The 264347-nt window shown below is 35.1% G+C and overlaps 3 protein-coding genes, 3 long non-coding RNA genes and 1 other non-coding gene across 9 annotated transcripts; 3 read left to right on the plus strand and 4 right to left on the minus strand.

Annotated features, from left to right (window-relative positions):
- Positions 1 to 6638: 6638 nt before the first annotated feature.
- On the plus strand, positions 6639 to 78385 carry LOC138709142 (uncharacterized). The gene is made up of 11 exons (XM_069839678.1): positions 6639 to 7774; positions 18424 to 18565; positions 19946 to 20042; positions 40689 to 40848; positions 50646 to 50871; positions 52625 to 52981; positions 57151 to 57266; positions 57390 to 57491; positions 66001 to 66115; positions 68770 to 68955; positions 78011 to 78385. The coding sequence occupies exons 1-11, from the start codon at positions 7538 to 7540 to the stop codon at positions 78145 to 78147; spliced, it is 1875 nt and encodes a 624-aa protein (XP_069695779.1). The 5' UTR covers positions 6639 to 7537; the 3' UTR covers positions 78148 to 78385.
- Elp1 (elongator complex protein 1) lies at positions 70627 to 159913 on the minus strand. Of its 3 annotated transcripts, none has more exons than XM_069839676.1 (15): positions 158235 to 159913; positions 152763 to 153171; positions 149081 to 149246; positions 143814 to 144401; positions 123229 to 123569; positions 118142 to 118286; positions 117367 to 117569; positions 110388 to 110581; positions 105149 to 105286; positions 101714 to 101816; positions 101495 to 101631; positions 96465 to 96616; positions 90743 to 90833; positions 89376 to 89497; positions 70627 to 71068 (listed from the first exon to the last, which is right to left on the minus strand). In XM_069839676.1, the coding sequence occupies exons 1-14, from the start codon at positions 159388 to 159390 to the stop codon at positions 89412 to 89414; spliced, it is 3909 nt and encodes a 1302-aa protein (XP_069695777.1). In that variant the 5' UTR covers positions 159391 to 159913; the 3' UTR covers positions 70627 to 71068; positions 89376 to 89411. The 3 variants fall into 3 exon arrangements, with proteins under 3 accessions (XP_069695777.1, XP_069695778.1, XP_069695776.1); XM_069839677.1 differs by lacking the exon at positions 70627 to 71068 and adding an exon at positions 78516 to 80369; XM_069839675.1 differs by lacking the exon at positions 70627 to 71068 and adding an exon at positions 86347 to 86481 and having other exon boundaries at positions 158235 to 159912.
- On the minus strand, positions 74241 to 74312 carry TRNAN-GUU (transfer RNA asparagine (anticodon GUU)). Its single transcript has one exon. It is a non-coding gene; the product is annotated as a tRNA-Asn (tRNA).
- A 5663-nt stretch (positions 159914 to 165576) lies between the features above and the next one.
- On the plus strand, positions 165577 to 169495 carry LOC138709138 (uncharacterized). Its single transcript, XR_011334841.1, has 3 exons — positions 165577 to 165860; positions 166316 to 166445; positions 167583 to 169495. It is a non-coding gene; the product is annotated as an uncharacterized lncRNA (long non-coding RNA).
- A 1750-nt stretch (positions 169496 to 171245) lies between these two features.
- On the minus strand, positions 171246 to 175139 carry LOC138709140 (uncharacterized). Its single transcript, XR_011334842.1, has 3 exons — positions 174662 to 175139; positions 174077 to 174206; positions 171246 to 172939 (listed from the first exon to the last, which is right to left on the minus strand). It is a non-coding gene; the product is annotated as an uncharacterized lncRNA (long non-coding RNA).
- A 24268-nt stretch (positions 175140 to 199407) lies between these two features.
- LOC138708612 (uncharacterized) lies at positions 199408 to 200995 on the minus strand. The gene is made up of 2 exons (XR_011334719.1): positions 200832 to 200995; positions 199408 to 200239 (listed from the first exon to the last, which is right to left on the minus strand). It is a non-coding gene; the product is annotated as an uncharacterized lncRNA (long non-coding RNA).
- A 10463-nt stretch (positions 200996 to 211458) lies between these two features.
- LOC138709143 (mitochondrial mRNA pseudouridine synthase Rpusd3-like) lies at positions 211459 to 233006 on the plus strand. Its single transcript, XM_069839679.1, has 5 exons — positions 211459 to 211790; positions 213168 to 213363; positions 217129 to 217330; positions 226514 to 226783; positions 232225 to 233006. Exons 1-5 carry the CDS (start codon positions 211613 to 211615, stop codon positions 232453 to 232455), a joined length of 1077 nt encoding a protein of 358 aa, XP_069695780.1. The 5' UTR covers positions 211459 to 211612; the 3' UTR covers positions 232456 to 233006.
- Positions 233007 to 264347: the final 31341 nt, after the last annotated feature.

The raw sequence follows: 264347 nt of genomic DNA on the forward strand, positions 1-264347 counted from the left end.
AGACCTCGTGAGCTCTGGCGGCGTCAGGGTTCTATTTTTCTAGGCCGGGCGGCGCCAGGACATTTTTATAATTTTCATATTATCGTCGAATTTTGAACTTATAAAAAGACATATTTTATTATTTAAACCATTTCATTCCGAGATCTACTCTGCTGACCTAACAAACTCTATATTTAGATTCTAACCCATGCATTTCGTCTGACATTCCATAAGTATTCCTGCGGAAATGATGATGGCTGATGATTAGACTTGTAATGTTGGGAACCGATCACAAATGTTGACTGCAGCATAGTACATAGGCCTGGGACGTGAGCTAGTACGAGGACATTGACTTGGTTCTGCGATCGATTAGGCCTACGGGAATAACAAGATGAACATAAACAAATCTGGACAGCTCTAAAAGTAAATAATATGAGTTACATTGCATTACAAAGATATATTTTTACATACCTTTCATTATGTGCAGAAGAATTAACATAGAATTATTCGTGGGTTTGAGTTTCCTCCTGCCCTTCAAGGTCCGTACAATTACAATGCACAACTCACATCTTCAGTGCCTCAAAGGTGAATCTTCTCCGATTATCATGGAAACAATTTTTATATCCAGAAAAACTTCGCTCCATATCGCATGTTAACGCATGCTACAGTAGTGACTGGCGAACGGAGTATTCAGCAGGTACACTGTTTACGCATGCTAGAATCTGACTGGTGAACGGATAGTAAACGTGAAACAACCGTAACACACCCTATCGGTACCCAACATTGCAAGCCTAGTGGTGATGATGATGATGATGATGATGATGATGATGATGATGATGACGACGACGACGGCGACGACGACGACGACGACGAAAACAATTACTACCGGTACTACCGAAATCCAAGAGCCAGGGCACTTTTTTGGTTAGAATTAAACAGGGTGCTATTCATAGACATTTCGCTAGCCCGCGCTACGAGCGTGCTAAACTAGCCCCGGCTATCAACTGGTTACTTGTACAGGATTCATATCATATCATGTCGCTAACACTGGTTTATGAATACGAAAAACGTTAATTCGCTGATCATCCACCGGAAGCCCGCGCTAAGAATGTCTATGAATACGGCCCTATTAGACTAGCCGGCATTTCGGAAGGCGGTCGGCTGCTATATGCGTCGTAGAATTTCTGGTATGTGACGTCATAAGCTTGTACAGTAGAACCACAGTCTAGTATCTACAGTCACGAAGCTCAATACGTAGTAAATATGCATCCCTAGATAGTTGCTAGGATTGCTGATATCGCCTCATTTCAGACAATGCGAAATAGTACCGGCGCAGTCTATTGTTCATAGCACCCTCACAACTCAAGCTTCGTGAAATCGTGACTGTATATACTACTAGACTGTGGTAGAACCAATCGGAATCAGTCTGTAACACGTACTTTCCGAGTTTCTTTGTTCACGTGTGAGTGTTTCAATACATTGATTAGGTAAAACTAACATTTACTGTGTGTAAGATAAATAAATGGAAGAAGTGACTGTAAAAATACAAGTATTGCACAGGCAGGCGCGGAAAATAGTGTTTAAGTTGTATAATGTTTTTAAAAACGTTGACGCTGGCTGCCAACGCGCAAAAAACGACTGCAAAAGCATGTTGTGTGGGATTGAAAACCGTGCAAAGAATATTGTTAGTGAAGGAAAGAGGTTTTGTTTGGTGTCATGCTTACAGTAATCAACGGCTAAGGTCATTATTGTCTTTTAATATTTTAAATTCTCTCCTACGCTATTTGTATTGCACGTACGCGTGAAGTACGATGTGGCAATGTTATACGCTGCCTTGCTCTCTCTCGACGCAAACACTAGCAGACGATCGCCTTCCGAATTGCCGTCGACTCTAAAAGAATGAATAAATAAATTTATCACACGCGCGCGGAGCATTAAGACGACAATTATTAATCTCATTAAGTAAGACAACTGCGTAATACTTTTCATAATTTATCAAGTGTTTATTTATCTGCGTTCGTGTATGGAAAAATCGGACTAATCGTCAATAAGGTATGGTACCACCACAGTCGTATATACAGTCACGAAGCTCAATACGTAGTAAATATGCATTCATAGATAGTTGCTAACCACTAGGATCGCTAATATCGCCTCATTACAGACAATGCGAAATAGTACCGGCACAGTCTATTGTTCCTAGCATCCTCACAACTAAAGTTTCGTGACTGTATATACTAGACTGTGGTACCACTACAAAAATGCATTTCTGTATAGAGTCCATTATAGTAACTAATTCCCGTATAAACCTATTAACTTAAACTATACGGTACCGAGCGCATGAGGAGAGTTCGCGCGCTGCAAGAGAAGACAAATTACGTATAGTTCATTCGTTATCTCGTGAAACCAAATGCATTCGTGCGCCGTAGCTCATAGTAAGAGTCTTATGGTGGAAGTAACGAGCTAGCTAGCTTACAAGTCGAAACGTATCCGTAGCGAGGGAAGGAAACTTCTCAGTCCACTTTTTCTTTCTCCTCACGCGCAGGTAGGTTTCACGAGATAGTACCGAATAGCCTATAACGTATCACGGCGGCGTAATACATTTCGTATCAAGGCGTATTTATTTTGTTTAGCTCTCTCGTTGTTCTTACCCAACGAGTTATATTACTAGTAATACACAGCTAATCCATAGTCTCAATCTAAGTTGTATCTGTAGATGTAGATGCACCTTAAAGTTTCCGAGATAGTCTGTTAGCGATCTTTTGAGTGTAGTTACATCATGGCAGAAAATAGACTTCCGATATTAGCTACAGGTGCATATACTTTCTTTAAACTTTACGCATTCAAGCAATGCATGCAAGAGTGAACGAAACGCATTCAATTGTGCGTGCCTTTTTTCACTAAAAATGAGAGCGCATGCAACAATTGAAAGCTACCCATCGCGTTATTTCGTTCAACAGTAGCATGTAGCGAGCAGCTGATTCTTCTAGGTGACCGTAAAGGAAGTGAAAATTTGTTTCGTTGGATGAAATCACTCTCATTTTATTACAAAATAGAACAACATGTTTAATTTTGATGCCCTGTAATAAAAAATATAAGAAGAGCCATCTGCCATCAAATACGGTATGATTAAAATAAGTGATGATTTTTTTTATTGCCCAACCAATCACAATTAGGCCTATAGTGAAATAAAATATTGCAGGCCATGGTCTACATTATCTCAACTCTATATTATAGGGACTCTAATATTTATAACAGATTATAATACGTACTTGAACTCATTTAACGAAGAATCGCAAAAGGTTAACAACATTAAGTGCACTAAACAATAATCATAATCCTAATAGACTGCGAAAAATCTGTGTGCTATCTTTTATCGCATATATAGGCCTACAAAGTGAAAAAAATGGAAGAAAATGGGTATCCTTATTCTGAAATAGTTGTTGAACTTTATTCTATTAATAAAAAAATCCAGGTGGAAAATGAGGACGTTAAGAGTAAGTGGCATAGCTGGTATTTATAAATCCACATCTTTACATTCTTTCAGTAAAGTAATGTAAACTATTAACAATGATATTACGAATTTCAGATATGAAGAAGTACAAGACGACAATATGTACCGATTATGATATCACTATACAAGATATCACTTACTTAGAATCTCTCTTGGATGAAAAGAAGGGCAAAGAAAATTTGATAAATGATAGCATTGAAAGGTAAAACGTGCAACTACAATTTATTACAGGGTAAAAAGAAACGTGCCCTTATAATTTAACCCTATTTTATACATATTGTTAACGGCTTATAGCAATTTTCCATTGTATATTCATTCAGAAGGCGAGGAATAATTTAGGGGTTTTATGTCTAGCTAAATGAAGAAATGTAAACATAAAGATGAGACTGAGGACTTCAATGTCCTCAAGTGTTTTGAGACGTGACGGGAATGTGCATAGAGTTTTATCAAGCATTTCTATCACCTGTTCATTCAACCAATAGGACTTAAATGTAACAAAATTCATATTCATACAGTGCTTGTTATTATGTATAAGATACTTATGTTTTAGGGACATTGGAACTAGCTAGCAAGGAGTTGTAAAATACAGCCTTCATACCCATTGTAATGGAGTCCTACTCGTAATATACCGATATATTTTTTTGTTCCATACTTACTTTATAAATACAGTCCCATGTTAATATCTGACTCATGTCCAAAGACATTCCATGAAATTCCAAGTTTTCAATGTCATCAGCCACATCTATTTTCGGTATAATTATTTATTCAATCTGGTAGAGCTAAAGTCAGCAGGCCTTCTCTTCCGCCCAGCCAGGCTCTAATTGAATACAATAAACTTACCTGTTTCAGTAACAATTACAATAACAGCTAAAACGGACATCAATAATATGACAGTGAGATATAAAAGAAAATGTGTTCCTATGTGTAGTTTTGTAAAAGTGGTAGTCGCAGGGATTATGGTGCTCTGAATACATGCATTATTGACATTTAAATCTCTATGTTTTTTTTTTTTTAAATTATTCACGTTTTAAACTTCGTACATGTTATTGATCAACCTCAATTTCCCTTAACAACCTACGTCTAGATATGCTTGAGCAGTTATGTATCTGAGAAGATTTAATATTTGGAGAGTGATTTCTGGCATTGTTTTCATTTTGTTCTCCCAGTAACCTACAATCTAACATAACCATATGGAGTGCCTACATCAGTATATGTGTGATCTTCCATCAGGCCTCTCCACGACACTTAACAACTTAACAGATTCCATTCCAGCTGTGGGAAAAAGATTTTGGTTGTTAAGGCAGTCTTTATTTATTATTTTTTTTTTTTGTACTGGCTGATTGGTGATCAGGCGTGAGATGTATAAGTTTTTTTAAAAAAAGGCCAGCCACCAACTGTTGCAGAACTACTAAAAAATTTACAAAATGTGTTTGATTTTCCTTATGAAAAATCTACGCTGCAACAGCTTCTAATAAAACTCGGGTTTTATTTCCACACTTTGAAGAAGAAACAAATTGTAATGAAATCTGCACGAATAATTGCCTGGCATTACAGATTCATAGAACATCTTCGTAAGTTGTGTTCAGAGGATCGTGGTTTGATGCCCATGATGTGAAGAAAGGGTGGGATGATGGAATCTGCAAATTCATCCTGAAGACACCAACATCAAGAGGCTAGCGCATCATGGTATTGCACACGGGAAGCAGTGAGGTGTGGGTGGAAACTTGTCTCTTTTGTCGGCTAAGAACATTGGGGATTGAAAAGCTGATAGCCATGACGAAATGACAGCTCAAGTTTTCGAAAACTGGTTCAAAAACCATCTTTTAGAAAACCTACCACGAGATCGAAAATTTGTAATTGTGATTGACAATGCAAGGTATCATTTGCGGCAGCTGATTCAATTTCCTACAATGAACAGCAATGTTAAAGACATAATTAACTTTATAAGGCACAATAATATTACTGTTCCTAACCCCATATCCATCAAGGCAGTTACGTTGCAGGAAATGAAATCAGCCAATATTAGTAAGAAATATGCAGTGCAGGAGCTCGCAGCCTCATATGGATACATATGTTATGACTTCTTCCATACCACTGTATTCTAAATCCTTTGAAAATGATCTGGGCCCAACTAAAGTCTTATGTTAGGGAAAACAATATTACCTCGACTCTGAGAGCTAGTAAGTGTCAACTTCTGCGTCATGGAGCTGCAACAATCGGTCCTCCTGTGTTCAACATGCAATTAAAATGGAATAGAATTACATGAAGCACGACAGGAACAGCAACCAAGAGCGATTTGTGATTCACTTAGAAGAAAATGACGATGATTAGAGGTAAGAGAATCAAAATGCTATATCATATTTTATTACATAGCTACCACTAAAGTTTTGCTGTGGATTTGGACACGAAACACAAATTCGCATTATCTTCTTTTGGTATTAATTTTTTATTATTATTATTGATATAGGCTACAGTAAGTATGGAACTATATTAGTAATTTGACCATACAATGACTCTAAAACGGATCTTTATACACACAGTAACTCAAAATTCTCAATTCATTAATTCACGATTGATTGAATGAATTTAAAATTTGTTGCATAGAAATAAATATACTATTGTTTCTTACCCACATGGCGAAGTCAATGTAAAATGTGACAATTGCGAGCCTACAAATTTCCGCACGCATCTTTAATGACTGGGGTGGATTGTGCAGCAAAGTTCTTCTAGCAACAAAAGGGACCAACTGGGGATCCTTTGAGAAATCCTACTATTCAGTAATTGTTGTTGGATTGTAAGTAGTATCTAGTATGTGTGAAGATGCGAAAAGTGTTGAAATCAAAATTAGCAATTTTCCTCTGCTTGAAACAAAGAAGACATAAGCTATGTGTAGTAAGAAAAGTAGTAAGCTACATTAAATTTATTTAATAGACCTAATTTATATAATTTATATGAACACAACCTTTGCAATAATTGCAACTTCCCAATCTGAATTCGAAGTATTATTAATGTAAATGTAGTAGTATGTAGTAGTAGTATTTATTTTGCTAATAATTGTAACATAAAATATAATATATACAGATAAAACTTTGGTGTCTGTTGAATTTTAATAATGAGAATAAACTGATGGTTAATACTGTGCCATCATCATCATCATCATCATCATCATCATCATCATCCAAGGATCTAAGCCTAGCGGCCTCTTCCAGTCCCATTGTCTATCCGTTATTTTTCTAATAAGGCGACCTTGGCTCCATTTCCTGTTGGTTGCTATTTGAAAATTAAGTTGGTTATCTCTCTTTAGAAATTCTCTCCCATGTGGTCTCCATTTATTCCTATAATGGTGAGTTTAGTCAAAAACTGGTTCAACTTTAACCTCCGATAATATTTTTCTCTGTTTTATGACCCTGTCAAGTGTATTTTGCTGTCCACCTCATGAATGTTATTTTATTTCTGCCGCCGCCGTGATGTGGGATTCATCTTTTTTTTCATAGCCTCGGTCTCACATCCATACAATAACTTCTTCTTCAGAAACTAAAACATCAGGAGGTAACTCAACATTTGTAACTGTAAGAAGAAGTGGAGCATTATTGCTTTCTGCAGAAAAAATATTTTCAAAATATTCACTTATTGCTGTTATTGGAATTTTACAAGGTTGAGGTTTATTATTTTTTCTATTTTATGAGCAATTTTATGTCTTTGGTTATACAAATTATACTAGGCAAGCTCATATTCATAGCGTTCCCGATTTTTCTCTCTGTTTTTTATTTCCGGACTGGATTTTTAGAAGATCTATAATTATTTCTGCAGTTATTGTTTAAATTCCGGGCTTTATAATACTTAGTAGTGGGATGTTGAGGCCCAGGCAATTCAGGTAAAAAATTAATAAAGAATTCTAAAAATGTCTGTAGTAAGTGTTTCAAATTCATCTTTAGTACCATTTAGTATACCTATGTTTTGCGAAAGACACTTCGAAGTGCATATTGAAAAACGTCCATTCAATAATATGGGGCCAAATTATGAAACTGTCTACGAAGATTTGAAGCTATGACCAGGAGCAAATCCTTTACCTCTGTCCTAAAATGGCTATCACTGCAATACATTTTTTTAATATATAAACGACATTTATTTTATTTTAGTGAAACAAGTAAACTGGAACTACTGAAGGAGCACAAAAACAGTTTACTTAAAGAGCTGGATGTGGAACGAAAGAGAACTGCAGAAGAAGAGAAGATCCATGATTCTATTACCTCCAAATATGAGTCAACATGGGAAAATTATAAGGTGATTATTGGAAATTTAAATGTGTGTGTGTTTGTGTGTGTCCAATGCCTACCCACTTCACTTACATGATTCGGGTTGCGCATATTGCGGATAGATGGCAGGACAGTGACCCATTTTCAAATTGCACACCACTTTGTCAGACCACACTGTGCATGATGTGTATATGTGGAGAGTTATGTCGTGTACTAGGGTAAGTAATTTATGTGTAAGTGTAGTGTAGGGAATGAGTGAATATGGGGGTGAAGGGAGAAGGGGAAACACAATGCCGGCATATAGTCTACTCCTGTGGAATAGCACCAAGGGGGCCGCCAGGCTTACTGTCCCTGTCCGCAAACGAATCACTATCAACAGTGACATATGCCTTCTCTTCAGATGCACTGCGGAGAGATTTGGGATTTAACCCAGGCATATTGTTGCAAAATCTAGTGATTAGAAGTTGTGCACCGCCACCTCTCCAGAAATTTAAATGTAGAATTGCAATAATGTTTCATTCATTGTTCTTTCCTTGTATTTGCTATATGTATTTTCAAAAGATTCTGCATTTCATAATTCGCATTGTTTGCTTATTCGAAAGAAAAGTTTAAAGTTTACTTTCTGTTTCTCTGTCCATATAATAATAATGTTTCATTCATTGTTCTTTCCTTGTATTTGCTATACGTATTTTCAAAAGTTTCTGCATTTCATAATTCATATTGCTTGCTCATTCGAAAGAAAAGTTTTAAGTTTTCTTTCTGTTACTCTCTCCATATATTGTACAATACCATAAAAAGTAATAAATATTCTAAGTCACATATACAAGACACTGTGCACGCTCAGAGACCTAGAACATTGATACACAAGCTATCACTAATGGAGTTATTGAAATTCGTTCTATTTTGAGTGTTATCATAACCTGTTCTGGAATGCGCTTGAAAGAATGCGAAGAATATGAATTTGTTATAAATAATAAATTGATATAAATCTTGTAGTAAAATCAAAATTTGGATCTTTGTGAGGATATTGAAATACCATACCGTCTGTCTCATCTTAGTAGCTCAGTAGCAAATCTACGCGTCATGTGGAGGGGAGCGGGTTTGAGCCTCATACCAGTGATTTTATTTTCCTTGAATAATGTTAAAGTAGAGTTTTACAGAGTCTTGGGACCGATGTTTCAGTTTGTTTAATTACTACCCATCTCCTATCAGTTATTCTGACCAGTGTAAGTTAATTTGTGTCTATTTCTACTTACTAATAATGCCTCCACTTTTTATCTCTTACATTTCTTGCTGCTCTCTTCAAAGTTTCCTCTGCTGGGACCAGGTATCAGTTCAGGACAAGATACTGGTATTTCACAATGTCTAATTGCATTTAACATATTTGCAGGGAAAGTTACAGTACAATAAATTCAACCACTGACTGTTCTTAGCTAAAACTTTCCTAAGAGTTCGATTACTTTCAGTCCAATGTTTTAAACACTCCATATAAATTGTCATTAATATTCCTTACAATAGCATAATATCATCAGTACAGTTCATTAAATTTAGCTTCTTTACTATGTAGTCAGAAAAACCATTTTGTCCTCGCCAGTCATGTGGTAGCTCCCTCCACGTATTCTGTTCACCTAAACCTGAAAATAAATATACGAGGGTAAGTCAATAAATAAGTCGCAAACATCGGTTTACCGAATACAATTTTAAATTCTGCGCGCATATTTTGCCAGCAGATAGCAGCATATGTATGCTAGACAGTAGAGACTGTACGGTATCCGCGGCCCACTGTCAGTCAGTGGCAGCCAGTGCAAGGTGGCGGGTGTGCTGCATGAGTGTGCAAAATAGAAGAACAGAGCACGGTTGTGCGTTTTTTGTGGGCCAAAACACTGTCTACAGAAGAAGTGCAAGGCGAAATGAGTCCCGTGTCAGAGATCAGGAGCGACCTGGTTGTTGTGCAGAGGTATCAACTGAAGCCACATAATGACCGGCCTGTGATGATTGGTGATGTAGCCCATGCTGTAGGTTGTTCGCATGGAACTGCTTACAACATCATGTATGAGCAGCTGAAGTTTCATAAAGTTTGTGTATGGTGGGTCCCCTTCCAGTTGTCTACGGAACACAAAATGGAGCCTCTCCTTGCAGCACCTCAATTGGTACAGTGAGAAAGGAGAGGACTTCATATGGCGAATTGTTACAGAGGACGAGTTGTGGGTTGACAACTTTCAATCGTAAACCAAACGATCTTCCATGGAATGGAAACATCCTGTCTTCCCATCCAAAAAAATTCAACATGATTCCATCAGCCCGCAAGGTTATGCTGACCATGTTTTGGGACATGCAAGGAGTGATACTGCTGAAATTTCAGCCTCACGGTCAGACTGTGAGTGCCTCGTCGTACTGTACCACTCTGCAGGAACTGAGACAGGCCATTCGCCACAAACGACCTGGACTCCTGACAGCGGGCGTATTTTTCTGGATGACAATGCCCGCCCACACACAGCCAGACAAACGCAGGAGCTGTTGTGAACATTTCATTGGGAATGCTTGAAACATCCATCGTACAGTCCTGACTTAGCCCCCAGTGATTTTCATCTGTTCGGGCCCCTAAAAAAATCATCTGGGTGGCTACCATTTTGAAAATGATGATTCTGTAGCCCAAGAGGTCACTTGTTGGCTGTGAAAGCAGCCAAAAGACTTCTTTGCTGCTGGCTTTCAAGAACTTGTAAAGAGATAGGATAAATCACATTATACATTGACTTCGCCATGTGGGTAAGAAACAATAGTATATTTATTTCTATGCAACAAATTTTAAATTCATTCAATCAATCGTGAATTAATGAATGGTGAATTTTGAGTTATTGTGTGTATAAAGATCCGTTTTAGAGTCATTGTATGGTTAACTTCTTCAAACTAATATATTTCCATACTTACTGTAGCCTATATCAATAATAATAAAAAAAGTGTATTATTCCTAAGTGTACGATTTGCTTCCCGTCTTTTATTGAAATAATTATCTCTATTCGCCTCAACTGGATCCTGTAAGAATTTCAATTTTGCCTGTTTCCTTCTTTCTACTACCATGCAACAATCTTCATCAAACCACGGTTTCTTTTTCTTAGTTTCATAATAACTATGCTCTGTTCAGCTGCAATTTTGATATTATCTCGGATATTTTCCCACATGCTATTAACATCTAACTCTTCCTCAACTTCGTCGGAACTTGCTAATATGGCAAACCTATTTGAAATTTCGACCTGATAATGTTGCTTAGTTTCCTCGTTCTTTAATTTCGGAATATTGAATCTTCTAATATTAACTTGTTGCTCTACTTGCTTGGCTACTGATATTCTTTCTCTTAGTTCTCCAATTACCAAATAATGGTCAGAATTACAGTCTGCCCCCCTGAAGGTTCGAATGTCTACTATACTAGTATGTCTTCTTTTATCTATCAAGATGTGATCTATCTGGTTATGTGTCACTCCATCTGGAGAAGTTTAAGTATATCCTTATGGGGGAATGTTGTACTTTTGACAATTAAATTTTTTGATGTGGTAAAGTTGACTAACCTAACTCCATTATCATTACTAATTCCCATTTCAGTTTGGTTGATAGGCTTTCCCCTCTACTCACACTCTCTACCATCAGTGAAGGGGAAAATGCTATTGTCCAGCTCACAAACGTTCGACTAATTGACTTTCAACATAGTGACAAATTTATTATCGAAACTGTTTACCGGTAAACTATATTTCAAAAGTCTATACTAACCGTTCATATTTCATTTTATTGCCGTTTATATCAACTGGCACATTAAAATGCTTCTGCAAGCAGAAGATAAATGTTTTCTCCACCGCTAGTTGCTACTCTACAGCATACACAAAGGGACAGTGTGCACTGTGTCGCTCCCCCCGACTTCATAATACAAACTAACATTCCTTAACTTAATTAATTATTAGTTGAAAATATTGTAAGAACAACACTAAAATATACTCAAACATATAATCGTCAGACATCTGTGTCACTGCATTTTATATTCACTAATGCATTTCATTTAATATTTTATTTTCTTGTGTGTACAGTTTGGGGGAATGCAGGTATAAGAGATAACAGCTACTGGTCTGTCACTGACGGACTCAGGGCAAATACAAGGGGAAAGAAATGTCTTCGCATCCTCTCAACTTGTATGAAATGTCGTTTAGTTACGTGTAGGCTCTCTTTTCCAATAGTCGGTTTAAAAATATCCTCCCGTCCTACTTTAGCATTGAAATCCCCCAATAAAATTTTCATGTGATATCTAGGTAACTGATCAAAAGTCTGTTCCAATTCCTCATAGAAGCTATTTTTATATGGTCGTCTTTCTCTTCTGTAGGGGTGTGAGCATTTAAAACTACGATATCGCACCATCTACCCTTAAGTACTAAATACGATAACCTATCACTGATAAATTCGACCTTTTTTACAGCTGATTTTATTCTTTTATGAGTAAAGAATCCTGTTCCTAATTGGTGATTATCGTTTCCTTCCCCATAATACAAGTAATCTCCTATTTGTGTTATGCCGTTCCCATCTAACCTAACCTCCTGTACTCCTACAAAGTCTATTCTATATTTAGCTAGTTCTTTTGCTACTAATGTTACCACTCCTGTTCTATATAGACTTGTAACATTCCAAGTACCAAATCTCAAAACCTTATTCCTTTACTGTGGTCATACCAGAGAATCAGTTCCATTCCCAGGTTTATTTGAAGGTTTCGTAACAAGCTGTTTTTTACAGTGATGAGTTGTTAGCCCTTCGCCCAACCAAGCTGGAGGACCACCCCTCATCGGCTGTCCGCGACTGCTTATTCAATATATTCACAGCTACCCTCCATATCTGATCCGATCCGCAACCTGAGGACGCGCCATGCCGTAGTGATAGGGACCCACAATACATGGGGCTCAACTACACCACTGGTAATAATTGAAGAGAATGATTCCGCGTTAAGTCCATTTTTATGAAAGGACTGGGCTAGTTTTTTAATCCACTGTTCTACGGACTAAGTGAGTTTTCAAGTGACGTGCAAAATATCACAACCTTTTAGACAACCATTGTTATGGAAGAAAACAAGCTTAAAATATAATGACAGAGGGCTCAGACTTAATCATATACAAATGTATAAATCATAAAAATAGCCAAATGGACTGTGTGAGGTTTGAGATCACACTCTTCATTATTATTCTGAGGAAAGTGAACACTTCTGTAGAAAAATTTCCGATCCCTGTATCCAACGTTATTTCGTACATTTTCATAAGCCCTGAGATATGAAATTCTTGTTTTTCATATAAAGCTCAATTCACATTATACGGAACGTCATTGTCACATCATAGACCAGCAGCGTTACATCAAAATATTGCACAACGCATTTTATATGGTAGCGTTCACATATACAGGCAACGTCATGGACCTTCAATGGTACTGACCATCTGGGATTCTCGAGGAATGTTTTGACGTGACAGAACCTGTATGTGGACGGTTTGTTCTGCTAGAGCTAGACTCTAGCTGCACTGTTAAACATTAACATGTCGTAGCTCCTACAACAATCAATTGCACTGTAATTTTTAGGATTCATATATAAATGTCTAAGGAAAGCAAAGACAAAATTTGGAATCAAAATCTCTTTTGGACAGTGAGAAAAAAATTACAAACTTTTTTTATTTTTCACGTTACGGGGGGGGGGGGGGGGGTCAAAGCGAAAGAAATGTTTAGAAAGAATGGAAATTACTTTTAAAAGTGGCTGATGTTCAAAACCTGTACCGGTTTGCGAGTTACGGCACGTTTAATGTGGGGGTTTGCATGGCAGATTTTTTTATGCAGAGTGACAACTTTTATCTGTTAGAACTGTGGATTCTCATAGAAATCATCGGTCTGATTCCAAATTTGTGTTCAAAATATTTCCATTGCTTAAGGTTTTCGAGTTAATTATGAGTTTTTAAATGTAATTAAAATATTCCTAGTACAGTATATAAATAACATCTATGTTGATTAAACACTAGTATAGCATAATTATTTGAAATTGAGAAAAAAGAAAAGAAAGAATTTATTATTGTATTACTGTCATTATTATTATTATTATTATTATTATTATTATTATTATTATTATTATTATTGGCGGCCGGTAGTTCAGTTGGTAGAGCAGCTGGCTACGGACTGGAAGGTCCGGGGTTCGATCCCAGGAGGTGACAGGATTTTTTCTCGTTGCCAAACTTTCAGAACGGCCCCGAGGTTCACTCAGCCTCCTATAAAATTGAGTACCGGGTCTTTCCCGGGGGTAAAAGGCGGCCAGAGCGTGGTGCCGACCACACCACCTCATTCTAGTGCCGAGGTCATGGAAAGCATGGGGCTCTACTCCGTGCCCCCCAAATGCCTTCATGGCATGTTACGGGGATACCTTTACCTTTTTATTATTATTATTATTATTATTATTATTATTATTATTATTATTAGTGTAAGTGGAAGAGAAGGCAATGGGACCTAATTTATTTGAATTTATCTGGCAGTGTTATTATTATTATTATTATTATTATTATTATTATTATTATTAGTGTAGGTGAAAGAGAAGGCAAAAGGACCTAATTTATTTGAATTTATCTGGCAGCATTATTACTCGTATTATTATTATTATTATTATTATTATTATTTTTTTTTTTTTTTTAAATTTATTTTCGTTGTTGGTAACTCTATAGCATCTATTAGATGCTTGATGGTTGTGCTAACAGATGGAGTTACTTGTCAACAATGTGACGCTGAAACATGTGTTCAGGTTACTGCCCAGTGACAGTCCTGATGTATTTTTATATTTGTGATGATTGGTTAATTAATATTAACCCGGCACACTCACAATCACACTCACATTCATACAAATTTCCAGACTCTAGACACCCAGGGAATTCCTCTTCTTCAAGAAAAATTTACTGAGAGCCAAGCCCGGGAATCGAACCCGGGACCTCCTGATCTGGAAGCCAGCATGCTGACCAACAGATCACGGAGGCAGTCAGTTATTATTTTGAAAACAAAATTGAAGTCGGAGCAATGATAAAAGTTGTCACTCTGCATAAAAACATCCACCACACAAACCTCTGCATTAAACTCCCCGTAACTCGCAAACTGGTACAGGTTTTGAATATCATCCACTTTTAAAAATAATTTCCATTCTTTCTAAACATTTCTCTCGCTTTGACCCCCCCCCCCCCCCCCTGTAACGTGAAAAATAAAAAAGTTTGCCGCTTATAAACTTTTGATACATCAATGTCTATTTCTCACTGTCCAAAAAGGATTTTGATTCCAAATTTTTTCTTTGCTTTCATTAGACATTTATACAATGAATCCAAAAAATTAAAGTGCAATTGATTGCCTCACATAAGAGCTACGACATTTTTTGAGAGCATAGACTACTTATCTATTCTTGATGACGCCAGCAAACTGACGGTCACTTGCCATTAAAATCATGTGAATGAGTTTGCATTGAACGGTGACAGTGATGGTCTGTGACGTTGATGTTCCGTATAATGTGAATCCACGGTAAAATAGATATCTTGGTTAAGTTTTCAGACGTTCTTTACATAAGAAAGAGTAAGCTTCGAATTTGGGTGAAGGAAATTGAAGGTATATAATTTATATTGTCTTTGAATAGGTAGAAATTTAACAATTTTACTGCTAATAGACGTTCATTGAAAGCAAATCTCTCTTTTACTTAATAAGAAATGGTATCACATACCTATCTCTTTTCCAGAGACGCGATATTGCGAGTTCTTTTACGTTTCTTCATGGGAGGAGTTTCTTCTGGTTGATGAGTAACAGAAGTTTAGATTATCCTTTATTTTCAAAGATGATATTAATTAAGCGGTTTTTAAAATTCCATCTTGTGTTTGATTCTCTGGGTATTCGTTTGCAAACATTATCCTGCAGAGCTAATCATGAGTATGACTTAGAAAAAATGCAGATATAGCAGCAGTGGCGCAACAACGTAATTTGTTTGAGGAGGGGTAAGAATTTTGTCTTGTGCAATATTCATGACAAGTCTTACCATAATTCTGATGGGGGTCATTAACTATATGTTATGCAATCAACTAGCTTAAAACTATAAATTTAGTGAACTAAAGGAAGGCGGCAAGGAATGATACAATATTATCGTCATTAATCAATTTTATTTACTCTTTATTATACTTCTATTTTTTTTTGTTGTTGTTATTTTTACGAATATTTATTCACACACAAATGTACGAACTAACAATATGATATTAATGTATAATGTGCATAGGATTATGTTCTTACAACTTTCCGAAAATATTACTGTAGCTTGACATTCATTAGTTACTGAATTTTTCCACTAAGCTGTCCAAGTCGAGTGCATACAAATGTTCTTTGTATGTGTGTAGAACACATACTAGTACACGGTTCAGCCTCTTCTGGGTCATGATAGATCGCAGATGCATTTTGATTTCTTTAACATTGAGAAACTAAGCTTAGTTGTTGCTTATGTATGTAATAGGAATTACCAAAAGAATTCTCAATAGTTCTGCAATAAGTGTGAATAAACTTGTGTTTTCCCATGGAATCCTTTATTTTTTTCTAGAGCAGTATAAATGTTTGTAAATTCCACGGACTTTCAGCAGATGTTCTTCTTAGCTATCAAATATTTTAGGAGAGTAAAAGCTATACTACTCGTATTTAAATCTTACCCCCTTACTCCACCTCCCCGTTATTGCACCACGTATAACTGTGAAACTGCTGAAAAATACTTACTTGTGAATTCTATGTTGTTGCCTTTTCGGCATTTCTATAATTAGATTCAGCTGATGTGCACAGCAATTAAAAAAAAAAAAATTGTGTATATTTGTATAGTTACTTAATCACTGTCTGCAAACCTCTCTTCTCCTCACTCATTTATAAATTTGGGCAATAAGTTTGTTGTCACTGTCGCCACTCAAAACTATATTCAACTACTATGACAGGATTCTGCTAATCCTTCAGCATTTTGGGCTTTTGGCTTAAAAAATTCTTTCATGCACATCATTGCCCAATTCATAATGGAAAACAATAACTTGCTGCATATGACCTGATACGTGAGCTGTATCATATGACATTACTGACACAAATTGAGATTGTTTATTTCAGCACATATTGCAGCATGACACACCTCGAGGATACAGTCTAGACTTCAGCACATGTTTCAGCATGACACACCTCGAGAATACAGTCTAGACTTGAGCACATGTTTCAGCATGACACACCTCGAGGATACACTCTAGACTCTAGAGTTCATTTTGGATTGTCTTTGAAGTTCCCTTGACACTTTCAATTCAAAAAATGAATTTTGAGAGACTCATCTCACTTTTCAGCAGATTCCAACAATCCTCGAAACATGCCAGGATTCGATGACTGCGACATTTCATCATGACCACATAATGGAAGTTCAAATTTTCCGCAAAACGTGACGCAATCAATAATTTTTAGAGAATTTATCAATTCTGTCTCACTTTGTCATTGTGTTTGTTTGCTGTCTGTAAGCATTGCTTAGCTGATGTGCAATGTTTGCTTTTTCTAACATAGCTAAACCAATAACATTATTCATACCAGTACCGTATGATTTGTAGAATCTTCGTGTTTTTTAACTTTCTTGCCTAAAATCATTCGCTTCAGCTTTTGTCCAAGTTGAATCACCTCCAAATAATAAGCATGGAAAGCAAAATAGCACCTTTTTTTCACGACAACCACACAAAAACTTATGCTTAGAATAAATGGAAGGATTATATTTCCTAAAATAAGTCACATTTCTTTAAGTGATGATGTCTGACATAATATAAGGATTCTTACGGCCTAAACTCTTAATTCCACTCTTTTCTGCAAATGTTAACGATGAAAAACTGATGCTTTGCAAGTAAGCCTATTTGACACTATTCATACTCTTCCAGATCTGGCATAGAGCACAACAGCAACAGATCCGCAACTTCAACTCCACGGGCTGCACTGAGTGCAGATCCTTACTTGCCATATTCAAAAGTGCTTCCTCCCACTTCTTCCTCAGCCAGCTTAGTACCCAGATGCTATGCGCAATTTTTTCTGGGAAGGGTATAGCTTGAACCATACAGTTTGACAGTTACAGCTGAACGCAACTATCTAAACAGCAATACGAATTTATTTGTATAGGCATATCTTTAAAGAATAGGTATATGGTACATATTTCCCTAAAAAATGTTCAAATACAATATCGGTACTGTACCTTAACTTTCCTTTAACATTTCAAGAAGAGCTGCACTCCTTATGGGAGAGCTATCACTGATCCTCTATATTTTATGTAGTATAGGCCTAAATGTTTTAAAACTATTGGGACCGGTCAGATAAGCATAACATACTCGCTTGTCAGACCTGCTGTGCGAGGATGACATCCTATCATCTTGTAAACCATATACGGTAGTTTAAGAAGAAACTTGTAGTGGAGACGTTAGGTATTTATTACAAAGAAAAGTTATCTGGAAACATGTGTCCATGGAAAATTTAGTTGGCAAACCTTTACCAGTATTTAATATATTTGTTACTTTAATTGCTGCATAATAGGCCTAATGTAGATAATGAGAAAATGTATTACTAATTATATAGTTTAATTATTTGTTATTTATATACATATCTATTGGTTTTTTATTACAGGAAATATATAATGGATTGCCCATCACAGTTGAGAGATCGAAACTGCATACTGCATTTAAAATAAAAGATATTCAATTGATGAAACTTCAGATGGTGATGGATGATATAAAACAGAAATATCTACTTACAAAACAAATACAAGGTATAGAATTAAGTTTTAGTGTGTTCATAAGTCTCTTTTTAATCTTTTGACAAACAAGAACTCAGTCATAAACTTTCAGACCTACATAAAATGTAAATACCTTCATTGCGAGATTCAATTTAAGTGTACCATAAATATTATTCGTACTAATTATCTTCCATTCAGTAACAAATGAAGTTTAGAAAATTCTTGTTAAATGTTATTGTCCTTTTCATTACAAAATGATATTTATCTTTTACTAAACTCAAAATTTTATGTAATTGCATTAGTAATGTACTAGAGATGAACAAAACTAACTGCTGCTCTCACTCACTGTGTTCGTTGCATTTGTCTTTCGAATCTCGTCTCGTCATTCTCGTGCACTTCGATTCTCATTCATCATTCTCGAAATAGCATTTGGTCGGTGTGGAAAGATTTCGTAACTTTGAATAACATACATCATTGAAATAAATAATATTATGAATGTTTAAAAGAGACAAAAAGACAAAACAGAACAGTATCTTAGTTATCAAAATGTTCTGGTTCTATTATAATATGATATTACCTATGGTTATATAAATAAAAAAAAACAATTCTCAAATAAATTTGCATTTCTAAGAAACATAAAATATAACGTTAATATCTTTTTACTTGAGATTGCACACTTGACCTCAACCATAAGAAAAAGAAAAAAAATCATAGCCTTTTAATAAGGGTCTAGTAATTAAATAAAGACTGGGGAACGGATTATTATACACTGAAAGGTAGAGATGATGTTTCAAATAGGCTACTTGATTGTTTATACATATATAACAGTTGCCAAAGTAGATAAAAGTTCAGTCAGGTATAAACAACTGTGATAATTCAAGGCTTCTTGTTGTTCGGGACTTAGGGAGTGATCAATCTCGACATCTCGAAACACTCACAAGCAGTCTTTATGTCAACGACACGACGTATACAACATTGTCATGTGTGTTTTCAGCTTTGCGGGCACTGTTAGTCTTGCTTTCTCGATCGTTGTCCGAAAGCGTTTTCCATGACAACCAACACATTAGTACAGTAACCATAAAATCCATAATTCATTCATTTATAACTTCTTCACAAACAACACGTTACAAAGAAAAGACGTACAATTTAGAATTAAATTTAGATACCGGTAATGAAATTTAGATATCAATATTGGACCAAATATTATATATCATACAAGAGTAAACAGATTTTATGTGCTCATGGGAATTATCGTTGTTCATCTTTATAATGTACCAGTACCATTTTGTGGATTTCGGAGGCGCAGAGATGATATGTTAAAGTAAAGAGGCTAAATTTGCCTCGAATTAGGGATAATATGCATCTTTATCAAACATTTATTTTGAAACTGTGATTTTATATTACGATTTACAGAGCGCACGAAGCAATTGAACATTGTGAAAATGGCAGAAGCATATGTAGGATGGAAAACCTCCTTAGAGATTAAAGCTGTTTTAGTTCGGAAAATAAGGTAAAGAAAGCTATGATCAACTAAAGTATTCAGTGTACTATTTATCATACCTATGTAATGTAGTTATTAAACTAGAAGAAACAATTTTACATTTCTCTTACATTGCATCACTTAAAAGAAAGCAAAACCACTCAAAAGGCAGTAACATATTTACCTTTTTACTCTGTTAAAAAATTAATTAATTTAGAATTTATATACATTAATTTTGAATATTATTCCAAATAAACTATAAATAATAAATGGGAAATTCTTTGCAAGAATCAAGACATAATTCCTGAATACCCTCGGAAAAGTACAGTTGCTACATTCAAATTACTTATGGGTCATGATCATCTGGCGAAGCTTCTAAATAGAACTGAATTATATTTTTACCTCTATGCTCACTTTGAAACCTTCAAAAAGAATATCACCTCCTCTATACCTAAGTGAAAAATATTGGAGTGTTAGATAACTAATAACTCTATTGTCAACAATTCAGCATTGACAACAACAACATTTAAGGTACCAGTATGAATTCAGTAGAAGAAATTTATTATAATAGTTACCATATAATTGTTCTGCAAATAAACTGAATGTTGTTGTTAAGTATATTATGTTACACCCATAAATTTTCTTTAAATTTCTTGTGTTACATCTACCTTGTTTACTATCTTGATAATTGTGTGTGTGTGTGTGTGTTTAATGCCTATTCTCTTCACTTAACGTGATTCGAGTTCCACATACTGCGGATAGATGGCAGGACTGTGATCCATTTTCAAGTTGCACACCACTTCGGCAGGTCATGTTATGCATGATGTGTATCTGTGAAGAATTATGTCGTGTACTAGGAGAATGTATGTGTAAGTGTACTGGTATTTTAGGGAATGGGTGAGGATGATGAAGGTGGGGAAGGGAGAAGGGGAAACCCGGTGCCGGATGTAGCCTACTCCTGTCTGTTTTGAAAATAATTTTCAGTCCAGAGCTACCACAATGTGGTCAGGAAACACAAAATATTAGTCAGTGTATTATTATATTATACAGTGGAAGTTTTTTCTGATTTAAGTTCTTCTTCATGCAGGGCGAAATCATGGCAAAACAAAAACGTACCTGACAGACTCTCTCGATTTTTAAGTTAATCAGAATTGTGTATGGATTTTATTTTGGATCTCTTTATAGGCAACCTTTAATAGTTTTTATGCTCGACCATGCCGAAATGTAGTAATTATACACCTGGTAGCAGTCCTTTAATGCATGTCATTAAAGTACACCTACTCATTAAAGTACAGGTGTTCAGCCAATGACAACTCAGCTTACAGGTGTTCAGCCAATGACAAGTCAGCTTTGTACCGTTATAAAACCGCAAGTATCGATTATTCTCGGATATGCAATCGAAAGAGAATTAGCGAAAAGTCACGGAGGCTGGAAATCCAATACTATCGCAGAAGGTTATGTTCTGTTACTATAATAATTAGAGTTAATTGTAAATAATATTCAAATGAATTCAATTTGTCATCTCGTTTTTCAATGTCGAATTCAATAATCAAGGTTATATCAAGTTTAACGGGATTACATCAAGGTCAATGACATTATTGTTCCTAGGAAAAAATCAATACTTTCGCGTCTGCGCACATCTCACAATTAACGACCTAGAACAAGGTCACTTCCGATCGTGTCAGATACAAATAAAATGTATACATCTGAATGATTTCAAGTTAGAAATATGGTCGAGCATAAAAAGTCGTATGAAACTTGCCTATAATGATAATTAAGATGCTCGTATGAATATTATGAAACTCGCTTGCGCTCGTTTCATAAACATCCATACTTGCGTCTTAATTACTATCATTATAGGCTCGTTGCATAATGTACTATAATATTATAGCCTTTGAAGTGGCACTTATTATATCTTCAGGCTTTTAAGTGGTTTATAGGAGAATATCTAGTTCATATATCTGATACAGAGACAACGAAGATTTTGGAGCAATATTCTCCATTAATCATTATTATCGTCATCACCATCATTGTCATCGTTGTCATCATCGTCATTGTCTGTTCCTATATAGTTCGCTAGTTCGCATCCTATGGTGGAAAAGGTGAAAAGAACTATATCTTCGGCATATCGCTAAAAAATGAGAATGCTTGGGTGAATGACGCAAAGTCTACCCATTATTGGATAAACTACATATTCGTAAAATGAAATGTGGGAAAGGAAATATGTGGAAATAAACAGTTATATAGGTGGAAAGCCATTGTCAGAGGCATGGAGATTCGTAGAAAGTGTCAAAAAACCATTAAAACTGAACATATATAGATACAGATATATTATAATTTCAAAACAAGAATGGGAAGAACATTACAGAATGTTATTAACAGAATTCCGACAAGAGTATAAGAAAGGAGAAGTCATACGAAATATTGTGATACAAGGAAAACCAGTCCAGATAACAACAGAACTAAAAAAGAGCCATTAAAAACAAAGAAATGGAAGGGCAGTAGTAATAGATGAAATTGCACCAAATCTAATAAAATGAGGATCTGAAAAACTTTTTGAATTAATTACGGAACTCTTGAACAGATGTCTTACTGAAGGAAACAACTCTGAGGAATGACGAGAAATACTTAATTCTTTGATACATAAAACAGGTAAAAGAAATATTCCTAATTACCGGTATGAGTATTATTGTGTTACAGTATATCAGTTCTAAAGTTTCTGAATAGATCAAAATATAGAGAAAAAGAGTGGAGTTCCATCAAATAGATCTTGCGTAGACAAATTGTCTGCCTTTCCCAAACAACCGAAAAAACATAAAGCTACAGAAAAGGATTTTTATAAATATTGATTTAAAAAAACTTTCTTAAAATTAACACTTTAAAAGTGTTCAAAATATTAAAAAAGTAATATGCCTTATAAAAATATTTATTGATAAGTTTTCGACAAAATGATTTATCAGTATTTAAAAAGAAACAACAACAAATATTTAGACATAAATAAATCCATTGAAGTTAATAACATGTTGCTAACGTTTTTGCCAATTTTGGCATCTCCAGGCACAAGTTCAAATATCTCATGTGGTACATTGAAAAATGTTATTGGTATTAGCATAGTCATTAAATAGATAATTAAACAATCTAAAAACAAAAACATATTAAAACAATACATGAAAATTAAATAAAATAATAGTTGCATTAATTATTGCATTATTCAATTAATTTACTTGTATAATGGTTAAAACCAAAGAAATATAAAAAAAACTGGTTCAATTTTACATACAATAATTAAAACAACTATTAATACACTTATAAGAAGATTACAATCATTATATACATTAAAACAGATTCAATTTCTATCAATGTTATACCTATATTCAAGGTTCATTTAATTAAGGAATTATTATCTTTATTAATACAATGCACATGATCGTACAAATGTTTATGTGTTATTGCAAATTAATGGTTTGTGTCGTTGTGTATCATTATGTCAAACATTTGTTGTTTTATTAAAATTATAATTTTGTCAATGTAATATGATCATGTTGTTTATGTTGCGATTAATCCCAGTGTTAAACTTCGTTAAGCGTATATGGTCTTTAAGTAGACAGAATTGGTTCTAATAGATCCTTCGACTTGGATTGCAAATTAGATTGTAGGTATATTTATTAACTGGAAGTTGAGCCTAGTCGTGATGTATTCATTGTTTAAAATTCAAGTTACAAAAGTTGTTCGCAGAATTATAGGTTAAATGGACCTTGTGTTTAAATGTTGACTCATGTATATATCTAGTACCGGTAACCAGTTTTAGAGTTATTGTAATAGGTCTTTGGAAATGATGTTAGTGATGTGTTAGCTTATTTTATATTATATTTGACTTATCTGAATACCACTGCAATATTTTCTAAGATAAGGTAATATACCTTCTTGACAGACTATACCGTTTCGACACCGGTGTAGTATCATCATCAGTGTCTCTCGAACTACTGCAGCTTCAGCTCGTCTTGATTTTCGGAAATTACTGTCGTCAGTGGTAGGGGTGTGCTGCTCTTATGATGTCGAGAGACACTGATGATGACACTACACTGGTGTCGAAATGGTATCATTTGTCAATATTTGTAACACTTCTAAAGTATTGACTGTAAAAAAAGTTTTTATATTTTTAAAATCAGGGGCGGTTATTCAGGTGAAGTAGGTGAAGTGCCACTTCAACTATTTACGTGAAAACACAATTATATCTCGTATTAATAATTAATTGTAGTTATTATCGGTTCCATATTTCAAAAATATAAAAACAGTTTTATTTTCAGTCGTTATTAACGGTGTTTAGTTATATAAATAGTACCTGTATCCGTCCGCTGAATAGAATAATGTCAACTGTTACGAGCGCGAGCGGTGTCTATTGGAACCTACAGTAATGTAGAGGTGAAATTATTTGGGCTCCCATTCTCATACAGCATTTCGTTTCCATGGTAACGTGACGTCACGCACTAAAGAAAGATTGTATGAGTGAAGTGCGTTTCTGAGTCTTTCAGTTACGGAGAACTGTCAGACTTGTAGGTGGAGTAGCCAGTTTGCAGATCTAACGGTACTAATAATAGAGAAGGGTAGAAGCTGTTCTCCAAGGCCGGAGGCTATGGTTGAAGGGCTGTGAAATTTTACAGTATGTACTACCTGACTCGAGAAAAGTATCCTCATTCCTTGTGTCCAAGCAGCCACCTCTGCAACGGTAAATTAGCTGGCTATATGTTATTTTATCAGGAATGCACGCCACATACATTCGTAAAGTTTAAACGTTGTTTTCCGCTGCGTGTATTATTTCTTCTCATGAGTTTACCAGTTTTGTTCCAGTCTTATACTTCAAAGTATAAAGCGTGCGTAAATGTACACATGTAGTTTAGTACTTATTAACTTATTATTTAATGTATTTAGAGTATATTAGTGATAAGTGTATATAGTGTATTAATCCTACATCGTAATGAATAATGTATGTTTAATCACTATAGTGCTATTATGCAAATACTTAGGTACCAGTAGATAGAAAATATTGATACATGAGTGCGAAATATGTATCCCGAAAATGGCACGGTTTGTAATATATTAGAAATGCAGTTTTGTAGACTTAATAATGAGGATGAAAAAGATGTTTTAAATTCTGGATGTCCTACAGTTCCATTTGTTCTTTGTTTTAAAAAGTGCTAAAAATAGAGAGGTTGTATAAAATAACTTAAAAAAATTATTCCGATGAAAGAAGCTTTTCTCTTTGAAAAGATTGAAAATTTCACTTGGAATGCTACATCACAGGAGAGACTTTTATCATTAGTCCCATAGCTTTGCGTAGAGATATACTTCAGTTAAACTCAGACATTTTATGATGACATCGGCAGGTTTGCTGCTTTAAAAGATAGGAGGATTGACTTGGCATGCAAGAAATTGGGTGAGTCCTGAAATAAATTAATTTTCCTGTTCTAGAACTAGTAAAATTGTACGTAGTTCACGAATAGTAGGCCTACTCATTATACTGGTAAAACTGTTCATGCATTTTTCTTTTTTCTTTACGATGAGCCGCTACTGTTTAAAATAAGTGCTAAAATATAACAAATATAAATGACACTCAGGCAATGATTGGCAACAGGCCATGACTGTTTGGCCAAACACAGAATTGGCATAGAATTGGAATATATCAGTCCCCTAACTGCCCATTGTGCAACTCAAACCAAGAAATGGACTCGGAACACCTCAAAATCTGTGCTTCAATGGCTGACCATGATAATATCTTTGAAAAATATTGGAGTGCAAGAGGACAAATGATTTTATTGTCAAACGCCTGGCATTAGAAAACAACAACATAAATGACACTCGGAAGATAATTAAAAGCAGAATAAATATGGGAAATGTCTGTTATTATTCGGTTGAGAAGCTTTTGTCATCTAGTTTGCTGTCAAAAAATCTGAAAGTTAAGATTTATAAAACAGTTATATTTACCAGTTGTTCTGTATGGTTGTGAAACTTGGACTCTCACTTTGAGAGAGGAACAGAGATTAAGGGTGTTTGAGAATAAGATGCTTAGGAAAATATTTGGGGTTAAGAGGGATGAAGTTACAGGAGAATGGAGAAAGTTACACAACGCAGAACTGGACGCATTGTATTCTTCACATGACATAATTAGGAACATTAAATCCAGACCTTTGAGATGGGCAGGGCATGTAGCACGTATGGGCGAATCCAGAAATGCATATAGAGTGTTAGTTGGGAGACCAGAGGGAAAAAGACCTTCGGGGAGGATAATATTAAAATGTATTTGAGGGAGGTGAGATATGATGATAGAGACTGGTTTAATCTTGCACTGGATAGGGACTGATGGCGGGCTTATGTGAGGGCGGCGGCAATGAACCTGGGGGTTCCTTAAAAGCCATTTGTAAGTAACTAAGTAAGTATAATAAGTGTTAAAGACTAAACTTTCAACAGAAAGGATACTAAATAAAGCACTCTAGCAAACTGGTGCAACGAAAATGGAATGAAACTAAACACCTCAAAAATAAAATTCCAATCCTTCTCATTAACATATCGAAACATATACCCTAACTTAAATATAATGCATTAACTATTAAACACAGACGAAAGTACATACTGGTTCCTTGGAGTAATATTTGATATGATAATAAACTCACATGGAAGTTCGACATTTCTTAAGATAATCACCCAGATTACAGACCATTTAAATTTATCGAAGAGGCTTTATTGGAACAGGAGTCTTCTGTGAACTCTTCTCCTCCTACACAACAGCTGGTAAATACAGATCTGCCTTTGACAGTGAAGTTGAAGCAATTAGAATAGTATTGCAATAGTTAAACTACTTCCATAATAAATTTGATAACGCAGTATTGTTCATTGATTCGAAATTTGCCATCCAAGCAATAGCAAATACTGACTTTCCCATGTCATCTGATGTCACAGAATGCAAAGCACTGCATAAACAGCTAAAGTCCAGGAAGAAGTGCATCACCCTTCAGTGGATTCCAGGACATAGTGCAACAAAAGGGAACGAGATAGCTAATTTCCTGCAAAAAAAAAAAAAAAAAAAAAAAAAAAAAAAAAAAAAAAAAAAAAAAAAACTCCCAAATTCTACAAGTAACCAACAAACCACTTTCATATCACTCTGCAAAGAGACTCATCCACAAGTCCATATCAAACATCTCTGAAAGCCAACTTTCAACAAGAACTTCAAATAAAGAATGGAAGGAAACCATAAGGTAATAAACTGAATCTCCAAGAAGTGTAGCAGTAGCAGAATTCTCTCTAACAACTGGCCATGACTATCTTCCTCGCCACCTGTATTGCATCGGCATTAAACCAAGTATCCTGTGCACACTTTGTGATCGAAATGAAGTAATGGACAAGAACGACTTCATATGCTGTCCTGCACTGAAGAAAGACAATGCTAGTAGTTGCTACTGGGAAACCAGGAGCCGTCTGGATAATAGCATGTAGTTAAATTCCTGCCATTGGAATAAATAAATGGAAACTTTCTAGGTAAGTTATTTTAGAAGTCCTTGGACATTATGATCCAATATTACAAGAGCATTTAGTTGAAATAGAAAAAAGTCAAATAGAAGAGAAAGAGATGAAAGCAAAAGCTCGCTATTTATCATGAATGAGTCAAAGTGAATTTATTTGCTAATCTGGTGAAAAATTGTTGTGATATATTCTAGAGCAGTGGTTCTCAACCTTTTTAAGTCCAGGATCCACCTTCAAGGATACTAAACTTAATAGGATCCATAAGTAAAATTAGTACTCTCTAATGAAAAAGTAAATATGTTATTAAAAAAACTGAATTACTCTAATTAAGCACATGCTGAAATTTTATTAAAATATTTTGCAATCACTGAACTAATGTGATGGTTGGTCCTTCCATTTCTCCATAAGCTGGTACGCTGAGTTCAACCATAAATCAGAGTATGCATAAAGTCTTTTTCTATACTTACTTTTCACTTGAACCGAAGAGGAAAATCCCTTTTCACACAGATATGAAGTGGCGAATGACATGAGCAACTTTAATGCCCCTTCCGAAAGTTTAGGATATTCACCTCTTAATGATATTTAAAAAATTGTTATGTCTGAGTGTAAAAATTCAGTTTTAATGCCACCGAATATCACACCAATTGAGGCATTGACATAGGAAAGGTCGTAACTGCCAAAAATTCGAATTTTTAGGTTTTTCATTGGGAAGGTAGTAAATGGCCATGCCAATGGCACAGAGAAAGTAGTATGTCCGTATGTAATGAAACAAAGTTGGAAACGTAGTCACTAGATGTTGTAAGTTGTATGTGCACAGCTGTTGGCGCAGAGAAGGTAGTAACTCCTTTTACAACATCAGAGTGTGTCTAGACAAATATGGGCTGATAACTGTGCAGGGCAGAATAAGAATCGGATGATTCTAATGGTCTGATTTACATTATTGCCAAGAAACATTTTGATTCAGTGGACTTGAAATTCCTGGTTTCAGAACATTCCTACATGCCATGTGATAGGGAATTTGTCATCATAGAGAAAAGAAAAAAAAGATGCAAGACCATGGTTCCAGAAGAGGTAAGGCCTAATAATGTAATAATGATGAAGGATGAGGATTTCTTCGACTTTTCTGCAGAATGTAACAAGTTTTCTAATACAACTCCTATCAAAATCAGCACCCTCAACTGGATTAGACTCTCAAAAGCTGATTTTCCTCTAATAAAAACAAGACAGTCATTTAATGACCTTGAAATGTGGACAGAGCACAGGATTTTTAAGAAAGGACAGTCATTAACGTCAATCACTAACTTGCATTGCTTGCAACGTCTTGAAAGAAGACTTTACCGAAAAATTTGTGCATAATGTATAAATAACGTTAATTCTCAGTTTGGCTAAGGAGTGATTTCAATGTTGTATTTTCATAAAATAGGATTTCACAGATAAATCTGTGCCAGACTTTTCAAATTTCATATGTAACACAAACATGAATGTATTCCTTTCATTTAAAGCAGTTTTTGTAAAAATGTAAGTGAGAAAGTGTTCATAAATTTGTTTTTTGCTTTCCCTGAAAAATTTTGTTTTTGGCAGTCAGCGCCTCAATTGTTCTCTTAGTTTTACTGACAACATGTATGAACTTTAAAAATATTGGAATGGATTTCGAATCTAATTGAATTCGTTGTAACTTTCGAAAGCAGAGATATTGGTTACTACAGAATCACAAAAATCAGAAGGTAAGGAAAGGTCATTCTCACCTAGAAGAGATTCTAAAGTCTGGAAGGCAGAAAAATTATTACTTTTGACATATAGAGTGATTATTTTCTGGAATGCTTTGACTTTATCATAAACTTGGAACATAGTGATGGTTGGGCCTTGAAGGGACAAATTGAGTTCATTTAGTCTGGAAAATATGTCTGCCATCTAAGCCAAGGTGGCCAGCCAATTCTGAAAACAAACCCAAATACTCATTCTTACAATCATTCAAAAACAGTCAAACTTCTTGCCTAAGCCCGAAAAGTCTTACAAGGCCTTTATGTCTTAAAAGCTGCGCACTTTTGTGTGAAGTAGGAGGTACGGTACTTAAGTTCACTACCACTTCATGTGCGAGCTTTTATTAAGTCTGTGACTTTAACTGTAGTATCGAAAACTGTTTTCATTTAATTTCACTGTCTTTTATTCTCATGATTAATTGATTATTTTACATTAGCCAGTTCATTGATACGGTGACGCACTGTATCATTAGACATGGGAATGAAATCTAACTGCTTCTTTTTCACTGAACATAACTTTAACAATAATAGCCACAGGACAGATCATTTCCCCAACTATAGAATGAGGTTTTCCTGCTTTATCAATACACAAGCTAGCCAAATATGATGATTCCAAAGCCTCTGACTTCAGTGAGCCTACTTTAGACACTATATAGATTTTGCCTGTTTAAATCTCACTAAAGCACAAGTGGAAAACTCTTCACTTTCGTTTCTAACATCTGAATGTTTTGTTTCTATGTACCTTCGTAATTTATTTAGTTTCATGGAAACATTTGAGAGAACTTCGTAACATAATACACACACCACGTAAATCCCAATCTCAAATAGTTTGGATCATATTTACGCTGATATTGTTTCTTTCTTTGCGTGTCAGTCACAAAACTAGTCACATTTATGTCAGAACTCGAACATAAAGCAGAGACACTTGAACACTTGATTCACCATCACTCCCAGAATTGTTGGTTTCACTCGCATGTACCCATACTTTTCTTTTTAATGTCCCTGATTTAAGACATGCATCCATCATTAAGTATTAAGATGGAAATGCACTCAATCTTGAATGAAGGCTGACTGAAGACTGAGTGTTAATAATGACTAAATGTATATTTTTTTATTTGGTTATTTTACGATGCTTTTTCAACTGATATGGTTATATAGTCTGAATGAGATGTAGGTGATAATGCCAGCGAAATTAATCCAGGGTCCTGCACCGAAAGTTACCCAGCACTTGCTCTTAATGGGTTGAGGGAAAACCTGGAAAAAACTTCAACCAGGTAACTTGTCCCAACCAGAAATTGAACCCGGCCCTCTCATTTCACGGTCAGGAATGCTAACCGTTACTCCACAGTGGTGTACTGTATGTTTGTCATTGGGCTGGTATTATTGATGCTCGGTGCAGTAGCTTCAAGGGATGCCACTTGTCAGGCATCATAGCGACTCCATAATAGTTGTTTTGCTTTTTTGCGTAAACCGTAAATAATTTTACATAAAATTCTTAACAAAATTATTTCTTCATTGAAGCATTAGTTCTGAATTTGAGTTAAATGATTCTCTGCTATAAATTCAGTAAGAAATAATTATAATTTTTATTATTGTTGTTTAAATGCACGTATTTCCATTCCAGACAGCATATTTGCTTTCCCGCCAGGCAAGAAAAAGTGAGTCAAGTGCGTACCATGAGGTGAGAGGAAGAAACAATCTGTGCTGTACTCTTATTGAATCAAGGCGATTAGTAAAAATTATATTAGAAGTGTAAGGAAATAAAATTGAAAAGGAAATACAAAAACAGAAATAGATTTATAAGGCATTTGTATTGCAATCTTGTAGTATAACATTTCTGTGGACCTTCTACCCTGTCAGGAACTTTACGACCCACCAAACACCCTCTCAGTATTCAATAGTGGGTCAGGACCCATAGGTTGAGAAACGTTGTTCTAGAGGAAAGAGAAGCAGCAATTTACTTCAGTATTATAGCTGATGCTATGCTTGATATTTCACATGAGGAACAAAATGTTTTAATTTTAAGATATTAGGCAGTTTGAAATTGAGAAGAGATTTATTGAATGTTTTAACTTCAGCGGGTCTCAGCTTGGGATATGACTGAAATACAGTCTCTTTCCTTAAATTGGCTCAATTTGCAGGACTGCTACTAAAAGCAGATGAAATCTCTGAACACCGCAAGAAAACGTAATAACATGATGATTTATCTTATTAGCATTTGCTCCAGTAAGGTTATGGGAATTTGTGCTGCATAGAGAGTACAGTGCAAGACTTTTTTTTTTTTTTCAGTATGAGTGATTTTACATCCTTTGATTTCCCACTCATATTAGAATCATTATTATACCCTAGGCCACGTCAGTGTGCTACAGAAATTTTATGACGTTGTAAGGCTAAAAGAAGTTCGGAAGCAAAACTTTCACCAGTTTTCTCATTGGAGTTCTGGAGTAGAAGCCATTCGGCCCTTGCCAACCACCTTCCTGGAATTTTGAAGTGTCTTGATTATATTATGGGAGAAACAAATTTGTCAAACAAAATTACAGTGAAATAAAATGTCTATAAACATATTTCCCTTCATTTGAGTGTATAGTTATGGTTGCACTTTGGATCAAAGTTCTGTCCTTCATAAATGAATGGAATGTAATTTTACAATCTTACTTAACATGATTATTTATCTTATTAGCATTTGCTCCAGTAAGGTTATGGGAATTTGTGCTGCATAGAGTGTATAGTGCAAGACTTTTTTTTTTCAGTATGAGTGATTTTACATCCTTTGATTTCCCACTCATATTAGAACCATTATTATACCCTAGGCCATGTCAGTGTGCTACAGAAATTTTATGACGTTGTAAGGCTAAAAGAAGTTCGGAAGCAAAGCTTTCACCAGTTTTCTCATTGGAGTTCTCGAGTAGAAGCCATTCGGCCCTTGCCAACCACCTTCCTGAAATTTTGAAGTGTCTTGATTATATTATGGGAGAACAAATTTGTCAAACAAAATTACAGTGAAATAAAATGTCTATAAACATATTTCCCTTCATTTGAGTGTATAGTTATGGTTGCATTTTGGATCAAAGTTCTGTCCTTCATAAATGAGTAGAATGTAATTTTACAATCTTACTTAAAATTGAAATTAAATTGATGGGTGAATTAATTAAGTAATTGCAAAATTTATGAAATAACTGGCATCACATTTTTACTGAAGCACAATTAGTAGCAGAACACATTAAATAGAAAATAAAGAAATAACAGTTGGAGATTAAAAGAGAAATAATTTACCACTTTGTACTTCATCATAAGATAATGATATATAATTTAATACAGGATAGAAGATCTGATAATTTCGCTGTGTGCTTAAGATGACCTAGAAAGATATCTTGAAGCACGCAGTGAAATTATCAGATTTCTCTCTCCTGTATTAAATTATAAATCTTCAACAGAGATTGAAGCATAATCAAAAGAACTTGTTGGAAAATACCCTGAAGATTTATCATTTCAGTTAGAAGATGAGTTACTGCATTTGAGTAAAATTCAGAATTCATCATTTCAGAAGGAAAATGAAATACCCTTTTTGATGTTCTTGAATAAAATATATTCTAACAACTTATAAGCTACTTTTGTTAATGTTTATATTGTTCTGCGTATATTCTGTACACTTCCAGTAACCATTTCAGAAGCAGAAAGAGCTTTAGATAGATAGATAGATAGATAGATAGATTTATTTGTTCCATAATATTCTTACTTTTGCTTTACAGCATAGAATAAAGAACATGTCCAATTCTTACGTTTAACAATAAAATGCAATACATATAAAATGCAAATATGAAATATGTACAGAATTAATACCTTAATAACAATAATATTTTATACAATGTAATATGTTTACCATTTAATATTATTATAATATTTACACAGTACTGTGAAATGTCAAGAATTCATCTACAGAATAGAAAGTGTGAGATATTAAGTAATTTTTTAGTTTTGTCTTAAATAATGCAGGGTTTTGGCTATGATTCTTAATGTCTTCAGGAAGACTATTGAACAATTTTATCGCCATGTAACGTACTCCCCTTTGAAAGCATGATAAATTTGATGATGGCGTATGAAAATCATTCCTTCTGCGGGTATTTATACTATGTATGGCTGAGTTAGTTGGAAAATTTTCTTTATTACATAAGAGGAAATTTATTGTATGATTCTCTAGCCTTTGCTCCAACTATTATTCTAATGGCTCTTTTTTGTAATAAGAATATATTTTTACTATCTACAGAATTTCCCCAAAATATTATTCCGTAGGACATAATGGAATGAAAATAGGCAAAATATATTGTCTTTAAGATACTGCTGTTTCGAAATTGTTGTAACGACCTAATTGCGAAGCATGCTGAGCTAAGTTTGGGGGTTATTTCTTTGATATGATTTTTCCAATTTAATGTATTATTAATATGCAAACCAAGAAATTTGGTTGTTGATGTTTCTAGTAGAGGTATATTGTTGATAGTTGTGTCCAATGTTTTAGAGATTAAATTTGAAGTGGCTTTAAATTGAATTATGTTAGTTTTATTAATGTTTAATGCTAGTTTATTGGTTGTAAACCAGTCATAAATTTTAAGGAGAATTGTTTCTGTTTTATATTTGAATGTGACAAAGTTATTGTCTGTAATTATGATACTTGTGTCATCTGCAAATAGTATAGGATAACCTATTCCTTTTATTATGGGGCCAAGGTCATTTATAAAAATTAAAAAAAGAAGAGGCCCTAATATAGATCCCTGTGGGACCCCTGTATGAACATTTCCTCATGTTGAATTAGATTTAAAGGAGTTATTAAATGCGTTGATTTCTACTTTTTGTTTTCTGTTCAGGAGATATGACTCAAACCACTGATATGCTATGCCTTTAATACCATAGTATTCTAATTTTTGTAGTAGAATTTTATGGTTAATACAATCAAAAGCTTTGGAGAGATCACAGAATATCCCTCCTACTTGTAATTTTTTATTAATAGCTTCCAGAATTTTATCAGTTAAATTAAACGTCGCTTGCTCAGTTGATTTATTCTTTCTGAATCCAAATTGTTCCGGAATGAGAATGTTGTATCTATCAAGATGATGATATACTCTTTTACATATAACTTTTTCGAAGACCTTTGAGAAGACTGGTAGAAGGGATATGGGCCTGTAGTTTTCGGGCGAGGTTCTGTCTCCTTTCTTGAATAAAGGAATAACAACTGAATATTTCAGTCGCTCTGGAAATACACCATTAAACATTGAAAAGTTACATAAATAAGACAGGGGCTTGCTATTATTTGTGAACTGGCTTTTAATATTTTACTAGTAATTTCATCATACCCCGAGGAATTTTTAGACTTTAATTGCTTTAGAATTGTAATTATTTCTCGTGAATTTGTTGAAAAAATTTGAATATTTGGGAAAGTTACAGGAATAGATATTTTCAAACAATCGATGGCATTATTATTATTATTATTATTATTATTATTATTATTATTATTATTATTATTATTATTCTGTGGGATGTTTAGGTTATCAGTTATTGAGAGAAAATGATTGTTGAATATGTTCGCAACTTCTGTTGCATCTGATGTTTTTCTATTATCTGTTACAAGAGTGTAACCTTGTTCTTTACTTCTACACTTTCCACTTTCTTTTTTTATTATGTTCCAAGTTGTTTTGATTTTATTATTCGAGTTCAGAATAATTCCGTTATAGTAAAGTTCTTTGGATTTTAAGATTACTTTGTGTAATATTTTAGAGTACTTTTTAAAGTGAGCTATTAATTTGGGGTCATTACTATTTCTACTTTGAATATAGAGAGACCTCTTAGTTTTACAAGAGATTTTTATGCCTTGTGTAATCCAATTGTTTTTAGATGTTTGAGAATTTTTGTACTTTACAGGAAAACTGGATTCAAAGATATTTAAGAATGTATTATGAAACACATTGAATTTACTATTCATATCACCATTTTCATATACTGATTCCCATGTTTCATTTTTTAGTTTAGCTTCGAAGTCCCTTAAAGATTCTTCATTTATGACCCTTAACCTAAATTTATTCGGGTGTTTTGATGCAGGAATGCTATCATTTCTTCTTATTAGTTGAGCATCGTGGTCTGAAAGACCATTTATAATGGGAACTGTGCGGTAACTATCTAATCTATCTCCCCTTATAATTATATTATCAACTGCAGAAATCGATCCTTTTTGTATTCTAGTTGGAAAATTGACTGTATGTATTAAATTGAAGGTTGCTAATAATGTGTTAAATTCTTCTTTTTTAGTGTTCTCAGTGAGATAGTCAATATTTAAGTTCCCGCAAAATATGTATTCTTGTTTTTTTTCATGTATGTGTTGTAATGTATTTTCTAGTAGATGAAGAAAATGTTTGAAATCTCCAGAGGGCGACCTGTATATACCTATAACTATAAGATTACCAGATTTTAATTCTAATTCTACCGCACACAGCTCTAAATCTTTTTCTCTGCTAAATTTTGAAAGGCTGATATTTTTAAAATTTATATCGTTTCGAACAAATATGCACACACCTCCTTTCTGTAGATTCTGTCTACAATAGCTATCTCCTAGTTTGTATCCTTCCAGTGAAAGTGCCGATAATTCCTGTTGTTTCATATGATATTCAGTGACGCATATTATATATGGGTTTATTTGTTCTATTTCTAAGAATGTTAATAACTCTGGTGACTTGTTTCTAAGGCTTTCTATGTTTTGATGAAATAAACTAAACTGACTTCCGGTATCTTTTGTTTTTGAATTTGAATTAACTCCACAAAATTTATGATTTGTATTTACTTCACTGTTCTGATTACCTGTAGGCCTACTTTCTTTTTCTAATTTATATTTTACCCTAAAAAAGGAGATGCCCTATGATGAACAGCAGGAATTATATTGGTAATCACTGGAATCCTACCCTTTATTCTATTAGCAATCACATGCGAAAGCTTCTTCTTGCCTCTAGAATTCAAGTGTAGGCCATGAGATGTATAATCATCTCTCTTAATGCTACATACCTCTATCACATCAATATGAGAGGCATTGGGTCTGATCAAGGCACGTCCAAGTCGTGAATTCATACTCCTCACCCTGCTATGAAGCCACGGCTTGTCATACCTGTCAAAAAGCTCCATTACCTCCACATTTGTGTGGCTGCTGTCCTTACTTATGTTCTCTAGATCTCTCTCAACAGAGTAACTAACATCTCCATCCAGGCTGTTCCCTGGCCCACCCACTATTACAATATGATCCCTCTTGGTAAAACCAGAAGATAGTTTTACCAGATCTTCTGTAACATGAGTAAGTCCAGCACTAGGTTTTACTATGCTACAAATCTCATAGTCAGTCCCTAATTCCTCTTTCAACAGGTTTGCTATTCCCCTCCCGTGACTGCTCCCCAGTAACCATACTTTACTTTTTCTACCATCATCTTCAGCAGAAGCCTGTTGTTGAGGATTTAGGGATGGTTGATCAACTTCCATTGTTTCTGAAACATTGAGTAAGTTACGGAATCAACTCAAAACTTGGCAGTGAGCTACTACTGATCAGGAATGCCTCAGTTCTCTTGGTCGTTTAGCTCTTGAATGTAAACTGGCTTCAAACATTGGTTAAAATTTAAGTACCGATACGGTACCGGTATATACTGGCTTCAAATAGGTGAATGAAGAAAAGTCAAGGACCCACTATTAGTAAAAAAAAAAGTTTCTGTCATACGCAAAATATAGACAATACAGTCGTTTAAAGTTCGTAGGCCATTTGCATTACTTGTGGCGGTACTATGTTTACATCATATGTAAAGTATAGCCAGCACTACCCTCTACGAAAAGGAGGGCCATGAAGAACGCTGACGATGTTAGGTGAGTGAAATAGTAGTAATATAAACTTCTGGGTAAAGCTGAAAGAATTTAATGTAATAGTTAAATGAATTCATTTTTTAAATAAAACCGTGTTACATGTTTAAAAGGGAGAAAACAAGTGTGGTATTTAAAAGTTTATGCTACGATATCATCTAAGAACATATGATTCTGATCATGACAAGGGAAAGAGATTACTGGTATTGGATTTAGTACTTAGGCACGGAATTTGATGTGAGAGGGGGGGGCTGCCATTAATGCCATTTATCTGTAAAGATGGGAGTCTCAACCTCCCGCCACCCTCTTGGCCTATTTGATCTATAATAGGGTTCATTTTACCTTTAATAAAGAAAGGTATCAGTACTCAAGAAGCAGAAATCAGAGAATATACAAAAAAATTAATGATATATTGCTGCTGCTATGATTTCCATCCCCTGGAATAAATATGTAAGTACTGGTAACAAAATTAAACTGAACATATATATAGTAATACAATGAAATTGTGAAAAGTATACCGGTACTGATTCACAGTTGTGATGTGTGAAAACTTTCACTATCTATACAGAAGTTCAGAGTGATGTAGATGGATCTTTTTATAAAGTTGGCTAGAATCCATGGTACTGGTACTTGAATTTTGTTTTATTGAGTTAACATGTAATCTTTTATAGATTAGTACACATTAAATGTCTACCTTACATTCTGTTTATGCAGATTCCATTTTTGAGTGTTAGGCTAAAGAGTGTTTGCTTACATGATGTAGGTCGATCAGGTGGCATGCGAATGACACGAAGACATGCAACATGCAGCAAATCGTCTCCAGCACACTTGGCAGTCCAGTTCAGTCTCTATGTAGGAGTGGTTGTATTGACGTTAGATTGCGTGTTTTTCTTCTAATTGTGTTAGTGAAGTGTTTAAATTTAGATTTAGGAGTGGTATTTTGCTGCTGTTGTTATGTGGAATGGCAACATTAGGAAGTTTCTTGCAAATCGTCTTTCTGCAATTACTCTTTTTCAAATAAGTCTCTACCATGACTATCCTTTGCTCTAATGTAAATTTCTGTGGTGCCATGTGAGCAAGCTAATCTAAACACTTTCACTAACACAATCAGAAGAATAATACGAAATATATCGTCAATACAATCACTCCTAAATCTAAACACTTCATTAACACAATCAGAATAATAACACTCAATATAATGCCAACACAACCATTCCTAAATCTAAATAGTTTACTAGCATAAGCAGAAGAACAACAGCACTCTAACATCAACACAAGCATTCCTATAAAGAGACTGAACTGGACTGCGAGTGTGCAGGAGACTGTTGCCTTGTATTATATGGTCTTTGTGCTGGTCGCGTGCTGCCTAGTCGACCTACATTATGTAAGTGAACACTCTGTATTTACAGTATTTTCTACTTCGCTTCTTCTACTCGTTTCTAGTACTGGATGTTTCAGCCTAACATAGGCCATGTGCGAGGTTTCTTGGTCCTTGGTTCTTAATGTGTGAAAGATAAATTATACATTACATAAGGTCAGTTGAGTCACTTAACCATTGTAATAATGCGTGTGTGCATTTAGAGTGCAGTGTTTCTCTAAAAAGTGTGTAATATGACCGAGTCAGGTCATCAAGTTCGAAAGAATTGCTGGTGTGAAGGATCCAGCTTATGCAATAATCTGTACATTAGTACGTACTTTTCGGGATACTGGAAGTATTACTGATAAGAAGCACAGAAAGAGAAAAAAAGGTTTTGATGGAAGAATCATTGGATTACATTAGTAATTGCTTGAAAAATTCTCATAAAAAAATCCATTAGATGGCTTGTCCAAGTGGAAACTTCTCGATCTTCCATGCATAGACAAAGTGTCCACATTCTGGAAAGTCAGTGGTAGTTGGGGAAGTTAAACTTGGTCATGGAAAGTCATGGATATCGTTCTAATTCTTGCAGAGTCGGAGAAATTTTCCCAATGATGAAAGTTGAGAGGAAAATTTTATTTCTAACCTGCCGTAAGCCAGGTTATAGTAGCATTTTTTTCAGGTGTGCTACGTAAGTGAATTCATATGATCACTTTGACTATATGAATGCACTCGTACTTCTGCTCCAGTTATGCAATATTTTTAAAATTTGTTTCAGGTTTTCATTGTTAAAGTTTGAAAGTTTATGGCTAAGCAGTGTATATTTTTCAATTATCTTATTTCTAATCTTTTCAATAATGAATACTCCTAAAATCGGAGTCAGAACTTTTGAAGTGACTTGTTTTTTTTATCATGTTTTAATACTTTCCTAAAAGAAAAAGTTACTTACAGTGTTATTCTTGGCAACCATTCAACTTTTGCTGTGTTAGTTTGTAATTAAAAATTGTTTTGTAATTTGCATGAAGTTTGTAAAATAAATAAAAAAAAAACAAATTAAAAAGAAAAATGAAAGCCAGCAAATTAAAATGGGCACCCTGATAGTGCTAAAAGTTGTTCAAATCAAACCATACACATTTAGTGTGTATCATGAGCTACAACCAGGCAATGCTGGAAAAAGGCGTATATTTTTAATGCGTTGTGCATGATGGAGTAAGAGACCCATATCTTTATTTTCTTCTCTGATGAGACATGGTTCCACCGCCACTGCTGTTTAATTTACAAAATTATCGTTGCTGGAGTGCTGGTCCACTGAAAAACCAGACATTATTCACGAGGTTCACCTACATGACGAGAAAGTTAGTGTGTATGTTGTGCCATGAGTGAGAAAAGAATTGTCGGATTATTTTTTTAGAAAAAATTAATACTGATAAATATGTGAATCTGATTTTACATACATTTTTCAAGAGCTGATCGAAATGGAAGGAAATAACGCTTTCTTTCAACAGGATTCCACTACTGTTCACGCAGCAAACATTTCCCGACAAGAAATTAATCAAGTATTCCAGGACACAGTCATTAGTGTTAATTTTTTGCCCTGTAAATCCTTTGATCTGACCAGCTGTGATTTTTATCTTTGGGGTTCATTGAAAGATAAAGTGTACAGGATAAATCACGCACTCTAGATGATCTCAAGCATAATATCTATCAGATGATTGTCACTATTTGTCGACGGGAACTTTTGCAAGTGATGGAGAATATGTTCAGCAGGTGTAAAAAAAAAATGTATAGAAAAGGACAGCAGACAATTTCAGCAAGTTTTTGGTTAAATTGGGTGAGTACATAACACATTAGCAGCATTAACACAGTTTCAAAAGCTGCCATGTGGGCAGACCACGTTAGACTGAGACATGCCATGCAAAAATATTTATAATATCTGTAGAGTAGCTATAAGTAAAGGTATCGTCACTTTCTTTTACCACATGTTTACTTCCTAGCTGAAGGTCAAGTACAGACATCAAGGAGGACTAAGAATATTGCAACCAAATGTTCCCTTTAATTATGAGTTTCCCAGGCACTGAAAACTAACTTTACTTTAGTAATATTACTTCAATATTTTATTAACTCTATAGAGAAAGGTAATTTATTTTAATTTACTTAATGCTTTTGCAGGACACTTAGAAATGTCATTGAAGAGGCAACTGTTCAGAAAAAGAGAAACTTAGATCTCAGCATTATGTGCCAAACTGCGAAACACCTTGCTGCAGATGCTTCCCCAGTTCCACTTTCAGCTCATGCTTTAAGCTGTCGTGTGAGAATGCCAAGTTTCCAGGTACTTGTACCGCAACTTTACAATGCATATTTAATTGTACAGCAATTAAGTAGACCTAACAACTACTAATGAATACAGTTTTTAATTTAAATTAGCCTGTTTACAAAATCACTTTCAAGGAGATATGCACGATATGGCAAATAATGACAAATTTTGATAGTCACTGGGTGTGCTGAGGGGATTAAGGCGCTATGCTCTCTATCAAAATAATTTAAAACATTTTTTACTCGACGTATTTCATTTCAATACTTGAGTTGTGAAATACTAGATCATTCAATAGAGAGACAACTTGGAATAATTCAATACATCTGCTTCCCCTTATAAGTATACATTCATTTCATCACTCTACAGGGTGAGTTATAAGTCCACCAACAAACTTCAGGGGGTGATTCCTGACTGAAAATGGAGCACAAAAGTTCATATCACATTGTGCCCAGAAATGCATAGTTTCCACGGTAGATGGCACTGACGACAGTGTGCGTTTTGTGTGTTGCAGATAGTGTGATTTAAGCAACATAGAAGCACAATGACCCGGTATTCATTCCAGGAACAAGCCAAGATGGTGTTCGTGTATGCCAAGCAGGTGGAAATGGTCGAGAGGCAGCATGGATGTACCAAGCCATGTACCCTGACAGACAGCACCACATGTTCCTCCACATCTGGTGTATGCACACATCTGCAACCGCCCTGCACGTTCGTCTGTCTCAAAGGACCCATGCTCACACAAACGCCGAAAATTGACTCCAAATATTGTGTGATGTGGGTGGTGCTATCAGGGTACGTGACTCAGTACATCTGTGCTGCCTCTCGACAGTTTCCACCTGCTTGGCCATACACGAACACCATCTCAGCTTGTTCCTGGAATGAATACTGGACCATTGTGCTTCTATGTTGCTTAAATCACACTAACTGCAACACACAAAACGCACTCTGCAATTTATGAGAGAATGTCGTCAGTGCCATTTACTTGGAAACTATGCATTTCCGGACACAAAGTGATACGAACTTTTGTGCTCCATTTTTAGTCAGGAATCACCCCCTGAATTTTGTCGGTGGACTTAAAATCTCATCCTGTATAAGATTTGTAATTTCTAGTGTCATTTGATCATTATCATCAAATTTCATTCCTCTGGGGGAAACTTTCGTGCAGCCAAATATTGGATAGTCTGATGATCCATGGGATGTGAACTGTAAGAGGAATGCGGCAGAACCTCCTAGCTCCTAGTCTAGTTTATTGTGATATAGGCACAGTAAGGACGAGTGTTATCCTGAAGAAGAACCCCTTTCTTTGCATTGTATGTCATCTTTGCAGTAACAATGGCCTTATTTTGTTTTTCTGCAAGTCGGTATGATACTCACTATTCAGAGTAGGTTACAACAATTGAATCAAGTGTGTACTGGTACATGTATTCATTTCATAGAATGATGAAACCAACATTTGCAAAAATATATGTGACGCTTTGAAATAGGATTACAACTTTGTTTAAGAGCCAAATTTAACTGGTGGTCAAGGCAACAGAGGGGTTTTCTCTGGGTACTCCGGTTCCCCTTAACATCCCAACAATTCTTCATTATCATTAATTACGAGTATAATGTGGATCTACTACTCATGGTGCACTCTGGATAGTCTCTGACAAAATGAGTGGTTTATGAGTAACAAGAAGTTAAGCACCCTGCCAATGTATAAAAAAGAAAGTAAAGAAAGCTACTGTCCAGCCAACTGGATCCAAAAGAATTTTTTAATTTAATATTGAACAGTTTCCTTGTTTTTTTTTTTTTCATTTTCTCTTTTAACTGATATATCGAGAAAATCTAGTGAAATATGTTACTAGTCAGTAATGTATGCAATGGGGGAGGAAACGAACTGGCCATCCCACACCATTATCTCCTGGCATAGTTGTCTCATGAGTGATGCCTTATTGGTGTCACTTATGAAATATCAACCAATCTTCGAACTGTTGACTAAACATACACAGAGAATATCAGGGGGAACAGTTACCATGAAATAAGCAGACCTGGGTTCAAATCCTGGTTGGAACAAGTTATGCAGTTGAGATTTTTTTCTGGATTTTCCCTCAACCCATTAAGAGCAATTGCTGGGTGACTTTCTGTGCTGGACCCTGGGCTCATTTCAATAGCATTATCACCTTCATTTCACTCAGATGCTAGAAAACCATAAAATTTGATAAAGTGTCGTAAAATAAATCAATTAAGAAATATCAGTGGACCTCTCCCTATTTAAAACGTCTTGTTTATCTTTAACTTTCCAGCTAGAAAAAGAAGTCTCTAACAAATTACATACAAAATTCATAAAACGAGCACTTGGCTATATGAAACAAACATGCATACTCTCAAGTAAAGCTAATGCTTCAATCCCTCTCCATAGATATATATATATATATATATATATATATATATATATATATATATATATATATATATATATATATATATACAGAGTGATTCACGAGGAAAGGTAAAAAATTTAGGATGTGAATTCTGAAGTCATTCTGAGTCAAAACGTTCATATGAATATGGGCCCATTTTCGAACGGTTATGGAGATATGCCTCTTTGATTTCACAAAAACTTCTGAAATTCCATTGTACTAACTCTCATTTAGAGACAGATAACGGACAAATTTAAAGTTTATATTCACGTATGCATACATACCTAATATTCTAGATATTGGGGTTGATGTTTTCGCACATTTTCAAAGGTACCTCCTTCTGCTTCAATGCACTGTTGCGCTCGGGCGTGAATCGCGCTTGTCGCTTGGGAGAGTTGCTTGTGGCTGTTCTTTATGTGGTAGTGGTAGTGGTAGTGGTAGTGGTGGTGGTATGGTGGTGGTGGTGGTGGTGGTGGTGGTGGTGGTAGTGGTAGTAGTAGTAGTAGTGGTAGTGGTAGTAGTCACTCAGCAGGGAAGCATAGGGCCTTGATGAAAGCATGCCATCATACTCTATTGTTCGCCAATGCTTTAATTTCTTTCCAGCTTTTCCCTGCCTGTTTAGCTTAAACTCTAATTGTGTTGCTCCATGTTATTTTAGGTCTTCCTCTTCGTCTGTTCAGTCCTTGGGGGTTCCAATCCAGAGCCATTTTAGTGATGTTATCATTTTCTCTCCTTAGTACATGCCCAATCCACTTCCATTTTCTGAATTTGATTTCTTTGCTGATTTCGTGCTGATCTGCTCTTCTCCAGAGTTCCTTATTAGTTACAATCTCTGGCCACCAAATACCCATGATGTTCCTCAGGCAACGATTTCTTTCCAATTTGTTTTGTTGCCTTCCAAGTTTCACACCGGTATAGTAAAAGTGACTTTACATTTGAGTTAAATAATCTTAATTTAAGTTTCAAGGAGATTTGCTTCGATCTCCAAATCGATTTAAATTGAAAAAAGGCATGTCTTGCTTTCTTTATTTTGGCATTTACATCTTCATCTGAATCACCATTCAACCATTCACAGAAATTATACTTCCCAGATATGTAAATTCATTTGTAGCTTCAATTACTTCTCCTTCTAATATAAGAGCAGAATCTACTCTATTATAAATTCTCATTTCTTTTGTTTTGTGTTTACTTATTTCCAGACCAGCATTATGCAAGTCATGAAGTTTCGCATTTATATCTGAAAATTTGTGGGCTAATAGGCATACATCATCGGCATATTCTAACCTTTCTAGTCTTGCATTTAAACCCCACTGAACGGCACGACGTCTTCTACTACTTAAATTGTTCATTATGTCATCCATAACCAGAATAAACAATAGTGGGGACAAGAGGTAGTAAATGGTGCAGAGAGTTTCCCATTATGTGAGACATAACAAATACTGTTATTATAACAATCTTTGATAATATTAATGATTTTAGTCGGTATTCCAATTTTGTTTAATCTTCTCCAGATAAAGTCTCTATCCAGCAGATCGAAGGCTTTAACAAAATCGACAAATATCAAGTATAATGGGTTACTCCAATCAGAAGATTGCTCCATTATTATTCTCAAAGTATTAACAAGATCGATTAAAGATTTATTTGGCCTAAAGTCATACTGTGTCTTCCTCAATGTTGTTTCCACTCCTTCTCTAATTCTATTCAGGATGACTCTGGTGAAAACTTTGCTTGGAGTGGATAGTAAAGTTATTCCGCGCCAATTGTCGCAACTGGTGAAGTCACCTTTTTTAGGTATTTTAATAATTACTCCTTTACACCACTCTGTAGGTATCTTCTCTTCTACCAAAATTTTATGAAAAAGCAGATATAAAATATCTGCTGCTAGGTCAAGATCTACTTTTAACATCTCCACATTTATGTTGTCAATACCAAGCGCCTTTCCACTTTTCAATCAACTCCTGTATCTCCTTATGAGGAGCATAGGGCATTCACAAAGTGCCTCCATCGGACCCTATTTGTAGCCAACTTCTTCACTTCGCTCCATGCTTTCCCCTCCCTAGCAATTTCCTCCAAAACTGTTCTCTTCCATGTATTTTTTGGCCTTCCTCTTGTTCTACTACCTTGGGGGTTCCAATCCAAAGCCATTCTTTCTACTGCTCCATCTTCTTTCCTGATTGTGTGCCCTATCCTATTCCACTTTCGTCTTTTGATTTCTATTGTGATTTCTTTCTGATTTGTTATCTTCCATAGTTCTGAGTTTGTGATTATATCTGGCCATCTAATTTTTAAAATTCTTCGTAAACTTCTATTAACAAATGTTTGCCTTTTATTTTGTATAATTTTACTTGTTTTCCATGTCTCACAGCCATATAATAAGACAGATTTCACATTACTGTTAAAGATTTTAATTTTTGTAGATCTAGATATAATATAAGATTTCCATATTGGGTACAACTGGACAAATGCACTTATTCGGTTCTTTACATCCTCAAAGGCTCCACCATCCTTGTTAATTATACTACCCAAATATTTAAATTCTTGAACAGTATCAATGTTATTATTATTTATTATAACTTTATCTGTCTTTTTACTATTTAATCTCATTTCTTTAGTTTTCTTTACGTTTATTTTCACATGAGCCCCTCTTATTACTTCTAATAAAGTATTAACTTTATTCTGCATATCACCAAAACTATGGGAGAGCAAACAGATATCATCAGCGAAATCCAGGTCTTCCAAGGTATCATTTAATCCCCATCTTATACCTCTTCTAACATTGCCAACAGACCTTTCCATAATACTTTCCACTCTTAGTCTCACTAATTGTTTTTTTTTTTATCTCATTTCTAGTTATGGGCTTAATATTAATATTTAAGCTGCCTGCAGCTTCTACTTCCAGTGAATCAAAATTCCTCCTTGACACCTTCTGGTCATCATTATTTAAAACTTGTTTAAAATCTGCACACCATCTCTCTAACTGGTCAGTTTCATTTACTAAAATGTTTCCATTAGTATCTTTAACTGGTACATTTGATAAAAAGAATTTTTTTGCTAAAACTTTAGTTATTCTATATAATTCTCCAATGTTATTCTTGTTAGCAGCTTCCTGGGCTTCTTTTGCTAGGCTTTCAGTCCATTTCCTTTTGTCCTTCTTTAAGTTCCTCTTTACTTCTTTGTTTTTTTGCCTACATTGGGTACTTGCCATCTCTTTACTCGTTCTGATCTTGGCCTTATTTAATACACTGTTCTTTATGCAGCATCCAAAATATGGTCGATTAGCACATCTCTCGTTTCCCCCTTCCTTTGCTATACCAAGTCTTTCATCCAACCCCAATGACAGTAAATACTCTTCGATATAGTACCCTTCTGTTCGGAAAGTGTCATTCATATTCAGCAATGGCATGCAAGGAACTTCCATCGCACAAACCATAAACACACACAATATTGGTGTATTCTGTAGTCGAAAATTTATAAGACATCTTGAAAAGCACAACTTAACACTTCTGAAACTGTACCTGTATAATTACTGTAATGTAGGTAGCTGACTGAACTGCTGTGAACTGATAAGTGATAGTGTATTTGTGTTATGTGCTGGTTCTGTGTCGTTACATCAGACAAGGGCAGGCGATTGGACATGTGTAATGCCCCATAACCCAGTTTGTGAGGTGAATGAACTTCTCTTATCTACATCGCTCACAATGCAGATTCCAATGTTATGTCATTCATTGCGATCGGTGACCTTGTCTCATGTTCTCATGTCAGCAGCATAGGGTAACGTCTGATTCACATTGGGGTGAGACATTTTACCAAAAAAATGCATCTAGCTCTGCCATCGTTCGAAAACAGACCTTTGTTCATACGAACTTCTTCACTCAAAATGGCCTAAGATATCGTATCCTAAATTTTTTACCTTTCCTCGTGAATCACCCTGTATGCATATCAACTAAAGGCAAAAGAGAACATTTTCCTGTAAGCTGAAAACATCTGTATTTGGGGATGAAACCTGTCTTTGGAAATGTTATGTGATATCATATCGAAAAATCTATATTAATAATAAATCTGTAACCGAAATTTTTCTGGTAATTTTCGCTTTTCCAAAAATAATTGGTCCAAACATGTATAATTAATCATCCTGAAACCGAAAATCACTTTTTTGAAATTTTTGTTTGTATGTCTGTCTTTCTGGATGTTTGTTACCTTTTCACGCGATAATGGCTGAATGGATTTCGATGAAAATTGGAATATAAATTAAGTACGTTGTAAATTAGATTTTAGGCTATATGACATTCAAAATACTTTATTGAAAAGGGGAGTTATAAGGGGGCCTGAATTAAATAAATCGAAATATATCACTTATTATTGATTTTTGTGAAAAATATTACATAACAAAAGTTTCTTTAAAAATGATTTCCGATAAGTTTTATTCCAAGCAAAATTTTGATAGGACTGACATTTAAGGATATACAAGAGTTTTAAAATAACAATACAATACATTTTCACTGCCGCCTCAGATTATACCGTCATTGTTCCATAACTCCTTGTGCAAACTATAACATTTTTCAGTAGGAAGAAAAAACAGATTTATTCATTCTATGGCATGGTACACAGGAGATCGTGAATTCTTACATTTCCGAAAGAAAGAAATATAATTACATATAGGAAATTGTATTATTTGCTGTATAACTATTTAAGTTATTTAATAGAGCAAAATATGAAAATCAATGTCACATAGGAGTTATTGCAGGAATGACGTCAATGGCTATAATGAAATAGAAACAAATGACTCCGTCTATTTAAGCGGCCTTGACATTTATCAATATTAATATACAGAGAATATTTGTATGTTTGTATGAAGTAATCTCAGAAGCTAATTTGGATAATTCCTTCACTCTTTGAAATTTGTAGTTTCTCTAGATTGATGTAATACTACATATGAGGACTGAGATAAGATGAAAATAGATCTTTACACACAGAAAACTTGATATTTTGTCGAAATATTGTATAACTTGATTACTGAAACGTTATTTGGTCCATATAAAATACTCTAATTTTATACTCTTAAATTTCTTTTTGTTAACAGAACATAATAGTTAAGAGTTTTGTCGTAAAGATGAGTATTTTTACTGGACCATACAGCCCATAATAAATAAGCATTTTACCATAGAGCTCATTGGAGCTGAGTTATTTTAAAAGGTGTCACGAAATGGCGTTCTTGCACTCATAATTTACCCATATTCATTTTCTGTGTTTCTTCAAATAATATTTATGTAAGGTACCTAATTTTTTTTATTTGTATAAACAATGATATACAACCGAGCGAGTTGGCTCAGACGGTAGCATTTGAGACACGCATTCGGGAGGTCCTGGGTAAAAAACCCCGTGGCTGACCAATCTGACTGGGGTTTTTCATGATTTCCCTTAGTCATAAAGGCAAATGCTGGATTGGAAAGATACATGCGATGATTCAACACCGCCTCAATTACCAATACCAAAAACATTAATCAAAGTCTATAATCAGTTACTGTACATGAACACAAGCCATCTACAACACATAATAGAAACAGGAACTCAACAAGAGTAAAAACGGTCTACTGATATACCCATACATTCTAAACACGCGACATGACCATAGATGTTAAGGCGTGATTAAAATAAACTTAACAAACAAAAAAAAAAATGCACAGTAAGGTTAACATAAAAATTATCTTCGTACACAATCAACTCTATTAATTTGGAGTGATTTATTAAAGGATGCATTCAAGTCTAATTTTGAAAAATGTTAAACGAATTATCCTTGCACCAAAAACAGATGTTTTCTGAACCAAATGATCATGTTTTAATTATTTGCATGTAATAACAATTAAGAAACATGTTAAAGGAATTATCATTGCACCAAATGAGTGGTTTCTGGACCAAAATGATCGCATTTTAATTATTTAAATACAATTTCAATTAAGTAACATATTAAATGATTTATCCTTCTATCAAACACGAATGTTCCCTGGACCAGATGCCCTATTTTAATTATGTGATTACTTTATATTTATTTCTAACAAGTGCAGCGCACGGGTACGGCTAGTATAGTAATAAATTACAAAAAATACACACACACATATATATTTTAAAATATTAGTCTGGTATGTCACCTTTTGCACTGCCCCTGGGAAAGAGTAAATTAAATACTTCCGATCATGCTCAGTACTTGCCTCGTCTTCACAGTTTTACTGTATTAGCAGCGAAAAAGCCTTTGGGCCTGAAAATCTCATTATACATTTAGAAATTGAATGTTCAATTGTTTACCCACTATTTGATCTTATATTTGTTTGTATACATATGTTTAATTTCTTATTGAAGCTCACTTTATATACTGGTACAGTTGGCCTGGGTGGTGCAATTGGTAGAATGCTGGCCTTCTGTGCCAGAGGTTGTGGGTTTGATCCAGGCCCAGGTCGATTGCATTTAAGTGTGTTTAAATGCGACAGCCAGGTGACATTGATACAACCTCAGCAGTTGGGAGCATCGTTAAATACGGTAAACCGTAATTTTTTATACCAGTGGTACAGGCATGTTTTATGACTAATTATAACAATTAAAATTTGTTAAATATTGCAGTAAAATTAATCATAGTTAAATAAATAAGCTAACTTTTCATGTAAAGTCTAATGACATATCCCAGCTTTACTCATATTCCTAACATCATTGGCTGACTTTGAGTGACGTCATTATTACAGCTGGACGTTTCATGCTCAGTGCTGCATGCAGGCAATCGCCAAAAAAAGCACACATACCAATCTTTGCAGGAAACGAATATCTATATCATGAGAATTGGTGCAAAATTAATTACATACCAGTACATCTATTTTAACCGTGCAATGTATATCTTACTTCGTGGAATTATAAAAAATGGTACTGTGTGCAATGCAGAAAACAAATGTTTTAGTTTACATTTTGGTACATAATCGAAATTAAAAAAGTGAGCTACAAATAGAAATATCATTGGTACCTGATAAAAACAGAATAGATGGTACAATAAGAATGTTCGTGTCATATCGCTGGCTAAATGTTACAAGGGTGTATGTAGTAATATTTCTGATATAGACATAGAACCTTGTAATATTGAGCCAGCGATATGTCAGCTTCATCACCTAATCCTCCTTCCTCTTTGAGGGTTATTATAGTAGTGCTTTTCATATTTTGTATTTTCCTTTTGAAAACTATTCCACATATTGTTTTTGAATTTGTAGTAATAAAAAATATAGGTTTTCTGAGCATAAGTAACTTTGTTTTAAATTTTTAAATGAAGAAACACAATTATTTACTATAATTTTATTCAATTTTTTTGTGGCATAAAACAGTTACTTACTGTAATTTCATTCAATTTCTATGTGACAAAACTGCATAAAATTTCAGCCACCATCATCATATTCTCCACCAAAGAAGATTCTATGCCTTGAACAAACGAACTCAAATGTTTCAAGATACTCATTTACTGATAGAAGTGCAGTTACAAGTCACCATATTATACAAATAATGAAGAGAGACATTGAAAAGATTTTTAAATTAAAAAAGCAGGCATGCGGTGGACAGGATTTTGGCATGGTCTCTTCTCCAGCAGTATCCCAGGTACCAACTCAAGGTCTGTATATTTTTGAACAGGCGATTTTATACAAATTAAGCTTCAACATAGAACCAAGAGAACATACTATGCTCAATATTAACATAAAAATGTCATTAGTACTGGTACTGTCACTACCTACTGATTTTTTATACTTACTGTTCGTCTTTTGTAAAGACGCATTTATTAGTAATTTCTTTTACATGCCTCATGTGTAGGGTGTTTGAAGAAGTTGTTGATCACGGTTCAGGGATGGTACTTACTTACTTAATTACAAGTTTACAGGAGATAGGTGGTTGGGCAGACCAAAGAAGAAATGCCATGATAGTGAAACAGGCCAGTTAGCCTAAATTCCATTGACAAATAAATATGTTGGAAGTAGGCCACATCAGACCATTCCAAGTGAGCAGCTCCCGTAGAATAATCTACTCCTCTTGGCAAAGGTGTATATATATGCAAACGTAACAATTAACTTGCATGTGAATGCGTGGATAAATGAAACTCTTTTTGTTCCAAATTCTTATAAAATGCAACGAGCCGCCTGGAATATTGTAATATCTATCTTTCAAAATTGTGTCACACTGAAGCCTTATCAATTCTCTTTGGAATTTGACTGGAACCTGCTCAACATTTACAGAAAAGGGCGTCATAAAAATGTTCACAATGTTCCTACATGCAGTGACAGATTGTTTGTGGAGAGAGACTAATTGACTCAAATAACATCACCAGGAAAGGATACAATATCTCTGAAGTTGAAATCATGCACTCCTTTACAAACATTCCTTCCATAAAAGGCTGGCTACTTTTGGCGATATTTAGGACAACAATATAGCTTGCATGGACAGTTCTTTCGGAACTTGGCTCAATGTGCTGCGCAAGAAAGAGAAAATGAATTTTTAATGACATTGTCACTATACAAAAAATATATACATAGTTAAACAGACAGAAAATCCTTCACCAGTTTAACAAACTTTTTATAATAATTGTTGACAACTGTTCAAAATAAACTTACTATAACCTAACCAATAATTTAATTATATTGTTCTCAGAGTACTTAATTAGTTGAAATGATATTTATCTCGTCGTAAGAAGACTGCATTTCGACTTTTAGTTTCGTTATTAATGCCTTCCTCTCTTCGCCGATAATATGAGCGTGGGTATCAGAATGTTTAACTTCAAAGTGACGCTTAATGTTGTACATTATGTCTGTACATTGATATGACATATTAAACAATGAACATTGTTGTCGTCAGATTAGATAAGATACAAGCCCTCCCAAGAGAGGCTAAATCTTGAACCGACTGTCAACGCACTTCTCTTCATTCTTATTCAAAACAGTTAAGCACAAACAATAGTACACCCTAAGGATGAATGAATGAGTGATGGAACGCATAATCCAGCAATTCCTGCAGGATATCATCGAACAGACTAGTAGAGTTGATGATCGTATGCATTCGTATACCACCACAGCCGCAGCGACAGAGAGGAGTGGGGGTCCACCTAGGGCAGACACAGGGCAGCGTCCGGGTGCCCTAACCCTCAAACGCTGTGTTGGAATGGCCTGGGCCACATGATCAGTCATGTATGATGATGTAACTTACATATTCCAATACTGCAGTTGGAACTTGATTCAAAGTGTTAGTTCTTTTTAGTTTTACAATATTGTTGAATATTTTATATCAGAATTTAAATGCAGACACTACAGCTTTCGTAACATTACTTACTTTGTTAATATAAGTTCTAAAGAACTTTATGTATGACTCTTTTCTAACAGCATTTTCAGCAATAAAACCGACAGAGAAAAATGTTCAACAAACAACAGGACAAGCAACAAATTCTGCAGCTACACCTATTTTCTACAGTGTAGCAGATACTTCTCAATCTTTATTATCTAGACTTGATACTCAACGTCAAATTGAAAGAGACATTCAATCACAGTCAAATACTGGACAGTCACAGATTATCACTGATAAATGTACTAATCAGAAAGAGTCACCTACATCTGCCTTAAATGAACCATTCCCATGCACTCTTCTCAATGATACAACAGAAAAGACTCCTACTTCTTCATCAGTTGGAGCAGATATGAGTACATTAATTGCTCATGTTTCCACAGCTACAGGCATTGATAGTAAGTAACAGTGCATTCTTATTATGAAACTTAATAGTTTTTACATATTCTTTCCAACTTATTTATGAAACCTGAGTTTGTTTAAGAAAATTTAACAATTAAAGATGTTTTTGTTACCTAAACATAGTAGACTTAACTGCAAGGCTGAAGTTTTTGGTGCTGTGATGATCACTAAAATTTTCATTTCGAAACTTGGAGATGTATTTATATTACTATGAAATCAACCCATAGCTAACGAGAAAGACAGGCTACAGCACGAATTGGAGTCACATGATTATCTCTATCTAGTCATGGCCATTATGACAATTGCCAAATATAAATAAAAGTTCAGAGTTAAAAAAAAATGCTACATCACACTCCTGTAAAACGTGCATTTATATAATATAAACTTGTTCAATGTTAGCCATGTTATGACTAAGAATGTGACGTTGCACCATACCCTGTTTTTCTCGTTAGCCACGAGTCAACCCAATGGGTGAGTAGTTTGCATGTTTGTCATTAGATACCAGAGCGCATGTTCAAATTCAATGAGAGTGATGGATTTTTAAGGGGAGACCTGAAAATATTTTGGTTAAAAATGGAAAAAAAAATATTGTGATTTTCTGTCTTTATTAACATACTATCATGCAGTTTGGTCTTACATGCTACTATAAAATAATATTAATTAATGTATTTTTGCAGTCTTAAATCTCTTTCTGTCATTTTAGTTTTGATTCCGATACAACAATTTATTCAAGTAGATAGTACAAACATGCAGGAAAGTTTCGAGCAATAAAACATTTTGTTTGTACTCAAACTGTGGTTAGAATATATGCATGATAAATTAATAAAATTATTAATTAAGGAGCGAGGATGGTTAAATATGGTAAAATATCAGTAAATTAAAAAAATATGTATCTTCTTTAAAATACTCTCTGCTATGTGAAAAATACATTACATAGTGCGCATTTATGGTCTTATTAACTGCTGTGACTTTATTTTTAAAGAGTTTTTAAATAGCATACTTCGATTGCAATTTCCCTTAACTTTAATATTTTGCTTTATTCCATACAAAAAGTTATATATATATATATATATATATATATATATATATATATATATATATATATATACTTCGGAACGCATGATATTTGGTATGCCTACACACATTCTTTAGGTTATTAGAAAATTTTCACTGGAAGAGAAATTTATTTTGTTGCATATGAAAACATACGTCCATACTTCTACAGAAGTACCACTAAAATTCTTTCCTTAAAATCTGTGGCTCCAAGACAAAATGTTGTTGTTGTTTGTTGTTGTTTTCTAATGCCAGGCGTTTGACAATAAGACAAAATGTAATATGTAATTTCTTGCAGTTCTTCAGGATTGAGCATTTAAAGTTTGAACGACTGTATAAAATCATAATAATCATATCTCATAACAAAGGGTTAATAATAGATATATGCATATCCTCTTTTGCCACAATAAAGATACCATCAGGATGCATAATATATCGTAAAATTTCATTTTCGCCAAAAATTGACATATTACCTTTTGCCTCAGAATCAAAGAAATATAATTATCTTAAAATTTTGAAAATCATATTAAAATTCTACCCCAGACATTAAAAAAGACATGATTTTAGGAGTAAAATGTCATAGAAAGTTTGAAATTGTCATTAAAAAAGGCTGAGATATATCTATTTTAGTGAATTATTGTATCCACGTATTTTTTTTTATTTGGACCTCCCTCCACTTTTTCCTTTTTCTTTGCAAACACTAATCTCGAATTTAAGTTATTACAGCAATGATATTTCTACATACGAAAGCTGAAATTTGACCATTTTTTCCCCTTGAAACCAGAGAAAATCCTGTCTCAGAATGAAAAAACCCAGAAAATTGCTTGGATATTTCTCACTTATGTAAAAACTTCAACACTGCTAGCCATCATTTTCACCTATCATCCTATTACTTACTTACAAATGGCTTTTAAGGAACCCCCAGGTTCATTGCTGCCCGCCATTAGTCCCGGCATCCCCAAAGGTCTTTTTCTCTCCGGCCTCCCAACTAACACTCTATAAGCATTTCTGGATTCGCCCATAATTGTCACATGTCCGGCCCATGTCAAACATCTGGATTTGATGTTCCTAATTATGTCAGGTAAAGAATACAAAGCATGCAGTTCTGTGTTGTGTAACTTTTTCCATTCTCCTGTAACTTCATCCCTCTTACCCCAAATATTTTCCTAAGAACCTTATTCTCAAACACCCTTAATCTCTGTTCCTCTCTCAAAGTGAGAGTCAAAGTTTCACAACTCTACAGAACAACTGGTAATATATAACTTTTTATAAATTCTAACTTTCAGATTTTTTGACAGCAGACTAGATGAGAAAGCTTCTCAACCGAATAATAACACGCATTTCCCATATTTATTTTGCATTTAATTTCCTCCCGAGTGTCATTTATATTTGTTACTGTTCCTCCAAGATATCTGAATTTCTCCACCTTTTCAAAGGATAAATCTCCAATTTTTATATTTCAATTTCGTACAATATTCTGGTCATGAGACATAATCATATACTTTGTCTTCCTGGGATTTACTTCCAACCTATAGCTTTACTTGCTTCAAGTAAAATTTCCGTGTTTTCCCTAATTGTTTGTGGATTTTCTCCTAACATATTCATGTCATCCGCATAGATAAGAAGCTGATGTAACCCGTTAAATTCCAAACCATCTGTGTTATCCTGAACTTTCCTAATGGCATATTCTAGAGCGAAGTTAAAAAGTAAAGGTGATAGTGCATCTCTTTGCTTTAGACCCTATTATCCTGGGGAATTAATTTCACTTATATAGGTGTCCTCAGCTAAAAAAATGGAATTCTTCACATTGCTAACTAACGAGATACTGTATAGCAACCAACCACATAGCTCTGTGAACATTTTCAAATGGTGAAAGTACTGTATTTTGTGTTGAGATCTTCAGTTTCATGACTTATTTTTAGCTTTTCCTTGTCCGACTTATTGTTCTCAACAAATCTTGAAACACAGAAGTTTGTTAACTCATAACTCCTCTACAGTAGGTTAACTGACACCTTTGTAGAGTCTAATGGTTAACTGACACCATTGTAGAGTCTAACATCGTGACAGTGTGAAGAATTTCGGTACACCTATAAGACAGAAAATTCATTACTCTCAATGACATAATATACGAGTAACAAGATGTGATTAATATGGTTGACATGGGCGAAAAACGGTTAGTAAATTTTGCCTGGAGACATATCAAGGGACAGATTTTCCTTTTCCTCCATACAGTAAATCTGTCCTTTCAAAGGAGGCAGTGCTAAGAGTTTTTATTGCCTTTTCCCTGAATCTGAGTCCGTAAACTTTAAATTTGATATCAAGAGTGGTAACCACTTGCTTTCTAAAATACTGTAGTATGAATGTGTTAATGGAAAGTGCACCACATATAACCTACGAGTATAAAGGTCCATGTCGACAAGAAAGTAAAGTTTTTGATAACCACAGCACAAGAAAATGAGTGGCCGTATCACACTTGGTACTTATTTGATAGGAGAATCGAGAATAAAGTCAACTGGATTCTTACAACTCCATAGTGTTGAATTATATTAGATGGGGGACGAGTTCAAGTTGCAGCTAGGAGGACTGTGGACCAGAATAGGATGCCAAAGAACACGGTGGTGGGACGCAGTCAACCAACGTTGAGCGGCAGCAACAACCAGTGCTAATGTAATTGTGGACAATAAAACTAGGAATGTAAATATAGACCAGGGGTCGTCAGCACAGAGCACGCTGGGCTAGCCTCCCTTACCCGCGGAAAACGCAGTGCACTATAGTGCTCTCGTAGCTGCTTGCAGGTATGCTCTCTATCTCTCCCTGTTGCACGACAGTGCACACGGAACGGCACTGCGTACCAATTGCACATTTCAGCGAGTGCTGACGACCACTGATATAGACTATCAAGTCGGCTCTTCTGATGGTCAAGACTCGAGCCACCCCTGCCCAAGCAGGAGGCCTTGCTCCATTGGGGATCTATGGCTTATATTATATTACATATTATATTATATTAATCAGGATGGTGCTAAATGAAGAAAATAATAGCTTAAACATGAATCAAAGAAAATGTGTAATTCTGTACAAAATACGCAATATATTGAAAATTGTTTCATATTAGCATCAGGTGCAGGCGAAACAACAGAGACTTCTGTCCAAAAGGAAGATGCAGAACATCATTTTGGCCATCATGGAGACCATCATGAAACACCTGCCAATGAATCTACAAGGAAACAGGTAGTCATTCGTTGATTTTATTATTTTTACTTTCGTTTTTGTAGTAGTAGTGCTTACTTCGTGATCACAACAGAAAAATACTGGTAATGATCTTAGTTGTACATATATTGTTTTATATTTTAGAGTCTTGAAGCTAAACAAAGGTCGAGACCTGGTTTTCAATTCCTGCATACACTTCTCAACTTCGGAACAAGCAAGCAATGTGATTCAGTCACTGAAAAAACGGTTTGTTACGATATATGATTACGAATTTCACTTTCATAATCACTTGAAACTTATTGTACACGAATTCTGTAGTTCCAAGGTAAAAGGTGAATGATATGTCAATTTTTGTCGAAAATCAGATTTTTCAATATGCTGTGCATCCTCATGATATCTTAATTATAGCAAAAGATGGCATGTATACAGGGGTGGCTTTCGAAGGGGGGCTGCGGAGCTGCAGCACCCCCAGACATTTGTGGCTCTTGTCTCATTTTATGTTATGAAATACATTTATTATACAATCTCTATTTAGTGGCTCGAATTTTTTTTTAAGAATTTCGTTCTCATTAACATGTTTGCAATCGTTAGTAAAGTCACTTCCTCCCCTGGTGATGCCAGAGCGAAACAAGAGACAAGGACGGATTGGTGAAGCCACTTCCTCCCCTGGAGCTGCCAGTCTCGTCTCGGATGCTTTGCGCGTTAGTTTTACCCCTCCCTCTGCTGCCCCTCACCGTGAATTCAGAGTTTCCAGGCGCTGCAAAATTTGCAGCAGTTTGTCAGTAGCGCGCAGTTTTAAATACATTTTCTTTAATGTTGTGAGTATAACAAGTGCAACAGTGATTAATTCTGTACAATATTTACAGTCTATTCAGTTCAGTACTTTAACAATTCAGGAGAAATGTGAAATTAAGTACCCATCAGTTGAATCTCATAATGGAAAGAGCCGCTAAACAAAATAGCCTACAATGCTCGCATATTTTTTGCTAATTTATCCAGTAACCCTGCTTTCTTCTCTCGATCTCCACACAGTCTGTATTAGATTAATGTGTTTCAAAGACAATTCCATCAGCTGGGGCAACAAGATGGAGTTTTAAAATAAGAACAGTAAATGTTGTTCATGAGAAGAAGGAGCCATTGCTAGAATGTTTTCAAACCATAATGGAACCTGAAACATCTAACAACATTACAATAAATTAGGCAAGCACCGTACTCTTGAAGATCCAGAGTTCAATTTCTGGCTCAATTTTTTTCATTTATTGATGTATCGTGTAGATATATTATACAACCAACTACAACATCGCCAGTTAGATATTTCTGAGGTTCAAATCTGCATATAAAGAAATTAAATTATGGTTTATTTCACGACACTCGCAACTGCAGGGGTTATATCAGCGTCACCGGTGTGCCAGAATTTTGTCCTGCAGAATTCTTTTAAATGCCAGTAAATCTACTGACATGAGCCTGTATCATTTAAACACATTTAAATGCCATCGACCTGGGCCGGGATCGAACCCGCAATCGACTATGCTACCGAGGCCGACTCTGCATATCAAGCTTTGTTAATGCCATACAGACAATACGGAACAGTGCACAGTTGAGCAGCGAGATCTGTGAAAATGAAAATCCTAAAAGCGTCATAAGGTCGAAGGGATTCAGACAAGAGTTGCGGCATTTTTCACACAAGCTAACACCTGATTCCAGTTCATAGATCATCTGATATTATCTTCTCTTCTGTGCCAAGAAAAATTTGAATGCTACAAAATCTAATTTCTTGAAAATGACCTAAATGTATGTGTGAAGCTTTTTCCAATGTTCGATAAAGACAAACTAAAAACGGAACTCACTGTGTTGTATCAGAGACAAGAATTCAGAAATATCAGTGGCGCAGTCAAGCTCTTGCAGTTTCTTCTATCCGAGAACTTGCAGGCCTCATTTTCAGAAGTTGTGAAACTACTATGCATAGCTATTACCATATCAATGACAACTTCCGAACCAGAACGTTGCTTTTCGTGTTTGAAGAGAGTAAAATCCTATTCTCAGAAATACGATGCGAGAAGAGAGACTGACTGCATTAGCTATGTTTTCCATTGCAAAGACTATGTTAAACGACATATCGAATTTTAATAAGATGATGATTCAAAAGTTTGCAACTTACAAGATAACGCTCATGGAACTAATCTTTAAATAAGGTAAGTTGCATGGTTTATTTTTGTATACAGCCCCCCTGAATTCAGTACCCATGAGCTGCCACTGCATGTATATCTCTATTATTTCTCCCTAACCCACTGTTATGAAACATGATTATTATGATTTTATATAGTCATTCAAACTTTAAAGGCTCACTCCTGAAAAACTGCAAAAAATGACATCACATTTTACCTTGGAGCCACAGAATTCACAGAGAGTATTCTTCTCGCATAGTAAACAATAAACATAATTCTATAAGCTCTAGCATATTTTAATTTTGAAACAGATATTATAAGCATGCAAGTGTTTCTAAAAAGGAAAATTTATCTCATCAAAGTTTGGGTGACATTGTTTTTCACTTTGTAGTAATGTACTTTATACAATGGAAGAAAGAAAATTAAGCTTCCTGTTCGTATAAATGAGAATTATGTTGCAGTGTTCTGTAAATTAATTTTTGAGTATAATAATTATAATCACACATAATTTGCTTTTTTCTCTGCGGTGCAACAGTCCATGAAGGGCCAAAGCCGATCAGTCAACTGTTGGCCTCATGTTCACATTCTTCGACAGAAGTGAATAACCATTCAACCAGTACGGGGGTAGCATATGATCAGCATGATGATCCCTCCAGCCGAGTGGTTTCTTTTCAGAACCCCTAAATGTTGTGACCTTTGAAAGACAATTGCTTCCATTTTCTGTGTTTTGTTCGTAAGAGACCTCTGCAGCTAACTTGTAATTTTACCTCAAACTTTTTCGTTCAGATATAAGATTCATTTACATGCTGTAAATCTACAGTTAAACTATAAAAGTTTTTGAAAACTACTGCCTTGCGATCCCAGTTTAGTTCCCTTCCAACGATTCTTTAATGTCCTAAAGTCCATTTCCCTTTGCCAGGTTTCCTGAGGAAAGTACTGTAACTATTGTATTACTGGTATCAGGACGAATAGAAGAAATAGTGTACGCACTTCTATGCTTTCCCATTGTCGGTGGCGGACCGGACAACTAGTGGCGCTTCGATCGCTAGGGTCCATCTGTTGTCTGAAGTCAGATGCCTCGAAAATATATTTCTCGCTCGTTTAATGATGAAAGTTGCTAGGAGTTGTTAATGTGCTTTGTTATTGAGAGTTATGTAGATGTCTTCAATTTGTTGTGCTTTGGATTAACCAGTGACAAAAGAATATTGTGTGGTGGTTTACAAAATAATTACAAAACTTCCGTACTGTTTTGTTCCGGGTTGTAGATCGAAATACAAAGAAAAAAATGAGTTTGGAAAGTGGGCTAGAGCGATTCCGCGGAAATATAGGCAGCTTTCGGTAAATAACCGATCAGACTGTTTTAATATAAAACGTCATAAGATAGAAATACCGCAAGTGCGTTGAAAATTACAACCAAGAGTTGTTCCTCACATTTTCTCTAATTTACCGAAATGATGAAATATGTGAAAATAAACGTAGCGGAGTGGTAATATTCGATGAGGTCAAATTCAGAGAAGAAATTAAATTTAATAATTATTCCCTTAAAGTGGACGTATTTGTTGATTTCGGAGATCTCACGCCTGATGTCCAAAAGACACAATTAGCAAATCATGTATTATTATTTATGCAAGATTGGATTCAACCAATTGCTATTTACGCTAGCAGAAACGCTATTCCAGGTGACATTCTCGCTAAAATTCTTATACAAGTTATACTACAATTAGAAGCAGTTGGGGCGAGAGTAGTCGGTTTCACTTCTGATGGCAGTCAAACAAATAGGAAGGCCTGGAAGTCTTAGAAACCAATGGAAAAAATTTCCAGCACAATACTGTATTCCTAATCTGTTCGACAACAAAGAGAAAGATACGGGCATTCTTAGATTTTGTGCACATACTGAAATGCATAAGAAATTATTTCCATGATAAAATCGAACTCTCTTGCAAGGAGAAAAATATCAATTTTAGTTTTTATAGGAGATTTTTTAAGGAAGACTTATCTGGATGTGCGAATGTGTAGGGTTTGCCCCAAGTTTGACAACAGCTCATTTATATCTCTCGTCCTTTAAGAGAATGGGTGCCACCAGACTCGCGTTCCAACTCTTTAGCAACAGGTCTCCAAAGGCCTCAAATTTTATCTAGAATTAGGGTCATCGGGTTCGAAGGCAGTGAGGGCACTGAAGAATTTACAAGGCATTTAAACTGTATTGCCGCCGCATTATATTCACACATTTCTGCTAAGACTCTTTATGAAGACTCTTCTGATCACTAATTCCTTACTGATTTTCTTCAGTGTCTCACAACTACAACCAACACATTTGCGTCTGCTACAACAATGTTTAGTAGTAACCTTGCAGAGTACCTTAGAAATGAGCGAATGGCTCCGGAGCAAAGGATACAAATATATCCTAACAAGGAAACTCGCCCAAGACCCCTTGGAACATCACTTGGGAATTTTGTCTTCACTCAGTTCAGATGACCATCCTTCGACGATAGATTTCCTCCATATGTATTTACTACGAAGCAAATCCTTCTTAACATTGCTGGAAACTCTGAAACGAAAAGTGACGATGAACTACTCACATCGTTTGTGAACCAAATGCGAACATTAGCGCGAAATGTGGAATTACTCAACAAGACAGTTAGGAAGTCTGTAGAAACCTGTGTAAAAGAAAAAAATGTTATTCATGACAAAATACATGGTCAATACTGGGAAAGTGCTGTGCCCGAGTTGGTGAATACCACTCCTGCTGCGTTGATTGACATGTTTAGTGTATTATGTGGCCGATTATGTAGTATATCATTCCTCTAAGTTTATTGCGTGTACCCTGCGTGCCCTTCAACAGGAATGTCGCAGCTCTCACCCAAATCAAAGACTACCGATCAGGTAGGAACGTTAGTTTTTTAAACCATCCCTCCCAAGCTGTATATGACGTACTTATTCAAACAGAATTGAAAATTAAAGAAAAGATTAGCTCAGCAAGTGAAATGTGGGATGAGATCTATCTTGACGCTCTTTTGATCCAGTCTTCGGGAGCAGGTTGTTGCAGAGAACACATCATCGATATTATTCCGAAATTAGTCTACTACTATTTGAAGTGCCGATTCTTCTTCAGGACAAAGTAAATCCGAAGATTTTTACAGGCTCGTAAATCCGTCAAGTCATCTCACAAACTCTCAAAGGTAGCAGGCAACTAATCATGGTGAGTAATTTAATTAATTTATAGGCACATAAAATATCATTCAACTCTTTATTTACTAGCATTTCGTAGGTTTTTCTGTCCCTGAATTCGCAACTTGTTACGAAATGATTATTTAAATACTGAACGTATAATTGCTTTCACAACGTTTCAGATCCCATTGTATTTTCTGTTACGAACTTTCATAATAGTAATACCTGATAGAAGACTATTAATTATAAATAAGAGACTATAAAGGTATTTCTTAAGTTACGAATAGCCGGATTAAACGAAAGAAATTTGCTTTTAAAAAGGACTACATTCAGCGTACAAGTACTGTGAATTCCTTCTGAGTCCGCGCTTAGCAGTAACAGCGCCGTGTAGCGGCGGATCTGTGTAAACTCACAGAGTGCGTACACTATTTCTTCTATTCGTCCTGCTGTATAGATGAATCTTTTAAACTAAGGTCCACCCCTTCTTGTGTTAAAAGTATATGCAATATCTGCTAGATGACAACAGTGATTGGATCCTCTACTAGTGCGCATTTAACAGTGCTAATATCACATGTCAGCTGTAACTGGTTTGCTGCCATTGTATTTTGATGTGTTTGGCTAATTGTGGAAAGTGCAGTTTTTACGTATTTCTGCAGCCATTTGTAACTAAAATTTCAGGTATTATACATTTTTCGAAAGCTGTTTTATTTCTTTTGAAGATAATATAATTAGATATAAGATATAATTGGTGGCGAGGGAGTAGTGAGCAAGAGACTGAAGAAAAACTGCAGGTCTCTAATAAGGCCCGGGTGAGCCTTGGACCTTGTTTGGTGCATGAAGTGTCAGAATGTTCAAGATATGGTGAACTATTTTCATCTGCTTGGCTCAGAGCAATGCCTCCAGGTAATTTTATTGCAAGGTTTCGAGGAACAGAAAGTTTTCCCTTCAAGTTATTCCTGAATCTGCGACCTATTGAAGGAAACTCAGGTTCAAATGTAGATGTACCAGACCTGTCATCCGAAGAAAAGGCAGAAGTTGATAATCCTAATGATGTCATGATTTAAGATCAGTAGTCATTAACAGTGAAGAATCTTCAGACATCCCTGTAATAAACAACAATAAAGACAGCCTGTGTCTTATTTAGTACCTGTGCTTTCAAGAAGGCCCTCATGACAGCTAATTTTGAAATAATTACCACGGCAAGAATCTACATTTAGAACATTTTTTTTCGAAGAGAGTACTAACTGAACTGTGAACACAGAAAATAAAGATTTCCCATATTTTACCATTAAAAACATAAATGGTCCCAAACTTCAGATGGTCCTTGTTTGATACACCTACCTTACAAGTGTTTACAATAAATGTGGTTATGCGGTAGATACAATGACAAAATTGCAATTGCATAAACATCTGTATATTCATAAAAAAACATAATTATTAATTTCCATGCTCACAAATTTTTGCACATAGAAGCCCTATTTCTTTGAATAAATACAGAAATTACTAGTATTCATGTATTACCTCATTATAACTTTGAGACTCTCGAAACAGTAGAAGTGCAGTTGTTGGGGACATACGTCACATCCACATTAGGTACAAGCTAATCGCAGTATCAGAAGGCGATCTGTAGAGTGACAGTACTTCTAAGTTTATGTTCTTTCATCCATTCTATAATAATTGTTCTTTCTGGGTGTTGATTCCCAGTTCTTCACACGATCAATTACTTTGTGTTCATCACTCACTAAATACTCTTTTCATTCCTGAGACATCACATGTGCACTGAACTCAAGATACAATACTAGGTAAATTGTATGGTTAAGACTATATACCTGTGGACAAGAAGTATTTAACTGGCTTTAAACAGTTAGAAACTGCACATTCTTTACAAAACTACTCAGAATAAAAACAGTCATTCGAAATTTACTGATAGGGAGCTAGAAATAGACTCAAGGTAGGGTAAGTGATAAACTGTAAAGCACAATTCGATGGTGTTGGTAAAAGGAGGTAAGTCATTAAAAATAAGTTTTGAGATAAATGAAAATTAAACTTCGGACTCTTATTGCAAATAATTTTCTACACAAATAAACCACATGAACACATAAAGCTCCTGAATACCATCGAATTGTTCTATGCAGATTGCTTAGAAAACCTCTGCAATTAAGAATTTCACTAACAATGGTGTTTTTCTCGAAAAACATACTATTCCCCACAGTATACCAGACCATGTTATATTGGGTTTCTGTTGTGTATAATTATCAATAATGAAAGAATATGTACACGATTTAGTATAGAATTTTAGGATGGGGAAATGCTTGCAATTCTAATCTCACTCCATTAATGTGTCTTATTCAGAAAAGAATAATTAAAATATGCCTTAATAAACCAATTGATTACTCATCCGAGCTTTTGTTCACTGATTTTAATGTTTTGAAAATTAAACAAATTTATTATATTGCCTTATTAAACTTCATACATAAAAATCACAATAAATTCATATTGTATCATCATAAATATGGAACTAAGAGATCCGATTTTATACGACTACAGGAACTGAAGTGTTTCACAAGCACAGCTCTTAGCCAAGGTCCAAGGTTATATAATAAAATAATTGAAAAATACCCAAATTTGGAAAATTTTAGTATCAGAAATTTAAAAAAATAGCGTTAGGAATTAATTTTTAAAGAATATATATTGATTTAATATGTATTTGTATGAGTTAAATTGAAATTGTATTTTTAAAGTTAATTTATTCCTATAATTTTTTTTTCCTTGACCCACTTTGTGTCAAATAATTATCTTTGTTTGTGTTAAGTATGTGTTTAGATAACTCCCTGAGCACGAGTTTTTACTCCTTCAGGGAAGAATTAACCCCTTCAGGCCTGATGTACATTATAATGTACATTGTTTCTTTTTTTCTTTTTTGGAATGTCTTCGATACTTTTAAGTATTTTGAAAAATTCAATGTGATAGAAATGGAGAATATTATTTTTGAAACATTCCTATACTGAATTAAAAATAAAATTTAAAATTTTGGGGCCCCAGGGATCAAAATTGTCCCCAAATTTTGATTTTTTGTGAAGACTTGATTTGAGAATTTTGAATCCCCAGAATGACTATGTAACCAACTTTTTTTTTTGTTTAATATAAATTCAGGTCTGAAGGGGTTAAGACTGTATTTTTGTACATGTTATTTTACTAACAATAAACAACAATAAGATATGGAATTAAAATTTAGAGTGAATCTTGATGGGAATCCATTTATATGTAGGTGACAATTTCACAAGACTGTTCACAAGTAGCATATATACAGGGGCTCTTGTTTACTGCACATGCGCAATATAACTTATACAATACGGGGGCTCCAAATTTATTTCCATATCTGTACATTTTTGTGAAAATCTAACATTTCATGGTATCCACAGCCAAATAATCATGTCGATATACAGCCTGAAGCAACAAATAATGAAGTCAGTAATGACGACAGAATAAGTGAGGACGCACCACATCTTTCATCCTCTATAGAAGAAGATATGATGGGTACGTATTACATATTGCAGTACATGTGTGGGGTTTGGTTTGATATTTCGAAATGATGGAGAAGACTTCAACACAGTGTAGCAGAACCTGATTATAACATGGGTATTGGGGGAAGGAATTTAGACCAATATTATAGTGAAATAGAAAATTACCTATCTCTTATGATATTTAAATGCCCATGAAATAAAATAAATATGATTTAAAACACATGCATTTACTAGATACGGTACATATAATTTAATCTGTATACAATGCAGTACAGTACTTAAATATTATCTAGCGTTTTTTTTTCTGAAGTATAGATATAGTCAGCTTCCTCTGTCAGGACTGTTGAATGCAGTTCTTTAGTAGATAGTGCTTGAGAGAGAAATGGTGTTACACCTAGAGATGTTCACTGTCTATTGCTCTAACCATCATAACTTCATTAATATTTTTTAAAGTTTCATCGTTTTGGTACAGCTACATTATAGGGATTGCTACTATTATTGTCTTCTTCAAACTCACTTTTTTTTCACGGAAACTATGATTTATTTTTCATTGAGATGTTGGGCAACTGAAATCTCATCTGCATCAAATCGTTTATTATTCTCCTCCAAATTAATCTTCAAATGCACAACAGCGGATTTTCTTTCTTATTCTGCAATTGGAACTAATTCAGTTTTTGAGATTATGCTTTCTTTACTTGTATAGGGTGCGGCAATGGAATACAATGGTTTTTATAGCCCTGTTGTGAGACACTCAGGACGAATTAAAAGAAAACACATATACTGGAAGTAATCTAGTACAATGCAATTTATTAATGTCTGATTACTTTTTAAAAACTACATTTCGTAAGTAGCCTCCATGGCAACGAATACATTCCTGCAATCTGCTAAGAAAGTTCTGCATATCTGGCCCTAACAAAACAGGTTCGTTCCTTATGTTTTGTTTCAGCTGGATGATGGTGCAAGGCTTGTTGCGATACAGCCTACTTTTGAGATAACCCCATAGAAAGTAATCAGCGCACACTGCTCATAGTTCAATGAACTGTCTGCGAAACATGTTTCAATGACGAATAATTTCACGATTTGGAGACATTGTCTGGCCGCCATAATCTCCTGACCTGACTGCAGCTGATTACTTTCTACGAAGTTATCTCGAAAATAGGGTGTATCGCAACAAGTCTCGCACCATCATCCAGCTGAAACAAAACATAAGGAACGAAATTAGTGCCATCGAGCCTGTTTTGTTGGGGAGAGTTATGCAGAATTTTCATAGCAGATTGCAGGAATGTATTCGTTGCTGTGGAGCGTATTTACGAAATACAGTTTTTAAAGAGTAATCAGGCATTAATAAATTGCATTGTACTAGATTACTTCCAGTATATGTGTTTTCTTTTAATTTGTCCTGAGTGTCCCACAACAGGGCTATAAAAATCGTCATATCCCACCGCCGCACCCTATACATTCTACCCAATAGTTTCTTTCTTCTTTATGCACTAAAAACTCTAAAATATATATGCATTTATGCTGGTAAAATATAAAAAGTATGATTAAAAATCTAAAAATGTGCATTTTTAATGATATGGCTGTCAAATCTACTCACATTAAATGAGCTCCAGGCAAATTTGTTGTGGAAAATATTTGTCCCAGAAATATAATAACTCAAAATCAGTATTTCTTTGTAAAATACTGCACATATTTTTATAAAGAAAATTAAGCTCCGAGCCTCTGAAATTGTAAACCAGGCCCTGAGCATGGAAAGCCGAGCTAATAGTGGGCCTTGAATTCAATGGTAATGAACTACATAATAAATGGTCTACTTAAAGTCAGTTTTACCAACATTGATTTAAGATCAAGAACAAAGTAAGTGTTACATACTCTGAATAACTTTTTTTCTTTTTTCGAAAAATCTGAGACGCCAAATTTATTGAAAATAATGCTATTTGGTAGCCATTCCCGTCAGGAACGCCCATGTGGGAATAATGTTCAGGGTCATTAATTTGTTGTGGACAAACCACAGAAACAAGGTCGACAGAATTAATAAACGCAGAAGTCTGAACTCACATTATCAGAATTCTTTTATACAGCTTTGGAAAACGACTTTTGCATTGTGTGTTGAACTCCAAGATATATCAATGTCAATGCAAGAACCTATGATTTCACTTTTAGACAGAATTTAAAATATAGTGTCCTGGGGGGTTTTTAATTGGCTGAAGGGAGTACTGCATAAATTCTTACAAAATAACTGTGTGTGAACACACTAGTTCTATGCAGGAAGTAAGGTGTAGATTGTCAAGTTATCATTGTTGATATCTCCCGTCATTACAATCTTAATTTTGCAAAGTATGTAAATTGATGATAATAATAAAACATAATAGCTACATTATCTCCTGGCCTAGTTGCCTCCAAGTGGTGCCTTCTTGTTATCACTTGTGAGGTTCAGACTTGTCTTCGGACAGTTGACTAAACAACAGTCAGAAACAGGTGGACAAATGTTGGCAGATAGAAAAATACAAAATAATACATGTGGCTAAATACACGCAGATTTTAATATTACTACAGTATTTCAGAGAGAATGTTGAATATCTAACCGAAATCTCCAATAATATTACCAATTGATTTCTGAATTACTTCCAGAAGTTGCTGTCGATTTTTAATTGCATATTTTTACAGAAATTGAAGAAATGACTGTACAGGAGAAGAATAAGAACAATTACTTAAATTGTTCAAGCCCTGAAGGACGAAGCAGCACTTCTGTATCTTCTAGACAAGATTTTATTGCCTCTCCTCCATTTGCCATTTCGCCTGAAGCAAGCAGTGACTTTTTTGGGGCATCAAACAGCCATGGAAACGATTCAGGTACTACATTGGATTTATAGAAGTTACTTATTAAAAGATCTCTGTAGCAAGAGAATGGGACAGCAATACATAATAGGTAATCAGATTAATTTAGTTTACAAGCATAAACAATTATTGATAAGTTCAGTAGAAGGTATGAGTATGAATAAATTTTAATTCTGTACTAAACCTTTTCTCAGGCCTTTCAAAGCTTTAAGATAATTATGCAATACACTGAAGACCGTAATACATGAATAGTGAACTCCTTTTTCATAACAGCTGAGCAACAGCAGTGTGTCCTATGCGTTTAATAGTTCAGAGAACCCTTAGGAAAAACAATTTAATTGTTTAAATAAATTTATTTATAATTTACACTATCATTCTTTGTTTCTTGCTCATCTTTAATAGTTTATTTGCGGTTCTGATGTATTTTTGTCATATGAAAACCTATGCAGAGATCGAATACCTACATGCTCGTGAGCTTCCGAGGTTCAATTTATTACCTTGTTACCTTTTCACTCAATAATGGCTGAACTGATCTCTATGAAAATCGATATATAAAATAAGATAATTCCAACTTAGATTTTAGGCTATATTGCATTCAAAATACTTTCTTTGAAAGGGGGGTTGTAAGGGGGCCTGAAGTAAATAAATCAAAATATCTAGCTTATTATTGATTTTATATAAAAATGTTACATAAAAGTTGCTTTAAAAAATGTTTCCAATATGTTTGATTCTATGTAAAATTTTGATAGGACTGATATTTAAAGAGATATGCGAGTTTTAAAATAACAATATGTTTTACATTACCGCCTTAATCAGACTAATACAATGAAGTGAAAACAAATAACTCAGCCTTTATTTAAGACAGCCTTTCACGACAATAAAAATAAATCTATTTAACACTATTTTATACAGATATCATTGTATTCTTTTTATTTCTATAGGACAACACAACCACTGCTACAGAGATACTGAAATGCACTGCTGAGTGTGGAGATGGTTTGCCGTGTGTTGCTTGGCCTTCGTGCCAATCGTGTGATGCCCAGTTGACCTAAATTATATAAACAAATGCTCTGTAGGTAACACAGTGCGGTTGTGCCTTGCTCTATCGAGAATTATGCAGACAGCACTCAGAGAAGCGGTAGTGAATGTGGTGCTTTGAATTCGATTTGTGTTTCGTTTGTTTAATGGAAAATATAAGTTGAACATAATTTCGCTTAGTATTCTCTGAAAAAGGTTCTATACGTTAACATTAGGCAAACAGGCCTGTACTATACTTGAAAATGCCAAAACAAAAGTCTGTTATACTAAAACACTTCTGCCTGAAGGCAAAATATAATTCGGAGAATTAATAAGAGTTAAGAAGAACAGGGAGAGGGGGGGAGAGGGGGAGGGAGGGAGAGAGAGAGAGAGAGTGTGTGTGTGTGTGTGTGCTGAACGTTCTAAGAGAATTAATGAACGATAGTGTATTACTAGAACTAGGGAGCACAGTCGAGAGTTAATATGCTAGCATTCCATTACGATCTAAATTCGATTGTGCTCAGTTTAATGGCATTCAAATAGGTAAAATGGATATAATATGTAATAAATGCAATGCAAAAAAATGGGGTAATGAGCCAAATGGATTATGTTGTGCTGCTGGAAATGTTTTACTTCCTGAAATTCAAGAGCCCCCACAACCAATTAAAACCTTACTTATAGTAAAATATCCTTTATCAACACACGTTTTATATAAGACAGTACAACACCTTATTCCTAATGGTATCGTTTGGTGACAAAGCCTTCTTCCAACTGAGAGTAACAACCCTCAGTTCTTACAGATATATTATGTTTCAGATGCTGTTAGGTCTAATAATAGTAGCAAGCTCAAATGTAGAATTAATTCAACAAGGGACGGCTTTAGAGGCAGTGTCATCATGCCATGGCACTACCAGAACACAAGAGAACACGCAAAAAACAAGAGAGAAATAAGTTATGCTTGTACTTTGAAACTCTACCGCCAATATTATAGTTGCCGCCAACCTCATCGTAACCAGTGTTTGCAGCAAGGATCTGTGCCAGGCACTACATCCCATAAGAAATATAATGGGATGCACGTGCAATGTTCATCTTCTCCCATCCATTTCAGCATCTGAAACGTGCCAGGCATAGTTTACCACTCTCGTTTTTAAATGCTTGGGTAGCTGTATACAACCCCATTTACTATCTCAATTCCTTACTCCTCACACTCTTGTCTGTTCTCTCGCTTTGTCAGAATAAGTTTCGTAGAGGGAAGGATGCAAAAATAAGGTAATAAAATCCCTTCCGGTTTCTTAAAATACTTTGTTTAAGAATGCTTTTATTTTAGTATATTTCTAACTGTAGTGCGAAATTGTAAACTGTGAAATGTTATCGTGTTAGGTAATTTTGTGAAGAAATTAATTCAATTATCACTTTATTAAAATCTCCGCTTTAAATATTAACATAATGAAAATTAACTTCGTGTTAAATATTTTACATGGCATTTAAATATTCACCAAAAACAGCAAAGTGCTAAAGTTAACAGATCTGACAAATTCAACTTGGATGTTTATTTTAAAAAACAACAACTGGTTGTGTGGATGAGATATGGAGAATGCATTCTTCTGTATCCTGTGTGTTCTGTTCCGAGGTAAATATAACTAGTCAAAAGTAGGTGTCACAGATTTACTACACTTAGGCGTGAAGGATAAAATAAAACACATAAAAAATCAAAGATTCATATGAATAACATCTTCAGTTTGTCTATACTCGTTAAAGCGAATATTAAAATTCAGTTAAACTTAAATTACAAACTTGCGATTGCAAAACACAATGAGTATGTTGAGAAAACAAGATTGTCCTAAATTTATTGCATAAAATTTTATGCGGTAATAAATTTAGCATTAAGAAGGCACAACTCAGAATACAGGGGTGTGTTTAATGAATTAGTTCACTTCAGTTCTGAGTTAAAGACTTAAAAAGTTAAAAGAACACTTAATCAAGTCAACAGCTTTTAAGAGTACTTCATTATCAAAACGAGTTGCTTGAGTGGATGTTAAAAGTGTACCATGTAGAAGTAGAATGATTCATTGTAGACTATGTTTCTATCATTGTTGCCCATACAACTGATGTTTCAACTCATCCTACTATTACATTACATTATTGATGAAAAGCCTGTCTATTAACCGACAAGCCCGCATTTTTTCTCTAATTCGAACTTTGTGTTTTTCATAATAATAATAATAATAATAATAATAATAATAATAATAATAATAATAATAATAATAATAATAATAATGTCAATATTGTTACTGTTTATTCCTTATCTCTGGCACTAGGCATTAAATGTTTATGAGCTGTCACTGAATTGAACAACTCCAGAAAGTACTGCATGGTAATAACAGTTACATTCATAGTTCTAAATAGAACATCGAAAATAATTCAGGAGCAAACAACTTATAATAAATTAACTATTCACTAATAATAACAAAAGCTGTATTTGAAAGTACAGAGGGCGCCGAAAAAATGTTATGCTAGCGTTGCTGCGCAATAGGTCAATCAACAAAATGGAGCCAAGATTAACATTTGAACAGCAGAAAGCAATTTTGAAGTGGTATTGGAGAACCGAGAATGTTGTTGAAGTTCAATGGCAATGGAGACGTGAGTACAGAACAGAACCACCAATGTGATTAACAATTGCACACATTCGTGACAAATTTGAGACTCATGGTACCGTATGCAATGTTCACAAGGGCAGATCTGGGAGACTTCGCACATCAACAAGCCCTGCATTCTCGGCTATGGTTTTGGAACATTTTGAGCAATCACCGCAGAAATCTACAAAGCAATGTGCACGTGAGACTGGGATTAGCAGAACCAGCATACATTGTATTATTAAAACAGCAAAGTTGAAAGTTTCCATCCCAAGACTTTTGCATGCATTAAATGAAGATGACTCTGATCGGAGAATGCAGTATTGCGAGTGGTTTCGGAATATGGTGCAAAAGGATGGAGCCTTCATAGGGAAAGTTGTTTGATCCGATGAGGCACAATTTAAGTTGAAAGGAACTGTTAACCGGCATAACTGTGTTTACTGGTGTGCAAACAATCCACATGTTTTTGTGGAAAAGGCTGTTAATTTACCTGGAATGTGGGTTGTCATCTAGGGGTCTAATTGGACCATTCTTTTTTGATGGCAGTAACTGGCCAAGTGTACCTGAACATGTTACGCACATCCATCTTACCTGCCATTTGTACACTCTATGGAAATGAGGAATTTTACTTCCAATAGGATGGTGAACCAACACATTACCATTGAGATGTATGTGCGTACCTTGATAACAATCTTCCAGGGCACTGGATAGGACGAAGAGGTCCGATTGAGTTTCCACTGTGTTCTCCTGACCTAACTCCATTGGACTTTTATCTATAGGGGACTCTTTAAGAATGCTGTATACTGTAGAATACCAGCTACACTGGCAGCACTTCGGGAAGAAACTGAAACGGCATGTGCTGCAGTCGCTGAGTACACTTTCGCAAATGTTGTTCGAACAGTAGTTTAACGTACTCAGAAGTGTGTCAACGCCCATGGAGCAACTGTTGTAACTGTAAAAGTCTAAGATGATTAGTGCTCATCATTTTCTGTTTGTATGCATTCAGCTTGTTATGTTAACATACTTTTTCGACACTCATGATGGGCATTTTGAGCAACTGTTGTAACTGTAAAAGTTCTAAGATGATTAGTGCTCATTATTTTCTTCTGTATGAATTCAGCTTTGTCATGTTGTTGTTATCAAATGCCGGGCTTTGGTAACGAAGCCATTAGCGTTCTTGCTCTCCAATATTTCTCTGTGGTGGATCCATCAAGTAGAACTTCACAGGTTTGTAGATGATCTTCAGTCATTTCTTCTTCTTTGTTGCATAGAGGGCAATTTGGATTCATGTAAATTCCGCAAATCAAGATTTTCAGGTATAACTCCCTGTAAAGTTGATTTGAATAATTTCGAGGGAAAAATTGTTCCGGAGCCGGGTATCGAACCCGGGACCTTTGGTTTAACGTACCAATGCTCTACCACTGAGCTACTTGGGAACTCTAACCGACACCGATCCAATTTTTCCCTCTATATCCACAGACCTCAAAGTGGGCTGACAACCGTCAAGCAACCAACTTCGAGTGCACACTAACTCCGTGTGACTTAAATTGTGGTTTTCTGTTAACGAACAGTAACGTGTATTATGCAAATCAAGATTTTCAGGTATAACTCCCTGTAAAGTTGATTTGAATAATTTCGAGGGAAAAATTGTTCCAGAGCCGGGTATCGAACCCGGGACCTTTGGTTTAACGTACCAACGCTCTACCACTGAGCTACTCGGGAACTCTAACCGACACCGATCCAATTTTTCCCTCTATATCCACAGACCTCAAAGTGGGCTGACAGCCGTCAAGCAACCAACTTCGAGTGCACACTAACTCCGTGTGACTTAAATTGTGGTTTTCTGTTAACGAACAGTAACGTGTATTATGCAAATCAAGATTTTCAGGTATAACTCCCTGTAAAGTTGATTTGAATAATTTCGAGGGAAAAATTGTTCCGGAGCCGGGTATCGAACCCGGGACCTTTGGTTTAACGTACCAAACCAAAGGTCCCGGGTTCGATACCCGGCTCCGGAACAATTTTTCCCTCGAAATTATTCAAATCAACTTTACAGGGAGTTATACCTGAAAATCTTGATTTGCATAATACACGTTACTGTTCGTTAACAGAAAACCACAATTTAAGTCACACGGAGTTAGTGTGCACTCGAAGTTGGTTGCTTGACGGTTGTCAGCCCACTTTGAGGTCTGTGGATATAGAGGGAAAAATTGGATCGGTGTCGGTTAGAGTTCCCGAGTAGCTCAGTGGTAGAGCGTTGGTACGTTAAACCAAAGGTCCCGGGTTCGATACCCGGCTCCGGAACAATTTTTCCCTCGAAATTATTCAAATCAACTTTACAGGGAGTTATACCTGAAAATCTTGATTTGCATAATACATGTTACTGTTCGTTAACAGAAAACCACAATTTAAGTCACACGGAGTTAGTGTGCACTCGAAGTTGGTTGCTTGACAGTTGTCAGCCCACTTTGAGGTCTGTGGATATAGAGGGAAAAATTGGATCGGTGTCGGTTAGAGTTCCCGAGTAGCTCAGTGGTAGAGCGTTGGTACGTTAAACCAAAGGTCCCGGGTTCGATACCCGGCCCCGGAACAATTTTTCCCTCGAAATTATTCATGTAAATTCCTATTTTATTCAAGTGTTTGGCCAAATAATCGTGTTCCGTAAGCAGTCTGAATTTTGCTACTGCAGATTTACGTAGGATTTCTGGAATAATTTGTTTTTTTTTTTATAAAAATACTCCATTTTTTATCTTTGGCTTTGGTACATAGTGCTTGGTTTTGCTTGATTTTATATTTGTTTTTAATTAGTCTTTTCATGCATGTAAAAGGTAGGCTTGTATTTGTATTCTGAATTAAATTGGATTCTTTTTTGGCAAGAAAATCAGCAGTTTCATTTCCAGCAATTCCATTGCAATTGAATTTCTTTCTGTAGTTTTTGAAGTTCTTGGATCATTTTGTGACATTCTTTAATTTGGACCGATATCATTTTATATGAATTTATCGCATATAATGCTGCTTTAGAATCAGAGAGTATGACAGCATTTTGAAATTTATCTATTCTGTATAGTAGGTGTTGGAGTGAGATATGAATAGCCATTATTTCCACATCAAAATTTGTTGTATGATATCCTGCTGGTTGATAAAATGACAAATGCACACGTAATTCCTGATCTTGAGTTGTTATCGATAGTAGACCCTCTGTGTAGATATGTAACCATTCTTCTGGTGGGTATCTATTGTTCACAGCTTCTAATGCTAGTGCTTTTAGTACAGGTTTGGAAGTTTCAGATTTTGTAACTGGTTCTTCTAAATCTAGTTGAATGTTAATTGGTTCGAAGGTTAGAGGGTTTTCTCTGCTTAAAATGTTTTCTTTAGATTTAGGGAGATTCAATTCTGTTTTTATTTCCGTGACTTTGGACAGGAAACTTGTTTGTGTTTTCAACTTGGTTGGTTGTAACAGTCTTTTTTCCCATTTTGTTGTTGTTAACTGTAGCATTTTTTCATGATGTGTTAGTGCCTGCTCCTCTAGAATGAGATATATTGGAGGGTTCTTGGTTAGGGCTTGCATTGTCGTGATTGGGGTTGATTTTGCTGCACCAGTTATTAGTCGCAGGGCCTGATTTTGGCATAATTCTAGTCGATTCAGGTTGAAATTATTTGCTGTAATTAATACCTCCGCATTGTAGAGAAGTATTGGCTTGATGAATGTTTTGTACGTGATGTTCAAAGTCTGCCGATTACTACCCCACTTTGCTCCAGCTAATCTCTTTAAAATTGGAAGTCTTTTTGTTGATTTGTTTACTACTGCTTCAATATGATTTCTCCAAGATAATTTTGAATCAAAAATTGTCCCTAAATATTTCGTTTCATATGTTTGTCTCAGGTTTGTTTTCTTGAACTGTAGATTTAGTTTTGGGATTTTTTTCTTCAAACTAAATATATGAAACGTTGTTTTATCAGTATTTATGGCCATCAAATTGTTGTCAATCCACTTTTCTAATAGGATCAGAGCCTTTTCCATTGAAGTTTTGGATTTGACTATTTGTGGGGAAGATGTCCACATGACCATGTCGTCTGCAAAAAGAGATGTCTTTATTTCTGCGCTTGAAACAGCCGGGGGGGAGATCGTTGATGTAGATGTTAAACAAGGTTGTACTCAGTACTGCACCTTGTGGGAGGCCTATTTTTATTTGCTGGAATTTGGAAGTATTGTATTTTGTAGCACAGAAACGCTGGGAAAAGATGTGAGTGATCCAGTTTAACATGTTGTTCTGAACGCCTAGTTTTGTGAGTTTTTCAAGTAGTTTATACGTCCATACTGAAAATCAATGAAAACTGATAGAATATCTTGATTTTTGTTGAAAGATTCTTTGACATCTTGGGAGAGCTGAATTGTATTTTCTTTTGTAGATGGGTGTTGTCTGAATCCTGTTTGTGCTGCTGGTAGTATGTTATTACTTTCTAAAAACCAATTTAACCTCACTGAAATCATATGTTCTGCTGTTTTTGCAATGACACTTGTTAAAGAAATTGGTCTGTAATTATTTATATAATTACCTGTCTTGCCTGCTTTGTTACGTTAATATAGTTTTTTCTTTGCTTGAAGTGTGTATACTTTTTTTTGGCACCCTCTGTATAATGGATATAAATCAGTGATATTTATTTGTAACAAGTGCAGCAAAGCGCACGAGTATAGGTAGTGTCATCTCATCATAAAATGAAAGTATGCAAAATATGAAATTTTATTAAGGCTGTTCATACCACCAATAAAAGATAAGGATCTTAATGCACAACAGGCGGAGCTCAATTTTGGAGTAATACTGTCTATGTGTGTTTTCCAGTCAAAGTGACTGTCCAATTCCAAACCAAGAAACTTTGAGCTTATAAATTCTTTGAAATCAGTTCCATTTAATCTAATATTGTAGAAAAACTGTGCACTATTATACGCACTAAATTTGATTACACTTAAAAAAATATGATAAAACTTTAGAACTCCAAATCTTAAAAGTGTTAAAATATGGTTGGTGTGGTGATGTGTTCTGCATAATTTGATTTATTCCTTGATTGTTGTATTGTTTTAATATGCTCGTATCTCTTTGGAAATGATCTGCCTGTTCGATTATGCTTGTATTTTTAGGTGTTTCGGTAATGTATTTTATGTTTTCTAGGCCATATTACCAGTATATTTTACCAGTGGACCATAATGTGATTACAATGATTTACTAAATACTATAAAATGCATAAGCCTAGCCTAAGAAAAACTGTTGTCATAAAATGTGTGTTTGCGTGGAATGTTAATGAAAACATTTTGTTTAAGTGTTGACTTCAGCTGTCACAATGAGCTAATACATATAGAGCATTATTACTTGTGGAATGAATTAAGGCTTATTCATTGGACATCTCTAACTCGTATGTTGCAGGTTTTAACTTCAACTTTGGTGGTCCATTAAGTACTGCAAATGTTGGTGATAACAATGATGCTAAGAAGAAAACTACTGAAGCAGTTAAATTCGTCTTTGATCAAAAAAGTTCTTCTGGATTTTTCAAAATGTTTTGAAAATCTTACATAGGTTAATATTCATGTAATATGTTTAAAGTTTGATCAAAGAAGTTCTTCCGGAATTTTTTAAAATGTTTTGAAAATCTTACATAAGTTAATGTTGATTTAGTATGTTCAAAATATTCGAGCATTCCTATTTAAAAAAAAGATACATACTCATTATGTTATTTTCTCTTGGAATTAAATCAAATCACTCTTACATTGTTTCTCTATGAAATGTGGGATTAAAAAGAAAGCAAGAATGGGAAGAAAAAGTTGAGAAAAGACAAATACCATTAAAATGTCAGATTATGAATTCTACTACCATAATGTAAAGGAAGAACACCAAGACCCAGCAGTTACAGCACATACTAAACAGCAACAGATTGTGATAAATGCACAGAAGATTAATAATTTTATTTTCGAACTTCATAATGTATTACATAGTCATGTAGCTGCTCAGTTGTAACTAGACTGACAAACCATATAAGAATAAATAAGTAACCGGACAGATAATAAAACTTCTGTAAATGTAGTGGACGTAAACACTACAGTTAAATATAGTATATTTTTGTGACTCCAAAAGAATACACATCAGTAATTATTATAAATGTATTGAAAAAGTGTCTTAAATTGTTCATTTCAGTTTGACAGTATGAATAATTTTACTGATTACAAACTTTTGTTTCAAGATTTGAGACATTATAAAAACACTTTTACACAGAAATATTAATACCGTATTTCATCGCATAATTGTCGCATTTTTAATACCGTTTTTTTTTTTTTGAGTGAAAATATACGGTGCGACCATTATATGAAGAATAAATTTAAATTTGAATAATTGATCACGTCAATTTTCAGTGATCAGCTTCCATAAAACGGAGGTGTGTGTGTGTGACCAAACAGGGCTAAGTTGTGTGATTCGTAGTGGAAGGGGAAGGAGGGAAGCTGGTATTAGTGTGAAACGCTGGAACCTTAATGTGAATACTAAAAAATTAAAAACACTTTTTTATTAACTAAAATATTAATGATATTATTGAATCACATGTACTGGTACTTCTGATACCTGAAGCCGATAATATCTGACTACTGAATCTGTCCACAGAGGTCATTGACTTGGTGATATCACCTCATAACTCCACTCCATTCACTTTCATCAGCGACCATTACTGTTTCTCTCTCGTACTTTGTGTTGTAGTGGTGACACGTTATTTTTAAATAATTCTAAATCATGATAAACAGAAATATCCAAGTGAAAATTATGTGGTGAAATTTTAAAGTCCTGATCAGTTTGTCTATAAATAAGGGTGTGACCATTATGCGATGAAATATGGTATTTCACCCTGCAAGCTACAGTAATTTTTAATATTATCTGTAAATTCTGCATTAATGAAAAGGCAATGGGTATTTTAAAAGTATATGAAAGCATATGAAGTGCCCATATATATGCTACTTTGTTGTCTAAGCTTACTGAAGAAGATCCAATGTAATTTAGTTTTAAAATGTAACACAAAACTGTATCTCATGGTGTTTTATTCCTCTGACAAATGAACAGCAGATCTCTGAACCAGTTATCAATATTGCTAATTGATACATCATTCAAACATTTTTAAAACTTATAGATTCTCAATGTAATCATTTATGAAAATGTTATCTAAAAATAAAAGACATGATGCACAAGAAAAAGATGGGAAGTATTTATTTGCATCCTTATTCATGATTGATAAATAATCTGTGCCATATAATCCTATTACATACATTAAGAGAGGCAAAATACACTACTAATATACACAAAGTCACATGAATAATATTAATATCACAATTCTTTGCTTTAATTTATTCAATATGTCCTAAAAAAGGTTTCAAATTCAAGCATAGTAGAGGACATAGGTATTACATTTTTTTCTGTCTCTATGGAGGAGGGATTTAAACGCACTGAAGTCCAAGACTTACTGTGCTAACCACTCCTTTTGTATGGACGATTGTATAAAGTCTGCAAGACCACATTCCTGTAAGTATCGTGATTCACTGTTTGATGCCATCAATCGATTCAGATACACAATACTCAGTTCCATTGGAGTCTGAGATTAATATCCTTCTGTTCCCCTGAGAGTTCTGCAGTCTCTTCAAAATGATGCTACCTGTATGCAAGTTGATGGTACTACATTCTGCATTGACTCAAAACTACTGAATGATGATACAGTAATTCCCCCATATCCACAGAGGATACATTCCAAAACCTACAGTGGACACATGAAACAGCGAATAATAGGAAACCCTATAAATATCCCATTGGAGGTTGCTGCTGCAGTACGTGTCAGGACAGTGAAAAGTAACTAGTGGGAGTCATGCCACTAAGGACAGTTCATATTACTATGAATAAAAAGTGCGACTAATTTCTAGATTTTCTATAAAACTCTTCATATCAAGACACTAGGTGCTAAAAAAAATTGCTGAGGTTAATGGCAGATAAGGGACTGTGGATAAAGTTGAAGTTCCAACCAGGATTCGAACCCGAGCTCACTAGTTTCATAGTCAGACACGCTGATCACTACTCCATAGCGGTGGACATATATTACATTACTGGGATGACAGGACAATGAATGACTTTGCTACAGAAAAAAGTTTTGAAAGTGTATATTACCTTTGCTTATTGAGGATCACAGTCATTAAAACTTCAACTTATGTGAAATAAAACACAAAACCTGGATACTATGGAGGAACAATACCACGTCACATGTGTTTGTAAACTCATAATTATTTGTTTGAACTCCATTCACGACAGATGAATTTATGAATTTAAGAATTCATTCATTCATAGTGTTCTGTCCAAAGACAGGTCTTTCACTGCAAACCCAGCTTTCACCAATCTTTCCTATTTTCTGCCTTTCTCTTAGTCTCTGAATATGATCCATATATCTTAATGTCGTCTAGCATCTGATATCTTCTTCTGCCCCAAACCCTTCTTGCATTCACCATTCCTTCCAGTACATCCTTCAGTCGGCAGTTTCTTCTTAACCAGTAACCCAACCAATTCCTTTTTCTCTTCCTGATCAGTTTCAGCATCATTCTTTCTTCACCCACTCTTTCCAACATAGCTTCATTTCTTACTCTGTCCATTTCACACGTTTCATTCTTCTCCATATCCACATTTCAAATGCTACTAGTCGTTTCTCTTTATTTAGTCGTAATGTATGTTTCTGCCCACATACAATGTCACACTCCACACAAAGCACTTCACTAGTCTCTTTTTTAGTTCTTTTTCCAGAGGCCCGCACAAGATGCTCCTTTTTCTAGTAAAAGCTTCCTTTGCCATTGCTATCCTCCTTTTGATTTCTTGGCAGCAGCTTATGTTACTGCTTATAGTACACCCTAAGTATACTAGTACTGGTATGTCATTTAGAATTCGAAAGTTTACTGTTCTTATTTCTTCTTCCTATGACCATGGTCTTTGTCTTGTTTGCATTTATCTTCAGCTCATACTAACTGCCCACAGCTGTCATTTAGCTTCAATAAATTTAAGAATGTGTAACGCAGGCAACATAAACACAACAGGCTGAACAATTTTATGATCTTATTGTAACAGATAATAGAAATGTAGGGGAAGTTCAAGTTTGTAAAATACTGAAAGGAAATTGAGAAATTTTCATAATATATTTTATGTAAGTAAAATTAAATACTTAATTTCACGCGAATTAGTAGAATAGATATATATATATATATATATATATATATATTTTTTTTTTTCATCGGTACAGGTTAATATTATGAGTACAGAATACTAGACTGTGGAGGAAAATGTGAATCATGATTGGATAGGGTTCATCTTCTATGACGAAGTCACAATAATTACTTCTACAAAAACGGGATTGAAAATAGTCTATAAGCCTGTTGTAACCCGATATGATGTACAATACATGACAATGACGAACAGAAGTGGTCACGATCAACCTCTTGTTGGGGGTGGATGACTAGTTATGGCCTTGGTATGCTATGGCAAATCAACACATCACCATATTAGACTCCGTCATGAATCCATTAGTGAAGGTTGCATTTCCCGATGTTCACTGCATCGAATTCATGCAGGACAACCATCCTGACTACATGTCCAATGGCGTTCAGACCTGGTTAGCAGGTATATAGGATAAGGATGTGGTGTACTGCCCCCCCCCCCCATGTTTACCAGATCTGAACCCCACCGAGAATGTTAGAGCACGAGAACTGGCCTCCTCAGCAACCTACCATGCTTGTCCATCAGGGCCTGGGAGATGGTTAGATCTTGAGGGCCTGCATATTGCAGCCAACTGGTCCAGTCTTTAAAGAGAAGGCTTTAAGTAGTGATTGAAGCAGGAAACTATCACACACAGTATTATTTTTATGTTATTTTTTTTTAATTGGTTATTTTACGAAGCTTTTTAACTGATATGGTTATATAGATGAAGGTGATAATGCCAGTGAAATGAATCCAGGGTCAAGTGTCGAAAATTACCCAGCATTTGCTCTTAATGGGTTCAGGGAAAACCCCGGAGAAAGCCTCAAACAGGTACCTTGCCCCAACTAGGATTTGTATTTATTTATTTTTTCTTTTAGTAGGTTGTTTTACGACACTTTATCAACATCTTATGTTATTTTGTGTCTGAATGAGATGAAGGGGATAATGCCGGTGAAATGAGTCCGGGGTCCAGCACCGAAAGTTACCCAGCATTTGCTCATGTTGGGTTGATGGAAAACCCCAGAAAAAACCTCCACCAGATAACTTGCCCCGACCAGGAATCGAACCCAGACCACCTGGTTTCGCGGCCAAACGCGCTGTTACTCCACAGGTGTGGACTGTATTTGTTATTGTTCTGTGTGTAGTTTGTTTTTACTTTTAAGGTATTTTCTGCCTCGAGGTACAATATTTTAGTTACTATTTTCTCTTTTGTATTTGACATAACCCCCATGAAATCCACAAAACATTTTCACATTTCACTGGGTCATATTTCCAGTTTTTTAATAAAGAAGAAGGAAAGAAAAGGAGGTACTGAGACTCGAACACTTCACAAGTTTGTTTTATGCTATCACATTGGTCTTCTAACAACTTGCATCATGAGAACTGATGTAAAAATGCTGTCACAAGTACATAAGTAAAACTGCTTCTCATTAGAAATACATTACATATACTGGTAAGGTAAGAAGCAGCTTACCAGTGTGAATCATGCTTGTCTAGTGAAGTATTCCAATTAGAAAACAGAATTTGTTCGATCGGCAAGTTTTCTGTCCTAAGCTCTAAATAAATAATGCTCTCACCTTGTGACCCAATGCTAATGAGAGAGAGAGAGAAAGAGGGAGTGAAGAAGGGAGGGACGGAAGGAGAGAGGGGGGGAAGAGAGAGAGCAGAAATACAAGGAACTGGGTTCGATCCCCGGTGCTGGAGTGAGTTTTTCTCCTCTAATATCAATTGCTACTAAAAAGATGCTCTTTAGGACAGATAATTCTTAGGCATTTATAGGATTTTATGGTTCATTTAGGCATTTTATATCCTATAGAATTTTAATAGGGGGATTCTGTATACATGAAACATATATCTAGGACGTAGCAAACAAAATAGGTACGGAACTACAAACAAATACTCTACAATGATAATACCGGAAAGTTCATGGTAAAAGTGGCGAATGACTCACCAGTGCTATCTAGCGGCAGGGATTGTAGGCAGCGAGGATGACGTGACGAATGGCGCGTTGAACTCTGATATGAGCTTTGTTCTTCAACAAACACATAATGTCCTAAGGATTATTCTCATTATAGTTCTAGCCTATCCAATGTCAGTTAAATGTGGAAATGTTTGTTCTATGTTTTGTAAAAACTATGCCTAGCAAAATATGTTATATCTTTCTTCAGATTTCTAAAAGATAGAGATTGGGAGTATTCATGTAAACACCAGTAGAATATTACTTTTCTGTTATAAGATAATGATGATTATATTATTATTATTATTATTATTATTATTATTATTATTATTATTATTATTACTACTGTTTCTACTACTGGTACTACAGTTATTTGCTTTTGTCTTTTAGGTGTGCCAAGCTCATATAGACAGAAGGTATTTAATGAGGTTTAATAGGGTGCGGTCAGCTACTATCGCTATTCGCTAAACCTCTTTAAAAAACAAAACACAAACAATATCATAACCATAATGCGAGCACTAACTAAAAACGCTGTCAACAGTTCTAGACGAAACGTTTAAAATTAGAGAGATAGAATATATTATGTACAAAAATCACAAAATATTTTCAGATCACTTTTGATTATCGGACTTCAATAACCATAATTCGAAACATTAGGAGTAAGGAAAAATAGAGTGTAATACATTGGAAAAGTATACCGAAGTTTCAAATCAGTCGTAGGGCTGTTAATTTTTAATACTCTGTTTTTAATAAGAGAGTGAAGATAATAGATTTTCCTCCACTGAATTTAACAGCTCCTTCTTCCGAAAATATGAGTCAAAATCAAAGCATAATGAAAGAATCGTGAATGTCCCAAATAAACATATTAGATCTTGCATCGAGGAAGCTACGGGTTTTCTTATATTAGACAGAAACGACAGACCATACTCCTCCATCGTATAATTAGATAGTGCATTAGCAATGACATATTCTCTGTGTTAACTGAAACAGTTACTAAACTGCATAAATCTACTTTAAATTGTTCATATAAAACACAATTTCTTTATAGTTTCTCGGTATAAAAAATTGAAATTCTTTACTTTTTTAAATCCAAATAGTGTGTCTTGAGATGCGTAACAAAAATGTGTATTGTTGATTTTATAAAGAAAGTGGACTCCTGCTTTTTCATAATAAGTGATTCAGGTAGTTATTCGGACAAATAATTCGCCTAGTCCTACATTTTAAAGTCATTATTAATATTTCACTAAATTAAGATCATTTTTTACGATGCAAGAAATCCTAAAAAATAAAAAATGGCTCAAGTGGAAATGACAGCTCTGAACACAGCATGTCCAAATGCCGATTTAATTAAAATTGTTCAAGATGATGAATTCATTAGTCACAAGTGTACTTAAAAAGAAGGAAATGGGGAAACGATATTCCAGTTACGATAAAAGTTTTGCTGCAACATTCCATTAATGTTCACCTCAAGGCTAAAGATTTCTAAGAATTAAATTATATTTACCAACAGTCAGATCTCTCAAAAATTGACTTCACGAATTTGGTGTAGGCCTGGTATAAATCGTACCATTCTGCAATGAATTATTAAAAATAATATCCGATATTCTACCACTGAGTGAAAAAGTTGTAACTATTATTGTTGAAGATAAAAGGTCTTTGAAGGAAAACAACTTATAATGCTAAAACAGACACTTTCAGAGATTCGTTGAATTAGATATAGATAGGCCTGATCAACAAACTTCAACCGATGTAAAAATTTCAGAAGTACCATTCGCAAATCAAGCACTGGTGTTCATTATTCGAGGAATGTGCAAACTTTTAAAGCAAACTACGTATAATTTATTTTCTATCAAAAGGTACCATGCCTGGAGAGATTTTAAAATCACATCTGCCTGATGTAAAAAATAAAATACAAAATACAGGCTTCATCCCTAAAGCAGCGACTGTGCCAGTATCTTCACTGACAAACATTTCAATGTGTTACATCAAAAATAAAATGGATAACCATTAGCCAAGGAACGAAATACGCGATGTATGAAAGTTTCTGAAGTCATGCACAACTAAATCATTTGAAAATACGAGAATTGTCTCATATTTTCATTTCTATTCCAATAACTTTGTAACTTCTTATTAATTTAAAATGTTATGAACCTTGTGACTCTAAATAAAACTATTGATTTGCATTTTTTATTGACATGAAATGCACACCTCTCCGTTTTTCCTCACGTAACCTAGCACGCCGCAAGGAGTGTATAAACAATCCAAGCCGCTAGATAGCAGCACAGTCACTTTTCGCCGCCACTTGCAATACTAAAAGGCAAGCTTTCCAGTATTATTGTTATAGAATATTTGCTACAAATCCTTCCCCAGTAATAAGTGACTAGTTCTGGCTTTTGTTAAAATGTTTAAATATGTCTTGAAATGTTCTTTTGTATGGTCTGTAAAACTTTTTTTCAGTCAGAAGAGAGCCAATTGCTGTTCCACAGGTTTATAAACTGAGAGTAGATTGAAGTAAAGGCATTGCATAAAGATACATTGTATTGCCAGATAATAATCACTATATTTAATAAGATAAATTATTCTTTATACTGTCTGAAAAATCATAACATACATCATATTCTTTACATTATTCTCTCAAAATATCAACAGATCATGTGTGTACTTCTTCCATGGTGCATAACATCTGTAAGAGAAGAAGAGCAGAGTTCTAGAAAGACAGACAGTTCTTGATACTGAATGACCATGTTTAAAATAAACTACTGTAATTTTCCAATATGTTAATGACTAATACTGTCATTAACCCCTTGCTGTTATTAATGTCGAATTTAGGCATCTTGTAGTTCATACAGGATGTTGCAAACTCCATACTCAAACTTCTAGGGAAGGTAAAGGAGCCCAAAACAAATATTTTTTGTTATATAACCATAGGCTGGAAAGCAATAGTTACGTCAACCGTCACCTTCGAACACAGAGATTGCTGACAAACATTGAGAGTGTGGTAATCATTTAAAATGGTTTTGGTGACATTTTGTTTATAGGTACTGATCAAACATGCGGCCTCCTGCTTCAATACATGATGTACGTGATAATGCGTCTCTCATATATTGAAATTCTCCATGTTGTTGTTGTAAGTGATCGGCATCTACAAGAATCCAAGCAACGAAGTCCTCCTCTGACACAATTGGCGTTTCATACACTAAACTCTTTAAATGTCCCCACACAAAAAAATCGAGTGGGGTAAAGTCAGGAGAACAAGCAGGTCATGCAATGGGCCCACCCCAGCCAATCCAATGTTGTTGTTGTTGTTTTCTAATGCCAGGCATTTGACAATAAAGTCATTTGACCTCTTGCACTCCAATATTTTTCAAAGATATTATCATGGCCAGCCACTGAAGCACAGATTTTGAGGTGTTCCGAATCCATTTCTTGGTTTGAGTTGCACAATGGACAGTTAGGGGACTGATATATTCCAATTCTACGCACGTGTTTAGCCAAACAATCATGGCCTGTTGCCAATCTAAATGCAGCTACAGACGATTTTCGTGGTAAATCGGGAATTAACTGTGGATTTTGATGCAGAGAGTTCCATTTTTTCCCTTGAGATTGTGTTATCAAATTGTGTTTGTTGAAGTCTAAGTATGTAGATTTAATAAATCTTTTCACAGAGTAATACATAGATTTAGTAACAGGTCTGTAAGTAGCAGTGCTGCCCTTCTTTGCTAAAGCATCCGCATTCTCGTTTCCCAGGATTCCACAATGGGATGGTATCCATTGGAATACAATTCTTTTATTGAGTGATATTAATTGAGAGAGCATTTTAGTTATTTCTGCTGTTTGAGATGAAGGTGTGTGTTTAGAGACTATTGATAGAATAGCTGCTTTGGAGTCTGACAATATAACTGCATTCCTAAATTTATTGATGTGGCATAGAAGATTCCTGAGACTTTCACTTATTGCAATGATTTCTCCATCAAAACCTGTTGTTCCATACCCAAGAGATCTATAAAGTGAGAAGAGACAGCACGTAACACCTGCACCGGCACCTTGTTCTCTGGAGATCAAGGATCCATCAGTGTATAAATGAAGCCAGTTTTGTGGAGGGTACCTAATATTAATTGTCTCTAAAGACAACTGTTTTAGTATTTCAGTGTTTACTTCTGATTTTAGTATTTCTTCTGTTAAATTTAGATTATATTCTATATTTAATAGAGTTAAAGGGTTTGGTTTAATTTGTAGGTTTTCTTTTAAATTCGGGATGTTGATTTTCTGTTTTAATCCTTGAACAATGGATATGAAACTTTGAGTTTTCAATCTACAGAGAGGACTGTATGAATGCCAATTGTTTCCTGGTAATCTGATAAGTTTTTCATATTGAATCAGTGCTTTTTCTTCTATTGTCATTTTGATACTGTTAATATTAGTGAGGAATCTCATAGAATCTATTGGAGTTGTTTTGATTCCACCAGTAATGAGTCTGAGAGCTTGGTTTTGAACATATTTTATTTCGTTTATGAAAGGTGAAGTAATTAAAATTTCTCCGCAGTATGTCAGCACTGGCTGTATAAACATTTTGTATGTAGTGTTCAAAGTATTCCTAGAGCATCCCCATTTCTTTCCTGCCAATCCAATGTTCACCGAATGTTCCATGTAAAAGTGTGTGCAGCCTGCTAATTGTGATGTGCAAAGATGCTTGTTTCTACTCAGCAATGCTTTCGAAGGTGACGACTGATGTAACTATTGGTTTCTGACCTATGGTTATTTAACGAAAAATCTTTATTTTGGGCTTTTCTACTATCTCTGTAAGTTTGAATATGGAGTTTTGCAACACCCTGTATAATAATTTGTACGTTGAGAAATGTAATGACTGAGCAAAAGGATAGTAATTAATGTAGTCTTTAATTTTATGTGAAACTGAGACCACAAGATTTGCTTAAAATGTTTAATTTTTTATTGTACTCATATTTTTTTATTAAAACTGTAAAAAGAGGTCCCAATGCAGTCACCTAAAACCCCATCTGTATCCATACATGCCGTTATACTGAATGTTTCACATTAAACCGTCCAATTCTTTACTACAGGCTTCAATAATTGACTGCAGTCGTTGAGCTTCAAATCCATGATCTTTAGTATGATATGTTGGCCAGACATATCTTCATGTGCTTCTGACGGCATTGCTATGAACCCAACACCAGATGACACATTACAACTAAATCAATTTAAGAATTGTATGTGAAAGTGGCTCTATTAGCTAACAACAAAAGGGTTAAATTCACATTATATTAACATCACAGTATATTGTCTTATCTTCCATACATGCTATTTCAGAGAAAAGAAAGTCACTCCAAGTCTTCCTAAAAAGTAACAATTCATTGGAAGTAATTTTCCAGAAGTAAAATAATGCTAAAGGATGCATTTATGACTTGGACACAATATCCAAAGCGATGAAGTTTATATTATCATATATTTGTAGACTATGAAATATCCTGAAGTGTAACAGATCTGCAATTCTCCAGTCAAAGATCACTTACTTATTCACTCTCTGTACAATCTAATTAGTAACTCATGCGTATAAAGTACCTTCTAATCTTCTTTGCAGTAAAGAATCCAAAGTTATCAGACATCACCTCTTCCAGATGAATCTAGCATGTTGATTTTCCAATTAATATTCCTATTCTGTGGTGGAAATCTAATGGTGGGCTCTGTATAAAAAAGAATCTGCTATAAAAATTTATTTTTAAATGATGAGTTTCCAATAAGATTAATAAACTTCACAAAATAGAGTATGTTCCAAAGTTAATTTTTTATATATCTATATGATATAAATAAATAATAATTTCCAACAAACATTGCTCCATATAATGGTAACAATATTAAGATAATTTTACTGCCTTGCTATTTAAGGGGAGAGGATGGTATTTTTTAAAATTTTTTTCCTATTTGGTGTAAAATATTAATTTTTTGTTTTTAGAGAGCTCATAGCTGTGGCAACTCAACCAAATATAATTATTTTGAAAAAAAAAAAAAATTATTTGGGGGCCAAAATTTGAAAAAAAAAAAAAAAAAAAAAAATCCCAATGCAGGATTGTACTAAATCCGATATATCTAAACCGTTTTTAAAGATAGATTCAAAAAGTTTTTTGCAATGTATTTGCAAAAGCATGTTCTACAAACTGTCTGTAACAGAATTTTGATATTAGTCCCTACGTTTGTAAAATAAACAATTAAAATTTAATAACAATTTTCTGATTTCCTTTCTTGCAAACAAACGGACGTATTTTTAAAATGAAATAAATTAACAAAATTCTGTTACAGAGAAAAGTTTCCTAATAGTCTAAAGAATGTGTGCTCTAAATTTCATGCATGTATCTTTAATAGTTCAGAAATTATATCCATTTTTGTCTGGCAATGTAGCAAAAAAATGAAGTTACTGGAAACCGATAAAAGTGGGTGTGTGATTTAAAAATCCATAGCGCAGGACGTTTAAAAATGACTTCTCAACATCCGATAAGGGCACAAATACCCACAAAATGTTATGGAATGCATTCCACACATCAAAGGGTATTTAAAAAAAAAAAAAAAATTTGAAAATGTAATTTACCGGAAACAACAATAAAAGTGGGCGAGTGATTTAAAAATCCATAAGTTTAAAAATGGCGACTCAACATCCGATAAGGGCACAAATACCCACAAAATGTTATGCTATGCATTCCACACATATCACAGAGTATTTTAAATATATATATATATATATATTTTCTTTAATTTATTCATATTTCACCAAAAAATACCATCCTCTCCCCTTGAGAATTCAAACTATTCTCACTGCAATTACTAAGCATATAGCACTGAATAATGTGAATTCTGATCAATAATCCTCTTCCCTCTCCTCTCCCTTTGCTTTTTTATTTCATTCCACAATTCCTTAAATAAATTTCTCCACTTACCTAAAAGTGCAAGACCTGGATTTACTATGGATTGGGAGTGATACTTCAGTTTGGAGGTTATATTATTAACTGTAGAATCAGGCCCAAATTCCTGAAATATGAAATTTAAAATGTAAACCTTATCATTAAACCATTCATTCATTCTCTTGCATTCCAGAATCCCTCCAAAATTCTTTTTGAGAATGGCTGGACATTTAATTTAAAAAATCGGCATATTGGAAACACGCAACAAATGCTTATAGTTCAACACCAATATACCATTTGTAGCATATGTACTGCTTGCTGCACATTCTTTGATGCTGTCTGCCCACTTTTCAAAGTGAAGTTTGTACTTGTTTAGTTATGGACACCATCAAATAGTTAACAGTGATGAGTGGCATTAAGAATTATATGCAGAGAAGTCCTTATAGCACAGTCTAGTATATACAGTCACGAAGCTCAATACGTAGGGAATATGCATCCATAGATAGTTGCTAACCACTAGGATTGCTACTATAGCGTCATCACATACAATGTGAAACAGTACCGGCACAGCCTATTGTTCCTAGTATCCTCATCAACTTAAGTTTCGTGACTGTATATACTAGACTATGCTTATAGTATACATGCTAATATGCACTAAAAATTCCAAAAATATGCACTAATATAAAAAATCTGGTATACTAACAATGTTGGAGGTTGTTGGAAAGCTCAAAACACTGTTCGTATAATAGAAAATGTTCAAATTATAGGGTTTAAAAAAAGAAAACAATTAGTTAACTTAATATATTCATGCTTTGCTCTAGAGTAAGTCATTAGGAAAGTCCAGGATAACAGAGAGGGTTTGGAATTGAACGGGTTACATCAGCTGCTTGTCTATGCAGATAATGTGAATATGTTAGGAGAAAATCCACAAACAATTAGGGAAAATAGGGGAAATTTACTTGAAGCAAGTAAAGAGATAGGTTTGGAAGTAAATCCCGAAGAGACAAAGTATATGATTATGTCTCATGACGAGAATATTGTACGAAATGGAAATATAAAAACTGGAAATTTAATCCTTTGAAGAGGTGGAAAAATTCAAATAACTGGAAGCAACAGTAACAAATATAAATGATACTCGGGAGGAAATTAAACACAGAATAAATATGAGAAATGCCTGTTATTATTTGGCTGAGAAGCTTTTATCTTCCAGTCTGTTGTCAAAAAATCTGAAAGTTAGAATTTATAAAACAGTTATATTACCAGTTGTTCTTTATGGTTGTGAAACTTGGACTCTCACTTTGACAGATGAACAGAGGTTAAGGGTGTTTGAGAATAAAATGCTTAGGAAAATATTTGGGATTAAGAGGGATGAAGTTAAAGGAGAATGGAGAAAGTTACACAACATAGAACTGCAGCATTGTATTCTTCACCTGACATAAGTAGGAACATTAAATCCAGACGTTTGAGATGGGCAGGGCATGTAGCACATATGGGCAAATCCAGAAATGCATATAGAGTATTAGTTGGGAGGCCAGAGGGAAAAAGATCTTTGGGGAGGCCGAGACATAGATGGGAAGATATTAAAATGGATTTGAGGGAGGTGGGATATGATGACAGAGACTGGATTAATCTTGCTCAGAATAGAACCAATGGTGAGCTTATGTGAGGGCGGCAATGAACCTTAAAAGCCAGTAAGTAAGTAATATCATTCATGCAGAGGTGACAGACTGTACAGCTTCATCCACAGTGTTGTGTTGAGTCGACATTGGAGTACTGCAACAGTGTGGACCTGTATGCGTCAACGGTTCGTCGCCATCTTTTGAGGGCTGGACTAGGACTAGCATGCCGTTGTGTCAGCTTCCATTGTCCAGAAACCACCAACGCCTCAGACAGCATTGGGCACGTGAATGCCGTCACTGTGTGCTGAGTGGCAAAATGTAGTGTTTTCGGACGAATCCTGCTTCAACTTGTCCTACAATGATGGCTGCATACGTGTTAGACTCTACAGTGGTGAATGCAATCTGAGAGCCTGCATTGTTGAGCGGCACAGCGGACCAAAGCCTAGTGTGATGGTTTGGGGCGCCATTGGATACAATATGCGATCTCGCCTCCTACGTATTCATGACAATCTGAACAGCAACTGCTACATTAGGGAGGTTTTAGAGCCCGAGGTACTGCCCCTCCTTCAGGCAACTCCACACACCATATTTCAGCAGGACAATGCCCGGTCACATGTGGTGAAGATTGTGCAAGTCTTCTTCGAAGAATGAGGGGATCACTGTTTCCTTGACTTGCACATTTGCCAGACATGTCACCCATCGAACATATCTGGGATATGGTTGGTCGGCAACTTGTTTGTCATGATCCTCCAGCACCCATTCTTGATGCTTTGTGGACACGCATACAAACTGCGTGGAGAGAGATTCCCCAGGAACATATCCAGGCCCTCTTTGATTCCATGTCGCGATGCTTAGAAGCTCTGATTGCAGCGCATGGAGGCTTCACACCATATTGAAAACTCACGGTCACAGATGAGGTACAGTTTTGTAATTCTAATCATTTGTGTATTGTTATGTACTTAATCTGTGGCATAAATTTAATTTCAGTCACATATATCCTTCTTAATGTTGCAATTTTCACAAACATTAGTATATATTACTAACACGAAGGACCGACAACAGTGGAAATTAATCACAAAGTGACTTGCAACCTAAACAGTGACTAGTGAACAGTGGACCCTTCAGTGTCAACCCAGACAGCATCCCGAACTATTACATTACAAAAGTGACCATAATTCTCGGAGTGGCTAACTGGGAACTGCTTGACAAGCCACTCTGCATAGTCAGGAGGCCCTTGCCCTTCACAGAATTTCGTGGCTAATTCTTAACTAACACCAGTAATGGCAACTGACTATATTGCCAACTTTACAGTTCACATCCATTAAAACATGACTATGAATGTATAAAAATCTAAATAAGGATACATCATAGCATCGTGACAATATTCGGGACAAATTGGCATCCCGAAATGCCTTCAGAAAAATCCGGGACAGGGGGTCTAAATTCGGGACTGTCCTGGAAAAATCGGGATGGATTTAAATTCATATTCCATAATTATTTCTCATTGGGTTAATTGTTACTTATGTAATTGAACTGTTAGTAGGAACAATACTGTAAGTTACAAACTTTTTAATTGACGGTTTCCAATGTAACACTGTTGTATGCGATGTTCCCTTGCTACACTCTTTGTCATATAGTGCCTGCCCATTCTATAAGTGAAAATTTTCGACTCAAAAGTTTGCTTCCCTGGACCAACGTGTATTGTAGATACAAAATAGCTGTGCCTTTAGTCAGTAGTTAGGATTTCGAAGAGAGCTGAGGGTGGGGGGAACAGTGAAAGGGGATGGTCTGTTGAAGATATGGTCCCATTAGAAAATAACGGATCGGATCAGTTCAGTTCAGTTCAGTTCAGTTGCCTTAAGGCAGTCAGTGGAGGTTCTAATAAACACTGTTCAAATATTATTGAATTTAAAACAGTGTGTATGCATGTGGGTATTTATGTTTTGTTGTTTACGACAAACAAAATGAACCAACAAACGAACTAACAAACAAACAGACAGGATGGAACAGTCAGTCAGGACGAGATAGACAGGGCAGATGGAGTGGATCAGGACGGGATGGGGCAGGCGGACAGAGAGACAGACAAACAAACACATAAATAAATAAATGTGGTGAAGTTCTATCACTGATTTTAAAATAGTGTATATGTGTGTGGAAGTTACTGTTTTGTTGTTTGAAACACAAAAATGATTTAATAAATAAATGTGAAGTGTTATTACTCATTATAAAACAATGTGTATGCGTGTGGGTGTTTGTTTAGGCTTTGTTACAAACAAACAACAAATAGACACACAGACAGACAAAACAAACTACGTACATTTCAAATCTAACAACTTTGGAAAATATACGCAGAAAAATAGTAAGTTTTTTGCTCAAGAGGTGTAATATATATGATATGCTACTTTACATAAAATTAACCTGATGAAAAAAAAGTTTCATCAAAATTTCTGAAGATTTACCACTCCATTAACATGATGCTGCAACTTCTACCACCACTAATAAGCATTTACAGGCTATGTAAGTTTTCTGCTGCTGATTTCATAATTTGAACAAATCATGTGTAATTAAACAATAAATCTTTCATTTACAAAATCATACATCATAACATTAAAGTACCGGTATTAAATATTTAAGAGACATTAAGTAAAACATATCACTATAGTAGATATAAAAATATGCCAGAAATATTCAACATTCACCACGAAAAATTGAAGTTAGCACTTTTCTGCACAGAAAATGGCCACAACCGCCAAGGTCGATGACAAATTTCTCATTGAAGACATGACACCAAAAACCATGTGTTACTAAATACAAGGGGTATAAATATCATGACAATTGACAGATCACTGTCGCCTATCTCATCATAGACATCACTTATGATCCCATGTGTAGTTCATGTGGGAAGAAAGACACTTCTCTACAAATTCTGCTCCAGTATCCTGTATTGAGATCAAATATACATACCATATGAAATGTTATTTGATTCTTCAGGATTTAAAGAGGATTATAGAGGTTTATACTAGCCTGTCAGTTGCTTATGTATTATAGATGGGGTTAAGGTGACCAGATGTCCTCTTTTGTCCGGACAGGCACTCCTTTTTAGGCCTCTGTCCGGGGTCTGGGCGGATTTTTTAAAAAATCAAGAAATGTCCTCCTTTTCGTAACTTGTATGTGTGATATTTTGAAATTATCTGATTTGACGTCTTTTTCAAGTAATTTTCCTGTAGGTGGCAGCAGCATCGACAGAATATACTCTTTGCCAACGATCATAACACTCTTTGCATACAAAGTAAAATTAAAGTCACATTTAGTGCGGTTTTTTTTTAAGTATTTTGATAATAATTATAGTTCCCTTGGCTTTCATATGTAGTTAACTGTAAAATCATTTTATATTATTAAGTTTTATCATAAGTATACTGTAATAAAATAAATACTGACATAATTTTAAGTATAATATAGGCCTAAGCTTAAATCTAAATAGGGTAGATATTTTCTGTCCTCTTTAATAATTTAGTTTCCTTGACTTTCATATGTAGCTAACTGTAAAAGCATTATTATTAAGTTTTATCATGATTATTTTTCTAATATTAACATACTTTTAAGTATGATATAAGCCTAAATCTGTACTGTAAATATTTTGTAAGAAAATACATATTGACGTAATTTATAATATAATATAGTCCTAAGCCTAAATCTAAGTATATAGTTTCTCTCCTCTTTTTTCGAACAATGTCTTCCTTTTTGAAGCTTTGTGTCCTCTTTTCTATCGATGTGAATCTGGTCACCCTAGATGGGGTGCTCAATATATCAAATTAACAAGCCTATCAGGACAATATTATACTGGCCACTCTCGAGAAGAAACGAAAAAGAAAATCATAACTGCTTCAATAAACACCTGAAAAGAGCTGTGACGCAACAAGAAATGGATGGTAATTTGTGCAAGAGACACCCTGTCGAACATGAGCACATGCTCCACTGTAGACAAGTGGACCCAAGAAAGAAATGAGGAGATTTAGCCAGCACAAGAATTAACTGTGTAGACCAAATTCCAACCACTTGTTAAAAAAAAAAAACAAAATAAAAAAGTAGCTATTCCTTACATTCTAATTAAGGATTATAAAAAAAAAAAAAATTCTCACCATTTGCGGCTGTACCAACAGGTCTGATGTCCATATTTCTTCTTTAGAACTATCCATAAGTGAAATCAGATCTGAAAGAAGGTTTTGTAATCTTGCTGCTTCCTTATCGTTTTCAAATCTTATTAGAATTCTGCACAAGCAGTGCACCTCATCTGTAACAAAAGCCACTGGTTTATCAAATGACCTACAATGAATGTAACAAATAATATATTAGAGTCGAGAGAGCATATATACGTAGACAAATGAAGTTCATTTATACAAGAATGACAAAGCGATATGTTTCAGACATTGCAATCTACTCACCATAGAACACAAAAGTAACAAAAGTCGTCCAAGTCTGTGAGATGAAAAAATAATAAGACTAAGACATACACTATAATTTAGTACTACATAATTATGCAAAGCCCAGTTCCACACTCAGAAGCTGTGTCCCTGTAACATCTTGTAACAATGGTGGCAGACAAGCATATGTTGCACTTTAAGAAAGAAACTGAGTTTGAAAGTACTAGTATATTTTGTACATTTGTATATTTTGAAATCAAAATCTAATTTAAGTTATTCTCTACATCTATTTATATAACCCCAAAACGTTTCACTTTCATATCATCAATACAGCATTAATATGTATAATTAATGAAAAATAGTCACATCATGACATTAACTACAATAATATTTCAATTCTAGGCCTAGGGGTTCATTTCCCTTTCCTTCCTCCTCTTTCTACTTTTCTGCTCCTAGTGCTGACCTGCTATGGCACTAAAATCGTCCTCCAGTGACTTAAGGAGGGAAAGCTGGTGATCAACAAGATCTCCCAGCTAGGTCCAATGGACCCGTCGACCAACAGCAGGTGTGGTCCTCCAGACATTCTGGGGGTTGTGTGTGAATGAAGTAGCCACCAAAACGTTAAACTATGGTGTTCACTTAAATCGGCTACAACTTGCCATTTAACTGCTCCACTCTCTGCATCAAAATCCACAGTTAATTCCCGATTTACCACGAAAATCGTCTGTAGCTGCATTTAGATTGGCAACAGGCCATGATTGTTTGGCTAAACACCTGCATAGAATTGGAATATATCAGTCCCCTAACTGCCCATTGTGCAACTCAAACCAAGAAATGGATTCGGAATACCTCAAAATCTGTGCTTCAGTGGCTGGTCATGATAATATCTTTGAAAAATATTGGAGTGCAAGAGGTCAAATGACTTTATTGTCAAACGCCTGGCATTAGAAAACAACAATATATTTTGTACACTATTTATTTGTGAAATACCACACATTTACAATTTTGCATTGTAATGTTTCATGCACACATGAACATTACTTCAAAATAAAAAAAAAATAAATAAAAATACTATGACAACACAAAAACAGAAGACAGAAGCTTACTGGCTAAAGCAGTTTATCTTACATTCTTCTTACTGTGGTGCATCTGGAGCAGAGTCATATCCTCCTGCTTTGATATACATTTCTGATTTCATGCTGACATATAAATTTCTCTTTTTTAATATGCTTTCCAATTTCACACATTTATGTTTCATACTATGAAATAGTATGTTCCAAGACTTCTGCTCTCTTTAGCGTATTTCATTACTATTTTCTTACTTATTTTAAACAGATTCAATTCTTAGAAAGGATACTGAACAAAGAACCAGCTCCTCTTCTCAAAAGAAGTCAATTTATATTTTAAAATGTCATACACACTTACGTTGTTTAGCAAATAAGTTCTGACGGTCACTATTTAAACTATTGAACAATATAAGCAAATTTCTTGAAACAAGAATGATAGACGAACTGATATATTCTTACATAATTACTTTAAATGTTGAAAATTATCTAAAGTTTGAGCAATCTGACAGAATCATAGATAGGAGAACGCGAATTTGATTATGCACAATGTTCAAAACATACAGAGGTGAGCCTGTCTGGAGAGAAATAAAAAATAGGTTGCAGCCACCAAATTACTCTTCAAGGAACGGCCACTCATATAAATTGAGGGAAAAAAGACGGACACTGGAAAGTTTTCTTTTCTCAATCGTACTATCAGGGACTGGAATGCTTGACCTGCAGACTTACTAAAGGCTTTACCAATAACCAAAAATGTATTTAAAAATAGACTGAAGGACTTCACTAATAGACGATAGTATATTATACACACCATTTAAAGGGTGTAATTGATGTTTTGTTATTTGAAGTGTTGTATCAGTTAAGTGTGAAGTGTGTTGTGTCAGTGAAGTGTGTTTGTGTCAGTGAAGTTTTATAGTTTATAGTGGCAGTGCAAAGTATTTGAACAGTGAAATGTTTTTGAAGTGTTAGTGAAATCAGGATAGTATCAGTGAAAAGTGTCGTAGTTCCAGTGCAGTGAGTGAGTTGACAGTGAAATGAGTGTAGTGCTGAAAGGTACTTGTGCAAGCATGAACATATCATACTCGTGGGTTTTAGTTCGTACTTAGGGTTAAGATACAATTTAGATTTACTTTAAATGTTATTTTAAGTGATCGTGCTTCATTTAATTTAGGATGTTCGTTGTTGTTGTTATTGTTATTATTATTATTATTGCTATTAATTATTATTATTATTATTATTAATTGTGTTTATTATTAATTGTCATTATATGGTTGTGAAACTTGGACTCTCACTATGAGAGAGGAACATAGGTTAAGGGTGTTTGAGAATAAAGTGCTTAGGAAAATATTTGGGGCTAAGCGGGATGAAGTTACAGGAGAATGGAGAAAGTTACACAACGCAGAACTGCACGCATTGTATTCTTCACCTGACATAATTAGGAACATTAAATCCAGACGTTTGAGATGGGCAGGGCATGTAGCACGTATGGGCGAATCCAGAAATGCATAAAGAGTGTTAGTTGGGAGACCAGAGGGAAAAAGACCTTTGGGGAGGCCGAGACGTAGATGGGAGGATAATATTAAAATGGATTTGAGGGAGGTGGGATATGATGATAGAGACTGGATTAATCTTGCACACGATAGGGACCGATGGCGGGCTTATGTGAGGGCGGCAATGAACCTTCGGGTTCCTTAAAAGCCAGTAAGTAAGTATTAATTGTCATTATTGAGTGTAATTAGTTACCACTGCCACTGGGTATTTACTCATTTGCAGTGTGAATAAATACACACATATATACACGATTTTGTTGTTGCTGTTAACTAATGCTGAGTTCTTGACAATAAAGCCATTAACTGTCTGCTCTCCAATATTTCTTACACACAGTGGGTACAGAGGAAAAGGCTCGACATCGCTGAAGATGATTCTGACCCCATTTCTTCCTGAAGACTGCACAATGGACAAAGTGTGAAGAAATAATTCCAATTTTGTTCAAGTGTTTTGACAAACAGTCATGCCATGTGAGTAATCGAAAGGATGCAACTGCATTTCATGATTTTAAAAACCTTCGAAAACTGATGGGATTCCAACACATATCTTCATATTACTTATTGATGTAATAAATACTGTTCAGAAGTGAACTTTTTGGGTATTGCACCATGCCCTGGAACTTAATGTCTCCAACTTTATATACAGAATCAGTGACATATAAATTTCTCTTTTTCAATGTGCTTTCCAATTTCACACGTATATATATCACACTATGAAATAGTGCATTCTGAACATAACATGAAACTAGGTTCATAATTTTAACATACTTCATTTCTGTCTAAAAATGATCAGTAACGATCAACATCTCGTAAGGAATTTCACACTAATTTCTACCGTGTACATCATCCTCATCACATGCATGAGTTGGTACGATGGTGTGGGAGGTGGTAAAACTCCACCTTTCTGTTTACCTCAGTATCATTATCTGAAATTCACTACAGAATTCAGGTATAAAATGTGCATGAAACGAAAGTTGATCGCAGACTTTTTCTGCAAGAAATAGTGTAGACAGTGTTCTAATAAAGATGCATTCAGTGTCTCAGTAATCAATAATCATTCAGTTGTTCATTTTATACCCTATTTAAGCCAACAATATACGTTATTTTATCGCAGGTTTACAAACAATAAAATATTGCAAGACAAGTCCATTATGATTTTACATTATTTAATATAATTGTTGTTGGCCTTGGTAGCGCTGGCCTTCTATGCTCGAGGTTGCAGATTCGATCCCGGCACAGGTCAATCGCATTTAAGTGTGTTTAAATGCGACAAGCTCATGTTGGTGGATTTACTGGCATGTAAAAAAATTCCTGCAGGACAAAATTCCGACACATTGACGACACTGATATAACCTCTGCAGTTGCGAGTGTCATTAAAGTAGCCATAATTTTGTAAGATAATTGTTAGAAATTAAATCCATAGATATTTCTCTCTTAAATTGTCTCGTGAACAGTGGGATGTCTCCATAACTCTGCTGTGTTTATTATACACCTAAATACAGTAATTTTTATGATTACCCGGTATTATCATTTTCCATATTTATCATTTTTATTCCCTGTTGCCGTAAAAAATGATGGATCAAGGTTTCTTTAATCATACGTGATATATTACTTTGAAGAGAAAAAATCAAAGAATAAATCTGAAAGATAAGAAAATATATAAATGTAACTTTTTTCAACAAGAATTCGTAAATTTATGAAGAATAGGCATTAAAGTTAAAACTTGTATATCCTTCTCAGAAAATCGAAAATTAAAAATGGATACAATCTGAGTATAGCCATATATGACACAACCTTTTAAAGAGGGAAAACCAAATAATCTGTTGGAAAAATAAAAAATAAATGAAAATTTTCAGCCAAAATTCAATTGCATTCCTCCTTTATACGAAATGTACTGTTTTTTGTTAATCATACTTCTACAAATCACATCTTAGAATGAATATGTAATATGTTCTCTTCCATCCTGTATAATGAGAAAATATGTGTCAATATTCATTTTAATTCACAAATCAGGGTTTCAAAATTGAGATAATTTTTTTAAAAAACTAATTGTGTATGTGTTGGCTAATATGCACGTAATATCTAAACTGTAAAGAGTTCTTTTAATAACTCTAATGCAACTAATAGCAATTCAAACCTTTAGTGTTGTTAGCAGTGGTAATGACTTCATGCAGTGCTCGAATCAATGCAAATTCTTCATATGGACTTCCTTCTTTAAGACTCAGCATCTTTCGTTCTTGTTTTCGTCGATTTTTGCTGGATCTACTGCTCCGCCTAGACACAATACCACAAAATACATAAACACAGTCTGCTGAAAATAGATATGTTTAATTTTTTAATAGTTTCGCGTAGTTACCCTGATGTTCGGGATCCCATAGTGACTGAATTAAATGTAGAACCCACAGTGCTACTTGTATCTGAATATATGTCACATTCTTCTGGAGTACAATCATCTTTTTCTGAAAAACAAGAGAAATGCATAGTCTTAGCTTTAATTCAACATTTACTTGTGTCATAACTAAGTTATCTTTGTACCATCATCTGGGTTGCAATGGATAGATTTAGCATATTTTCTAAAATTTTTCATGAGGTATTGAAGTTGGAAAAATGGTGAAGACTTCTTGGGACAACCAAGACTCTTCATGGGTTGTAGTGATGATGATTGAAGTTCTTGGTTATAGAATATGGTATACTGCAGGGGAGGGGGAAGTATTTTAGGAGTGTAGTGTCTATAGTACCTAATGTTTTAACTAACCAGGCAATTAAAAAAATTAAAAATAAAAGTGTTCAATGTCACCCCATGTAGTGGCGTAAATTCGGACACTCGTAATTTACATAGAATAAATGTCCAAAATTGTTCCACTGTAGGACAAAATCAAACAGCAAAAGTGATTTTTTAATTAACAGATACCTCTATTTAGTGAATTTATTGAATAAAAGAAAACGTATATATTTTGATGAAATTTTCAATTTCTTTTACAAAACATTTTCTTTAAAAATAAATCTTCTCTTGTGTGGCTTAAGAACTTCGGCAATCTTGTCTTTTGGAACTGTATCTTCATCAACAACAGTAAAAACAAATACAGCCTCACTATTACATTTCTAATGCTTTGCCCCTACATCTCTCACAACTCCAACAAACTTTCTTGGTAGTAGTTTTCTTCCTTACTTGTAGTCATAATTCACAACTACAAATGCTTCATTTCCAATACACCATCCCTTGGCTATTCTTAAAGTGCAGGTAGGTCTTCATTTATAATATCTTCTTCCTCCTGCTCTGAAGCATTTATTTCAGCTTCTTGTTGTCCTTCAGTTTCCCTTTCCCCTACATCTTGACCCAATACAGACTTTCTAGAAGAGATGTTTATTCTTCTTTGTTGTTGAACTCTAACACTGCTAGTTGTTGCATATCTAACATGTTTTAGCAAGTCTTCAAAACCTACTGAACCAAGAATAATATCTTTATTCTAGTTTCATGATTGGAAAGCTTACTCAATACATATTCTGGACCAAAGAGGATTAACCCAGATGCCTCGAAGGCTCATTTTTCCGTAGATTTGCAGATATACAGGGTGTATCAAAAGGTCAAGTCAAGCCTTAAGGAGGTGATTAAGGACAATTATGGTATCAACTAGACAGTGCTCCAGCACATTTCAGACTTCTAGTACGCCAATGGTTACATCACCATTTTCGAGGTAGATGGATTGGAAGGGGTGATCCCATTGCCTGGCCAGCCCGGTTCCCAGACCTAACACCATTGGACTTCTTTCTCTGGGGCTGCATGAAGAAGAAAGTGTACTAAACGGAGATAGCAAGCAGAGAAGAGCTTGTTGCAAAGATTAACATGGCTGCAATGGAGATACACCAGCACAGATTGGATAATGTGCAGTAAGAGATCAGATGGCGTGCTGAAGTGTGTGTTCGTGTGAAAGGGGAACATTTTGTGCATCTGCGATAGACAACTAGCCTACCTTCTCTCAAGCAGACAGGTTCATTAGGTGTGGAATCAAATGGAGATAGATAAGGTACGTGATATTCATGTAACTCGGAAATGGGGATAAATATTGAAAAAGTGTATTAGGATTTTTTGTTGCAAATAAGGTCCTGAATCACCTCCTTAAGGATTGACCTGACTTTTTGATACACCCTGTATTCTTCATGATCTACTTTAGCAGTGATGGAAAAGAATCTTTGGACAATGTGCCCTGTGTGTACTTCTTGCAATTGCATAAAACCTCGAGTTCCAGGATGAATTTGCTAACCTTATTTTCCATAAAATTATTGGTCTTGGCACTTGAAAGAGTTCTGAAGCTTTGTCATAAGAAAGCTTTCCTGCCTTGACAGCTTTCATAGCAGCTTCTAGCTTCTTAGGATTATAATTCCTCGTACATTCTACTCCAAGCAGTCTCATCCGAGGTCACCCTACACTGATACCATCACACAAGTTAACATTGACTGAATATAAAACCAATAACCAATGCATAATATTGAGAATGAACTAAAGAGAAGTGTGATTTCTGCGTCATTCTATCTCAATAAAGTTCACGACAATGAAATAATTAAATTATCTGCGTAAAAACTGTTGTAAGTAACAAAAAAATTATTGATGTCACCTGATAACCAAACATTCATTGTGCTTTAATTTAATTAGGGATCTCTCTTGTTACAACATACAAAAACGTGCAGAAGACTTTCGTGATATTACTATAACTACTTAAATAAAAGCGGCTGCAAAAGGGTATCTGTCGGATACAGGGGGGGAGAGCCATTAGTCCTTCCCATTGAAGGCTTTAAGGACCCAACCTGGACAAATACCCAATGTCCCATCCCTACCTTCCCGTGGTGCAGCTGTTAGTAAGCATAATTTTACAAGCTGAACTAAAGGGAGGGGCTACTCATCAATTAGCACTGGTCAGCTTGATGAGTTAATGACTGAATTTGGTATAATTTTCCTCTATCCAATACCTAATTCCCTCTTTACCCTTTCCTATCCAGTCCTCTGACTGAACTCTTACTTTATTCGATCCCGACAGCATTAGAGCATTCAAGACCCAGGGGTTCTTTTCACTTTCCTTCCTCCTCTTTCTAATTTTCTGTTCCTAGTGCTGACCTGCTATGCCACTAAAATCGTCCTCCAGTGGCTTAAGGAGGGAAAGCTGGTGATCAACAAGATCTCCCAGCTAGGTCCAATGGACCCATCGACCAACAGCAGGTGTGGTCCTCCAGACATTCTGGGGGTTGTGTGTGAATGAAGTAGCCACCAAAACGTTAAAATATGGTGTTCACTTAAATCGGCTACAACTTGCCATTTAACCACTCCAATATGAAAATGAGTACCATTAAGGTAAAATTATCCGGAGGTAAAATAGTCCCCCAATTGGATCTCCGGGCAGGGACTACTTTAATGGTACAGAATCAACTAAACATCTTACAATGGAATGCTGGCGGTATAACCTGTGCTTCAGTGGCTGGTCATGATAATATCTTTGAAAAATATTGGAGTGCAAGAGGTCAAATGACTTTATTGTCAAACGCCTGGCATTAGAAAACAACAACAACTTAAATAAAAGCATATAAAATGTCAGAATTCGCCCAGCATCAGATATCAACCTAGATGATGATATCAGATACTATATGTGTATTCAACAAGAACATTAAAATTCACTAAAAGAAAGACGAAAAATAGGAAAGATTGGAGAATGCTGAGTTTGCAGTAAAAACATGTCCTTAGGCAGAACACTATGAATGAATTAATTAAAAATCAGATGATATGTTACTGTATTACATTTACCATCAAGACGTAGTTTTTCTTTTGACGTTCGTACAACATTTAGTCTTGTTTTATACGTATTAAATCGTTGACGAGTTGTGGAAATTTGAGAAGAAAGTTGTTCCAAGTGTTCAACTATTCCTGGTTTCACATGTGTCTCTGTAACATAAGAGTCAGATTAATGAAAGGATCTGTGAAACAATAAAAAATTAATTATTAACAGCTACCAGTAAAAACAGATGCTTTGTGTAACTTTTAATATCCAAGGTACCAATCCAATGGGGCCATCACAATTTTATCATCTCCACTTTTTACAAATCACACATACATTTAATCATGATCTCTTCTTCTCAGGTTCTTCTGGATCTCAAGTATCATTGGATTCATGGACCACAAATGACTCTTTTCCTTTAAAATTTGATTTTTAATATTATTCTCGGTACTCTTTCTTTCACCATTTGTTTTACATGTTCACATCATTTCTATCTGTTTCTCAATTTTTCTTATACCTATTCGATATTAATAACTACATTCTTATTAATTTGCAACTTGAAAATTTAATTTCTTCAGTGTCTACTTCTTTGCATGAAGACAAGATTCAAAAGTGTGTGTTAGGATGAATTTATTATAAGATTTGTACACTATAATTCTGTTATTTCATAGGTATATTCTTTTACACAAATTTAAATACACTGGCCGAAAAAATTGTGGATCATATTTTTTATTATATCTTTTTTTTTAACTTAAACTTTATTTTTTTACAGTGTCATAATAACTTTATTACAAAACAAAGTTAACATGTGTCCTATGCAAATTACTTCCAATATTGGAACCCCCTTTGCTTGCAATTTTTTAAGTTCTAAATTCCTGTCATTTTTGTAAATTCCATGGAATGAATTATATGGCATTACTGCATCTCAATACATGATTATGCCAATGAAACTTTTCATGCTGTGCACAGTTTCCCTGTTCTGGGTAATGATGACGGCCTCCATGAGCCACACTAATGATGGGCACATAATCCTGGATTATTCCCTGTACATCCACTCATCCAGATGCTGCCCACATTTTGTTTAGGGTGCCAGTAATGTGACATCAGATATTTTTGCCAAACATATGCCACAGATGTTCAAGGAACTGAAGTCTGAACTTTGTGCTGGCGCTGGCAGTATACAGAGTTCATATGAGAAAATATTCCATCAAGCAGCAAGCACTGTTATGCATGAAGAAACTTTGCAGACAAAGGGGCAAAAAAAATTGCATATTCTGAACAAACTCCAACCAGGCCTCACATATACCATAATGAAGCTACTGCCAAATGAAATGCACTCAGCAAAGTTGCAACGAGAATACCACTCCCCAGACTTATCCTTACTCTTTCTCTACAATCAGGTGACTAGAGACAAAATCTCGACTAATTCACGAGAAGTACCAATAATCGAATCCACAGTCCAATTACGGTACAATTGTATTAACTGGAATCGTGCTACTTGGTATCAGGAGTGGGCTAAGAAGATCCACAGACCAAATCTGGTACAATTGTACTAACTGGAATCGTGGTGTTTGGTATCAGGGAGTGGGGTATGGAGCAATGATCACTAATATATGCTATACAAGGCCTGTCTAAAAAGTATCCGACCTTTAGCCAGAAAAATTATTTCAAATACCTGACAGGGTTGGGACCCTACTCCCCTTCAAAGTAGGCCCCTTGTGCTTTCACACACTTAGCCCACCGATCCTTCCACTGCCGGAAACACCTCTGGAAGTCTTCTTTTGGAATGGTGTTCAGCTCCGTTGTCGCGTTCCGCATTATCTCTTCTCTACTCTTAAAACGGGATCCTTTCAGTGGTGTCTTCAATTTTGGAAACAACCAGAAGTCGCAAGGAGCCAGGTCTGAAGAGTAGGGAGGTTGGCGAATGGTTGTAATTACATGTTTGGCCAAGAAAGTGTGGATCAATTGGGATGAATGTGCGGGGGCGTTGTCGTGATGCAAGTGCCAGTTGTTCGCCGTCCACATGTCTGGTCTTTTGAGCCGAACTGCATCACGGAGTCGCCGGAGAACATCGTGATAGTACTCCTTTGTCATCGTTTGTCCTTCCGGTGCGTATTCGTGATGCACAATTCCACGGACATCAAAGAAAACAGTCAGCATCACCTTGATTTTGCTTTGCACCTGCCGCGCTTTTTTCGGCCTTGGAGACTCGGGATGCTTCCATTGCAACGACTGTCTTTTTGTTTCTGGGTCGTACCCGTACACCCATGACTCATCTCCAGTTATCACGGTGTTCAGAAACCCAGGATCAGTGTTGGCGGTGTCCAGAAGGTCCTGTGCAACGTCACGACGGAGATCTTTTTGTTCCGGGGACAACAACTTGGGCACGAAATTCGCAGCCACTCGGTTCATGTTCAAATCATCACGCAAAATTGCATGTGCAGAATCTTTACTCACTCCAACCTCTTCAGCAATCTCCCGCATGGTCAAACGATGATCTGCCATCACCAAATTTCGCACCCTCTCAACAACAGCTGCACTCCGAGCAGTTTGGGGCCTGCCACAACGCTGCTCACTCTCCGCTGATGTGCGGCCATCTTTGAATCGGTTGAACCACTCCTTAATTTGAGTTACACCCATCGCATCTTCCCCAAACACCTGCTGAATCTTATGAATTGTTTGACTTTGAGAATCACCAAGCTTTTGACAAAATTTGATGCAGTATCTTTGCTCAATTCATTCAGTCATCTTGCGAGAAAACTAAATCCGACGAACACTTAGAACAGCACCTTACTTGGCGACCACCAGCCAGTGACTGGCACAAGCGAATGCGGTGAAAAAATTCAAGCATGCGCATTACGGTTCCTCCTTCCACCGTGGCGCCGCCTTAGAATCACTACTTTGCGCGGGAAAATTTAAGGTCGGATACTTTTTAGACAGGCCTCGTATGCCTTGTCCATCTCAAACGTCTGAATTTAATGTTCCTAATTATGTTAGGTGATGAATACATTGCACGCAGTTTTACGTTGTGTAACTTACTCCATTCTCCTGTAACTTAATCTCTCTTAGCCCCAAATATTTTCCTAAGCATCTTATTCTCAAACACCCTTAGCCTCTGTTCCTCTCTCAAACTGAGAGTCCAAGTTTGCATGACTGAAGTAGAATTTTCATTAATTTTACACAAAGTTCCATGATACAATTCTTTGTATACTGTAATCATTTCTAAAATAAAATCCTACACAACTATTTTTAACAAAATAATCTGCCCTCAATGAGAGTGACCATAAAGATCCAGAATAAAAACACTACAGAATAATTTAGAAAGACAAAAAGATTAAATACATGATATATGTATTGAAAGATATTGATTTATAATGAGATTTTAAGTATATTGCATTCTAGTCAAATAACCAGTAGTACTATGGAGTAAGATCATTCAAAGGGAAGTTGTAAAATTAATTATTTCTGATGACATACTCTCAAGCATAAGACGTAAGACCTAGAACTAGTTACCCCTATTTCTTTAAGAAAGGGAAATCCATGCCTATCTGTGTAATTTGCTGTAATGATTTTTTTGAAAAGGAGACACTGAAAACTTGACTGAAATAGCAAAACAAAAAGTATAAATAATTCTGCAGATGAAGATTAACTTAAGCCAAGAAATGCTTATTGTTTTCATATAAACTGCACAATTTCAATTGTCAGTTTATTCTATATACAGTAGAATCCCTTGTATCCAGCAACTATAGGACAAAGCCAGTGCCGGATAACCAAATTTGCCGGTTAATTGAAAATATTTTATATATATTATATATTTAAATACGTAATTGATACACTTGTTCGGAAAAGGTGATATCTTGCAAGTACTGTTCCCAAACCTATCTAGATAACTTAACCAGCTATTTCAAAAAGGGGCTGGGGTCGTGAATTAACTGTTCTGCCATTTGTCGAGCAGGAAAGACATATTATTCACCTAATAGATATTTGTGCGCCCGAAAGAAGCACATCTCTAACAAAAATTGTCCACTTTAAAAATAGCGGCTTCCAGCGATCTACATGGGTGTTTCTTTGTTTAGTTTGTGCAGTGATTGTGTGAACATTGATAATACTGCAATCTAGTGGTGGTAGATTCAGGTGTCTCATTCAGAAATGTAGGTTGTTACATCAATTTGTAATTTACTTACTGACTTTTCCTCATATTTTTATTTTTCTTATTCAAAAGTGCCATTGTTTTGGAATTGCCAGATACGAGGGATTCTACTGTATATTATACATAAAAGGGCACGAAAAAAATTGTCAGATTTAACTTAATACTTGTTATATTTCATGTGCATGATTCCTAGGTAAATTGAAACTGAATATGAACAAAACCCATCCTAGTTTAGAAGAAATCACTGTATTCAAACAGATGGACAGACATCCCCGAAACTATAGTTTTCGGTAGGTATTAGGAATGCTGAAAACTTGTAGGATTTAATTTTTATTTACACATGTCTATTTTGTGTTTCTTTATTTTTTGCAGCATAACAATACTTTTCCTCCATACTTCATAATTTTGGAACCAAAGTGCATTTCATATAGATATGTAGATATTGCAGAGATAATTAATTGCTGCAATATGAATGAAGAATATCACGAACTATACAGTCACTACTTGCAAATTAAATAATTTGAAATTAAATAACGAACCAGTGTGCAGTGATATGATTCCTATGATGGTTATGAGATCAATCATAACGTTAGAGAACAATGTTATTGGGAGGGCAATTTTGGAAAAAAGGTTTTCGAATGTTGATACAATGTTGAAAATAGCCCTACCTTGTTAACAATTTTATCATAAATACAAGGTACAGAAAACCACCAACAGGGATTGTGAATAAACTCTTGAAATTAGTAAGTTTCAGTTTAATTAACAAGACATTTCTAATGTTAAAATAAACAGGTACAAAGGGCCCATTAAGGATGAGACTAAATTAACCTGCCTCTAGATTCAATTCATTGCCTCAATGATGATTTCAAAACACACTGTGTGCAAAGCTTTGAAAAAAATCGCACATAAACACAAAAATTAAATTCAATGAAGAACAAAGATGAATGAAAATATTAGTAATGACAATGGAGAGCACTTAAGTGACGTATTTTAACATTATTAAAAGTGATATGCGACAACAAACAAAGCTAAGGTTTTCTGGAATTGATAAATATGATTCTTCTAGCCACCTATGTGACTTACGGAGTCACATGACGAAATAATCAAATTATACTTACCTATCATGTCTGGCCGATCATGGCTATAACACGACCATATTACCTCATTCCACAGTCTACCCTTAACCAACACAGCTATACTTTCCTCCACTCTACCCAGATATTCACTCAGGATATGAGATGCCTCAATAAACTGATTTTTACACATTAATCTTGACACCAAATCCTGATATAATTCATGTAATTTATTTTCCCTGGAAAAGAATGGAGAAAAATTACATTATTTATTGCAGCATACTAACTATCTTCACAACTTTATAAATACAATGCTCATATACTCGATTTCCATTCATTTTATGTTTCAAGTGTTACCTCCAGATATGGTCTAGAAACTTCTTATACACTCTACTAGTTTGGCAGTGTTAATTCCATTTCTGAGGTGGGGGCTCCTGCAAGGCGAAATTCATTACTTCTGATGACAGGTGGGAATGATGAATTGTAGAGTTAACTTTGAAGAGGGCAAGAAATGGTCAATCATTTTTTCCCTGGATCCCTCTCATTTAAGGATAAAATTCTTTTGCTTGCTGTAATTTCGAAGAAAATTATGCTAAGGGTTTATACTGTCCTAAAAAATCTATTTCTCTCCAGCTGTATTAAACCCATAAGTGCTGCAACTGCTCAACCACTAAAAACAACTTGGAAAGAATCATCTTAACGATGTTATGATGTATTTAAATTATATGAATACAGTTTTACAGAATATAATATCTACAAAAGAAATACGCAATAAAAATTGATGTCATGAAATGACACTTTTTCAATGTACAGATATAGAATTAAAATTTGGAATGAGTCTTGATGAGAGTCCACTGTATGAAGGCAACAAATTTCACATAACTGTCCACAAGTAGCATACATACTGTACAGGAGCTCTTTTGCTGCACATACACAGTGTGCTGTAAGCAAAACTTATATAATAAGGGAGCTCCAAATTTTATTTCCATATCTGTACAATTTATGCATTTGGCAACAATTCAGTTCTTTATCATTTTGTGATATTTCTATTTAGTCTTTTCTTCTAGCCTACAAATATCTCACAAATAAAATCATGCATCTTATCCTAGTGATATAGTGTATTGTTTATCAAACTGTTAGCAACTGTCATCAATAGCTGATAACTACACATGTGAATTTATTGATCAGAAATAAATAATACATTTATATCTAGCTGGTAACTTAGGAGTAAAGAAATTTTTACATCACAATAGGGCTTTAAACAACTATTCTTTATGGCTAATTAATATTATATTGTATAAGAAGGAAAATAATTAGTACTAGGATAAGATAAAATGTTGTATATTACATGGGGCAAAAAATTCATTACATATTCGTGAGAAATTCTGATATGAACACATCATAAACATCTCACTCATAAATAATGGCCAATTTAAGTCACCTCTTTCTTGGATTAAATACAGGTGCCATTCCAAATCTGTGCAGTGAGAAAGTGTCATTTCATGACATCAATTTTTATTGCGTATTTCTTTTGTAGATATTACATTCTGTAAAATTGTATTCATATAATTTAAATACATTATAATATCATTAAGGCGGTTCTGTCCAAGTTGTTCTTAGTGGTTGAGCAGTTATAGTGCTTATGGGTTTAATACAGCTGGAGAGCAATAGATTTTTGAGGACAGTATAAACTCTTAGCATAATTTTCTTCGGAATTACAGGTGGCTTTCTTTACAATCATAAAAGTAAAAAAATGACTTAATTTATAAATTGTACAAAGTCCATGAATGTTGCTTCATGCTATAGTTTCTTCCAGTCATGAGCAAATCTTCATCCTTTTCCAGGGTCTCTTCTGATCCAGGAACATAACTTTATATAAAGAAGCCTGCTCTTCTGAAACAGTTCACAATAGCTGTTTCTTTGACCTGCTTCCAAACTTCAACAACAGAATGCAAGGCACCTAACACTGACTTTCAGTTGTTTTAATTTGTTGAGGTGTATTCTATAGGCAGATTTCTTATATTCTTAAAACAAGTCGGCTTCTGTGCTTTTACAATGACTAAAGACAGCAATTAATCCACCACTGTCAAATAATGCAGCAAACAATGATGAGAGGGCCTGGGTTCTAGTTGGGACAAGTTACCTGGTTAGGATCTTTCCCGTGGTTTCTCCCTCAACGAATTCAAGCAGAATTGCCAGTTAACTTTCGACACTGAACCTCAGACTATTACACCTTCATTAATTTCAATTTCATCTATACTGTTTCAATAATTGTAGGTCGACCAAGAATGCAGCAGATGTTGTTTTGTGACTTGCATACAGATGGCATCTATCTGAGGAAGCTGCAGAAGTTCTAGTGGGACTCTGTCGCACCTGGGTGATGTATAGTGAAATCGGCAGATGACACAAAATAGTGAATCATGATCAGGGTGTGAATTAAGATTTCTGATGAGGGGGGGGGGGATGGAATCCTAGAGATTACCATACATAAAATTATTATTATCCTCATTCGATACTGCTCAACTCTTGTTCGTACTGAGTTGCTTGTCTTGCATCTTGACCATAATAATAATTATATTCACGAGCAGGCTTAAAATAAGATGCGTAATTCCTAAGTTATTGATTATTGTCAGCTTCCTGGTGATGATAATACATCAATATTATTTTCTTTGCTTACTTTTACTGTATTTTATAAAGTGTACTAGTATTGAAACACATATTCTGTGAGGGGGAGGACAGAAGTTATCCCTGGCAGGGATCGATCGATCGATCGATCAATCAATCAATCAATCAATCAATCTTCTTAATGTATCCAGCTGTTTGCTGATAACATAAAGTCCACTGCAATTTATTCAGTTTTTTTTTTTTTTTTTAACGAGAAATGAGGGGTATTTTGATCGGTGTTCATTATAGATGCCTGTTGCTAGTAGCTAGAGTTGGGGTGTAGTCAATATATACTGCAGGACTGTGTCTTCTGCAACTGGTACTGATGATTTTAATTTACTTTTTTTGTGATTTATGGATGGACAGTATAGAAGAATGTGTTCCAGATCTTCATCATGATGATTATTACACCACAGACAAGTAGGATTATCAGAAATGTGAAATCGGCGTAAGTATAATTGTGTGACAATGTGACCTGTTCTGGCTCTTGTTAAAAATATTTGGACATGTCTGGGCAAGTTTTTGTACATTTCCAGGTCATTTGGTTTCTTTTGTACAGACTGTAGAATTTGTTCTTTGTCAGAAGAGAGCCAATTGTTGATCCATATAAAATGAGACTTAGGCACTGGATAGAGATATCACTTGAAGAGGTATTGATTGCAAATATGTTGCCTGTTTTGCAATATTATCAACTTTCTCATTTCGAGGTATACCACAATGACTAGGTATCCATTGAAATGTTATTTCCTTTTGGAGTTTTTTTAGTTTACTTAGTTGTTTCTGAATTGGAATAATTATTATATGTGCATATACATTTGGTACATATTTAATTATATTAAATATAGCCCCCTTGGAGTCGGTAAGTATGCAAGTAGATTTTTCAGAAATTTGAGTAACACACTGCAGAGCAGCATCAATAGTTAGCAATTCAGTGTCAAGACAGGAGGAGGATGAATATGGTATGAAGTAACTTTCTTGATATTTTAGAATATAAACCCTGCTCTTGATGTCCCATTATTAGGATTTAGAGCTCCATCTGTATAAATTTGAAGATGATCCTTATATGTGCTGCAGAGTAGTTCCATGGCATCTAACTTAAGAATGTATGGAGGATCATTTTTGGAATGATTTCCTGGAATTTGTATGCTATGTTCTGGAATCACCCATTTCCATGGAGGAATTTCGTTCACAACTGGAGTTTGCTAATGAGTGTGTCTGTGATATAGATTGGTATATCTTCTTTGTTTATTTTATAGAAATTACACAGGATATTATCTGACAGTTTGAAGAACATTTGAGATCTGAATGAGGCTTGCCATTTTTTATATATTTTTAGATCCTTTTGTAATACATAGTGTCTGATTGGTTGAAAATTACATTCAATTTCTAGGGCAACAGTTGATATGGTAGGGATGTAGGACAGATCCCTGGCAGGGATGTTAACATGAATTTATGAGGGGGGGATAACTTTCCAACAGGGGGGAAATCCTCCCCATACCCCTGTTAATTCACACCCTGATCATGATACCTACAGTAATGCAATCTTCAGGTCAATACAGGATGCAGTAGGCTGTAGTAAAATGATTTACAAACAGATGACATCCATCTTAGGAGGCTGCAGAACTTTTAGCGGTGCTCTTGGTTGATCATGCGGACTCAGTCAAACCAGGGTGTTGCATGGCTGAATCGATAAATGACACTAAACAGTGAATCACAATACCTAACAATAATACGATCTTCAGGTCAATAGAGGATGCAGTGGGATGCAGTAATGTGATTTGCAATGGCATCTACCTAAGTAGGTTGCAGAATATTCAGGGGACTGAAGGAGCATTCTTGGTTGACCACGTGGAGTCTTTTTTTTTTTTTTTGAATTGGGTTATTTTACGATGCTTTATCAACATCTAGGTTATTTAGCGTCTGAATGAAATGAAGATGATAATGCTGGTGAAATGAGTCCGGGTCCAGCACCGAAAGTTACCCAGCATTTGCTCGTATTGGGTTGAGGGAAAATCCAGGTAACTTTCCCCGACCAGGATTCGAATCCGGGCCACCTGGTTTCGTGGCCAGACGCGCTGACCGTTACTCCACAGGTGTGGACACGTGGAGTCTGTTCAACCTGGGTGTTGCATAGCTGAATCAACAGATGGCACCAAACGATGACTCATGAATCATGATACAGAAATGTAATCCTGCAGATTTCAATAAGGTCAGTTTAACACAATAAGCCTCAAGCTGTGGTGCAAGCCTTCAGGACGTCCTCCATAAGAAAGAAAGAGAGAGAGAGAGAGAAAAGCTGTAATTTCTTACTTTCATCAGTATTTGTTATTAAGAGTCTCTGTTTATTCACTCTGCTCCCATGGCAATCCTCACACTTAAGGCATATTTGACAGTAGTTGAAAATGTCCTTTGGAGCATATCCAGCCAAGTGTGTCCACAACTGTGATTGTTTCCAGTCCTCTGTAGTCTCCACATTCTTACTCTCACCACACACAGTTTTGTATACAACACTGTGTTTTCGGTCACACATTAGATGCAGTAAGTCTTCAATTACTAATCTCACTCCAATTTGCACTGCTTTCTCACATAGAATAGAATAGACTGGCACACTTGTTGATCTTATGCTTATAAACTATTCGTTCAGTACCTCTTCCAGCTCTTGTTATTTCGAATTGTTGAAGTACTTCTCCTTCTTTGCACTTCGATTATTTACGATTTTTTACAATCACATTCAAAGTTGAGATTGGCAAGTTATGTTCTTTTTTGCAGCTTGTCTTGTAATGATAGAGAATTTCTTTCTTTCTTTCTGTCATCATTATACTGTCTACTTTATGTCTTTCAGCACTAAATGTCATACATTTGCAAAACACCATATAAAACAAGCGATAGAAATATATCGTACAAACGCTAAAACTCTAGACTGCTAACCACAAAACATCACAAACATATCAGATCCAGAAGTCGCAATTAGTCTATTCTGCTACATACTATCAGAACAAGAATTCTGAAAAAAATGATTAACATAATACACAGTTGGAACAAGTAATCGAAACAATCCATTATTGTTGAACTTTCAAATTACAATGTGTAATCAATTTCTCGTCATGAAGCCGTAATGGCTGTCGGTCATGTAAAAGGTGGGAAATCAAATTTTCTATTGGTAGTTTTCGCGAGAATTAAATACACAAAGAATATAGGAAAATAGTCAGGACTGAAAAATATGTTCTTTATCATGGGAAAACATAAATTTCGGATTCAATGTATGCCAAATAGGTACATTATGCAAACATTTTTTTGGTAAAACTAACATTTGTATGATATCTTTGAAAAGCTGAATGTGTTGAATCTCTCTCTGCAGGGTAGCAGCACGCACATTTTGAAACTACTCAAGAAGATTTCAGTTTTAAGAACAAATTTACAACTATAAAAAAATAAAAATGAATGAAGACTGTGGCGAAGACTGTTTATCCCCATTGCAGCAGTTTGTGATCACAAATGAAGATGGTTTGTCGCAAAATATGATCTGTTCTTAAAGAACATCTATCACAGTTTAACAACTGGTTTGAAAAATACTTTCAAGAAGATAATATCAACAAGTTCGCATGGATTCAAGACCCATTCAGTCCTAAAGCTACATTTGAATTTACTTCTGTAAAAGAAAATAATCTTATTGGAGTGTCTTGTAACAATACATTCAAGACAAAATTTGGCAGCATGGAAGTGAATTTCGGATATCAGTAAAAGATGAATATCTGTTAGTAAGTGATAGAGCTCAGTGAATCTTAATTTCCGTTGTGAAGCTGAGTTTTTGGCAGTCACGAAAATCAATGTGGAACAGGAAATGAGGATGATTGTGTTCAGTCTTATTCAAGATTTGAGATGATGTGTAATGATCAAAAGGCTCACCCATCCCACTAATTACTATTTATTTAGTCAATGATCTGACTGATCAAAATATGTACTCATTTAATATTTTTACATAAATTATTTGTGAATTTGAAACATGTGTTTAATTTACTTTTTAAACTTAAGCAAACTCATCTACGCATTGTAACTGTTACAAAGGTCTATGCACTGACTTCGGGTGCTTCCTGATACACTAAGGGTGCTGTGAACTGAAAAAGTTTGGAAACTACTCACAAACAGCAATAATAGAAACAAGCTTTCCTTCTATCAAAACACAAAACTTGGACAACCTATAGCACAATGTCAGCTTTAGAAATTTTAGAATATTGGTATAATAGTTTACATCTGATAATCTGTTAACTTTTTAAAGTGTCATCAATTTTCGTAAGATCTTAAAACATACTACGTGCTTTAAAGTTAATAACATATCACATGAACAAATTAAGAACCTTACTTGTACTGAAGTTTTTTTGCTGCTAATAATGCCTCCCTCCAATCGCCAGCCAGCTGATATGCTGAAAGTGCTTTGTGAAATTTCTGTGCTCTTATATACATAACACCAGCCTCATAATACTGTCTGTTTTGCAGCAGATAATCTGCAAAAGCATCTGCTATATCAAGATACTGTGAACTTCCTCCAGGAAAAAGATCAAGGGCCTGAAAATTAAGAGGTCATGTAAATGTCATTAATAAAAAAGATAAGATTATTTCAAGAAAGTCAAATGTGCATTTTTATAAATAATTTATCACTCTATTTGCACAATAATAACAGATGTCATAGCAACCGGTTTTATCATTCACTACATCGACAATATCTCCAACTATGATCACCAGTTGTCTCATATCACATGATTATGAGCATGACTCATTCTCAGCAATGTTGCCACTACTTTATTTACAATCCATGTATAAACTACTGGAATTTTGAAAAGACTTCATAGTGAGGAGAGTTCATTTCATCTTAAGTATGAGAAATGTACAAAAGAAGTTTTACAATGTAATTTTTGCATATACTGCAGAAGTGTTAGAGGCAGTATGGATTATGTATATAAATATGAACCTGGGCATAAATATTGAGTTAAAAATAACAAAAGGAACTGCAAATAAAATGCTAATTAAATTACTATTGAAAAATTAAATAATTTAAACCAGACTTTTTCTAATACAAACCTGCTTTCAATCTGAAATCAACTTTTCAGATTCTTTGTTAACAATGTATTTATATTTACCTGAGCATAAAGCTTCTTGGATTTTATAAGATCAAGACACTCCTTAAATTGTTCTTCTCCTGGACATTGCGCAATGTGACCAAGTGCCAATTCATATCTTTTCAAATGCTTGTCTATGATAAAACGGCAATAGCTAGGTTCCATCCTAAAAAAATAAAAAAATATATAACAATATTTTGGCAAATGAATCCACATTATGTATTCTGATGAACGACTATATATCTTCGTGTGAAAATATCTGATTAAAATTATTACTAAATATTATGCACTCTCTGTAATAACAGGTATTTATGCAGGACATCACTTCCTTCAATGTGTGCAACATAGTGAAGAAAACTCTATACAATGTGAAGCAATACTGTTTGCCAGCCACGAGATCTCCTTCGCCTGAGTAGTGTAGTGAGGAGAGATCATTCCACTAAAAGGTGCATTATGTTGTTGTTAAATAATGCCGAGTTCTTGGCAATAAAGCCATTAACTCTCTTGCTCACATAGTGGGTTTATAGGAAAGAGAAGGTGGATTATAGCATTGCAAAAAACAAGCCTATCCATTATATTCAACTGAAAAACCAGCAAGTAGTAACACGTGCATCCTTATTTATTTCTGTCGTGTCAAGTGCTACAAACATTTGTTTTCTGACTGAATAGTCGTTTAGTATGACATCACACCTCACCCCTACTTCCGTTCAGAGGAGATCTCCTGACTGGTGGACTTACAGGTTTAATGGCATAAAATAACATACGACCACGTCAAAATAGTAAATTCAGTCCAGTGTTATGAAATGTTTGGTGCTCTTTCACATTAACAACACTTTCTGTACGAAACTGACGTTTTCTTAGTTTTTTCCTTCCCCGCTCCTCTATATTCACTCTTTGTTTGCCCTCTCTATCTGTCTGTTGTTCCCTCCTCCATTTTTCTTCTCAAATTAAACTAAAGAAGAGAGTACTCTTCTTACTCAATAAGCAAGTTACAAAAACATTTTCTCTTGGATTAACCAAACTATCAAAATATACTAGAGATTATATAATGAAATATATCCCGAGCCAGAAATGAAGAAGACCTACACAGACGAATTATCAAATTTGAGAAAACTTCGGCTATTACAAACATTGGGGGGGAAAAAAAAAAAAAAAAAAAAAAAAAAAAAAAAAAAAAAAAAAAAAAAAAAAAAACTTTTAACGAAAATATATGAAGTATGAGGATCTGACTAATCTTTTGAGCAGGTCTGTCAATTTTAGCACAGCAATTCTCATTTACTCCAAGACCATAACATAAGCAATCTTAGCCAATAGCATGCTGTAGAATCTATCAATTATTAGAACTATGAAAATTACACACATTTTAGAAAAAATAGTTTTAAAAAGTTCGGTGTTACGAAGTTAACACTTACTTCGTCATTTATATATGCTTTACACGTTTTGCAACAGTTTACTTCACTTTCTCCAGGCCCTTCTCCCCTCCCCCGCCTCTGAATCTACAAGACACTGAAGTTGAGCAAAAGGGGAAAGGGGTCTTGTGTGCATGATAAACTTGTCAGCTGTTACTCCTCCATGTGGTCTGGCAGGTATCGGGTTCAAAACACACAAAGGGCAATATTTTTGGGCGAGAAAATCTATAGTATGACTTCCTCTGGGAGAGAAGTAAAACTGTACGTCTCATGTTGCTTATTGAACACCATGTAAGAGATCCTAATACATTAATTGAATGTGTAAGCGAAAATTACAATGGTGACCTTTCAATTGGACATGTATTGTTCCTAGCATCGAGTCTAAAGGGTTGACCACAAATGACTGTACCCTATGTATCTCTGAATCTAAAGGATCTGTGTGAGCATCATTATCACTGCACATTTGGATACATCTTCAAGTCCTCTGTGACATTTTACACTACATCATTGTTGCAAAGGGGGCTCTCACAGCAACTCATAGTTATTAGTTTAATTGAAATTTGATATCCAGTATGACATTATCATTAATTTTGCACAATACCTACCATATAAAATATATTAATGTACTGTAATAATTATTTCTAGCATTATTGTGTTTATGAAAATCTTTTAAAGTTAGCTGCGATAATAAAAAAATAAAAGTAATTTTACAAGTAATGCATTTCACCTCATGTACTACTCGTGGGTAAATGATGGCTAAAGGAAAAACCAAGCTTAAGCACAGACAGAAAACAGAATCAACACACTAATACACAATATGACAGCAAAATAAGTCAGTACTTGAAAGCAATGCTTATAATAGGGAATAAAAAGCAGCAAATAGTAAGACAATATAGGTCATAGGCGGAGTTATGGGGGGATATGAGGGGGGGCACTGCCCCCCAAACATGTCTCAACTTTTTTTTTTTATTAATGTTAGAAAATATTGAATTCAAAATATCTTATTTGCTTTTGTTTATGATTATGTTTCTGTGCTTAAATTGACGAATTAATGTCTTCAGACCGAGTGTCTAGACTATAATATTTATTTTAAATTTTTGAATGTATAAGAATTTCTACACCTCATTTGAGGATTGGAAGCATTGTAATTTTTCTTTTGTAACAGCCTGTACTCATGTGTTAGAAGTCTGCAGGTGCTCAGGCTGCCACTTGGAGAAATAAGAATAACATACTGCACAACAATGCAGAAAAAAGAAAAGTGATCCCGGTATAATGTATAAATTTAAAGACGAGATTAAATAAAATAATTAGATTTAAATTTCATATTATATCTTCAGAAAAGCTTAATACAAAAAAGTTTCTGTTAGCACTGTTACGTAGTTACATGTTTCTGTATGAGAGAGAAAAAGAGAGGGATTATTTTAAATTATGCCCTATTATAATTTGTAATACTAGCTCTACAGTTCAAACCCTATACAATTCGGTCCGAAACATCGTGGATATGGATGTAACACTGTAAGAAAATACTCTCCCCCGAAAATATCTTTATTAAATGATCATATTCTGATATACTGTACTGTACTACAGTCAAGCTATAATGAGGGGGTAGGAGGTAAATGATGTCCCCCATAACCCCGTTATATGGGGATTCTATGGTTTTGCTTTGCCCCCCCAAGGAAACGGTCCTCTCTCTGCCTATGAATTAGACATTAAAGGTAATCTTCCACATGTATGATGGAAAGAAACAAAGGTAAGATTAAGAATTCATACAAAACACACCATGCATATTGTACCAATATACTGAATCATAGTAAATATGGGAATATGTAAAGATTATAGCTACTTCTTTAACACTAAAATATAGAGATAAAAGCAGAATACAGACTTAAGTTACACTCAGAATCAAGAAGAAAGATTATGTGAAAGTGAAGTACAGTCACTGGAAAACCAGACGTTTTCTTTTGTCTCTTAAAACAAAAATCAACAAATTTTTTGTAACATACAGTATATTGAAAACAATAAGTACGTTTACTGGGTACTTCCATGGTGATGTTACAAACTTTCAGGGTTGATGGAGAAGACCAAAAGCATCAATTTCAGATAAGGAACGCAGGTCCAGAAATGTCTCAGTCAAAAGTTATAAGCCAAAACAGTTGTTTGTAGGCTGCAGGAATTATAACAGCAGAAGGGTAAGTAACCTCGACAATATGTAGGCGTACATAACAAAGAGTTAGGGAAAGTAAACTCCACTAATGCACTATAGATGGCGTGATTTGTATTTCATTATGGTTGGTCCTGAAGTATGAGTGTTCAGAACTTTATAATGCAGTCTGTTTTCACACGTTGAAGATAGCACTTCATCAGTCTGAGTGAAATGGAATATAGTATGGCTACAGAACTTGAAGATAAGGTCTATGTTTATGGACAAGCAAATGGAAACAGAAGGGAAGCAGAAAGATTGCTATCGGGCCACGTGTCCATGTAGGCGACAACCAGTTCATACCATGTTTCCAAAACTTTTCCAACTGTTACAGGAAACGAGGCAATTTTCACCACAATTCCATGACCAAGGAGGAAGTCGAACTGCACGGTTTCCTGACTTTGAAGAAGCAGTGACTGACTGCTATCAAGTAAGATTTGCAGTGAACATATGGGCAGGAATACTCAATAATTATGTAATAAGCCCAAATCTTCTTTCACTCCCTCAACTGCAGCAGTGTACACACACATACTACCTGAGTTACTGGAACATGTCCCCACCTTAATGCTCGTCAATGCATGTGGGTTCAACATGATGAGCCCCAGCTCATTTTGCATATGGTGATTGTGAATACCTCAATCAGATGTTCACTGAAAAGTGGATAGGAAGAGGAGGTCTATTTCTTGGCCATCTCATTCACCTTATCTGACTCCACTTAATTTTTTTCTTGTGGGGTCTTATAAAAGGTCTTGCCTATGAGATACCTGTAGAGAATGAAGAAGACCTCCCGGCAAGAATTCTAGCTGTCTGTGATATCATTAGAATAAGTCCAGAGGTACTAGATTAGATGCAACACATTATTGCAACACTGTCATCTGCATCAAAGCTAGAGGACGCCAATTTGAACTGTTGTAAATATAGTCTTTGTAGCCTCAAGGTAATGTAATTATTAAACAAACAAAGATCTTTAATTTTTCTTATTTCACTTTAATAGGCATCACAAAATGGTTCTGGTTTATGACTTTCAGCTGAAGCGTTTCTAGATCCGGGTTCCTTATCTCAAATTGATTCTTTTGCCCTTTTCCACTATTCTTGAAAATTTGTAACATCACCATGGAAGACTCTGTATAGAAAAGAAATCCAGTGCATTACACAATATACATAGACAGGGATATATGAAAGTGAACTAAGATAACAATTTTTGCATGATATATTTTAAAACATAGTCTATACACCTTACAAAGAGCCAGAAAAAAATGCTGTAAACTAAAGGAAAAGACAATAAACAGAAAAACCGAAAGGTTTGAAAAAATTATGTAAGAGGCAGGAAAATGTAAACTGCAGAATTCAACTGTGTATTACAATAATTCACAAAATACATTTCCTTATATAATTATAATATATTATGCAAAATTGTTAATACCTAAAATAAAATTCGACATTCAATAAAAGAAAATACCGAGAATAAAATGGTAACAATTATCACTATAAATTCTGACCTGCGTAGCTCGTTGAGAAATGGCAGATATTCTTTAGGATCTTTGTTAGATTTAGCAGTGACCAGAGTCACTAACTCAAAATCATACAGCCCTAAAGCAATGTCATATAGTCGATTAACATCCACCAGATACAGAAGATATTTCAGTGCTTCATCTGATGACACAGTAAGGCGACCATTTTTTCTTTCAGCTTCTTTCACTGCTTGTACTCTACGCAGTGCATCTTCTAGATCCTTATCTGACTGTTTCTGAATGTGGCTGGTTAGGATGGGCAGTAAATATCGATTTTCATCTTGCTGGCATAACATAGCTTCTCTCATGCCATCACATATCACTTTAACCTACAAAAATAAAATTGGAACCTGAAGAAACTTTTTCCAAACTAATTTCCCAAAGAACAAAACAAAGTGTTCTTCAATATAAATCAAATTCTTTGATTCATGCAGTGACACCTAACCATATCCGCATAATGTATTCTTTCTCTCTCATTAACCCATTAATGCCCAGCGTATGATTAAAAATACGTGGTGAGAAATATTTTTTTTCATGCACTTCCCTTTGAATTCAAATTAACAATTTTTTTCATGTAGGCAGTACAGGGATGTGGTTTAAGATTCAGAGATTGCTGAATACTCTGTTTTCGTTTCTCTTGTTGGATCTTAAAGAAAAGAAAACATTGATTGGAATAAAGGTAATTATTTTCAATATAAATTATATCATGAATTATGAAACTAGTGCTAATATTACTTGTTAGGTATTCGTGAATAATTCAGGCCATTTGGCGTACATGTATCTTTGTATAGAGCATAGCAATTTCAGTTTCTACATATGGTATGATATATCATACGCTGAGCAGTAACGATATCAATTTCTCTATATGCTGTTAGATGAATTCTCCTTCGAGTATGTGTGAGATGGATGGCAAAAATCCTACAAACTATATGCTTAGAATAGAGGTGTTCAAAAGTGGAGTTTTAACTCCAACCCCTGGAAAGAAGAGAAAGGTGTATACTACGGAATACTGACATATTATCCCTTCCGCGCAGGTTGAGTGAGTAGGCTACTCGAGACAGTGGTGGAATTTAGGTTACTGTTGTTTATTACTCACACAATAATGAAAGATCATCCATATGTAAGCAATTGTATTCAATTAGAATTAGAGTCTGGCTGGGCGGAAGAGAAGGCCTACTAACCTTAGCTCTGCCAGATTAAATAAATAAATAAAATAAAAAATAAAATAAAATAAATATATCATAGGATCTATGGAAGACATATATCAATACCTTGGCATTTTGCTTTTGTCTAGATATCTCTAATTGCCTTCCTGAAGAATTATTGGGAGATTCGTCCTGATAGCCGTAACATTCTAGTTCCAAACTGTATGACCAGAAACAAATTTGAAACAATTCAACATTTCCTTCATTTCAGTCACAATAACACAATTGACAAGAATGATAAAATATACGAACTTTGGCCCCTCTTCAATCGTATAAATGAAATATTCCAGAACATGGTTGACATTGTTCCAAATTCATATTCAGTTGAAGCAATGGAACCATATTTCGGTCATCAGAGTATCAAGCAGTTCACACGATGAAAAACAATCAGATTTGGGTATAAGCCTTCGTGCTTGACGACGCCTGCAGGGTATCTTATAAAGTTCGAACACCTAAAGCTAGAAACCAAGTTCTCAATGAAATACATTAATATAGACTTGATCACCTAGTTGTCTGGCAAAGCACTCGGCGCAAATGTGCTTACCGTGGGAAATGTACTAAATTTTGTTGCGTCAAATGTAATGTTGATCTTTATCCTGATACTTGTTTTCTAAAATATCATATAAAATGAAGAAAATGGAAAAAAAATGTTGTTGAAGTATCTAAAATAAAAATTAAAGTAATTAGACATGGACATATTATTCAAATATTAGTTCAAAATTCCTTTCTTACATTGTAGGGGCCTATTAAGTGTTTGTATGAAAAAGATACTGTAACTGCCCAGCGTATGTTATATCATACAGGTAATATCTACTATACCGGAGGAGACAAAATTGTAATATCTGTATATTTGTACTCAATAAGGTGTAACAATTATAATATTATAAAATTATATGTTTATGAATTCCTTTTTTTATCTGGGCATTAATGGTTTAATATGAAACATTATGACAATGTGCTTCATCATTTCAATGCCCACACTGAAACTTCTGGCAAACCATCACTGTCTGCCTAAGTATCTCTGTAAGTTTTATGTATTTAACAAAGGCCAATGTAAGATCTACAAAAATAGAAACTTATGACTTGCAAAAGCCTGAGTAGCAGCAGAGAAATACAGAAATATCTTAAAATCTGAACGATAATGATGAATTTTGATGATTTAAAAAAAAAAAACTAAAAATAAACTTCGCATAGTACAGAGCTATTATTATCATATGTCCCAGAAAAGAGCAGCCGGCTGACCAGCTGAGCCCTGTGTGGTTTCCACTGCACGCTAACTATTTGTCCCACGCAATCGAGCTCTAGTAACCATATGGCATTCAGTGTGCTTAGAAGTCATGTAATGAAACTCTCGATTCTCTAAGTATACTGTACAACGTTAGTGTATAGAGTTTAGTGAGTATTCTGTATTCAGATAATGCCTAGCAAAAAATTCTCAGTGTGAGAGTGTGTATATGTACAATATGTACATAAAAGGCAGAAGGTCGTGTGCGAAAACAAGGTGAAAATTTCGAATAAAGTTTCCAAACAGACTTGTGCATTCTGCCAAAACAATTTAAATCGCTAAAAGATTTAAAGAAACAGGCTGAGTGAAGATTCGAAAATCAAGCAGAAAACGTAGTGTTCTTATGCGGAACAACTGTCAGTTTATTTCCAACGATTGTCAGTTTATTGTCACTGCTCATACAGCTGCTGTGTCAATGAGGGAATTGAGGCGTATTTCCGGTACGAGACTAATCAGTAATCATTTGTGGCCTCCACAAAGCCCAGATATAACACCCTGTGACTTTTAATTATGGGGAACACTAAAAGGTAGGGTTTATAGGAAAAAATCTTCATTCTATAAATGAACTAAAAGACTATGTACGAGAAGAAATCCAAGCTATCAATGATGTGGAACTTCAGAGTGTTGTTCATTCGTTTATCAGAAGATGTCAGTTGTGTGTGGCGGCAAACGGGGCCCATTTTCAGCAACGACTGTGAGCATGGTAAGTCCAAATTATTGAACATTTATTGTTAGTACTGTTATATATTGGAGAAGCACCAGAGAAATGGTTATGCGCTCAGCTGAAACCACGCAGGGTGTGGCTGATCGGCCGGCTGCTGTTTTCTGGGACGTATGATAATATTTAGACTAGTAATTAATAATTGAGGGGCTCAGTGGAAAAATGACCCATCCCAACTCGGGTATGTTTGGAGATAGATAGAGTTTTATTAAATTTAATATTGCATAAAATATATAGGCAGTATATTAATGATATTTAGGATTATTTTAATATATACCACAAACTTTATTCCTGCAAATATCTATTAATCTACATATTATAATTGCTGCGTTTTAATCAATTAAAGATATTAAATAAACGTAATTAATTGACATCAGAATAAAATAAAGGAAATAATTAAATTACACTAGAATCAAAATGAAATTACACACTATACTGCAGGCATTCTCAACCTGTTGCTCGCAAGCACCATGGTACTCTTTTAATGACATTTGGTGCTCTCATCATGTGAGAAAAAAGGTGCTCGCGGGCAAGCAAGCTTCTAAGGTGTTTTTCAATTCAAAGTTTGTTGTGCAAACTTGAAGAACTAGTATTCTTATCCATTCATTATAATATCTTACAGATCTGATAGGTCTTTTAGTATTTCATAGTGTATAACCACAGTATAACCTCATTCAATTCAGTATGGTCTTAATCAGAAAAATTAAGATCATTCAAGAAAATAATATGGCTGCTCGTACAGATCAGTTGAAAGATCTCCAGTCCTCCTTAGCTCTGAAATATTTATTTTAAAAGTAGAAATTCATAGTCTTTGGGGGAGGGGAGGAGGGAGAAGACACAAAAAAACTTCAAATACTGCATAGTGTTTCTCTCAAATATCTGGCTATGTCCGGAATAACCTCAAGAACAAAGCACGATCACGATTAACTAATTCACAGCTGCAGGACTATTTACTTGTAACTACAAGTGACTTCTCCTTGGGCATCAATTCTGAATAATATTCAACTTCAAGGATATCACAACTTTTGTGAGTGTTTAAACCTATTCGATTTCATGGTGCTCGCTCACTTACAAGGGAACCTTCTATCGTGGTGAATTGAAAAGGCAGTAATGCCATATATTTTTGGAAAGAGGAGGCAAAAGTAAATCAGCAGGTGAAATTTTTCCGCCTGAGCTCCATAGGGATAAAAGTTATGGGACTATAAATTTAACATGACAGTCTGTGGAAAGTGACTCAATGTGTACACTTAAAGGTTAAAATGAAGTTGTTTTTGAAGTCACTGCATTGCAAACGAGATATTGCTGCTGTTGTGCATTTAAATTGCAAACATTATGGACATCGATCTTCGTGCAATGATGAAATTCTGGGCGAAAATACTTGCGAAAGCATATCCTTCATATCTGCCTTCCGCATATTCTCTGAATCAGCAGGTTTTTTTAGGGAACATTTTCTGTGATTCAGCTCATAGAAGATGCAGTGGGGAGAAGATTTGTCCGTCCATGGAAATGACTGGCATAATCATGTAGGAATACATCTTTGCAGCCTCTGATCCTACGGCGGCACAAAATTTTTTTCCCTCCTCTGAAACACAGGATTCGTCCAGAGTGAATCTCTTTTTCAAGTCGACTTTGATCAGTGTTGAGGATTTGGTGAGGAGTGAACCCACGATCAAAGAACAACTGCTTCTTCTTGGACACGAAGTTGTCTGATTTCTGCTTCACCTCTGCCTATTTGATGCGAAGTTCCTACTCACTTTATGCGTCACAGAACGTGAAACAGTATGACTCCGCTGCTTGAATCTCCATACCCACGAGTTAGAAGCTCTGAAGTTAAGATGGTCGTCAGGATCAATTTGAGCCTTCACCTGTATGCCCCAAATCCTGATAGTTCTGTCATGAATGACAGCGTTCGTACTTGCCATTTCTTTGAAGTGCTGCGGAACCATGGTATTAATGTCAGCCATTTCAGGTTTCTTCTTCACTTCTGCATCGTAATCGTAAAGCATCTTCTGTGTGATGAGGGGGAATCGATTATTTTTACAGACATGAAGGATCGTCTCTTTCCGCTGACTGTATCATTCGTATAGTCGAGAGATTTCTGCTTGTAATCATTGTCGACTACGTTCTGATTCTTTTAGGAGAGGGACGTAAGAAGACGTGCTGATTTCCGACGACGCGACGTCTCCATCTCTTCAGCGTCCTCCGCTTTCTGGCGTCTCGTCATTGGTTCATCTTCTATTTCACCATAATCTTGCTGCCCCTTCTTCCACGTCCAAATCTGGTGTCTCATCAATAAGAGCGACATGTACGTTTCCACGGCCTCCTGTTCGTCCTTTAACTCATCCTTCAACTGATGAAACAACCAGATGAATACGACTGATGGTTTAGCATCACTGGTGCCAAATTCGCGCAGCAGCAGCTGCACCACAACTTTGGGATCCGTCCTGTATATGGCACAAATGAAACATAAGAGTAACTATAACACCAGAATTAGCTCGAGAAAGACCTTTCCATAATAAAAGTATGTGGCCGCCTCCTAGCGTTAATACGCAGTATTATTTAAAATGCACAACAGATGCAATCTCGTTTGCAATGCAGTGACTTATTGTGTAATCATGTAAATCGTGTTTATTTATCACTTAACGCCAATATGTATCCCACTGTGTTGTTTTTTTATTATTAATCTATTTTTTGTGTACATTTTATTCAATTGTCGGTTTCTGGTTTAATTATGTAAATCCTACTTAATTGTAATCTAATACTAATATGTATACTAATGTGTTTATTTTTATTTCTACTTGTACATTTTTTATTGAATTATCGGCTTCTGTTTTTATGTGATTCGTATTTGATTCTAACAACATTAATATGTATTCCACTATGTTTATTTTTATTTTATGAGGTAAATTTTTATGTAACTACCTCTTTTGATCTCATTATGTACCTAAATTCTATCAGTATGTAATTACTTAATTCTGATCCAGTTTTATGTTCAACTATGTAAGCAAGTTTTAATCCTGGTTGAGTGTGAGAGAAGTCCTTACGGCCTTAACTCTGCCAGATTAAATAAAGCCATTATTATTATTATTATTATTATTATTATTATTATTATTATTATTATTATAAAAAACAACTTCATTTTAACCTTCAAGTGTGCACATTGAGTCCCTTTCCACAGGCTGTCATGTTAAATTTAAAGTCCCATAACTTGTATCCCTATGGAGCTCAGGCGGAAAAACTTCACCTGCTGACTTACTTTTGCCTCCTCTTTCCAAAAATATACGGCATTACCGCCTTTTCAATTCACCATGATAAAAGGTTCCCTTGTTAGTATTGCATGTGGGCAGTGCTCACAATTTTCAAAAGGATGAGAACCCGTGCTATACTGTAATACATATTTTGCAGTAATAACTTAATAATTAATCTATATCTTCAACATTTACATCACTGTTCTCAGTGATACGATTTGATATAAGGTCATTATAAAATGCTTGGTACACAGCAGGTACAAATTTCATCCGAATCATATTGTCTTCATATTTTTCTTTCTTTATTTCCCTACTATCAGGGTATTTTGTAGGCAATACCACATTACGTAGAATAGAACACTTTCCCTTTTCTTTTTTGCAAGCTTATCTCTTCCTGCCCATCTCTTCACTATAACAAAATTTCACGCGCACTGTATGTTTACCATTTGTAAATCGAAACTGAGATGTCTTTCTGGTGTCCACTTTATTCTTTTCTACAGTCAGTGAACATCTTATTTAAATTAGTAAGATCATTGAAATCTTCAATCTTCATGCCAATGACTGTAAAAGGTTTGCTCACACGACTCTTTCTTATGAGATCAGTCCGTTGTCCAGGTGTGTATACAACTTGAGTTTTCCTTTTAACTTTTTCTATAACACCGAAGTCAGCATCACAAGGAGGAAAGATGTGTCTGGGCACAAGAAATTTATGTTGAATATCTTAAAACCACCCACAATCAATCATACAGAGCCACAATCCCATGACTGAGAAATTCTTGTTTTGTCACTATACACTATCATTTTCCGTTTTCTTGTCCCTTCTTCAATCAATGGTACAGCTTTCAGTAGGGAGCTGGCTATTTCATCAGCTCCACTCAAAGCAATTGATTCAGGTCAAAACACATTATTGCATTATCACTATTACATATATGGATGCCGAAGTTGTATGTCAACAGTTGATGTTGATAGAACACACATTCAGTTGATAAGTGTGGAGTTGGAAGAGCCTGTTGCAAGTCCATAGTGATCAGTAAAGTATCACTGTCTGCAGCTCTGCATCTTGCCTTGTCTCTTCGAAGTGATTCATAAGCAGCCTCAGATTTCCGGAGATGAACATATTCTGGTGGTTTTGGATCCATTTGCTGCACTTCGTCACATACTTTGCATGTATCCATTGACGGCAACATGAATCCAATATTATATTCTGTATTGAATATATCCCTGAAAACATGTTCTTTAACAAATTCTGTATTACTGTCCTTACACTTAGTAAAATGGACTTTGTACATCTCTGATACTGAGTGAACACTTGTTATGTACGACTTATTGGTGTTAGATCTGCGACTGTAATGTGATTTGTATCTTGAAAAGCTGTCTATTGTTTCTTTTATGAACTGTTTTTTGTCTTCAGATATGACCTGTGGTCTGTTGTGTAACTCATGTTTGTCTATAGGGGGAGTCTGTAGAACCATTTGCATTGCTGTCACCTGTAATAAAAATTATTTTACAAACCGTGTTTCCTTACGAAATTTAAGTTATTCATAAAAATACAATATAATAATATACTCACCACTAAAAGTTCTTAAACGCCTGTTGGTTATTTCATGTAATGCACAAAATGCAATCCTGCAAACCTGAAGCTTATAACCACTTTCAACTCGAGAAAATACTTGAATGTTTTATTTCTTTGCATGAAATCTGGATGCACTCTATCTTTCTTATAAGCTTCTTTGCAGCTATAGCCATCAACAAGTCCATACAAATAAGAATTCTGCATATTACAATTAGACAATGCGTAGAAATCAAAAAAATATTTTGTTTCATCTGCTTGCATTCAATATACACAATATGTAGTCTGACAACATTGTTTTCAGTTAACCAGACTTTTACCTGGATTAACTTTCCCAGAACCTGTGACATTCTTTTCCACTATTCCATAAAATCTTCCTCCTTGTTTTCTTCCACTCCCGCTCGTTCTTTTTTTTTTTTGGGGGGGGGGGGGGCTTTAATGTACCACTAATCACATTGGTATTGCAAGAACAAGAACCGACTGCATCTGTCATTGTCAAGCTACTGCTTTGGCGGATAAGTAAGTTCCGGCCTGGACATTGGGATGGGTCATTTTTCCACTCATCCAGCATGAAGTTCGAAACTTTTCAAAATTTTAAGCCTGAAACACTATCTGTTGAGTGAAGATAGAACTATCAGCACCTAAAGACTAACAGAAGATGGTATTAAGATACACTATGTAGAACTAAAATTCGACTCTCGGTTGGAATGGGTCATTTTTCCACTGAGCCCCTCAGTTGTTACAATTGGATTCTAAACACTTAAATATACAATTTCCTTTTATTATTTATTTATTTTATTTTGCTTCAATTTTATCTAAACAGTTGTATACATACATTTTACCTGATGTAGTTTCCATCAATTGAAGCACCGTGCAAAAAGGGAGTAGCTCCATTTTTTTTTTTTTTTTGTCAGATTGCAGGTTAAGTTCGGTATATATAAAACGAAGGAGCCTGCTTCAGCAGGTGCAAAAAGGAGCAACTTCATGCTTTCGTAATGAAGAAAATAAGGAAAAGCTTTTGTCTACAACCTTCATTTGGAGCAAGAAAGAGGTAGCTCCAGAGCTACTACTCAGGAAATGATCTTAAATTTCAATAGCCATTCTAGTTCATTATTTAAGAAGACTATGGTCAACAAGAGGGAGTACAAGTTTGCTTTATCCTCATATCGTGTACTGGAGTTTAGACAGAATGATATTAAATGCAGTGTTTTTGTCAGTGCTTCTGTGATAGAACATTATGTTCTGCAAAAACATGGTGTTAGACTGTCCTTAACTAACGAAGACTTGCATCTTCATTCTGCATCTCTAACACTCAAGCGACCAAAGTACCTTTAAGCAAAAGAACTACCAACAAAATACGTACCATCCACCTGTTTCATCATTCTGAGGAGAGTGTCAGAGACAACGCCTGATGATATTGGTAAACACTTGGAATAAATAGATGATCATAATAAATACCTCTTGTGAAATTTTATTTCTTATTATTTAACCATATTTTCCTCATTACGAAGTTTTTAGGCATGGAATCTTGAAATAACTACTCTCCAGTGCAAAAAGGAGGCAGATCCAACAGTTTTATTGTGATTGTGACACAACTGTGTAAATGAAAAAATTAAAACACATCGTGAGAAGGTTGTGTTTCTTGCTGAACTACCTCAAATCAATGCAAAAATTTTGATTAAAATGCTACATCATTTCACATTCAGTTATTTGTTTCTCCTGAAAAGTTTATAAAAATGGAGCTACCCCCTTTTTGCACCAGTGTCTTCAATTAGTCTTTATTAATTTGCACTTTCACTTACTGAGGGGAAGTACTCATATATAATTAAAAAAAAAACACACACACACACACACACACTTGCAGATCACCTTGCCAAACAAGCTGCCAAAAGCAACGAGCAGGTATCCTTCAACAAGATGCCAAAGAACGAAGTACTGAAGACACTACGAGAAGAGAGCAGGAGGAGTTGGGAATGAGAATGGCGAGCTACAAACAATGGAGCCGAAACAAAGAAGTACTTTCCAAGCATCGCAGAGAGACTAGTTACAATTACATTGGGACTCATGACCATGCTCACAGGAAGAATAAGAGCCTACTTCCATAGATTCCACGTAACACCAGATGCAACTTGTCCCTGCAAAGGAGGAGATCAAACCATCGACCATCTTCTGCTCGAATGCCCCAAATACAACATGGAAAGATAAACACTATGACGAAACATAATAACCAAGAGAGGAATTTGGCCACCAGATAGAAGAGACCTAACTAAAAGATTCTTAAAAGACTTTTGCAAATATATGAATTCAATTGACTTTACAAACAATTAAAGTAGAACAGAACATAGAGTAGTAATAAGCATATAGATACATAAACGTAGATTTAGGTAAGACAGAATAGGATTTATTAAGAAGTAAAATCTAAATTGTACAAAGTAGAAACATTACGAAACTCAGGTAGGCTATTCCAAACAAACAGCAGTATAATACAAGCTTATATTGTAATTAGTCAACAATCAGGTATAGCTAATCAATCATCAACTTAACACAACTGGAATTCAATTTAAGTAATACGCATCCCATGCAATAATGATGTAAACCAAAACATGTAGTATTACAAACTGTAATGGAACATGTTTAATTAAATTTCTATTTAAAAAAAAAACGCACGCATGCACGCACACACACACACAGGCATACATGCTTTGAAAACCCTAAAAAATGGCCAAGTAATGATTGAGTCCGGGAAAAAAGATGAATTGGTGAAAGTTTCGGAGAAAATAAATGAAGTCTGTGGTGACGAGCTTGAAAGTTATTTACCCATACTAAAAAACCCAAGAATAATATTTAATGTACCTGGGGAGGTAAATATAGAGAATGCCGAGGATGCAATCATATCTCAGAATTCAGAATTAAATTTGAGTATAGGTGACGTCACTCCAAAATTCGTATTCAAAGATAGAAGGAAGCACAAAAACCTAGTAATAGAAGTGCGATCTGAAATACGCAAACGCTTGGCAGGAACAAAGCTTAAAATAGGGTGGCATGTCTGTAATACTGACGATTATCTAACCGTTCTGCGCTGCTACAAATGCTCTAAATACAACCACAGAGCCCAGGAATGCAAAGGAGAACTAGTGTGCCCACACTGCTCACAGAACCATACAAAGTCAGACTGCAAAGCAAATAAAGAAGATCACCGATGTATTAACTGCGTGAACTTCAATAAATACAACAACAGAGCTGCAATTCGAGAAAATCATTCATCGCTTGACAGGAGCTGTATTTGTTACTCAATTGCACTAAAGAAGTTAGCAGAAAAGATCGACTATTGAAATGGATAATGTTAACCCTACACACAAAAAATGCAACCACTTATGTTTTGTACAAGTTAATCTACAACACAAGCGCGCAGCAACAACCAACTTGGTCCAACTTATGCAAGACGCTCAAATAGACATTGCTCTTGTGCAGGAGCCGTATAATATCCATAATCATCTTGCCGGAATACCAAAGTCCCTTAGAACGTTTGTGAGTGGGAACGGAAGGAAACGATCGGCTGTAATCGTAAATAACAAAGAAGTCGACGTACTACTCATCACACAATTATCGAATGAAGACTGTATCGTAGCCGAAATAAGCTATAAAAACTTGAAATTCTACGGAATATGTTCATATTTCGATATCACATTAGACATCAACATAAACATTACAGCAGTAGAGCACATTATGCAATTCTCAAAGGGACAAGGTCTATTAATAGCAGTTGATAGCAACGCCAGGAATAAAACATGGCATGACACTGTAACTAACCAACGAGGTAAAACTCTAGAAGATTTTTTGATGATCAGTAACCTACACATCATAAATGAAAGATCAGAGCCAACGTTTGAAACTATAAGAGGCAGTAGTTACGTGGACCTAAACATAGTTAACCCCCGATTATTACGGCACGTTAAAGATTGGTCATGCGGCACACAAGAAAGTTGTTCGGATCACAAGTTACTCACATATAACATCACAGTGGAAAGGCAGGCAAGACATAATACTGCTATAGGAAATGTGAGGTCAAGATACATAGTAAGGGAAGAGGAACTAGAAAAGTTTGCTACCCTGTTCATATCTAAAGTTGCATCCAAATTTAACTATAAGGAAGAAAATAAAAGTACGGACCAAGTCGACCAGGAACTGAGCGAAAAAACAAATATCTACGAGCACGTGGAAGACCTAATAAACACAGTATTCTCTTGCATCATAGAAACCAGCAACGCCACCTTTAAAGTTTCAAGAGGAGCCAAACATGTAATGAAGAAAAACATAGTCTCCTGGTGGACAGACGAGCTAAAAGTGCTAAGGAAAAAGACAAATGCACTTAGGAGAAGATACCAACGAACATATAATAACGAGAACCTAAGACAAGAAAGACAAGGAAAGTACTTGGAAGGAAAACGAGTATATGAAGAGAAAATGCAAGAAACAAAAATACAATCTTGGAAAGCATTCTGTACCATTGACGAAGGAACCAACCCTTGGAACCAAGCATACAAAATAGCATCCGGAAAAACTAGATCTCCAACTACATTGAACACACTATTAAAAGAAGACGGAACCTATACTACGGACACGAGCAGCACAATAACATATATAATTAAAACTTCATACCCGATGATGGACAACACAACGATAACGACCAACACAGGAAGATCAGAAAGGAAGTTCAAGAGCCAATAGGCACTGAGGACGACATGGATTTCACTACAGAAGAGATAATGACAACTCTAAAGAAATTCAACCCAAAAAAGTCTCCTGGAGAGGACGGATTATCCAGCGAAATCCTCATCAGGGCTATCAAAGTCCTTCCTCTATTCTTTACCAAAATGTATAACGTATGTCTGCAGAAGGGCTGTTTTCCCACAAAATGGAAACGTTCAATCATCGTCCCACTCATCAAGCTGGGCAAAGAGGACTGCAATGACGTGTCCAAATTTCGCCCCATCAGCTTACTGAATATCAGAGGCAAACTGCTGGAAAGATTGATGATCGACAGGATATTGTACCACACATACTCCAACGAACTCCTTAACAATAATCAATATGGATTCACCCCCCAGAGAGGAACAGTGGACGCAGCCTGGTGGCCCAGCATCCTTAAACAACTAAGAGAACTTCAATGCCCTAAAAATCTGTATAGTCTATCAGCCAGCTACTTTAGCAACAGAAGAGCAATTTTTTCAATTAACAACTACACAACAGAAAGAGAAGTTCAAAAAGGTTGCCCACAAGGATCATGTTGCGGCCCTGGATATTGGAATATCATGTTCAACTCACTCCTAAATCTGGACTTCAGCAGCCGAACTAAAGCCATAGCCTTCGCAGATGATCTAATCATTCTCACAAGGGGAAAGTTCAAACTAGAACCAGAACAAACCACAAACCAAGACATCAAGAAGATCGAGAACTGGGCAACCAAAAACAAAATAGAATTTAATGCCAAAAAATCTAAGACTCTCTTCATAACAAAGAAAATGAACGAGGACAGAAATGTCAGCATTTACTTGAACCATAAAAGGCTGGCTCAAACTGAGGAAATTAAATACTTAGGAATATATCTAGACACCAAATTCAACTTCACTACTCATACAGATCATGTCGCAGAAAACTCGCTGACTTTGATAAACAGACTGGCAAGAACAGCTAAGCTACAATGGGGGCTTAGGTCACAAATCGCTCAAGACAATTTATGAAGGAGCCATTGTGCCTATATTAACTTACGGAGCACCAGTGTGGGCGGAAGCCATTAAGAAAAATAAGAACCTCACGAAATTCAAGAGGATACAACGGCTAATCAACATCAAAATAGCCAAAGCCTACCGGACTATTTCTTATGATGCCTCCTGCATACTAGCTGGCGTACCCCCCATAGCCATAACAATAGAAGCAAAAGTACAAACTTACCTGGCAACAAGAGTCGACAACGCGGAATACGATTCCCCACTGGAACCTAAATACTGGCGACATCCTGCACAATCACCAGCCATTCACGAAGTGGAACAAGGAGCCCTATATCCAACCAAAGTGTATACCGATGGTAGCAAGACCGGAGAAAATGTAGGAGCAGCAGGAATTATATTCGAGAACGGGAACCCAACACAACAACTAAAATACAAATTACACAAAAACTGTACAAACAACCAAGCTGAACAAATTGCAGTCTTAAAGGTACTAGAAACGCTCCAAGGAATCCAAGACCGATCAGACGAAGAGAAGCTTGTCGCCATATACACTGATAGCAAGATAACATTAGACATACTGAGTAACAAATCTAAACGGAGCAGAATAATTGAGAGAATAAAAACAAAAATTATAGAATTAACACAATCCAAGTGGATAATACATTTCGGTTGGGTCAAAGGACATTCCGGTATAATGGGCAACGAACTAGCAGACAGATTGGCGAAAGCAGCGGCGTTAGATGATAGTGAAGTCGTCTACAACAAAACACCAAGAGAAGTTATTCTGACACGAGAGAAGGAGAGGGGGCTCGACATGTGGCAGCGACAATGGTCCAATTCGACGAAAGGAAGGACAAGCAAAGCCTTTTTTCCCTCAGTCAAGAGGAGGTTGAGCCGAAAGGTGCCCATTTCCCCAGAATTCACAGCAATGACAACAGGACACGGAAAGCTGAGGGCATATCTCCACAGATTTAGAATAATAGAGTCTCCCATATGCCCATGCGGACAGCAGGAACAAACAGTCAATCATAATATTTGATTGTAGCATAGTGACCAGACAAAGGAACGATATGATAAGAAAAATCCAAGAAGCAGGAGGCAAGTGGCCAACAACGTGCGAAGCACTGGCCTCCAACTACCTCCAAATATTTTCGACCTTCGTCCGCGGTATAGACTTCACAATTCTGTGAAACATCAAACTTGACAGTGAAACTGCAAAACTTGTAAATAGGATAATGAAAGTGAAGTCTTGATAATATTTAATTATAATTTAGTGTGTTTCTATTCTTATGTGGGGTTTGGTAATTTGTAAATATATTTAAAGATGATTATATTCTAATTGTATATGTAATTTGTAAAACTGATACTGTGGAACTATGTCCATGTCCTTAATGTCTTTTAATCTATGTGTGTAACTTACTTATATATTATCTTTATCCTTTTGGGGGTTTATTGTTTATTGAATTGAAATCTAGGATAGTAAAAGTGAAGTCTTGATAATTTTTTAAATATAATTTAGTGTGTTTCTATTCTTATGTGGGGTTTGATAATTTGTAAATATATTTTAAGATGATTATATTCTAATTATATGTGTAATTTGTAAAACTGATAATGTGGAACTATGTCCATGTCCTTAATGTCTTTTGATCTATCTGTGTAACTTACTGGTATATTATCTTTATCCTTTTGTGTGTTTATTGCTTATTGAATTGAAATCTGTAACTAGGAAAATGTAGGAGTGATATATACTTAAATTATTGCTGCTGATGTAATTTAAAATTGTAACTAGGGAAACACAGGGTCTTATAATCTTGAATTAATAATGCTAATGTAATTTGAAAGTTTGTAAGTAAGGTGCAAGAATTCAGAATTTGGAATGGTACTTAACTATAATTTATTCTCATCGTAAATCTTATCACACATATACTTATTGATTATGCAACTGGCAAATTTGCAATCTTAAAAATGTAATTATCTAGAAATGTCAAAACATGTAATATTACCTATGTAATGGGGCATGTTGAAATATATACTGTAAAAAAAAAACACACACACACACAAAATTACAAATATGTACAAAATAATGGGTATTGGTGGCCAAAATGTGTGGAGAAAATATCAAAGGAAACAAAAGGCCAAATAAACATCTTAATGAGGATTTGTGATCAAAATTCAATGAAAAACGCCAAAAATGCTCTTAAGGAGGAAAAATTCTGTAATAAATGTGTTTTAACACATTCATCATAAAACATGTAAATCTGAAGCAGTTATGTTTCAGCTTAGCGTAAAAAAGATATAATTTCATCAAAATCCTAGCCATAGTCAGAAATAAAAAAAAAATGTAGGTAACTATTTACAGCATTAGATAACGAGTGTTGCTGTGTTTTGTTCTCTTGTGACAAAGTAGTTTATTCATATTACACAGTTTCACCTGAAACTCAAATGTCACACATACAGCTGACTAAATAAATCATTAGCTTTAAAGGCTGGAGATACAGGTTCAAATTAAGTGAATTTCTGCGAAAGATTGTGTAGAAATAGTGGATTACTCATGTTTCCCATCATTATTTCATCTTATATACGAAATTCACAATCATTCTTATCACTACTGTAGAAAGAAGTGGAAAACAACTTCACTATATTATCTTTTCACAATGTTGCATACACACGTAGCAAAAAACCAACAAGCAAACAACAAACAAATGCATCTGCTGACTGAATTTAGAACGTGGTGAATGTGAACCGATTGTTCAGTTTGCCTTCATTAGTGATCTGTCGCTTGCTGGGACATCAAAGGAAGTTTGCATTCATTGCAGACAGGATGTCACTTGTTCGTAGTTTGTTGTAGCAGTAGAGTGTAGCAGTTAATAAAATTTCACTAACTGGAATAGAATGTCGAAATTGGGGTGGAATGAAGAAATTGTCAACAATCTAATTGAAAAATACAGAAACAGGAAATTTTATGGAGTCATAAGTATCCTGGTTACCCAACAAGCTAACAAAATATGATGCTTGGGAAACTATCGGGAAGATGTTTGGCTGCAAGGTAGCCACTACTGGTATTCTAGTCAAATGCCTGCAAAGTTTCGAAAATTACTTTTTTATAATGCTATTTTCATTTAATATCATCTAGTTATTATTATTATTTTATCGAAAGTACTGGCCTATTACTTTAATAATTTATATTCTCTGAGTTGTATAATTATAACTTACCTACATCCAGCAATTAAACTTTCTCATTATTAATGCAAGACAGATTTAATCATCATACTAGTCACTCCTTTTTTATTGCTCACATTTATTCACCACTTCAACAATCAGAGAAGTATTTTATCACTGCACCTCCAAAATCCGCTAGGTGTTTTTAAAAAGATTTTGTAGGAGAAAGAAAAACAACATTGTCACATTTAATTCCCTTGATTTTCAAAGCTACTTTCGGTATAATTTTATCACTTATCATGTAAAGATTGAATTATACCAAAAGTGGCTTTGAAAATCAAGGAACTTAAAAGTGACCATGCTTTCTTCGTTCTTCTGCGAACTCTTTCAAAAGCACATAAGAGATTTTGGATGCACAGCAGCGATTTATATTTCTTCAATTTAAATATTAAGCAATATAACTGTTGTTCAATTTGGTTAATTGTTGAGCGAACCTGTGTAATGAATGCTGTAAACACTTTAACTGAATGTGGTGTTTAACTTTATATACTCTACTGTATTATGTTATATGTGTTAAGATAAATTAATTCACTTTGGATGAAGGCAACCAGATACCTTTTATTTTACTTTTTAATTCTTCGATGCCTATGATCAAGATAAGCCACTTGACATTCAACTGTCAGTCACCAGCAGAGATATAATACATCTGTACATCTGCATAATATGTCTAGCACATATACTGCATACAAGACAAGGATTAATACACGAAGACAAGTAAATTGTACGCATTTCAGGAGTTAGTATAAGAAAGTGAGTGATTTTTTTTCTCCTCGCTGACTAATCACTCAGCTTCATACACTACATTTAGTGCAAGAATGAAAAATCTCAATTATAATTTATTTAACGACGCTCGCAACTGCAGAGGTTATATCAGCATCGCCGGTGTGCCGGAATTTTTGTCCTGGAGGAGTTCTTTTACATGCCAGTAAATCTACTGACATGAGCCTGTCACATTTAAACACACTTAAATACCATCGACCTCGGCCGAGATCGAACCTGCAACCTCGAGCATAGAAGGGCAACACTATATCAACTGCGCTACCAAGGGCAACTTATGAATGAATGAAAGAGTGTAGCTTCTAATTAATATAAGCTTACAATATAATATTACTATGATGTACCAAAGTGCATAGGATATTTCCGTGCAGGAATTCTGCACTGCCATATAGTGAAGAATGGGTAGAATAGAGAAAAATTCTATCTGGCACCAGACTCAAACACGGGTTTTCAGCTACTTATGTGTCAAACCATTATAGTGTATAGAAAGAGACTGCAGTTTGACAACATGGACTTTTTCCCTTACACTTGCCAACAATGAGGCTGTAATGGAGTGGTATGAGGGAAGGCCATCATGTTCTGTCATTGACTATATGTTCTTCAACATATGATCAACAATATTCTTTTTGACGCAGATACGGGAAAGTTGTAGCTAACTACACAGGAAGAAGCTAGCTTCAACACAAATATTCAACTTCAACACAAATATTCAATCAGAATACTGTCAATTTATTGAGAACCAGATTGAAACAGATGCTGAAAATTTCATTTATGTTATTAACTCACAAGACTTTGGTTTTCTGTTAAACACAAACTTAAAAAGCATTATGCAAACAATAAAGTGAAATACATGACTGTATAAATAAAATCTTTACTTTATTAGATATACTTGCAGATTTATCTTAATAAAATCTGCCAGTTCCTCCATTACAGCTCCATATATTTCTGGAACAATTCTGGGAATCAGCTCAATAAATATGTTGTTGTTGTTTTCTAATGCCAGGCATTTGACAATAAAGTCATTTGACCTCTTGCACTCAATATTTTTCAAAGATATTATCATGATCAGCCAATGAAGCACAGATTTTGAGGTGTTCCGAATCCATTGCTTGATTTGAGTTGCACAATGGGCAATTAGGGGACTGATATATTCCAAGTCTATGCAGGTGTTTGGCCAAACAGTCATGGCCTGTTGCCAATCTAAATGCAGCTACAGACGATGTTCGTGGTAAATTGGGAATTAACTGTGGATTATGATGCAGAGAGTTCATTTTCTTCCTTGAGATTGTGTTATCAAATTTTGTTTGTTGAAGTCTAAGTATGTAGATTTAATAAATCTTTTCACAGAGTAGTAAGGAGATTTAGTAACAGTTCTGCAAGAAGCAGTGCTGCCCTTCTTTGCTAAAGCATCCGCATTCTCGTTTCCCAGGATTTCACAATGGGATGGTATCCATTGGAATACAATTCTTTTATTGAGTGATATTAATTGAGAGAGCATTTTAGTTATTTCTGTTGTTTGAGATGAAGGTGTGTGTTTAGAGACTACTGATAGAATAGCTGCTTTGGAGTCTGACAATATAACTGGATTCTTAAATTTATTGATGTGGCATAGAAGATTCCTGAGACTTTCACTTAATACAATGATTTCTCCATCAAAACTTGTTGTTCCATATCCAAGAAATATAAATATGTATATCAAACTTGTATATGAATGCTCTGTTACCAAATATCGAAGTGTTAGTTCTAATCTTTTATGAATAGGTATTGCATCTCACCAGTCTGTGCTTTCCTTGAAAATTTTTGGCCCTATTTTTCATAATAATATTTCGAAGTCTGTTGCTGAAATTCGACAGGAGTTCTTATTCAATTTCACATACATCATTAAGCAAGTCAGTGTCTCTATACCGAATGTGACTTTTGAATAGTGATGCCTGCCACCATCACATTTTATTTTTAACTTTCTTTTTGTTAGACTGCCTATAATAAAACTGTTGCACTTGCTATAATTGAAGAGGTGAGAATGATATAGCCCTAAGCCACACACACAAAATTTTACAGAAAAGTGTATTGAAGGTTTAGAGTCTCATGCTATTAAGTGTGGTATTATAATTTCTTCGGCGTAGCCTATACTTACGTCATTTGGTGAGTAACTTTTCCAATATTTTAATAACAGCTTCCTCATATGTGTAAGAAATGAACTCGCACAAAAAAACATTTTTGTTAAAAGTGTGACTTTGGACTGTCTCATTCCCACCCCTTCAATTATATCTTCATCTGCCATTATTGCAGATAATAAGCAAACATGAACGTTCTCTGACCATACACTAGTGATTCAAATTTTGTTTTGAATAGCAACAGAGCAAATGTTCACTTCGTCATTCATTTGTTGTTCGTTTGCTACATGTGTATGCATCTTAATACTAATTTTGCAACGAACTTCCCACAGAGCAAGTAACTGTGGAAAACCATCTTCAATAGGCTCATGGTCAACCATACCTGTCAGTGAATCAGTAAGTGGCGGATTCAATTTTAGTCAATAGTGATTTATAAGAATAAATTTAAAATCTGGGGGTTCCATGTCATAGATTTATGCCATGTAAAAAAAAAATCTGTCCCTGAATGAGAACTCTCAGCAAAATTACTGATCATTTTCTTCCTCAGATTTCCTACTTTGCAGACACATGCTTCTGCAAGTCCTGTGAAATTGCAGTGATATCTGATCCTCATGCCAGAAAAACAGATCTAGAACAAGACTTCAAGTACAATAAAATATGATGAAAGTTAAAAATAAACATAAATTGGCTTCTTGATGAACGTACCTTATTTGATAAAGGAGTAGGAGGACAATCCAAATGCTCATAGTACTCCTTGTACATACTGTGTGTTATATTTTCTTCCTGCAGTTCTGACAAAAACAATGACAGCCAAGAAGGATCTTTCAGTTCATTTATAACAAGTTTCATATTTGATAAGAATTCTGTTGGTTTATGATCACATAACAAGTTGAGATTGATACGTTGTTTCCTTAACAACTGGAAGGCTTCTCCATAACGCCCTTCATCAAGATGAACAGCTGCTACATGAAGTGTGAGAGCACGTGGTTGTATACACTCTAGGTTGCCTCTGGGCATCTGAAGTATGACACGAGTGTCTCCTGCCACAGAAGTCACTAGTCGTGCTCCTCTCTCAATGCGTCTACCTGGACCACACTTTCCATTTATCAGGCACTGTAAGCCCTTCCAATTTAACTGAGCACACAAGAGAGTATGCCTCAACGTAGTAAGTAATATAAATTCTGAATGAAATGCCATAGATGTTACATTGTTTGCTACTTCCTGTCCATCTACATATAAGCGGTTACGACTGCTAAGCCCCAGTACTACATCCTTTCCATCTATGTTGAACACCTGAAATAAAACCAATCTTCATTAACAGTTATTATGTTCATGAATAAAGTTTCAATAGGTAAACATTCTTTTATTTATGTTATTAGCACTGCAATGTGTTGTGTATGTGCAACACAGTATTTATAGTTGTATTATTGATTCACAAATTTCACATACAATAATTGCAAACTAATAATTTAGATTATTTACTTGTTTCTCCATGTTTGTTGGAGATGGTACTCAGTAAAATGTACATACCATTTTTATGAATTCAGGTTGGATTTTACCTTTTAAAATTGAAATAATACATTATTACATGACTTATGTCTCATTTTAACAGCATGACATTAAGAAGAAAGTGTAGTAAAAAAATTGTAAGTTCAGAAAAAATTAAAGAAGTATGTAAGTAACTTGACAATACTACCTATCACATATACTACTTACAGACAAATTATGTACTCACTGACTAAAAGAAGAATAGAAATTAATCAATAGAAAACAACATCAATACATAGTATAAAACAGAAAAAATAAGTCACTAACTGATAGTCAATAGCTTCGAAATATCAACATCAATAAACAATGAACTAATAGATATGTTTTCGATGGAAAAGAAACGGAAAAATAAAATTATACAGGACATTATTGCCTAGTACACCAACTACATTACGTCAAAATATACACCATGTGTAGAATATGTAAATCTAACTTCTAACCTGACTGCTGTATACTTATTAAATTAAAATGTTACACAAAGAAAATTTAAAAGTAGAAGAAACAAGTTTATAGTAGGAAGTGGGAAAATAAAATCAAAACATGTGTCACTAGACACAAGCCTTGCAATGGTGAATGCTCTCTCTTACATTGGAGAAAAGAATGAGATGTTAACAAATTTCTTGCTATTTGACAGTGTGTCTTTGTACAATACTAAAAACATTGAAGTGTTTTATCAACAGTAATCTCACTAGAGTTTTGATCTATCCAGAGAAAATAAAAACTCGAGTGGAATTTAATTGACTATTACACAATTAGGAGAAAGTACAGTGTGTTCGTAGCTCGGCCGGACCATTCTGCAGTGGCCTTGGACTGGGTGAAGATCAGTGCGCTGCCGCCAGAGTAGCACTGTAGCTACCGCTGACATGCCAGTCAGTCGAGTTGGACCTGTCGTGAGGGAAAGACATCTGTGCGCGTGTTGTGAGTAAAATTGTGTTGTCTCGTGGTGATAAAGTGTCTATTAATAATGGTTGAATACACTTTTGAACAACGTATTTTTCTCTGTGATGCGTATATGAAATACTCTTCTGCAAGAAGGTGTCGAAGAGAATTTGAACATCGGTTTGCAGGTGTTCTAATTCCTAGCAGGTCAACTATTCATGACCTTGTCAATAAAGCCAGACATACAGGATCTTTTTTGAACAAGAAACGTGTTCAACAACGCCATGTACTGACAGAAGAGAAGCTTGATGAAGTAGGGCCCGGTTAGAGCACTCACCCTGCAAATCACTGCGATGTTTAGCACAAGAGGTTAACATTTCCAAGATGTCAGCTTTTGTGGCAACGAAACTTCTGAAACTTAAACTGTACAGGGTAACTGTAGTTCATGCTTTACAACCACAAGATTCTGTCAGTAGGGTTAATTATTGCAATTGGTTTGTGCAGTCCATTCATAATGGCGACGTGGACCCACTTTTAATGTTCTTCACTGTTGAAGAGTGGTTTCATCTTCACAGTCACGTTTCTACTCAGAACAATAGATACTGGGCTACCGAAAATCCCCATATTATTCATGAAGTTCCTCACCACGCTGCAAAGGTTGGGGTTTGATGTGCAGTAAGTGTGAATAAGAATTATCAGTCCCATATTTTTCGACACAACAATTGATTCACACGTTTATGTAACTTAAATTTTAAATAATTTTTTCCGCAACTAACAAGAAATGAACGATTGAGTGGCTGGCTTCAGCAGGATTCAGCTACAGCGAACACCGCTGTGAATTCTATGTATGAATTGCGAAGTATGTTCGGTGACAGAATAATTAGTCGAGGATTGTGGCCACTTCGTTCCCCTGACCAATCTCCATGCGATTTTTATTTATGGGGAACGTTAAAGAATAAAGTGTACGTATCAAATCCACACATATTACAAGAATTGAAGGACAACATCACGAGAGAAATAAGAGGCAATCAGTCAACATAAACTTTTGCGAGTGAACCAGAATTGTTTTCGGAGATATAGGGAATGTGTTCGAGTTGAAGGTCATCACTTTCAACATCTGTTGTGATGGAGGTAAGCCTAATGTTAGTAGAGTAGTTACTGTTCCATACCCATGACTTGCTGGCCGTTTACGTGTAACTCTGGCGGCAGGCACGCCAATCTTCACCCGGTCCAAGGCCGCCGTGGAACGGTCCGGCCAAGCTACGAACGCACTGTATATAAATATTAAAGTATTCTAATAAAATAAAATATTAATTGACTTACTAAAATTCTATTTCACTAATTTTAGCTTCACCAAAACATTTGAATGGAGATGCCAGTTTCAGTTGACTATCTATGCAAGAAACAAATGATGACCGCAAAGCATGTTTTATAGTACTGTAAAGAATTTGCTGTTTGAAATGTTGGAAAACAAAGAAACAAATGCTAGGAAGATGATAAAAACAAACAAATGTTAAAGAAGTGATAAAAATAAACAAATGCTAGGGAAGTAATAAAATTATTGTAGTATAAACAAACATGACTGGTTGAAACATGTCTTTTCGTACAGTTTTATTGGTCAAAAGTAGTATGACGTAGTAAAAGTGTAATAGTCAGAACAAAATATATGTATAATGGAAAATGTTAATGCCCATGTGGGTAAATCAGGAAATGGATATGAAGAGGTATTAGGTCCACATGAAGGAAACAGAAATGAAGAAGAGGAACAGTTGTTGGATACGAGTTTAAGAAAGGATGGAAAATTGTTAGTAGTTGGTTTTTAAAATAAGCCATAAAATCACATGATATTCTTTGGATGGGCAATAATAGATTACTTTGTAGCATTTTATTATATATGGAGAAATATAAAGAACATTAAAGTAATTCCGTAGGTAGTGATCATGGGTTATTAATAGCAGATTTCAGAAATATGACAGAATTTGGCAAACATTTTCAGAATCAAAGAAGGAAAATCAAAATATGGAAGCTAAAGGAAAAGAATAAACAGTAGGAATTTAATGTATCAATTAGAAACCAAGTTCCAAAAAAAAAAGAGATTCAGTCAGTGACTTCAAAAGAAAAATATTCATAGAATGTTTAGTGAAAATTGCAGAAGTAATTTGTGAAAGAAGGAGATACAAACAACTGGTGAAATGAAAGAATCAAAATGACAAATGGAAAGACTGTTTTAAAGATAGGACAGAAAAAAAGAGGTAAAAACGGGAAAGATTAGCTAAATCAAGTAATAAAATTATACAATTTGTAGAAAAGAGAGCTGCATAAAATTTACTTAAGAATTGGAAGCAGATATGGCAGCTAGCAGAAAATAATTTTACACTATAATGAGAAACATGACAAAAGTAGTAACAGATACAACACAAGTCGTAGATAATATGGGATCATTAGTTTGGAAAATAGAGGAAGTTAATAATGTATGGCTGAATTATTTAAAAAATTTACTGTATATACACAGATTGAATTAGGTGAGGTTGATTTATACAGTAAAACAGACGAAAATGATATAGGGATAGATATGTTAAATGTTGAAATAGTAATTAGTAACATTAAAAACAAACTTTTACCTGAAGCTGATGAAATACTGGTGTAATGATTAAATCTGCAATGCCAAATTTATGTAAATGATTGTGCAAAATAATAAGAAATGTTTCGATGGGAAGTTAAATATCAGATGACTGGTACAAAGGCATAATACCACAATGGGTGGCGGTGGCAGCAGCAGCAGCAGCAAGTTTTTATTTTGTTTTGCCAGTATGTGTATGGATAATTGAATTTCTGCGATTTTGGAATCTGTAGGAATACTGATTGAAGCTATGGCTTGAATTGCAGAAATTGACTCGCTAAATATAACATCATTTTTTAACATAATAATTTGATAAATAAGTCGTGTTAATGCCCTGTTGATTGCTGTAATTTCTCTGTCAAAGTGAGTAAGTAGGACTCCCTGTAGACTAATAAAAACTGAATAATTTGGAATATATTCCAGCCCCAGTGGTTCATCATTTTGATATTTGGGACTATCTGTATAAATGTGTAACCAATCTGAGTTGGGGTAAAATGTATTTATAGTTTATTAATGAAGATCATATATAGCAAATTATCTAGTTTTTATGTAGCTAATGATCTGGCAAATAAGACAAAGTCATAAACTGGGTTTGACAAGAATGGTTAATTTTGAAATAGACTTTGGGTTTTGCCAATATGGACTGATATTTCATTCTTTCAGGACTTATTTAATCGTACCATTCAAGATCTGGAAAGGTCACTGACTCTGTTGTCCCATTAGCCAACAATTACATACCCAATAGAGCACATGACTCTTTCATGAATTAATCAATACAATCCTGATGACAGAACTAATTCAGAAACATCGGTGGAATTAAAATCTCAGAATACAGAAACTCAAACTCATCTTCAACAGTTCAATCACCTATCACTGTGAAAGTCATGTGCCATGGTTTACAAAGCAATTCAGTGCATTACATTACCTTCATAGTTTCACAGGCTTCAGGTAGAGATTTTGGGTAATGAACAATGTTACCATGATCCAATTTATACAGAAACAAATTTCCATCTGTCAGCTGCACAACTGCACCAGAACCATCCGGAATCAATACTACAGAACTCACTATACCACCAACTGAAATTTCTTTCCTGCAATGAATGTCATATTGTTTCAATAAACATATTAAAAGACACACATGCTTGGTTTTAAATAAGACATCATCATAACAACTTGTACATCTTTAAAGAACATCCTCCAACAGATACAATTAAGACAAAAATGTGAAGACTAAAAGATAGAAAATTTTTGTAACTGTAATCAATTTATCATTTGTTGACATGATAACCAAACAGTTAACGTGTAGGATATTTTAAATTTCTGAAGGCTATGGTCATAGGTTATTTAGTAGGTTATTTTACGACGCTTTATCAACATCTCAGGTTATTTAGCGTCTGAATGAGATGAAGGTGATAATGCCAGTGAAATGAGTCCCAGGGTCCAGCACCGAAAGTTACCCAGCATTTGCTCATATTGGGTTGAGGGAAAACCCTGGGAAAAACCTCAACCAGGTAACTTGCCCCGACCGGGAATCGAACCCAGGCCACCTGGTTTCGCAGCCAGACGCGCTGACCGTTACTCCACAGGTGTGGACTATGGTCATAGGTTCTTATCCCATCTCAGTCATAGTTATTTGTCCAGGTCGATATCATGTTCTGTGTTCTTATTGGTGAAGTCTCAGCATCACACTGACCTACTGTCACAGGAAACCAGCCATGAATTTACCTAATATGTACGTGTCAAATTGGTAGATAAGGCAAAAACTCTCAACCTTGAAGAATATAAAACCATGAGTGGCTAGAAAGATGCTTCAACTGTTCAGGTGCCTCATTTTCAGTGTGTAGCTATTCATCAAACAAAAAACTGATAAACCAGCATCACGAATTAACATTATTAAGAATGCTAGTAGGTAGTGATTTCTATTAGGCTGTTTTTACAGTAGACCTATATAATGAAACATGCTATACAGGAGTGGTCTTCAACCTTCTTAACCTGCGACCCAACTGAGCTATGATTTTTTTTTTCTCTGTGACCCATCAAGCCCATCTTCAAACAAAAAAGTAAAATAAACTGACATATTAAAAGAAAGTGAATTATTTTAAATGTATAGACATATCTTATTGAACGGGTTACATCAGCTTCTTGTCTATGCGGATGACGTGAAAATCCACAAATGATTAGGAAAAACACGGAAATTTTACTTGAAGTAAAGCAATAGGTTTGGAAGTAAATCCTGAAAAGACAAAGTATATGATTATGTCTCGGGACCAGAATATTGTATGAAATGGAAACATAAAAATTGGAGATTTATCCTTCAAAGAGGTGGAAAAATTCAAATATCTTGGAGCAACAGTAACAAATATAAATGACATTCGGGAGGAAATTAAACCAGAATAAATATGGGAAATGTCTGTTATTATTTGGTTGAGAAGCTTTTGTCATCTAGTCTGCTGTCAAAAAATCTGAAAATTAGAATTTATAAAATAGTTATATTACTAGTTGTTCTGTATGGTTGTGAAACGTGGACTCTCACTTTGAGGGAGGAACAGAGATTAAGGGTGTTTGAGAATAAGGTTCTTAGGAAAATATTTGGGGCTAAGAGGGATGAAGTTACAGGAGAATGGAGAAAGTTACACAATGCAGAATTGCAAGCATTGTATTCTTCACCTGACACAATTAGGAACATTAAATCCAGACGTTTGAGATGGCCAGGGCATATAGTACATATGGGCGAATGCACAAATGTATATAGAGTGTTAGTTGGGAGACCGGAGGGAAAAAGACCTTTGGGGAGGCCAAGACATAGATGGGAGGATAATATTAAAATGGATTTGAGGGAGGTAGGATATGATGATAGAGAGTGAATTAATCTTACACAGGATAGGGACCAATGGCGGGCTTATGCGAGGGCAGCAATTAACCTGCGGGTTCCTTAAAAGCCATTTGTAAGTAAGTATAGACATACCTTAAAAGTTAATGAGACACCTGTGCTTGGACCTGGTCACAGAAATGACCCAGAAGCTGACACAAAGCCACAAGCAAGGTGTCATCAACTTGAAGTCTATTACTTGATTTTGTTATCAAGTTTGCCATTGTTAAAAATTCTTTTTCGCACAAGTAGGTGGTTGGATTATTAATAAACTTAAAATGGCTTCGTCTGACTTCATTTTAGTTCACTGACACATAAAAGCTAGATCAATTGGTCTTCCAGTTTACTATTAAAGGATACACTCATCATATCTCCAGAAAAGTGATTTTCAATCCACTCGCGACTATTTCTTATATCTGTTGGAAAATACGAGTCAAATGCTCTTTTTGTAACTGTTCTAAGTGATGTTCAGCTACACTTGCAATGTCTTCCAAATTAACTGATATCTTCTTATAGAAATTCACTTACATTCGTAAATACTTGTATATCGATATTTGCCTTGCTTATCCTAGCTATTATAAAGGCTGATCTTTTCTTAAATAATTCAGTCTCTTCGGCATGATAAAAAATTGATCATTTTGCATCGACAAATAAGCTAAGTGAAGTTGAAGTGTCGTTCCTGAATATGGGCCTCAGCCTTCACATTCAGGAGAAACAATTAGGCTATATTAAAATATCACCCCCTCTTCTGGTTTCATCCCCATATCACTTAAAAGATGTAATATTTGGTTCTGGGATACAACTGAAAAGGACAGGTAGGAACTTCGTGACACCAATAAGACATCACTCATGAGGCAACTAAGGCAGAATGGCCAGTTCCTTTCCTCTTCCACCATACATCACTGACTAGGCCTACTGTCTGAGTGGTTATGTCGCATCTCTGTTTCCCCCATCCCTTTCTGCTGATCACTCTGTAAAGGCTAGTGACTGAGTTGTTAGGCTTTTTCCTGAATGTATTTGCTGTATGGAATTAGAAGTCTACGTAATATTATAAAACTGTTTAAAGTAATTTCAAGACAAGAGTCCTGTTAAGTAACTGTCACGTGATTTTCCCCATTTCGACGATCCTGCAACATAACCATGCAGACGGACAGTAGTAACAACCAGAATCACGACAAGTTACCTGGTTGGGGTTTTTTTGGGGTTTTGCCTCAACCAATTGAAGCAGAATTGCTGGGTAACTTTCAGCATTGGACCTCGGAACTCATTTTGCCATCATTAATTCAGTTTATCATCATCATCCATACCATAGCCCAGGTTAGGTTTACGGTGCAGCGTTTGGCTACCCAATCATTCACAGAATAGGAGTGGTAAGCACAATAAGCCTCAGGCTGCAGTGCAAGCCTTCGGGTCCCTCATCCATGCGAGAGAAAAAAAAAGATGTAGGCTATAAAACAATAATTTGATATTAAAGAAGTAATTTTAAAATGAGTTTAATTAAAATAAAAAACGAACTAGCCAACACTGACGAACATTGTTTCAGTCTGGACACAGTGAAACCTGGATAGTCTCTGACAAAAAATCCTATCCTAGAACGTCTTTGCCTGTATTTGGTAGAATTTACAATTAACTGACCAACCAAACAAGCAATCATATTTATAAATGATAAGAAAAAGTTTGTAAATATAAATGTTACAATTCTATGTAATAATAAAGTATACTAAATGTCACTCCTTACCTAATGTGTATATTTCCTTTCATGAGGTCAAATGAGACATCCAGTAAACTTGAGACAGAGTCAACTGTGTAACAGCAAAGCAATGTATCTTCTTTTATCCACAACCAGTGATGGAACTCTGCTGCATTTTTTCCATCAAGTGAACAAGCAGTCAATTGTACATGACAATCACTTGAAGATTGTGTAAAGGGTATTATAGTTCCGTCACAAAGAACTGCACAAAAAGTATTTGAATTTATTCTGCACTCATTATTCTCATCTTTTGCTATTTCTTCAGTGTCTAAAAGTCGATCTTTCCTGTTCGGTGGTGCAAACATTATACTGTTAACTGGCAATGCAACTTGTAATATTTGACTGCATAACGGTGGAGGAATAATTCCACGCCGAAATGAGGTCAGAAGTATCTTTGCTGAAAACAAATGAAATAATGAATAAAGTTATACTTAACAGTAATTATTTACTTTAGCTGACAGTGCGTTTTTTCGACAAAATTTATTCAGAACTCGATTTGACTTGGGAAATACGTAAAAATACGAAAATTGAGCAGAAAGCAACAATAAATAATCCCCTCCTCTAACCCACTCTAACTTTGTCACAATCCTCAGTCTCCCTATCAGATATCCCTTCATCTAACCACTCTAACCTTGTCACTATCCTCAGTCTCCCTATCAGATATCCCTTCATCTAACCACTCTAACCTTGTCACAAACCTCGGCCTCCTGTCACTTACCTATCCCTATCCCTTCATCTAACCCACTTCTAACGCTGTCACAATTCTCAGTCTCCTACTTAGCTATTCCCTTTTCCAACCCACTCTAACATTGTCATAATCCTCAGTCTCATATCAGATATCCCTTCATCTAAGCACTCTAACCTTGTCACAGTCCTCGGCTTATCTCTTACCTATCCCCTCAACTAACCTACTCTAACCTTGTCACAATCCTCAGTCTCCTTTCACTTAACTATTCTCTCTTCTAACCCACTTTCACCTTGTCATAGTTCTCAGTCTCCTATCACTTAGCTATTTCCTACTCTAGCCTCGTGATAGTTCCTGTCTCCTATCACTTATTTTCTCTTCTAACACAGTCTAGAGTTGTCATAGTCCTCAGTCTTCTATCAATTAGCTACTCCCTACTCTAACCTTGTGACAGTTCCCATCTTCTATCACTGAGCTATCCGCTACTCTAACCTTTGACAGTCCTGCTTCCTATCACTTACCTATTCCCTCATCTAACCCATTCTAATCTTGTCACATTCTTCAGTCATACGTCACTTAGCTACCACCTCTTCTAACATAACCTAACCTTTGACTCGCAATGTTTATGAAAATATATATTGATGCAGGCTAAAAACACAGAGTAACACAATCCCCATGATCAGACACTAACACTAATGTACCTGTCTTCATTGGCCTATAGCACAAGACAAAATGACAGACTAACTCATTAATACGTGTCACAAGTCCTCTATACAAGGAACATCAACTCACTCAACCCCTAATTACGTTAACATTACTGACTTAACGTAGGCCTACTCCCTCATCATTTATTGTATTAGGCCTACTGTTATTAATCTGTGACTAGTTATTTGCATTTCACCACTTGCTCTATTATTTTACTATATAATCTAAGTTTTCTTTTATACTGTAAATAGTCTACTTTTGTTTTTGTTTACCGAGATTTTCATGTTATATTTGCTTGATATCTATTGTTGAATAGTATTGGATTGTTTATTGCTTAAGTTTAAATTACCATTATTATATGTATTACTACTGTTATTTTCACTTTCCTCTACTCTGTAATTACATTGTTAAGTGGATGAAATAAATAAATAAAATCAAAACAAATACGTCAACCTCAATTGACCCTTCAACTATACAGTATTCATTATTATTATTATTCATTAATTTATTTTATTCCATAGATCTTACATGAGCAATGAAGCTTTAAGATGTGGAACAAGTCAACATTTTACAATATTACAAATTACAATTTTTACAAATTTTTATAGTTTTACAATTTAGTAATTTTCTACAATTTTTACTTTTTTTATTTTTTTTTTATTTATTTATTTTTTTTTTTGGGGTGAGATGTAGTGAGATGAGATGAGGTCCGAGGATTCGCCAAAATATTACCCAGCATTTGCCTTTTGGTGGGGGAAACCTCGGAAAAACCCAACCAGGTAATCAAATCAAAGGGGGGGGGGGGGTAATCAAATCAAAGGGGTTGATGCCAAGGACTCGCCATAGACCATCCGGCTTCAGTCCCACGGCTGGGGAAAACCTCGGAAGAAACCAAAGACCAAAGGGGGATCCAACCCAAGCCCGAACGCAGCTCCGGATCAGCAGCCCAGCGAGTCTGCCGACTGAGCTACATCGATGGCTCTACTAAAAGTACACAATACATAGCCAATCAGATTAGTAAATTTACGAACGCAAACGATCATTCATAAGTTGAGCTATATGTATAATGCAAAACAAGTTAATTAAATTTAAGGCATAAACAATTCAACCAGTTGTGATATACAGAAATTGATTAATATATATCATGCAAACTACTTCAAATTAGAAACACAAACAATTTATCAGTAGAGCTATATAGATTACTATTCAATTTAAAGCATATACAATTCATCGGCCAAAACTATACAAATATATACAATACAAAGTAGCATACTTTCATTAAGCTATACAAATTTGTGCAATTAATATCAAGTAGATTAATTCAATTTACAATCATAAACAATTCATCAGTTGAGCTATACATATTACTATTCAATTTACAGTAGGTCTATATACAATTCATCAGTAGAGCTACACAGACTAGTAATCATTTTAAGAACATATACAATTCATCAGCCAAACTATACAAACATATACAATCAAATTAGTTCAATTTACAAACTTATTTTCGTTAAGCTATACAATTCATATGAAGTAGATTAATTCAATTTATAAGCTTAAACAATTCATCAGTTGACCTATACAGTATACTATTCAATTTACAGTACATACAATTCATCAGTTATGCTAAACAAAAAAATACAATACATAGTAAAACAGATTAAGTCAATATAAAAACACATTTTAGTTGAGCTATATAAAATTGTACATGTCATCTAAGTAGAATAATTCAATTCACAAGCATAAACAATTCATCAATTGTGTAGAAGGTATGAGTATGTAGAAATTTGATTAATTCTTTTCTGAACCTTTTCTCGTGGTTCTTCAAATCTAATTAGGCAGTGCATTGAAGACTGTTATACATGAATAGCGAACTCCTTTTTTAAAACAGCTTAGACTAACAGAGGGTAGATGAAGATCTGATTTATGTCTTGTATTAAAATGATGAATGTCTTGATTAGTACTGAATTTATCTTGGTTCTTAATATACAGCATCATTAGGGAAAGAATGTATTCACAAGGTAAAGTCAAGATTTCTAAGTTTCGGAAAATATTTTTACATGAGGTCCTTTTAGGCACACCGGCCATTATTCTTATAGCTTTCTTTTGTAAAACAAAAACGTGTTTAGCTTCAGACGAGTTACCCCAGAATATTAATCCATATTTCATTACAGAGTGAAAATATGCAAAGTATGACATTTTAAGTAAGTTTATATCACCAATAGTGGATAAGGATCTTAATGCATAACAGGCAGAGCTCAATTTACGAGTAATACATTCTATATGGGTTTTCCAGTTCAAGTGATTATCCAATTCTAAACCAAGAAACTTTGTGCTTATAGATTCTTTGAGATGAGTTCCATTTAATCGAATACTGTAGGAAACCTGAGCACTATTGTGTGTACTAAATTTGACTGCACTGGTTTTATCAACATTAAGTGCTAGTTTATTTGCATGGAACCATTCATTCATTAGATTCAGCACTGTATTAGAAGTATATTGAAATATAACCGAGAATACATACTGAAGTCATAAGTACTAAGTGACTTTATAAAATGAAAATTATTGCTTTCCGTCCAATTTTAGTACTGGTAAATCTTTACAATAGTGTTAAAAAAAAAAAAAAAGGCGGATAGAAATAAAACCCCCCCACCAAAGACACTACGGGATAGCATGGGTGAGAGGGGTTTGAGTGGGCTAGTGATTTTTTATTGGTTATTTTACGACGCTTTTTCAACTGCTATGGTTATATAACATCTGAATGAAATGAAGATGAATTGATAATGCCAGTGAAATGAGTCCAGGGTCCAGTGTGGAAAGTTAACCAGCATTTGCTCTTAGTGGGTTGAGAAAAAACCACAACCAGGTAACTTGTCCCAACCAGGATTCGAACCTGGGCCCGCTCGTTTCACGGTCAGGAATCCTAACAGTTACTCCACAGCAGTAGACGGTAGGCCTAGTGATATTCTGAGACAATTGTGAGTATATGCAAAGCATATTAAAAACCTAAACTGACCTAACCTGTCACTGATTCGATCTTATGAAAACTCGACTTATCTCAATGTAAGGAAACATAAGGAAATTAGATATGCTGTCCCTCCCTGCTGTCTACCACTTCCACCTCGACAGCGTGATCCTGCTGGCCTCCAATTTCACAGCAACTTTCCACTCTTTGGTGTGAAATCGGTGTAACACTGAACTTCTTTTGTTTACAATACATATGACTCAACTAGAAACCAAGTATGTAAATACATTTGTACTTTAACGTGATATAACGCACTGTAAAAGAAAAATACCTTAGTAGTTGCTATCTATTCTCCAACTTAAATCAAGGAGAGTAATTAGCTAGGGACCTCCAGTCTTGTACAAAGTATGTGACAAGGTTAGTGGCTTAGTTGAGGGAATATCTAAGTAACGTGAGGCCGAAGAATAAGTGAAAAAATGTCAATGATCTTAATTCTCCGGCCTCACGCCACTTAGATATCCCATCAACTAACCCACTGCCTTGTAAACACCCATGGTCCCTTGCTAATTACCTCAAGGAGTTCTGAAAATGCGCCGTCAACTAAAGTAAATTATTATCCAATTAGCCTTTAACATTATTCGGAAACCACGTATGTTCTTCTGGCATGAACAGAGTTGTGTTGGCCTAATCCTTAGCCTATAGGCTATAATGAATTTTGTCATGAACATATGAAACAGAAACTCTCCAAGACAGAGTAAATTACTAGGTATGTAAGACAGAGCTTAGGACAATGCTAACAACAAGGTCTGTTAAATGTGTTACAGAGTTGCAACACACAATACATGGGCTATCAGTAAAAACTATGGCATTACAAAATTCTACCTCTACTCGATTAAGCTACAGTGATCCACAATATTCCTATAAAATAGTGAGTAACAGGAGAATGTTTTCGCAAAAAAGTATTTTCCATGGGCTAAAAATATAATATAGGCCTAAATGGAGTAAAAATTAGAAATTAGTATTTTACCGTGAACCCAATTTGTGTTAAAACGGCTTATGTATAAATTACTGTGGCTCATTACATATAGCTATTCCCTTTCCTTACCTCCATCAATAACTGCCACAAAAGCTCCATCGCTATCTGTACCACCATGACTGGAATTTGTTATCCAAGCCCAATCGTAGCAAATATAGCATAAACCCTCACATATAACGTGAAGACGATTCCCACGTTGTATATCCCATTCAATTGCCAAGAGCTTCTTTTCTGATGGAAACATGAGAGACTGTTTCAAATACCAGTGATAATTGTTTACTGTCCACAGTTGAAGACACATTTTACCTGTAGGAAACTCACACCACACAGCAAGAATCGAGGATTCAGAATTCCAAGAGAGAGACTTTAACTTATAGTCATTTGTAGCAAATGAAAGTGAGAATTCGCCATGTCGAAGTCCATTCTTTTCAAAGAAGGCAATTACATGTTTATTAGGGAGCCTCAGTGAGCAAGCAATAAGATTGCCTGATGGCCGCCACGACATTAAACCTTCCAATCCCGGTGATGGTTCACTTGTATACTGTAATATTCCATCACGAGAAAATATACGTATACATCTCGAATTTGATTCTGGATGTACCATGTTTACTGCAAAGAGACTTCCATCACCTCTCCAGCTAATTCTTGACAGACCATCGTCTGAATCCAATATATGCACAACAGGTTTCGATACTGCACGGGCTGCTGCTTTTCCCTCTGACCCATGAAATTGGGTCTCTTTTCTTCCCCATCCCACAGTGACAAATTGTTTTTCTCCAAACCCACTTTGGAGGAGATCAACCTCCGTAATAGGGTCGAATGTTGCAGTCATAATTATAATTGTATTCTGACCAGTTACCATAACAATTAATTCTTGATCCGGACTCCATTTCACGGATTTCAGACCACTCTCTACACACCCCACACATTGAATTTCGTTGGAAGTAGAGTCATATGTTAAAACATCGCCATTTCCGAAAGCTAAACAAAGGCAAGCTGTTACTGAATTAAAACTAATATCCAAAAGCGCAGGAATGTGTTTATCATAATACTCTTCAAGCCTGAACAGTGTATCCAGTTGTCCAGTTTCATTTGATAGTCTGTAGATTATGTCTTCACTATATACAAATACTTCTTTAGAATGAGCCGAAACGCAAAAGCAATTAACACTGTCCAAAATAGGATAGTCATTCCGGATATACTGGTATAAAAACAAATTTTTCATCTTTTTAAGAATTCAGAACATCTAACCTCGAATTCTTAAACTAACATCCCACATGACTGCGTTATTATATTTACAATTAAATTCCACTTGCTCAGTTTCAACTTTACTTTAAATAATACATGCCCAATATTTTGGCATTTTCATCCCACTTCACGTACAAATCTTGCTGTATTTACAAGAAATCACAATTTTCACGTGGAGAAATAATCATTCTTTACAAATCACTTCCACTTTGCGTCTTTGACGTCCTATCCAAAGAGGTCGGTATTTTGACGTCCAAGAGGTGCGTACACACCGTTGCTTACGAGATTAGCAACGGCAAGCAACGGTACACACGAATTTCTGTTACAGACAGTGTGTTATTAGTCCCTACGTTGGCAAAATAAACAATTAAAATTTAATAACAATTTGCTGATTTCCTTTCTTGCAAACAAACGCACGTATTTTTAAAATGAAATCAGTTAACAAAATTCGGAGAAACTGCAGTTAGTGTCCCGCAAGAAATTTTTCAGTCCAATGATGTGACACTGCGCATGCGCAAGACACAGACAAGTAAAGGAGCTACCACACCATAGACAAAGCTAGTGCTCTAATAGTAACATCACAGTCTAATACTTACAGTCACGAAACTTCAACACTTTTTCTGCCAACATTCGCGACACTAGCGCCCAAGCGGCAGGCAAGGCACTGGTCATAGTCTCGTTCAGCCAGCACGTGCTTTAAAGGGATGCGAGATGTTATAATAACGTTTTAATCATGCATCGGAATAAAGGCAATGTGTGCAATGACGAAAATTGCAGTAACAACAAGTTTAAATCTCCGAATTTGTCGTTCTTCAGATTCCCTAAAGACCAAGAGAAAAGCATAACTCAGTCATAACCAATAATCCACGTTGTAGGTAGCCTACGTATTGTGTTCTGTAAAACATTTATTACTTATCAGTTACCTACTTGTATGTCAGGAAGGAGAGTTTAAATAAAAACAAAGTAAATACCTGTTACAGTATATTATTATTATTTTTTTTTTTTTTGCAGAAATCATATGTGTAAATGTGTAACCATTCCGATTTTGGATAATGTATTAATGCAAGTAATTCCATAATTTTTGTATTCGTGTTTTTTTCTTCATATTTTTCAAAAGTTGAACGTTATATTGCATTCAAGTAGGGATCATGGTGTTAATTTTTCAAGAATTTATGGAGTATTGTAATCCTTTTGCAAAATATTCACTTCTTGAATAAATCCAGACTGTGTCGATAAATTTCTGATATGTTGGTGTAGATTCATGTGGCAGACGTATTAAGTTCTCAAGAGCCTTTTTAAATTTAATATAAAAAAAGCAATCTTTTCTGTAATAATTTGCATGACTGTTATTGGTGTTGATTTAACATTCCCAGTGATTATTTGAGCTGTTCAGAGCAGAAGTGGTGTAAGTCAAAATTAGATAACGATGTTTAAAGTAAATATTCTGTAAAATACAGCGCAAAGTAGCAATTAATATATCCTTCGTGCTATTCACTGACTACTAATAGTTTAAATAAATTCAATATTAACCGCTACTTTGCGCTGTATTTTAAAGAATGTTTACTTTAACCCTCATTACCCATTTTGACTTACACCACTTCTGCTCTGAAAATAAAATTAGGCCTACATTTTCTGAGTTAATTGAAGTCACAATTTTTTCAACAAAATTGTGTGTTCATTTATTAGTTCTCACCTACGTTATATTAACAGTAAGGGCATGCAAATTACGTATTATATAAGTAGGATAAGTTAAAATTAACCTTATGTGTGAAAACTGGAAATGTAATGTAAAATGCGGTAAACTTGCCATAAACATTTAAACCATAATATCAGCACTATTTGTGACTCAAAATAATAAAGGAAATACCGGTTCTTAAGAAATGAAAAATAATTAACTTCATAAATCAATGTCTGTCATATTAAGGTTTAAATCTTCCCCTTTTTTATTTTCAAGTTTACCTCAGCGGCCGAGTTTACCCCAATTTGCGGTATGGAAAATGATTAATTTCTCAGAAAATAGGGAGAGGAGTTCACCACGCAATGTACTCTACGAGATATGCCCTACAATTTTGACTCTTCTCACAGGAAATATAGAGTTCTAATGATTCATAAATATATTTAGGAATGAATTTAATTAACCATCCACGTACGAACAATTATATTATTTCAAACCATGATACGTGAACAGGGCCATGATTCAGTTGTAAGGAGCAGAAATAATTACGTTTATTCCCAGCTTTTCAAACTTGTAGATTAACTGCGTGTGAAATTCTTCCAGGATTCTAAAGTAAAATTAATAAGAATCATATACACTTACTGTATAGAATAAAAATATAAAACAAATTACGCAAAACCCGTTTTCTGATGTGTTATCATATGTCGTGTGCACACTTTTAACTTGCCTGCCGCTAGAGGGCTACTGTCGCGCCAGCTGTCAAATGTTGGCATATTTTATACGTATGAGTTGCGTGACTGTAAGTATAAGACTGTGGTAACATGTCCTTAAACCGTTTTAGCAGGTACGTTTCATAATAGCTGAGACTGAGACTCAACATAACAAATGGCGGCAGTTATATTGCATCGTTTAGGGCCGTTTTCTCCAAAGGTAGTTAAACTTGGGATAAATTAAACCCGTTCAACTTTACTATTCAGTTTAAACATGCTTCCATTTTCTCCATAAATATCTGACAGCCCACCCGTTTAAATTAATGTTGGCACTAGATGCCCATGGCTTCTCATGTGTTGGCTACACTGAATAACTAAGCCAATCAGAGCCAAGATTATTGATGGCGCGTCAGATTTTCAATATGTCAGCCACAAGTCACGATGTCAGTTGTTTACAGACAATTAATGCTATAATCAAATCAACGCGAATAAAGAAGGAATGCATCTACTAGTTTCACAAATAAATAAATCATTTATACCCATGTGAAGTGTTGTGTATCATTTAATCAGCTGTTTTCTTGAATTTATTGGAAAGCATTCTCGATTCCACTTTTCTCTGATAGGCAAGATCGTACAATAATTTGTGTCTTGTGTTAATGTGCATTATCTGGTGTCATATGTGGATCCATTTTAATATAAAAATTAATTTCCTTTAGTTTATTCCTTTCCCTCCGAAAATCACGATCTTAATTAATTTCAAGTAGACAACTTCCAGCTTTTTAACGTGTTCGGTAACCCACTACATTAGGCCTACCTAATGTACCCAGGATCTTGATAATTCTGAGGGAAATAGCTTTTATTTTTAACATTGTAGTATGTGACCTTATCTATTTATGTAATATTCACAGGACCTAATTTATAATTAGCTAGAATGGGCAAATACCCAGAGCAAGGGAGCAAGAGAAAGTATTTTAAAGTAGGATGTTGAAATAATTGTTAAATACATGCTCAATAAAAATGAATATTTATAAATAGTGTAATAAAAGCAGCTTTTTGTTTGGTGAATTGGCACAATTATTGTTTAAAATTTTTGTTTGGTAATGGAAGGGATAAAGTTAAAGAAAGAGGTTAGGGTGCCAACATTTGCTCTGTCCTGTTTTCCAGTGACCTAAACCAAGGGCCTAAATATTCATAATAGGGTCATCCTCTTGCATTATTTTTATTTCAGTAAACGGTTGGTGGAGAAACTGCACTTAGTGTCCCGCAAGAAATTTTTCCAAGTCCAATGATGGGACACTGCGCATGCGCAAGACACAGACAAGTAAAGGAGCTACCACACCATAGATAAAGCTAGTGCTCTAATAGTAACTTACTTACTTACTTACAAATGGCTTTTAAGGAACCCGAAGGTTCATTGCCGCCCTCACATAAGCCCGCCATCGGTCCCTATCCTGTGCAAGATTAAGCCAGTCTCTATCATCATACCCCACCTCCCTCAAATCCATTTTAATATTATCCTCCCATCTACGTCTCGGCCTCCCTAAAGGTCTTTTTCCCTCCGGTCTCCCAACTAACACTCTATATGCATTTCTGGATTCGCCCATACGTGCTACATGCCCTGCCCATCTCAAACGTCTGGATTTCTGATGTCGCACCATCTACCCTTAAGTACTAAATATGATAACCTGTCACTGATAAATTCGACCTTATTTACTGCTGATTTTATTCTTTTATGTACAAAGAATCCTGTTCCTAATTGGTGATTATTGTTTCCTTCCCCATAATACAACAAGTAATCTCCTATTTGTGATATGCCATTCCCATCTAACCTAACCTCTTGTACTCCTACGAAGTCTATTCTATATCTAGCTAGTTCTTTTGCTACTAATGTTACCCCTCCTGTTCTATAAAGACTAGTTACGTTCCAAGTGCCAAATCTCAAAACCTTATTCCTTTGCTGTGGTCGTGCCAGAGAATCAGTCCTATTCCGAGGCTTACTGTAGGAATTCGTAACAAGCTGTTTTTTACGGTGATGGGTTGTTAGCCCTTCGCCCAACCCCCAAGCTGGAGGACCACCCCTTATCGGCTGTCCACGACTGCTTATTCAATATATTCGCAGCTACCCTCCATATCTGGAGGCCGTCTCCTCTATCCGCAACCTGAGGACGCGCCATGCCGTGGTGATAGGGACCCACCATACATGGGCTCTAATAGTAACATGTACTTAAACCGTTTTAGCAGGTACATTTCACAATAGCTGAGACTCAACATAACAAATGGCGGCAGTTATATTGCATCGTTTAGGGCCGTTTTCTCCAAAGTTAGTTAAACTTGGGATAAATTAAACCCGTTCAACTTTACTATTCAGTTTAAACATGCTTCCATTTTCTCCATAAATATCTGGCAGCCCACCCGTTTAAACTAATGTTGGCACTAGATGCTCATGGCTTCTTATGTGTTGGCTACACTGAACAATAACTAATAATCAACGAGTTAGAAAGTCTTCTCTTTCTAACTCGTTGCTAATAATAGGTAGAAAAGCGCAAAATATGCATATTTTGTGTGTTCGTTCCATGGATGCTTATTCACTACAGAAACTCGTTAGTGATTCGATTCTTAAGCCCGGTTCAGACAGTGCGTGTTTCTGTGATGGATTCCAAGAAGGCTGCGCGGATGGATCGCCTGCGTGGTCACTCACCGTTAATAATGCGCTGTGGTGGCTCCGTGGATGGCTAGCTTGCTGGATTTCGAGGATAGGTTCCTTGCTATTTTTCCTGCGTGCTTCTGTGCTGGTTCAGTGTTACCAAAATAGTTGTTCTCCAACTAAATCTTTTTATTTGTATGTATTTCTTAGTTTCTAAGGATAGAATAATCAAATATAGAACTTTAGTTGTTTTAAACTTCTTGTTTAATTGCTTTGTTGCAACATTTACTATTGTTAATGTAGAATTTTAGTTGTTTTCCACTTATAGTTAGTTTCTTATTTATCATGAGTGTTATCTAGACCAGGGGGGTGTAACTCAAATGATAGATGTTGGATGCTCATAGATGTTCCTTAGTTTGCCGCATGTGGTCAGGACAGCGCTGGCTGTATTTCGATCATAGAGTTTGTAAAATTAGCAGTACAAAACTCTTTGGTTTCGAAAGTTCTTTGGTTATAAGTTTTGCCAATATCACAGTTTTAAACAGATATTATTAATATCCATTATTTACAGAATGTGTCAGTTTTATAACATTCGGATTATTATTACTATTACTATATAGCTAATTTGCATTTTCATTCGAGGACAAAGTAGCCATACTAGTATACTGTGTATGACCTATTAACCTCATTTGCTCAGTTGATCAATTGTTGGATGTTGGCATTCCTATTCTGTTTAAATCTTGTATAAATTATGGAATGGACGAACATGGCTGCTTAAGGAAGAAATTTGAACTGATCGAGTTAATTTAGAAGTTACTGGTGCTTTCCTGCAACAAGAAATAATTCGCAACGTTAAAGGTAAGAAAGAAATACGTTTGAGATTACATCTACACGGTTCAACTTTTCTTTCAACTTCACACATTCAAACAATGCCTGCAAAATTGGTATTTAATAATAACGGAAGTGCACACAATGTGCAGGATAATATATTATTTTAGCTTTCGCTGCTGCAGAACTTGGTCAATGAAACTAATCGGTTTTTACTCTCCATCACATGGTATCTTGGTATTTTAATATTAATATGGCGTACCTTGTAGATAGAAAATCTTAATGGATCTTAATTCAACATGCGCTTTAAACTTGATTCTTTCAATATTCTTCCCAGACTGCGTGCGTACGAGCATGAAAAACTGAACCGTGTAGATGCAGCTTAACTGCACCGTCATGTTTTCTAATTTAAACTGAATTCTTCCATCATATCTTAAACGTTTATTAAACTGAGATCTGTAATTGTTTTCAGGGATAAACTTCAGAACGCGATTACCTTCCTTCTACCACTACCACATGATGAACTTACTTCTGTGTTGAATTACAAGAGTGTATTAGGCCTAACTGCAATTACGCCAAGAGCTTTAAAGGTAAGCTAACAGAGTTAATATACACTTTGGGTATGAACGAACATCTCATTTTTGTATATAGCTAAGTTAAGTTGGTCAGACATCTTAAAATTCGTGGGACAGAATCTGATATGACTAAATATGTTGTTCCCGGTTTAATTCTTTACAGTTGCGTTACCAAAGGATGGCGGCGTACCCTAGCTTGGTAACGCAATAGTAAAGAAGTGTCGTTCCCGAAAAAAAGATATTTTAGAAAATTTGACTTTACAGTTAACAGTAGTACCTTTACTGGAATAATTTTGATAAAATAAAGAGTTAAATTGCCGGATATATTTATTATTTTTATAGACTCTTGGATAGAATTCTTCCAGGAATATTTCACAAACGTTGATTATACTGCAATCCTTCAATTGTTCTATGAAATGTAGTGTTATTAATGCATTATATGATACTAGGCTACTGCTGGTTTGTTTCAGTTAATAGAAAGACAAATGGCGGAGTTTTACACTGTGAATGTGCTGCAGTGTACTGTCAGAAATCGGATAGTAATGAGAAGACCTGGTTATTCCTGTTTCCTGTGCCAAGTAATGCAGCACAGCTTAAAAGGTAAGCAATGGCATTGGCATAAGCTCAATGCAAAGATATCCTTATATATCTTCAGTAAATAGTCAGGGTTGGTAAACTGTAGTGATTTTTAAATTTAAGTGAGAATTATTTGTCGAATTCAGATTTGTTTATTAAAATGAGTTTTTGCCTTCTTTTGTAATTCATTTAAACTTAATTTGTGCATTCGTTCCTACATAATTGTGTATTTTTTAATGTATTATTTTAAGTAAATAACAATATCGCTTCAAAAATAATTTACTATGTTTACACATAGGCCTCATTATTAATACATGAAGAGTTACAGCACTAATAACCTGCACTTAATGATAATAATAATTAGCTTAGACTTAGGCAAGATATAATGCTCAGTTTGTTATTCATTAGAAAAGAATTCAACTATTTAGGGAGATTAATATTTACAAATAAATTTATCAGAACAGCTTAGCATTGTGTGTTTTCAAAATAAATACATAGTCCATTTGGCATTGTGCAACTTTTACTTTGAATATTGTTATAAGCTACAACTGTTCATTTCAATCCTCAGCATCATACTGTGCTTTAATTAGGTGGTGATTCCGAAAGTAGGCTCTACTTGACTACCTGTACCATGTGTTCTGTTGCGCCTTAATTAGGAGTTGGGAAAAGACATATGAGAAGCAAACTTTCAAAACCTGTCCATTTCTTCAGAAAATGCTAGAATTATATGTCTGTAATAAACAAAGATTTTTCTGTGGTGAAATTTTATATGAATTCATAGGAAGAAAAATATATTTCACCATAGAAAATATTTTGTTCATTGCAGAGATGCAAGTTTTTGGCATCTGAAGTGTATTTTGTAAAAATGGACATGTCAAGTTTTGCAAGTTTGCTACTCATATATTGCTAATAGTTTTAAGAAGCAGCAGAACAATCATATGTAAAAACGTTTATATTTTTTTTCTTCAGGAAGTTAATTTCTCATCTTAATCATGTTAGGTGCATATAATTTTAATCTGTGCTTTAAGTAGTAACAATTACCTGATGTAAATAAAATGAAACTTATTTTATTTACATCATGATTAAATCATTAATTTAAATTAATACCAACCCTGGTTTGTGTATTTTTTGAAGATAATAATAGAATTTTGATTGTAACAGGTACCACATGTGGGCAGCTGTGGCAGAAAATCCTCATCCTTACAGAAGGGCCTATATATGTGCAAGCCATTTTCGCAGTAATCAGTACAACGGTGACTTCAGGCACAACTTACTAAGAGGGGCCATTCCATCAAGAGATGCTTGGTATCCCACTCAAGAACTACGACCCACTTCATCACCAGCCTACTTACATTAACCTTTTTCACCACCTAACATAATTGCTTCATTCATTGCACTTCACTGTGGCATCAATTTGAACCTGTATTCTCTTTCAGTGAGTGATTCATTCATTGTATTTATCATTTAACAAAATTGTGTCTAACGATCTTTAAGACCCTAAGTTAACATTACATAGTAATATAAATACAAATAATAATTACTAGTACAATGAGCATTTCAGTTGTGTCAGCTATAGGGCATAGGAGGGAGTCCAGTGGCAGCGATACGAATCTGCAGCTTCTGCAACTGGTGAGATTTGGGTGCATTATATAGAATTTTTAGAGAGTAAATATGTTGATGTTTTCTAATGCCAGGCATTTGACAAAGTCATTTGACCTCTTGCACTCCAGTATTTTTCAAAATTATTGTCATGGTCAGCCACTGAAGCACAGATTTTGAGGTGTTCCAAATCCATTTCTTGGTTTGAGTAGCACAATGGACAGTTAGGAGACTGATATATTCCAATTCTATGCAGCAAAATAGTCCCGCAATCGGATTTCCAGGCGGGACTACTTTAATGGTACAGAAGCAACTAAATTTCTTATAATGGAATGCTTGTCGTATAACATCAGCTAAGAAGAGAGTAAGTATGGTACAATATTTTGTCTCTTCTCACTTTATAGATCTCTTGGATATGGAACAAGTTTTGATAGTGAAATCATTGTAATAAGTGAAAGTCTCAGGAATCTTCTATGCCACATCAATAAATTTAAGAATGCAGTTATATTGTCAGACCCCAAAGCAGCTATTCTATCAATAGTCTCTAAATACACACCTTCATCTCAAAGAGCAGAAATAACTAAAATGCTCTCTCAATTAATATCACTCAATAAAAGAATTGTATTCCAATGGATACCATCCCATTGTGGAATCCTGTGAAACGAGAATGCGGATGCTATAGCAAAGAAGGGCAGCACTGCTACTTACAGACCTGTTACTAAATCTACGTATTACTCTGTGAAAAGATTTATTAAATCTACATATTTAGACTTCAACAAACAAAATTTGATAACACAATCTCAAGGGAAAAAATGGAACTCTCTGCCTCATAATCCACAGTTAATTCCCGATTTACCACGAAAATCGTCTGTAGCTGCATTTAGATTGGCAACAGGCCATGACTGTCTGGCCAAACAAACACCTGCATAGAATTGGAATATATCAGTACCCTAACTACCCACTGTGCAACTCAAACCAAGAAATAGATTCGGAACACCTCAAAATCTGTGCTTCAATGGTTGGCCATGATAATATGTTCGAAAAATATTAGAGTACAAGAGGTCAAATGACTTTATTGTCAAACCCCTGGCATTAGAATACAACAACATATTTTGAGCAATGGGGCCACAACCAAATAAAACAATCAGTATCAAAGCTCAAACTCAGGAAATGTTGCGAAGTATAGACTTACCTCTAATAAATTGTATTGCACTTTTTCTAATATGTTCAGTGTTTTGAATCAACTGTACATCAGAGAATGAAAAATAATTTTTTATTTGTATTTCTTAATGGTGTTTTTATTAAAAGTCTAAGTTAATTTTATGTCTGTTGTACACAAATAGTTTTATTTGTATTCTTTATCAGTGGTGATTATTGATTACTTAGATTTTTAATATCCATATATTTAACTAATGGCAGTTACTTTTAAAAATAGATGTTCAGCTCTGACGGTGTAAAACAAATAAAGAGGTGTTTTATAAATGTTTATGAACGTGCGTTGTACTATGTCACAGCAAAACATCTTATGACTATTTTCAAGCTAATGTTTGACATAAAAAAATTAAAGAGCGAATTATAATTATATAACTGACCAATAATAACTTCGAAGTCAATATTCCAAAGTCAATCTTTGTTTTTATCTTCCAATACATGATGCATAACATTATTTAAAAATAGTGCTTAAGGTGTTTTGGAGAGAAGTATCCTATCCTATTCGCATCCTGTATCTCAATTACATATTTGATCTAGAAGATGCAAAAAACTTTTATTAGTCAAATTTGATAAATTAATTTAATAAAAGGGTTAAAGGACGGTGTTAAAAGAGGGAATGTGTTAATGGTTTTCAGTTTCATGTTCAACCGTTATATTTATATTCACATGTTAAAACAAAAATGTGATATAAATATTGTGGTTAAACATGTTATTTAAACTGATAAACCATTACACACTCCTTTGGCGATATGAAAAATACTAGTATGTGTTGGTATAATAATTATCTGCAGTACCGATCGGGCTCTAAGGTTGGCATAGCGGATACCTGTAATACCGATCGGGCCGTGTAACAAGGGATGTAGTTCCACATTCTGTCGCTATGTCTAACGAGATGTAGTTCCGATGTTTTGCCGCCAAGTGTCTCGACGTCGCGTCAATAGCGTGTCGAAGGTAATACATTGAGTTGGGGGTCTTTCTATTTATTTGTCTATGGTCTAGACCATAGACAAATAAATAATACATTGAGTTGGTTGTCTTTCTATTTATTTGTCTATGATCTAGACCATAGACAAATAAATAGAAAGACCCCCAACTCAATGTATTACCTTCGACACGCTATTGACGCGACGTCGAGACACTTGGCGGCAAAACATCGGAACTACATCTCGTTAGACATAGCGACAGAATGTGGAACTACATCCCTTGTTACACGGCCCGATCGGTATTACAGGTATCCGCTATGCCAACATTAGAGCCCGATCGGTACTGCAGATAATTATTATACCAACACATACTAGTATTTTTCATATCGCCAAAGGAGTGTGTAATGGTTTATCAGTTTAAATAACATGTTTAACCACAATATTTATATCACATTTTTGTTTTAACATGTGAATATAAATATAACGGTTGAACATGAAACTGAAAACCATTAACACATTCCCTCTTTTAACACCGTCCTTTAACCCTTTTATTAAATTAATTTATCAAATTTGACTAATAAAAGTTTTTTGCATCTTCTAGATCAAATATGTAATTGAGATACAGGATGCGAATAGGATAGGATACTTCTCTCCAAAACACCTTAAGCACTATTTTTAAATAATGTTATGCATCATGTATTGGAAGATAAAAACAAAGATTGACTTTGGAATATTGACTTCGAAGTTATTATTGGTCAGTTATATAATTATAATTCGCTCTTTAATTTTTTTATGTCAAACATTAGCTTGAAAATAGTCATAAGATGTTTTGCTGTGACATAGTACAACGCACGTTCATAAACATTTATAAAACACCTCTTTATTTGTTTTACACCGTCAGAGCTGAACATCTATTTTTAAAAGTAACTGCCATTAGTTAAATATATGGATATTAAAAATCTAAGTAATCAATAATCACCACTGATAAAGAATACAAATAAAACTATTTGTGTACAACAGACATAAAATTAACTTAGACTTTTAATAAAAACACCATTAAGAAATACAAATAAAAAATTATTTTTCATTCTCTGATGTATAGTTGATTCAAAACACTGAACATATTAGAAAAAGTGCAATACAATTTATTAGAGGTAAGTCTATACTTCGCAACATTTCCTGAGTTTGAGCTTTGATACTGATTGTTTTATTTGGTTGTGGCCCCATTGCTCAAAATATGTTGTTGTATTCTAATGCCAGGGGTTTGACAATAAAGTCATTTGACCTCTTGTACTCTAATATTTTTCGAACATATTATCATGGCCAACCATTGAAGCACAGATTTTGAGGTGTTCCGAATCTATTTCTTGGTTTGAGTTGCACAGTGGGTAGTTAGGGTACTGATATATTCCAATTCTATGCAGGTGTTTGTTTGGCCAGACAGTCATGGCCTGTTGCCAATCTAAATGCAGCTACAGACGATTTTCGTGGTAAATCGGGAATTAACTGTGGATTATGAGGCAGAGAGTTCCATTTTTTCCCTTGAGATTGTGTTATCAAATTTTGTTTGTTGAAGTCTAAATATGTAGATTTAATAAATCTTTTCACAGAGTAATACGTAGATTTAGTAACAGGTCTGTAAGTAGCAGTGCTGCCCTTCTTTGCTATAGCATCCGCATTCTCGTTTCACAGGATTCCACAATGGGATGGTATCCATTGGAATACAATTCTTTTATTGAGTGATATTAATTGAGAGAGCATTTTAGTTATTTCTGCTCTTTGAGATGAAGGTGTGTATTTAGAGACTATTGATAGAATAGCTGCTTTGGGGTCTGACAATATAACTGCATTCTTAAATTTATTGATGTGGCATAGAAGATTCCTGAGACTTTCACTTATTACAATGATTTCACTATCAAAACTTGTTCCATATCCAAGAGATCTATAAAGTGAGAAGAGACAAAATATTGTACCATACTTACTCTCTTCTTAGCTGATGTTATACGACAAGCATTCCATTATAAGAAATTTAGTTGCTTCTGTACCATTAAAGTAGTCCCGCCTGGAAATCCGATTGCGGGACTATTTTGCTGCATAGAATTGGAATATATCAGTCTCCTAACTGTCCATTGTGCTACTCAAACCAAGAAATGGATTTGGAACACCTCAAAATCTGTGCTTCAGTGGCTGACCATGACAATAATTTTGAAAAATACTGGAGTGCAAGAGGTCAAATGACTTTGTCAAATGCCTGGCATTAGAAAACATCAACATATTTACTCTCTAAAAATTCTATATAATGCACCCAAATCTCACCAGTTGCAGAAGCTGCAGATTCGTATCGCTGCCACTGGACTCCCTCCTATGCCCTATAGCTGACACAACTGAAATGCTCATTGTACTAGTAATTATTATTTGTATTTATATTACTATGTAATGTTAACTTAGGGTCTTAAAGATCGTTAGACACAATTTTGTTAAATGATAAATACAATGAATGAATCACTCACTGAAAGAGAATACAGGTTCAAATTGATGCCACAGTGAAGTGCAATGAATGAAGCAATTATGTTAGGTGGTGAAAAAGGTTAATGTAAGTAGGCTGGTGATGAAGTGGGTCGTAGTTCTTGAGTGGGATACCAAGCATCTCTTGATGGAATGGCCCCTCTTAGTAAGTTGTGCCTGAAGTCACCGTTGTACTGATTACTGCGAAAATGGCTTGCACATATATAGGCCCTTCTGTAAGGATGAGGATTTTCTGCCACAGCTGCCCACATGTGGTACCTGTTACAATCAAAATTCTATTATTATCTTCAAAAAATACACAAACCAGGGTTGGTATTAATTTAAATTAATGATTTAATCATGATGTAAATAAAATAAGTTTCATTTTATTTACATCAGGTAATTGTTACTACTTAAAGCACAGATTAAAATTATATGCACCTAACATGATTAAGATGAGAAATTAACTTCCTGAAGAAAAAAAATATAAACGTTTTTACATATGATTGTTCTGCTGCTTCTTAAAACTATTAGCAATATATGAGTAGCAAACTTGCAAAACTTGACATGTCCATTTTTACAAAATACACTTCAGATGCCAAAAACTTGCATCTCTGCAATGAACAAAATATTTTCTATGGTGAAATATATTTTTCTTCCTATGAATTCATATAAAATTTCACCACAGAAAAATCTTTGTTTATTACAGACATATAATTCTAGCATTTTCTGAAGAAATGGACAGGTTTTGAAAGTTTGCTTCTCATATGTCTTTTCCCAACTCCTAATTAAGGCGCAACAGAACACATGGTACAGGTAGTCAAGTAGAGCCTACTTTCGGAATCACCACCTAATTAAAGCACAGTATGATGCTGAGGATTGAAATGAACAGTTGTAGCTTATAACAATATTCAAAGTAAAAGTTGCACAATGCCAAATGGACTATGTATTTATTTTGAAAACACACAATGCTAAGCTGTTCTGATAAATTTATTTGTAAATATTAATCTCCCTAAATAGTTGAATTCTTTTCTAATGAATAACAAACTGAGCATTATATCTTGCCTAAGTCTAAGCTAATTATTATTATCATTAAGTGCAGGTTATTAGTGCTGTAACTCTTTATGTATTAATAATGAGGCCTATGTGTAAACATAGTAAATTATTTTTGAAGCGATATTGTTATTTACTTAAAATAATACATTAAAAAATACACAATTATGTAGGAACGAATGCACAAATTAAGTTTAAATGAATTACAAAAGAAGGCAAAAACTCATTTTAATAAACAAATCTGAATTCGACAAATAATTCTCACTTAAATTTAAAAATCACTACAGTTTACCAACCCTGACTATTTACTGAAGATATATAAGGATATCTTTGCATTGAGCTTATGCCAATGCCATTGCTTACCTTTTAAGCTGTGCTGCATTACTTGGCACAGGAAACAGGAATAACCAGGTCTTCTCATTACTATCCGATTTCTGACAGTACACTGCAGCACATTCACAGTGTAAAACTCCGCCATTTGTCTTTCTATTAACTGAAACAAACCAGCAGTAGCCTAGTATCATATAATGCATTAATAACACTACATTTCATAGAACAATTGAAGGATTGCAGTATAATCAACGTTTGTGAAATATTCCTGGAAGAATTCTATCCAAGAGTCTATAAAAATAATAAATATATCCGGCAATTTAACTCTTTATTTTATCAAAATTATTCCAGTAAAGGTACTACTGTTAACTGTAAAGTCAAATTTTCTAAAATATCTTTTTTTCGGGAACGACACTTCTTTACTATTGCGTTACCAAGCTAGGGTACGCCGCCATCCTTTGGTAACGCAACTGTAAAGAATTAAACCGGGAACAACATATTTAGTCATATCAGATTCTGTCCCACGAATTTTAAGATGTCTGACCAACTTAACTTAGCTATATACAAAAATGAGATGTTCGTTCATACCCAAAGTGTATATTAACTCTGTTAGCTTACCTTTAAAGCTCTTGGCGTAATTGCAGTTAGGCCTAATACACTCTTGTAATTCAACACAGAAGTAAGTTCATCATGTGGTAGTGGTAGAAGGAAGGTAATCGCGTTCTGAAGTTTATCCCTGAAAACAATTACAGATCTCAGTTTAATAAACGTTTAAGATATGATGGAAGAATTCAGTTTAAATTAGAAAACATGACGGTGCAGTTAAGCTGCATCTACACGGTTCAGTTTTTCATGCTCGTACGCACGCAGTCTGGGAAGAATATTGAAAGAATCAAGTTTAAAGCGCATGTTGAATTAAGATCCATTAAGATTTTCTATCTACAAGGTACGCCATATTAATATTAAAATACCAAGATACCATGTGATGGAGAGTAAAAACCGATTAGTTTCATTGACCAAGTTCTGCAGCAGCGAAAGCTAAAATAATATATTATCCTGCACATTGTGTGCACTTCCGTTATTATTAAATACCAATTTTGCAGGCATTGTCTGAATGTGTGAAGTTGAAAGAAAAGTTGAACCGTGTAGATGTAATCTCAAACGTATTTCTTTCTTACCTTTAACGTTGCGAATTATTTCTTGTTGCAGGAAAGCACCAGTAACTTCTAAATTAACTCGATCAGTTCAAATTTCTTCCTTAAGCAGCCATGTTCGTCCATTCCATAATTTATACAAGATTTAAACAGAATAGGAATGCCAACATCCAACAATTGATCAACTGAGCAAATGAGGTTAATAGGTCATACACAGTATACTAGTATGGCTACTTTGTCCTCGAATGAAAATGCAAATTAGCTATATAGTAATAGTAATAATAATCCGAATGTTATAAAACTGACACATTCTGTAAATAATGGATATTAATAATATCTGTTTAAAACTGTGATATTGGCAAAACTTATAACCAAAGAACTTTCGAAACCAAAGAGTTTTGTACTGCTAATTTTACAAACTCTATGATCGAAATACAGCCAGCGCTGTCCTGACCACATGCGGCAAACTAAGGAACATCTATGAGCATCCAACATCTATCATTTGAGTTACACCCCCCTGATCTAGACTGTTCTGGGACCTTGGGAGCGAGAAAACAACAGTGTGGATCAACCTCGGGAAGGTTGCAGAAGCTACTATTTTAAGGGGAGAGGATGGTATTTTTGATGAAAGTTACTAAATTAAAAAAAAAAATCTTTAAAATACTCTGTGATATGTGTGGATCGCCATTTTTAAACTTCCTGCATTATGGATTTTAAATCACTCGCCCACTTTTATTGTTGTTTCCGGTAAATTAAATTTTCAAAAAATTGTTTTTTTTTTCTTTAAAATACCCTTTGATATGTGTGGAATACATTGCATAGCCCTTATCGGATGTTGAGACGTCATTTTTAAACTTCCTGCGCTATGGATTTTTAAATTACATGCCCGCTTTTATTGGTTTCCAGTAACTTCATTTTTTTGCTACATTGCCAGACAAAATGAATATAATTTCTGAACTATTAAAGATACATGCATGATATTTTGAACACACATTCTTTAGACTATTAGGAAACTTTTCTCTGTAACAGAATTTTGTTAATTGATTTCATATAAAAAATACGTGCGTTTGTTTGCAAGAAAGGAAATCAGAAAATTGTTATTAAATTTTAATTGTTTATTTTACCAACGTAGGGACTAATATCAAAATTCTGTTACAGACAGTTTGTAGAACATACTTTTGCAAATACATTGCAAAAACTGTTTGAATCTATCTTTAAAAACGGTTTAGATATATCGGTTTTAGTACAATCCTGCATTGGGTATATATATATATATATATTTTTTTTTTCAAATTTGGGCCCCCAAATAATTTTTTTAAATATTTTTATTTGGAGCTCTCTACATACAAAAAATTAATAATTTACACGAAATAGGAAAAAAGTTTTGAAAAATACCATCCTCTCCCCTTAAGAGAGCAAGTCGAAAATTTTGATTATGAATTCCTACGGTTGGACCGAAGATCAAGTCAGAACTTTAATTGAGGCGTACAGATAAGAAACATGTTTATGCCATCTTGGCCCGTATTTCTACGCAGTAACCATTTTCGGCTCCACATTCTACTCTTTTTAATTTGATTCGTCTCCTCAGCGTTCAAAGCTAGCAAAACAGAAAAGGTTGCTAAACGTCTTCTTCGTACAGCTTCACATACAGCTTCCATATTTGATGTTTACAAATCGTACCGCGCCAGCATCTCCAACTTCCAAACTGGGATGCAGCCAAAGAGTTTGTAATACTTCAAACTCTTTGGATCCAGCATGCAAGGCAGCTGGCTCCGTGTGAACGAAAACCATCACCGCAGCCACCACGGAACCCAGCACCGTAGCCACCACGGCACCCAGCCTGCTAGCCACCTTGGAATCCATCACAGAAACACGCACCGTCTGAACCAGGCTTTAGTCAGCATGAGAGGGCGTGGTATCTTTCACAGGCACCTTCGCACAATTTACACACGCACTCTGCACTGGGCTCATGGTAGCCTGTCGTTTTGCAGATCTTGAAATGAAAACCATGCACTGCGAAGCAAAGACGTTATAATAGTATACTAGACAAACACAGAGCGCTGGTGTGCTGTCCAAAATTGAAACCAGTCTGCGCATGTTTACGCCGCCATGCTACTGGTAGAAATACAGCGGTAAACACGATTGTTATACTTGTCCTTTGTTTTGTCTCGGGTGTTTTTAGTGAATAGTGTGAAAGTAATGGCAATATAATTTTGAAAGATGATATATTATCGCCGCGGACTCATGCTTAACATGTCGGCATTATACAATAACGTGCGGTGGGGTTTAAAAAAATAATTTTGCCGACCGATTGTTGCTCTGTAGGTTTCACTCTAAGCGTCACGTTGTCACGTCTACTTTCTCGATAAGATTAGATTAGATTAGATCTTTATTAGCCGAATAGAATTACAAGCATTCATGGCGTCGTCAGTACACAAGAAAAATGACATAACATACAATATAATACAAAATTAGACTTAATTCTAAATAAATTTAACAGTTTAATATTATAGGACAAGCTTGATCTTCAGTCTCCACTGTTCTATCTAGTATCTTCTCTTTTTGCTGTACCCTGTCTTTTCTTCAACTGTGAGTTACCTGAAACATAAATAGTCAAGGGCAGTATCAAGAAACGTTAAATTCTAAAATTTTAAATTTAGATATTCATTTGTGCAAAATGGCATATGTGTCAATAAAATGTTCTTTACCTCTTTTTTTAATTTTCTTATGTTAAGTTCTTTGATTTTCTGTGGAAGTTTATTATATAAATTGCTGCCTCTATGTGATATGCTGTTAAGACTTCTGGTAAGCCTGTGGTAATTCAGATGTATGTTTTGGGATGTTCTGGTGTTATACTCATGATATGTTGAATTTGTTTTAAAGGAATCTATGTTTTGATGAATAAAGCACACTGTTTCTAAAATATATATGCAGGATACAGGTAAGATTTTTAGTTCTCTGAAAATTTTTATACTTTCAGTCCGAATAGGAACTTTTTTAATGATTTTGAGTATTCTTTTCTGCAATTTGAGGACTTGTGTCACTTTTGGTGAAGATCCCCAAGTAATAATGCCATATGATAGGATTGAATGAACATATCCAAAATAGACTGATATTAAAAGATCCATGGATGATATCTTCGCAAGGACTCGAAAAGCATAACATAAGCGACTCAGCTTCTCAGTTAGATGTTGTATATGCTTTTCCCATGTTAGACTGGAATCTATCCATATACCTAAAAATTTAGAGCATTCTACTTCCTTAATTATGGTATTACTAAGAACTATGTGAATCTGGTCAGTTGGATATTGATTGAAAGATACATAGACAGTTTTATTTACATTTAATTTAAGCTTATTATTTGCTAGCCATTTGTCTAGTTTCGTTGATATTGCATTAATTTTCATTTGCAAGTTCTCTTCCTTATTATCACTCAGTATTATGTTTGTGTCATCTGCAAATAAGACAGTTTTCCCTTCAGTTATATTTAACGGGAGATCATTTATGTATAGGAGAAATAATATTGGACCAAGAATTGAGCCTTGAGGGACACCATGGGGCATAGGAACGGATTTTGATTTTACTGAGCCAATTTGTACAACCTGTTCCCTATTGCTTAAGTACGAGATGAACCAGTTGCCTGCTAATCCCCTTATGCCAAATTGTTGTAGTTTCCAGATTAGAATTTCATGATTAATCATGTCAAATGCTTTGCTAAGGTCCAGGAAAAGTCCAACGGTTTGTTCTTTATTGTTTTTAGCATTGAGGATTGATTCGATAAACGATATTACAGCATTATTGATTCCTTTACCTTTTCTAAAACCATACTGAGAATTTGACAGTATATTATTATATTCTAGGAATGAGACTAATCTGTTGTACATAACCTTTTCAAGGACTTTCGAGAACCCAGATAATAGGGATATAGGCCTATAGTTCTCAATATTTTGTTTAACTCCCTTCTTAAAAATTGGGCAAACTTTTGCTACTTTAAAGATCTCTGGAAATTTACCAGTGACTAAGGATAAATTACAGATGTCTGTCATTGGCAGAGCTAGAAGATGATTACAAGCTTTTATTACTGCATCTGGGATTTCGTCAATTCCAGATGCCAGGCTACATTTTAGGTTTCCCATTATTTTGTGAATTTCTTCTGTGGTTACTGGTTTTAAAAAAATTGTACTTTTACTCCCTGTAAGTTGAAGGGTTTGCTGTGGATTCCTTGTTGGTGCAGGTTCTAAGGTTTGCGTAACATTTGCGAAGTAGTTATTAAACACTTCAGCTAATTTATGTGGACTCTTAATTAAGCTGCCATTGCTTAATAATTCAATATTGACTTTTGCTGTGTCTGATTTTTTCCCGGTTTCCCTTTTTACCACATCCCAAATTGCTTTACTTTTATTTTCTGCTCTCAAAATGAAGTCCTGATTGTAATTTAATTTTGCCTTTTCGATTACTTTTTTAGGATGTTACAATATGTTTTATAATATAGTTTGAGATTTAAATCATTTGTATATTGACATATATTGTGCAATTGTCTTTTCCTTTTACAAGAAATTATGATTCCTTTCGTTATCCAATTTTTTTTATTTATTCATTTTGTTTGAAAGAATAATTTTTTTAATTGGAAATGCGATATTGAAATAATGTGTTACAGTGTTAATGAATTCCACTGATTTTTCATTTACATCTGTTTTGTTAAACACATCAGACCAGTCTTCTTTTAGGAGCATAGATTTAAAGTATTCTATATTTGACTCATTAAATGATCTTTTATAGCTGACGGACTTATTACTAGCTTTAGGTTCAGCATTTGCTTCTAATTTTATATGTAAAAATGTAGCATTATAGTCTGAAATTCCCATTTTTATATTTTCTGCTGAGAATGGGTAGAAATCATTATCAATAACTATTTGATCCAGGCATGTCTGTGATGTAGGAGTTATACGTGTGGGGGAATCTATAGTCTCTTTTAAGTTAAATGAATGAATCAGTGATCTGAAATCAGAAGCTGCACTATTGTTTTCTGAAAAATTTATATTGAAATCGCCACATAAAATTAATGGTTTATTGTTGCTTTTAACGAGTGCAATAGGATTTCAAGATTCTCAAGAAATGTTTTCAAAGATCCACTTGGTGATCTATAAATGCAGGCTACTGTGAAACAATAATTTGAGTATTTTATTTCTGTTACTACGTGTTCAAAATCCTTTTCTCGGTTAAGGTAGTATGTTTGTCTTTTCTCAATATGAGATATGTTACTGGTGGCTTTTACAAATATTGCTGAGCCTCCATTTTTATACTTTGTGCGACTAAAGGAACTTGCAAGTTTATAATTTTTAATATGGAATAAAGTTACTTCTTTTTCATTTAGCCAGTGTTCTGTACAACACAAAATATCTATATCTCGTAATTCATGACTAAATAGTACTTCTAATTCATTTAACTTATTTTTAAGGCATTGAAAGTTTAAGCACTAGTTTGTTATATTGTTAAATGTCTATTATTATTATTATTATTATTATTATTATTATTATTATTATTATTATTTCATATACGAGTACGTTGGCTTTCTTAACTCTTAATAATAACTCCTTAATAATAATTTTTAATCACATACCTTAATGTTCGTCCTCAGCACAAGACATTGCAACCTCGGGTTTAGTCTACGTGGATTAGACAAGTAAGTGTCATTTAATAATAATTGAAGCAGCTTATTGGTTGCATTATTGAAATTGAGGCGAGTGATTGGAGCGGCGACACAAGAAATTGAAAACAATAATACAAATAAATTTCAAAGATCTGCCGAACGCATGAGGCCGCTCAAAGACCTGCCGAATGTTAAACATGAGAGCGCGGCGATAATACCATCCCTGTTTAATTTTCCAAGCTATTTGCAAAAGGTACGATATAATATTATCTCTGTTGTTACAATATCAATATCATTAAAAATCAATCAGTAGTTTACGACAATAAAGAATACTTAATTGTTAGTACAGGTATATCAAACTGTAGAGAAATCCCACTGAGTGATTTATTTAGACTTACACATCAGATGTTAAAACATTAGTGGAAAGATAACTTTTTGTTTTTATTATGTAAATGAATTTATCTGCAAGATAATAAACTTTCATTCAAGATCCATATATGGATAAATAAATATACAGATAATAAATATCTATAATAGCTAAGCCTCCTTTGTGACTTTTTGATTCAGAGTTCACCTATAACTAACTCTTTTACATTTTGCCGGATACATTTTATTAACAAAAGCAAGGAATGGCATCTTATTGATATTGCATATGTGCATAAAAATTATGTACCATCACTCCGCAAGCAATGATAATATATCTATTTTATTTATTTATTTAAAATAAAAATACAATATGTAAAAAATCCACACATAAAAAGTATGTGGTTTTTTTATCTTGCATAAAGTGATTATTTAGTTTTTAGGTCTTCACGTTACCTATTGTTTGCAATGTATTAGGTACCGATACTTTTTATAATTGATAGCATTCCCTTTATTAATTGAAGAATGAATTCAATGTAATTTGGCTACCTTCGCATATTATATTTTGCCAGATTACCTATGTCCTGTGGTCTAAAAGTACCGGTAATATAATTTATTTTTGATTCTCTAAAACTTAACAAGTCTATACTGATTATCGCATATTTATTTCACTTAGGAATTTGATTATAACAAGAACTTGTGTAATCAAGGTGCATATATTTATGTCTTGTGATCTAAGAGTTAATATGTTAATATAATTTTAGATTCTCTGAAACCTAACAATTTGCTGATTATCGTAAAATTATACAATCTATAATGTGTATTGTGTAGGCCTATTTATGGATGTATCAGTATGTTTTCTATAAATTGCTGCATACGTATTTTCTTTTCTTTAATGTTCTATAACACATATCAATGAAACTTTGAATATGTTTATTTCGTCCTAATTTTACGTTAAACGTCGAAAATGGCCATAATATGTCAATTTTAGATCATCACAGCGTTAAATTGCGTGATTTACGCACTGCTATTAATGTCTGCTCTCCAACAATATGGCGGCAAGCGCAGCGTTCAATTTGCCCCGGTTTCCTCGTTTCGCGCAGCCGAGACTGTAGGGGCTTGCTGCGAAGCGTGTGATGGTGTGTCTGAGTTCGTAGTACGGTCTCTTCCACTCGTCGGACAGCATGGCCTCTGTTGTATAGAAGTCGCTCCATATTTGTGACCTCTTCGTTCGGAGTTCCTGTAGGAGATTCTCGTACTGGGCAGTGGACGGGAGCAGTAGTTGGTGTCTCAAATCTTCGATATAGAAGGGTTCCCTTGACATTTCGTAGCATAGTCGTGATGGAGCATATTTTGATATGGATAGGGCTCTTTTAATAAACGTTGTCTTCACTCGTTCTACGCGTTTTAGATTGTTCTTTGTAAGGTTCTCCCATGTGATGTTCAGACCATATTGCAATATGGGGCTGATTTTGACTTTGAATAATGTCATGGCTGTCTCTAGCGATAATTTGCTTACATGCTGTATTTCATGCATTGCTTTTATAGCATGTATGGTTCTTTCGTTTACATGTTGTGTATACGTATCCCCATGGGTTTGGAGGGTGATTCCTAAGTACTTGAATTGGGTTACATTTTGTAGCTCCCTGTGCTCCAGTCGGAATGTATCTTCAGCTGCTATTCTTCCTCCTCGACGGAAGATCATGGATACGGTTTTGTCTACATTGATGGCTAATTCGTTCTCTCGGGCCCATATTGATAATTGGTCTAGCGAGGACTGAAGCTTTTGCCGTGATGTGGACGCTAGGGCCATGTCGTCGGCATATATATACATGCTGACTCCATCTAGCTTGACAGTGTTCACAATATCAGCTGTTGCTACATTGAATAACGTGGGGCTTAGTGGGTCGCCTTGCAACACCCCGATACCTTGCTCTATAGGTTCTGAGTATGTGACGTTGTCGTCGATTACTAAGCTGTTGTTGTGCAGTATGTTGTTTACTATTCTGGTGACGTAATGACCTGTTCCAATCATCGAGCCTAGTTTCTTTATTACTATGTTTCTGTTGATGGTGTCAAACGTTTTGCTGTAATCCACGAAAACTGTATACAGCTTTCCTTTTGGATGTCGCAGTGCATCTTGTATGTCTTCTTGGAGGCATCGGACAGCTTGGATGGTCGATCTTCCTTCCCTGAATCCAAATTGTTCCTCCGGGATACTCGGGTCTATCATTTCTGCCAAGCGATCTGTTATTATTTTCGTGAAAGTTTTCAACAGCACATCTTCCAAGGCAATACCTCTGTAGGCGTCTAGATTCTTGGGGTCTCCCTTTCCTTTATATAGCATTTTGATTATTGCTGTTCTCCACTGTGCAGGGATTTGCCCTGTGCGCAGGCATTCATTCATGAGTGCTGAACAATAACTTGATTACTGATGGCGCGTCAACATCAAGAGGGCTTGAAGGCCTCTTGGTCAACATGTCAGCTGTTTACAGAGAATTAATCCTATAATCAAATCAACGCAAATAAAGAAGGAATGCATCTACTAGTTTCACAAATAAATAAATCATTTATATCCATGTGAAGTGTTGTCTATCATTTAATCAGTAGTTTTCTTGAATTTATTGGAAAGCATTCTCGATTACACTTTTCTATGATAGGCAAGATCGTACAATAACTTGTGTCTTGTGTTAATGTGCATTATCTGATGGCATATGTGGATCCATTTTAATATAAAAATTAATTTCCGTTAGTTTATTCCTTTCCCTACGAAAATCAATCTCAATTAATTTCAAGAAGACAACGTCCAGCTTTTTAATGTGTTCGATAACCCACTAAATTAGGTCTACCTGATGTACCCAGGATCTTGATAATTCTAAGGGAAATTGCTTTTATTTTTAACATTGTAGTATGTGACCTAATCTATTTATGTAATATTCACAGGCCCTAGTTTATAATTGGCTAGAATGGGCAAATACCCAGAGCAAGAGAAAGTATTTTAAGGTATGATGTTGAAATAATTGTTAAATACATGCTCAATAAAAATGAATACTTATAAATAATGTAATAAAAACAGCCTTTTGTTTGGTGAATTGGCACAAATATTGTTTCACATTTTTGTTTGGTAATAGAATGGATGAAGTTAAACAAAGAGGTTAGGGTGCCAACATTTGCTCTGTCCAGTTTTCCAGTGACCTAAACCCAGGGCCTAAATATTCATAATAGGTGTCATCCTCTTGTATTATTTTTATTTCAGTAAAGGGTTGGTTGCACTGTATGATTGGTTCACCGTCCATTATGAATTTTGATCAGATTATCATAAGCTGATTAATGTACACTGTAAGGTCCTGTGTTCAGAAATGGAGAATTCAGGGAAAAGAAGTAAGAATTTTAATCCAGTAGAAATTGATTTTCTGCTCTCTTTAGTTAGTACAAAGAAAGATATATTAGAATGTAAGAAAACCGATAGTATATCTTTAAAATACAGAAAAAGCTTGGCAAGAGCTAGCAGAAAGTTTCAATGAAATTAGTGGAACTGTAGTACGGTAAGAGATTGGAAGATATTAAAGGGGAAGTATGAAAACCTTAAAAACACGTGTAAAAGGAGATTTTCCGAAGATAAAGAATACACATAGGTGCAGGTGGAGACCCAAATTAACCGAACTTAATAACTTACATGAAAATAAAAGAGATTATTGGCACTATACAACTTGAGGGGCTACCATCTGTATGTGACTCAGATTGTACTGGCCAGTCATCACTACTCGCATCTGTGGAGCACCCATCTGCAAACATTGGAAAAGCACAATTTCCTCCTCAAATCCAATCAATTCAAAATTCCAGTGTAAATTCCCTTTTCATCTGTGAATCTATACAAGTCTGTAGCTTCTGAATCCCAAGCATTTGTCGCAGGTGACGATTCAAATCCCACTGATCAGGTAACTGAAGATATACCAATATAATAGTATCTCATTATAATATACAAATTAATGAAGTAGAAGCCATTCCATGTAGCAGTCAATTCAGTATTAGGGACCTAAGGAAACCTACTTCCACTCCACTCCTAGTAAAGAAGAAAAGACCATAACAAGATTTTTCATTGGCAGGAAAGAAACTTATGGCATTATGGCAAGAAAAACAAGTTCTGCAGTTACAAAAACAAGCAATAGAGGATCAAATTCAATTCCAAAGGATAGAACAAGAATTTAAAGTACCGGTAACATATATTATGAAAGAAGAACATACAGTGAAGATGAAACTCACAGAACTTTATATAAAAAATAAGGAGTTTGATCTTGAGATGAAAAGAAGAATTCTTGAACTTGATGTTAGGAATAGGGAATTGGACCTTAAAACAAACAGCTAACTGTAATCTCAAGATTTTGATGTAGTTATGGTGTTAATTTTGTTCAAGTCTATATGTTATTTTTTATTTAAATTAAAAAATGTAATCTAACGTATTAAATCACTTTAGGTACCGGTAACTTATATATTTAAAGACAGTATTGATAACTTTAGTTTTGTAGTGGTTTTTAGTGGTCCTAATATGTTATGATGTCATTTTGATATTTTCATAAAGTCATTCGGTTTATATCATTCACTGTATTAATAATACCATATTCAACATATCACATCAGGTTATCATGCTACTTAAAACAGAAGATATTTAAATTTATGTAGCTTCTTAAGTAATTGAATAACAAGTTTATCAGTAGGTAGTTAAACTTAATTCCAATTGAAAAACAAAATTTATTGCATGTTATCACCTATCACATAATATACATATATATATATATATATATATATATATATATATATATATATATATATATATATGTATATATATATGGCTTATTTATAATATAGAAAAAAACAGTAGGCCCAGGCCTAATTATAACATGACATCAAAATGTTCATAAATCAATTGTTAGTTTCATTTCTAATTATTTTAATAGACATGAACATAATATGAAATATACAGTATATTCCCTCCAGCTAATTTCTTATATGTTAGAAAATAAACACACTGCATATTTGAAGTAATTAGTCACGTTCTGTCATTGAAATCCGACATTGATATAATTTTGATACAAATGCAGATATATATCAACTTGTAACATCACTGCGTAATTAAAATAAAGTGGGATTTTTACATAAATTGTGACTACATTATAAAGTGTTAAAATGTTTGTGTATCAGTAGTAATATTTTATACAACACAGTTACACTTAAGTCAGGTCATCATTAGATTCTATATTATGGAGGTTGTGTTGCATCTAAAGCTACACCACACAAGATAATATGTCAGATTTAAAAAAATAACAATTTTAGGCTTAATAATTTATGGTGTATGTTACTGGTACAGGGTACTGCTTAATTTTCAGTGAAGTAAAGTTATAATATATACTTTTGAAAATATCCAAGTTTAACATGAATAATAAACAATGTTACATGTACTACAGTGAATGAAACTTACTTTATGTTAATTTCGTCCCTTTGTTTCACTGATTCACAAAGAAATTTTAGTCATGAACGTACTGATGGATAAGGTGCTGGTAATGCTTAATTTCCAGTGAAGTAAAGTTATAATATACTTTTGAAAATATGCAATTTTAACATGAATAATAAACAATGTTACATATACTGCAGTGAATGAAACTTATTTTATGTTAATTTAATCTCTTCCTTCACTGGTTCACCAACAAATCATGGAAGTACTAATGGATAAGATGGTTTCGCCTGACATTATTTTCTGCTACATTTGGGTGGTTGTTAGCTGCTTGAGGGAAGTTATGCACAGCGTTAATGGCATCCAGCTGGTCATCAGTAACAGGAGGTATATTTTCATTTTCATTGCAAGCTATATTGTGTAAAATAGCTGTTGCCACAATTACACTTTGAATTCTGTCCAATTTTAGTCTGATTCCAGTAGTTAAAACAGGAAATCTTTTCTATACCCCATAGCTCCTCTCTACTCGACTTCCAGTCCTTATGATGGCCTCCTGAAAAAGTTGTTCCTCTGGCGTGTGTGTAATTGTCAGTGGTGTAATGAGATAATTTTGTACAGCATATCCACTATCTCCAACTAGAATGGCTGCACCAAATTCTCCATCTTTAAATCGCCTCTTAATTATTGCAGAATTAAAAATATGAGTCATGAGATGAGCCTGGCCATCTAGCCACAATGTCTCGAATCAACAAGGAAGAATCAAACACAGTTTGCACATTAATTCAAAAAAAATTCTTTTCGATTTCTGAAGATTTCTGCATCTCCTCCACCTGGTGATTGTATTTTCACATGTGTTCAGTCAATTGCACTTATATAGTTAGGAAAACGCCAAATCGTATAAAATCCGTGCTTAACCCTTGCTGTTCCTTTAGGTGTTGTTGGCATAGTTGATATAACGCTGTGACAAATGTCCTATAGCTGTAGAAACTTTTGCAAAGACTGAGAGAACAGAGACTGGAATTAGAGTACAGAGAGTGGATTGACAGGACAGAGCATGATCTGAGAGTACAGAGAGTGAACTCCTGGGAGGATAGATAGAGCACTGTGGGATAGGGAGTAAGCTAAGAGAACAGAGGGAACAGAGACTGAACTGAGTGACAAGAAGGTGGAGAGCGAGGATGGTGAGTAGACTGAGAGATCAGAGAGTGGACTGAGAGGACAGAGAGTAGACGGAGGGGACAGAGAGTAGACTGAGAGGAAAGGAAGTGGACTGAGAGGAAAGGAAGTGGACTGAGAGGACAGAAAGTGGACAGAGATTACAGAGAGTGAATTGAGAGTACAGAGATTAGACTGAGGGGCAGAGAATAGAATGAAGGGACAGAGTGGACGGAGACGACAGGGAGAGGACTCTGACAACAGTGTGTAGCCTGAGAGGATAGGGAGTGGACTGAGAGGATAGGGAATGAACAAGAGGAATGGGAATGAGCTAAGAGAACAGAGAGTGAATTGAGAGAAAAGAGAGTGGACACAGATAATGTTGAGTATATTGAGAGAACAGAGTGTGGACTGACTGAGAGGACAGAGAAGGGGCAGAGATTACAGAGAGTGAATTGAGAGTACATTGTGTGGATTGAAAGGACGGAAAGTGATACAAAGAAAACTGAGAGGATGGAGTGGGCTGAGGAGAAAAAGAGTGAACTGAGAAGACGCAGATTGGACCGAGAGGAGAGGGAGAGAGAGAGGACTGAGGTAGTAGAAAAGGGAAAGGAAACAGAGTGGACCGATACTGAAATTACAGTGAGTGAGCACAGAGAGGACTCAGAGGAAAGAATTCTGACTCGCAGTTCCCCAGTTCACTCTCAGTCTTCTCTCTATCCTCTCAGTCCACTCTCTGTCCTCTCAGTTCACTCACTGTACAATCAATCCACTCTCAGCTTTCACCCCACTCTGTTCTCTCAGTCCACTCTCTGTCACCTCAGTCTACTCTCTGTCCCTTCCTTGTTCTCTCAGATCACTCTCTGTTCACTCTATGTCCTATCAGTCCACTCTTTGTCTTCTCAGTCCACTCTCTGTCTTCACTCTGTCCTCTGAGTCCACACTCTGTGCTCTCAGTACACTCTCTGTTCTCTCAGTCAACTCTATCCTCTCTGTCCACTCTCTCTTCTCTCAGTTCACTCTCTGGTCCCTCGCTTTTCTTTTAGTTCCCTCGCTACCCCCACAGTGCTCCATCTATCCTCTCAGTCTACTCTCTTTCCTCTCAGACCACTTTCTGTTCTCTCAGTCCACTGCCTGTCCTTTCATTCCACTCTCTGTAGGCCTACTCACAGTCCACTTTCTGTGCCCTCAGTCCACTCTCTGTACACTCAGTTCACTCTGTCATTTCTGTGCCTTCTCTGCCCTCTGCCTTTCCTCTGTCCACTCTGTCTCGTCTCAAAGTTCAGTTCATTAAGGAAAGAGAAGAGCGAGAATAAAACAATGACTGAGAAGACAGTGACGACTGAAATTTAGCGGAAGGGGTTCAATATGTAAGGTTTTTTTAGATTTAGATTTTCCAGCAAATCCTTCATACCCACATTAATGAATTTTAATTTTGAGGGGCTCGAACTAAGGAGATAACACGCTCACTAGGTTCAAACTACAGTCTGATATTAAACGGAGGGAGTTCATTATGTATACAAGTTTAGATTTTTCCTGCAATTCTTTATTCCTACAATAAGCAATTATACATATTCAGGACTCGAACTCAGGAAGTAATTCCGTCATTGGGTTAAAACTACAGACTGTAATGTGGCGGAAGATTTGCATTGTGTATACAAGTTTTTAGTTTTCCTGATTTTTTTTTATTCCTTTAATAAAAAATTATAAGTTTTCGGGGCTCAAACCCAGGAAATAATGCCGTCACTGGGTCCAAACTACAGACTGTAATTTGGCGGAGGTCGAGCAGTGTGTATACAAGTTTTTAGAATTTTCCTGGAAATTTTTATGCATCTAATAAACAATTATAGCCTACACTTTCGGTATTCGAACTCAGGAAATATTGCCGTCACTTTGTCCAAGCAAGAGGCTGTAATTTGGCGTAAGATGTGCATTGTCTATACAAGTTTTTAGATTTTTCCTGCAATTTTTTATGTCTCTAATAAAGAATTATAAATTTTCGGAGCTCAAACCCAGGATATAATGCCGGCACTGAATCCAAACTACAGACTGTAATTTCGCGGAAGTGGAGCATTGCGTGTACATGTTTTTGGACTTTTCCTGTAATTTTTAATACCTATAATGATGAATTATATAATTTCGGGGCTCGAATTCGGCCTTAATTGGATCCTATGTTGGCGGTTCCATAGATGAACCGTTCCTACCTACTACAAACATAATCTTTGTAATAAGACAGCAGTATTTTACCAAAGACGTTTTATAGTTTTACAATCTTTGCGCGTCTTCTACTCTCTTCTAGACCTGCATTAGGTTTTATCGAGAGGAAGATTGGCATAAGTAACAATTTTCGTTACAGTGGAGGCAGATGAGTTAAGGTTGGTAGCGCAAAAAGCGCTAGAAATATATTGGCACTGCTTCAGATGTTACGGCATAGCGGGACAAATACTGCAGTAGAGCCCGGTTGGTTGTACTGTATGATTGCTCCATCGTCCATTATGAATTTTGATCAGATTATCATAAGCTGATTAACGTACCCTGTAAGGTCCTGTGTTCAGAAATGGAGAATTCAGGGAAAAAAGTAAGAATTTTAGTCCAGTAGAAATTGATTTACTGCTCTCTTTACTTAGTACAAAGAAAGATATATTAGAGTGTAAGAAAACCGATAGTGTATCTTTAAAATACAAACAAGAAGCTTGGCAAGAGCTAGCAGAAAGGTTCAATGAAATTAGTGGAACTGTAGTACTGGTAAGAGTTTAGAGGGGAAGTATGAAAACCTCAAAAAGACCTGTAAAAGGAGATTTTCCGAAGATAAAAAAATACACATCAGGTGCAGGTGGAGGTCCGAATCAACCGAACTTAATAATAACTTATATTAAAATAAAAGAGATTATTGGCACAATACAACTTGAGGGGCTACCATCTGTATGTGACTCAGATTGTACTGGCCAGTCATCACTACTCGCATCAGTGGAGCATCCATCTGCAAACATTGGAAAAGCACAATTTCCTCCTCAAATCCAATCAATTCAAAATTCCAATGTAATTCCCTCTTCATCTGTGAATCTGTACAAGTCTGTAGCTTCTGAATCCCAAGCATTTGTCGCAGGTGACGATTCAAATCCCACTGATCAGGTAACTGAAGATATACCAATATAATCGTATCTCATTATAATATACAAATTAATGAAGTAGAAGCCATTCCATGTAGCAGTCAATTCAGTATTAGGGACCTGAGGAAACCTACTTCCACTCCATTTCTAGTAAAGAAGAAAAGACCATCACTAGACAGTTCATTGACAGGAAAGAAACTTATGGCATTATGGCAAGAAAAACAAGTTCTGCAGTTACAAAAACAAGCAACAGAGGATCAAATTCAGTTCCAAAGGATGGAGCATGAATTTAAAGTACCGGTAACATAAATATGAAAGAAGAACATAGAGTGAAGATGAAACTCACAGAACTTCATATAAAAAATAAGGAGTTTGATCATGAGATGAAAAGAAGAATTCTTGAACTTAATGTTAGGAGTAGGGAATTGGACCTTAAAACAAACAGCTAACTGAAATCACAAGATTTTGATGTAGTTATGGTGTTTATTTTGTTCAAGTCTATATGTTCTTTTTTATTTAAATTAAAAAAATTAATCTAACATATTAATTCACATTAGGTAACTTATATACTGATAACTTCAGTTTTGTAGCGGTTGTAATATGTTATGATGTCATTTTGCTAGTTTCATAAAGTCATTCGGTTTATATCACTCACTGTATTAATAATACCATATTCAACATATCACATCAGTTTATCATGCTACTTAAAACTGAAGATATTTAAATTTATGTAGCTTCTTAAATAATAGAATAACAAGTTTATCAGTAGGTAGTTTAACTTAATTCCAATTGAAAAACGAAATTTATTGCATGTTATCACCTATCACATAATTTATATATGGCTTATTTATAATATTGTAATAATACATGAGAAAAAAACAGTAGGCTAGGCCTAATTATAACATGACATCAAAATGTTCATAAATCAATTGTTAGTTTCATTTCTAATTATTTTAATAGACATGAACATAATATGAAATATACAGTATATTCCCTCCAGCTAATTTCTTATATGTCATAAAATAAACACACTGGATATTTCAAGTAATTAGTTACTTTCTTTCATTGAAATCCGACATTAATATAATTTTGATACAAATGCAGATTTATTTCAACTTGTAACATCACTGCGTACTTAAAATGAAGTGGGATTTTTACATAAATTGTGACTACACTATAATGTGTTAAAATATTTGTGTATCAGTAGTAATATTTTATACAACACAGTTACACTTAAGTCAGGTCATCATTAGATTCTATATTATGGAGGTTGTGTTGCATCTAAAGCTACACCACACAAGATAATATGTCAGATTTAAAAAAATAACAATTTTAGGCTTAATAATTTATGGTGTATGTTACTGGTACAGGGTACTGCTTAATTTTCAGTGAAGTAAAGTTATAATATATACTTTTGAAAATATCCAAGTTTAACATGAATAATAAACAATGTTACATGTACTACAGTGAATGAAACTTACTTTATGTTAATTTCGTCCCTTTGTTTCACTGATTCACAAAGAAATTTTAGTCATGAACGTACTGATGGATAAGGTGCTGGTAATGCTTAATTTCCAGTGAAGTAAAGTTATAATATACTTTTGAAAATATGCAATTTTAACATGAATAATAAACAATGTTACATATACTGCAGTGAATGAAACTTATTTTATGTTAATTTAATCTCTTCCTTCACTGGTTCACCAACAAATCATGGAAGTACTAATGGATAAGATGGTTTCGCCTGACATTATTTTCTGCTACATTTGGGTGGTTGTTAGCTGCTTGAGGGAAGTTATGCACAGCGTTAATGGCATCCAGCTGGTCATCAGTAACAGGAGGTATATTTTCATTTTCATTGCAAGCTATATTGTGTAAAATAGCTGTTGCCACAATTACACTTTGAATTCTGTCCAATTTTAGTCTGATTCCAGTAGTTAAAACAGGAAATCTTTTCTATACCCCATAGCTCCTCTCTACTCGACTTCCAGTCCTTATGATGGCCTCCTGAAAAAGTTGTTCCTCTGGCGTGTGTGTAATTGTCAGTGGTGTAATGAGATAATTTTGTACAGCATATCCACTATCTCCAACTAGAATGGCTGCACCAAATTCTCCATCTTTAAATCGCCTCTTAATTATTGCAGAATTAAAAATATGAGTCATGAGATGAGCCTGGCCACCTAGCCACAATGTCTCGAATCAACAAGGAAGAATCAAACACAGTTTGCACATTAATTGAAAAAAAATTCTTTTCGATTTCTGAAGATTTCTGCATCTCCTCCACCTGGTGATTGTATTTTCACATGTGTTCAGTCAATTGCACTTATATAGTTAGGAAAACGCGAAATCGTATAAATTCCGTGCTTAACCCTTGCCGTTCCTTTAGGTGTTGTTGGCATGTTGATACAACGCTGTGACAAATGTCCTATATCTGTAGAAACTTTTGCAAAGACTGAGAGAACAGAGACTGGAACTAGAGTACAGAGAGTGGAATGAGAGGACAGAGAATGATCTGAGAGTACAGAGAGTGAACTGAAAGTACAGAGAGTGAACTGAGAGTACAGAGAGTGGACTGAGAGGACAGAGAGGAGCCTGGGAGGATAGATAGAGCACTGAGGGATATGGAGTAAGCTAAGAGAACAGAGACTGAACTGAGTGGCAAGAAGGTGGAGAGCGAGGATGGTGAGTAGACTGAGAGACCAGAGAGTAGACGGAGGGGACAGAGAGTAGACTGAGAGGAAAGGAATCTGACAGAGATTACAGAGAGTGAATTGAGAGTACAGAGAGTAAACTGAGGGGCAGAGAATGGAATGAAGGGACAGAGTGGACTGAGACGACAGGGAGAGGACTCAGACAACAGTATGTAGCCTGAGAGGATAAGGAATGAGCAAGAGGAGTGGGAATGAGCTAAGAGAACAGCGAGTGAACTGAGAGAAAAGAGAGTGGACACAGAGAATGTTGAGTATATTGAGAGAACAGAGAGTGGACTGAGAGGACAGAGAAAGGGCAGAGATTACAGAGAGTGAATTGAGAGTATATTGTGTGGATTGAAAGGACGGAAAGTGATACAAAGAAAACTGAGAGGATGGAGTGGGCTGAGGAGAAAAAGAGTGAACTGAGAAGACGCAGATTGGACTGAGAGGAGAGAGAGAGAGGACTGAGGTAGAACAGGAAAGGAAACAGAGTGGACCGATATCAAAGAGAGAGTACTGAAATTACAGTGAGTGAGCATAGACAGGACTGAGAGGAAAAAATTCTGAATCGCAGTTTCCCCAGTTCACTCTCTGTACACTCAATCCACTCTCAGTTTTTCACCCCACTCTGTCCTCTCTGTCACCTGAGTCCATATTCTGTACTCTCTGTCTTCTCAGACTACTCTCTGTCCTCTCGATCTACACTGTGTCTCCTCTCTGTTCTCTCAGTCCACTTTCTGTCACCTCAGTCTACTCTCTGTCCCTTCCCTGTTGTCTCAGTCACTCTCTGTCCTATCAGTCCACTCTTTGCCTTCTCAGTCCACTCTTTGCCTTCTCAGTCCACTCTCTGTCTTCACTCTGTCCTCTGAGTCCATACTCTGTCCTCTCAGTCAACTCTATCCTCTTTGTCCACTCTCTCTTCTCTCAATTCACCCTCTGGTCCCTCTCTATTCTTTTAGTTCCCTCGCTATCCCCACAGTGCTCCATCTATTCTATCAGTCTACTCTCTGTCTCTCAGTCCACTGCCTGTCCTTTCATTCCACTCTCTGTAGGCCTACTCACAGCCCACTCTCTGTATTTTAGTCCACTCTATGTACACTCAGTTCACTCTGTCACTTTTGTGCCTTCTTTGCCCTTTGCCTTCCCTCTGTCCACTCTCGTCTCAAAGTTCAGTTCATGAAGGAAAGAGAAGACTGAGAATAAAACAATGACTGAGAAGATAGTGATGACTGAAATTTAGTGGAAGGGGTTCAATATGTAAGGTTTTTTTAGATTTAGATTTTCCAGCAAATCCTTCAATCCCACATTAATGAATTTTAATTTTAAGGGGCTCGAACTAAGGAGGTAACACGCTCACTAGGTTCAAACTAGTCCGATATTTAACGGAGGGGATTCATTATGTATACAAGTTTAAGTTTTTCCTGCAATTCTTTATTCCTACAATAAGCAATTATACATTTTCATGGCTCGAACTCAGGACCCGTCATTCGGTTAAAACTACAGACTGTAATGTGGCGGAAAATTTGCATTGTGTATACCAGTTTTTAGTTTTTCCTGAAATGTTTTATTCCTTTAATAAAAAATTATAAAGTTTCGAGGCTCGAACTCAGAGAATAATACCGTCATTGGGTTCAAACTACAGGCTGTAATTTGGCGGAAGATGTGCATTGTGTATACAAGTTTTAAATTTTTCCTCCAATTTTTATGTCTTTAATGAAAAATTATAAGTTTACGGGGCTCAAACCCAGGAAATAATGCCGTCACTGGGTCCAAACTACAGACTGTAATTTGGCGGAAGTCGAGCAGTGTGTATACAGGTTTTTACATTTTCCTTGGAAATTTTTATGCCTCCAATAAACAATTATAGCCTACACTTTCGGTATTCGAACTCTGAAAATATTGCCGTCACTTTGTCCAAACAAGAGACTGTAATTTGGCGGAAGAAGTGCATTCCCTATACAAGTTTTCAGATTTTTCCAGAAATTTTTTATATCTCTAATAAAGAATTATAAATTTTCGGAGCTCAAATCCACGATATAATGCCGTCATTGAATTCAGACTACAGACTGTAATTTCGCGGAAGTGGAGCATTGTGTGTACATGTTTTTGGACTTTTCCTGTAATTTTTAATACCTATAATGATGAATTATATATTTTCGGGGCTCGAATTCGGCCTTAATTGGTTCCTATGTTGGCGGTTCCATAGATGAACCATTCCTACCTACTACAAACATAATCTTTCTAATAAGACAACAGTATTTTACACTCTTTGCGCGTCTTGTACTCTCTGCTCGACCTGCATTAGGTTTTTATTGGGAGGAAGATTGGCATAAGTAACAATTTTCGTTACAGTGGAGGCAGATATGCTAAGGTTGGTAGCGCAAAAAGCGCTAGAAATCTGTTGGCACTCCTTCAGATGTTACAGCATAGGGGGACAAATACTGCAGTAAAGCCGTTTCCTAATAATCTAAAGAATGTGTGTTCTAAATATCATTCATGTATCTTTAATATTTCACAAATTATATTCATTTTGTCTGGCAATGTAGCAAGAAAAAATGAAGTTACTGGAAAGCAATAAAAGCAGGCGTGTGATTTAAAAATCCATAGCGCAGGAAGTTTAAAAATGACGTTCTCAACATCCGATAAGGGCACAAATACCCACAAAATGTTACGCAATGTATTCCACACATATCAAAGGGTATTTTAAAGAAAAAACAATTTTTTGAAAATTTAATTTAACGGAAACAACAATAAAAGTGGGCGAATGATTAAAAATCTATAATGCAGGAAGTTCAAAAATGGCGATCCACACATACCACAGAGTATTTTAAAGAATATATATATATATATTTTAATTTAGTAATTTTTCATCAAAAATACCATCCTCTCCCCTTAAAATAGTAGCTTCTCCAACCAGGCTTTAGCGAACGAACAACGAACGAACGATGAAGCAAAACTTCGTTGTTCGTTCGCTGTTTGAAGCGACGTTCAAATCATCAGCAATCTCTCTGATCTCTCTTCACTCGTGGGAGAGGCACGCGATTCACGACTGTTTATAGGTTTGTTCCAACCAACGAGTTAGAAAGAGAAAGATATAGAGTGGTCATTGCGCCGCCATGTTTGAAGAAAATTGAACGACCGTCGGTAATGAACTTATGCGCCAAAAACAAAGTGGGCGTGGTGATAACTGACATTAGAATCGTCAGATGTCTTAATTTTGTTTGCATAAATCAATTAAAATGAAGTGTAAAAACCTAGTATTTCGTCAAATACGTGCCAGGAACTTCATCTAAACTTATGTACGCTAAATTTAAAACACTTGAGCTATTCCTAGAAGGAATGCTTAAAAGAATAACCTAAGCAAAATTGTCATGTAATATGACAAGAAGTCCTACCAAATAGCTATACTGAAAAAAATGTTAATATTTCTAGGTTCTTTTAAATGCGACCTGCAAGATTGCCTATAAAATGAACGAGTATGATTCGGATGATTTTATTAAATTGTTTCCCCAGTCTCTACACGTTGCAAAACTATTTACTATACCATAAGATATAGGATGAAAGTAGGCCCTATATGTAGTAAACAACCTTTACCTCCAAGCTTGTAACGTGGGTGAAACATGACAAAACACGCTTTCAGTTTTTTTGTTACAGTAAAGTATAATTATTATCGAAATGTGAACGTGAGGCCAACAGCCGGCTGGTCTGTCTGAGCCTTCCAAGGGCTGTGGCACCACAGATAATTATTAGTGTATAATTGAGCACCCACGTACAATAATGGGGTAAGTAGTTACGAAATATATTCATACTTACCCCATTATTGCACGTGGGTGCTCAATTATGTTCTTTCATGTCCTTCCAGTCAAAATACTAACAACAATACGACCTACCCCAGAGTTTTGCGTTATTTTGGATGCGAGTGTCGAAATACAATTTTAATATTTGATTGCTATTACTAGGTTTGAAACGGAATTGTAGCGGTTTTATCCGTATTTAGTTTAACTTTATTACTAGTGAACCATTTATTTGATTAATCGTTTGTCTTCGAAATAGGCCTACTTCTTATAAGCTACAGCTCATCGTCTTCTTGTATAAGCAGTAAGGACAGAAGGAGCAGAAATAAAGGATGCCGGTGACGAAATACAGTTTCAATATTGTATTGCTATTTGTTTTTCACTGGGTCTGAAACGGAATTGTATTGGTTTTATCCGTATTTAGCTTAAGTACATTACCAGTGAACCATTTATTTTGTTTATGCCGGGTGTTGTTACACATTTATGCATGAAAAAAATGCTGCTAATTAACAAAACCATGGACTTAACTTCATAAAATTTACATGAAATATGATATATCAGTTGTCTTTTTCCTTTTGACATTGCAGTTATATGCAGCACACACAACAGGCATGTTTTTTCTTCGGTTTTTTGTACTCCTTACTTCCGTTAAACAACATTGTAAGCAGACGAATTTTTACAAAGGTGGGCGCTTAGCTCAGATCTGCCGTGTTTCGCGGTGGCACCGCAAAGAGCGCTGTACAGGACAACATGGCCACTCTATAGTCTTCTCTTTCTATCTCGTTGGTTCCAACCGTTGCTTACGAGATTATACAAGCTGGCGCATAGGGCTTGAAAAACGAGTCTGAAGTGGTTCCCTCGTAATGCCAATTCCGCCGCTCGGAGCGCTGTTCTGCCCTATATATTCATAGCAGAACACTTAAAAGACATTGACATTTGGGGCATTTAAAGGACTCACCATTGCTTATTAAGTGCTTCGTACAATATTTTATGGACAATAGACGTAATTTGCAAACTTCTACTCCTCAATTATATTACAATAAAAGGCTGTCATTCTTGATATTAAAACATATTACATATAAACTGAGGGACTGTCTGCTCTGTACTTCAGTTCATACACCAAACATTTCCGGAAATAAATTAACTAGACATCTTACATATACGCACTATAGCCTACCCTTTTCACCTAATATTATTAATATTGTTATTAAATAAGATATTGCAACTAATTAAGGTACTGCATTATCTTTTATTTCCTTGAATTCATAATTAAGCATTTGCAAGAAGGCGTAACTTTTCCCTCTCTTTAAAAAAAAATACGAACGGCACAATAATTGAGAAGTATAATTATTACGCGATTTTTTCTTGCAGTGGTGTAAACATTTCTATAGGCCTACTGATTAATCTATTGAGCATAGTAATAGTACACGCTGTAGTATTCTTTTCTGAAGCCAAGATTTTCGCAAGAACTGAAGTGCAACACATGTAAAGATGAGGAAATGTCCCACTTTCTTTTGGGAAAACTTGTGAAGCCACTGACTATCTACTATCGTGTTATAAATATTATGATTATTTCAGATTGTGATACAGTTATAAGCGTACATTCCTAAAACTTAAAAGTAACAATGAGGATGCCCTATGTTATAGGAAAGTTTTAAACGTGTACATTTAACTTTTTTATGAATGATTTCCTGATCAAGATTTTCATTAACTATGTGCCAAACTTTTGAAGTGAAGAGTGCAATAAGAAACTGTTGGACATCTGATCAGTATTTTAATCATGTGCTGGTTACAGTACATTAGATGTCTTCTTGAATATACCTGGTGAGGTATGTATATGAAGTTTGTATCGTCAATATTCAAGTAGTCTACTTATGTATGTAATTTTTATTATCTGTACAGAAAAAAATTAGCTTATGTGATAGTATGAAGTAATCTCTCACGAAATAACAAGGAAGAGAAAGGTGCTTAAATTTAAATATTGAAAACAGGATGATAAGAAGAAAATAATTTTTACTTCCTTTCAATTATTAATGAAACCTGGCCACTCACCATTCGCAGTTGATTTCTATGGTTACAGGTCTATTCTTCATATTCTGTAGCTTTCAAATAATTTCTAAAATAAATATTACGCCTACTTAGCTCTTGTAAAACGAAATTTTCACTTTCACTTTCAACGGAACACTCACTTATATTCAGTTCTTGTATCTTGCAGTAAATTATCCATTTGTGATCATCTTTCCAATATAACCTCCCATTGAAACGACCACTTAAAATCATGAGCTAGAATTTATTATTTTAAAAACATTTCCACGTACATACTGTTATAATTGTTATGAACCACAATACAAAAGACAACACTGTGAAATTGGATTAATGTACCAAGATCAACATCAATACTGGCAGTATAAAATCACATACAACTTAGGCCTAGGCTAGGCCTAATTATTTCATTACTTTATGGTATTAATTAGAAGAATTAATTTTGAAGAATTTACAAAAATGCTGAAATAATTTATGACACCTCTTATAGAAATATAAAAATATGTATGTACATTTTGAAACAATGGGTATAGCACCACTTGAAAATGTTGAGCACTTTAACAGTAACTTCTAAATTGTTCCATCACGTTGTCTATAGTGTTCATTTAATGTAGCACTTTTAGAATGAACGTGGTTCACATACATAAGAAGAAATGACGATGGAATGAGTCGAAGATATACAGTTTTCTTTAATTTTTAGCAAATGATGAAATTGAATATATACTGTTACTTCATATCCTAACATAAGTAGAGTTGCCACCATAGATGTAACACCTCCGTAACACCTGAAATGAATATGAAATAAATTAATGTATTGGTAATGATACAAGAATAAAAATAAATTAGGCTAGACATAACCTCACAAAATTACAAACACATGCTAAAACAAAAAAAAAAAAACTTTACGTATCCGTATATAATAAAACTAGATATTCTAGATATAATTTGATTCACACGATAACCACCTCAGCCTATTTCGCAGCAGCCATTATTAGTTACCAGTTTGAGGTGCATTACCTAATCTCATACTAACCTTGTTAAGTTCTCTAACCTAATTCACTGATAATTACGTAACAATACACAGGTCTAAAATACAGACAAATACACATTAATTACCTAATAAGTACAGCATGAAGATAATTCATTACTTTTGTCGGTATTTTCTAAAAGAGAAAGGGAAAACAGTAACAACATTATCTTCAATGTTTACATCATGTCGTTCACATTTTCATTAGGCCTGTATCAGTAATGCTTGGTAAGTGAAACAATGCATGAAATTATTTTACATTTCGGGTCACATCATTCGAGAGTCGGAAAATGCAATTCGCCACTTTTAACATAGCATTGCTTGTTATATGAGAGAACTTTGACATTTACCTTAACCTATAAAGATACGACCTGTTGGTACAGAGTTCTTCACATAGCAAAACACAGACAATTTTTGAATATAACTTAGCTGAACAAACTTCAAATAACACTGTAATATGCTTGGCATATTTGTAATATTCGTACTCAATGAGTAATGCACAATTAATCGAACTATTTTCACGATGCACAATGCTTTGTAATGGTACTATTCACCATTTCATAGGGCAGAGAGGCGAACCTAGCGGCAGAAATTGTCATGACTCACAGAGACCTACTCTCGATCGTGCTATGCGCCAGCTTGTATAATCTCGTAAGCAACGGTTCCAACCAACGAGTTAGAAAGAGAAGACTATAGAGTGGCTATGTTGTCCTGTACAGCGCTCTTTGCGGTGCCACCGCGAAACACGGCAGATCTGAGCTAAGCGCCCACCTTTGTAAAAATTCGTCTGCTTACAATGTTGTATAACGGAGGTAAGAGGCCCAAAAAAACGAAGAAAAAACATGTCTGTTGTGTGTGCTGCATATAACTGCAATGTCAAAAGGAAAAAGACAACTGATATATCATATTTCATGTAAATTTTATGAAGTTAAGTCCATAGTTTTGTTAATTAGCAGCATTTTTTTTTTCATGCATAAATGTGTAACAACTCCCGGCTTAAACAAAATAAATGGTTCACTGGTAATGTACTTAAACTAAATGCAGATAAAACCAATACAATTCCGTTTCAGACCCAGTGAAAAACAAATAGCAATACAATATTAAAACTGTATTTCGACACCAGCATCCTTTATTTCTGCTCCTTCTGTCCTTACTGCTTATACAAGAAGACGGCCTATTTCGAGGACAAACGATTAATCAAATAAATGGTTCACTAGTAATAAAGTTAAACTAAATACGGATAAAACAGCTACAATTCCGTTTCAAACCTAGTAATAGCAATCAAATATTAAAATTGTATTTCAACACTCGCATCCAAAATAACGCAAAACTCTGGGGTAGGTCGTATTGTTGTTGGTTTTTTGACTGGAAGGACATGAAAGAACATAATTGAGCACCCATGTGCAATAATGGGGTAAGTATGAATATATTTCGTAACTACTTACCCCATTATTGTACGTGGGTGCTCAATTATACACTAATAATTATATGTGGTGCCACAGCCCTTGAAAGGCCCAGATAGACTAGCCGGCTGTTGGCCTCACGTTCACATTTAGATAATAATTATACTTTACTGTAACAAAAAAACTGAAAGCGTGTTTTGTCATGTTTCACCCACGTTACAAGCTTGGAGGTAAAGGTTGTTTACTACAGACAGGGCCTACTTTCATTCTATATCTTATGGTACAGGAAATAGTTTTGCAACGTGTAGAGACTGTAATTTAATAAAATCATCCGAATCATACTCGTTCATTTTATAGGCAATCTTGCAGGTCGCATTTAAAAGAACCTAGGAATATTAACATTTTCTTCAGTATATTTGCTAGGACAACTTGTCATACTACATGACAATTTTGCTTAGGTTAATCTTTTAAGCATTCCTTCTAGGAATAGCTCAAGTGTTTTAAATTTAGCGTACATAAGTTTAGATTAAGTTCCTAGCACGTATTTGACGAAATACTAGGTTTTTCCACTTCAGTTTAACTGATTTATGCAAACGAAATTAAGACAGCTGACGATTCTAATGTCAGTTATCACCACGCCCACTTTGTTTTGGGCGCATAAGTTCATTACCGACGGTCGTTCAATTTTCTTCAAACATGGCGGCGCAATGACCACTCTATATCTTTCTCTTTCTAACTCGTTGGTTCCAACAAGCGGTTCATGGATCAGTTCATGTACGGTTCCTGTACCATCTCATGCGCATGCGCTAGTTGAACATCTGCTATGGGATAGAAACCAACGAGTTAGAAAGAGAAGACTATAGAGTGGCTATGTTGTCCTGTACAGCGCTCTTTGCGGTGCCACCGCGAAACACGGCAGATCTGAGCTAAGCGCCCACCTTTGTAAAAATTCGTCTGCTTACAATGTTGTATAACGGAGGTAAGAAGTACAAAAAAACGAAGAAAAAAACATGCCTGTTGTGTGTGCTGCATATAACTGCAATGTCAAAAGGAAAAAGACAACTGATATATCATATTTCATGTAAATTTTATGAAGTTATGTCCATAGTTTTGTTAATTAGCAGCATTTTTTTTTTCATGCATAAATGTGTAACAACGCCCGGCATAAACAAAATAAATGGTTCACTGGTAATGTACTTAAACTAAATACTGTGACAGCGACGTGAGAATCGAACTCACGACCAGCGTCCCGCAAGAAAGCAGATCGCACGGGCTCCACGGAACATTGAGTGATGTCGCGCAGCGGAGAGAAGGGAGAGAGGGTGTATTACGTCACGCGACGAGTCTGCGCGCGCAGCTGCTACGCAGTGGATGTGGAACGACCTTCCCGATTATTCCAGACGTCTGTCGATGTAGAGATATTGAGATAATTCTCTACACACCTGTAGAAGGTTCTCGCAACTATGATTTTGCTATAAAAGAGCAGGCGCCAGCGAACTAGACAGAGTCTTCAGAGTTTTCAGTTATTCAGTCAGTGAGAAAGCCAGAGCAAGCAAGCCAGCCGGAGTTCGACTCGAGTGTGCGTCCGCATCTGCGTCAGCATCCGAAGGCCTGAGTTCGAGTGCAGTGGACCGCAGTTGGAGGGACCTGAGTTCGAGTGCAGTGGACCGCAGTTGGAGGGACCCGAGTTCGAGTACAGTGAACTGTCTCTGAAGGTCTGTGGTTCGAGATACTGTGAACTCGAGTGACTGAGATAGAAGAACTGTGAACTGAGAACTGGTAGTTCTGATTTGTAAATAGTGCTTTGTAAATACTAGTTAAGATTAACAGTTCATTGTTGTGCGTAATAGTCCAAGTAAATTGTCATTGTCGTCGGTGGAGTGCTATAACGAATACTGTGTTGAGTGAAGATCCAATTGTTGACGAGAGCGTTTAAGGTGAATTGTAGAAAGGAATTATTGTTGTGACGAATAAATTACATTGTTGTAACTAATAAAATTCACACTGGTGTCAGAATCGGGACATTATCGACAATGGAGAACCTACAGCAGATCCTGCAAGCCATCGCGGAAATGAAAGCTGAAATGAAAAAGGACATAAGTGACGTAAAAGCAGAAATGAAAGACGACATGAACGACATGAACAAGCACATCAGTGAGGTCAAGAACGATATAAGTGAAGTGAAAACGGAGATGAAAAGTGACATAAGTGAAGTGAAAGGCGACATAAGCGGAGTGAAAGATGACGTCACTACACAAATCGAAAGTGTTTCGGCCCACGTAGATGGAATTGTGGCCATCGTGAAAGACGAACTTAAGGCCGATTTGGATAAATTAAACCAGAATTTTACAACTATAAACGAGACAGTAGCCGAGTTGAGACAGGATGTAGACAATTTCGACGGCAAAATCCGCGATCTCGAGCGTCGTCAAGAGCAGACGAGCGAGTTGCTGGATAAGACGAGTGAGATGATGGGAGAATTGTTCGAGCGTCTGGGGGTGCATAAAACCAGGACCACTCCCCTCCACCCACAGTCCGATGGTATGGTGGAACGCTACATCAAAACCTTGGAAGAGCATCTGCGGAAGGTGGTGTCCAACCATCAACGAGACTGGGATGCCAGAGTCCCACTGTTCCTCTTGGCCTACAGAGCTTCGGTCCACGATACAACAGGGATGACACCGGCAAACATGGTCTTCGGGAGAGAGCTGCGCCTGCCCTGTGATCTGCTGTTTGGCACGCCACCCAGCGCCGACCAGCCAGCGACTGACTATGTGGCAGAACTCACCGAGAAGTTGAATGGAATTCACCAACTGGCCAGAGAGCACCTCAAGATGGCCAGCGACAGGATGAAGGTGCGCTACGACAGATTAGCCAACTCTGCAGGATTCCAGGAGGGCGACCTGGTGTGGCTGTATCGACCTACCAGGACCAAAGGGAAATCACCAAAGCTGCAGCGTGCCTGGGATGGACCATACCGCGTGGTGACCCGGATCAACGACGTGGTGTACCGGATCCAGCGACAACCTCGAGGGAAGATGATGGTGGTGCATCTGGACCGATTAGCAGCCTACCAAGGGACTGCCCGGGACGAGCAGCCCTAAGGAGGGGGCAATGTGACAGCGACGTGAGAATCGAACTCACGACCAGCGTCCCGCAAGAAAGCAGATCGCACGGGCTCCACGGAACATTGAGTGACGTCGCGCAGCGGAGAGAAGGGAGAGAGGGTGTATTACGTCACGCGACGAGTCTGCGCGCGCAGCTGCTACGCAGTGGATGTGGAACGACCTTCCCGATTATTCCAGACGTCTGTCGATGTAGAGATATTGAGATAATTCTCTACACACCTGTAGAAGGTTCTCGCAACTATGATTTTGCTATAAAAGAGCAGGCGCCAGCGAACTAGACAGAGTCTTCAGAGTTTTCAGTTATTCAGTCAGTGAGAAAGCCAGAGCAAGCAAGCCAGCCGGAGTTCGACTCGAGTGTGCGTCCGCATCTGCGTCAGCATCCGAAGGCCTGAGTTCGAGTGCAGTGGACCGCAGTTGGAGGGACCTGAGTTCGAGTGCAGTGGACCGCAGTTGGAGGGACCCGAGTTCGAGTACAGTGAACTGTCTCTGAAGGTCTGTGGTTCGAGATACTGTGAACTCGAGTGACTGAGATAGAAGAACTGTGAACTGAGAACTGGTAGTTCTGATTTGTAAATAGTGCTTTGTAAATACTAGTTAAGATTAACAGTTCATTGTTGTGCGTAATAGTCCAAGTAAATTGTCATTGTCGTCGGTGGAGTGCTATAACGAATACTGTGTTGAGTGAAGATCCAATTGTTGACGAGAGCGTTTAAGGTGAATTGTAGAAAGGAATTATTGTTGTGACGAATAAATTACATTGTTGTAACTAATAAAATTCACAATACGGATAAAAACCAATACAATTCCGTTTCAGACCCAGTGAAAAACAAATAGCAATATAATATTAAAACTGTATTTCGTCACCGGCATCCTTTATTTCTGCTCCTTCTGTCCTTACTGCTTATACAAGAAGACGATGAGCTGTAGCTTATAAGAAGTAGGCCTATTTCGAAGACAAACGATTAATCAAATAAATGGTACACTAGTAATAAAGTTAAACTAAATACGGATAAAACCGCTACAATTCCGTTTCAAACCTAGTAATAGCAATCAAATATTAAAATTGTATTTCGACACTCGCATCCAAAATAATGCAAAACTCTGGGGTAGGTCGTATTGTTGTTAGTATTTTGACTGGAAGGACATGAAAGAACATAATTGAGCACCCACGTGCAAATAATAGGATAAGTATGAATATATTTCGTAACTACTTACCCCATTATTGTACGTGGGTGCTCAATTATACACTAATAATTATCTGTGGTGCCACAGCCCTTGAAAGGCTCAGACAGACCAGCCGGCTGTTGGCCTCACGTTCACATTTGGATAATAATTATACTTTACTGTAGAGTCGGGCAGACTGCCTCATATTATCGCCCGTTCTCGGTTGCGTAATCTCCACAGTCTCGCTTAGTGCGCGGGTACCGAATGTAGCCAAATGACTCATTGATAGAGAGCACGAGATTCTCTTGGTCCCGAGATTACCGATACTAGATCACTCCCGACAGTCTCGGAGGTCTAGACGGGACTGTAGTACTGATAAGCAAGCGATATCGCTCGGGCCGCGCTCCTATAGGAAGCATTGGCTTATACATTTCCCGGTTCTTTAAATATATATCATGTCGTAGCTCCTATAATACTTGATCAATCGCGCTGTAATTTTTTGGATTGATAGCTCAATGTCTAAGGAAAACATAGGAAAAAAATCGAACTGAAAATATTTTTTGAAAAGTGAGAAAAAAATATTAACTTCGATGGAGATTGATGTGTTCAGAATAGACATTTGCAACTTCACCTTTGTAGGCTGAAAACGTTTTTGTTTTTCACGTTAGATTGGGGGTCAAAGCGAGAGAAATGTTGAGAAAGGATGGGAATTACTTTTAAAAGTGATGGCCACTCAAAATTTTTACCGGTTCTCGAATAACGGCGAGTTAACCTGTTAGCGCAGGACTCATGACTCAAACGTTTGTTCCGTAAAATTTGTACGGAACCCTTCAAAGCATGAAAACTCGTTATTTTACGGATAGTATTAATTGGTATTTTAATAAAGGTAGTTGAAAATGAGGCTATATAGTCCAAGATGGTTTACACTTTATAGTAATTAGGCTATCTTTTATAGCAACTAAATAAAAAAAATTGTTTGTAACACAATGATATGAAACATGAAAATATTAAAAGCTGGTTCACAATAAACCGAGAACGGAAACGGCAACGAGAACTAGAACGGAATTATTTTTAAAAGAAATGTATTTAAAGGTAAGCATTCAGAATTAACTATTCTGAATGCTCACATTTAAATACTGTACATTTATTTTAACATTATTTCCGTTCTCGTTTCCGTTCCCGGTTTATTGTGAACCAGCCTATACTATAGAAAACTACACTTTCTATTGGTGTGCACGTTATAAATTATTGTTACAGAACAATCATTATTGTATTCTAGCCATGTTACAATATAAAATTATATAGGCCTATATGATTTACAATAATTATCCTATGTTATAGGAACGAGAATAACAAATTAAGAATTAATCAGATTTCTAATACTTGTACCTAATGATAACTTACAAGACAGTAATAAATAATAACCATCATAATAATCCTGATAATCATAATCTTAATCATCCTAATGATTACGATAATGATGATGATAACAGTAATACTAATAATAATAATGATATAATGATGATACTAATAATAATAATAATATTAATAATAATAATAATATTTATAATAATAATAATAATAATAATAATAATCGCTGTAGAGTAACGGTTGGCACACCTGACTGTAAAACGATCGGCTTCCGGTTCGAATCTTGGTTGGGATAAGTTAAGACTGGTTCACAATAAACCGAGAACGGAAACGACAACGATAACGGAAATATTGTTAAAATAAATACATTTAAATGTGAGCATTCACAATTAACTTTCACGTTCCCGTTTCCGGGCTCCGGCAATCTTCTCGTTAATTGTGAATGTTCACATTTAAATACATTTATTTTAACACTAGTTGTACCCGTGCGCTCCGCTGCACTTATTAGAAATAAATATAAAGTAATTACATAATTAAAATAGAACATTGGGTCCAGGGAACATTCGTGTTTGATAGAAGAATAAATCGTTTAATATGTTACTTAATTTAAATTGTATTTAAATAATTAAAATGCTATCATTTTGGTCCAGAGACCACTCATTTGGTGCAAATAAAACTCGTTTAACATTTTTCTAAATTAGTCTTGAATGCATCCTTTAATAAATCACTCCAAATTAATAGAGTTGATTGTGTAAAGATGTAAGAATTCACGATCTCCTATGCACTACTGCCATAGAACGAATAAATTTGTTTTTCTTCCTACTAAAAAATTTAATAGTTTGCACATAGCAGTTACGGAACAACGACGCTATAATCTGAGGCGGCGGTGAAAATGTATTGTATTGTTATTTTAAAACTCTTTTATATCCTTAAATATCAGACCTATCAAAATTTTGCCTGGAATAAAACTTATCGACAATCATTTTTGAAGAACCTTCTGTTATGTAACATTTTTCACAAAAATCAATAATAAGCGAGATATTTTGGTTTATTTAATTCAGGCCCCCTTACAACCGCCCTTTTAAATAAAGTATTTTGAATGCTACATAGCCTAAAATCTAAGTTACAACGAACTTAATTTATATTCCAATTTTCACTGAAATCCGTTCAGCCATTATCGCCTGAAAAGGTAATAAACATCCAGACAGACAGACAAACTTAAATATCAGTCCTATCAAAATTTTGCCTGCAATAAAACTTATCGGAAATCGTTTTTAAAGAAATTTTTGTTATGTAACATTTTTCACAAAAATCAATAATAAGCGAGATATTTCGGTTTATTTAATTCAGGCCCCCTTATAACCCCCCCTTTTAAATAAAGTATTTTGAATGCCATATAGCCTAAAATCTAAGTTACAACGAACTTAATTTATGTTCCAATTTTCATCGAAATCCGTTCAGCTATTATCGCGTGAAAAGGTAACAAACATCCAGACAGACAGACAGACAGACAGACATACAAACAAAAATTTCAAAAAAGCGATTTTCGGTTTCAGGATGATTAATTAATTATATATGTTAACACCAATTATTTTTGGAAAAGCGAAAATTACCAGAAAAATTTCGCTTACAGATTTATTATTAGTATAGATTATTTCTCGTTGTCGTTTCCGTTCCCGGTTTATTGTGAACCAGCCTTTACCTGGCTGAGGTTTCTCGCCTCAACCCATTGAGAGCAAATGCTGGGTAACTTTCGGCGCTGGACCCTGGACTCATTTCGCTGGCATTATCATCTCATTCAGACGCTAGATAGCTATAGCAGTTGATAAAGCGTCGTAAAGTAACTAATTTCATAATAATAATAATAATAATAATAATAATAATAATAATAATAATAACAACCCTCTTTTATTCTCTGTTGTTATGATAAAGCAAATATAAATGACACTCAGGAGGAAACGCAGAATAAATATGAGGGGAAATGCCTGTTATTATTCGGTTGAGAAGCTTTTGTCACCCAGCCTTCTCTCAAAAAACTTGAAAGTTAGAATTTATAAAACAGTTACATTACCGGTTGTTCTGTATGGTTGTGAAATTTGGACTCTCACTTTGAGGAACAGAGGTTAAGGGTGTTCGAGAATAAGATTCTTAGGAAGATATTTGGGGCTAAGAGGGATGGAGAATGGAGGAAGTTGCACAACGCAGAACTGCACGCATTGTACTATCACCTGACATAATTAGGAATATTAAATTCAGAGATTTGAAATGGGCAGAACATCTAGCATGTATGGGCGAATCCAGAAATGGATATAGAGTGTTAGTTGGATGGCCGGAGGGAAAGGACGTTTGGAGAGGCAGAGACGTAGATGGGAAGATAATATAAAAATGGATATGATGGTAGAGACTGAATTAATCTTACTCAGGATAGAGACCGATGGCGGGCTTATGTGAGAGCGGCAATGAACCTCCAGGTTTCTTAAAATGCATTTGTAAGCAATTATGATCAATTTGTGAAAGGATCTACTCTGTTTCGTAATTCTGTCCTTCCTCTTGCAAAAGCGTTTCCATTTCACATGCGGCATTTTATCAGTTGGGAAACAAAAATATCTTTTGTCAGAGTCTTTGGTCCTTTATAATAATATAAATAAGTATTATTTTATTTCGTCCTTACACAGCACACTAATTACCCATGCTGATGAAGATGCCGTTGCATAACAACGAAACATCCAGATGTGAACGCGCAATATAATAATACAGTTGTGTGTTATCCATTACTATAGCGTATACAAAACACTATCGAATGATTAAATATGCAATGTCAACGAAATGCTGATAGCGAGAAAGTATATCATAGCTCCAACCATAACTTGTCATTGTTTTAGACTAGCTTAGGATTAGGTAACGGCTGAAAGTGCTGCATTATTTTGCTTCTCCAGAAAGGCAATAAGTAGTTCATTAAAATAGTGTGACTTCTGTAAGAATGTCGACAATCATAATGTGCTGTATTATTGCATACCACACTGCTGTGCCTTCTTAAATTACTTCATGAACATTAATATTTTTCAGAAAGAGTCACGAATTTCAGTGATGAGCGGCAATTAAGCCGGCAGTCAGTGTGCGCATTTCGTAACGATAAGTCGGCCGTGCGATAACAGGCCGGGACCCGGTATTCCTCGTTCCCGAGAGTGCCAATCTCGAGAATACGATTCTCGGAACTGGCGTTATCGGCCACCCAGTCTCGCCTACGAGACGAGCGGGAGTAAGAGGCTGTTTGCCCGACTCTACTTTACTGTAACAAAAAAACTGAAAGCGTGTTTTGTCATGTTTCACCCACGTTACAAGCTTGGAGGTAAAGGTTGTTTACTACAGATAGGGCCTACTTTCATTCTATATCTTATGGTATAGTAAATAGTTTTGCAACGTGTAGAGACTGAGAAAACAATTTAATAAAATCATCCGAATCATATTCGTTCATTTTATAAGCAATCTTGCAGGTCGCATTTAAAAGAACCTAGGAATATTAACATTTTTTTCAGTATATTTGCTAGGACTTCTTGTCATATTACATGACAATTTTGCTTAGGTTATTCTTTTAAGCATTCCTTCTAGGAATAGCTCAAGTGTTTTAAATTTAGCGTACATTAGTTTAGATTAAGTTCCTAGCACGTATTTGACGAAATACTAGGTTTTTCCACTCCAGTTTAACTGATTTATGCAAACGAAATTAAGACAGCTGACGATTGTAATGTCAGTTATCACCACGCCCACTTTGTTTTGGGCGCATAAGTTCATTACCGACGGTCGTTCAATTTTCTTCAAACATGGCGGCGCAATGACCACTCTATATCTTTCTCTTTCTAACTCATTGGTTGGAACGCTTTTTTTGTACTGCGCATGCTCACGATGGTTACGGACGTTTCCTGACTGTTGTTGGAACGAACCTATAGCAGACGGCGGTGGTGAAGGGAAAAGTGGAAGTTCATGAATGATTTTTAAATCTGAATATTCTGAACCACAGATCACACACAGAACTGAACTACTAGCAATTCAAGTAATTTAACAGTAATGATAAGAAGTATTGTGAAACTGACTTCTAAAACACACAGGAAATTTATGTGTGGTTGCTGTTCAAATTTCGTGGGGAGTAACAAAATAATACACCATGAATATTCGAAAGTAAATCCATGGAATAGTTTGAAAGAATTCTCAGACTTTCTCATGAAAAATATAATTTACAATAAAGGCAAGTTATTTTGATTAAACGAGCGTTGAGCGACTTCCGCCGATTTAGGAATAGACACGGACGCACTTAGGTTAGGTTAGGTTAGGTTAGGTTAGTTTAGGCTTTTATTATCCCGTCAAGATGAAGGTGAAAGCGATTGAGTGTGATTTTTTGTTTTCTATGTTGGCAGTTCAAGTACGTCGGTGTCTATTCCAAAATCGATCAATTTATAAAAAAAATAGTGAAGTAATTTATTTCATAGTTTTAGTTAAAAAAAAATGTTTTCCTTTACAGTTGCGTTACCGAGAAATGTAGGATGCATTTACATACTTCGTTTCTATACTCGGAACTATATAAGGTGATTGATACTGCGTGAGCGAACTCACATGCGTGAAGGCTCGGCGTTGCCTTGCCCAATAACAATATGACATAAGGGGGTCATGGAGTGTTTTTGGGCAAAATAACGTCGAGCCGGCTTTTCTGTAGTACGCGACACCGAAGCTTGCAACTCCACAAATGTGATTTCGCCCACGCAGTGTCTATCACCACCTTATTTCTCGGTATAGTCGAATCATATATACCATGTGTTTATTTATCACTTAACGCCAATATGTATCCCACTGTGTTGTTTTTTATTATTAATCTATTTTTGTGTACATTTTATTCAATTGTCGGTTTCTGGTTTAATTATGTAAATCCTACTTAATTGCAATCTAATACTAATATGTATACTAATGTGATTATTTTTATTTCTACTGCGTACATTTTTTATTGAATTATCGGCTTTTGTTTTATGTGATTCGTATTTGATTCTTCTTCTTCTTCTTCATCTATCCCTTATGCCTTGCAGCGTCGGGTCCGTATTTGATTCTAACAGCATTAATATGTATTCCACTAGCCTATGTTTATTTTTATTTTGAGGTAAATTTTATGTAACTACCTCTTTTGATCTCATTATGTACCTAAATTGTATCAGTATGCAATTACCTAATTATGATCCAGTTTTATGTTCAACTATGTAAGCAATAATCCTGGTTGAGTGTAAGAGAAGACCTTACGGCCTTAACTCTGCCAGACTAAATAAAGCCATTATTATTATTATTATTATTATTATAAACAAAAGATATATTGAGCGGCGACACCAATTTCGCACCGGAATAAGGTGATAGTGGTGGCCAGCAGAGAGGCAGGATCACATGATCGTAACTTTGTAATAGGTACATAAGTAAATGGTTTTCGGAAGTTCGAGTAGGCTTATCGGTGTTAGGTTTGGTTAATTCAGGCTTTTGGTATGCCTTGCATATACGCATTTTGGTGGTTAGGTGTATATGAATAAATATTCCTTTGGTAGCACAATTGTAAAGAATTGTTATACTAATATCAATTTCTGTGTTTCAGATGATATAGTAGTATTAAATAAGCCGTATGGAGTTGGTTTGTCACCTCCATCCACCACACCGCAACGCAAAACCAATACTGTGATCACAAATACAGCACATTCTGGACAACGTGATTATTACCTGAATATGGCTCTTCCTCATATAGCTGAAAAGCTAGGTTATGAAACATTAACTGTTCTCAAAATACCAGAAAGGTGTGTTTCTTAAGCTATTAGTACTTATATGCCCGATATGTTAAGCAAAGTTTTCAAGTTTACACGAGGAAGGAAGGAAGGAATACTGGGAGATTCTATGCTCTAATGTGATCTATACAAAACAAGAGAAGTTTTCTTAACTTAAAAAATCAGGTTTCTTTTATATATACTATAACGAAAGCTGAGAAGTACTGTGCAGTCTCTTGGATTATACTGACATAATATAATTGTAAGCCCAAATGTTCATTCATTCCTTCATTGCAAACTCAACATTCTCCAATCTTCCCTATTTTCAGCCTTCCTCTTAGTCTTTGCAGACAATCCATCGGTAGCAAAGTGTACATTATTTTATAACAAAGGTAGACAATCAAACATTTTTAAATTCCATAAATCACTTCTTAATATAGGCTCCTAATTAAATTGTATGCTACATATAATTATATGCATATTGTTCTGCAACTCTAAATTAAGTTATACACAGTATTGCAAAAACAAATTTTTAAATATGGCACTCACCTAAATACATTTGTATTTTAGCTCTGCTAAAACATCAATAATTCTATCTTTGAACTGAATCCTTGTCTGTCTTCACTTCGGCGTAATATCCATTTTCTGCCTTGTAGAATGCCACACTCCACACAAAGCACTTCACTAGTATCTTCCTTAGTTCTTTTTCCAGAGGTCTGCAGAAGATCTATTATTATTGAAAGTTTCCTTTGCCATTGCTATTCTCCTTTTGACTTCCTGGTAGCAGGTCATGTTATACTTCTTACAGTACACCCCAACTATTTGAAACTGTCCACTTGTTCTACTGCCTCATTTCGAATTTGCACATTTGCCTTCTTTATTTTCTTCTGATAATCACATGGTCTTCGTCTTGTTTGCATTTATCTTTATCCCACATGCTCACAGCTGTCACTTAGCTCAGGGTTGGCCAATTTAGTACGGTATGTACTGTTTGAGCACCTGATTCAATTTCAAGAACTCCATCGGGGGCCAGATTAGTTTTATCTATGCGTGAAGAAAAATCAAGTTATAACACACATAATTCAGTATATACTTACGAGTGACACAGACTTTTTCTTCTTCTGTTTGCTGGTACTTTTCCCCTTGGACTTGATGCATCACTAGTTGTTGTTTCAGTATGAAATTTCTTAATACCAAAATTAACCAAAGTTTTTTTATGCATATTAATATTTAAATCTGTATGCCTATTACTTTTAAAAAAATTCGACACTCGGGTTTTGAAACAAGCACTTACACACTGCAATGCAAACTTGCAAAGAGACACTATTCAGTATAAAGAACCGGATACAGACTGCCTTAATCTTCAATTAAAGTAAAATTTTTGTTTTATACATCCTAGCTAATTGGTCACTGACAACACATGTTACTTCGTTCAATTTTTTAGAACAGAGGATTCGTCACCTATTGTAATTGACTTGTAGGCAATTTTTATGACTGGTCATAAACAGCAATATTCCCTTTCCCGAATATTGAAAGATTTCTAAGTCTGAAAAATTCCTGATCATCGAAAAATAAGTAACTTGGTCATTGACATTTGCTACACAGACGATCTGGATCTTCTCTTTTTTACAATACAATCACGAAAATTATTCTTCTAAGAATATTTCCTCTACAAAATATTTATTCATGAAAAATGCTTAGAAAAAATAACAAGTTCCAGGAGACCATCTCGCGACCCAGAGATTGAGACTAATCTTTCATGTGCTATCTACAAACCACTCGTGACTTTTCATAAAAAAAATTGCAAGTTTTCTTTTGTGTCAAGCATAATTACTGTACTTTCATTACTATCCTCCACTAGGTCTGAATCAAATAATATGTTGTTGTTGTTTTCTAATGCCAGGCGTTTGACAATAAAGTCATTTGACCTCTTGCACTCCAATATTTTTCAAAGATATCATGACTAGCCACTGAAGCACAGATTTTGAGGTGTTCCGAATCCATTTCTTGGTTTGAGTTGCACAATGGGCAGTTAGGGTACTGATATATTCCAATTCTATGCAGGTGTTTGGCCAAACAATCATGGCCTGTTGCCAATTTAAATGCAGCTACAGACGATTTTCGTGGTAAATCGGGAATTAACTGTGGATTTTGATGCAGAGAGTTCCATTTTTCCCCTTGGGATTGAGTTATCAAATTTTGTTTGTTGAAGTCTAAGTATGTAGATTTAATAAATCTCTTCACAGAGTAATACGTAGATTTAGTGACATGTCTGTAAGTAAAGTAAATAATATAAATCTCGCACTCTGAAGAGTTTTTTTGTACTTATCAGGAATCACAAACAGATCTAGTGATTCGAATTTGAGGGTTTATAGCATCTCCCTTTCCTTCGAATTGATTGCTTTAAATTTTCTTATTAAAAAAAAAAACGAGAAGAAACTCGTAGTTGATTACACAGTATTTGTAATGCCAGAAGTTTTGAATAATCTTAGACTGCATGCTTCATATTATTTTTATTTGCTCTGCCTTTGTCTCTTCTCTCTTCATAGGAAGAGAATGACATAATAGTTCGTGACCCTTAAGCACTCAAACAAGTTGCCCATTGCTCTTGCAGAACATTTCTTTATTCGAATTCACTTGCACTCCCAATAAATTTTTCCCCTGCCTTCCGGATTTTGTTTTGTAGTATATAGGTACATTTAATAGCATTTTCAACCCTTCCCTTTCAGATGGTACTATTGTACATTCTCGCTGCATTTTTTCTTTTTAATGGAATAGGTGAATAAAATACAAAAATGTTTACTTCGAAATATAATGTAATGTAAACACAACACCCTTGTTTATTTAATGCAGTCTACGCTCTTGGAGAAGATGCCTCAAGTATTTTTAAAGGATATACTCCAGAAGTCTTCTTGAAACAAATTTTAAATCTCCTGCTTGACACACCAGATCACATGGTATATAGTTCCTCTAAAGTTAAAACTTTGAGTTTATTTCGAGCAATGTGGGAAGCATACATTCAACAGTATAGCAATAGCTACCTTATGTTGCAAACTATTAATAACTCATGTTAATGCATTACGAGATCTAGAAGTCGAGGCTAATACTTTTCTTAATAAGTTGACCGTAAAAAGAGAACACTTGTTTGTAGAGACTAAAAAAAATAACAAGTAAAATGCTAATATTAAGAGATGATGAATACATGAAATGGTGCACACTCAAGCAGAAAGGCGGAGGTGTGGTATTATTTCAGGAATACAAACCATCTATCCATTGGATAACAAGAAAGGATGGTCTCTCTCTGAGTGGAAGGACGCAAGTACAATGACAGGCATGCATGGCATGCTAGATCATTCTTAGGATGTCTCCCAGAACAGACATTGCGCCCTATATACTGGGATTTTCCCCTCTCGTCTGGAATACTAGACACCATGCAATACGAGTCTTATATTTTGGAGTAGACAGAACAATGGTGTGTTTAATCTTAGCATGCAGGCTTTCACGGCCGGTGTGTTTCTTTGTAAACATAGTGGACATTTTGAAATCTGATCGTTCAGCCACTCACAGCTGCAATAACATAATAAAAATGAATCGCTGAATTAGCGCTGTCCCTGCTGAATGCAGCCACAATTTCAGATTACAAGACAAGCTTTCTTTTTTGTCGTAATCAGTTTTATTATTACAAAATTAACGGAGATTGTGCGAGTTTTTTTATGATAATTATTGACTTTGACCATAGAAAGGAAATTTCATTTTCCATAGGATACTAATAATAATACTAGTGTATTTTTTTTATAGGTATACAAGTGGAGTAACAGTATTATCACCATGTGATAAAGTGATAGATAAAGTCAGAAAGTGTATGAAGAAAGCTAGTGGTCGTCATCAACTGTTTGCACATTATTGGGCAGTTGTCATAGGAAATCCTCAGCCAAACTCTGCAGTTCTTAAAATGGGAATAACACTGAAGAAAAATCCCAATAACAATAAAGACAAACAGGTTTGTTGATATATTTTCAGGTTTCCAAAAAATCTTTATAATTAAGAGGCTGCCACTGTATTGGTCTACTAAGTAATTGAAAAATTATATTAATATAGTCTGGAAATACATATGACATATGTTTGTTCATTGTATTAGGGTATTGGATTGCATACCGTAAAATGGGCTGAATAGAAATTAATTTTTACTACTTTTTAATTTCTTAGTGTCAAAGAGTAAATATAATAATGAGTAGGGCCCGGATATTTATGTAATTACATGTTTTTTTCTGTTAACATTAAGATACGAGATTTGTGATATGTTGGAGTTTCATGCCACTTAGAGCCTAAAAACGTAAACTTGAAAGTACATATTTTGCTCTTAAGTACATATTCTTACATATTTTGCTCTTAAGTACTGTACATATTTTTACATATTTATTAATATTTCCATGCTTAATTGCAATTTTATTCGATATAACATGCCTGTATATCCTACAAGTGTATGATCTTGTGCAAGAAGGTCAAAAAGGTTTTCTGTCTTGAATCTCTCTGCCTGTCCATCGGTCACGTGATGCGCACCTTGCCACTTGTGTCCAAGCCATGCCATGTCACCGATTGAAGTGTCAGTTAGTTGCAGTTAGCTGTCGTGTGTAGATTGAACAATAACTTTGTGTTGTGTGACCTCAGCATTTAATTCTTTTTTAATTTCAAGTTAAATATTGTACTAAAATATGCCGAAGGAAAAATCTCACTCTGTGTAAAGTTAAAGCATTACACAGAGGAATTTGACAATTTATCCACAGATGGGAAGGTACTTTTTTTGCCTTGTTTGTGAGAAGAATGTGCCCTGTTCTCAATGTTTTCAAGTTCTGGAACACTTATCCACGTCACATCATCGTACCCGTGCTTCGAAACCATATCTCAAAAGCAGTTGTTACTCACTGAACCTCAACTCAGAAACGCCCAGAACCTCAGAAATCTCAGTTTGCAAGTGATCTGCGCCATGCTATGTTTTGTGCTGATATTCTTATTTGGAAGTTAAAAAATCCAGTGCTGTGCGAGTTTCTTGAGAAATACACACGTGAAACTGTGCCAGATTAATCTACAATCAGAAAGAACTATGCACCTGACTTATAATATATATGGGAACAATCAACTCTATTCATTTGGAAATTGGTGCTGATCTCATTTGGATTTCAATTGACGAAGCAACTGATGTATAGGAATGATATAGGTATTGGAAATGTTATAGTAGGTGTGTTGAAAGGTAATGAAGCGAGTAAGCTTGTGTTGTTAACTTGTGAGGTGTTACCAAAATGCAATCATCAAAATATTGCTAAATTATTTAATGATACAATGGGACTTTTGTGGCCCGATGGGGTGAAACACAGTAATGTCTTCCTTCTTGTGATGGATGCAGCACCATATATGTGCAAAGCTGTCACAGCTTTGCAAGTTTTATATCCTAAAATGTTACATCTCACATGTCTTGTGCATGCATTCCATCACATAGCAGAACTGGTTCCATCTAAATTTTCTAAAGATGACACACTAATTTCGAATACAAATAAAGCTTACAACAGAGTTGATAAATTCGAAGAACTGTTTCCTGAGCTTCCACTCCTTCTTCATTCAATCTTAACGAGGTGGGGAAGCTGGATTGATGCTGTAGGCTACTACCCAAAGAATTTTGATTCTGTGAAACAAGTTCTCCAGCATTTTTATTCCCAAGATGCAGTTTCTGTAGAAACAGCAAAGCAATCATTTAGTGATGCAAAGCTTAAAAATGATATTGCCTACATCCAGTGCAATTTTTTGCATTTATGCATGTCATTAAATCTCTGGCGAAATCTTCTTCCATACTCTCAGACAGGCTTGATGTTGTTCATTCTGCAGTCACGTCTCTGGAAAGTCTACAAGGGCCAGTTGTAGATGCAGTGAAGGATACACTTTCTTCCAATTTGAAGAAAAACCGAGGATTCAAGGCTATCAGTGCTATTAACAGAGTGCTAAATGAAAGTAGTACCGAAGTCTTTGAAATTGAGTACACACCATAAGTTTTGTGCAAGTTTAAATATGCACCCATTACATAATGTTGTTGTTGTTTGTTGTTGTTTTCTAATGCCAGGCGTTTGACAATAAAGTCATTTGACCTCTTGCACTCCAATATTTTTCAAAGATATTATCATGACCAGCCACTGAAGCACAGATTTTGAGATGTTCTGAATCCATTTCTTGGTTTGAGTTGCACAGTGGACAGTTAGGGGACTGATATATTCCAATTCTATGCAGGTGTTTGGCCAAACAATCATGGCCTCTTGCCAATCTAAATGCAGCTACAGACGATTTTCGTGGTAAATCGGGAATTAACTGTGGATTTTGATGCAGAGTTCCATTTTTTTCCCTTGGGATTGTGTTATCAAATTTTGTTTGTTGAAGTCTAAGTATGTAGATTTAATAATCTCTTCACAGAGTAATACGTAGATTTAATAACAGGTCTGTAAGTAGCAGTGCTGCCCTTCTTTGCTAAAGCATCCGCATTCTCGTTCCCCAGGATTCCACAATGGGATGGTATCCATTGGAATACAATTCTTTTATTGAGTGATATTAATTGAGAGAGCATTTTAGTTATTTCTGCTGTTTGAGATGAAGGTGTGTGTTTAGAGACTATTGATAGAATAGCTGCTTTGGAGTCTGACAATATAACTGCATTTTTAAATTTACTGATGTGGCATAGAAGATTCCTGAGACTTTCACTTATTGCAATGATTTCTCCATCAAAACTTGTTGTTCCATACCCAAGAGATCTATAAAGTGAGAAGAGACAGCACGTAACACCTGCACCAGCACCTTGTTCTCTGGAGATCAAAGATCCGCAGTGTATAAATGAAGCCAGTTTTGTGGAGGGTACCTAATATTAATTGTCTCTAAAGACAATTGTTTTAGTATTTCAGTGTTTACTTCTGATTTCAGTATTTCTTCTGTTAAATTTAGATTATATTCCATATTTAATAGAGTTAAAGGGTTTGGTTTAATTTGTAGGTTTTCTTTTAAATTCGGGATGTTGATTTTCTGTTTTAATTCTTGAACAATGGATATGAAACTTTTTTGAGTTTTCAATCTACAGAGAGGACTGTATGAATGCCAATTGTTTTCTGGTAATCTAATAAGTTTTTCATATTGAATCAGTGCTTTTTCTTCTATTGTCATTTTGATGCTGTTAATATTAGTGAGGAATCTCATAGAATCTATTGGAGTTGTTTTGATTCCACCAGTAATGAGTCTGAGAGCTTGGTTTTGAACATATTCTATTTCGTTTATGAAAGGTGAAGTAATTAAAATTTCTCCGCAGTATGTCAGCACTGGCTGTATAAACATTTTGTATGTAGTGTTCAAAGTATTCCTAGAGCATCCCCATTTCTTTCCTGCTAGTCTTTTTAGAAGGGAGAATCTTTTACGAGCTTTTTCAGAAATGTATTTCAAATGGTTGCTCCATGTTAACTTACTATCGAAAATAACTCCAAGATATTTGGATTCATAAGTCCTAGGAAGGTGTTGGCCATTGTATTGGATATTGAATTCTCTTTCTTTTTTACCAAGTGAAAATATTTGATAGTTACTTTGGCTTAAATTGAGTGTCATCAAATTTGATGTATTCCATTCATGTAGTTGATTTAGAGCTTTAAGAGCAGAATTTTGAATTTTGTCTTTATGTCTGTAAGATCCGGAAGTCCACAAAACTATAGCATCTGCAAATAGTGCTGTTTTCATGTTTCATTCCTCTAATAGGGAGGGTAAGTCATTTATATAAATATTGAATAAAGTTGTGCTGAGGACAGCGCCCTGAGGTAGACCTCGATATGTTTGTCTGTAACTAGAAAGTGAATTATTGAATTTAGTGGCAATGAATCGTTGACTAAGGAATTCTGATATCCATCTGAACATATTGCTGGAGATACCTAATTTCTGGAGTTTTAGTAGACAGTACAAAGCCATGTTACACGATAACAGGAGAAGTTTTCTATTTGACAATTTGAAACACATGTTTGTTTCTTATTGTTATGGGGTTCGTAATGTGGAAAATTAACAGCAATATGTAATTTCAAATTTTTAAGTTATTTACATGCATCTCCAGATTATTATATCTAGTTATAATATTGGATCCATAATATGATATGTGTTAAGACATGACGTGATTCTGTAGGTAGCCTGTCAGCAACATATTTCAAGAAAATGTAGGGAAATTATGATATTATGATGTTACATATTTCTTGGTATTTTAATGGTTTTATTACATATTTCAAGATTTTTAAATACATATTATACTGTCATCCTCTGAGGAGTTTAGTGCTGAGAGGAATGCAGTTCCGACTAGTCTATCGTGGTACTGGAGTGGGAGGGAACAGTGACAGCGGCAGTTTGGAAGGAAGTACAATCATATTAAAACATTTCACTCGTATATAGAGTACCTAACACATACACACAGTCACACACTACTACAAACTGAAGACTGCATATTTTTGGACGATTAATACTTCCCACTCTGCTCGGCTCGGCTTGACTGTAGCAACAAAAGAATCTACCTGCAACCCCCCAGCACTGATGGCAAGAATACCTCAGGTCCCAGCACTAAACTCGTCAGAGGAAGACAGTATGTACAGTTGTCAAAAAAAAAAAAAAAAAAAAAAGAAAGTGGCCGCACTCATGAACAGCGAATGTTTTCTAAGTCCATTTCGGGTCACGGCGATGTTACATGATGCATGTGCTTGTAGAAGCAGTTCCGGAAGTATAGAATTATTCCATATCTGCGTCTCATAGACCAGCGGTACAGTGCTCGCTTAATGATTCGAAGTTTGTGAGTTTGGGCCTTGCTTAAGCTTTCATTTTATTTTTTAATCGTTCTTTAGCGATATAAATAATATTCAAATTATAACTTATATTCTGTTATCGTTCTTTGGCATTATAAATAATATTTACATTACCATTTATATTCTGTTATCGTTGTTTATCGATATAAATAATATTCAAGTTATTTATATTTTGTTATTATTTAGTGATATAAATAATATTCAAGTCATCATTATCGTTCTTTAGCGATATAAATGATATTTGAGTCTTCATTTACATTCTATTATCGTTCTTTAGCGATATAAATAATATTCAAATTATAATTTATATTCTGTTATCGGTTTTTAGCGATATAAATAATATTCAAGTTATTTATATTCTGTTATCGTTCTTTAGCGACATAAATAACATAAATTTAATATTAGGTTTGGAACAATACAGTTGCATAATACTAGTGTTTGTTTTTTGTTTTTATATAATTACATTAATTTATATTATCTTGAAACACAATAAAATGAAAAAAGAGTGACGAGGAATTGAACATGAGACGTTGACATCTAAATTCCGACGTTCTTCCGACTGAACTACGAGGGCACAGTTCAGAAACATTTGCGGAAATATTGGCTCAATCCCCCTCTAAGATTTTCTGATGATTTGTAGAAGTTCGTTCAGGATGTGGGGGGCAAAGGCTAATTGGGATTTCCAGATATCTGATCAGGATAAAAAATCCTGATAGAACTGATATTTAACCCTTGTGGTAATTTTCGGTGAAGTCCAGAGGGCTCAATTAGTCAAATCCACTCTCTTCACCTCCACGCTTGGGCCTCCTGGGATCTATTAAGATGTGAAAGAGACAGTGGTGTGCGGAAAGCAACGGGAAGTTACCGCATTTATCCTTTCCAAGAAAACCTGCAAACATGAGCAAAAGAAGCTTTTAATAGAAAAAGAAGTATCTTCTGTGGATCTCTGGAAAAAGAACTAAGGAAGAGACTATTGAAATGCTTTGTGGAGTGTGGCACTGTATAGGAAAGAAACATGGACATTACGACGAAATGAAGAGAAACGAATAGAAGCATTTGAAATGTGGATGTGGGGCAGAATGGAGCGTGTGAAGCAGACAGACGGAATAAGAAATGAAATTGTCTTGGAAAAAGTGGATGAAGAAAGAATGATGCTGAACTTGATTAGAAAGAGAAAAAGGAATTGGTTGGGTCACTGAGAAGAAACTGCCTACTGAAGGATGCACTGAAAGGAATGGTGAACGGGAGAAGAGTTCGGGGCAGAAGAAGATATCAAATAATAGACGACATTAAGATATGTGGATCATGTGCGGAGACTAAGAGAAAGGCAGAAAATAAGAAAGATTGGAGAATGCTGGGTTTGCAGTGAAAGACCTGCCCATAGGCAGAATACTTATGTATGTCCAGGATGCTTTGAATGTCATGGCTGGGAACAGTCGCTATTTGAAAAGACTCTAGTCGATTCCAAGTCCACTCAACTGCAAGATGTGATCAAGATGTGGGAAAGATAGACTAAATATTGAATCGTGCCTTTTGTTTTGTTTTTTGAACGCTTAAAATTGTTTGAATGTTGTAAGACAGACGCCAGTAAATTTGTTTTGTTTATGCCACGAAAGATATTCTTGTTGAGAATAAGATCTTTTTTTCTTTCCATTTGCAGCCATAATGTCATAATAAATAATGATAAAGTCATGGCATAATACATTCATGAATCTGATGTTAATTACTAAAATAATCATAAAAGAGAAAGGAGCAATTATGTATATTTTGTCTCTTTCTCTTAAAAACAAAACAAAAAGCACTAGGTTGTATTCGAACGCAGAACCTCGCGAATACCAGGCCAGAACGCTACCATTACATCATCAAGTAATACACGGAATACTTTAATTATAACTGTAGACAACATGTAACATCGCCTGTCTCTGAATTGTTGCGAAGATACCCAAAGGGAACTTTGTTTCTGGAGAGCGGCCACTTTTTCTTTTGACAACTGTACATATTTTACTGATTTTTAGTACATAACTATCCGGGCCCTAATAATGTGTATTTATTTGTTCATTTGTTACGAATAAAAAAATAAATACATACACTACTCATCATTATCTTTATTCTTTGACACTAAGAAATAAAAAATAGTACAAATTCATTTCTGTTCAACCCCTGCATTCGTATTCACCCCATTTATAGTACAAAGACATAAATTATTTGAAATAATGGTAATCAAAGATACACAGGCCTTATGATTCAGATGATAAGACCTAAAAATATTTTAATATGTTCATAAGTATATATCTTTGTATGTATCTGTGATTACCATTACTTCAAATAATTTATGTCTATATATAGACTGTAGAATCTGGAAAACTATGACAGAGACAGGGCTGTCCAGTGTTACCAATACTTTTTAATTTATACATGGAGACAGATTTTTCAGGATGGAAAATTCAGCTAAGACATCATTTTAAATTAAATATTATTATTTTCAACACACTTTTACTTGTCAAATATCAGGTAATTTCAGCTCACTTTGAAAAATATTTACAAGTTACTATATTTACAGAAAGTAAAATGAAAAAATATAATTTGAAGATATCTATAGAAAAATCAAAATATTCGATTAGATCCAGAATTTTATTATTATAAGTGAAAAGTGACTGAATAAATTGAAAGATGTAATTGTTTTCAAATTGTGGGTTGCAACCTCCTGAGGCGTCGCATAAAGAAATGAGGGGGTGACGAGGCAATTTACAAAATAAAACAAAAAATGTCTTATTAGCGTATCTTTATTTATTTACGAGGCTGAGTCAAAAAGTAACCTTAATATTGTAATAAAAAGTTCGAATCGTGTAGTAGACACTTGTACTACACATATAAGTAACAGATATGTATACTCTTCTGTTGAATGTGTGCAGGCTGATGGGAAATGTGATACAGCGATTACAACAGGATGGCAACTCCCTTGGAGACATGCAAGAGGGAGGAACAGAGGGCAATAATTATTATTCGGTTTTTGGGTAGTTAGAGTGAGAAACTAACACATTCACCGGAGGATGAAGGGACAGTATGGGGATTCCTGTACTATGTTATTTCAGCAAGTTTATGAGTGGCACAGAAAGTTTAAATGTGGCTCTACCTATGGGCTATTCCATCTCAAATCGACCGAAATATAGAGAAATTGACCTTGCAATTTTTAAATACAATGAAACTTTTTCTGTCCGTAGACAACTGTGATATAATGCTTTGTGCAAAGTTCGAGGCATCAGAACTTAATAGTGTTTAAATTAATAATATTTAAATTTATCATATTTTCATAAAATTAGCAACTTTAAAATGTTGTGGCTCCGAAACCCTTTCACCCAATGATCAAAATCATGGTTTATTTTGATGCTGAGAAGTTAAAGTTTATATAGACATGTAAACAGTTTTTCTTACTTTTTATGGAAATGGAGAAATTTAAATTTTTCTTCATTAAGACGCCTTTGGCCACGAAAAAATATTTTTAAAATATATGGTTAGATTCGGCATTGAAAGTATAAATAAACACATATTTTTTACTGGTGGTGCGTTGATAAGAAAGTATTGAAAATATAAAATAAAGAAAATAAATAGTACGTGCGTGAACTAACCAGCTGACTGTAGGTAGTCAAGACAAGCAAGGCCAGGAGACAAACGCGTGGATGTGTCGTCTAGCAGTCATGGCTGGGCCAGCTTTATCACAAGTTTTCATAAACAAAGGAGTAAAATGACGCCCAGTGCTCACGTATCTTCAGCTCTCGACCACTGCGTGCGGTCTTGGTGCGGTACTGCACCGTTCAAGTCTAGGTGTGTGAAAATAATTTATTTAATACCCTCAAAACTTATTGCCGAGCCACTAAGCAAACAATGCCGAATTCCTCTTAATAATGCAAAGTTTTTTCTCAATATTTTTTTACATTTTTACAAATGGCCAAAAAGCCTAAAAGCAAGTAAAATCAGATTATCTGTCTGTGTACAATAAAAAATAAGGATTACTTCTTAACATAACCTACCAAATGTCAGCTTCAAAATAAGCTCTCGTTTAATGTTCTGCAGTAAACGGTTCCAGAGTTCTGAGCGCTGAAAGAGGCTTGTTTTTATAAAATACGCTAAATTTGTCGCCCAATAATACGAAAATCGTTTGACTTTCGATAGTATATTTTTGAAAATGCACTCCCCTCAGCACCTTGTATAAGTAGGGAAAAAATTAGAGTATAAAAAAAATGCGATGTTTTTTACTGATCGATTTCATATGGAATAGCCCCTATGTAGTCATCGCATTGGCTATGTTGTTCACAATAATATATATTCTTTTTCAGCCAGTTGTGTTAAAAGAATGGTCGAAGAACTCAGTAAAGTGTCAGGAAGTGAAGGTGTTCAGAGTGGAACATCATACCTTATGCCAACAACATTTGGCAAGTCTGGTGGAAATTCGTCCATCTGGAACAAAGTGGCATTTCCTCCGTGTGTATCTTGCGCACATGCAAAGTCCTATTCTGGGTGATAACCTCTATGGGTCTCGAGTTCAGACTATTATGGGTGTTCCAGTTACAATTAATCCTTGCAGTGACGCTGCTAAAAGTCCAAAGGTAAATTTGTTTATATTGTAACTATTTTACGAGGTGCAATCCAAAAGTAATGCATACATTTTTGCTGGGACTGTATGAGGCGGTCTATAGCCAGACTTGCTGTTTTAGGGAGAGGCAGTAATCTTGCAGTATACTGCTGACAAGTCTCAGTTTTGGGAGTGCGTGCATGTATCTGTGAGGAACAATTTACCGAAGATTGTTTTCAATAGTGATTATAATGGAGTTTTCACAAGAAGAACAGCAGTGCAATTATCAAATTTTTGCTTTGTAAAGGCGAGAATTGTGCTAATATCCATCGAGAATGTGTCAGTTTGTAGTGATAGTGCATTGGACTATAGCAGTGTGAACAAATGGATTACAAGATTTAAAAATGATCGACAGTCCACCACAGACTTGCTCCGGTCAGGACGGCTCTTCTCCTCAAGCACAGAAATCAACAAGGAACGTGTTGAAACCCTATCATGAATGACCATCATTTAATCATGTTCACAAGTGTTTAAGCCACAAAACAGTGATGAGGATTATCATGGATGACTTGAAAATGATAAAAGTGAATGCTTGCTGGATGCCAAGAATGCTTTACGATGGGGGCAGGGGGGGAAAGAGTTGCGAGTGATACACTGTGAATAACTCCTGACCAGATACGATTCTGATCACACTTTTTGAAAAAAAGTGATCACAATGGATGAGACATGGATCCCTCTCTCTTCAATCCCGAAACAAAAAGACAATGAAAACATTCAGATTCACCATCACCAAAAAATTTCGAATTCTCGCATCTCTGGAAAAAGTTCTTAACGCAATTTTCTGGGACCAGAAAGGGATCATCTTGGCATATCCTGTTCCAAAAGGTAAACCATCACTGAACAATTTTACACCACCTGTTGCCTACCATCACAGAAAAACGATCAACCTTGAAAAAAAAAGTTCATCCTCCACCAAGACATTGCTCCCCACCCTCACACTAAGCGCAAGTTGTCACCGAATTTCTTATTCAGCATGGAGTTGGGACCATTAGATATCCTTCCTACCCTTCTGATCTTGCTCCTTCTCATTTTTAGCTGTTAGGCATGCTAAAGTCGCACTTCGAGGAAGATAATTCTCATCAAGATCCAGCCTGGGTTTTGCAATTCACCAGTGTCTGAAACATATACCTCAAGATTCCTACAAAACCTGTTATGAAAAGTAGATTCAGTGATAACAACTGTATGTAGATAAACAATGAGATGAAAGTAGAAAAATGAGGTATGAGTAAAATTAATTTATAGACTCTTGAAAATTTGTTATGCATTACTTTTGGACTGCATCTCGTAATTGCACTTTCGCCATTTATGTAGAAATACACTATTTTTGACATTTTATTATTGAATAAAGAATTTTGTGCTTTGTTTTGACTGAGAGGCTGCCATGCTGAGATTGATAGTTTCATAAAAATTCTTAGAATGACTTTTTTTTTTGGAAAGGGGAAACTGGAAGTTCATACAATAGCAGGTATATGGAAGAACTGTTGCTGAAAGAGAAGGTTCTAAACAAAATTTACTTGCCATTACTGATCCATGTCAGAATTAATACAGTACCTAATCCTTATTCTATCACTTTATCATAAAAGGTGATCATTCTGTATAAATGTCCCCACTTCGTAATTAAATGGAAAACAAAGAACATTGTATTTTTATAATATACCTAGAAATGTGTAATATTATATAAGCTATGTAAATGTATTAGAGATGCATAATATCCAGCACATTCTAAAAAATTAGATTTTTAGCTCTAATTATTGTGAATCATGTTATTGCTTATAGTACACCTCAAGTATTTGAAGCTGTCCACTTGCTCTACTGCCTCATTTAGAATTCGCAAGTTAATCTTCTTAATTTTTCTTCCTATGACTAAGGTTGTCTTATTTGCATTTATCTTCATCCAGTACTGCTCACAGCTTTCATTTAGCTCCAGTTGCATATCCCTCTTCTGCTAACAACACCATATCACTTTACTGTCAAATGCCTGGCATTAGAAAACAACCTTTTTTCACATAAAGATTACTGAAATGCCTTCTCCCTTTCCAATCCACATCAGTTTTCTTTAGGATCAGTTTATTTCAATTGACTCTGTCAAAAGCCTTTTCTAAGTCCACAAATATTACATAAACTTCTTTATTATTCTCGAGGTATCTCTCACCGATTGTTCATAGCAGTCCAGTTGCATCTTTCGTACCTTTTCCTTTCCTGAAACCAAACTGCCCTTCTTCCAACTGTTCTTCTATTTTAGAAAATAATAGTCAATTCAGTATTCGCAGGAGAATCTTTGCTGAGTGTGATATCAAACTGATGTTCTGAACTCGTTACGTTTCTTGACATTATTTTTCTTCAGTATTGGAAGCAACACTGTCTCCGTAAAATGTTCAGGTCATTCTCTTTTCTCATATATTTCATTGCATAATGATAGAATTTCATTTTTGTCTTCACCCACGCATTTCACTAATTCAGTGGGATTCCATCAACTCCTGTTGCTTTCCATTCTTATTTCCCTAAACACTAGCTCAATAACTTATTCCCTTACTTACTTACTTACAAATGGCTTTTAAGGAACCCGAAGGTTCATTGCCGCCCTCACATAAGCCCGCCCGCGGTCCCTATCCTGTGCAAGATTAATCCAGTCTCTATCATCATACCCCACCTCCCTCAAATCCATTTTAATATTATCCTCCCATCTACGTCTCGGCCTCCCTAAAGGTCTTTTTCCCTCCGGTCTCCCAACTAACACTCTATATGCATTTCTGGATTCGCCCATACGTGCTACATGCCCTGCCCATCTCAAATGTCTGGATTTAATGTTCCTAATTATGTCAGGTGAAGAATACAATGCGTGCAGTTCTGTGTTGTGTAACTTTCTCCATTCTCCTGTAACTTCATCCCGCTTAGCCCCAAATATTTTCCTAAGCACCTTATTCTCAAACACCCTGAACCTATGTTCCTCTCTCAGAGTGAGAGTCCAAGTTTCACAACCATACAGAAGAACCGGTAATATAACTGTTTTATAAATTCTAACTTTCAGATTTTTGGACAGCAGACTGGATGATAAGAGCTTCTCAACCGAATAATAACACGCATTTCCCATATTTATTCTGCGTTTAATTTCCTCCCGAGTGTCATTTATATTTGTTACTGTTGCTCCAAGATATTTGAATTTTTCCACCTCTTCGAAGGATAAATCTCCAATTTTTATATTTCCATTTCGTACAATATTCTGGTCACGAGACATAATCATATACTTTGTCTTTTCGGGATTTACTTCCAAACCGATCGCTCTACTAATAGAAAATCCTTTTTCGTCTTCTGATACGGCTACTTCATCTTCTATAGCTACAGTAACTCATATGGACGATTCTCTGTCTCATATAACTCTTCTCCATATTTCGTCCATCTCCTTGTTTGTTATTTCATTTCCGATTTTGTCCTCTATTAACCACATGGATTTGCTTTTCTTATTTGTGAAGTCCAAACATTTTACTTCAGCGATATATTAAATCATATCTTCCCTTTTCTCTCTAGATACTCTATATCTTTACATTTCTCTTTCATCCAGTCTTCCTTCATCTTATCAGTTTCTCTTCTTAGTTTGTTGTTAAGTTTCTTGTAGTTTCTTCTATAGGGATACCACTTTGTAAATGCAGTTGTAATGCGCATGCGCTAATCTCCCCTCCCACAGTTCTTGTTCATGGTGAACACTGAGTTCGAAGGGAGTATAGTTGTGCCAAAGTAAAGTGAAGTGGTAGTATAAAATAAATAAATGAATACTAGTAATAGTGCTGTGTGTTAAGTTATAACCAGAGTATTGGCATGTCTTTACGTGAGAACTATTGTTTGATCATAAGCTCATGGATGAATATTTCCCCGAAAAATAGAGGAAATTATGTGAGCAAGTGCGGAAAATAGAGGACAAATGTTTTGACCAGAAGTGTACGGTTGAAGCGGGAGTAAACAACGCAATCCATTAAGAGTCACGATAATAGCGCCTAGTACGCCAACTTCGGTTAAGACACAGATTCTGGTTGGTGATCAATGTTGGGGAATGCACAGAGGGGAACACGCAGCACATGTGGGAGAAGGAAATGATTTAGGTTTTCGCCATAGCTGCCTTTTCTAAGTGGTCTAGCTATACCTTCTTCTGTGTTGATGTTTTTCCATTTTCTCTTTTCCTCCATCTTCTCCAACATTTTCCCTGTGACTCAAGGTTTCTTAATTCTCACACCTTCTCTGTATTCTATTCTTTCTTTTGCTGTTGTCTGTATACAGCTTTTTAGGTAAGTCCAGTACCTACTTGTTACTATTCTCAGGTGTGGATTCTAATGTAGTGGCTTTCTCTTGAAAATGTGCTTCAAATTATCTACTTTTCTCTTCGTTCTTTAGTTTTTCTATGTTCAATTTAGTCACCTGTCTTTTTCTTATCTTCTTCAGACGAATATCTACTTCGCCTATCAGCAAAACATAATCTGAGTTAATATCTGCTCCTGGTAGAGTCTTTGCATTTTTTAAGCAATTTCGGAATCTTTCCTGCACTAGTATAATAGTCTATCTGATATCTGCTTTCGTCCCTTGAGCATGTCCATGTGCATCTTCGTTTATGTTGTTGAAATGTATTTCTAACAATCATTGCATTTCTTCTACAGAAATTCACCAAAGATTCTCCTCTGTCATTATTTTTCCCCCAATCCATATTTTCCAACTGTCCTTCCATCTTCTCCTTCTCAACTATCTCTTCTATCTTGTCATAGCTTTCTTCCACTTCTTTGTCTGCTAATCCATTATGTGACATATAAACTTGTATTAGCACCAAGTTCATTTTCTTCCCTTGTAGTCTCACCATTATCATCCTGTAATCTACATAACGAACTGATATCACTTTATCTTTCACATATGGTCCCAGTAATACACAACACCATGACTTCCACTGTTACTTTTAATTATCTTATTTCATGATTATAATTAGAGCCCAGAATTTTAAGTGCTAAAAGTTAAGAACGACATTAAGTATAGATGAATAGATGTAGTGCCTGTGAGGAGGCTTTTAAGCCTAGTTCACAAGAGTCCGATATTTAATAATAGACAAAAGAGTCACAAGGACTGGGCAATGGAGCTTGTAAATCGTGCTCTAGTTTATAAGTGGTGATTAAGAGGATTAAAGACTTTTAACGATACCAGGAAAAAATACTGAATGACATCTCAAAGAAGTGACGGCATTGCTTCTATATTTATAAACTATAGCGAGGAATAATATTAACATTTAGCACCTGAAATTCCAGGCTCTAATTATAATATATGGTCTGTTTTCAGAAGGTAACCTATCACTTCTCTCAAGGAATGTGTTTCTGCTGCTGCAAACCTTTCAATTCTCTAAAATAAGAATCTAAAAAGTAATGTAAGAATGTTTCGACATTTCAGAAACTACCAGATAACCTAAAAGCATCCCTCTCACTTCAGCCTGGCCAAGAAGTAATCATTCCAACTCATTTACATCTTCGAAGATTGATTCTGCCACATTATCTGGGACATGGTGACCTCATCTTAGAAGCTCCAGTTCCAAGTAGTTTCCAGTGGACCTGCGAATGTTTAGGACTATATCAATCTGGTCTTGGAGAAGAACGAACTTTTATTGAGAATTTTAACAGATAGACCTAAATGTTTAAAGAATATCACAATATATATGTTATATGTATACATTTATTAGTAAGAATACAATTTTCTTACAGTAATGTTTGATTATAAACTATTACTAATGAGAAAGTACATGTCTTCCCTTCAAAATCCTACGCATCAGAATTCTTCTTCCTGCTGGTGTTGCCATACGTGTTTTAAAGCCATGTGTTTTAACCCTCTTTCGTTCACTTGGTCTAGGAAAATGACATCTGATATTAGTTCGTACAGACATGTGTCCCCAGACTCCACTTCGATACATTTCAGTGCCAATTTCACCTTCCCCAAATAGGGGTTTGATTGACTGTATGCAGTTTGTGTTAGATAGTAGAATGCTGTTTTTAGTCAGTTGTGACAGTTGTCTAGCAGGCACACAATTCAATTTGCTTTCAGTAGCTTGAAGATTAAATTTCTGATATCCAGAAGTAAGTTGCTGATAATAAAGTTTATGTGACAGAGTTCCATAACCATAATGTAATTCCCTTCCATGCTGTAGAACTTGTTGTGTTCCTTGCCTAAACATAAAGAAACAGGTATAGATTACAAGCATAATAATCCAAGACTTTCATAACATACATTAATAAAAACTATGCAGTCAGCCATCCACATAGATTGGTGAAATTAACAAACACAATAATTTTCTTACGTTAAAGCCTAGATCATATATATAACATATGAGCAAAGCCCGTACTAATCTTGGCAACACGTGGAAAATAATAGATGCCATGCGTCGCTAGTGTCGAGAAATGAACTTGCGATAACCAACACTAGATGGCAGAGTACCTGAAAAGTACATAGAGTAATACGACTGTGGGATGACTCTTTTACGTCATGCCACCTGCAAATTTCTTTCTCATTGTAATGTGAGGTTATGTTACAATAAGACTTCGATGTGTCGCTAAATTGTAGCATACAGAAGTTTGTTTTACCCAAATTCATCAACACACATAGATGACATTTTAGTACATGGGTGATTTAATGTTGTTTGCGTTCAATATATAATCTGTCATCATTTGATGTACGATATCTAATTGTTTTTAATTTTCAGTACACAATACCTCACTAGCAACAATTATCACAAAATACTAAAAAGAGCAGATTTGTCTGTGTTTGTTGAATGCACATCATGATGCTCACGAAAAGGCACTAATTTATTTTGTGTGCACAAGATTACAATTTTGGAATATGAAGGAAAAGCAGGTATCCGTCTTCTGAAATTTATCCGAAAGGAGAAGAATTACAACCCCCTCCCCCAAACATGTTTCCTGTATTCTAGGCCTACATGTTTTCATTTTATAGGTGTATTATATGATGCGATATGGAAGCAGATAAATAATTATGTTTCTCATCCACATTAAATTCAACATGTTCATAATGTAGACCTGATATATTGCTTCATGTAGGCTACACAGCTGGCAGTGTTCTTTTTACGAATAAGCGGTCGTACTAATCATTTTCTTTTCATCTGAACTATTGATAGAATATGCGTTTGTGTTTTTATTTGCTCTGTATGTTGTTAAATAACTACTGAACATCGTCTTTGATTAACAAATTGTTCTAGTATTCGTTTCATATCAGTCTAACGGTATTGAATTATGTCCATAACGTGGGCGAGATATTATCAGGCTGCAAAATTCGATCTGAAGCATTTTTTTACACAATTTCCTAATTTTCAGCAGATTTACGATTTTGCGGTTTCTCTGCCAATGCAGAGTTAATTGCAATATACGGTAATTCTGTTATTTTCCTGACACTTTTATACCGTTCTCATAAACGTACTGATTTAGATTCTTTGCCCTACTGTACGTATTTTGCTCTCTACAAATCATCATTAGTCAAATGAAATGGCCTATAATAGTTGTTTGTAACGACTACTAGTAGACTACCTCAATCCCTCCTGACTGCCTCCCTTACGAATTTCTTTCTCACTTTAATCAAATTTCCTTTATACTGACTGGTCCTTAAATTAGTGAAACTAGTGCTGAGGTAGTTATGGTGATTTCTGAAGTGAAGATCGTTCAATTTATAAGGCTGAAATCAAAAATAATTTTTGTAGCCTTTCCTTGTTCTTAATTGGAAATCTGAGTAACTTCATATTACGACAATATTTCTTCCTTCTTCTGCAGTTAACATAATCAGATGGACATTTCTAAATGAATAGTTTGTTACACAGAGACAATACTGACACTTGAAGTTCTTTATATAGTTCATCTATAAGAGTTAAACTAGCGCTGAGGTAGTTTCCTTCATACTCAGATTATTCACCTTGCATACAAGAGTCTGTAACAGGTTAGGTTTGGTCAGTGCTGTCATGGTAATTTTTTTCTTGGCCATACACTCCACCCCTTGTTTTCTCCCTTGAAATATATTTTACTCTCCTCTATCTCTCCAATTGTCATTTAATTATTTTTTTTTAATATTAAAGAAGAAGCAAAGAAATTGTTTTGCTTTACAATTTAATTCATTGATTAAAGTTCTCGTTAACACTTTGTTAAAAACATAAAATTTACTCTGTCACACGTTAAAAGTGTTAAAATTGTTAAAAAGGTATTTACCTTCAACATACGGCCCGTTTCGACGCTATGTGTCGTCGTCTTCAGTGTCTCTTGAACCACTGGTGATCTTGACTCTGCGATGTGCAGTTGTCGATGGTAGGGGTGGGGGTGTGTTGTTCCTATGGTGGGGGTTGGCTGTCTGTATGCTATGACGTACTATGACGTCAAACAATGTGTGCGTATTGAACTGTAGTTGTGTGTTAAGTATATATTGTGGGTGTGCTATTGTATTCTTATATATTTCGTACTGTTCTAGGATGTTTAACTGTGAACTTTTCGGTGTGATGTGTAAAATTTCCATATCTGTTTCTATATTATTGTAGTCATGATTATTGTCGATAATGTGATCTGCATAATTTGATGTAATGTAAACTATAAGCTATAACCAAACCTTACATTACATCAAATTATGCAGATCACATTATCGACAATAATCATGACTACAATAATATAGAAACAGATATGGAAATTTTACACATCACACCGAAAAGTTCACAGTTAAACATCCTAGAACAGTACGAAATATATAAGAATACAATAGCACACCCACAATATATACTTAACACACAACTACAGTTCAATATGCACACATTGTTTGACGTCATAGTACGTCATAGCATACAGACAGCCAACCCCCACCATAGGAACAACACACCCCCAACCCTACCATCGACAACTGCACATCGGAGAGTCAAGATCACCAGTGGTTCAAGAGACAATGAAGACGACACATAGCGTCGAAACGGGCCGTCTGTCGAAGGTAAATACCTTTTTAACAATTTTAACACTTTTAACGTGTGACAGAGTACAATTTAATTGTACAAGTTTGATTTAAAGAATACACCATGTAGAACCACCGTAGATGCACACTTGTCTCGATGAATCTTGGAGTGTATATTTGCAGCACTTCTTGTTTTTCAACCATTATTTTATATAATTCTGGATTCCAGTGCTGAAGAGGTGGATAATTTTTGTTTATGAACATGAAACAAAATACCAGTACAGTAGGAACAGCAAGAGATGATCTAAGATCTGTACAGATCTCCACGTACAAAACTTAGGCACCCATATGCCGTATGGCTCCATACAGACAAAATTTTCATTTCCCCATGCCACCACTGGGGTTGGTTAGTTTAGGCACTTTTACACCTTGCATTCATTTCAAAGCTCTTGTTATATTATGAAATAGCATCACACAATGCTGCCCAGTGTTAAGATTACAGAGTGTAAATTTCACTTAGGACAATTTTTGCTCAGGAAAATTAAAGGAAACAAACAGTATATCAAACCAGCAGCTGCGACACAAAACACCTGAAATTCGAAAGTGGTTAAAAATTTTAATATTTCGTTCTTTCTTATTTACCAGCATCAGAAGTATCAGATTTTTTGCAGAGTTAATATCAGAGGCCCCTCCTATTAGAGAATCTTTTGAATATTATTATATTCTGGAAAATTACATTGGCACATCAACCTCCCCCCCCCCCACCTGAATTCTGGGCTGAATCAACTTGACAGAAATGTTCATGTGTCACAATATAATTCGTAATATTTTATTTGTTAATGGCACTGTTATTTTTATTAAAGTATGTCAGGAGTTACATGTACTACAGAAGTGTCTTAATTTTTTGGAAAACAACTGAATGCATTTATGTCATTTGGCACAATAATATGAACATTTTCCATTTTGGTAATAAACTAAGTGGTAAGAAAATGTTCATGTGCCACATCATATAACATTTAATATTTTTTACATTATCAATTATCAAATACAAAATCAGGCTCTTCGCCTAATCACTGGAGCAGTTAAATCCATACCTGTTGATGCCATGCTTGCCTTAACACGGATCCCATCAATAACAACAAAAATAGAAGAACAAGCACTGCTCCAACATGAGAAAATGTTACGACTGCCAAACTCTAAATGGACAGAAAAGAACCTCCCTTCTTCAATCCTTAAAACTCATAGTAGTTTCCTAGAAAAGGTAACACAGATTAAATCCAAATTGAACATTCCTAACACAAGAGAAAATTTACTTATAAGAGAAAATCCATTGGAATTATTGCAACCTACCTTCAGTTTGGAATTAACAGAGGAAATAAGTAAATCAGACACACCAAAAGAAATACAAAAACTTCTAGCACTGGAAACGATCAATACTAGATACCCTACAGAAGAATGGCTACACATATATACTGATGGATCAACCACAGAAAACCTTACTGGAGCTGGAGTTACATGTACACATTTTTCCTTTTATCATTCTGTTGGCAGAGACACAACAAATTATGATGGTGAAATAGAGGCTATACACATTGCTCTCCGCCAATTATTAAATCTTCCCTTAAATAAATATAACAAGACAGTAATTCTTTCAGATTCTAAAGCTGCAATTCAGGGATTATGTTCAAATGCTACAAAGAAGTCAACAAAAATAAGAGAATGCTACAAAATGTTAACACAACTCCAAAAAGTTAATAAGATTGTCCATCTCCAATGGATTCCAGCACACTGTGGAGTCATGGGGAATGAAATCGCAGACACACTTGCCAAGAAAGGCACAACAATAAAACAAAAGTCTAAATTTAATTTCTCATATTCCTCAAGCGTTTTGCTTGATCACTACAAAATTTTCTCATTCATACCTACAAGAAATAGAATCAAATGCTAAAGACAAAAAATGGATTACACTACTTTCCAACCCAGATATAGTCCCCCAGAGACCAAGGAAAACAGCAGTTGCAGCCTTCAGACTATTGACAAATCATGACTGTCTAGCAAGTCATCTCTACAGAATAGGTATCTCAGCTTCACCCATATGTGTCCTGTGTAACGATCCAGCAGAAATGAATGAAGACCACTTGAAGACCTGTGAAGCATTAAGATCAGAAGAAACTACAGTTCAAAAGTATTGGAAAGCATGACTGCTAACGGCTTCATTGCCAAATGCAAGGCACTAGACAACAACAACATTATTAATTATTCCTTTTCATTAAGAATTTGTGTTTGTATGTTGGAATGCTTACTTTAAAAGACAGTGGTGTCTCTTTCATAAATTGCTAAGTATTTAATTAAATATCCTACGAATATCATAGTTACTTCGAAAATGTTATGTGTGTCACTATGGAATGACCCATCAGTATTGTTACAAATTACAAAACTTGAAATTGTTAGAATGGGATCAAGAGTAGTGATAAAAAATGTAATGTTGTAGGCCTACATCAACATGACTATTTTAATCCAGTTTCTAATAGTTTTTAAGGTTTGTAGACCTTTTGAGGTAAACAGTATTGAAAATGTGAATATCAAACAATAGATGCAGATTGACAATAAGTCTGTACTGCAAACTATTACAAGAATTTTTAGTTGACTTGTTTGAGAGTATACCAAAACTTATAAAATGTTCATTTATCGCTACTCAACAATATACCTATTTGCGACATCTGAAAGAATATCTACCTCAAAATGAATGTATTGTAGTTTGTGATGTTTCTGATTATATGGTTCATGATACTGTTGCTATTCATCTATTCCATTGCTTCATGATTGACTTCTTAAAACAAACTTCACTACTTTTCACACGAAGCAGCATCACAGTACAAAAATAAGTCCAACTTCCTTAATCTTTGTCATCATGAGAAATAATTTAACAGTAAGAGTGAGTGGAATTTTTTTTTCGCATCCTTACATGGGAAGAATGCGTGTGATGGTGTGGGAGGAACGGTAAAATGTTTACCAGAGGAAAAGATTCTGAAGAGTAGGTTACATTCAGCAAACACAATAAAGGACAGGTACTCAACAATTTTAGTTACAGTCCTGTAAATGAGACTAGAGTTTTCGTTAAAACCTACTAATTTTCAGAGAAATTAAGTATAAAATAGTTGATGATGTGAATATCAATGACAATGTCGGCTTTGTTGCATGCCAGTACTGGAATTAACGATGAATAGGTAGGTTGTTCATTAGGAGTAGAAGGCAATGAAGTAAAAATAAGTTCTTTGGAACCACATGGATCTTCTCCGCCCTTCAAATATCCCCAATTTTCTGATATGTTTGTTGTGCACAAAATTGCGGTATTGACCAAAGTGGATCCTACAACAGTAACAGGAAGAATTTATTGGCTAACAGAATCTGAAACTCAAAGAGGAAACAAGAATTCTTTTAAAATCAACAGAGAAGGAATGAGAGGTTTGATAGTAGAAGTGCATATCAAATTGAAGCTAGTGATATTCCTTTTAAAATGGGGTGTAAAACACTATAGAATTTACAGAATCAGAAATATTCAAGATTAAAGCGTTACTGTAAACGAAAAAAGGTGTTTTGCAGATTATAAAAATGAATTAACATCAAAACCTAAGAAGATGCAATTTTTCTAAAACATATATATTTTAATTTAGATCTTTGGGAAGAATGATTCCTGAAAGTTTCATTAAAATTCAAGGTGATCAGGTTGAATTTTAAAATTTTTTTGACTGGTTTGGCATGGAATGATCCTTATAATTTTTTTAAATTTCTGATGTGAAATGAGGGAGTAGTACGTAGAAGTATTGCGTTAATTTGTTTTGTTAATTTCATTGAAGGTACCACCAGATTATGAAAACATTGTCTTTTTTTTAGTAGGTTATTTTACGACGCTTTATCAACAGCTTAGGTTATTTAGCATCTGAATGAGATGAAGGTGATAATGCCGGTGAAATGAGTCCGGGGTCCAACACCAAAAGTTACCCAGCATTTACTCATACTGGGTTGAGGGAAAACCCCGGAAAAAACCGCAACTAGGTAACCTGCCCTGACCGGGAATCAAACCCGGGCCACCTGGTTTCGCGGCTAGACATGCTAACCGTTATTCCACAGGTATGATCCTTACAGTAGATCTTATTTATAGTTCAGTCTTTATTTATACATACTCCTAGGTTTATTGCATTAAAGTAACCTTAATTTTACATTCATTTTAATGCTCTAATTATTGTAATGTTATTGTATATTATATAGCACTGCCACCAGGAGTATACCTAGGGTTGCCAGATGTCCCGATATGGCAGACATTCTCGATTTTCAGGAAATTTTCCCGTGTCCCACTCATGCCTGCTGCCACAGGACACAGAATGTCCCATTTTTTAAAAGATATTACCCATTCCTAAGCGAAACTGAAATTAGTGCATGATATGAAACAAATACACCATGCACCTTGTTCAGACTTGAGGGATATTCAAATTTAAGGGATTACTTTCCTCCTACTTGAAGTTTGTATTTAGATATTTATATCTAAATTTTACTTAAGAAAAATACATTTTCATATTAAATTATCAGTATTATAAATTATAACAAATATAATAATAAATATCCATTCAAATGTTGAAAAAGTAATCGTTTAATTAACTTATACATATATAGGCTACACTGTACTAATTAATACATTATCATAAAGTCACTTGTATATCATCCGCAGTAAAATGTCTCTCTCTGAAATTTTTAAAATCTGGCAATCCTACGTATACCCAATTGCAGTGCTAATACATAACTGCATACCGTGTACATGTAAATTTATTTTTATTTCAAAGAATTATCTTTATAACATGTGGTCCACGATCGATCATCCTTGTAGAGTTACTGGCCTTACAAATAAAGTCTGGGTGTCCCTGCCCTAAACATAGCAGTATTGCACATTTTGTAATAATATATACAATACAATGTAATTTTATCGTCATAGTTCAAATTTATATGTTAATAACTTTTGTCGTTTTGGCTGTCTTACAGTCAAGGAAAAACTGTAAAATAATACAGGCCTAATAATTATAGACATAAAGCTTCCTTCCAATACTGATTGTTTAACTCAACCATAGACTATTTAGTTAACATCATATTAAATGATAGAAATTACAGCATATTGTAGTGTAGCATATAAAAATAGTAATAATGTATATACCGGTAATAGGGAAGGGATATTTTTGGTAATGGATTAGTATATTTTATATTATTAATTATATATTGTTAAAGTACCTAGTAATTACCGTAATATGTAGGCCTATATTATATAATACTGTAAACTAGACAATATCACAGGCTGCAAACTACATTATTCTTGTTTTTGTATAATTATACAAACATGTAAGTATGAAATAAACAAGACTATGGTACCATTGCTTGGGTTAAGATAGGATTACTTATATAATTATAATCAGGCTATATGCACAAATTTTCCAATATATTACTATCATAACTAAATAGGAAATGTTAACATTAATTTTCATATGTTTTGCAAGTATAACAAAACTCCGACAACATATTATAATATGAACGTCAAATTCTCTTTTTATTTTATTTATTTTTCAGTGTTTAGTCCCTTATTTTCCATTGTTCTTTAGATTTATCATCGGTAAAATATCAATTAACGGATAAATTATGTTATACACTCAGTTGATAATATAAATAATATTCACGACAAATATATAAAAACAGAAGAGATAACGAATCACAATATTGCAGACCGATAACATTATGACAACATGGTCTACGTATTCTAGTTACACTGGCTTTGTCTGGCCGAGACTCTGAATTCTATTCAATACAAAGGCATACTTTATCTTATCTCTTCGCTTCGCCCACGTGACAACTATAATTAGCTGCCTCGTTCCGAACTTGTCAAGGTCATATAGGCCAATAATATATTTATCCATGGTCATCAGTTGTCGACAGTACATACAAACGAAATAATTGATAGAGACCGACCACACCGGTTCAGAGTTCGTGTATATCGTCATGGTGTTGGTGATTGTGCCATCTGTTGATGATTATTGAACTACATCAAGTTGGCCTCAATTGCAAACCGTAAAACCTATGTGAAAGAGCTATCTGTTAGTATATATGATCTAGGATTAAAGTGAACTAGGTTACCTTAAATTAGGTTAGAACTTCAGTTGTAGGCCTACTTACGCAGGGAATCTACATGTTTCAGACACTGATTTTGTTGAAATTTTATAAGGTCAATTTAAATACTGTATATAAAAACAACATTTTGTCGAATGGGCGTTAATTTTCGAGATATAAGGCTTAAAAGAAAATTCAAAAGTTAGTAAGTCGTTTAAAGGAGTTCTGTAGCCTACCCCTAGTGGACAAGTTGTTAGATTAGTAATTGTGAGGTTAATGAATCAAGTGTCCTCCTTTCTCTCTTTTTTTTTAAATTTGCTTCTCGTTTTCTTTTTTCACTATATACTTTTGTAACTCAAAATATTTTTGTCAGCTCTTCATTATCATTATCCTTCATGCATTAGGCAGCTTTGTCTGTAACAGTCTATAACTGTTCTGCCCATCAGTTTTTTACATATCGAATGTCTCTTCCACCAATCAGTTTGTAATTCATAAATCAACGCAGTAACCTATTCAGTTTCATTCTTTGTACATGGGATAACCCATTCTTCCTATATATTGCTTTATTCTATTGTTTATCTCAAATATTTTTAATTTTTTTCTGCATTCTTTTTATGTCCTGCAATATTTCTTTGAAACCTCATTTCATCCGACTCAAGTCTAGTTTTGTCCTTTCCATTTAGAATACAAATTTAATTGCCATGCAAAAACCTTGGAACAGACATCACTTTGTAAAACTTAGGATACTATTGTCAGCTCTTTTATCCGTATATTTTATTTTAATATAATATCCTGTAATTTGTATACTGTACAAACTTCAGCAGCATGAATTAAGCACCACCTTATCCTAATCAGAATAGGATCACTTTAGGATAGTTTTTTTAGTAGGTTATTTTACGATGCTTTATCAACTTCTTAGGTGAAGGTGATAATGCCAGTGAAATGAGTCCAGGGTCCAGCACTGAAAGTTACTCAGCATTTGCTCATATTGGGTTGAGGGCAAACCCCGGAAAAACCTCAATCAGGTAACTTGTCCCAACTGGGAATCGAACCTGGGCCACCTGGTTTCGCGGCCAGACACGCTAACTGTTACTCCACAAGTGTGGACTTTAAGATAGTACTGTTCGCTTTTTTTTTATTCTTATTTTTATCAAAAGTAATCTCACTAGAGGTTTTGATTTATCTAGAGAAAATCAAAACTCGAGTGGGATTTAACTGACTATTACACGATTACAAGAAAGTATATAAAGATTAGAAGTAACAAAGTACTCCAATACAATAAAATATTAACTGACTTACGAAAATACAAAACTGTCTTCAAATTTGTACCATCTCAACATTACAAATATTATGCTAGTAGATGGCAGTAGTGTGTTATGGTTAGCTATTTTCTTGTTATCAGTTGTGCCAACTATGGAATCTTCATTGAACTCTGTGTTGGTTACTGGTCAAGAAGGCTTTGTTGATTGTTTCATTTTTATTAAAACAGTTACATTCCACTTCAATTATATCGATCCCAGTAATCAACGTCACTTGACATATGATTTTCAATAAATCTTAGTATTAAACAATCTCTGATACATGACTATTCATAATATCATATAGCAGAGGCTATAACATAACCTAAATAATATGAACAAGTGTTAGAAAAGTTTTAATTAGGGAAGATGAAATAAACAAGAAACATTTTAATTAACAATGATGAAATAAAAAATAAACATGAATAATTTTAAAAGAAACAATTATTGAAAGTACAATTTTCAAATTTGAATGTTTTAGTGGTTGGTGGTTCAGTTGATGTGTATATTGACGTGTGCGTAAAAGAAGTGAACTCGTTGATGTACATGGTGTATCCTGCAACTTATTCAGGATTTCCGAATGGTGCTCTTGATTTATTTCAGGGAGATGCATAGCTATGACCAGTGATCTTTATTAATTCTTGTTCTTGAATGCCAATGTGAGTCATATTTGAAAGTGTTGTGCATCGACTGGAGTGGTTTGTAATTTTCTGTTTTTTTTTTTTTTTTTTTTTTTTTTTTTTGGCGTCCAGACCAGAGCAGTTTGAAATGTTGGCAAACAAAGAAACAAATGCTAGGATAATGATAAAAATAAACAAATGCTACGGACCGATAAAATTAAACAAATGCTAGGGACGCGATAAAATTAAACAAATGCTAGGGATGCAATAAAATTGTGCGATAAGCAGCCATGATTGGTTGAAAGATGTCCTTTCGTACTGTTTTATTGGTCAAAAGTAGTGTGACATAGTAAAAGTGTAACAGTCATAGTAATATCTTTGAACATGATTATCTTTTGAGTAAATACAAACTTCAGCAGCATTAATAAAGAACAACTGTATCCCAATAAGAATGCTTGAAATATCAGAACAGTCACATTATTATAGATATTTTTATTTTGCATTTTACGAATAAACATCTTATTGTTTCTGTATTTTAATCTAATTCATAAACTAACCCTACACAAGCAATAGAAATAGAGTATTATCTGAACCTGGCTGAAGATACCAAGAAAAGTGACACTCCACAAGAAGTTCTAAAATTGCTAGCTTTTGAAACTGTTCATAGTAGATTCCCTAACAAAGAATGGTTTCAGATTTTTACTGATGGATACCTACTGTCCAACCACAAAATGGAGCAGTGCTAGTGCTACATGTCCACTTTTCTCGTTTTATAAATCTTTATGTTATGGAAGTACAAATTTTTACAGAAGTTGAAGCCATCTATTCGACACTTCAAAACCAGAGCTCTTATTTTCAGTAAGCTGTTATATTTAGTGATTCTAAAGCAGTTATTACTGCTATAACAACCAATATGTCATCTTAAAAAAAAAAAAAAAAAAAAGCTGTTGCAAAATCATACACCATCTGAAGAAGCTTAACAAAAGGATAGTTTTTCAATGGGTACCAACACATTGTGGATTATCTGATAATGAAGCTGCTGACCATCTTGCCAAGGAGGGAAGTAGTATCTTACAACTTTAACTGTTAACTTTATCACTTCCAACAGTAAAAAAAAATAACATTCCCCTGAAATTTCAAATAATAAAAGATGAGAGTGCCTCAATGTTTTATGAGTATCCAAGGAAAAATGAAATTGCATTCTTTCGATTATTGAAGGGACATGACTGTTTGTCAGACCACTTGAAAAAAAAATTGTAATTATTTCTTAATCACTTTGTCTATTGTGCAGTCTTCAGGAAGAAATGAATCAGAATCATCTTCAGTGACATCCAGTCCTTTCCCCTAAGCCTACTGTGTCAGAAATATTGGAGAGCAAAAGAGTTAATGGCTTCATTGTAACTTTTCGAAAGAAATATATGTCACATAGTTGGCAATATGGAATGCACAGGAGAAATAATTTTAACAGTAACATTGCAATTGTCTTCATCATTTGTGAAAACAAAATTGAAATGTGTGAAGTCTATCTGACCTCCCCATATGAGTCTAGCATATAAGCAAGAAATCTTGACTCTCGCAGTATTGGTGAAGGACATGTTTGACAAACTTAATCTTTTGTCAGTTTTCCGGATTCAGATGATGTGATACCAACACTTCCATAAGCCTTCATCAGATTATCAATGATAGTAGAAACACGATGTCCAAAATTTCTCTTCAAAAGGTAGATAAAAGAAAACTTTTGGGAGTTTACCAGACACAGTAACAGAATATTGTGCCGAGTAGCTATGAGTTATCTAATTGAAATCAAGAAGAAAAATGCGACTGTAAATCAAATGCATTTATAAAATGCTCTCTTTGTAGACAAAATTAGTGTTCTTCATGTTTGTACTGTGTATATCATCCAGCAAAATGTAGAAAGTAATATGATGTAAAAATGAACCTGCACTATTATCAATGTAAAAAATACATAAAATTAGAAACAATACGAAATTTATTAGTAAAATTTAGCAAAATAAAAATGTTTATATGTCTATAATGCTGTGACTTAATTTTTTATTCTTTATAATATTTATTTTAATTTTATGCATGAACGAAGAAGAATTAGAAATCTTCTATGACATCCTGGATAGAACAACCACTAAATATGAAACAAATATCACATTCATAATAGGAGATTTTAACAGCAAAGTGTGAGTGAGACAACATCCAGGAGAACCACTAGGTCCATAGGGTGTAGGAACCAGAAACAATAGAGGAACAAGACTGATTCAATATGCGCAAGAACACAACCTATTCATTCTAAAATCATTTTATAAAAAGAGCCCAAAATCTCCTGATGGTAAAACAAAGAATGAAATAGACCTCATACTCAGTGACAGGAAAGATATTACCACCGATATACAAGTAATGAACAGGCGCTAAAATTTGACTCAGGCCATAAATTAGTAAGAGTACATATACATATACGAAGTAAGAGGCTACATATTAGAAAGTCCTGAAAACCTAAAGTTGAAGATATAAACAGAGACATCTATAAAGTCACACTACAAACCTAGATTCAACAGCTTCAATTGAAACCAGAGTCAGACATCCAAGGATGGTATAACAAACTAGAATCAACTGTACTAGAGTCAGTGGAGACAGCAGCCAGAAGAGGCCTGGAGTAAGAAATGAACACAAACTGTCGGAAAACAAAATAAGATTAATAGAGCAAAGAGAACAGATAAAACAGAAAATATAGCAGACGACAAGTCAGTAAATAGAGTATGCCGAAATCAACAAGCATACTAAATGAGAAATAAGGAAATATTTAAGAGAATATAACCTGAAAATGACAAAAAATATTCCAGAGAATTCCAAATCAATTAAAAGAGTGAAGAACGAACTAGAAAGAGGAAAATATTGGATGCTGGGCGCTAAAGACGAGAAAGGAGAGACTATAAGATCAAGAGAGGGAATAATTATTCAGACTATAAATTTCTACAAGAATCTATATGACAGTAACTCAATACTGAGAAACCATGACTTCCATACAGAAGAAGAAGAGGAAATCCCGACAATACTAAAACGAGAAATAGAAGATGCCACAGCCCTCTTCAAAAACAACAGGACACCAGGTGACGATGGCATAACAAACAAATACTTGCAATGGGGTTGAACACAGCTAATAGAGTCGATAACACAAATATTCAATAAAACCATCATAACAGAAGACATATCTGAACAATGCCACACAAGCTCCATCATTCTTATTCACAAGAAAGGTAACTGAGAAGACGTAAATAATTACTAACAAATAAGCCTACTGCCGAACCTATATAAACTACGGGTATTTATGAAAATTATAACAAATCGGATCACAAAAATAATGGACAGTTTCAACCGCTGGAACAAGCAGGATTTCGTACAAACTATAGCACCATCGACCACTTACAAGCAGTAAACCAAATAATAGAAAAAATCCATGCATACAACCTGAAAGTATACATAGCATTCATATATTATTTCAGTAAGGTGTTCGACTCAGTAGAGCATATCAGTGTATTGGAGGCAATGAAGGCAAAAGGACTACAACCTAAATATATAAGACTCATCGAAAAGATATACTTGAAGAGCAATGCACGAGTGAGATCAGAACTAGAAGGGGAAATATTCAGAACAAAGAAAGGGGTCAGACAGGGTGAACCTATTTCCCCGAAACTATTTACATGCGTCCTAGAGACGGTGTTTGCAAAGTTAAACTGGAACAAGCAGAATCTTGGGATTAACATCAATGGCAGAAAACTGTCCAACCTCCGATTTGCAGACAACATAGTGATATTTGCCAACTTGCTGTTAGAGCTAGAAAGAATGCTAATAGAACTAAGAGTGAGAAGTAAGGAAATAGGTTTGGAAATGAACCCATCAAAAACAAAAATTATAACGAATTCCAGAGAAACACCAATACAATTTGACAACAGGAATATCCAATATTGCTCGGAATACATATACTTAGGTCAAACAGTAGGCATGTCAAACAGAAGAGACGAGGAGATCAGAAGGCATATAGGACTTGCTTGGAGTAAATTCTAGAGCCTTAAGTTTATATTCATGGACAGCCATTAGCCATAGGACAAGATTTGAAATGTTACAAGCCTGCGTCATTCCAACACTGCTATACAGATGCCAGAAATGAGTGTTTTCGAGACACCAAACTAGCTTGATCCAGGTGTGCCAGAGCAAGATTGAGAGGAAGATACTGGACGTAAGGATGGCAGACAGGATCTGAAATGAGGAGCTGAGGAAAAGAAGCGGCATGGACTATGCAGCCACTAGAGCACATCTCCTCAAAGGGCGCTGGGGAGGACATGTAGTCAGAATGAAGCAAGACCGATGGGCCTACGCCACAACATCCTGGGACCCGAGAATGGGCAGCAGAAGCAAAGGTCGCCCAAGACACAGATGGTCACAAGAACTCAAGGTGGTGAGGAAGTCAAACAAACTGGATGAGAACTGCAAGAGACAGAGTGAGATGGAAGGAATTAATATTAGGATACAATGAATTCAATTGAAAAGTGTTAAGGAGTTAGAATCAAGTTTATAGAATTGTAGATATAAGTGTATTGATATATAAGTATCTAAAATAGGGTATATATAGCTAGCAAAAAAGAGTAAGCACAGAGGTATAAAGACGCAGTAAAGGGACAGGAGCTCACAGGGATTGGCTCACCCAGTGAGATGTTTTTCGAGCTAGCCCTACCAGGAGGTAGGAGGCCCTTGCCCTAAAGGGATTCTATGGGCTTATCTTACCTTATTAAGAAATGTTTTTTGCACAACTTGTACTTTTCTGTTGTGATATTTGAAGAATTCTCATTAGGGCCTGCACAAGATATCACCTTTCCAAGACATTACGATAATAAAAAAAAAATACGAATAAAAAGACCTGACAAAAATATATGAGCTATAAAAGAATACCGTGAAAGAAAAGAACAAGAAAAAAAAACACATTTGATCCACTAACCTACTAGTCTTGAGAACTTATCCACTAGGCTACAGCACTCAATGGAGTTGTGACTCCTTATATAATGATTGTAGAAGATCAAAAGTTAAAATCTCGAAAATTAACTCCCATTAGACAGGGTTTTCAGAGGAATATTGTTTTTCCAAATATCTAAATTGAAATCATTAAAAATTTCAACAAAATTGGTGTCTCGAACATTGTGGACTCCCCTTGTTTGTGACATTCATTGTATGTTCACATTGCCTACAAGATATACAAAACCAGGAAAGATATGCTCACTTTGAGCTTAAAAAAACAACATCCCTATTGGATTTCTAGTATGGCTGCCAGATGTCATAACAACATGGGTGGTATTAATAATGAAGAGTTTGCTTGAAATTTTGTGAGCTTCCTCCTTTTCCTATGAATAAAGTTGAGGAAAATGAGCTTGCTCTTCACGAATTTCCTCCACCTTTGAGCAAGGAGTCAATATGTAAGAGTTTCCTCGTATTTCTTATTAATAAAACGAAGTTTTGCTTCTTGCTCTGAAGCATTTGCTTCAAAAAACTTGAGGCACCTTGGTATATAACTCAAGCTTGTGGAGTGGAGCTATTTTACCGAAATGGCTGAGTTCATGGATATTCAATGGCCTTAGAAGTTGTGTAAGAAGCACAGAGATTCACTTTCGAGAGATTACAAAACTTTGTACCGATTTAATTCAGAAAATTTGGATTGGTTAACCAACTATTTCTTAGGTGACACAAATCAAACCAAAGGCAGTGCATTTACATATTTCCTTAACAGAATTGCAGAGGCTAGTGCTACTGGAACAATTGGTGGCATTAAAGGAACAGGAATATTATAAGGAAAGTGTGTAAGACTCTCTGAAAACTATCAAAACACAGCTGATAACATACGGACTGATGATAATACCTCTTTATTTACAACTTACACACAAATGTAACTTACAGGAAGTTATTAGTTCAAGTGTTAGGCATTGGAATGAAATGGAATTTTGTGAGATGGGCCCTATGACCCAGGACTGCGACATATCAAGATCTATTGCACTAAACCTCTAAGGTTCGCTATGTACCCAGGTTTCGAGCAGGCAACCCCACTCGTCCCTAGACTAGCACCCTCCTTACGTCGCAGCTGGCATTTGGGGAATGCTATGGAATAATGACTGAAAGTAGAAATGTTGACGAAATGATGTAAATTCCTAATCAGGGGAAATGGGAGAACCCCGAGAAAACCCCAACTGCAACCTTGTCCACCACAAGTGTCACTATGGATTTTTCAATGAAAGAGCCCGTATGAACCCAGACCATCTGCATGGCAGGCTGAATGTCCGACCACTCAGCCACCACAAAAATCCCTAATATGCCACCACAAAAATCCCTAATATATCTTACAGAAAACTGTGTTAATATTAATAATAATAATAATAATAATAATAATAATAATAATAATAATAATAATTGAGGTTCTGGCTGATATGCATATCTATTATCAGGCAGTACATCTCACTTGTTATTTGTGAGAGGAAGAACAATTGTTTGTATGCATCTGAAGTCTAATTAGTGGAATATGTAGCTAATCGACGATGTATGCATTGGAGGGGGAAAGAAACTGGCCATTATCTCCTGGCCTAGTTGCCTCATGAGTGGTGCCTTAATGTTGTACTTATGAGGTTCAAACCTGTCTTCATACAGTTGACTAAAAAAACGAATAATGACTCTGTCAGAGAGTTACGCCTTATGACTTGTTATGAAAGTTTATTCATTTATCGTCCTAGAAGTTTGTATTTCTTTATGATGTGTAGTATTCAATTTTTTACAAATAAGCCTAGTCTAACCATAAAATTCCATTTCATCCCTACTTTACAATTAAAGACGTTGTAGGTTTTTTAATCCTAATTATTTTGTCTGGTACTGTCTTTGCTTTTCTTCGTTTGTCTTTTAATCCTACTACACTGGTATATAAATAATTAAGTCTACTGTTACCCTGAATTTAGTCACTTCGTTTAATGTCCACATTTTGCTTCTGTAGAGGAAAATGTTTAAGGCTAATAGTAAGACTCCCACAGTTTAAGTAGCCTACACTATTTTACAAGTAAACAAAAAAATAGGCTATATATGAAAGTTTTAAACGGAAATAGTAACTGAAAAGAAATGTGGTAACTACCATATTTTTCATTAGTTAATATTGATATCATTAAACTATTCTAAATTAAAATAATGTTTTTGTTTACCTTCCACCCTATTACCTGGGTATAACAGAAATGATTCTCCCCTCCACCAGTTCGTACAACTTTGTTTCCCAGTCATTCATCTTTATAGGCTTGATTCCTATCTTTTTTAAGTCTGGTTTTCATATTGTACACTTTTTAAATTAATTGTGCCATGTTTATCGGTACCCAAACCCTTTTTCATACTTCTCTCTAATATTTTCAAATGCGGCGGATTTCTTTTGCCTCGATTTCGATAACATTGACTTCTGAAATATAACTGAAAAATTCTTAATGATGTCCATAAACAAAGATAAATCTTCCCCCTTTTCCTCAACATCTTACCCTTGTCACTCATAGCTTAATCACTAATTATTTTGATCACATTACATGTGGTGGTATCGCTTGTTGTGGCTGGACTGACTTAGACTCTACTGATACGAACTCCCATGCGAAGTGAAGCAAACTCTGTAAGCAAGCTCTGACACGTATGAGCAAGCTCCGATAGTTTTTATTAATACAATATTTCAGAGCTTCCTCACAGAAAGAGCAAGCTCGTTTTGCTCATGAAGAAAATGAGCAAAGTAAGGTCTTCATTTTTATTAATACCGCTCAATATGTTAACATAGGAAACTTATGTTTTGTATATGTACAGTTTTTGTGACGAACAGTAAGAATAAAAACATTAGAGATTTATATAAAGGCATAAAGGAATTTAAGAAATGATATCAGGCAAGAGTAAATGCGATCAAGGATGAGAATGGTGACTCTCATTGGATCTTGAACAGATGGAAAACTATTTTGGGCAACTACTAATTGTATATAGACTTTAATAGAAATGATCAGGACAATATTCAAATACAAACTGCTGAGCCATTTATACCCGAACCCATACTTTCTGAAGTCGAAATTGTAATAGAAAAGCTGAAAAAGTACAAGTCTCCAGGTATCGTTCAAATTCCTGCAGAATTCATACAGGAGGTTGGAAACTAATTATCTAGTGAAATTTATAAGCTTGTATAGACTCAGAAACAGTGCCACTGAGCATGAGTAGTACCTATATTATAATTGGAACTTAGAAAATTCAGGTGGCACAAATTTTGTTTCTGGGTCTGTACTTGCTATTTGGGAAAAAGAAATTGTACCAGAACGATAGAAGAGTCCATAATTGTACCTAACTTCAAGAAGGTATAAAAAAAACTAACTGTAATAACTTTACAGGACACATGCTTTCACACAAAATCTCTGTAACTTTTTATCACAGCTGTTTCTGTGGATCTGTACTCAAGACCTGCTGAAAATTGTGAAATTTTATTTCTCTATATCTGGGCATAATGCAAAAATTGAAAAAGTATTTCCTTCGGTGAATGCTCAGTGGACAGAAGAAAGGAACAGATTATTACTCAACTCAATAAATAAAATTCTACAGATACAGCTGTTGTTTAGTCAACAGTCCAGAAAAAGGTTGGAACCTCATACGTGACACCAATAAGGCACCACTCATGAGATTAAGCCAGGAGAAAATGGGATAAGATGGCCAGTTCCTTTCCCCCTCCATTGCATAAATCGCTGACTAGTAAATAGTTCACTAATCAGACTGAAATGTATACAAACAATTATTGTTCTTCCTCTGACACATATCAAGTACGGTATACTGCCTGATAATAGATGTACATATCAGTTAGAACTTCAGAGGTAAGCACATAAAGTTGTTGTTGTTTAGTCAACTGTCCGAAGACAGGTTTGAACCTCATAAGTAACACCAATAAGGCATCACTCATGAGGCAACAAGGCCAGGAGATAATGGTGTAAGGTGGCCAGTTCCTTTCTCCCTCCATACATCGCCAATTAGCTACATATTCCACTAATTAGACTTCAGATGCATACAAACAATACAGATACAGTATAATATGAAAAAATATAAATTGCAATGAATTTCATGAGGTTATTCAGAAACAAACAAAATTCCTTTCTTCTGTTCATAGTTCTAACTTGAATCGTCTACTGCTAAAAATAAATGACCATCCCAAAAATATTAAGGTGATAAATAAGATATAAAGTGTAGACTAGTACTGAAGTGGGTGAAACTAGCCTTAAGGTGGTTCCGTTAATTTCGGACGTGAAAATTGTTGAATTTACAAGAGAGAGAGGCCAATGTCTGAATTAAGTTTCTTTATGTGTTAGATGGGTTAAATGAGGGGATAGCTAAGTGACATTAAGCCGAGGTATGTGGCAATGTTAGTGGGTTAGTTTAGGGGATTATTTAAGTAATATGAGACCGAGGAATTGTATGACATCATAGCCTTTCATCGTATCTTTAAAATTATCGGGATTTTTTGTCGAGCTGCAGTTGATTGTATATACAAGGCATAACAAAAGCCTAAACTAACCAAACCTAACCTGTCACAAATTCGTACTATATGCAAGGTGTAGTATAAGCAAAGTACGAAGAGAACTACATAAGTACTAGTTTAATAAGGTGAATAAATTATTTAGTGCCTATATTACGAGTAAATAATGTAGGCCTATAAGTTTCGTAGAAATGTATACTTTCCTGTTGTCGATTGAATTGACATGTCGAGTAGGTCCTGGTTTTGTGTTTCTGCATTATGGCAATCCTATATAGCTCTAATATCTGTGGCCAGGAGGAAAAAGATCTGAAGTAAAAATTGTATACTTTTCAGGATAGCAGTAGAAAGATTGAAACTGGTGTCAATTATAGGGTTATTTTAATTCAGATGTTTTTCCTTGATATTATTTGTTCGTATACCTTCTAAAACAGGCAATGCTATTCATTTAACAATTTTCTTGATTATTTCCAAGCCGCACTTACGCCCTTTTTACTGTTGCTCATCCGAAGGTAAATTGAAATAAGCTTTTGCATTTATGTAGGTTTTTATTTCAGAAATAAAGATTACTTTAATAATTGTAACTATCATGAACATAAAAATTTTGAAAAACATTGCTTGTTGTATGTCCTACAATACATCTTCTATTCTTGTTCACTATCGTGATCTACAACTGGTAACAAGTCTCTTGCTCTACGGGAAGTCTAAGATCTGTGTAGAAATGGTAAAACATTGGGTTGACAAGAGGAAACAATGACATCAGATCTTTCTTTATCTCTTCTGAGATGTATGAGTATACTTCTTTTAAAGAAGGTGAGTATAATTGAAATGAAGCATTTTTTCTCGAACACCATCTGCAATTCATCTTAAGAAAAGAGCCGTCTTTGTTCAAATTACTTTGTAAATAAAAATACGCCAGATTCCTTTGTATAGCATAGCCACTGCACTGGATTCCAAGAAAATTATTATTTTCGGTGCCAGTTTCCTCATTTTGAGTGGAGAATCACCTTTCATTAGATCCGAAAATGCATAAAACGATCACTTTTCATTTCAATTATGTTGAATTTTCTCTTGGCAGCAACAGTAGAAATCAGCTGAGCCCAGTCATGTATGTATGTTGGGTCATTGACATTTGTCAACATACTTGAGGTATGTGGAAATAAAGGAAAGAACTGGCCCTTTTTTTATGACATTCCTAGATAGCATAGTAGTAGTGTGTTGGCACACTAAGCCAAAGATCCTGGGTTCAATACCCAATTCCGGAATTTTTTTTCCCCTTTAATATTATTCAGGTAGATAGATTACTTTTTAATTTTATACAACAATGCAAATGTTGTCAGTTGGTATCTCCAACTCCCATCCTCCTAAACAAAATGTTATAATTGAGGCATATCTGTTGAAAGCAAGACATAGGCAGGGCACACTTCCGTACAGGGACAGCAGCATTTCTTTAAGGTTAGATCTCAGTTTAAGTGTGTGTGTGTGTGTGTTAATCGAAAATTAGGGGCTAGAAAATATTGAGAACAGGACGCATGTTTATATCACTTTTTTTTTTTGATTAATACACACACCTAAACTGGGCTCTAACCTTAGAGAAATGCCGCTGCCCCTGTACAGAAGTGCACCCAAATGGGGTTGTATCAATAAAGACATAACTACAAAATGCTATTAAATATACTTCCTTTTCATACTGCATACGTAAAATATGAACAGAATTAAACCGTGATGTACTTGTCGCAATCCACATAACACATTTAGTAAAAAAAAAAAATTAAATCTATACTGAATATTTTACAGTGTAAGTACTACTCTTAATTAATCTATATACCTTAAAACATTAAATAACTGAAAAACACATCTACCAAACATTATATCTTATTTCCGACAACTCTTCTAAATCTGTTGTTGTTGTTGTTGTTGTTGTTGTTCCTTGCATGTGAGCACTGAGCAGTGAGTTTATGTGAATTTTGTTACATTAATTTCCCTCGCCATGATTTAAAATTTACCTTTCACAAGTAGAATTTCCCTCTACATCTTCAACAGCCTAGATCATATATACTAACAGATAGCTCTTTTATATAGGCTTTAGGGTTTGCAGTCGAGGCCGGCTTGATGTAGTTCAATAATCGTCAACAGATGGCACAATGACCAACACCATCACGAGACACGAACTCTGAACCGGTCTGGTCGGTCTAAATCGATTATTTCTTGCTTCTCGTAAGCAACGGTATGTATAGTCGGAGGCACCGATTTTGGCAGATGACCTCGATGACATTTCCAGTAGGCGAGCCAATATTGTTTGTGTAAGCTGCGAGAGCGAGATGCGATAACATTCTGAGTCGTTCATATTTTCATAACAGCAGCTCATATCAATTATCCTTAGTATGAAACACACCACGGTACAGTCCTACTCAAAGAATACCTTTAATAAAATGTAAATGACTTCCATTCGCAATGATTTTACAATACATCTCCTACATTTCCTAAATTAAATTAATTCTTAATTAAAAGGAAAAAGCATTGCATTGCGCATATATATATATATATATATATATATATATATATATATATATATATCCTACCCTTACAAATCAATATACAAGATCTGTCCAGTAATAATCTAGGGATCGTCCACTTGTGGTGCGACAATTCAAGTTAATAAAATTACGATTCTTCTTAATCAAAATATAATTTGGTTAATTGGGTAAAATTGCATGCTGCGGAAGTTAGATTTATATAAGAGTATAATAAATAGGATTGTAATGGATATTACAAGGGCAATAATTTCTTCAAACACACACTGTGAATAGAACAGAGAAGAAAGCATTTTAAAATATTCGAAATCGTACAAAATATCGGAGAAACCAATTTTCCCTGCACAAATTGCACCAATTGAAAAATATAATTACCATTCACAATAAATACTGTATTTTATGGATTCTAAAAGTTGTTTATTAATCTAGAGGTATTGGCTGATGACTATATTAAATTCCAGCACAACATTCTTTCAGAATATGTAGAAATTACACTTTGGATTTTACTAAATGTATAGGCCTACTATCAAAAGGTGTTACATACCCCCTTAAATACTGTACATGTGTTACCTGTGCGATATCCGATGTTTAATTTTTTAAATATAATTCATAGTACTGAAACTGCCATACTGAATTCGCACAAATTGTATTATTCGTAATTTTCGTCTCGAAAACCCCTAAGATATCTAATTTAATTTTTCACCCATTTTTGTCCCACTCCACCACTTTAGGGACAAAGTCGGACTAAATAATACCTTATTCGTATTCTGTGATCGCAAAGATCCCCAGATATCCACTTTCATCGAGATCGGATGACATGAGATTTCTCACTCCCTTCTGCCTTTTCATCAGTATCTTAGGATATGGTATTAAAAAAATCTAAGAATGTTTAACCAATATTGTAGAGAGTAACCTTCATTTTAAATTTTACGTCTCTAGTTAAATATAGTTTAGTGAATTTTTAAAATCGTCGTCTCCTCTCTGCTCGGAAGTAAAAAAAAAAAAAAAAAAAAAAAAAAAAACGAAGTTATTTCAAGGGAGTAGCCTACATGACATTGAATTTTTTTACTTTCCTTATACATTTTAGAAACAATTCTGAGAGATGAGATGAATAGTCTAACCCAATTTTATGAGTGAATCTTTGTTTTAAATTTAAAGGCTGCACATCTGCTGGTTAAAAAAAATAAATCGGTGTAATTATTTTGATCATTACTGCCTCCCATTTTCTATCCCTTAATGTTCGTATTTCGTAAAACTCAGTCTTATCTATTGACTAAGGATTAACATATTTCCATATATATATATATATATATATATATATATATATATATATATATATATATATATAACAGATTATATTTCCATTTCGTACAATATTCTGATCACGAGACATAATCATATGCTTTGTCTTTTCGGGATTTACTACCAAACCTATCGCTTTATTTGCTTCAAGTAAAATTTCCGTGTTTTCCCTAACCGTTTGTGGAGTTTTTCCTAACATATTCACGTCATCCGCATAGACAAAAAGCTGATGTAACACGTTCAATTCCAAACCCTCTCTGTTATCCTGAACTTTCCTAATGGCATATTCTAGAGCGAAGTTAAAAAGTAAAGGTGATAGTGCATCTCCTTGCTTTAGCCCGCAGTGAATTCGAAAAGCATCAGATAGAATCTGGCCTATACGACTCTGTTGTAAGTTTCATTGAGACACATTTTAATTAATCGAACAAGTTTCTTGGGAATACCAAAGACACATATAGACTACTGTAATATTTGTTTAGTTTTTGGAGGTGACTGTCCAGAGTGCACAAATACTCGGGCGTGCATGTTTACTCTTATGTCCTACCCATTCCACTGCGACAGAGATAACAGCCGATCTTGCAGCGATGAGGACTCGCTCACCAGTTCACATGAAGAAAATCCATCTGCCAAAATCCCTGGCGCGACCTATACTGTCGACAATTGATGACCATGGATAAATATTATTGGCCTATATGACCTAGGCAAGTTCGGAACGAGGGAGTTCTAATTATAGTTGTCACGTGGGCGAAGCGGAGAGATAAGATAAAGTACGCCTTTGTATTGAATAGAATACAATGCAGAGTCTCGCGCAAAGCCAATCTACCTAGAATTTTTAGACCATGTTATAAAGTTATCGGTGGGCTAAATTATGATTCGTTATCTCTTCTGTTTTTATATATTTGTCGTGAATATTATTTATATTATCAACTGAGTGTATAACATAATTTATCCGTTAATTGATATTTCACTAATGATAAATCCAAAGAACAATGGGAAATAAGGGACTAAACACTGAAAAATAAATAAAATAAGAGAATTTGACGTTCATAATTATAATGTTGTCGGAGTTTTGTTATACTTTACTTTGAATTATTTTAATTTGCACCACAAAAACTGATGAAAATTAATGTTAACATTACCTATTTAGTTATGATAGTAGTATATTGGAAAATTTGTGCATATAGCCTGATTATAATATATAAGTAGTCCTATCCTAACCTAACCAATGGTAGTCTTGTTTATTTCAGACATGTTCGTATAATTATACAAAAACAAGAATAATCTAGTTTGCAGCCTGTGATATTGTCTCGTTTACAGTATTATATAATATACATATTACGATATTTACTAGGTACTTTAACAATATATACCGGTAGTTAATAATATTATAAAATATACAGGCCTAATCCATTACCAAGAAATAGCCCTTCCCTCACATGTTCAATACTGTTTACCTCAAAAGGCCTTCAAACCTTAAAAACTATTAGAAACTGGATTAAAATAGTCATGTTGATGTAGGCCTACAACATTACATTTTTTTTGTCACTACTCCTGATCCCATTCTAACAGTTTCAGGTTTTGTAATTTGTAACAATACTAACAATACTGATGGGTCATTCCATAGTCACACATGTAACATTTTCGAAGTAACTATGATCTTCACAGGATACTTAATCAAATACTTAGGAGTTCATGAAAGACACATCACTGTTTTTTAACGTAAGCATTCCAAAATATAAACAGAAAATCATAATGAAAAGGAATAATTAATAATGTAAAAAATATTAAATATTATATGGTGTGACACATGAACATTTTCTTGCCACTTAATTTATTACCAAAATGGAAAATGTTCATATTATTGTGCCAAATGTCATAAATGCATTTAGTTGTTTTTGAAACAATTAAGACATTTGTGAAGTACATGTAACTGCTAAATCGCATACTTTAATAAAAATAACAGTACCATTAACAAATAAAATATTACAAATTATATTGTGACACACGAACATTTCTTTCAAGTTGATTACTAATCTTTTCAAATGCATATAGAGATTTACCGTATACACTGTGCCTACAGTTCTTATTATACAAAGCAACACTTGATTACACTAAAGTGTCCACACCTGTGGAGTAACGGTCAGCGCGTCTGACTGCGAAACCAGGTGGCCCAGGTTCGAATCCCGGTCGGGGCAAGTTACCTGGTTGAGGTTTTTTCCGGGGTTTTCCCTCAACCCAATACGAGCAAATGCTGGGTAACTTTCGGTGCTGGACCCCGGACTCATTTCACCGGCATTATCACCTTCATATCATTCAGACGCTAAATAATTTAGATGTTGATACAGCGTCGTAAAATAACCCAATGAAAAAAATTACACTAAAGTACACTTTCAGATTTAAAATATCCACGGTTGTTTACAACTATATGTGGTGATATCTCCTGTGTAATGTCACGTAACAAATACATCAATATAGGCTATCCACTTTTTCTGCCATTTGTAGACGCTTTAAATTCTTCGCCACTACAAGCTTTTGTAACTTCCTCTGCTTATCTGACGTCTTTTTTTAAATTGATTATTTAACGATGTTGTATCAACTACTAGGTTATTTAGCCTCGATGGAATTGATGATAGTGAAATGATATTTGGCGAGATGAGGTTGAGGATTCGCCATAGATTACATGACATTCGCCTTACAATTGGGGAAAACCTCGGAAAAAACCTCAACCAGGTAACTTGCCCCAATCAGGATTTGAACCCGGGCCCACTCATTTCACGGTCAGATGTGCCTACCATTACTCCACAGCAGTGGACCGAACATGGGTTATGTACATTAATTCTTTTGACTTTCGGTTAGCTTTCTTAAGAATACGCATAAAGAAATGTAGTGTTTTCCAGGCTATCCTTGTAATATTAGTGACTTATTTCAACCAGTTTGTTACTAAAATATATACAGTACCTAAGTGTTTACTTGTGACACTGGTGATCCATTTAATTGGTATATGAGACGAATTTAATTTTGTGTTTTACAGAAGGATACATATTGATTTACTTTTGCTCACATTGATTTTAATTTTATTTGTTGTAGTCCAGTTTTCAATAACGTCAAGCTAGTTTTGCAAGGCGGTGATATAAGATTTATCACTAATTTTTTCTGTATATTATACAGTCATCCACGAATAACCTTGCCTGAGAAGTGACATTTCTATTCAAATCCTACAATAATTTCCAGTAAATATTTTGCACCGAGAAGCTATTATACATTTAATTTTACTTCTGAGACCAGTGAAATATATGCCAATTTTATTAGAAAGGTGCATGTATAATTATCCAATAGCATGATATTATCTGCAACAAAAACTAAAGGGCATGAAAGAAAAGAAGAAAACATTAATGCTGTGGTTCTTAGAGTTCCATTAGAGTTACACGTTCATTGTCCACTGAAAGTTGTATTTCTCTATTGAAGTGTAAAAGAGAAACTGTCATAAATTATGTCAGAAACAAAGAAAGGCACCACCCAAATATGTAGGATAATTAATTTAATAATGTTATTACCGGGACTTGAAAAAAGCAATCATATGTAATGGGTGGGGAAAAAAATACTTTTTAATCGCGCTTCTATAGTTCGACAATGCTGACTATTCAGAGTTTTGCCTGACAGGTGAGCTACCATAAATTCCTTGAAGTCCTAGTTATTACTGAAGCCAAATGTGTCTCTCTTGTCAAGAGTCCATTTTATTTATACTTGTTAAGACATGATTCATAGACTAGTTACCGCTTTCAGTTTTGATACTACATACACTGAAATTAATCTATTATTATTCGTCCTATTTATACATTTATATTGAATGATTCGGTCTACCTTCATAACACATCTCATCAACAATACTCGATAAGAGTTGAATTAGCTTCCATGCTGCGTTGTATTTATTTTGTCATGTTCCTATAGCAGGAATTTTAAATAGAAATTCCTTAAAACAGATTTATATTCACTCCTATGCCTTTATATAGAATACCAGTACATATATTGTATTTCTTAAGATTTGATTACTTTATAAACAGTATGTTAGTGCAAGAACTCTTTTTTTCATATTTAATAATTCTGGCATGTGTCAATAAATATGCTTGAGACCTCTGTCTCTCTGAATTACTCTTTACTAACTGGAAACATATTCCAAATTTATATTTTAAAAAAGTATTAAAATATCCTCACAATTTAGAGCATAACAATTCCCGAAATAATCATCCTACATTAAATTATTAAGATAAAAATGATTCAATCTATCGCTTGTAACAATACCTTTATGGTCCTAATGAATTAAGAAATAATTTACATCCAACAGATTTATTTTTAAATGGCCTGCAGTTATTATTTTGAATTTTATTGTACCTTAATAAATTGAGTTAAGGTACAATAAAATTTCATCAAGTTTCAAAGAAAGTAATTCCATCTTTCCAACAGGGGGACAATAAATACTTAAAGTAATGCTAAACTCGAAAAACTTATTGATGCAACTTAATTACATATTCTATACCACTAACACCAAAAAAAAGTGTCCTATTGTTCATACTGATTCAATATGAATAGTTTCTTAGTGTTTGTCCATTCCACTTTTTTTATTGTCCTTCCCATTTCTATTTCTCTCATTTTTAGTAGGTACTTCACATGTAGTATATGTTTTATTTTAATACATATAATGACCATGAAGATATTTGGATATGTCTTACAAAATTCTTGCTGAAGACCATTGTGGTAATATTCTACCGCATCTGTAGTTTGTACATTTCGAAATTTTCGTGCTTCAGCCCAGAATTCAGGCGGGGGGAGGGGAGGTTGATGTGCCAATGTAGTTTTCCAGAATATAATAATATTCGAAACATTCTCTAATAGGAGGGGCCTCTGATATTAGCTCTGCAAAAAATCTGATATCGGTACTTCTGTTGCTGGTAAATGAGAAAGAACGAAATATAAAAATTTTTACCCACTTTCGAATTTCAGGTGCTTTGTGTCTCAGCTGCTGGTTTGATATACTGTTTGTTTCCTTTAACTGTCCTAAGCGAAATTTACACTCTGTAATTTTAACACTGGGAACATTTATTTTGGCAGCATTGTGTGATGCTATTTCATAATATGACAAGAGCTTTGAAATGATTAACTGCTAACTACTTACCTGGGTGAAGCGGTTCCTGTGATTTCTGAAGTGAAAACCGTTCAATTTATAGGGAATTTTTTTGTGGAGATGCATTTGATTGTATATGCAAGGTGTAAAAGTGCCTAAACTAACTGACCCCAGTGCTGTCATGGAGGCCACACGAGGCCATATATATCGTATGGAACCTACAATTTTTTTTAATTAATCGTATGGGGAAATGAAAATTTTGTCTGTAAGGAGCCATACGGCAAATGGGTGCCTAAGTTTTGTATGTGGAGATCTATACAGATCTTAGATCATCTCTTCCTGTTCCTACTGTACCTACCGCCTATTTTGTTTGATGTTCATAAACAAAAATTATCCACCTCTTCAGCACTGGAATCCAGAATTATATAAAATAATGGTTGAAAAACAAGAAGTGCTGCAAATATACACTCCAAGATTCATCGAGACAAGTGTGCATCTATGGTGGTGCTACATGGTGTATTCTTTAAATCAAACTTGTACAATTAAATTGTAAAGCAAAACAATTTCTTTACTTCTTCTTTAATATTAAAAAAAATAATTAAATGACAATTGGAGAAATAGAGAGAGGAGAGTAAAATATATTTCAAGGGAGAAAACAAGGGGTGGGGTGTATGGCCAAGAAAAAAATTACCATGACAGCACTGACCAAACCTAACCTGTTACAGACTCATGTATGTAAGGTGAATAAGCTGAGTATGAAGGAAACTACCTCAGCGCTAATTTAACTCTTATAGATGAACTATATAAAGAACTTCAAGTGTCAATATTGTCTCAAAGGTTTCTGTGTAACAAACTTCATTTAGAAATGCCCATCTGCGATTATGTTAACTGTAGAAGAAGGAAGAAATATTGTCGTCATATGAAGTTACTCAAATTTCCAATTAAGGACAACGAAAGGCTACAAAAGTTACGGTATTTTTGATTTCACCCTTATAAATTGAACGATTTTGACTTCAGAAATCACCGTAACTACCTCAGCACTAGTTTCAGTAATTTAAGGACTAGTATAAAGTAAATTTGATTAAAGTGAGAAAGAAATTCGTAAGGGAGGCGGTCAGGAGGGATTGAGGTTGTCTACTAATTCTTTGCAAACAACTATTATCGTAACTACCTCAGCACTAGTTTCAGTAATTTAAGGACCATATAAAGTAAATTTGATTGAAGTGAGAAAGAAATTCGTAAGGGAGGCGGTCAGGAGGGATTGAGGTTGTCTACTAATTCTTTGCAAACAACTATTATAGGCTATTTCATTTGACTAACGATGATTTGTAGAGAGCAAAATACCTACAGTAGGGTAAAGAATCTAAATCAGTACGTTTGAGAACGGATATAAAAGTGTCAGGAAAATAACAGAATTACCGTATATTGCAATTAACTCTGCATTGGCAGAGAAACCGCACAGGGTATCGTAAATCTGCTGAAAATTAGAAAATTGTGTAAAAAATGCATTCAGAGCGAATTTTCCAGCCTGATAATATCTCGCTCAGTTATGGACATAATTCAATACCGTAAGACTGATATAAAACGAATACTAGAACAATTTGTTAACCAAAGACGATGTTCAGTAGTTATTTAACAACATACAGAGCAAATAAAAACACAAACGCATATTCTAGCAATAGTTCAGATGAAAAGAAAATGATTAGTACGACCGCTTATTCGTAAAAAGAACACTGCCAGCTGTGTAGCCTACATGAAGCAATATATCAGGTCTACGTTATGAACACGTTGAATTTAATGTGGACGAGAAACGTACAGTTATTATTTATCTGCTTCCATATCGCATCATATAATACACCTGTAAAATGAAAACATATAGGCCTAGAAAAGAGGAAACATGTTTGGGGGGGAGGGAGTTGTAATTCTTCCCCTTTCGGATAAATTTCAGAAGAGGGATACCTGCTTTTCCTTCATATTCAAAAATTGTAATCTTGTTCACACAAAATAAATTAGTGCCTTTTTACT

The sequence above is a fragment of the Periplaneta americana genome, chromosome 11 (assembly GCF_040183065.1).
Source record: "Periplaneta americana isolate PAMFEO1 chromosome 11, P.americana_PAMFEO1_priV1, whole genome shotgun sequence".
NCBI classification, from domain to species: Eukaryota; Metazoa; Arthropoda; class Insecta; order Blattodea; family Blattidae; genus Periplaneta; species Periplaneta americana.

Excerpts from the sequence above, each read along its gene's own strand:
- LOC138709142 (XM_069839678.1), top strand. The coding sequence starts at position 7,538 with ATGACCAGGAGCAAATCCTTTACCTCTGTCCTAAAATGGCTATCACTG. Across the intron at positions 40,849-50,645 it reads TGAGAATGCCAAGTTTCCAG|CCACCATCATCATATTCTCC; the intron begins GTACTTGTACCG and ends ATAAAATTTCAG. Across the intron at positions 57,492-66,000 it reads ATTCAGTCACTGAAAAAACG|CCAAATAATCATGTCGATAT; the intron begins GTTTGTTACGAT and ends TGGTATCCACAG.
- LOC138709143 (XM_069839679.1), top strand. The coding sequence starts at position 211,613 with ATGATAAGAAGTATTGTGAAACTGACTTCTAAAACACACAGGAAATTT. Across the intron at positions 217,331-226,513 it reads ATAACAATAAAGACAAACAG|CCAGTTGTGTTAAAAGAATG; the intron begins GTTTGTTGATAT and ends ATTCTTTTTCAG. Across the intron at positions 226,784-232,224 it reads ACGCTGCTAAAAGTCCAAAG|AAACTACCAGATAACCTAAA; the intron begins GTAAATTTGTTT and ends TCGACATTTCAG.
- Elp1 (XM_069839676.1), bottom strand. The coding sequence starts at position 159,390 with ATGAAAAATTTGTTTTTATACCAGTATATCCGGAATGACTATCCTATT. Across the intron at positions 153,172-158,234 it reads TGTGGCAGTTATTGATGGAG|CAAAGATACTTCTGACCTCA; the intron begins GTAAGGAAAGGG and ends ATTTGTTTTCAG. Across the intron at positions 118,287-123,228 it reads TTTCTCAACGAGCTACGCAG|GATGGAACCTAGCTATTGCC; the intron begins GTCAGAATTTAT and ends TTATTTTTTTAG.